The sequence below is a fragment of the Anolis sagrei genome, chromosome 9 (genome assembly GCF_037176765.1).
Source record: "Anolis sagrei isolate rAnoSag1 chromosome 9, rAnoSag1.mat, whole genome shotgun sequence".
Lineage (NCBI taxonomy): Eukaryota > Metazoa > Chordata > Lepidosauria > Squamata > Dactyloidae > Anolis > Anolis sagrei.
This window is the reverse complement of record NC_090029.1, coordinates 26,719,678-26,969,311: the sequence shown is the minus strand read 5'-3', so window position 1 is coordinate 26,969,311 and position 249,634 is coordinate 26,719,678. Positions and strand designations below refer to the sequence as shown.

The following is a 249,634-nucleotide window of genomic DNA, read 5'->3' as shown; positions in this document are numbered from 1 at the left end:
TCACATTTGCATGTTTTCAAACTGCTAGGTTGGCAGAAGCTGGGGCTAACAACGGGAGCTCACCCCATCTCGTGGATTTGAACCACCGACCTTCCGGTCAGCAAGTTCTGCAGTTTAATCAAAGGGGTAGGGAACTGAGACTTATATGTGAGTATATTAAAATAGCTCACTTTTTCCCAAAGTGGTTTACAGGCAATATACCTCTTTTACAGGCTTGTTCTGCCTCGACGATTCCTTTTATAATCCTGCTTTTATCTCTTGTTTGTTGTCATGGTGGCTCCTAGTAATGGGTTCGGATATTTGGAAACTATTCTGAGGAACCTGGTGCCATTGCTTAATTTCAGGTCTTGTTTTATTCTAAGTGCTTGAATGTGTGTCTGTGATTCATTCTCTCCAAACAAATAAAGCATCTCTTGCAGTGAAGCTACTCCTCTGAGGTTTGCAGATGTGACACAGCTGATTCTTGTGGTGTGCACAGCAGCTGCTCTGTTTGTGGAAGAGTGATCTCTCGATCGGATTCTGCCGATCTGTGTCCTCCAGATGTTATCTGCAGTCATGCTGCCTCAAACACAGAGTGTCTTCCGCTTGTCGTTCTCGTGTGTTTCAGCACCAGGCATTTTCTTTCTCCCCTTAGCAGAAAACATCTGCTAAAGAGGAGAAGTTGGAACACGTGCATGATGTTTTCTGATTGCTCATGTTTTGAGTCCTGCTGGGTCCAAGTTTGGTTCAGATCCATCGTGGGTGGGATCTGTCATTCCCCTCAACAGCATTTTAAATTGGATCATGATGGGTCTGCGTATCAGGTTTGGTCAAAATCCATCAAGATCTGTGCTGGTACGGCTGTACCAGGAGCTCCAACTTTTTCCCCTTTCTATTGAGTGTTTGCATGTATTCCATAGTTCCATGCATTTTGCAATAAGGTGGCTTCCCTTGGTTTGCAAGCATAGGGCCAATGACCCATCAATTATCATTATGTTCTTTAGTTCTGCCCCTTTTTCTGGGTTAATGAGGGAAAAAGGGGGAACTCTAGTTCAGTTCACACAGAGAAGCCTTTCGTACAGGACGTGAATCAGTTCCACCTGTAGAAAGCTTCGTCTTTTACAGCTTTGCTGAGGGATCCAGTCCCACAGCTCTACAGAGAACTACAGCATAGCCTTTGTTGGAGAAATACAGCTCCATGGTTTTACAGCCAGCCTTCGCTAGGAATGGAAAGCCTTCTTTCCTCTTGGAAATCTACTACTCTGTTTGGTAAGGACCACTCGCGGCAGCCATAACGCAATTTGGACTAGGTGTAGGGGCCCAAGCCAGCAGAACTTAAGTTAGATTGCCCAAGGAGAGGTGAAGGATTTCCCTTGTAGAAAGAAGAAACAGTTTATGAAGAAAGTTGCCTGTCCCTTGTGGACAAGATTTAAGCAAGCCACCAGTTGATTCAAAGCCTTGAAGTATTTGTTTGATTTATTGAAGATTTAAGCAACAATAAAAACTTTGCTGAACTTTCTAAGTCTTCAAAAAAACTTTGTGTGGGGAAATCCGAAAGGCCTCTCAGCCGAGGCACCCCCGGCGTCCCGTTGGGCATTCAGAAAACACATCCTGTCTACAGACTCTTTCACAGGCCCAGCGCATGACAGAACAAGATTCATAAGAGCAATCCCGGATCATACATACAAACGTACATATTTTAATCTGTTGTCATAGCCGGAACCACTGGATTGCTGTGAGTTTTCCGGGCTGTATGGCTATGTTCCACAAGCATTCTCTCCTGATGTTTCTCCCACATCTATGCCAGGCATCCTTAGAGATTGTGAGAAACTAAGCAAGGAAAGTTTATATATCTGTGGAAGGTCCAGTGCGGAAGAAAGAACTCTTGTCTGTTGGAGGCAAGTGTGAATGTTGCAATTGCCCATCCTGATTAGCATTTAATGTCCTTGCAGCTTCAAGGCCTGGCTGATTTCTGCTTGGGGAAATCCTTGGTTGGATAAATAAGTATTAGAGCAAGGGTCCTCAAACTTTTTAAACAGAGGGCCAGATCACAGTCCTTGAAACTGTTAGCGAGCCGGATTATAATTTGAAAAAAAATATGAATGAATTCCCTATGCACACTGCACTTATCTTATTTTCAGTGCAAAAAAACACTTAAAAATAATACAATAATTAAAATGAAGAACAATTTTAACAAATATAAACTTATTAGTATTTCAATGGGAAGTGTGGGTCTGCTTTTGGCTGATGAGATAGGGTTGTTGTTGTTGTTGTTGTTGTGTGCTGTCAAGTCATTTCAGACTTAGGTTGACCCTGAGCGAGGGCCGGGAAAATGACCTTGGAGGGCCATATCCGACCTTTGGGCCTTAGTTTGAGGACCCTTGTATTAGAGTATAAGTCTTAGTGTATTAATAAACTCTAAAATTAGGGCAGTAAATAAAAAACAACACTCTGAAAATAGGGGAATTCCAGACATGAAATAATCAGGACCAGGTAACACATCCCAACAAAGGATTCCCCTAGGCAGGAAGCAACCAGGCACTGAAGCTGCAGGGCTTTGCAATGCTAATCAAGGTGATTAATTGCAACATTCACACTTGCTTTGAACAGACAAGAGCGAGTTCTTGCTCCCACCCTGGACCTTCCACAGATATATAAACCCCCTTATTTAGTTTCCAATATATCACACAAGCTCTGAGGATGCCTGCCATAGATGTGGGTGAAATGTCAGGAGAGGATGCTTTTGGAACATTGCCGGAAAACTCACAACAACCCATATATATTTTAAGATATATAGATCGATTTCTGACATCTCTAAGCATTCCCTATGACTGAAGAGATATATTGAAGATATTTAGACATTTTATATATTTGTAGGAACAGTGCCTTCAAAATGCATTGTTTGCTGTTGGGAGGCAGAGCTGCGTTTCTGGTCCAAAATTCTGACCTTAAAAGTATTTTTTCCTAGAATCACAGAGTTGGAAGAGACCTCGTGGGCAGGAAAGAAGCAGGAAAATCACATTCGAAGCCTCCCCGACAGATGGACATACTGCCTCTGTTTCAAAGCTTCCAAAGAAGGAGCCTCTACCACACTCCGGGGCAGAGAGTTCCACTGCTGAACAGCTCTCACAGTCAGGAAGTTCTTCCTAATGTTCAGGTGGGATCTCCTCTCTTGTAGTTTGAAGCCATTGCTCCATTGCGTCCTAGTCTCCAGGGAAGCAGAAAACAAGCTTCCTTCCTTCTCCCTATGACTTCCTCTCACATAATTATACATGGCACTCATCATGTCTCCTCTCAGCCTTCTCTACTGCAGGTTAAACATGCCCAGCTCTTTAAGCCACTCCTCATAGGGCTTGTTCTCCTGTCCTGCTTCAGTTGGATAGTAAAAGCTAATTTTATATTGTTTTTGCTTTGACTGTGGATTGTGTTTCTGTAAACGAGAGAGAAAAAGAACCCGGAGAACATTCCGCAGTCAAACGCTCTGGTTCTGTTTTCTTTGAAAGGCAACAACATGCTTTTGTTTGTTACAAGTAAATTGAGAACACAGTTTATGCTTTCGCTGATATAATGTGTTTAGAAGTCTGTAATGCAGCCTTGTCTCCATTTGCCCAGAATAATTTTCTAAAGGCCAACACACATGCAGAGGGCTTGAGAGAAAACATGGGAGGCGGTCCAACCAGATGTGCAGAACTAACCACTTGCAGCGTGAAGACATTATCCAGCTAGTGTAACATAGTGGTTCGGGGAATAAGCTATGAGTTGGAAAGTTCAACGATCACATAGGTGTGAACTCATGGGGTGGCCATAGGAAATGCAGCAGGTCCATTTGGTCATAATACTGGAATATGGTTTAGAGCAGCATTTCTCAACCTAGGGGTCGGGACCCCTTGGGGGTGGCAAAGGGGGTGTCAGAGGAGTCACCAAAGACCATTAGAAAACACAGTATTTTCTGTCGGTTATGGGGGTTCTGTGTGGGAAGTTTGGCCCCATTCTATCATTGGTGGGGTTCAGAATTCTCTTTGATGCTAGGTGAACTATAAATCCCAGCAATTACAACTCCCAAATGTCATGGTCTATTTCCCCCAAACTCGACCGGTGTTCACATTTCACCATGTTGAGTATTCGTGCCAAGTTTGGTCCATATCCATCTTTGTTTGAGTCCACAGTGTTCTCTGGATGTAGGTGAACTACAATTCCCAAACTCAAGATCAATGCCCACCAAACCCTTCTAGTGTTGTCTAGTGTTGTCTGTTGGTCAGGGGTGTCCTGTGTGCCAAGTTTGGTTCAATTCCATCGTTGATGGAGTTCAGAATGCTCTTTGATTGTAGGTGAACCATAAATCCCAGCAACTACAACTCCCAAATGTCAAAGTCATAATTTTTTGAGTGATGGTCACTCCTTGTGTTGTGTTGTCAATGCCCACCAGACCCTTCCAGTATTTTCTGTTGGTCATGGGAGTTCTGTGTGCCAAGTTTGGTTCAATTCCATAGTTGGTGGAGTTTGGAATGCTCTTAAATTGAAGGTTAACTATAAATCCCAGCAACTGCAACTCCCAAATGACAATGCTACAATCATCAGCATAAGAACTGCTTCATTTCTCAGCCCACTAAGATTTTTTTCTAGTTTGGTCCTAGGAGAAAAAGAGGCATGAAGCAAGTGTATCTATTTTGGGGAACCGTTATTGCACTTGTTCTGCATAGGTAGTGTCGCTTTGCCAGGTTGTCTTTTGATCTGCCCACTCCACTTCTGAGTCTGTTCAGGGACTTCCAAGTTGCCCATTCTTGGTTTGCCCCTGGAGGAAGACCCTCCCTCTGGGGGGGGGGGGGCATCCAATTGGGATTTCCTGGTTTAGGTGCCCAGAAGCTGAGAGAAAGAAGATAGATGCTTTTGAACTGTGGTGCTGGAGGAAAGTTCTGAGAGTGCCTTGGACTGCGAGAAGACCCAACCAGTCCTTACGCCAGGAAATAAAGCCCGACTGCTCATTGGAGGGAAGGATAGTAGAGGCCAAGATGAAGTACTTTGGCCACATCATGAGAAGAAAGGAAAGCTTAGAGAAGACAATGATGCTGGGGAAAATGGAAGGAAAAAGGAAGAGGGTCAACCAAGGGCAAGATGGATGGATGGTATCCTCGAAGTGACTGGATTGACCTTGAAGGAGCTGGGGGTGGTGACGGCCGATAGGGAGCTCTGGCATGGGCTGGTCCATGAGGTCACGAAGTGTCGGAAATGACTGAATGAATGAACAACAACAACATGGGATACCCTTGCTGTTGATGAGGGGACATTAAAGGGAGTGGTGGTTCTTTTGCTGGTACGGCTGTACCAGGAGCTCCAACTTCATTTTTTTTCTATTGAGTGTTTGCATGTATTCCAAGGTTCCATGCATTTTGCAATAAGGTGGCTTCCCTTGGTTTGCAATTATAGGGTCAATTACCCACCAATCATCATTATGTTTTTTTTTGGTTCCGCCCCTTTCCCCAGGGCTCTGGGAGGGAAAAGAAAGACTTCAGGCAGTCTTTTAGTTTGGAAGCCCAGTTACAGGACGTGAGCTTTCCCCACCTGTAGGGAAGCTTCGTTTCTCACAACATCTGGGGAAACAGCCCTAAAGCTTCTAAGGAACACGGTTTTACAGCACAACTCTTGTTGGGGTTAAAGATACAGATCCACACCATTCGTGGAGAAAATCCAAAAGGACTCCATCTGGAGAATCTACAAAGCCTTGGCTGGTAGGTCTACTCGGGACCCAAGAAGCAGTTTGGAGCCGGGAGTAGGGCCCACACCAGCAAAGTTTAGAAAACAGATTTGACGAATCTAAAGATTCGTCAAAAAGGGTTTTCCTCTTAAACCCTTCTCCAAGCAAGGTGCTTGTCCTTTGTAGACAAGTTAAGAAGCATTTGTTTAATTTGTTGAAGATCTAAGAAGTATTTGATTGTTTGTTGAAGACTTAAGCAATAATAAAGGACTTTGTTAAACCTTTCAAGCTTTTAAAGACTCGGTATAGGAAAATCCTTAGGGCCTTGAAGACAGTTTGGAAGCTTCAACTAGTCCAACGAATGGCAGCAAGGTTGTTAACAGGCGCTGCGCTCAGGGAGCATACAACCCCCTTGTTGCGCCAGCTCCACTGGCTGCCAGTTTGCTACCGGGCCCAATTCAAAGTGCTGGCTTTGGCCTATAAAGCCCTAAGCGGTTCTGGCCCAACTTACCTGTCTGAACGTATCTCCCCTTATGAACCACTGAGGACTTTAAGATCATCTGGGGAGGCCCTGCTCTCGGTCCCGCCTTCGTCACAAGCATGTTTGGCAGGGATGAGAGACAGGGCCTTCTCCGTGGTGGCCCCTCAGCTATGGAACGCCCTCCCTAGGGAAATCAGATCTGCTCCCCCCCTCTTGACGTTTCAGAGGCAAGTTAAAACATGGCTATTCGAGCATGCGTTTACAAACACAGAGTAGCTAATATAGGAAATCGAATGACCTGACAATGGAACTGGACAATGCTTGAGAATAATGAGACACTGATGATGTTGTTTTTACTGCTTTTGTGATGTCTTATACTGTTTAATGTTTTTTATCTATATTATGTTTTATGTGTACTGATTTGTTGGAAACCGCCTTGAGTCACCAATTTGCTGAGAAAGGCGGTATACAAAGACAGTATATATATATATATATATATATATATATATATATATATATATATATACACCACCGAAAAAACATTTCCTAATTTCCAATTTTCCTACTTTCCAACAGACCTCAAAACGTCTGAGGATGCCTGCCATAGATGCAGGCGAAACGTCAGGAGAGAATACTTCTGGAGCATGGCCATACAGCCTGGAAAACTCACCACAACCCACTGGTTTAACATGTTTTTTTTCACTGATACTTTGTTCCCAGATGATTTTCCATCCAGGCAGTTGCAGAGTCCGCTCCTGCAGCCTACGCCATATGTCATGCACCTTCAGACAAATATCTGGATAACTGGGGAAGCAGTCTTTAATTAGAACAAAGTGGATGCCTCGAAATACATGCTTAATGAAAGAAGCCAAGTGGTTGGACATAATGGCCAAGCTTGTGTCTATGGAGAGGCCAGTCTATTCTGAGAAGTTAAAAGCAAGCTGCGCAAGGGGCGCTTGTGACATTTCTGTTTGTATAATAAAAGAAAAATGAGTTTGTTGTTTACACTCATCTCCAAGGCAGTTAATCTTTTAGAGAACATCTGCCGAGAGCCCTGAAGTAGCTAACAGACAAGGTTGAGATGTCGAGAAGCATCCAGGGTGGTGGAAGAACCGCCTTCAAGGAGACTGTTTGTGACTCGAGAACTCAGCAACAAGGAAGAAATGCAAGTCACCAATACATGAGGGCCTGGTAACGTTACTTTAAATGTCACCCCATCTATTATATGCCAGATCAGCAGTAGACGGGTTTGTGGCTGAGTGACGCAACACATTCTTAGTTGACAGTGTAGATCCTGCCCAAGAGACACAAAGCTTCTAGTTATATAAATTCCCACATAAACAATAAAGTAAGAGGACGGAAATGGCAAAAATGGCTTAACAAACATGAAAGTAGGCACAGGGTGTAATGTAAATAAACCTTACAGGGGAGCTTCGAGTGGAACAACAGGGATGCTTTTGGTGGTCTAGATAGAGCAGATGTTTTAAATACAAAGGCAAATGGTGAGTATTCATCCTTGAATACTTAGATGTTCTTACTGCCTGTTACAGGGAAAACCTGCTGATTCTTAATCCATCTAAAATGTAGACATGTGCTTTTCACCTTAAGAACAGACAAGCATCTCGAGCTCTGAGGATTACTCGGGAAGGAATCTCACTGGAGCAGTGGTTCTCAACCTGAGCATGCCCAGATGTTTTGGCCTTCAACTCCCAGAAATCCTAAAAGCTGGTAAACTGGCTGGGATTTCTGGGAGTTATCGGCCAAAACACCTGTGAACCCACAGGTTGAGGACGACTGCACTGGAACATGCCAGCACACCAAAATACCTGGGAGTTACCCTGGACCGTGCTCTGACTTACAAGAAGCACTGCTTGACTATCAAGCACAAAGTGGGTGCTAGAAACAATATCATACAAAAGCTAACTGGCACAACCTGGGGATCCCAACCAGACACAGTGAAGACATCTGCCCTTGCGCTTTGCTACTCTGCTGCTGAATACACATGCCCAGTGTGGAACACATCTCACCATGTTAAAACAGTGGATGTAGCTCTTAATGGTATTCCCTGTAGTAACCTACGGATGTGAGAGCTGGACCTTAGGGAAGGCTGAGCGAAGGAAGATAGATGCTTTTGACTGTGGTGTTGGAGGAAAGTTCTGAGAGTGCCTTGGACCGCAAGAAGATCCAACCAGTTCATCCTCCAGGAAATAAAGCCCGATTGCTCATTGGAGGGAAGGATACTAGAGACAAAGTTGAAGTCCTTTGGCCACATCATGAGGAGACAGCAAAGCCTGGAGAAGACAATTATGCTGGGGAAAGTGGAAGGTAAAAGGAAGAGGGGCCGACCAAGGGTAAGATGGATGGATGGCATCCTTGTAGTGACTGGACTGACCTTGAAGGAGCTGGGGGTGGTGACGGCCGACAGGGAGCTCTGGCGTGGGCTGGTCCATGAGGTCACGAAGAGTCGGAGACGACTGAACGAATGAACACCATCAAGCTCTTAATGAGACACATCACCTTATCACAGGATATTTTGTTTTGTTTCAAAAACATACGAGTTTGGAGTTAAAGCTTTGCTGAAACATGGTGAATTGCTTTGTTTATGTGGCCTAGAGACTGATTCTGATCATTTCTATGTTATTTCTGCCTCTTGTACCAAAGCAATACTACTCAGGAACACATCTATCTTGTTAACTGATCTATACCTATGTATACATTGACAGCCTCAGCCTTTCATCAAGTGAAGCTAAAAAGGAGGGAGGTGGACTTTTCCATGTAGGTGTTGGAGTTCAGCCTGTGATTGTGTTTCAGGATCAGGGTGCTTTGGATGTGGGGAATGATGTAAATGAGGTTCAAGATGGCAATGGTTTGGTCAATGATATTGATGCAGAGAATGACAGAGAGACACCTATTCAAAATGTAGTTTCTCATGAGAATGTTCCTAGAGGGTATAGGGATGATGGTTTACTCCCTGCATAGCTCCCAGAGAGTTCCCAGGATTTGGGGCTTGAAAACAACTTGGCACCTGCTGAAACTAATGAGCATATAGATAGGCAGGTGGAAATTAGTCAAAACAGACAGGCTGAGCAATGCCTTCAGTGTTCTGCCAGGCTTCAACAGAAAAAGATAAGGGCTGCTCAAAGAAAGCGAAACCAGTTTCTGAGTGCTTGGAAAGACTGAAAAGTTCCAAGCATGGAAAATACAGTCAGATGAAGCATTGTTTAGAATCATGCTAAGTTCTTGTCGTTGTCTTGCTTCGAAGATTCATGCTTAAAGATTCGTGCTTGTTTCCTGGTTTGGGTTTTGTCTCTTGTGATTACCTGCTCATGCCTTGGATCAGTGTATCCTGGTTCTTTGGATTTTGTTAGAGAGTTGTGGACTTTGTTTTTGGACATTGCTGAACTCTACCTTGGACTAATTTGTTTCTGCTTATCTTTTTACCTAATTGGATTTACCTATTCCTTTAAAGTGTCTTTTTCACTTTGCTGTTTTTACTTATCTTCAATAAAAGGATTGTTTTCCCTTCTCAACGTGTGATGTTTTAAAGTCAGGGGTTATTCTTGTTCTGGAGTGCAACAGTAGGACTTCTCCAAAAATCTTTCAATCTTTGCAAGCATGCTTCAGGCGAAGAAACCCTGGCATATATCAGAAAACAAAGAGAGAGAGAGGTCCAAGTACTGGCTGACCAGCACCAGTTTAGAGATGGAACAGTATGATATTAAACCTTAGTTAACTGGTATGGAATGTGTGGGGATGTATAATGAACTCTGAGGCATGTCAAAACCCAATATCGTTAGTTCAGTTGTAAAGAATATCTGCAGGAAAGTCCTCCTGTCTTATTTTGTGTGCTGAATTTTGTGTTTCTTTAAGCGGAATTTCCTGAACTTTGTAACAAGAACGAACGCTATATTGGCACACAAGGAGAAGGCATGGACCAATCCATCTGCTCTCTTGCGGAGAAAGGAACTGTACGTACCATCTAAGTGTGAGCTGAGATTTGGCTGATAAAAGGTTTTACAGCATAGAGGGCAATGTGGGCCTTTCAGATGCTTTTAGCCTGTCATTCCCGTCATCTTAAGCGGACTTAGTTAATGGCGAGAGATTGTGGGCATAATGTTGAAAGGTTGATATGAGAGGAGGAGGCTACAACCAGGAAATACATGCAGAAAGAGCACTTGACTCGGAGTAAATAAGGCTACAATTTTGTTGTTATGGTTGTGGCATCGGTTTGTTATGATGCACAGACTAAATGACCTGATGCCGTCTGCTCAGCCAAGCCCCTGACTGCCAAGAGGCAACTATGGAGTAACATCTTAAGAAATCTATATTAGCATACAGCTATTGGGTTTCCAGTTTCCCGAGAGTAAGGCATGTCCCTCTGCCCCTGAGTCGGATCTGAACTTCTATGCCTGCTAAAGTCCCAGGAGGAAAATACAAAATGTCCACATGTAAATAGTGTTTGATTGATTGATCTTAAATATGGAGCTGGTTACCAGTTGCAATTACTCTTGACCGTATGTTTTTCTTTCTCTGCAAATAGTTCTGAACCTTCCTAATGCCGCGACCCCTTTAATACAGTTCCTCATGTTGTGGTGACCCCCAACCATATTTTTCTTCTTCGTTGCTACTTCCAAATTGCAATTTTGCTACTGTTACGAAGTGTAATCTAAATACTTCATATGCAGGATGTATTTTTTCATTCACCGGACCAAATTTGGCACAAATACCCGATACGCCCAATTTGAATACTGGTGAAGTTGGGGGAGAATGATGTTGTCATTTGGCAGTTGTAGTTGCTTGGATTTATGGTTCACCTACAAGAGCCCCTTGAACCACACCAACAATAGAATTGGGCCAAACTTCCCACACAGAACCCCCATGACCAACACAAAATACTGGAAGAGTTTAGTTCACCTACATCCGGAGAGTGCTGTGAACTCAAACAGTCCCATGTTGCACAGATGCTTTTCTCTTGCCTTGAAGGGACTCACTGGCACAAGCCTCCCTCCAGCCTTGCATGCTCTCCTATGCATGCGCACCAGGCTGCCATCCGGAGAGCGCAGTGAACCCAAACAACGATGGATGCTGCTGTGCCACTCTCAGTCCCATGTCGCACAGATGCTTTTCTCCTGCCTTGAAGGGACTTGCTGGCACAAGCCTCCCTCCAGCCTTGCAAGCTCTTCTGCGCATGTGCCCCAGGCTGCCATCCAGTGAGCTCTGTGAACCCAAACAACAATGGATGCTGCTGGGCCATTCTCAGTCCCATGTCGCATGGACGCTTTTTCCTCTGCCTTGAAGGGACTCGCTGACGCAAGCCTTGATCCAGTCTTGCATGCTCTCCTGCACATGCGCACCAGACTGCCATCCGGAGAGCACTGTGAACCCAAACAACGATGGATGCTGCTGGGCCACTCTCAGTCCCATATTGCACTGACACTTTTCCCCCTGCATTGAAGGGACACACTGGCATAAGCCTTGCATGCTCTCCTGCGCATGTGCACCAGGCTGCCATCCAGAGAGTACTGTGAACCCAAACAATGATGGGTGCTGCTGGGCCACTCTCAGTCCCATATTGCATGGACGCTTTTTCCCCTGCCTTGAAGGGACTCGCTGGCACAAGCCTCGCATGCTCTCCTGCGCATGTGCACCAGGCTGCCATCCAGAGAACGCTGTGAACCCAAACAACAACGGATGCTGCTGGGCCACTCTCAGTCCCATATTGCAGGGACGCTTTTTCCCCTGCCTTGAAGGGACTCACTGCGCAAGCCTCCCTCCAGCCTTGCATGGTCTCCTGATTATGTGCACCATGCTGCCATGCTCCGAGCATGCCTGCTTTCCCCTCCTTACTTAGAGTCTCAGAAACAGTCCTCCCTTGGCTGAGAGGCCATCCAATCACAGTAGTAGGAGGGTTTTTGGTGGGAGGATTTGCCATTGGTATCCAAAAAGGAAGAGAAGGACAGGCGGAGAGAAGGACAGGTGTAGAGCCTTCTGCCAAAGGGGTTCCTAAGGCCATCAGAAATATGTGTTTTCTGATGGTCTTTCAAGACCCTTCCGAAACCCCCTTATGACTCCTAGGTTGAGAAACACTGTTCTAAGCCAAGCCAATAGAGTTCAATTCTCTGAGGGCAACTGAAGTGAAGCTTCCAGAGGGAGTTGCTTTTGTTATTGCAAACAGTTGCATGGAAATGAACAAGGCAGCAACTTCTCATTTCAATATTAGGGTGATGGAGTGTCGTCTGGCCACAAAGGTACTGTATGGCTTTCATCAACGTCTAATGAAACCATCACCCAAATATGTGCTGGCTTGTAACCCTTTCCACTCTACCAGTTGTTGCCTTATTTTAACACCAGGTCAGGTGCTGCCTCAAAGGGCATGTTTCTCTCATCAGGGTCTGGACTCCGGCCATTTGCCCATGATGGATGGAGTCTGTGGCTTCATGTGTGTATATTTCCATTTGAGGAGGACAGCAGTCAAAAGAGAACTACACACGCAGAACAAAATGAATTGTATCTTTCCCAAGACCATTCTCTCTTAATGAGAATAGAGGTGAATCCCAGCAATATAAAAAGAAACAAACAGAAAACTTAATAGCACCAGAATCTGTATAAAAAGAGATAGAAGGAAATCCATATATTCTATTTTTTTATTTATCGTGTCAGGGGCAGCCAGACAATTGTATTACATTTCTTTTTTTTTTCAAATAATTTTTATTAAACATTTTATAAATCAACACAGGGAAAGAGGGAGAACAATAACAAGAGGATAGGAAAGAAGGAAGGGTAGCACAAAAACACAACAAAAAAAAAAAACACCTAAGCTAATCTAAAATGACTTCCACTCCAACCTCAGGATCTTCTCACTCTACTTCTCCAACCTACTTATCTATTCTTATCCTCTAATAATTTTATTTTTGAGTTTCTTTTCGTAGTCATAGAAAAGGGTCCAGTCTGTTCTCTTTAGCGATTTTCCAGTATTTCTTCTCATCAAAAAAGTTAATTCATCCATGTCTCTTATTTCTTTAACTTTCTCCAACCATTCTTCGATGGTCGGTATTTGATCGTTCTTCCAGTATTTGGCAAAAACAATCCTTGCCGCTGTAGTGTAATATGTAAATAATTTGTCTTCATTCTCATCCAATTTAAAATCCGAATCTGTAAATCCCAATAAGTAATATTCAGGTTTCTTTTTGAACCTCTTCTTCAACATCTTTTGTGTTTCCTCATGAATAGAAGCCCAGAACTTAGTTGTATCCTTACAGGTCCACCACATATGGTAGAATGTACCTGTTTGTTCTCCACATTTCCAACATTTATCTGAGACATTTTGATACATATGGCTGAGTTTGTTCGGTGTCAAATACCATCTATAAAACATTTTGTACCAGTTTTCTTTCAGGTCCATGGCATACGTATATTTCAACTTTTTGTTCCATATTTGCTCCCATTCTCTAAACTGAATGGGTCGTCTTAAGTTTTCGGCCCACTTAATCATACATATTTTCACCTGTTCAGTTTCCGTTTGCCATTGGACCAATTTATTATAGAGTATTGTCACTGTTTTCTTTTGTATTTTTAGTACTTTATCCCATGTGTTTTCTTCCCAGTCAACACCAATTTTTTGATCTTGTTTGAAATATTCTTTAATTTGTAAGTAATGTAACCAAGTTATATTGGCATAAGAGTTCTTGAGTTGTTCAAAGGATTTAATCTCCATTTTCCCTTTTACCAGGATGTCCTTATATCTTGGCCAAACCCTCCATCCTAACAATCTTCTTTGATGTGCCTCCATTGCTGAGACCCATAATGGTGTGTTTTTATAAAAGAGGGCTTTGTACCTCAGCCATGTCCTCAGTAGGGAGGCTCGCACAAAATGATTACCGAAGTTTTTTTCTTTTAGTTCTCTGTTGTACCAAACATATGCGTGCCATCCTACTCTCAGGTCATGACCTTCTAAATTTAAACACTTTTCTTTGTCTAACGTCATCCAATCTCTTATCCATGACAGAGCGCATGCCTCATGATAAGTCTTCAAATCAGGAAATCCCAGCCCTCCTCTAGATTTTTTATCTATCAGGTTTATATAATTTATTCTTGGTCTTTTTCCTTTCCAGACAAATTTCAATAAGTCCTTCTTCCATTTTTTGAATATGGTTTGATTTCTTATTATTTTGAAATAGAAATATAAGTTTTGGTAGAACATTCATCTTTATCAAAGATATCCGGCCAAGAAGTGATAGGTTTAAAGAATTCAATTTTTGTACATCTTTTTGAATTTTCTTCCAAACTATTTCATAATTATTCTTCAGAAGTTGACCATTTCTCGCTGTAATCCAGACTCCGAGGTATCTAATTTTCTTAACACTCTCTATCCCCACTTGTTGTTGTATCTTTACTTGTTTCTCCTTTTCCACATTCTTAAATAAAAGTTTTGTTTTCTTCATATTCATTTTAAAACCTGCCACTTTTCCAAATTGTTCTATTTTGGTTATCCAATTTTGTAAATTTTTCTCCGGATCCTCAATTGTTCCTAATAAATCGTCCGCAAACGCTCGTATCTTATATTCAAATTTTCCAATTTTCGCTCCTTTTATCTTTTCATCTTCTCTGATTTTCTTCATTAGGATCTCCACTGCCATTATAAAGATCAATGGGGATAATGGGCACCCTTGCCTGGTACCCTTTGCTATTTCAAATTCTTGTGTCATTTGACCATTTATTTTCACATTGGCTTTTTGAAATTCGTAGATCGCGTTAATTGCATTATTAAATTTTTCCCCCATGTCCAATTCTTGTATTAGTATCTTAAAGAAATCCCAATTCAAATTATCAAAAGCTTTCTCTGCGTCTATTGAAAGAATAGCGAATTCTTTTTGATGGTTCATCTCATAATATTCCAAAAGATCTAGGACGTTGCGTATGTTTTCTTTCATGTGTCTATTTGGCAGAAAACCTGTTTGCTCTTCTCCAATCCATTTGTTTAAGAATAATTTTAATCTTGTGGCCATAATATTTGCAAATATTTTATAATCCATGTTTAAGAGAGAAATTGGTCTATAATTTTCAATATCCGTTTCCGGGGAGCCTTCTTTGTGTATCACTGTGATCTCCGCTTCCTTCCAAGAATCTGGTACCTTCTGATATTTCATCGCTTCATTTGCAATAACTTTAAGTGTTGGTAATAGCTGTTGTTTAAAGGATTTATAGAATCCCGCCGTAAACCCATCAGGTCTGGGGGCCTTATCTACATCCATTTTATTGATTGCTTTTTCAATTTCTTCTTCAGATATCTCTTTATTCAGTGCTTCTCTATCTTCATCCGTTATTTTATCTAGCTTCATTTGGCCTATGTACTCCATAATGTCTTCTTTCATTATGTTGTCCTTTGTATATAATTGAGTATAAAATCTCCTGAACTCCTCTATGATTTCTTTATCCGTCCTCAAGTCCTTATCTGCAGTTGTTATTTTAGATATATAATTTATTTGTCTTTTTTTCCGGATTTGATTTGCTAACCATTTACCGGGTTTATTCGCATTTTCAAAAGTCTGTTGTTTTAAAATTTTCATTTGTCTTGACTGAAATTCTAACTCCATACGGTTTTTCTCTTGTTTTAGTGCCAACAGTTGTCTCTCTATTTTTTTCGATGGTTTTCGTTTTAATTCCATTTCCTTGGCTGCTATTTCTGCTGCCAGTTCATTTATTCTTTTATTCCTTTCTCTATTCTTCCTTGATCCTTGTTGTATAAAATGTCCTCTCAGAACCACTTTAAATGCATCCCACACCACTCGTGGCTCCATTTCATCCAATTTGTTTATTTGCAAAAAGTCTTGGATTATTTTATTATAGTATTCTTTATCTTCTTCCGTTTTTATCAGGTTCTCATTTAATCTCCATTTTCTGAAACAGTTTTTGTGGTTAATAACAATTTCTAGCGGGCAGTGGTCTGACAGATCTCATGGTAATATATTAATCTCCTTGACTTTTGCGGAGAGATTCCTAGTTATCCAAGCCATGTCTATCCTCGACCAGGATTTATGTCTATTCGAGAAGAAGGTATAGTCTTTTTTTCTTTATTTCTTATTTCTCCATATATCTTCTAAATCAAATTCTTTCTGAAGGTCTGTAAATTTTTGTGGAAGTTCGCCTTCCTTAGACTTTCTAGTCTTCAAACTTTTGTCCATTTGGGAATCCATTACCCCATTAAAATCTCCTACCAGAATCAATTCATCAAATTCCACTTCTTTCAGTTTAACATTTAAAAATTCAACAAATTTTATCTTTGGACCGTTAGGCGCGTAGATATTACAAATCAAAATTTTAGAATCTCCAATTATCATCTTTACTGCAACACACCTTCCTTCTAGATCTCTAAAAGCCAATTCCGATTCTATTGTTTCCTTTACATATGTAACTACTCCTCTCTTCTTTTTCTCGTATGACGAATGATATTCTTTTCCTAATTTTTTGTTCGGGAGGTGTGCTGTATGTTTATCACAGATGCTGTGTCTCCTGGAGGGCTATTACGTCATAACTAGATTTCTTCAAACTATTCCAGACTTTCTTACGTTTTTGGGGGGAGTTCAATCCATTAATATTGTTAGAAAAACATTTTATTTGTCGCTCCATCTTATTATTCGTTCTGATCTAATCCCATTCCTATGTCGCCTAAAGCCGTTTCCGCTGTTCCAGTTGTTGGTTGTTCCGTACTCTGTCCTTCTTTTCCTTCTTTTTTTCGTGGTGTCATTCTCTGTGGTTTTGGATCTTTCGAGAAGTAACTATAATCCTTTGGTGATTTATATCTTGCTTTTTTAGCTTTAATTCCTTTTCTGGGGGTAGATAATCTTCTTTCTTCAGCTCCTTCTATTTCTTCTTCTTCTTCTTCTTCTTCTTCTTCTTCTTCTTCTTCTTCTTCTTCCCCCCCTTCTCCCATCTCTTCTTCTCCCTCCTTTTGACTCATAAGTTTATCATAAAATACCTTTGCCTTATGTTCAGATGTCAACCAGAGTCTTTCTTCATTGTAAGTCACCATTATTCCTTCTCTTCTTTCCCACCTGAATCTTATCTCCCTCTTTTTCAACTCCTCTGTTAGGAAAAAATATTTTCTTCTTCTTGCTAAAGTCATCTGCGGAAATTCCTTCAAGACCACAACTTTCTTTCCTTTATAAAGGATTGGGTTTCTATTACTATTATACAAAATGTCATCCCGTACCTTCTTTCTTGTAAACTTCACAATCACATCCCTATCCGTCTTATTTCTCCTGGAATAGAATGAAGAAATCCTGTAAATTTGATCCACCTCTTGTTCCAATTCATCTTCCTCACACTCCAAACAACTTGCCAGCATTTTAATTACCATTTGTCTTATATCTTCTTTCTCCTCCTCCGCTATATTTCTGAATCTTAATTGGAAGTCCATTTGCATTTGCAGCAGTCTCTCTTGTTCTAGTTCCATTTTCTCTCTTTGTTTATCCAGTCCTTTTATCTTCTGCGCCATTTCTGATTGAGTTCCCTCAATTTTCTCTTTAGAAACTTTTAATTCATTCACTTCCCCCTGTAATTGTGATATATCTTTTTTGATCTGGCCAAATTCTTCTTTTATTTCGGTTTTCATTGCCTTAAATTCCTCTGTCATCTTCGTAATAATTCCCTCTTGTTTCTTATAGTATTCCTCATGCTTAGTCTTAACCTCCTCCTTCAATTCCACCTTCAATGCATCTTGTTTTTCTGATATCTTTTTTATTTCTTTTAGAAGATTGTCCATTTTCGGGTTTATGTCCAAAGATCCCCTCCGGGACTCTGGTTTTCCTTGGGTTGTCATCACGGATCCCTTCTCCCTAAAAAAAGGAGAGAATCTACTTTCTTCTTCTGCTTCTCCCCTCTACTTTATCCTTTGTACTCGTCTACTTCTCGTCCTCGATTGATCAGAATTCGTCTGCTTCTCGTCCTCGTCTTTAGCGCCCTTCGCCCTTCATCTACTTCTCTTCCTCGTCACCGCCGTCGTCGTCTACTTCTCGTCCTCGTATCGTCTGCTTCTCGTCCTTGTTCTGTCTCCTCCTGTCCTCTACTCCTCTTCTCTTCCAAATTTATCAAAATTTTGTTTCAGAATAATCCTTTTATTACAGATTTATTCTCAATTTTATTTCTGGCCGCTCTATATCAGACTTTCTCTATGGTTTCCAAAATGGCGTCTTCCCTCCTTCCGCCCCGTCACTTCCTTCCTTTCTTTATTTCTTCCGGTTTCTCGTTCGTCCCTGCAATCAACCTTCCGTTTCGTCACTTCCTTCTCCACCAGTCAGCCTGCTTGTTTATGAAGAAGGTTGGAGCTAGACACAACAATTATGGCGTCAAGGTCGGGCACACTATCGCTTTTTCCCTTTGCTTCCCGGCAGGGGGGGGTGGAGGGGGGGGAAATATCCTGTCTTCTTATACTTTGGATTTAATTTAGATTTAGATTTAATTTAGGTTAAATAGAGCGGCTCCGCTCACTATTTGCTAATTTAAAAAATCATTCAAATTGTCCCAATTGCCAAGATAACGTGTTTAATCTTAAATAGTTCTTAATTCAGTCACTCTGCTCCTTTAATTCCTTAATTTGTCTATCGGAAAGCCAATTAATGCAATCCCTTCTTTATTAATTTCTACGACTTCTTCTTTGATTCTTTATCTTTCCATATTCCCTCCAGCTATTTCTAGCTTCTTTTCTTCTTTAAAATTTGGGAACAAGTTCCCGTTACCTGAAGATGGTGTCTTTCTTGTGTCTCTCCCCAAACTGGGGCTTCTTAATTCCTCTTTCTTCTTCAATTTGTGAATGGATTGGCGGCGGTTAAACAAGCCTTGCGGCTCGATCCTTGTGGGGTGGCTCGCTTTCCCCTGTGCTGCTCGAACCCTCCCGACCTCTCCTCCTTGAGGGGGGAGAGATCTCTGGGGTCTCAAGCCCACTCTGGGATTCGCGACACCTTTGCAAACTCAATCCGGCAAAGGGGGGAGCTTTCAGCTCAACCCAGCCACCACAACACAGGTCCTCGTCGGGAGCTCCCTCTCGACGAGGCTATCCCGTCGCCATGTCCACCGGAAGTCCCCAATTGTATTACATTTCTAACAGAACAAAACAAACCAACAGACAAAACACAAAATTTGCAAGCTAGGTAGTTGATTAAATGTCCTTTGACCAGTATTTGGCCACTTGGAGTGCCTCTGGTGTTGTCGCAAGAAGGTCCTCCCTTGTGCATGTGGCAGGGCTCAGGTTGCATTGCAGCAGGTGCTCAGTGGTTTGCTCTTCTCCACACTCGCATGTCGTGGATTCCACTTTGTAGCCCCATTTCTTGAGGTTGGCTCTGCCTCTCGTGATGCCAGAGCGCAGTCTGTTCAGCGCCTTCCAAGTCACCCAGTCTTCTGTGTGCCCATGGGGGAGTCTCTCCTCTGGTATCACCCACGGATTGAGGTGCCGGGTTTGAGCCTGCCACTTTTGGACTCTCGTTTGCTGAGGGGTTCCAGCGAGTGTCTCTGTAGATCTTAGAAAACTATGTCTTGATTTAAGTCGTTGATGTGCTGGCTGATACCCAAATAAGGGATGAGCTGTAGATATCTCTGCCTTGGTCCTTTCACTATTGGCTGCTACTTCCCGGCGGATGTCAGGTGGCGCAATACCGGCTAGACAGTGTAATTTCTCCAGTGGTGTAGGGCGCAGACACCCCGTGATCATTAAGAGCCACATCTACTGTTTTAGCGTGGTGAGATGTGTTCCACACTGGGCATGCATACTTCACTGTGTCTGGTTGGGAAATCCATATAAAATAATATTAAATTCATTGGATTGGAATTTATCTCACTGTAAGTTAGTGCAGTGTGGGTTTCGCATCAGCCTGGTGCATGCAGGTTGATGCAATTTAACCCCTGGTAAAATGCTTCACACTGGGGAATGACCGGTGAGTGTGTGTCAAACTGCATTAATTCTTCACTGTTGATGCACTGCAGGGTGTTTTCCAAGGCATCCATAAGGTTCCTAGTGGGTACTAATGGGGCCCTTTCAGACTCACTGCATAAACCAAAAAGCTTGCTTGGAACACACCCAACCAGGGCTGGCAGCAAAATGGTACAATGATCCTTTGGGAAGCCTGTCCACCATTTCTGCTAGTTGAGGGACCCTTGGTGAGCTTCTACAGAACACCACAATGGAACAGAGTTGGAGAAATGATCCCTTTTGGATTTTTATCTATCGTATTAGAATCAAATTGACGGGAACAGTTGTAATGTTTTTAAAACACAACGTTTAAAATGTGGCATTATATTAAATGTCCTTTGACCAGTATCTGGCCACTTGTAGTGCCTCTGGTGTTGTTGAAAGAAGGTCCTCCATTGTGCATGTGGCAGGGCTCAAGTTGCATTGCAGCAGGTGGTCAGTGGTTTGTTCTTCTCCGCACTCGCATGTCGTGGATTCCACTTTGTAGCCCCATTTCTGAAGGTTGGCTCTGCATCGTGTGGTGCCAGAGCGCAGTCTGTTCAGCGCCTTCCAAATTGCCCAGTCTTCTGTGTACCCATGGGGGAGTCTCTCATTTGGTATCAGCCATGGATTGAGGTTCTGGGTTTGGGCCTGCCACTTTTGGACTCTCGCTTGCTGAGGTGTTCCAGCGAGTATCTCTGTAGATCTTAGAAAACTATATCTTGATTTCAGGCATTGGCATGCTGGCTGATATTTGAACAGGGGATGGGCCGGAGATGTCAATTCCTTGGTCCTTTCATTATAGGCTGCTACTTCATGGTGGATGTCAGGTGGTGCAATAACGACTAAACGGTATAATGTCTCCAAAGGTATGGGGCGTAGACATCCTGTGATAATGCAGCATGTCTCATTAGGGCCACATCCAGTGTTTAACGTGGTGAGATGTGTTCCACACTGAGCATACGTATTCAATAGCAGAGTGTCAAAGTGCAAGGGCAGATGTCTTCACTGTGTCTGGTTGTGATGCTCAGGTTGTGCCAGCCAGTTTTTGTATGATATTGTTTCTAGCACTCACTTTGTGCTTGATATTCAAGCAGTACTTCTTGTTGTATGTTTGTTTGTTTGGTTGCATGTTGCAAGTCGCTACTGGTGTGAGAGAATCAACCAAGGGATGTGCCCGGATGTGTTGCAATCCTGCGGGGAGGCTTCTCGCATGTTCCCTATCCCTTTTGGATGAGAGGCACAACTTTTGATGGCTTCTCTTTCTAGTGCTCATCTCTAAAGTTCTCTGTCTACAGCTTTTCTGCATTTCTTCCATTGTCTCCCTCTTGTTTTAAATGGGCTGCACTGCGAGCTTACATAGCCTCGTAAGACTGGGCATATGAAGTGTGACAACCCGGTTGGGCTGCTTTAGAGGAGAGCAGAACCCACTTTTATCATTGTAATCTAGGACAGGGAGCTGACTGCATTCCGCCCTTGCAAAAGACTCGAAGCGCCTGTTAAAATCCACCCTGACAAAACGGCTCCTCCATTTAGATGCCGTTGTGGTTAGGAATATGTTTCTCCTTAAGAAGCAGCCATAATTAAAAAACCCGAAACAAACAAACACACACAGAGGCCCCTCAGGGCATTTGCAGTGAAAGTTTTCGTCACTGACAATGTTTTTGCACCCTTGTCTTTAGGGAAAGTAACCGCAACCACCACTTTGGCCTCGCAGCAGGCACTGGACCCCAGCCAGGCTTTAATCTGACCCAGGGCTCACCGAGACCTAGCGCCGTGTCTTTGTTCCCAGTGCCACTATATGCCTTTGACTATGACCGGTTTTTCATTGCTGCTGAACAACCACAACTAACTCCTGTAATCCAGGCTAGTTCGATAGAAAAGCTGGCTTCTATTGTATTGTCGAAGGTTTTCATGGCCGGAATCACTAAGTTTTTTGGGCTGTATGGCCATGTTCCAGAAGCATTCTCTCCTGACATTTCGCCTGCATCTATGACAGGTATCCTCAGAGGTTGTGATGTCTTTTGGAAACTAGGAAAACGGAGTATATACACACACACACACACTTTGACGCTTTGGTGGGTTATATTGAGAGATTTGAAAATGGCTCCATGGAACTTTTTTTGGGAGTTACAGACATTTGGATAAGAATGGGCACAGACGTCCAACTGTTAATTGGCTGCTCTTGCTGATGGGTTGTGGTCAGTGGTTGGAAATGGGTTGTGGTCAGTCTGAATGCATGTCTTCACACATGAATCTGGGCTATATAGGACTGTATTGGAAATAATTCACATATTTTGCCCCTCCCCTGCCCCCATCACAAAGACCGTATCCTTAAAGCCAAAGGAAATGTTAGCCCATCGAGTGTTTGCAGATGTTTAGCAAAGCAAAATCTCCCTAAAATGTAGCGTGACTGTGATTTTGTGTGATAAAGCCAGCAAAAAAGAAGGTCATGGAGTAATCCTGTTGTTTTCATTGGTACAAGACAAAACTAAGTTACAGAGTCTTGTTCGTTTCACAGAAGAAAGAAGAAAATAAAAGTCAAAATCTTTTGTTTGGACAATCCTCTCCTTGGTTTGGGAATGCTAAACAATTCTGAACAAAGAGTTTTCGGCTTCTCTCTGATATATTTATCCAGTACTTTGCAATTATACTTTATGGCATATTCCTACGAGCATAAGATGTAACTGGTCAAAAAGCGGGAAGATTTTGCTTTTCAGTTTTGTCAGTTCGGTGTGGATTTTTCTAACACACGAAATAATGTTTCTCATGAAAAACAAAATTATGTTTTTGATCAAGTTCTCCATAATAGAGCAATATTATTGCAATATTATTCTCTCCAGAAGAAGGTGACTAAAATGGTCAAGGGTCTGGAGAACAAGCAAGACGAGGAGTGGCTTAAAGAGCTGGGCATGTTTAGCCTGCAAAAGAGAAGGCTGAGAGGAGACAGGATGAGGGCCATGGATAAAGATGTGAGAGGAAGTCACAGGGAGGAGGGAGCAAGCTTGTTTTCTGCTGCCCTGGAGACTAGGATGCAGAACAATTGAAATTGAGGAGGAATTTAAAAAGGGTCTTGCCCTGAAGGAGAGACCATGCGGACCCACCAAAGAGGGCTTGCTACAATGGTGAGCAAAGAGAAGCCACAATTTAAAAGATTTCTCTAAGTTGCCAAAAAGAATCTCACCAAAGTTGAAGGAAGCGCCACCAAGTTGATTTTATTGCAATCCAGCTGGAAAGGATGCAAAGCAGAAATATTTCGCCAAGCTGAGCATAACATGTACACAAATAAAAGCCTTTTTTATACAGAAACAGAGCTGTCAGATTTGAATATCTCGCTCCCCACCCCTCTGCTGGCTCGATGATGATTGGCTGGCGTGCTATAGCTGGAAAGAGGCTTGGCCGCCTCCCGAGCACCTGGGCCAATGGCTGAGCTTCTGCCGCCTCGGCTCCCTGGCGAATCAGGAGAGAGGGAGGCGGACGAGAGGGAAACAATGGATTCTTGAGAGGATTATGGAGATAGGAAATGTCCAAGCGGCCAGCGAGTCCCGGGGGCCTGCGAGCCAGCCATTTCTATTGTCTTTGATTGGCTGTAATAAACATTGATGTCTGGCAAGCCTGCCAGATCCGGATTTTCTTGGGGCTGAGATATAAGAACAATGAGGGAATTTTGGCGGAGGGAGATTTAAATGAGTAACAGATCAGGACAAAGTGTGGCTTTCCGAAGGCTCCCTTTGTCCTATTGAGATATGATCATCAATGCCAAGCGACGGCCTCCCCTGGGGGGACTAACTCCGAGCCCCAAAGGCAATAACAATCCATTGTTATTGTCCATGCAAAAAGTGTCCTTTGATAAGGGTCTTTTCAACTGAGGATTTCCTTCTTTCCAGGGTCACGGAGGGTGGCTCCTTATATTTTTTATACATTTTTCAATAAAAGGGAATTGGGCAAAAGGGTCAGGAAAAGGTCAGATACACAGGGAGAATTATAGAAATCATGGTGCAGAAAACATACCCACTTATCCCTCCCACCAGAGTCCCATAGATGTTCAAGAGAGTACATAAGCGTAAAGGGAGGTGGTTTCTCAGTAATAAATGTGTTACCTTCTGCTATATATGAAACGTAGGGCATAAAACCTTGATTAAATGTATACACTATCTAACATGGGAAGGGTACTTGTTGTTGTTAGTGTCTTGGCAAATTGACCAAGGTTTAACCCTTATTATCCAGTCTGGTGTCCTTGGCCTTAGCAAAACTATAAGTTACTATCTTTTATTTGGGGGGGGGGGATCGTGTTAGACTTCACAATGGCTTCAAACTACAAGAAAGGAGATTCCATCTGAACATTAGGAAGAACTTCCTGACTGTAAGAGCTCTTTACCAGTGGAACTTTCTGTCCTGGAGTGTGATGGAGACTCATCCTTTGGAGGCTTTGAAACAGAAGCCGGATGGCTATCTATCAGGGGTGCTTTGAATGTGATTTTCCAGCTTCTTGGCAGAATGGGGTTGGACTGGATGGCCCATGAGGTCTCTTCCAGCTCTATGAATCCTTGTAATAAAAAGCTATTGTCAGGACCTTGCGAGATAGAAGAGGTCAAAGGATTGTGATATCCTCAAGATCATTAAGTGACTGAATGGGGATTTAAATTCAGTTCTCACCATGCCACTATGTTAATAGCTCTGTACACTTGCATACAGTACTAAGAGCCAGAGATAGGCAGTATACTGTTTTCTTTCCTAGAGTGAGCCAAAACAACTCTAGATATCATAGCTGCATTGACTGTAACCTGGAAGACGTGACATTATTTCATACTATACGAACAAATTTACCTGGGTGTATCATCATCATCATCATCATCATCATCATCATGATTTGAATGAACCAAAGGTTGAACTGGTGGTCGTAGAATTTCTTCCACACCAGTTTCCACACAGAATGGATCTAAACCAGCTGCAGTGTGGCTACTCTACAAACCAGCTGGTCCTTGGGTTGTTGTAGGTTTTTCGGGCTATATGGCCATTTTCTAGAACAGTGTTTCTCAACCTGGGGGTCGGGACCCCTGGGGGGAGGGTCGCGAGGGGGTGTTGGAGGGGTCACCAAAGACCATCAGGATATGCAGTATTTTCTGCTGGTCATGGGAGTTCTGTGTGGGAAATCTGGCCCAATTCTATTGTTGGTGGGGTTCAGAATGCTCTCTGATTGTAGGTGAACTATAAATCCCAGCACCCACAACTTCCAAATGTCAAGATCTATTTTCCCCAAACTCCACCAGTGTTCACATTTGGGCATATTGAGTATTCGTGCCAAGTTTAGTCTAGATCTATCATTGTTTGAGTCCACAGTGCTTTCTGGAGATAGGTGAACTACAACCCACAAGCTCAAGGCCAATGCTCACCTACCCCTTTCATTATTTTTTGCATTCTGTGTGCCAAGTTTGGGTCAATTCCATCTCTAGTGGAGTTCAGAATGCTCTTTGATTGTAGGTGAACTATAAATCCCAGCAACTACAACTCCCAAGGTCCAGAGAATGAAAATACATCCTGCCTATCAGATATTTACATGTTGATTCATAACAGCAGCAAAATTCCAGTTATGAAGTAGCAACGAAAATAATTTTAGGGTTGAGGGTCACCACAACATGAGGAACTGTATTAAGGCGTCGCAGCGTTAGGAAGGTTGAGAACCACTGTTCTAGAAGCATTCTTTCCTGACGTTTCACCTGCATCTATGGCAAGCATCCTCAGAGGTTTATTTATTCACGACATTTATATGCCGCCCTTCTCACCCCGAAGGGCGTGTTTGCCTCACAGACCTCACAACCTCTGAGGATGCTTACCGTAGATGTAGGCGAAACATCAGGAGAGAATGCTTCTAGAACATGGCCATATAGCCCGAAAAACCTACAACAACCCAGTGATTCCAGCCATGAAAGCCTTCGACAATACAGCTGGCCCTTGTTTGCAGAGTAGCCACACTGGACCCGACAATACCCAAAAGGCTCCTACTCAACAGTCATATTTGAATTAGACTTGGCCCTTTCCAAAGAAATAGGCTCTGGACTGTGTTGTTGATTGGCCTGCCCGGATATGAATGTTCCCATAAAAATATGCAAACCAATACGTGGTTCCAACAACTGGACTCATAAATGGTTTGAAATGGCAACAAGGCTGGATATGAGAATAGTTGCACAATTTTAGCACTAAACTAGAAGAATAAGAACCAAATAAAAGATGCAATATTGTACATGTTGGCTTCTTTCACAGCATTATGGGACAATCCCTTTGTGGCAGATAAGGCTTTTAATGGGTGTATGCTGGATGAGACCTGACAGTTAAATGAGTTGTGTTGTCGTAGACTTTCATGGCCAGAATCACTGGGTTGCTGTGAGTTTTCCTGGCCCTATGGCCATGTTCCCGAAGCATTCTCTCCTGACGTTGTGCCCACATCTATAGCAGGCATCCTCAGAGGTTGTGAGGTCTGTTGGAAACTAGGCAAGTGAGATTTCTATATCTGTGGAATGTCCTGGGTGGGAGAAAGAACTCTTGTCTCTTTGAGGCAAATGTGAATGTTGCAATTGGCTACCCTGATTGGCATTTAATGGCCTTGCAGCTTCAAAGCTTGGATGGTTGCTATCTGTAGGGATCTTTTGTTGGGAGGTTTTTGCTGCCCAAAAGTAAATGAGTTGTCCCAATTTATATTTTTGTCTTTGTTTATCTGTGTAATTTATTGACTATATTTTAGGTTCATAAGTTTTTGAGTTCAGACCTCACAACTCTGAGGATGCTTGCCATAGATGCAGATGAAACGTCAGGAGAGAATGCTTCTACAACATGGCCATATAGCCCAAAAAACTGACAATCCACTGTTGTTGAGTTTATTGTACCCCGCCTCGAGCCATCAGGAGAGGCAGATAATAAATTATTCTTCTGATTTGCAGTGTTTTTATTTTATTACATTTTAAGCATCTTATAAAGCCGCTTTAACTTGTTTTGTAGCTTTTTTTCTATTGTGATTAAATTTTTACATTAAGAGTTCTAAAATTTGCATTGTGTTTTTACAACGTCATATGCCTCCTTGGATCCTATGCTGGAAGAAAGATGGGATACAGATTCAATAGTAAAGGTAAAGGTTTTCCGCCAACATTAAGTTGTGCCCAACTCTGGGGGTTGGTGCTCATCTCCATTTCTAAGCCGAAGAGCCGGCATTGTCCGTAGACACCTCTAAGGTCATGTGGCCGGCATGACTGCATGGAGCGCCCTTACCTTCCTGCCAGAGTGGTACCTATTGATCTACTCACATTTGCATGTTTTCAAACTTCTAGAATCTGGGGCTGACAGCGGAAGCTCACGCTGTTTCCCGGATTCGAACCTGCACCTGTGGTGTCACACGCTGGGCCTGTAGCAAATGTCTATTAACAGGGGTGCCTCCGCTGAGAGGCCCTATGAATTTCCCTATACAAAGCCTTTAGAAGCTTGGAAAGTTTAACAAAGTTCTTTATTGGTGCAACAAATCAGTCAAATACTTCTTAGATCTTCAACAAATCAACCAAATATTTCTTAACTTGTCCACAATGGACAGGCACCTAGCTTCATGAACTGTTTCTTTCTTCTATGAGGGAAATCCTTTTGACCCCTCCCTGGGCAATCTGTCTTTTAGGCTTAGCTGGCGTGGGGTCCTACTCCCGGTTCCAATTTGCTTTATGGGTACCCGAGTAGACCTTACCGGCTAAAAGTGAAGATTTTCCAGCTGGAGTCCTTTGGATTTTTTCCACGAATGCTGTGGATCTGTTTCTTTAACCCCAACAAGGGCTGTGCTGTATTTCTTAGTAAAGCTATGAGAATTGTCTTCCCCAGCCAAGCTTGTAAGAAACAAAGCTTTTCTACAGGAGGGAAAAACTCACACGTCCTGTAGTTGGGCTTCAAACTGTAAGACTGAACAAACTGTCCCCTCCCCTCCCCCTGAACCTGGGGAAAAGGGCGGTTCCAAAAGCCCCAACAATGATAGGCAGGCTGCTAGCCTATGACTGCAGCATGGGGGAAGCTGCTTAACTGCAAAATGCCTGGCTAACAGAAACACATGCAAACTAACCATGCATAGAAAAAGAAAATTTAGCTTCTGGCAAAGCTGTGCCAGCACAGCACCCTTAATAATAATAATAATAATAATAATAATAATAATAATCCTTTATTTGTACCCCGCTACCATCTCCCGGAGGACTTGGTGCGGCTTACAAGAGGCCGAGCCCAAATACATCAGTAAAAACAACAACAACAACAATACAGCAAAATAAACTCAAAAACAAAGCAATAAACATTAACAACACGCCATGACACGATTAAAATCTATGGCAGGGCCAAATGTAATAATTACAATTAAAATGTGCTGGGCATGACCGGGTGAAAAGGGTAGGTGTTTGGAGGGGGATGGGCATGCAGATATCCTGGATCTCTGATAAAGTGCATTTGGGGACATAATGCTTGGAGTTTCCTTATTCTGGGAAGGCACACTGGAACAACCATGTTTTCAAGCTCCTCCTAAAAATTGCCAGCGTTGGGGCTTGCCTGATGTCCTTAGGGAGATAGTTCCAGAGTCGAGGGGCCACCACCGAGAAGGCCCTGTCCCTCGTCCCCACCAATCGCGCTTGCAATGCAGGTGGGATTGCGAGCAGGGCCTCTCCAGATGATCGAAGAGATCATGTGGGTTCATAAACAGAGATGCAGTCAACAAGCTCAATAGTTCAGCGGTTTAACCCACTGCGCCAATGGGATTCAATCCAGATTCAATACAGATACATATTTTGTCACTTACCTGCTAATTTCTGTTTGCCAGCCACTTGTGTCTGCTTTGACAGGTCACATGTGATGTTTTGGTCCTTTGCTGCTCTCAGGTACCCCTTTGGCTGGCCAATCAGTGACCGGAAGTTGGATTGGGAGAGCCATTCGTCTAAGACATCTTCCTTCCTCATCGGTTCTTTTCAACGGCGGTCTCAGAGGGAGGCTTGCATGGGATCGTGCCCAACATTCCTTCTAGCCATAACCCTGTATTTTCAGTAAATTGAGACAATGTTTTTAAAGGGCAGTTTTATTTTGTATAGAATACCATTGAGGTTAGTGTTCTATTTTAGGAACAAAGCCGTAAAAGTGCTGACATTACAGTAAAAATAAACATTCTAATATTAGAGGAGAAGGCATTGTTCTCAACAGACGTGTCTCAAAGGATGCCATATGTGTCTCAACTCTATTTCCAAAAGGTCAGACTGTACTGTCTATGTGGTGGTCAGCCCCTACGAAGAATCTTACTCGGAATGTGTGGAATACTTTGAGTGAAAGATTACACATCCAGTGGCACAGAGCAACACAAAGATATTGATAAAGCTATTGGATGGACAGTTTTTACTAGATCGGTGGTTGGACTCATGTGGACGATAATGACTAGGGCAACGAGACAGCAAGGAAGTGGTGTCTTCTCCCCATATTTCAGCCCTATGACAGCTTAGAAATGTCAACAAGAAATGTTTTCCAAAACCCACTGCTCTTTTTGCACATTCACACTGAATAGCAACTGTGAGAATTGTCAATTAAGAGACCTTGGACTGGAACTTTAGACTATGATTTGGATTTGCAGACCCAGACTTGGTTGTATCAATATTTAAGGGCCAATATTTTAAATGTATTTTTATTGCTTTTTAATGTATTTTTTATTGCTGTTGACCTGTTTATGTTCATTGTTATGCTCTGTTTCTTTGCTGGTATCTAATGACTACCAATCGTAAGCCTTCCTGAGCCCCACTTCATGGGTTGAGAAGGACAGGATATAAATGCTCTAAAATAAAATAAAATAAATAAATATCCTCACCAAAAAGCCTCTCGGCCCTGTTTCTTCCTTTTGCCAAGTGACATCTAGAATAAGATCTTTTAAATTTCATTCCACTGAAACTCTAGATCAGCGGTTCCCAACCTGGGGTTTGTAGACCACCAGTGGTCTGCAAGAACTAAAATATGGTCCACGTCCTCACTGTTATGACACTGTTGCAACAAGAGCAACTAGTCCCATGAAATCCTCTAATAATCCTCACAAGTGTGATTGGCAGAGACTGAAAGGGTCTTTGAGTGAAATTTGCAATTCTACTCAAGGGGCTTTGAATGAAATTAACAGCAAAAGAGAAATATACCCTTTCTCTGTAGAAAAAGAGCAACACGGAAGAAAATGTCTTTAAGAAACAAGATGTGACATGTAGAGGTCATACAAAGTTCAAGCTTACATAGGAAGTTGTGTTGTAGTTAAGCCAAAGGTTGTGGTTAAGCGCAGAGTCTGCAGGTACAAGAAGGTACTTTCCATCAAAAGTTCAAGGGAGGGAGGCTGGAAAGAGAGTACTTTCCATGATCTATTACTTTAGTATAAAGGTCAGCAGAAACAGAGGAGGGGGCGGCAGTCTTTCAAAGCTCATACAGAAGTGATGACTGTCCATCTCATGCTGATCAGCTTGAATGGTGTCTTACATGAACCAATTGGACTTTGTGGATTTCTTTGAAAAGGGACCCCACACCCTAAACCCATGATCCTTTACAAGACAAAGGACAGGGCCTTCTCAGTGGTGGCCCCTGGCTATGGAACTCCCTCCCCAGGGATATTAGATTGGGGGCCTCCTTCTGACTTTCCGGAAAAAGTAAAGGCCTGGCTCTTTGAGCAAGCTTTTGAAAATGCAGCAGAATAGATAACACGGAACTATGAATGATGAACATGGGATGGCCAGACAATGTTACTGGACAACGTTTTTAACAGGATGACACCGATGATTATATGCGTTAATTGTTTTTATTTATGTTTTATATTGTAATGTTGATTGTTTTTAATGGCACTTTTATGAATGCCTGACACCGAACTGTGCCCATCTGTAACCCACCTTGAGTCGTCGTATGGCTGAGAAAGGTTGGCTAGAAATATCGTAAATAAATAAGTAAAAAAATAATAGTGCCGAGCTTTTAAAATATGGTTTTCTGTGGGTGAGAAGATGGTGACTACTGGATGGCATATATTCTATATCAGAAACTAGAGCTGATGTGGTCAATCCAATGCAGTTTTCTGGATCAGTACCCCAAATAACCAAACCGAATCTAAAGTTGACCAAAAACAGTTTCGTAACCCTTTTGGCATTAATGTTGGAAAGTGGTCCCTGGTCAAAGTGGTCCCTGGTCGAAAAAAGGTTGGGAACCCATGCTCTAGATTAAAATATATTGCATCCACTGCTAAGAAACTCATTTCAGAACAAATCTACGGTTTGCCATTTGTTGCCTGTTCCTGTTGCCACAAGTGTTAGTAGCTTCCAACAACTGAAATTCAGCATCTCCACCATTTTGTAGAATCATAGAGTTGGAAGAGACCTTGTTCCGTCTTCCAGGAACTTGGTTTGCATTGCCCTTTAGTTGCTTGAGATAGCACCCCTTTGCTTTTTCCCCAGGGTTGCTGCAGTCTTAGCAGCACCCTGAAAGTTAATTAACAGAGGCTGGAAGCCAGCCTGCCAGCCTTTTCCAGCTATTAGTTTAAAAAGTGTCCTTTTGGTCTAGAGACCACCCTTTCCCCTGGGGATGAGATCTCCATTTTGGAAAAGCCCTCCTGCTTTCTTTAGTATAGAAAAAGCCTCAGATGTGCTGGTGGCCAGCTAGGCAGCTCGGACAAGCCATTGTGAGTACGATTGAGATTGAGGGTTGAGGTCAAGGTTAAAGTCACCCTCTCGCCTTAGAAACTGGCGCTGAGCTCAGATAGAGAAAGACCTGCTCTTTCTAAAAGACAGTAGCTCAGTGCTGGGGTAGGAAATGTCTTTGGATTTCTCTGCCATTGAGAAAGGCTCCATTACTTCATCTCCAAAACTAATCTTGAGCTTAGATAGGGGAAGACCTGCTCTTTCTGAAAGACAACAGCTCAGGGTTAGGGTAAAAGATCCCAGGATTTTTCTACCATTGGGGGAAAGTTAACTCGGTAACTGAAGGAAAAAGGAAAGAAAGAACATCTATATGTTTTTCCAAATTGACTGTTTGTGTTTGTAACTTCATCAAGCTGTGCCAAGTCTGTCAAGGACTTTGAAAAATAAATGTTCTGTTGATGTTCAAATCTGAACTGGCCTCAGTTGCCGAGAATCGTGAGCTTCTAAGAAAGACACCCGCGGTTCGCCCAGATAAAGAGAGAAGCACATCTTAGTTTTAACTTTACAGTGCCTGGGTGTGACGGCACACACCTCATGGGCCATCCAGCCCAACCCAATGTCAAGAAGCAGGAAAATCACATTCAAAACACCTTCAGAAGTCTGTACAGTTGTGATGAGGATAATATTTGACTTAAATGTATAAGTGGAAGTCAGAGATTAATTTCATCATATTTTAGAGGTGCTGCATGTTACTTTTCAAACGATTCACCATTTTCAGAATTTACTAATGTTATGATTTGCAGTCTTCTCCCAAAACGGGCCATTTTGAGCAAACTGTCATAAGGCCAGACCCCTTTAATTAAATTATATCATTTCCCAACTCACATTTGCTTGGCAAACAGTCACTCTAAAAGGAGACTGAGAAGACAACAATGCAACTTCGTTTTCTGTCATTTTGGATGCAATAATTGCTTTGAAAGGATTACACTAGATTAGAAGCAAATCCAAATGCGGAGTTTGTAGGACATTCTGCAACATGACAGTGTTGTTCAGCACATGGTTGGATCATGAAAAGGATGGCCCTCGGAGCCAATGTGTAACATGATGAGCTTGAGAGAACTATGAAGTGCTTTAAGGTAATTTGGCCAGTGAAGCGTTGCTTTACCGAAGGGTGGTCTCTGAATCAATCTCAGCCCTTGGCAAGATGTTTACCTCCAAATTGAATCCAGACATGTTTTTAGTTCATTCTCTGGGTTACTACTGTTCAGTGGTGATTTACAAGAAGTGTGAGCAATGGCAAACTCTCACGCAAGTGTAGATACATCCTAAACAAATGCACATTTTAAAACTGCCTTACTTCTGCTTTCTGAGATTGTCTCCACCAATGGATGAGTTTTTCACTCTTCCAGGTTGAAAGAAGCATCCCTGGTTTTGCTGTGTACGTTCATTTTACTTTCACTTCTGATGGGCAGTTGAAGCAAGGGTGGGGGATTTTGTTGTTTATTCGTTCAGTGGCTTCCGACTCTTCGTGACCTCATGAACCAGCCCACGCCAGAGCTCCCTGTCGGCTGTCACCACCCCCAGCTCCTTCAAGGTCAAGCCAGTCACTTCAAGGATATCATCCATCCTGCCCTTGGTCGGTCCCACTTCCTTTTCCCTTCCATTTTCCCAAGCATCATTGTCTTCTCTAGGTGGTCAACACCAGAGCTCCCTATCAAGCGTCACCACCCCCAGCTCCTTCAGAGTCAAGACAGTCACTTCAAGGATACCATCCATCTTGCCCTTGGTTGGCCCCACTTCCTTTTCCCTTCTATTTTCCCCAGCATCATTTTCTTCTCTAGGTGACCTCATGTACCAGCCAACGCCAGAGTTCCTTGTCGGCCATCACTACCCCCAGCTCCTTCAGAGTCAAGCCAGTCACTTCAAGGACACCATCCATCTTGCCCTTGGTTGGTCCCACTTCCTTTTTCCCAAGCATCATTGTCCTCTCTAGGTGACCTCATTGACTGGCCAACGCCAGAGCTCCCTGTCAGCCGTCACCACCCCCAGCTCCTTCAGAGTCAAGCCAGTCACTTCAAGGACACCATCCATCTTGCCCTTGGTTGGTCCCACTTCCTTTCCCCTTCCATTTTCCCAAGCATCATTGTCCTCTTTAGGTGACCTCATTGACTGGCCAATGCCAGAGCTCCCTGTCAGCCGTCACCACCCCCAGCTCCTTCAGAGTCAAGCCAATCACTTTAAGGATACCATCCATCTTGCCCTTGGCCGGCCCCTCTTCCTTTTTCCTTCCATTTTCCCCAGCATCATGGTCTTCTCTAATTTCACACAGCTTTACATTTCTGTGTTTTGACTAGTGGGGGAACATAAAGATTCAAAGGTGAAGCCCTTTGGAGATAGGGAATCAACCATATGCTATGGTCCTTTCCTGAATACGAGAAAAGAACTGACATATTTATTTATTTATTTATTTGCTTTATTTCTATACCGCATTTTTCAGCCCAGTCAGGCAACTCAATATTTACCACAGTTGCTTTCTCCAAACCAGTTTATATAAATCTCTTTTTTTCTTTATCAAGTTAGATCACTTCATTACTGTACTCTCTAAGATACTGTACTAATAAAAAAGTAGATAAGTAGATAAGTCCACTATTCTGTCCAATATTAACCTGATAGAGCAGTGTTTCTCAACCTTCTTAATGCCTTGACCCCTTTACACAGTTCCTCATGTTGTGGTGACCCCCAACTATAAAATTATTTTCATTGCTACTTCATAACTGTAATTTTGCTCCTGTTATGAATCATCTTGTAAATATTTGATATGCAGGATGTATTTTCATTCACTGGACCAAATTTGGCACAAATACCCAATACGCCCAAATGTCAATACTGGTGGGGTTGGGGATGGGATTGATTTTGCCATTTGGGGGTTGTAGTTGCTGGGATTTATAGTTCACCTACAACCAAAGAGCATTCTGAACTCCACCAACAATTGAATTGAACCAAACTTGGCACACAGAACTCCCATGATCAACAGAAAATACTGGAAAGGTTTGGTGGGCATTGACCTTGAGTTTGGGAGTTGTAGATCACCTACATCCAGAGAGCACTGTGGACTCAAACAATAATGGATTTGGACCAAACTTGGCACAAATTCTCAATATGCCCAAATGTGAACACTGGCGGAGTTTGGGGAAAATAGATCTTGACATTTGGGAGTTGTAGTTACTGGGATTTATAGTTCACTTACAATCAAAGAGCATTCTAAACCTCACCAACAATAGAATTGAGCCAAACTTCCCACACAGAATACCCATGACCAACATGTTTTCTGATGGTCTTTGGCAACCCCTCTGACACCACTTTGCGACCCTCCCAGGGGCTCTCACTCCCAGGTTGAGAAACACTGTACTAGAGAGAGATTTTCAAATACAATTTTCTGAAATCAGACTGGCTCTCGTAAGCAATTAGCTCCTCTCTTAAGGATAAACTGGTTGCTACAGTTCATTCATGCAAAAATAACAGGACCCTATGACATCTGCGTCCTTGCTTGGCATATTCTTTCGCATGTAACTGTGCAGAGAGAGTTGATAATTGTGTGCACAGTATTCCGATGCTGACTTTGGCTGGTTTGAAACTCAGCACTCTAGGAAGAATCTAAATTATTTCCGTATGGCCATATAGTACGGTTGTCATGCCACAAGGGCTTGGCAGGAAGCGCTGGTGGTTTGGTGTGCTAAGTAGCTAAGTGAGGGTTATTACCCCTTCTTAGGCTATCTTGTAAGAGGATGAGGCCCTGGGGGTTCCAGACATGAAGCCCTGGCAAAGCTGGTGGAAGAGATCATTATTTCAGTACCTCTCCGTAAAGGCAAGGATACTTGATACAGCAGTATAGAGTTTAGACATCTCCATTTCAGACATAGTTATGGCCTTGAACCAACTGTTGTACCGAGCAAATGTGGAATTCTGTAGCGGTGATGCCCAGGAATGCTGAAAGGATTGCAATTTCAGTATGAAAACCATAATTCAGAGCATAGTTTATAGCTACATTTATAGTACCATATGGTTAGCAGTGGGATTATAATATACATAATTTTGATATAGTTGCTGCATCCCAGAATTTGGTGGAGGGTTCAATGTTAGCAGGTAGGTTATTAATTTGGATTGCTTGCAGGTATGCTTTTTCAAACAATGGAAGAATGGTGTTTCATTAAAACATCATTATCATTTGACTCAAAGGAACAGCAATGTGACTGCCATTAAAACAACAACAACAACAACATAATCATTTAGTACACTTCTAACTGAGGTAGCTCAACTACGAGGGTTATCTGGAAAGTAAGGTTACAAGATTTTTTAAAATACAATGAATAAATATATTTTAACAAAACTTACATGGATTGTAGCCTAGGTATTACTTTATTTTTCCACATAATCACCATTCAGTTCAATACATTTTGTCATCTGTAGGACGGATTTTTGGTGCCTGTGTCATTGAAGTTTCCCTCCGCCTTTTTCAGGCAGTTTGTCACTTCAATTTTCACCTCGCTGTCATTGGAAAAGTGTTTTCCACCCAGGTGTTCCTTCAATTTAGTTACCAGATGATAGTCACTGGGTGCGAGATTGGGGCTGTGAGAGGGGTGGCTTGAAACATGCCAACAAATGAAGTCAACAACTCTTGTGTTGCATGAGTAGTGTGAGGGCACGCATTTTCATGAAGGAGACAGACTCTTGCCGTCACCATCCCACAACGTTTGTTGTGGATAACTCTGCGAAGTTTCTTCAGGTTCTCACAATATATTCCATACTCATTTTGTCACATGCTGTCTTGACATTACGTCTTCATAAACTGAAATGCTTTTACGATGAATTGCAGCGGTGTTCATGCCCTTGGCATTTAGGTAGGGTATTACAGCATGAACTTCGCACTTGGTGGGAAACGGAATGAGGACACTCATCTCTAACCTACTGAGCTACTGATGACTGGCACTGCTCATTCGCTTCTGCTGGCTTCCCGCTACACGGCAGTGATACCAACTTCCCTCGAGAAAATTCCCCACAAGAGCTACGTGCCTTGTAACCTTACTTTCCGGATATCTCTCATACAGCGCGAACATCACACTTGGCAGGAAACAAAATGAGGATGCACATCTCTAACCTTCACCACAATGCCAGTCGATGAGCTACTGACGACTGGCACTGCTCGTTCGCTTCCCCTGGCTTCCCTCTACATGGCCATGATACCAACTTCCCCTGAGAAAATTCCCCACGAGAGCCACATGCCTTATAACCTTACTTTCTGGATATCTCTCGCACAGCGCGAACATCACACTTGACAGGAAACAAAATGAGGATGCACATCTCTAACCTTCACCACAATGCCAGTTGATGAGCTACTGACGACTGGCACTGCTTGTTTGCTTCCCCCTACGTGGCCGCGATACCAACTTTCCCGGAGAAAACTCCGCACGAGAGCCACATTCCTTGTAACTTTACTTTCTGGATAACCCTCATACATAGGAGTCTTGGTGATGCAATTTTGTCATTTAAGGGGAGGATTAGAGCTTCTAGTCTGGTCTTAGGGGCCTTGAAAATGCAACCCCTTCCCTCCTTGTTCTCAGATCCATGTATCTTTATTTTTAAAATTTAGGCAGTTTCTAACAGTGGCTTTTATTGAAACCTTAAAGTTGGCAAGCAATTCCTTATTTGCCTGAGTTGTCTCATATTTGTTTCCCCTTTAAGTTTCCCATTAAACTCTGGCCTGAGTAATGTATGTCAGGAAGAATGTTGCATGCAACCAACTACTTGTTCATTCCACTCACCCTTATCTCATCCAGGAGATATTTTATTTAAGCAATAATTATGTTCTAGTTTGATGACTGAAAGTTGTTTATTTTTTTTACCTCTAGCCATTTACTGCCTGTCACTGATTAAGAAGTCTGATTGACAAAAAAATTTACTTGATAAGGTTATGGTAATGGGCAGAAACTGAATACATTAAATGGCTTTCATAGACAATCATAGCCAGCTGTAATGGACAGGTCTGAAACAGCATCCCACACCATTGCTTAAGAGTGTTGTAGTTTTGGCTCTAACACAAGTTTCAACCATGAAGCAAAATCTGCATGCCCCAACATTTTGGGGTTTTCCATGGATATTTTGGTTTTGTTAAAGAGTCTTTGCCAAAATATTTTAAAAAGATCCAGAAGGGCTGAAGGATTGCAATGCCAAAATGTTCAGCCACAAATCAGTCAGCACTTATTTAAAGATTTTTTTTAAAGTGCGTAGACAACCATTGTTGTGTAGGTTATTTGTTAAAAGCTGCAGAATAAGGAATATTCTTTTCAAAAACCATCACGGCATCTTAACATGATCTTTGTTTCTGATCTGAGCTGCATTGTTCCAAGTAAATGAGTTTGGATTTACACAGAGGCGGCCCTAGGTAATTTTCAACGGTAAGCAAACAGTATTTTGCCCCCCCCCCCAACCAATCACTGATATATATTTTCTGTTCGTCGTGGGAGTTTTGTGTGCCATATTTGGTTCAATTCCATCATTGGTGGAGTTCAGAATGCTTTTTGATTGTAGGTGAACTATACATCCCAGTAACTACAACTCGCACATGTCAAGGTCTATTTTCCCTCCAAGAGTGCTTCAAGAGCGCCCCTGGGCAAAATCAACTATACTGCAAATGCTTACATTGCGTAATGGGTTGAACCGCCCCTGGATTTACATTGGAATTGGACTCTGACTCACTGGATGCCTGCCGCTCTAATCCTGGAATTGGAAGAGGGAATCCTCTTCGTGATCTGATCAATCTCTGTGATCAGGTCCAATTGTAAGAAAGGCTCAAACAAAAAAAATGTTACACTGTCTCATTTTTATTGACTCGAAAGAAAGAGGTACATATAATAACAAACATGTCACTGAGTCAAATTCAGCGGTCGCCATGCACCTCTTAATGTCTTTAAACACTTGCTCCAATGAATCCATAATGCCGTGGCTTTGCACTTTCCTGTTCAAATAAAACAGGAAATGGATGTTCAAATGCATAAATTAAGCATAACTATGCACTGTATATACTCAAGTATAAGTCGACCCGAATATAAGCCCAGCCACCTAATTTAACCACCAAAAAAACTGGGAAAATGTACTGACTCGAGTATAAGCCAAGGGTGGGAAATGCAACAGCTACAGATACATTTCAAAGCAAAAATAGATACCAATAAAATTACATTAATTGAGGCATCTGTAGGTTAAATGTTTTTGAATATTTACATAAAACTGTAATTTAAGATAAGACTGTCCCACTCTGATTAAACCATTATTCTCATTTTCTTCAGTGTAAATGTGCTTACATATCCTTCCAATAATAGGAGTAAAATAATAAATGTAATAAAAACAATAATAGAATGAAATAATGGAAAATAAATAATAAAAGTAATAATAGAGTAAATTAATAAATGTAATAAAAATAATAATAGAGTAAAATAATGGAAATGTAATAATAGCAATAATAATATAGTAAAATACGAAATGTAATAATAACAATAATAAAAAGAGAAAAATAATAAATGAAATAATAATAATAGAGTAAAACAATAACTTTGGCTCGAATATAAGTCGAGGGGGGCTTGTTCAGCCTTAAAAAAGAGCTGAAAAACTCGGCTTATACTAGACTACATACGGTATGTTAAGCTTCTATGTCTGCTTCTGATGGAGTTTCTTTCTGTGCCTTAAGAGTCCATCCCTGCTCTTGAAAAGGATTCTCTCATGCACCAACTGTTCGTTGATAATACCTATACTACTACTACTACTACTACTACTACTACTACTACTACTACATGCAGTTGGTTAATTCAGAATTAAATCAAACTTCCACGATTGTCTATATCTGCTAGGTTTAGACTCCATACACAGACTGATGGGCAAAGAAGCAAAAACCACCAGCATTGAAGCAATGGTCCTCCGCCATCAACTCCGCTGGACCGGCCACGTTGTCCAGATGCCTGACCACCATCTCCAAAAGCAGTTGCTCTACTCTGAACTCAAGAACAGAAAACGGAATGTTGGTGGGCAGGAAAAGAAATGTAAAGATGGGCTTAAAGCCAACCTTAAAAACTCTGGCATAGACACTGAGAACTGGGAAGCCCTGGCCCTTGAGCACTCCAGCTGGAGGTCAGGTGTGACCAGCAGTGCTGTAGAATTTGAAGAGGCACGAATGGAGGGCGAAAGAGAGAAACGTGCCAAGAGGAAGGTGCATCAAGCCAACCCCGACCAGTACCGCCTTCCACTGGAAACCAAAGCCCTCACTGAGGGAGAAGATGCAGATTTATTTTATTTATTTATTTGCAGCATTTATATTCCGCCCTTCTCACCCCACAGGGGACTCAGGGCGGATTACAGTGCACACATATATGGCAAACAATCAATGCCAATTTTGACATACAACATATACAGACATACACAGAGGCTATTTAACTTTTTTCTGGCCGCCAGGGGAGCTGTCGCTTTCATCGTCCATCTGCGACACTGATGAAGTACTTCCGCATTCCCCGCATGCTTTTTTGCTGGAGTGCTTTGCTGGAGTCTTTTTTATGGCCTCATATATTTGATAATTTAGCCTCCCCACACTTTAAGGTGGTACCTAATTTTCCTACTTGACAGATGCAACTGTCTTTCAGGTTGCAAAGGTCGACAACAGGCTACACGATTCGTGGGAAACCCACTCCAACCCGGGCTGGCTTCAAACCCATGGCCTTTTGGTCAGAGTGATCTTAATGCAGCTGACACTCAGCCAGCTGTGCCACAATCCCGGTGCAGATCAAGAATAGGGCTCCACAGTCACCTATGGACCCACCACCAGTACACTGATCTTGGAAGACTATCCTACTTGGACAACGAGATCGCCTAAGTAAGTGAGTAAGTAAGTAGGGCAAAGCCACCCATAGACTGTGTTTGCAGTCCTGACCTTCTAGACTCTCTGGATTCCAATTTTTCTGGCAAAAGAAAAGAAGGCAAATCACCTTCCACAGAAGCCTCCAGGAATGGCAGTTCCCTTTCCAAATATGTTGCAGAGGCTTCCCTCACTTAGAACTAAAGCACAGGTCTTACTTCAAGTCTATGAAGACTGACATAAGTAGTGAAATACCATTTCGGCGAGAAACCTCTCGGTCCTTAACCTCGCTTCAGTCGGCTTCTTGGTGATGGTTTTCAACATCCTAGATAAGAAAACAAATTAGGGCATCATCTTCCAAGAGCATTTTTAAGCCATGCTCTATGGCCTCATTTCCTCACTGCTGCACCTCTGTAGATCACTAAGCCCTGCGCCCAATCTAGCCCGGTCAACGTGACATTTCAACGGGTCAATCTGGATTTTTTTTATTTTAGCAGAAAGGGCAAACAAGCACAGATGTATTACAGTCTTTCACTGCCTATTGTATTGTGAACTGTGTCCCAGATATTAGCTGACCTTAGTGGCTGGAATATTATCTTTTTTGCCTGACCATAAGACAAAATATAATCCAACACTCCTGTTGTTGCCAAATGCCAACAGAAATGCATCCAGCATGAGCTGGAATTTCAAATTCAAGCCAGCCATTTCAAATAGATTGGAGTCCATTTCTTTCATGCTGGACTGCCAGTCCACACCATTCTTTTCATAAGCATTTTGTTAAATCAATTAATGGGGGTCTGATATAGTGTTGGAAATAGCAACCTTCCAAGCCTATTTGTTTGTTGATGTATATAATTGTTAACCTGTATTGTATATATATATTGATTTGCCAGTTTGACTGACCTCTTTGGTGTGGGAGGGGCTACAGACATGTGACTGTACAGAGCATGTTCAGACTCAAGACTCCATTTTGTTATAGTATGCTTTTTGGACTTCAGTGGAAACAGTTTGCATTTGGACTTGTTCCATCTTCCAGGAGCATGGTTTATGTTGCCTTTTAGCTGCATGGGATAGCATTCCTTTGCATTTCCCCAGAGTTGCTATAGACCCAGCAGCACTCTGGAAGTTAAACATTATCAGAGTCTGGAAAGCGAGGCTGCAGGCCTCCTGCAGTTATTGGTTTAGAAAGTATCTCCTTGGGTTAGGAATCCGCCCTTTTTTCCTGGGATTGAGATCTCCATTTTGGAATCTCCCCTGCCTCCTTCAGTAGAGAAAAAAGCCTCAGGTGTGCTGTTGGTCAGACAGGCAAAACTCTGAAAAGCCATTGTGAGTACAATTGAGAAATTGAAATAGATAGATATTATAGCAATTGAGTAATTGAGTAATTGGGTTATTTAGTCAGATAAGCTGATTGAGTTATAGGTAGATACAGAGATAAAGAGAAGCTTATTCAGAAATAGAGAGAAACAGTTATTGAGTACTATTGAGCATTACTTCATCTCCAAAGCTAACCTTGTGCTTAGATAGGGGAAGACCTGTTCTTTCTAACCATAGCAGCTCAAGGTTAGGGTGAAAGATCCCAGGATTTTTTCTACCATTTGGAGAAAAGTTACCTCAGTAATTGAAGGAAAAGGAAAGAACATCTTTATGGTTTTCCAAATTGACTGTTTGTGTTGTAACTTTATCAAGCTGTGCCAAGTCTGCCAAGGACTTTGGAAATAAATATTTTGTTGATGTTCATATCTTGACTGGCATCAGTTGCTGAAAGTATTGAGTTATTGCTTCAAAGAAAGACCCCCAGCAGTTCGTCCAGATAAAGAGAGAAGCACATCTTAGTTTTAACGTTATAGCATCTGGGAGTGATGGCACAGGACTTATGCACAAACAGTTTACTATATGTTTACTTTGAGAAGCAGTGAGTACAGTTATACAGTTTGGACTTTCATAAGATGTATACTTAAAAGACCTTGGACTATGGACTATTGATTAAGAATAGTCCCTGTATTCTCAACACAAAGAAACTACATCCTATCTATAAATGTGCATGTATGCTGAATTAATACAATATGTTTGTGAGTAAACAAGATATGTTACTTTTAAAGAAGAGTGGGGTTTTTTTTGTCTCTGAGTGCATATTTTATACTAAGAGGTTTCAAGGGAGAATATATGTTTTGGGCAACTGCAATTTCAGCTTCAAAGAAACTTTTCAAAACTTGGCTAGCTAAGTATATGCTCTTTGTGCAATGGCATGTCTTTGTCCCTGGCAGTTCAAAGACATGGTTTATGAATTTAACAGCTGAGTTACCTGTGTGTTATTACAGGAATGCTTGTGAACATCACTTTTTCAAAGGATTGACTTCTAACAAGGTCATGCTTTTCCTTGAGTAGTGGTTTTCAAAAGGTGGTTTCCAGATGTTCATGGAGATCCACATTTGCCAAAAGGATAGGACATATTTTTTTCTTTTCAAAAAGATTATGAATGCTGTTATCCAAAATATATTATATCTTCCTTACTAAATATTTGTAACACTTCTGCCATGCCATCAGATGCAGCTGAAGGAAATTTCTACCCTTGTCTCAGCTAGGAAATGGGGTATCCTGGTGAATGGGGAGCAGGGATGGCTGTGTCGCTTTCCCCAATGGCCATCCCACAGAACTTCTCCATGGGTGAACATGAGCTCAAACAGTAGGCACTCAAATTGGTTTAGTTTCATTTCCACTTTGGCTGGAACAGTCCCTGTTAATTCACTGCAACACCCTTTTTATCAAACGTTTTTAAAATGTCTCTGATTCTGTCCTCCACTTTCTCATTTACCCCAACTGGTGCAAACTGGGTTCAAAGGGGAAAAAATAGTTAGCACTCAGTTATCTTCCCAGTTGTGCTGGCACGGCTGTGCCAGGAGATTTGATTCTTTTTCTTGCACTGTTAGTTTGTTTGAATTTATTTGGGCCTTGCATTTTGCAATTGGGTAGCTTTCCCCAGGTTGTAATCATAGGGCCAACAACCTATCAGTCATCATTAGAGCCTTTAGATCCGCCCCTTTCCCCAGGTTTGGAGGGAAAAGGGGACTTTTAGTTCAGTCTCACAGTTTGGAGCCTTGCAGCCAGATGTGTGGGCTTTCTCTGTCCCACCTGCAAAAAGCTTCAATTCTTACAGCTTTGCTGGGGTTAAACATATAGATCTACAGCCAGCTTTGCTGGGGTGAAAGAAATAGATCTACAGCCAGCTTTGCTGGGGAGTGAAGTTACAGTTCCACAGCTTTTGCTGGGGGAATACAGCCAGCTTTGCTGGAAAATAAAGGAATGGTTCCACGGCCTTTGTGGGGCAAATCTACAGGACACCAGTTTGGCAGATCTACAGAGACCTTGTCTGGTAAGGGTCACTCGGGCTATCTATAAAGCAGTTTGGAGCTGGGAGTTGGGGCCTCATGCCAGCAGGGTAAAGAAAGATTGCCCAAGGAGAGGTCAGAAGGTTTCCCTAAAGAAGAAAGGCACAGTTTATCAAGCATTTGCCTGTCCCTTGTTGACAGATGGAGAAAGCTACCAGCTTTTTAAGATTATAAAGCATTTAATTCACTTGTTTGAAGATTTAAGCTTTAATAAAGAACTTTGTTGGGCTTATTTTGAGCCTCTACAGAACTTTGTGTTGGGAAACCTATGGGAACCTTTAGCTGAGGCACCCTCAGCGTCCCGTTGGGCATACAGAAAGCACGTCCTGTAAACAGACATTGTCATAGGCCCAGCGTGCGACAGCACACCAGTAGTCTCAGACCAAATTAAGCTGCTGCAGCCTCTCCTCGCTTGTCTGTTCTTTTTCATGAGTAACTTTTGCCATCTTGACCACACTTGGATATTGCTTGACAACATATGATCCTGTTTTATCTGTAAAATTTGGGAGAGTTTATAACAACAGCAGCAGCAGCAGCTTTATTTTTGTACTCCACTTACATTTTCCCAACAGGACTTGGGGCAAATCTACAGCCAGCTGTATATTGATAGGGACGGGCCCAATCAATATAGTTAAAATATAATATAGTTAAAATATAACACATTAAAATGTATAAACAACACCATGAAACAGAATAAAACAACAACATTATAACAAAATATAAGATCAACCATCAAACCAACAACCAGTGAACCTGCAATAATGATCAATTTCTGGGCATGGGTGGGCGGACTGGTGCAAAAACAATTGTGAAGATAGGGCTGATGGATAAAGTGCGTAGGTAATTTGGCAACAGTAGAGATAGAGGGCAATGTAAGATTAGAGCATTATAACTCTGGGTACAGAACAATAGTAAAGTGAGAGGGGAAGATTTTGGGTCCTTGCTGGGACTAAGCTATTCAGAGAATTGTCTAGTCAAAAGCATAGTGGAATATCCATGTCTTTGGATCTTTGTGGAAGTTGGGTGCTAGCCTAATCTTGTGGGGTCACAACCTCTGAGGATGCTTGTCATAGATGCCATAGATGCAGGCAAAACTTCACGAGAGAATGCTTCCAGAACATGGCCACATAGCCCGAAAAACCTACAACAACCCATGGATTAAGTAGCTGTTTTTTTTTAAGTAATCAGAATGCAAACCTTTTGTATTTCTTGCTCATTTTTTCTCTCTCTTCTACTATCTGTGCGATTTCCTCATTGCACTTATGTTCGAAACTAAAATGCAGAGGGATATGCAAAATACGCTTGAAATATTATCCATGAAAATGAAATGTTTTTCTTTTAAAATGTAACAACATTATTCCCCCCTCCCCCAAGCTGTACAGGAAATGCTACATTTCGTTTATCGCTTTCCCTTTTCCCGTAACTTTGCTTGGAAGCTCGGCATTCCTCAAATTAATTCTGCCAGAACAGAACAGAAAGAAGAGTCACTGAAGAACTCTTTCTGGAAGGATCATCAGCTCTGAAGGCATCTGTTGTAGATGATTTGAAAACGAACAGCTTAAGCTGCCAACGCATTGTTAGTCCTGAACCTTTAGGTCATGGACCTCTGATTTTTTTTTGTTTTTAAGTGAACTGAACATAGAAAAGTTTTTTGGGTCTGATCTGCATGGTTTTGAACTGGCTTATTCAAAGCACCAAGGAAGCTCTGCATGCTTTCAATATCTATCATCAACCCCAAATACCGCTATGGTGAGTGGCTTGCAAAAGTTAAAGCAGATATATTTAATATTATTATTTTGTGCCAGCAGGACTGCAGACCGACATGTCAGAGGTTCGAATCCAGGGGGAGCACAGATGAGCTCCCTCTGTCAGCTGTAGCTCCCTATGCAGGGACATGAGAGAAGCCTCCAAAAAGGATGGTAAAACATTCAAACATCCGGGCATCCCCTGGGCAACATCCTTGCAGATGGCCAATTCTCTCACACCAGAAGCTACTTGCAGTTTCTCAAGTCGCTTCTGACATAATTTTTTTTAAAAAACCTAAACATTTACAGCATTTCTATTCCACCCTTCTCACCCCCAAAGAGGACTCAGGACGGATCACAGAACACATTCACGGCAATATGCAATGCTATTAAACAAGCAGGACAGATAACAGATTGAGGTATTATGTTGGCATTTTCCCCAACTTCGGCATCCTGTGCTCGATTCTGGCTGTAAAATACCTCCCCGCTTAAGCGGTGCCTAATTTCTCTACTCACCGCTGTTTTTAAGCTACTTAGGTGGACAGTAAGCTGGACTGAAGGGCGGGTGCTCACCCCGACCCAGGCTTCCAACTGCCAACATTTTGATTGGTAAGATGTATTTATGCTGGTGATTCACTAGCTTTGCTAAAGCCCGGTCCAATATAGATAGTTGCTGACTAGGCCTGTTTGATCAAGAAAAAATTTGTTTCTAAATTCGATTCTTAATTGGGGTGTTTTTTTGTTTCGATATTAAAAATATTTACAAAACTTTCCAAAAAAATGTTTTGTTATTTACGAATTTTCGTTATTATTTACAAAACATTTTAGAAAAAAAATTTTCTTGATCAAACAGGCTAAGTAGTGTGAATGTTGCAGTAATGGTCACCTTGATTAGCATTGAATGGCTTTCTCCCACCCTGGACATTCGATAATATTAGATGATATATAACTCACCATTTGCCTAGTTTCCAACAGACCTCTGAGGATGCCTGCCATAGATGTGGGCAAAATGTCAGGAGAGAATGCTTCTGGAACATGGTCATATACAGCCCTGAAAAGTCACACAAGCGGCCTCCGCGCGCGCGCCATGCAATGGGCTCCGGCTTCTGCGCCCCCCTCCTCCTCCTCCTCTCCCTCCTCCTCCCAGCTGGGGGGAGGAGGAGGAGGAGGAGGAGGAGGGGGGCGCAGAAGCCGGAGCCCGATGGCGCGCGGAGGCCGCTTGTGAGCGCGCGCGCGCCATGCAATGGGCTCCGGCTTCTGCGCCCCCCTCCTCCTCCTCCTCTCCCTCCTCCTCCCAGCTGGGGGGAGGAGGAGGAGGAGGAGGAGGAGGGGGGCGCAGAAGCCGGAGCCCGATGGCGCGCGGAGGCCGCTTGTGTGCGCGCGCGCGCCATGCAATGGGCTCCGGCTTCTGCGCCCCCCTCCTCCTCCTCCCCCTCCTCCTCCCAGCTGGGGGGAGGAGGAGGAGGAGGAGGAGGGGGGGGGCGCAGGAGCCGAGCCGATCGGATGGCGCGCGCGCTCCTGCGCCCTCCTCCTCCTCGCGCCGCCCCTTCGCCCCGCCCGCCCCATTTACAGCAGCCTCCATCCCATTAACGAGCGGAGCTTCCGCTCGTAAAAAAAATGGGGCTGCTGCTTCGATATTTTCAAACCCTTCCGGGTTTGAAAATATGTTTTGATATCGCTTCGGATATGCAAAAAATAACGATTTTAATACGAAATAACGAATCAACGAAACGAAACCGACAGGCCTATTGCTGACCTGTTATCAGTTCTGCTTTTTAAAAATTCCCTACCTGTTGCTGTTCATTTGACCTTTTCCTTTTCTGACACAATTTTTGTAGGGCTAGGAGTCACATGTTTGCCTCTATCATATACCAAAGAACCAAAAGTGACCCCAAAAAAACCCCATCCCAACGGAAGAAACCAAAAGCGGAAGGAGACATTATGTCTGCTTCCAGTTTTAATTTTTGGCAGCCCAAGAGGGTGCTTTGTATGCTCCTCTCCCTGGGGTACATAAACTTCCATTCCTAGCAAAGCAAACCCCATTCCTTGTTAATTCATCCTTTTTCATGCTGGAGAAAGCATTGAGTTGAGATCACACACAAAAAGGCCCATGGGGCATATATATGGCCTACTGCCCGTACTTGCTTTACAACTGTGAATTTCTAACATCCAAAAATGGGATGTGAATCACAGCTGCTATCTCACTTGCTGGCCAAAGGCGCTGAAAGTTATTATCAGTTTTTTCCCTGTTGAATAACTGGACAGAGCAGCGACTGCAATTTGGCTTCTACAATCACCAGTTAACCTAATGAGTATTTGAATGCACCATCATTAGTTTGATACCATTTGTGTGGGTTCATAGATGACCACTCGGAGACCTATAGTTACTGGTAACAACTTGTCTTGCTGATTTTCACTCTTAACATCAGCCGTCCTATCTCCTGCCCTAGCTATGAGTCACACATTCCCATTTTCTCTTTCACAATGCCACCAATGAGTTTATATACATACATACTTTCATCAAGGAACAGGAGATAGGATGGCTGATGTTAAGAGTGAAAATCATACTTTCATCAGGAATTAGGTAAATTAGTTTTTTTAAAAGGCCAAGAGTGTTGCACTCCAGGACACGAATAACCCCCTGACTTTAAAGGTTGAATAGGAAAAGCAATCCTTTTATTGAAGATAAGTAAAAACAGGAAAGTAGAAAAACACTTTAAAGGAATAGGTAAATCCAATTAGGTAAAAAGATAAGCAGGAACACATTAGTCCAAAGTAGAGTTCAGCCATGTCCAAAAGCAAAGTCCACAAGTCTCTAACAAAATCCAAAGAATCAAGAAACATTGATCCAAGGCATGAGCAAATAATCACAAGAGACAAAAACCAAACCATGAAATAAGAAATCTTTAAGCATGAATCTTCCAAGCAAGGCTTCTATGAGACGAGGACAAGAACTTAGCAGGTTTCTCAACAATGCTTCATCTGACTATTTTTTCCATGCTTGGAACATAAAAGCCTTTCCAAGCACTCAGAAATTGGTTTCACTTTCCCTGAGCAGCCCTTATCTTTTTCTGTTGAAGCCTGACAGAATGCTGAAGGCCTTGCTTGGCCTGTCTGTTTTGATTAATTTCCGCTTGCCTATCTATATTAGTTTCTGCAGGTGCCAAGTTGTTTTCAAGCCCCAAATCCTGGGAACTCTCTGAGAGCAATTCAGGGAGTAAATAACTATCCCTATACCCTGTAGGAACATTCCCATGGGAAACTGCACGTTGAACAGGTGTCTCTATGTCATTCTCTGCATCAATATCACTGACCAAACCATTGCCATCTTGAACCTCATTTACATCATTCCCACATCCAAAGCACCCCGATCCTGGAACATAATCAAAGGCAGAACTCCAACAAAGAGTTTGAATCACTTGGTTCTCCCAAGGACCTTGAAGACCAAAAGACACTTCAAAAATTATAGGTAAGAGCAGATAATTCATACCTAGCGGGTTGACTTGAGATCTCCAAATAACTCCCCATTTGAACACTGTTTTAAAGAAAATAGTTTACATTCGGCATATACTCACTCAATTAAATCACTGCGCAGATTTTCTGTAAACTCTTGACTCTTCTCAATAACATCTAGGTAAGTTGGAGAAATGGGTGTGCTGTCGTTTCGGTCAAGGGAAAGGATAGTTTGCTTTCTGATCCTTTCAGAAGTTTGTTGTGTCAAATATTTATATTGTTCAAAAGAAGGTGTGTTGAATTTGGCCTACAAACTATCTACAGACCCACTAAGAAAATCTAACAAATGCTACGTTCAGTAAAGGAAAAGAGGGATCCTCTCACCTCTGGAGGAGTCTATCATATACAATGCAGCTGTGGACAAGTCTACATAGGGACCACCAAATGCAGCATTGCCCAAAGACGCTCCAGACTAACTTAACCAGAGAAGTCAGCCACAGCAGAGCACCTGATGAACCTACCTGGACAGAGAATATTATTTGAGTTCATAGAAATGCTGGACCATTCTGACAACCACTATGTCAGGCTATACAGAGAAGCCATTGAAATCCACAAGTATGTGAACAACGACAACAGAAAGGAGGAAACCATGAAAATGAACAAAATTTGGGTATTGGTGTTAAAAAAACCCTCTAAAATCAAGACAGTAAATAAATAGCAACACTGAAAAAACAGAGGAATTCCAGACAAGAATCAATCAGGGCAAGCTAACACCTCCCAACATAGGATTCCCCCAGGCAGCAATCAGCAGCAAGACCAATAAATGCTAATCAAGGTGGCAACATTCACACTGGCCTCAAGCAAACAAATGTTCTTTCTCCCACCCTGGACAATCCACAGATATATAAACTCACTTGCCTAGTTTTCCAACAGACCTCTCAACCTCTGAGGATGCCTGCCATAGATATGGGCGAAACATTAGGAGAGAATGCTTCTGGAACATTTATTTATTTATTTATTGTATTTGTATACCGCCCTTCTCAGCCCTCAGGCGATTTAGGGAGGTTTACAACGGCAACGATTCGATGCCCAAAACCACCATAAAACATTTAAAAACATTAACACATAATATAAAACCATAACAAGAATATTAAAACATATCATTTGCATCTCTTAATTAAAAACATTGTCCCATCTCGTCATCCAGTCATTCAAATTCCTATATCTTTTATCTTGCATTTTCAAATGGTTGCTCAAACAACCAAGTCTTGAGTCTTTTTCAAAATGTTCAGAGGGAGGGGGCCAATCTAATGTCCCTAGGAAGGGCATTTCATAGCCAAGGGGCCACCACTGAGAAGGCCCTGTCTCTCATCCTCACCAAACGTGTTTGTGACGCAGGCGAAATCTAGAGCAGGGCCTCCCTGGACAATCTTAAAGTCCTAGCAGGTTTATAAGGGAAGATGCATTCAGACAGGTTCAGAACATGGCTATACAGCCCAGAAAATTCACAGCAACCCACTAAAAAGTTGTGTTGGAAACGGCCCCCAAAACTCATCCAGACAACATGGCCAAGTGGGATTGTAGCCTACTGAGACCTGAGCTTCAGCAGTGCTAATACCTGACACCAATCTCTCTCTTTTCTATTGTTTACCTGCACCTCATTGCTGTGGGAAGTATACAGATATCCCAGTTACCATCCTTACATCCTATAACACAAGTGTGTTCACGAATTTCCACAAAAGATGAACAATGCTATCAACAACTCTCTAGTACAGATTTTTCTCCTCTACCATTTGGAAACATTTGGGTATATATAGGCGAGCAGAGTGCTAAGGATGCTGCAGGGAGCCTCAGAAATTAGTCTTTATTGGGAATGGCTAACTCTGCCAAAATCCAGACTACCTGGAAATGATTATATTTGCAAGACAGAACAAAATTAATTAAAATGACCTGCACTTCCTAAGCCCCTTGCAATTTAACAGAGGGAAGCCAACATCATGGCTAGGCACGATAATTTGAAATCATTTGAATGATGCTAGGGGTGCGATGTTAGAGCCAAGACACAATGCATAAACTCTCTGAAAAGTTGGCTGGTGCACAGCAAGGAGGCTCCAAGTGCTACAAATTATGTCCAAGTTTAGATCCCAAAGTTGCACGTTCTTAAGACCCAGGTGACCAATCCAAACGTAGTACAGAAATGCATCTTGTTGGACAACTGGAATACATTAATCCAACAAAATCATGAGCTGTCTGCTCACTTGATAACTCACAACTCATTCTTGCTGAGGGATTACAGCACTCTTTGTCAAATGTTCTGCCTTTGTGAAACACATTCCACTTCATTCTTCCTCCCGAGGAACCTATGGAGACCTGAGTGTGAGCAATTCCCTGCACACAAATATGCACCGCAAATAGTTTATTTTGGACATTACGCCTTTCAAATCACTTTGCCTGAGGGACCTCAGAAAAATTATAATAACTGACCTATAGCGAACCTCCTTCCCAATCCAAAGCACATACTTAATTTGTTCTCTTCCCAACTCCACAATCATCTATCCTCCTTTTTAAACAAATTGAACTGTATCATTTTAGTACAAGTTTCAGAGGTTTTTTTCAACACAATATCTTCTATTTTTTTTAAAAAAGGATATGGTATCTTGCAGATTTCACTGTGATTGATCCTGTAAGCCCGACTGTTCGCTAAAGTACTGGCTATACCATGCATCTGTAAATAATATAGGACGAGTGGACTTTGGCCACCAAGGTTGAATAGCGAACGCTGGAAGTTTGGCCCATCTCCAATATAATGCGACTACAAAGAAGGTAGAAAGAGGCATTATTATAGGTGACACATTATTGTAAGTCAGTGTTTCTCAGCCTTCCTAATTCCGCAACCCCTTATTACAGTTCCTCATGTTGCGGTGACCACAAACCATAAAATTATTTTTGTTGCTACTTCATAACTGTCATTTTGCTACTGTTATGAATTGTAATGGAAATATTTTATATGCAGGATGTACATGGTTATATAGCCCGAAAAAACTACAACAACCCAGTGATTCCGGCCATGACTTACTTCTTACTTACTTAGGCGATCCCTCATAGTCTGAGGATGATGGTCCTCCAAGTGTAGTATCCTGGCTGTGGGTCCGTAGGTAACTGTGGAGCCCGATTCTTGATCTGCATCTTCTCCCTCAGTAAAGGCATTGGTTTCCAGGTGGAAGGCGGTACCAGTCGGGGTTGGCTTGCTGCGCCTTCCTCTTAGCACATTTCTCTCTTTCGCCCTCCATTCGTGCCTCTTCAAACTCTGCAGCACTGCTGGTCACAGCTGACCTCCAACTGGAGTGCTCAAGGGCCAGGGCTCCCAGTTCTCAATGCCAATGCCAGAGTTTGAGCCCATCTTAAAATCTCTTTTCCTGCTCACCAACATTCAATTTTCCGTTCTTGAGTTTGGAGTAGAGCAACTGCTTTGGGAGACGGTGGTCAGTCATCCAGACAACATGGCCAGTCCAGTGGAGTTGATGGTGGAGGACCATCACTTCAATGCTGGTGGTCTTTGCTTCTTCCAGCATGCTGACATTTGTCTGGTTGTCTTCCCAAGAGATTTGCACAATTTTTCAGAGGCAGCACTGATGGAATCGTTCCAGGAGTTGCATGTGACGTCTGTATACAGTCCACGTCTCGCAGGCGTATAGCAGGGTTGGGAGGACAATAGCTTTATAAACAAGCCCCTTGGTCTCCCTACGGATGTCCCGGTCCTCAAACAGTCCAGCCATGAAAGCCTTCAACAATACGCAACAGCAGTAAATGACTAGACCGAATGACTAGACGATGGAATTGGACAATGTTTTTCTTTAACAAGGAGATGCTAATGTTGTTGATTTTTTATTGCCTCTGTTGTGGTTTTATATTGTTTTAATGTTTTAATTTGTATCATGATATTATGTACACTGATTTGTTGTAACCCGCCTTGAGTCACCAACAGGCTGAGAAAGGCAGTATACAAAGGCAGTAAATAAATAAATTAAATAAATAAATGCCACTCAACCTTGAATCCTAATCATCCAACCCAGAACCTCCATTATGCATTTTTGTTATATTATTATGGCACTCCTGAAACAGAAAAATGTAAATCTCAGAAAAGAGGGCAAGGGAGGTTATATGGGAAGACTACAGTTGGACATGAAGTCCAAAAGATTATGATGATGACTATTATTATTATTATTTACTTTTATCCCGCTTTTCTCCCATGAATGGGACTCAAAGTGGTATAAAATGACATCCATAAGCTGCTTTAGGAAAATTGATTGGCTATGGTAGGAGATTTGGGGATTAAAAGAAACCATGGGGCAGGTTGAACATAAACCGATTCCTTTTGCACTGACTCCTTGACAACTTTGGACTAACAAAGCAATCTTAAGTCAAAATGAGTAAGGTAGGCAGAATAGAATAGAATAGCATCTTCTGATGTTAATGAGCACTGGTTCCAAACATACCTCTTTCTTTTCTTTCTTCAGCTTTTTCTTGGGTACCTCCTTTACCTCCTTTGCCAACTGAAACCGCACTACACAAAAAACAAACAGAAATTCAACCATTCATGCTGTTTTTGTGAATTTTCTTGAGGCATATGGATTTTCCATGGTTAGAAGCACAAAGTGGTTCCTGCGGTGCTCCTTAATGCATCCAACCATTTCAATCACCCAAGAATGAGTAGCTGGACCAAAAAATAATAATAAGCTGACACAATATGAGGATTTAAGGATCGAACTGCAAAGAATCTGGCACAAACCAGTCAAGGTGGTCCCAGTGGTGATTGGCACACTGGGTGCAGTGCCTAAAGACCTTGGCCTACACTTCAACACAATTGGCGCTGACAAAATTACCATCTGCCAGTTGCAAAAGGCCACCTTATTGGGATCTGCACGCATTATTCGCCAATACATGACGCAGCCCTAGACACTTGAGAAGTGTCCAACGTGTGATCCAATTCAATAGCCAGCAGAGTGTCTGCTGTGGACTCATCTTGTTGTGTTTCAAATAACAACAACAACAACAACAACACTTTATTTATAGTCCGCCCTACTCACCCTGAAGGGGACTCAGGGCAGATCACTGTACACATACACAGCAAACATTCAATGCCGTTTGTATAGACAGTACACAGACAGACAGAACAGAAGGAGGTGTGTTGTTTCGATGCCATGGACGGTTTGGCTCGAGTACACAGGGGGTACTGTTGCTCCATCCTCTATGACGAAGAGCCATCAGGACTTCCTCATTCCAGCATTTTCTGATTTTTTCTTTATGGGTTCCCCCACTTTAAGCAGTACCTAATTTCTCCAATTACAGCTAAAGCTGTTTTCAAACTGCTTAGGTAAACGGTAAGCAGGGCTGACAGTCGGCTGCTCACGCCGACCCGGGACTTTGGACTTGCAACCTTTAGCTTGATAGATCTTATAGTTGCCGATGACTTACCAGCTGTGCAAAACCTCCGGCCAAAGATGAAGCCCCATCTGCCTGAACTCTGGATCATTCTAAACATGGCCATTAAGTGGTTGGGTGGGTTCTCGGGCCATGGCAGATTAGGGGGTGCATTTGGCAAAATGACTGTGAGAGCAGTAACTGGTAGCAGGAGTGAGCTCCCGCTGTTAGCCCCAGCTTATGCCAACCTAGCAATTCAAAAACATGCAAATGTGGACAGATCAATAGGTACCACTCCGGTGGGAAGGTAACGGTGCTCCTTGCAGTCATGCTGGCCACAGGACCTTGGAGGTGTCTACGGACAACACTGGCTCTTTGGCTTAGAAATGGAGATGAGCACCATCTCCCAGAGTCGGACTCGACTAGACTTAATGTCAAGGGATGTTAATGTTTTAACAGCTCATGGGCAATACTCTTTAAAGGAGGAGAAAATCAGAGCAGACAACACTGAGCTAGGTGGGCAATAATCTGCAAATGTCCCTGAAGAAGAAAAATATCCAGAAAAAGATGCAGTAATAGAGCCCTTCAGATAATGGGGGAAACAAATGTTGTAGTCATTCCCAAGCCAAATGCACTTTAGTCAAAGGTCACCAAGAACATGCAAAAGAAAATGTTCTTGGTGAAGTTAGATATGGGGGCCCAAATAAGGGTGTTTTATTTTTGTGCATGACAGGAAGTTTATCAAAGAAACCAAACGGCAAAGACATACTAATTCAGGTATGTATACACACATACTAGCCGTCCCCTGCCATGCATTGTATATGTGTTTTGTGTGTGTATATATGTGTTTATGTTTGTGTATATATTTGTGTATATGTGTATATATGCGTGTTTATGTGTATATATGTGTGTGTGTGTATTTATGTGTGTATTTGTGTTTATATGTGTATATGTATATTTTGTAATTGTGTGTGCTTGGGTATATGCAAATATGCATGTATATGTGTGTGTATGTATGTGTATATGTATATGCGTGTAGGTGTATGCGTATGTGTGTGTATTTGTGTATATTTGTGTGCACTTGCATATATATGTGTGTGTGTATGTATATGTGCATGTGTATATGTATATGATTGTATGTGTATATATGGTTTATTTTAGGGGGGGTTAAAGTCCGTTCTGCTGGGGATTTTTTTGTGTGTTTTTAGGGCTGATGGACAGCCGTTGGCCTGATAGGTGTATTGTGTCCAAATTTGGTGTCAATTCGCCCAGTGGTTTTTGAGTTATGTTAATCCCACAAATGAACATTACATTTATTTATTTATTTATTTATTTCGCACATTTCTACCCCGCCCTTCTCAACCCCCGAGGGGGGGACTCAGGGCAGCTTACAAAAGGCACAATTCGATGCCAGCATAAACATAAACAATGGATAAAACATGTATACAGCAATTATAACAATTAAACAGTCACTTTATACAACAAAATCAATACAAATCGATCAATAAAACCAATCAATATTCAGGTACATCTATCTATTGATAGATAGATATACCTAAATAAACATGTATGTATTTCCCTCATGTCATTAAAAATAAACAGTTGCCTTCGTTCTGTAAGCTGGCATGACAGCAAAAGCAAGCCATTTGGCTAATATACATTACAAAGAGCTCGCAAATGCTGTGTCACAAGGTGCTTGGAGATACTATGTCTCCAAAACTACATTCACTGGGGATACAATCATTACAATGTTTCCACAGCATAGGAACCAAAACATGTAATAAATTCTAGTGTCTTCTCAACAAGTTTTGGGAGAGTGGATACCACTTACATCTCCCCACCCCCAGCTGTTCCTCAAGGCTATATTTACCTCTGCTGCACTTTCTACCTCATTAATAATGATCTTGGCAGATACATAATTTTGACTAGCACAAATTGCATTTATTTTATTTAAAGACATTGTTCAGTTGGGATGCATCCTCCTCATTTTGTCCATAAAAGGCTTGTCCATATTGAGCTCAGTAGATGGGAGCATTCTATGTTTAAAGAGCAGCAAACCAGCAGTGTGTGTATATGTGTCACGCTGGCCTTCATTCAACATTGTGCTTGCATTACAGCTGTGGTTGTACTCACGAAAATCTGGTACAGGAAATCTGGAACTGAATCCAGCCCCTTCTGCTCTTTGTCTTCAATTCAGTGGCACTATTTTCAGTATTCGCTGTCTCAGAAGCTGGATTGAGGGTGGGGGCCAGAGGGAAAACTCTGGGTCTACTACCCATTTTCGTGGGTAAACAGGGTAAGATGGGCAACTCTGGGATCACCTTTCACACATGTTGACTTCTCCATTGCAACAAATGGTACATTTAAGAATATTCAAGACTCAGAGAGGTTCTTGTAAAAGAGGACTGGGCTGGGGATAGGTAAAGGTATTCCCCTGACATGAAGTCCCGTTGTGTCCGACTCTGGGGTGTGGTGCTCATCTCCATTTCTAAGCCAAAAAGCCGGTGTTGTCCATAGACACCTCCAAGGTCATGTGGCCAGCATGACTGCATGGAGCGCCCTTACCTTCCCGCCGGAGCAGTATCTATTAATCTACTCACATTTGCATGTTTCGAACTGCTAGGTTGGCAGAAGCTGGGGCTGACAGTGGAAGCTCACACTGCTCCCCAGATTTGAATCTGCGACATTTCGGCTGAAGGTAGAAACACTTATAGACTTTTCAATCGACAAGAACAATTGGAGCAGACTATAAAAACAGCTGTGTGTATCTTTAGGTTGAAGCATAGGAAAATATAATTTGACCATTCCCTTATCAGGGACATTCCAGTTCACATGAAGGCCCTTTCACTTTGACACAATAATCCTAACACAGGTATTATTGATACAATAACCCGAACACAACTCTATCACTCCTTTCCACCTGTTGCTAAGGAGGGTGATGAGATCCTGAACCGGTGGCTTGGAGGCTGTGATGGTCTGTGTCGCACCTCAGAGTAGAATCACCTTGCTTTCAGACACCAAACAGCACACAAGCAATAATCTTTATGGTTTATTAAAGTAAAAGATAAAAAGTTCAAAAAGGCAAAAGTATAGTTGCAAAGATCAATATAAGGAAAACAGGAACCACGAAGATATAAGCAAGGCAAAGTCCTATAAGAACATGACAAATTCCTGAAACCATGAACATGAAAACTGCAAGATAAATCCTCGGTTTCTTGGCTGAAGCAAGAAGTTGCTCTGACACTGGGGTATTTTCAAACAGCCTGTTTAATACTCTTTGGAAAACATGAAGGCGTCCCTCTGGCCCTTGGCCTCCCTCTCTCTCGCTTGCTAATGATTCTCACACTTCTTTTAACCTTAAATTCCAAGCGATCAGCTCGATCTAAAGCTCCGGCCTCATCAAGGTCAATCTGTTTGTTAGTGCTTTCTTGCTCATTATCTGGCTGAGAGCAACTGTCCTCCTTTCCTGAATCAAAATGCACCTGGCTTTCAGTAGTTTCACTATCAACAGTGGCATCCCTTGCTGTGGGAAACAACTGAACTTCTGTACCCTGTTCTTCCTCATCTATCACATCGCTTTGCACCTGACTGTGAATCTGAATCCTATCATCCTCATCAGACTCATTGACACCATCACTCTGAGATTCCAGCTGAGTCACAACAGTCTGGATAAAGGCGAGCAAATTGAAATTGAATCTGTCAAGACAGAGATACTCCTGGTCAGCTGGAAGGCCGAACAGGGCATATGGTTACATCCTGTGCTGGACGGCATTACACTCCCCCTGAAGACAGGTTTCAGCAGTGGCCAGAGGAGCTTCTTCACAATTGTACGCCAGTTGTGCTCATACCTTGGGAAATCAGACTTGGCCACAGTGGTCCATGCTCTCATTACATCCCGAATAGATTACTGAAATGCACTCTACATAGGGTTGCCTTTGAAGACTGTTTGGAAGCTTCAAGTGGTCCAGTGGATAGCAGTGTACAGGGAGCATACAACCCCCCTGTTGCATCAGCTCCACTGGCTGCCAATTTGCTACCAAGCTCAATTCAAAGTGCTGGCTTTGGCCTTTAAAGCCCTAAACATTTCTTGTCCAACTTACCTGTCCAAATGCCTTACCTGTCCCTTTATAAGCCAAAAAGAGCTTTAAGATCATCAGGGGAGGCCCTACTCTTGGTCCCACCCTCTTCACAAGTGTGACTGGTGAGGATGATAGACAGGGCCTTCTCTGGTGGCCCCTCGGTTGTGGAACCCCCCCCCCCCAATGACATCAGTCAGGTCCCATCCCTCCTGATCTTTAGAAAAAAGCATGCAAGCATTTGATGAATAAGAGATTACGGAATTAGACTTCAGCAGCCTGAATAAGGACTTTGGATTTTGTAAATTCACTGTAGATGAGTATGAGATCAAGACTCAGCGCTTTATATGGTTTTAATCTGTTTTATTGTTATGTGTTTTAAGTGGTCTTATGTCTAACTTATAATTTGATGGGGTCAGCTCCAGCTTCTGCCAACCTAGCAGTTCAAAAACATACGAATATGAGTAGATCAATAGGTACCGCTCCGGCGGGAAGGTAAGGGCGCTCCATGGAGTCATGCTGGCCACATGACATTGGAGGTGTCTATGGAAACGCCGGCTCTTCAGCTTAGAAATGGAGATGAGCACCATACCCCAGAGTCGGACACAACTGGACTTCATGCCAGTGGAAAACCTTTACTTTTACCTATCCCCAGCAGCCCAGTCCTCTTTTACAAGAACCTCGATGAGTCTTGAATATTCTTAAATGTACCATTTGTTAGTTCACCCCTTTCGAAAGGTTTATACAGGTAGGCAAACAACTGTAATGCAAGAACCGTGACCCATCTCCCCACTAAAGGTTGATTTCTCATACAAAACACGGTTCTAGCAGTAGTTCCCCGACTCTCCCCCTGCAGTAATGGAAACAATCTGCTTCTTTAAAACCCTGCAAAGCCAAGAGAGTCATCTGGTATATTTCCCCCCTTCTTCGATATAATACGCTTTATGGCTCTCATGTCATGGCAGCAATCTGTGCCTTCCAGCAAGTATTTACTGGGTCGATGTTGCCCATTGTGTTGAACAAGCTTCTCAAACTGGTATGGTTTGAGGAAAGGAGGGTGTGGTTATATTTTTAAACAGCTGACATACGATGCCCTGAAAATCTGGGGCCAACATGCAAAACTACAGCTGCTAAGCATAAAGCAATTCTGTAAATGTGTAAGCATTTAGGGGTGTTTAGTGTGAGCTAAATATCTACCACATTCCTCATCGCTGTTTGGAGCATTATGAAAACTCTACAGTCATGGATCAGCCTTCTGGTGAATAATAGAAACTAGGAATCCAAAAAGGTAGGACTAACAGGACAAAACTCCATGAACCCTCCAGATCCCTAGACTGCCACATGGCTTCTGCTGATCCGTTGGCTTCCAGCAGTTTTAGACTCTAGTGCTGCACATTTTTTACCATTGTCCATGCTGGCTAGGGTTATATACAATGTATATACAATACAGGAACAGTACCTATTGATCTACTCACATTACTGTTTTCGAACTGCTAGGTAGGTAGAAGCTAGGGCTGGTGGTGGGAGCTCACCCCAATCTGCCGTTTTGAACTGCCAGCCTTCTGGTCAGCAATATTATCTGTAGCTGGTGATTTAACCCATTGTGCTACTATGGCCACAGATAAGTTGCAGACAAGACAAAAATATATTTTGCTTTCCATAACTTGCAGTGCAATGGTCCAGATCCATGTTACCTGTCTCCCATCATCTGTTACAACAGAACCAAGCCCCAAAGGAAGAAGGAGAGTAGTCACTACAGGGACAGAAATTGACAGTCCAAAATATCTCCGTGGATTTTGTTCTGACTTTAAATTCCCTCTCTGTTGCTTATTCTCTGCTAGAGTTTTGGTTTAAAAAGCAGCAGCGCACACATAGATTCAACTAATCTTTCCCTGCTTTATCTGTTTTCTGAGGCATCAACATTGCCTTATAAAGATATGTTTTCAAAACTGCCTCCTCTTTTGCATGAAATGTCTCTGAAAATGCATTGTTAGAATATCAATATTATTTCCATATGTTTCTTTCCATAACTGATCGTAAAGCCTTGCATGATAAAGCAAGGCCCCTTCCTTATCAGACTGAAAATAATGGGAACTGCAATTAATAATATTCAAGGTGCCGGTGAGATCGGGGGGGGGGGGGGGGGGAAGAGCCAGAGATTTGAACAAGCAGCAGATGTTGGAGGAGATTACTGTCCCAGTTATTACCTAACACTGAAAGTAGTACTGGGAAAATATGTTTGATGTCAGCAATGACAGGATGTCTGTCTGGGAGGCCTGCCTGTCATTTCTTACTGGCTGGATTTAGTTTCAGAGTTGTCATTCCAGGGTCGGAATGACATTGCAGGAGGGGGAAAGATCTCCAAAACATTCAGTAGAAATCTCAACTGGATGTTAGTCCTCCCAGGAGAGCTTAGATCTGGGATCAATCCACATCAGCTTCTTCTTATGGCTTGTGAGTGTCCCATCTAGTTTTCATAGGCATTGAGGACCACCTAATTCCAGGGAGTAAAAATCAAGTATTTTGGTTTGATGTTGTTGGTATTCTCCCCTGCCTTTTTTTAAAAAATTTTCTTCCTCAAAGCCAAGTGTTTCTTACAATCAAATTGAAAATTGAAATTGAATCCAGACAAGACAGAGGTCCTACTGGTCAGTCGAAAGGCCGAACAGGGCATAGGGTTACAGCCTGTGTTAGACGGGGTTACATTCCCCCTGAAGACGCAGGTTCGCAGCTTGGGAGTGATCCTGGACTCATCGCTGAGCCTGGAACCCCAGGTCTCGGCGGTGGCTGGGAGAGCTTTTGAACAATTAAGACTTGTGAGCCAGCTGTGCCCATACCTTGGGAAGTCTGATCTGGCTATAGTGGTCCACACTCTTGTTACATCCCGAATAGATTATTGCAACACGCTCTATGTGAGGTTGCCTTTGAAGACTGTTCGGAAACTCCAACTAGTCCAACGGGCAGCAGATAGACTACTCACTGGAGCGTCATACAGGGAGCACACCATCCCTCAGTTATGTCAGCTCCACTGGCTGCCGGTCCAGTTCCGAGCACAATTCAAAGTGCTGGTCTTAGCCTATAAAATCCTATACGGTTCTGGCCCAGCGTACCCTCTCCAAACATATCTCCTTCTATGTCCCACCTCAGAGTTTAAGATCTTCTGGGGAGGCCCTGCTCTCGGCCCTGCCTCTGTCACAAACATGCTTGGCAGGGACGAGGGACAGGCCTTCTTGGTGGTGGCCCCCGCCTGTGGAATTCAATCCCCGGGGAAATTAGATTCTCGACGTCCTTTCCTTTAGAAAGAAGTTAAAAACGTGGATGTGGGACCAGGCCTTTGGGTAATCTTGCTGACAATGACAGTGACAAAGATGACAATCACTATGGAAATGGACTATGGACATGCTTGATGGAGTCTCTAACTACAGAATTTGGCTCAGATAAGGCCACCAGGCTGTTATTGAAACAGAAACAGATTTTAATTAATTAATGTGATTTAACGTTTTAAATGTATATAATTATTGGATTTTATTATGTATTTTATTATGTGTACATTGAATTGTTGCTGGCCGCAAGCTGCCCTGAGAAGGGCAGGGTACAAATATCTGAAATAATAATAATAATAACCAGGCTAAGAAAAATCAGATGGTAGGCCAACACAACAGAGGAAAGCAGGTGAGAGAAGGTTAGTCTAATCCAGCTAGCAGTGGCTGCTTTGTGCGACAGGTAGAAGCCCCTCCCTGTCACCTGGAACATGATCCATTTAGCACAGTGGTTCCCACCCTTTTTTTGACCAGGGACCTCTCTCCAACATTAGTATCAAAGGGGCTACAAATCGGTTTTTGGTCAACTTTAGATTTGGTTTGGTTATTTGTGGTGCTGATTCAGAAAATTGAATTGGATAGACCACATCAGCTCTAGTTCCTGATACAGAACATATGCCACCCAGTAGTTGCAATCTGCTCGCACACAGAAACCCATATTTAATAATCTAGAGCTGATGTGGTCTACCCAAGGGGTTAGAGACAACAAAGGAGTGACAGGCAGTGTGAAAGAAGAAAAAATAAAATAAAATAAAATAAGTAAACAAATAAAAAGGAAGCAGGCTTGCGGACCAGATTTTAGTCCTCGTGGCCGACTGGTGGTCCGTGGCCCACAGATTAAGAACCACTGTTATAGCAGGAGAATCTATACAATCCAATCTACATATTCAAAGTCTATCTGACATTTTCCATTGCTGAACAGCTCCTAACATCAATACGTTTCCCCCGAATGTTTTGGTGGAATCTCTTTTCCTGTGATTTGAATCCGTTGCTCTGTGTCAGTCTTTGCGCAGCAGAAAACAAGTTTTGGTTTTGTGTTTTGTTGAAGGCTTTCATGGCTGGAATCTCTGGGTTGCTGTGAGGTCTTCTGGGCTGTATGGCCATATTCCAGAAGCATTCTCTCCTGACGTTTCACCTGCATCTACGGCAGGCATCCTCAGAGGCTGTGGTTTTGTGTATTGTTGAAGGCTTTCATAGCCGGAATCACTGGGTTGCTGTGAGTCTTCCGGGCTGCTTGGCCATATTCCAGAAGCATTCTCTACTGACGTTTCGCCTGCATCTACAGCAGGCATCCTCAGAGGTTGTGGTTTTGTGTATTGTTGAAGGCTTTCATGGCCGGAATCACTGGGTTGCTGTGAGTCTTCCGGGCTGTATGAGCATATTCCAGAAGCATTCTCTCCTGACGTTTTGCCTGCATCTATGACAGGCATCCTCAGAAGCTGTGAGATCTCACAACCTCTGAGGATGCCTGCTGTAGATGGAGGCGAAATGTCAGGAGAGAATGCTTCTGGAACATAGCTATACCACCCGAAAAACTTACAAAAACCTAAGTTTTGGTGGGTTTCCATGACAGAGTAGGGGCTTACTAAATGCTGTTTTCCTGGAGTCCTAGTTCAGTGCAATACCACATTGTCTCCTTTCAACTCCAACTTTATATTAATTGCTTGGTGGCTAGAAATGTCCATGCTTTCATTTCCCAAGTAGAGGTATAGAATCACAGAATCATAAGCTGAATCCACACCTTCAAAATATTTCTTAGCTCAATTGTGTTGTTCCTCCAGTTACAATGGGAAAGTGCTTCTTTTATGCTTTTTTTACACTGCAATTTCTAGGAAAAACTGGCTTTATAAAATGTGTGCCCTGTAAAGAATCATTCAGGAGGCCAAGGAAACTCTACTCATCTGCCATTTCTGTATGTTTTGTCAGCCAGCTTCAAGACACTTCCCTCCATGGACTCTGTGATTCTAATATCCAATTGGATTGCTTGCAATTACACAACCTCGTACAACCTTGGCAGACACTCAGAGGATTGTGGAACTGTTGCCAATGCACAAATAGCCCATTATTTGAAATTCTTCTATCCTCTTTCTAGGAGGAATACATCTTCTCAGGCAACTCCCTATGTATTTGGCTCTTAGGGTAAGTGCTAACTGAGGCTGCAACACACCCATGTTGCTTTGTCTTTGAGGGGAGGAAGCCTTGATAAAATACCCTTGTTTTTTGACTTCTAAAATATCTAAAATATGAGGTGAGAAATGTATGGTCCTTCTTAAATGGTAGGTAGATCTGATACGATCTGATCCCCAGTAATTTGTGGAGTGCCATATGTTCCCCGCCCTTGTCATAAACAGAGATGAAAATTGTTTTCAATTAAAAACAACAGTTGTTTTTAATTGAAAAACGATGCTTTCTATGAATACGCAGAATTTCATTCCTCCTTCTTTTCAGTGGGATAGCATTGAGGCATGAAGAAGCTATCCTTTGCTTACAACAAACATCTAGTTTTACGTATTGTTGAAGGCTTTCATGGCCAGAATCACTGGGTTGTTGTGAGTTTTTTTGAGCTGTATGGCTATGTTCCAGAAGCATTCTCTCCTGACGTTTCGCCTACATCTAGGGCAGGCATCCTCAGAGGTTGTGAGGTCTTTTGGAAACTAGGCAAGTGTGGTTTAGATATCTGTGGAATGTCCAGGGTGGGAGAAAGAACTCTTGTCTGCTCGAGGCAAGTATGCATTTGGCCAGCGTGATTAGCATTGAATAGCTTTGCAGCTTCAAAGCCTGGCTGCTTCCTATGTTCCACAGATATATAAACCTCACTTGCCTAGTTTCCAACAGACCTCACAACCTGTGAGGATGCTTGCCGTAGATGCAGGCGAAATGTCAGGAGAAAATGCTTCTGGAACATGGCCATACAGCCTGGAAAACTCATAACAAGCCATCTTTTTTTTACATCTGTTCAACTTCTTTCCTCTGTTCCATATATCTGAGGAACATAGGAAGCAGCCAGGCTTTGAAGCTGCAAGGCTATTCAATGCTAATCAAGCTGGCGAATTGCAACATGCACACTTGCCTCAAGCTGACAAGAGTTCTTTCTCCTACCCTGGACATCATTCCACAGATATATAAACCTCACTTGCCTAGTTTCCTCACAACCTCTCAACCTCTGCGGATGCCTGCCATAGAAGCAGGCGAAACGTCAGGAGAGAATGCTTCTGGAACATGGCCATACAGCTTGGAAAACTCACAACAACCCATCTATTTTTACATCTGTTCAACTCATTTCCTCTGTTTATTAGTTGTATTGCATAAACAATGTTGTCTTCCTTCAATGTCCATATGAAGAATACATACTACTATTTCTACAGAAGCAAATGCTTCATATGAAACAACAACCATAAGTACAGAGTTATGCTGTAAGATTTTGTAACCAACCAAGCATTTTATGAACACGTCTGCTCCAAGTAGATGTGTAGCAATATTATCTTAATGCAAACAAGGAAGCCATGCATTCTAAAGAAATCCAGATCCCAGTGGTATTGCTAAATGTTATTGCTAAATGTAAACATTAGTAAAACTTCAAATTATTTGATCAAAAATATAGACTGGTGGCTTATCTGTAATTCCAGCTCTTTTGGACATTTCTGGAAGGAGAAAGACTTTGGGGTGGAAGCCTTACCTGGCCCAGCTACTCCTTCCTTGAGGAGATTGCTGCATTCCTGCTGAATTCTGTCCAAGCTCTGGAACATTGCTGGAAAGACAAAAAGAAAACCATATCACATCTGTGGTGGGATGGTGCCTCTGGATCACAGGGCTTCCTCTTCCTGCTACTCCTTTCCCATTCTGTTTCTTCTCATTTTTTCGCTGTGCATCATGTTTGCCAGCTTCTGTCACAGCCAATGCCAGCTGTGGAGAAGCAATGCCAACAATGATGGTGGCAAGGAATTGCAAAGGGAGAGGGAAGCAATGTAACAAGGATAACATCTACCAGCCTGTATCATTCCTTGGACAATGCCATCAAATTTATACTACATCCTGAAGTCTTCATTCTGAAGCAGCCAGGCTTTGAAGCTACAAGGCTATTCAATTCTAATCAAGCTTGACAATTGCAATATTCACATTTACTTCCAAAAGACAAGAAAATATTTATTATTGTCTTTGCACATTTATTTTGAAAAATATAATAATAATAATAATAATAATAATAATAATAACTTTATTTGTATCCCGCTACCATCTCCCTAAGGGGCTCGGTGCGGCTTACATGAGAACGAGCCCACAATACAACAATAAAAACAATAGCAATAGTAATACAAACAATAAATAAAACTCATAAACAGAAAATAGCAATAAACATTAACAATAACACAACGACGTTTAAATGATAATCATCATTGCATCCAGTCTGATAACACAGAGATCGATATAATTTGGAAAGATTAACAAAATTCCCTGCTTTGGAATGAACGCTTGCTAATGAATTGACTTGGAAAAATCCCAGTGGAGTCCGAGGGATATTTTCATCAGCCAACAGCATTGCTCAACCATTTGGAAATCAAGTATATATCTTCTCCAAACACTACTGCTTGAATCAGACACTTTCTGACCCAAATATGTTGCAAAACCCTTTATCCCAATAGGAATCCCAGTTCTCATTATTTTGTGTGCCCCTTGAATCTGGAAGACTTTTGTTGGAAAAATTATTTTGCTTCTTTGAAACTATTTTCTGGTGAGGACAGCCAGTTTGGAGCTTTTCATCATTATTTTTAAAAGGCATCAATCCCATCCGTGGCTGATAGAAGACCGGGATCCTGGCAGTTAGCTTTGGCACCAGTTTGATCTCACTAAGCAGTTTTGTCATGGAAAAGCCTTTCCAATCAGTCGGAAAGGTCTGCCTGAGTTAGGCTGAAGATGGCTGGAAGATGCTGGTGCTAAACTTTTAATAAAGAGCTAAGTCGAGTCAAATAATCTGTATAAGGACCAAGTAGCAACAGTAAGAACTGACCATGGAACAACAGACTGGTTCAAGATTGGGAAAGGCATACGGCAGGATTGTATCCTCTCACCCAACCTATTCAACTTGTATGAAGAACACATCGTGCAATTTGCAGGGCTTGACGAATGCAAGGCTGGAGTTAAAATTGCTGGAAGAAACATTAACAACCTTAGATATGCAGATGATACCACTTTGATGGCCGAAAAGGTGAAAGAAGAAAGTGCAAAAGCTGGGTTGCAGCAAAACATTTTAAAAAAAACCCAAGATTATGGCAACAAGAAAGATTGACAACTGGGGAATAGAGGAAGAAAACATGGAGGCCGTGACAGACTTTGCATTTTTAGGTGCAAAGATTATTGCAGACGTGGCGTGCAGCCAGGAAATCAGGAGACAATTACTTCTTGGGAGGAGAGCAATGTCCAATCTTGATAAAACAGTGAAGAGTAGAGACATCACACTGGCAATGAAGATCCGGATAGTTAAAGCAATGGTATTCCCCATAGTCACCTACGGATATGGGAGCTGGACCATAAGGAAGGCTGAGAGAAGGAAGAGAGATGCTTTTGAACTGTGTGTTGGAGGAAAGTTCTGAGAGTGCCTTGGACCGCCAGAAGATCCATCCAGTCCATACTTCAAGAAATAAAACCTGACGGCTCATTGGAGGGAAGAATAGTAGAGGCCAAGATGAAGTACTTTGGCCACATCATGAGAAGAAAGGAAAGCTTAGGGGAGACAATTATGCTGGGGAAAATGGAAGGAAAAAGGAAGAGGGGCCGACTAAAGGCAAGATGGATGGATGGCATCCTTGAAGTGACTGGATTGATCTTTAAGGAGCTGGGGGTGGTGATGGCCGACAGGGAGCTCTGGCGTGGGATGGTCCATGAGGTCATGAAGAGTCGGAAACGACTGAACGAATGAACAACAACAATATATATTTGATTCCATGGCTGCAGAAATGTATGTAGTGGTTTGATTAGCATTCTAGACAAAAGTAAGAGATCAATTGTGATCTCCAAACTGAAGCCTTGCCAGGTTTGCATCAGGCAAACCAAATGGTGGAAGAGGACGCCCTGTGTTTGTCTGTGTCTTATAATTTAGTTGACCAGAGAAAACAGTTTTTGTAAAGCCTCCTGTGGCGCAATGCGTTAAATGTTAAACCCTTGGGTCAGCAGAATTGCTGACTGACAGGTCAGCGGTTCAGATCTGGGGAGAGCAGGTTGACTCCCTCTGTCAGCTCCATCTCCCCATGTAGGGACCTGAGAGAAGCCCAGAAAGTATACCTGAATACCTAATGTTTTATAGTCTGACATTTTTTCTTACCATTTGACCTCAGAATACAGGGTAACTTACCAACATCTGTAGAGATGGGTCACAGTACGTATTAATTGTGGGTCTATCACTTAAAAAAGATGATTTATTGTTTCAGTGATAGCTTTGCTAGTCAAAGAAAAAGCAGGCATCCTTTAAAGAGAAAGGTCTCAAGAGCCACAGAGATGAATCAAAGGCTTAAGTACAGTGCTCTGTAATCTGAGCTTTCTCAATAAATCTTTCCCAATAAACCCAGTTTAGTTCTCTAAACAGACTCTACAGAAACGCAGGGCTTTATGGGTCGGCTGGGAGGTTCTTGGAACTTAAGTGGAAGACAGTGTTCAACTATGTACATTTCAATGCAAAGACAGTGCAAAACTAACTTGGAAGATCTCTTCTTCTCTGGAGGTTTTAAAGCAGAGACTGAATTGCAGAATGGCCTTGGACCTTGTGGTCTCTTCCAGCTTTAAGTTTCTATGAATCTCCTTTAAATGCTTGAGTGTATTCATTATTGCTCTCTCACACTCCCACTGACTTTGGCAGGTTTTGGGGCCAAAGTTAAGAGATTTTGATGTGACCCACGGATAATTTGAAAGTCATTCTGTGGAGAGCGGAAAGGCCATTAGCCCCAATCTATAAAAATAAAAATGTAATGTTCTTTTGTGGGATTAACATAACTCAAAAACCACTGGACGAATTGTTGCCAAATTTGGCCACAAGACACTTACTAACTCAAGGAGTGACCATCACTAAAAAAAATTGATTTTGTCATTTGGGAGTTGTAGTTACTGGGATTTATAGTTCACCTACCATCATTCGGAACTCTACCAATGATGGAATTGAACCAAATGTGGCACACAGTTCTCCCATGACCAACAGAAAATACTAGAGGGGCTTGGTGGGCATTGACCTTGAGTTTGGGAGTTGTAGTTCACCTACATCCAGAGAGCACTGTGGACTCAAACAATGATGGATCTGGACCAAACTTGGCACGAATATTCCATATGCTCAAATATGAACACAGATGGAGTTTGGGGAAAATAGACCTTGACATTTGGGAGTTGTAGTTACTGGGATTTATAGTTCACCTACAATCAGAGAGGATTCTGAACCCCACCAAGGAAGGAATTGGGGCAAACTTCCCACACAGAACCCCCATGACCAACAGAAAATACTTAAGGCCATCCAGTGCAACTCCCTTCACCAGGGCAAGAAAATGTAATCAAAGCCCTCCTGGCAAAGAGCCATCCAGCCATAGATGTAGAATATGATTCATACACAGAGATACAATATCATAGATTTCAAAGGGATCCCTAAAGAAGGACAATGATATGTTGCATGTTCCAGAGTAGGCAAACCAGACAATCACCACATCAACACTGACAAAAAAACAGCAAGAAATACTGTTTACCCACAAGCATAAAGACATGACATATATTAGAAAGCAACACTTTCTCATTACTTTATTTTCCAGATCACCAGACTGGGCCACAGCAACGCGTGGCAGGTGATGGCTACTCTATATAAATAAAAATGTAATGTTTGTTTGTGGGATTAACATAACTCAAAAAACACAGGACAAAATGACACAAACTTTGGCCCAAAGACACCTAATGGACCAACGAGTGACCATCACTCATAAAAACACTGAAAAACACAGTGGAAGCAACTTAAACCTCCCCCCAAAACCTAAATGATGATACAATGCATGCGTGGAAACAACTCCCCTGACCCCGTCCTCTTCTGCGCAAGGGAAAGAGCTGGCCATACTAGTTTTGAGAGGAAAGAAAGAGGTAGAGAAGTAATAAATGAAAGATAAAGAGAAAGAAAAAGTGTGGAAGGAAAGGAAGGAAGGAAGGAAGGAAGGAGAAAAGGGAAGAAAAAAGAGGGAAGGAAAGAAAGAGAGAGAAGGAAGGAAGGAAGGAAGGAAGGAAGGAAGGAAGGAAGGAAGGAGACATAGGAAAGGATGGAGAGGACAGAGGGAAAGAGGGAGGGAGGGAGGGAGGGAAGGAAGGAAGGAAGGAGGTAGAGAAAGAAGGAAGGAGAGAAAGAAGAAGGGACAGAAAAAGGGGAGGATAAGTAAGGAAAGAGGTAGGGAAGGAAAAAACAGACTAAGGCCACAGCAAAGTGTGGCTGGGGACAGCTAGTTACTAATAAAAGTTAAGTAATTTTACTTAGATCGACCCATTGAGAAGTTGACAGTTTCTAGACTTATGCATGAAGTATACATAGTAAATACTACAATTAATAATACTTAACAACATCAAATTTATTTTTATGATATTTAGCCGCCTGCGCTCCTTCTATTTTTATCAGTTTTATACTAATTTATGCAATGCTTTTGATACGAAATAAATAAGCTTTATTTCCCATCATATGAAGACACAACATTTAAACTGGTTGTTCCTCAAACTGGCACAGTCCCATCAAACTCAGCAGATTTACACCAGAATAAATGATGTCCTAAAATTTGCCAAAAGAAACCCATAAAGTAAGAAACAGTGTAGATTGAAGGCAAACAACAACAACAACAACACCAATTCTTTAATATTCCCTGAATAGTTGACCACGCGTCACTAAAACTGGGTGGGACTACTATGGGAAAGTATAGACAAAGGGCTTGAGCATAGCTCACATCGCTCACATCTACAAGGAGCAAGACCCACTGATTGCCCTAATTATTCTCTTATGTCATGTATCCCCGTATCTGTTATTAAGGCTCTTTATGAGTCTTATCTACAAAGTCCATTGGCCTATACCACACTTCTAAATACAGCGGATAAAACAGTGTCAGATTACCAGAAGTTGCATCATTATGGATTATTGTTTTAACATTGCAAGCTTTCTCTAATACGATGTTGTTCCCAGAGGAATACTGATTAAAATAGAAACCAGATGTGCTTTCCATGGCCAAATTGGAAAAAAAGAAATGATAAACAACTATAGCAAATCAATGCAAATAAAAAGAAAGCCCTGAGGCTGTTTGTAGAGACTTGGGGTGGTTTGGGTGGCTGTGGAGGATATGTAAGTATTTCAGAAGGGTGTAGCAGGCATTGGAAATAGGTTGAAATAAAGCTTTCTCCTCCAGCACTTAAGAATAAAAGGGTTGCTGAGACCACCAACGTTTTCAAAAACATATTTTGATTGTACTGCAAGAGCCGTATCAGGTTAACTATAAATGCAAATGCTACTATAATGCATACTAAGAAAGATCTCTGGTAGAATATACATGATGGTAATGGTTCCCTTGCAATTGTAGGACATCAACAACAGCAATATTGCATCCCTTAACAGAAATCCAAAATATCCCAGAATCATCCATACAGTTGAGATAGTGATACCTTGACAGTACACAACCTTTTCTTCATTTACAGCGCAATTAAAAATATTGTGTCAAATTATCCTCAGGCAATGTGTATAAGGTGTATGTTGTTGTTTATTTGTTCAGTTGTTTCCGACTCTTCGTGACCTCATGGACCAGCCCACGCCAGAGCTCCCTGTCGGCCGTCACCACCCCCAGCTCCTTCAAGGTCAATCCAGTCACTTCAAGGATGCCATCCATCCATCTTGCCCTTGGTCGGCCCCTCTTCCTTTTTCCTTCCATTTTACCCAGCATCATTGTCTTCTCTAAGCCTTCCATTCTTCTCATGATGTGGTATGGTGTATATAAATAAATAAATGATAAGGTATATATATATATATAAATAAATAAATAAAAACTTTATTTATATACCTTTCTAACTCCCCAAGGAGGATTCTGGGCGGTTTCCATGCACCATCACCAAAACATACAGAGTAAACAGCATAACAAAATTAACAAAACAACATAAGCATAAAATTATCACAATTACACATATATATATAAAAATAATTCTGCCTATATGAAGCATAAATGAATTTCACTTTTAGCCTTGGGTCCCATTTCCCATATATCTCACTATGTATATATTCCTAAGTTAGGTTAGGTGTTATATACTATTATATAATAATATGTAACATACAACGGAGTACACCCACTACTTAACCAATTACTAGACGCACTAAAAGTGTTTAGGCAGTATTTTTCAACCTTCCTAATACTGCAACCCCTTAATACAGTTCCTCATGTTGTGGTGACTCCCAACCATAAAATTATTTTCGTTGCTACTTCATAACTGTCATGTTGCTACTGTTATTAATTGTAATATAAATATCTGATATGCAGGATCTATTTTGATTCACTGGACCAAATTTGGCACAAATACCCAATATGCCCAAATTTGAATACTGGTGGGGTTGTGGGGGTTGATTTTGTCATTTGGGAGTTGTAGTTGCTGGGATTTATAATTCACCTACAATCAAAGAGAATTCTGAACCGCACCATGATGGAATTAAACCAAACTTGGCACACAGAACTCCCATGGCCAACAGAAAACACTGGAAGGTTTTGGTAGGTATTTATTTTGAGTTTGGAAGTTGTAGTTCACCTACATCCAGAGATCACTGTGGACTCAAACAATGATTGATCGGGGCCAAACTTGCATAAATACTCAATATGCCCAAGTCCGAACACTGGTGGAGTTTGGGGAAAAAAGACCTTGACATTTGGGAGTTGTCGTTGCTGGGATTTATAATTCACCTACAATCAAAGAGCATTCTGAACCGCACCTTGATGGAATTAACCAAACTTGGCACACAGAACTCCCATGGCCAACAGAAAATACTGGAAGGTTTTGGTAGGTATTTACCTTGAATTTGGGAGTTGCAGTTCACCCACATCCAGAGAGCACTGTGGACTCAAACAATGATGGATCTGGGCCAAACTTGGCATAAATATTCAGTATGCCCAAATCTGAACACTGGTGGAGTTTGTGGAAAACAGACTTTACACTTGGGAGTTGTAGTTGTATAGTTCATCTACAATGAAAGAGCATTCTGAACCCCACCAATGATAGAATTGGGCCAAACTTCCCACACAACCCTCAGAACCATCAGAAAATACTATGTTTTCTGATGGTCTTTGGCGACCCCTTTGATACCCCCTCGAAATCCCCCAGGGGTCCTGACCCCCAGGTTGAGATACGCTGGTTTAAGAAGACGAATAATCAAGAGTGTACAAATTTTATTTTGTAGATTATTATTTAATATATGGAATAGATTATAGCAACATACTAATTAAAGACATCAAAACCATAACACTGAATCACACCAAGTCTCTATTTACAGATTCCAATTATGAATTTCAGGTTGCAGGGTATAAAATCCTCTCAAATAGAAGCCAAGTTGTACTCTAAATCATGCTGCAATTACCAGTATGAATGTTCACAGATTGGAATTGCAAGTACCAGCAGTAAGGCTGGCATTGCATACCACCATCAAGGCTGAAAAGCAGACAAGTTGCAACTTCAAGGCATGTTTATTATGAAACATGTCTTGAAAAAAAACATTTGCCATTTCGTCAAGCATTCTGTCAATCACTGAAATCCCAAGAATGTGCTGTTTCATTGACCTATATAAGACACATTCAACCAATAACTTTTTGAAACACCTGGGGCACATGTTTAGGAATATTTCACTCTCTGTTTGTACACAATGACTCATACAATCAGAGCACTGAAGGAATGATATGACGAAAAGCCAATTAATAAATTGGAAAGACAGTATGTAGGGGGAACTCTGCTGCCCATTTTACTGCAAGCAGAGAAGCACTTGCTGTGAACTGGTAATTGTGACTGTCTCTCACATCTCCATTAATCTACATGTGAGTCAACAGTATATTTATATATACTTATATTACCCTATTTAAAGCCCACCTTTCTCTACCCCCATGGGGGCCTCAATGAGGCAATTATTAAATGCCTAAAACACATATAAACATTAAGCTTAAAATCAATTGCAGCAAAAGTAATACATATTAACAGTTAAAATTACATTAAATATTAAAACACGGCATCCAAAAGTCCTAATCTAAGACCGTTCCATAAACATTGCACATATTCCAATTATAATTATATTATTATAATTATATTGGGTTATTATTATAACAACCTGGTGGCGCAGTGGGTTAAAGCGCTGAGCTGCTAAACTTGTTGACCAAAAGGTCGGCGGTTCAAATCCGGGGAGCGGCATGAGCTCCTGCTGTTAGCTCCAGCTTCTGCCATGCTAGCAGTTCGAAAACATGCAAATTTGAGTAGATGAATAGATACCGCTCCAACGGGAAGGTAATGGCGCTCCATGCAGTCATGCCGGCCACATGACCTTGGAGGTGGCTACGGACAACGCTGGCTCTTCAGCTTAGAAATTGAGATGAGCACCGACCCCCAGAGTCAGACACAACTGGACTTAATGTCAGGGGAAAACCTTTATTGCACTGTTTCACCGAAAGCCTGATCCCACAGCCAGGTTTTTACTCTCTTACTGAAGGCAAGGAAGGAGGGGGCTGACCTAATGTCGATAGGAAGGGAGTTCCACAGTCAAGGGGCCACCACTGAGAAGGCCCTGTCTCTCGGCTCCACCAGCTGCCTTTATGAAGAAGGTGGGAACGAGAGCAGGGTCTCCCCAGAAGATCTTAATCTCCAAGGTGGTTCATAGGGGGAGATACGTTCGGACAGGTAAACTGGGCCAGAAATGTTTAGGCCAGTGTTTCTCAACCTGGGGGTCGGGACACCTGGGGGGGGGGTCTTCAGGGGGTGTCACAGGGGTCACCAAAGACCATCAGAAAACACAGTACTTTTCGTTGGTCATGGAGGTTCTGTGTGGGAAGTTTAGCCCAATTCTATCAATGATGGTGTTCAGAATGTTCTTTGATTGTAGGCGAACTATAAATCTCAGATACAACTCCCAAATCTCAAGGTCTGTTTTCTCCAAGCTCCACCACTGTTCACATTTGGGCATATTGAATATCCATGCCAAGTTTGGTCCAGAACCACCATCGTTTGAGTCCACAGTGCTCTTTAGATGTAGATGAAGTACAACTCCAAAACTCAAGGTCAATGCCCACCAAACCTTTCCAGTATTTTCTGTTGGTCATGGGAGTTCTGTGTGCTAGGTTTGGTTCAATTCTATCATTGGTGGAGTTCAGAATGCTCTTTGATTGTAGGCGAACTATACATCCCAGCAACTACAACTCCCAAATGACAAAATCAATTCCCCACAACCCCTCTTAGTATTCAAATTTGGGTGTATCAGGTATTTGTGCCAAATTTGGTCCAGTGAATGAAAATACATCTTGCATATCAGATATTTACATTATGATTCATAACAGTAGCAAAAATGCAGTTATGAAGTAGTAACAAAAATAATGTTATGGTTGGAAGTCACCACAACATGAGGAACTGTATTAAGGGGTCGCGTCATTAGGAAGGTTGAGAACCACTGGTTTAGGCCTTTGTAGACTAAAGCCAGCACTTTGAATTGTGCTTGGTAGCACGCCATCAGTCAGTGGAGCTGATGTAATTGGGGGTTTGTATGCTCCCTGTATGCCACTCTGGTGAACAACCTGGCTACCATCCATTGGACCATGTGAAGCTTCCGAACAGTCTTCAAAGGCAACCCCGCATGGAGTGCATTGCAGTAATCTATACGGGATGTGAGTTACACTAACACTCCTCAAGCAACAGAGCAGTACCAGTGTAGCACAACTTCCAGACTTTGCCCTGGCAGTATTTGAAGCAACACCCCCCAATAAAGGATATATACAACTTATCGTCCCCTTAGTTTTTCAATTTTATGGCTTGGAATCTGTGTTTCAAAGACTCCAGTGAGGGTTGGAGTGGGAGGGTAAAGGTATGTTCCAAGGAGGAAAAGGAAATTGGTAATCTCCTGGTGTTTTGAAAGTTTTAACAGATAATCTTTAGGATGTTTGCTGCTTTATTCTCTGTGTTTCTCGCATGTCAGAGATGCGCGTAACAGGCACAACTTAATTCAGTTGGGATGAATGGGATTCCTCCATCTTGGTATGGCATGTGGGTGTTTCTGTTGTCAATGTGATCTCTAACTGATGGGGACGTGTTTGTTTTCAGGGATGCTGTTGGCGTGCCTGACATTTTAATGAAGTTTTTAATATTTTCCTTTCTAAAAAAAACATTGCCCCTCTTTTGATCTGAACATACGTTGCATAAGACGGCCATTCTGTTTTTGAATTGATGGCATGCTGTAACGTTGCTCTGCTGAAGTCTTTAAAAGATCAGAGCTGAAGAAGCACGAAGAATATACTGCTGTGCAGTTTTCCAAAATGATTTATTTTCCAGAGCTGCAAGACAACATATGTGAAGCATTTGCAGTGAGAGCATGAGTATCTCCAGGTTTCTGGAACTGAAACAAAACATCAGGTAAAAGTGTAGCAATTCATTTTGATGGTGGAGAAAATAAACAGGCCAGCCATATAGTTTTGCAAATAGCACTTTGTTTCCAAACCCAAGGTCAAGCTGAAGCAACGTTTCTCAACTTTCCTAATGCCGCGACCCCTTAATACAGTTTCTCATGTTATGGTGAACCCCAACCATAAAATTATTTTCATTGCTATTTCACAACTGTAATTTTGCTAGTGTTATGAATCGTAATGTAAATATCTGATATCCAGGATGTATTTCCAATCACTGGACCAAATTTGGCACAAATACACCCAAATTTGAATACTGGTGGGGTTGGGGGGATTGATTTTATCATTTGGGAGTTGTAGTTCCCCAACAGAAAATACTGGAAGGGTTTGGTGTGCATTAATCTTGAGTATTGGAGTTGTAGCTCACCTAGCACTGTGGACTCAAACAATGATGGATCTGGACCAAACTTGGCACAGATACTTAATATGCCCAAATGTGAACACTAATAAAGTTTCGGGAAAATAGACCTTGACATTTGGGAGTCATAGTTGCTGGGATTTGTAGTTCACCTATAATCAATGAGCATTCTGTCCCCCCCCCACCCCCATGATAGAATTGGGCCAAATTTCCCATACAGAAACTACATGACCAAGAGAAAATACTGTGTTTTCTGATGGTCTTTGTTGACCCTTCTGACACCCCCTCACGACCCCCCACCCAGGGGTCCCGACCCTCAGGTTGAGAAACGCCAATCTAAAGAGTGCTACAGATACACTGAATCCAGACCTTGAATTAGAAGCCCACTCTTAAATATACCACTTGTATGCAAAATGTTTATAGGATAAACTTGTTGACCGAAACGTCGCAGGTTCGCATCCGGGGAGTGGGATGAGCTCCTGCTGTTAACCCCAGCTTCTGCCAACCTAGCAGTTCATAACATGCAAATGTGAGTAGCTCAATAGATTCCGCTCTGGCCTGAAGGTAACGGCGCTCCATGCAGTCATGCTGGCCACATGACCTTGGAGGTGTCTATGGACAACGCCGACTCTTCAGCTTAGAAATGGACATGAGCACCACCCCCCAGTCATACACGACTGGATTTAATGTCAGGGGAAAACCATTACCTTTTTTTACTTTTATGTCCTAATTGCCTGAAATCAACATAATGACTTAAATCCATAAAGTGACAGGAAAAGCGCTTTCTCACCAACTGCAGAGCAGAAAAACCCACCAACTGTGGATAGGCGTCTTCCATATTATTATTATTTTAAAAAAAAAGACTAGTTCAATAATATTAAACTTAAAACATTAAACCCGTTTTCCTATGCTCTTGAGCTTGTCTAGTCTATATAAAACCCAAAGGAATCTAGAACACATCAATCCATCTCTTTAGGATGAAAGGAGCAGAGGCAGAAGACTGCCAACACACGATGCTTTCTGACCCGTGAAACACAACACGGACTCAAAGTTTGAGAATGACAGGTCCTGATACAAATCCACTTTATTTTATATGAAAAACAGACTGCACTGTACTAACTGACAAGACATTTAGCTCAGATCCTCCATGTGCCAAGTCACCCAAAACACTGTATTCTTGACAGGGAAGATTCCTTGTAATTCAAGGGAAGGGCCTGTTAATGGGGCAGAACAACAGGATATCCAGCTACTATAATGGGAAATAAAGAAGAGGGAATCATATCTGAAAAATGTAATACAAAATCATTTAGAGGTATTTCTTGTTGTGGTTCAAAATTATTATTTTAATAATTATCTCCACAAGACATGAATGCTGCGATTTTCTGCAGTTGTCCTTGTAAGAATGCAATACTGTGCGAATCTTCACTTTCATGGTTCTGATGGAGCAGGGGATCGTACATATATGCCTTACAATGATTATATGACTCTCCATGTGTAGCAACCTTGTACTGACTTTGCTTATTGCTTCACCCAGGTCAGGATGATATAGGGTTCTTCCACACAATTGAGTAAAATCCCACATTATCTGCTTTGAACTGCGATACATGGCAGTGTGGACTCAGATATTCCATTTCAAAGCAGATAGTATGGGTTATGCTGCCTTAATATTCTGGGTCATATGGCTGTGCGGAAGGGCCCATACTCTATTCTGCTACAACGGCTCTCCAAGACCTTAGGACAAGACTCTTTCAATCTGGCTATATGAGATTAAATTGGGATCAAACCTGGGGTCTCCTTGCATGCAAAAGAAGTCTTATTTGGGTTGTTGTAGGTTTTTTCAGGCTATATGGCCATGTTCTAGAGGCATTATCTCCTGACATTTCTCCTGCATCTATGGCAAGCATCCTCAGAGGTAGTGAGGTCTGTTGGAACTAGGAAAATGGGTTTATATATCTGTGGAATGACCAGGGTGGGGCAAAGAACTCTTGTCTGTTGGAGGTAGGTGTGAATGTTTCAATTGACCACCTTGATTAGCATTTGATGGCCTAGCAGTTGTTTGGTGTGGCTTGTTGGTGCCTGGGGCAATCTTTTGTTGAGAGTCTTATCTGCTACCGCTGAAACATGGCCTCTTCTAACCTTGAAATGATTGCATTAGTCCAGTGTCCTTATAGCTGCTCTGTAGATTTCAAGTTTCCCACCATAATATTTCTTGCTGAGGATGAGGCTCTCAAAGCTGTATTAGAATTGGTGCTTCTGATTAGATAGGCACAGAGGGACATTTGCACAACTCAAGAATGGAAAACAGAATGTGTTGTCAAAGGTTTTCATGGCCGGAATCACTGGGTTGCTGTGAGTTTTTTGGGCTGTCCAGAAGCATTCTCTCCTGATGGTTCACCCACATCTGTGGCAGGCATCCTCAGAGGTTAAGAGGTATGTTGGAAAGTAAGTGAGGTTTATATATCTGTGGAATGCCCAGGGTGGGATTAGCATTTAATAGCAGTTTCAAGGTCAGGCTGGTTGCTGCTTGGGGGAATTCTTTGTTGGGAGGTGTTAGCTGGCCGTGATTGATTCTTATCTGGAATTCCCCTTCTTTTTGAGTGTTGTTCTTTCTTTACTTTACTGGACTGTTTTTAAATACTGGTAGCCAGATTTCATTCCTTTTCATCGTTTCCTCCTTTCTGTTGAAATTCTCCACATGCTTGTAGATTTCAAGGGTTTCTCTGTGTAGTCTGACATGGTAATTGTTAGAGTGGTCCTACATTTCTGTGTTCTCAAAAATAGAATGTTGGTGGACAGGAAAAGTGATTTAAAAATGGGCTTGAAGCTAACCTTAAAAACTGTGGCATAAACTGGGAAGCCCTGACCCTTGAGCGCTCTAACTGGAGTCAGCTGTGACCAGCAGTGTTGTGGAATTTGAAGAGGCACGAACCGAGGGTAAAAGGGAGAAAAGTGCCAAGAGGGAGGTGCATCAAGCTAACCCTGACTGGGACCACTTTCCACCTGGAAACTGATGTCCTCACTGTGGAAGAACATGCGGATCAAGAATAGGGCTCCACAGTCACCTATGGACCCACTGCCAGGACACTACACTTGGAAAACAATCATACTTGGACAAAAAGGGATCGCCTAACTACAAATATACTTTTTTGTTATTTCAAGGTGCTCCCTAGGAAATATTGGGAATGGGAGGAGGTTCGCTGAAAGAAATTTCTAGCAAATGTCTTATTCTTATTCTTGTAAGGCCATCAATGTGCCGTGAACAAGAGGTTGATAATTCCAGAGATAATGCTGAAGATGAATGCAACACCTGCACTACACTTGAACGAGTAACGATTCAGCTTTAGAAAGATCGGCAAGAGCTTTTTTCTGTTTTTATTTAAACCCCAGTTGGAGTGGGCTTAATTCTTGTAATGCTAAGATGCTGAGCCAAGCCAGAACAAGTGCTAATTTTAGTGTGTTGCTCTACACGCGTTGCTTCTCTAGTAGGCTGTTGATAGAGTTGACACTGGCAGAAGGCAGAAACCGCAGATTAATTTAACTCCTGACAGTGATATGATTGATTAGACCTAGAAAAATCTTTGAAAAATAACACTTAACAGCCACAACAGTAAATAGCTCATCAAATGTAATTCTTGTGTAAGTAAAGGTAGGGTCGTGTCCGACTCTGGGGGGTGGTGCTCATCTCCATTTCTAAGCTGAAGAGTTGGTGTTGACAATAGACATTTCCAAGGTCATGTGGCTGGCATGACTGCATGGAGCGCTGTTACCTCCCGCTGGAACAGTACCTATTGATCTACTCACATTTGCATGTTTTCCAACTGCTAGGTTGGCATAAGTTGGGGCTAACAGCGGGAGCTCACCCCACTCCCCAGATTCAAATAATTGATTTTTCAGTCAGCAAGTTCAGCAGCTCAGTTGTGCCATCGGAGGCTTAATACATAATACTTTTTAATTGAACATGTTGGAACTGCCTTGTGCCCTGTATTTCATTTTTGCTCCTGCTATCAGTTACTGCCCTCACAGTCATTTTGCCAAATGCACCCCAAATCTGCACTGGCCCTGGAACCTACCCAACCACTTAATGGCCATTTGTAGAATGATCCAGAGTTCAGTCAGAGTTCAGTTCAGTTCATCTCTGGTCGTGGGTCCAGCTGCAGGAGGAGCTCACGCTGCTCCCCAGATTTGAACCTGCGACCTTTGGGTAACTTACTTAGGTGATCCCTCATTGTCCATGTAAGATTGTCTTCCAAGTTCGGTGTCCTGGCGGTGGGTCTGTAGGTGACTGTGGAGCCCTATTCTTGACCCGCATGTTCTCCTGCAGTGAGGACATCCGTTTCCAGGTGGAAGGTGGTCCCGGTCGGGGTTGGCTTGGCATGCCTTCCTCTTGGCACATTTCTCTCTTTCACCCTCCATTCGTGCCTCTTCAACTTCTGCAGTACTGCTGGTCACAACTGATCGCCAACTAGAGCCCTCAAGGGCCAGGGCTTCCCAGTTCTGTGTCTATGCCAGAGTTTTTAAGGTTGGCTTTGAGCCCATCTTTAAATCTCTTTTCCTGCCCTCAAACACTCCATTTTCCGTTCTTGAGTTTGGAATAGAGCAACTGCTTTGGGAGACGGTTACTGGGCATTTGGACAATGTGGCTGGTTCAGCGAAGTTGATGGTGGTTCAGCAGCTCAGTGGTTTAACCCACTGCGCCACCAGGAAGCTAATCTGAAGGTGCAATCACAAAGCTTTAAAAATTGGGTTTTAATATGCATTTGCTTTTTTTCAAAAAGGGACCAAGCTTTATTAAATAAGCACCCAGCAAGGACAGTATCCAAATCCAGAAATGAGAGGGCCCCATGTTTCTAGCGAAGCGTCCTTTTCGAGATTCAAGGCATCAACCATGTTTGTAGCTCCCTCTGATGACCACAGAACTTTGCACAGTTTTATTTTTGTTCGTGCATTCTACTGACAGCTGAACTGGTTACGTCCTAATCGTTTCCAAGAGAGGTCAGCAAAGGTTTCCTTTTTTTTTTAAGGGTCTGAAAAGTCTTAACACAACACATCCACTCGCATAGACACACACAAGTGTGGACGCACAGACGCTCGCACACACCCTCTTGCGCACATGTTGATTTATGGAAACAATTATGATTCTGTCGCAGTCTTTCTGAGTTAGGAAAGTTTGTAGCTACAGTAGAGCGTCTCATGTTGCAAAAGGCAGACAACAGAAATGAAATACTTGTGTGTCCAGCTGTTATCAACAAGAGCAAGTAAGTCATTTGTCTTCTTTTAACTCCTTTAAAATACTTTTTAGCTGTTAACCGCCTTTTCAGACCTCATGGCTCTATGGTATCTGAAGCAGCGCTCTTGACAGTCTCTTATGAGGCAGTGGCAATGGAACTGCAAAAATAGAGCTAAGGGTAGTTCAATTAACCTGGCAAAACTAAGATGCCGGAGCCAACATTGAGGGGAATTACTCCTAAAAGAGATCATGAAGCAACCAAGCGAAAGAGGGTGCAATATGGTTTTCTACAGAAGAGTTTGGCAATGCAGTTGAATCGTCAGGCGCACTAGTGCAAAAGAGGAAAAAGCAGGGTTGTAGATCAACCTTTAAAAGGCTGTGCCGATGCCAAAAGAGCCTCGCTAAGATAGAATGAGTTAAACTTTTGTTGTTGTTGCTGCTTTCCTACTGCTTTACTCCCACAGCATAAATGATAGTTTCTTTGCTTATGTAATGACCATAAAATTTTATGCATACCACTTTCCTCATAGATCTTTTGCTTTCAGCACGAGCAGTGAATACAAGTAGCAAAGGAGGTCACAGCAGCCGAGCTTATTACTACCTGTTCCCTTAAAGGATATTTCAGCTGGATATAGATATATATATTTGGAAGGCCGATTGTCTTTGGTACCTATGCTTTCGAAAGAAGTCGGGAGGACTGGAATTCTGTGAGCGGTTGCTGGTTAAATCTCTTTACAACGTAACAGAAAGGCAGAAGACAAGTCAACGGAACCACCGGAGACGGATTCTTTTTTCATTATGTTGTTCATGAGCACCCCGATCACTGCACTATAATGCACAAATGGATATTGACATGGATCCTGCCAACTTTGCTCTACAAATCATACTTTTACGCTATCTTCCTCATGGGCGCTATATCATTAGCTTGCAATGACATGAACCCAGAGCAAATGGCTACAAATGTGAACTGTTCCTCCCCTGAGCGACATACCAGAAGCTACGATTATATGGAAGGGGGGAACGTACGCGTGAGAAGACTGTTCTCTGGAACTCAGTGGTACATCAAGATCGATAAGAGGGGCAAAATCAAAGGAATACACGAGCAGAACAGCAACTACAGTAAGTAATCTCTCTTTTGCAAGTAGGAACAAAAGTTTGATAACCTCATGTATCACCAGAAAGGTTTTTTAAAGTGCGGTAACTGATTGAGTCCTAGTTATTTTAGAACCTACTGACCATGCCATCAACCGAATGAGTGCCTATTCATCATACTTATAGATATTTGGTACTGATTTTGAAATGTGCCGTTTTAAATTATACGTTTCCAGTACATTGTAGATCTGCTAACCATAGCAGACTTGCAGTGGTAACCATTAGCAAAAGAAAGCCAATTATAACAAGTGAATTGAGATTATTAAGTACTAGCTGTGCCCGCCACGCGTTGCTGTGGCCAATCTTCCCTCCCCCTTTCTCTCCTTCTTTCTTTCACTCCTTTCTTCACTCCCTGCCTTTCCTTCCTTCCCTTTTTTTCTTTCCTTCTCTCCTTTCTTCTTTCCTTCTCTACCCTTTTTCCTTCCTCCCCTTTTTCTTTCTTTCCTTCTCTCCTTCCTTCTCTCCTTCTCTACCCTTTTTTCTTCCTCCCCCTTTTCTTTCTCTCCTTTCTTCCTTCTCTACGTATTATTGAACTGCAACTCCCAGCAGTCCTCCTGATTGATCTATCTACCTACTACCTATCTCTATCTAATCTATCTATCTGGAGGATTGTTGGGAATTGCAGTCTAGGAATAGGAAATGGGAAATATGTACGGATTAGGATGCTCTCAAAGAAATCAAAGGAGAAGCAAGCTTGCAGCTTGGAAGCAGTACATTTGGAACATCCTCCTCCCCTAAAGGGCCTGGTCTAGGGGATGCTGGGAGCTGTCTGTTTGGCATATGCGCTGTATCCTCATGTAGCTTTTGGGGTTTTTAAGTCCTTTCTGTTATTTTTTGAGAGGGATTTATGAGTGATAGTCACTTGTTGGTCTGTTAGGAATGTAGTGTCCAAATTTGGTGTCAATTTGTCCAGTGGTTTTTGAGCTATGTTAATCCCACAAATGAACATTACATTTTTATTTATATAGATTAACATCTCAGAATACAAAGCTCTGTACTCATACGATACTCAGTCTTGTAGTGCTTGTAAGCATGCTTTAATGTGTTATAGCAAGAGTTTGCATGTCACAAAGAAGATAATGGAGAGAAATATCTTGCAAAAACCATCCCATGATTGTACCAAGCCTGGAATTAAGAGTTTTAATGATTTCACAGCATTTTACTTTGTGTGTGTGTGTGTGAGAGAGAGAGAGGAGTGACTTGAGATACTGCAAGTTGCTTCTGGCATGAGAGAATTGGCCATCTGCAAAGACATTGCCTAGGGGACGCCCAGATGTTTTACCATCCTGTGGGTGGCTTCTCTCATGTCCCCGCATGAGAAGCTGGAGCTGATAGATGGAGCTCACTTCGCTCTCTGGATTCAAACTGCCAACCTTTCGGTCAGCAGTCCTGCTGGCACAAGAGTTTAACCCACTGCACCACCAGCGGCTTCTATTAGCACTTTACTAATATGGTAATAATAAAAACATTGTCCTTTTTCATCCTACCCATATTTTAAAAAGTCATAGAGAAAAAGAAATTTTATTTATGATACCAGAAGGAATTCTTTCCATGTTAAATGTAGATCCACTTTTCCCCTGTTCAAATTGTATTACGGCATATCGAGAAGATCTATCTTTATACATTTGATGGTGGCATGTCATTGCATCATGTATAGTTTCTAATACAACTGAAAATGGCAAGGGGAAAGTGCCAGAAACTGACAATTGGTGACTTGACAATTGAAGGATCTAGCTGGTCAACTAAATTCTTTATCTAAAGAGTTCTGTTGTCAGTGACCTGTATGCTGCCCGCTCTTTGAAAAAGATGCCTGTATTGACCCTTTATCATTGCATTAAGCTGTTGTTTAATGCCTTCGAGTTGTTTCTGACTTATGGTGAATCTCAGGTGGATCTATCACAGGATTTTCTTGGCAGGATTTGTTTGGAGGGGTTTGTCTTTGCTTTCCCTTGAGGGCGAGAGTGTGTGTTTTGCTCAAGGGATTCCAGAGTCATAGTCCATGCAAGAACCTAAAGCCATCTAGAAGTTTCAGCCCTTTCCTCACTTAAGTCTCCCACTTAGGTGCCAAAGAGGAGTAAGAAAAATGGAAATATTTGTATTGTACAGAACAACCTATCCCTAATTTTTGCAAGGGAAGAAAAATGATAGAGTTTAATGTATTGTCGAAGGCTTTCATGACCAGAATCACTGGGTTGTTGTAGGTTTTTTCGGGCTATATGGCCATGTTCTAGAGGCATTTTCTCCTGATGTTTCGTCTGCATCTATGGCAAGCATCCTCAGAGGTAGTGAGGTCTGTTGGAACTAGGAAAATGGGTTTATATATCTGTGGAATGACCAGGGTGTTTGATATCTTTCCTGTATCTTGTTTCTCTAGATTGGGATTCTAGTACCTTATATTGACCCGTAATTATAGAAAATAATTATAGAAATAGAAAACTAGTTATAGAAAACAAATTAAGTCCATGTATCCCTCTTGAAAAAGTTAGCTTGGAGTTTGGAATAGATAAAATAATCTGAGGATGCAACTACACTACAATTAATACAGTTTGCCACCACTTTCATTACTATGTCTTCTTTGGCAGAGAAAGCTACAGACCTTATAAAACTATAGCTCTTATGATTTCATAGCATTGAACCATGGCAGTTAAAGCGATATCAAACTACATTCACTCTAAAGTGTAGGTATGTCCTTAGTCTCTAAGGATCTCTTTTCATACCAAAATAATAATAGAATCACAGAGTTTGATTTTGTGTGTGTGTGTGTGTGTGTCAGAAACGACTTGAGAAACTGCAAATCGCTTCTGGTGTGAGAGAATTGGTCGTCTGCAAGGATGTTGCCCAAGGGATGCCCGGATGTGTTACCATCCTATGGGAGGCTTCTTGTCTGTCAGTTCCAGCATGAGAAGCTGGAGCTGACAGATGGGAGCTGGCTAACTTTTGGTCAGCAATCTGCCGGCACATAGGTTTAACCCACTGCACCACTGGGGGTTCCTAGAGTTGGAAATGACCACAAGGGCCAGCCAGTCCAACCTCCTGCTATGCATGAACATACAATCAGGTTGACGTTATGCTGAATTCTTCCCATCAAACATAAAAGAACAATTATACTGATTCCTGTAGGTTTCATTCAAAATTAACATTTGAAAGCCATCAATCCTACCTATGACAGGTGCTCTGAAATCTACAAGGAACATTTGCATCAGGGGTTCTGTGCAAGAAAGAAGGTGTGCCCTTCCATTCAGGATGGAAGTGAGCAAGGTGTTATTATCCCAGATGTTGTGAGAAAAACAGAAGCTATAGTCCAACAACAGGAAGAGTGCCACGTGTTCCCCACCCCTGTTTTAAGACATGTGGAAATCGGCGCAGGCGGAAGCTCTTATACATGCTGAAGTTTGCCCAGGTCTTGGGACTTCTGGAATGCTATTGAAGGAGGACTTAGAAAGGACTTTGGTATGGTTAATTTAGAAAACACTTTTGAGATTATGACTTCTCCATCTGCCAATATAGTCATTGCAGATTTATACCCCAATGCCCAGAAGAAGAACTTTATTTTTCTACCCCGCCTCCATCTCCCCAAAGTGACTCGTGGCGGCTTACATGGGGCCAAGCCCTGGCAAAGTACAATTAAAAGTACAAATTTGGGCATATTGGGATTTGAAAATACATCCTGCATATCAGATATTTATATTATGATTCATAACAGTAGCAAAATTACAGTTATGAAGTAGCAATGAAAATAATGTTATGGTTGGGGGTCACCACAACATGAGGAACTGTACTAAGGGGTCACGGCATTAGAAAGGTTGAGAAACACTGTGATATAGGAATTCCAAGGATGGGTTCAGATCATCACTCAATCAAATGCACTAAGAAACATCCACGTTTTTAATTCCTTGCGGAATGTGGATAGGGAGGGCGCCAGCCTAATCTCCCTGGGGAGGGAGTTCCAGAGACAAGGGGCCACCACCGAGAATGCCCTCTCTCTCGTCGCCACCAACCGCGCTTGAGACAGGGGCAGGAGCGAGAGAAGAGCATCCCTGGAAGATCTTAGGGACCATGTGGGCTCGTAGGGGAGGATGCGGTCACGCAGGTAAGCGGGTCCTGAACCATTTAGAGCTTTATAGGTAACTAGCAGTCCCCTGCCACGCGTTGCTGTGGCCCAGACTGGTAATCTGGAAAATAAAGGAATGAGAAAGTGTTGGTTTCTAATATATGTAATGTTTTTATGCTTGTAGGTAAATGGTATTTCTTGTTGTTTCTTTGCCAGTGTTGATGTGGAGATTGTCTGGTTTGCCTACTCTGGAACATGCAACATATCATTGCCCTTCTTTAGGGTCCCTTTCAAATCTTTGATACTACATCTGTCATATACATATGTGTGTGTGTGTGTGTGTGTGTGAATGGCTGGATGGTCCTTTGTCAGGAGGGCTTTGATTATGTTTTCTTGCCCTGGTGAAGGGAGTTGGACTGGATGGCCTTAAGGCAGGATTTCTCAACCTGGGAAGTCAAGACCCCGGGGGGGGGGTCACCAGGGGGGTGTCAGAAGGGTCACCAAAGACCATAAGAAAACAAAGTATTTTCTGTTGATCATGTGGGTTCTGTGTGGGAAGTTTGCCCCAATTCTATCGTTGGTGGGGTTCAGAATGATCCTTGATTGTAGGGGAACTATAAATCCCAGTATCTACAACTTCCAAATGTCAAGGTCTATTTCCCCCAAACTCCATCTGTGTTTATATTTGGGCATATTGAGTATTTGTGCCAATTTTGATCCAGATCTTTCATTGTTTGAGTCCACAGTGCTCTCTAAAAGTAAGTGAACTACAACTCCAAAACTCAAGGTCAATGCCCACCAAACCCTTCTAGTGTTTTCTGTTGGTCAAGGGAGTCCTGTGTGGCAAGTTTGGTTCAATGCCATAATTGGTGGAGTTCAGAATGCTATTTGATTATAGGTGAACTATAAATCCCAGCAACTACAACTCCCAAATGACAAAATCATAATTTTTGAGTGATGGTCACTCCTTGTGTTGTGAGATGTTTTGTTGCCAAATTTGGTGTGATTTCATTCATTGGTTCTTTTGTTTTTAAGGTATTCATTATACACAGAGCATTTTTATATATATAGATAACCCGCACCTTGAATTGGGACCGGAAACTTATTGGCAGCCAGTGGAGCTGTTTAAACAGGGGGGTTGATCGCTCTCATACTCTGCCTTCACTTTCTAAACCTAACTGAAAATAGAAACCAGAGGGCCGAAGTTTGACCATGCCTGCTATAGAGATACTAAAGCTTTACTAGTAGAAACATTTTGAGTTACTTCTTGTTTTGCCTTGAAAACAAATACATTGTATTTAGTGTAAGCTTTTCATCGAGTGCATCTGACGGAGAGCTTATAATGCATTAGTAATGGATTAATTGCCAGTAATTTGTTGCCATTTCTCACAATTAACATACTGTTTTGTTTTAAGATCAGCTGTGTTAGTGAACTGAGTAATGATCCCGTCTTCCCTGCATCTTCATTTCTCTGAAAAGAAAAACACCGGGGTGCCTTTGTACACATTTGAACTCAAAGGGTTAGCCCTTAAGTGCTATTGCTCAATGCCAAATTAGGTAGCAAGAAGACAGTTCGGGGAGTGAATTTGAGAGATGGAGCAAAAGGTTGATATGTCTGCCTCATTTGTGTTCCACAAGATGCCACTATAGCTGTAAAAGCGGAGATCCGTTCTTGTCAATAGAACAGGGTTTCTCAGCCTTCCTAATGCCGCGACACTTTAATTTTTTTTGTTGCTACTTCATAACTGTGATTTTGCTACTATTATGAATCGTAATGTAAATATCTGACATGCAAGATGCATTTTCATTCACTGGACCAAATTTGGCTCAAATATCCGATACGCCCAAATTTGAATACTGGTGGAATTTGGGAAAAATAGTCCTTGACATTTGGGAGTTGTAGTTGCTGGGATTTATAGTTAACCTACAATGAAAGAGGGAGCCCCCGGTGGCGTGGGTTAAACTGCTGAGCTTGTTGACTGAAAGGTCACAGGTTCGAATCCGGGGAGCAGCATGAGCTTCCGCTATCAGCCCCAGCTTCTGCCAACCTATCAGTTCAAAAACATGCAAATATGAGTAGATCAATAGGTACTGCTCTTGTGGAAAGGTAAGGTTGCTCCATGTAATCATGCCGGCCACATGCCCTTCGAGGTGTCTATGGACAATGCCGGCTCTTTGGCTTAGAAATGGAGATGAGCACAAACCCCCAGAGTCGGCACGACTGGACTTAATGTTAGGGGAAAACCTTTACCTATATATATTAGAGCTTTGGATGGTTGAATTAATGTATGCCCAAATGTGAACACTGGTGGAGTTTGGGGAAAGTAGACTTTGACATTTCGGAGTTGTAGTTGCTGTGATTTATAGTTCACCTACAATCAAAGAGCATTCTGAACCCCACCAACGATAGAATTGGGCCAAACGTCCTACACAGAACCCCCATGACCACCATAAAACAATATTGTGCTTTCTGATGGCATTTGGCAAGCCCTCTGACACCCCCTCGCGACCCCTCCCCCAGGGGTCCTGACCCCCAGGCTGAGAAACATTGCACTAGAACAACTGCAGCAAGGGAGTAGTTTCTCACTTATTCATAGGTGCTTTCTAGCTGTTTCATGGTTTACCTACACACACACTCTAATTTCGTCCTATATAAACATCTTACTTTATGTTTTTATAATATCTGGATAAGAAATAGAATATACATTACAAATTTCCGTTTGCAGTAGGATTTAAGGAATTTATTTATTTATTTATCTAAAACATTTATATTCCACCCTCCTCACCCTGAAGGGGCCTTATAATAGAATAAGGTAATAAATAGATTGTTGTCGTGATTTCCCCAAATGATTTGGACTTCAACTCCCACAATTCCTAACAGCCTATTCTGAACCCCACCAACAATAGAATTGGGCCAAACTTCCCACGCAGAACCCCCATGACCAACAGAAAATACTGTTTTCTCATTATCTTTGGTGACTCCTCTGACCCCCAGGTTAAGAAACACAAATCTAAGTAGTCTGATGCTTTCAGGTTCCTTGGATGGTTTTCTGTCACCGAGACTGAGGTTCACTGAACTCCTAATTCATTCCATTTTTATGCATGGAAGGGGAGCGGAGACTACCATCTCATCCTACAGGTCCCAAAATATCTTGGTTGTTCTTGGCTTGGAGGAGGCAGCAAAAACAAGGAAACTCTAGAGACCAACAGACCTCCTATATAGGTCTCATCAGATGCTTAATGGATGTTGACAGCTGTTCTGTTTTCCCCAATATGAAATATAAGAAGTACTTAATTTTTAGTGAGTAAAATGTTAAAGAAAAAGCCAATCTTCAACTGTTTATGGACCCCTTACATTTAAACATCTCTATCTAATGCAGTGCTATATTAGAAATAGGTAATATTCAAAATCTTTCTAACTGAAGTCATTCAACGCAAGTTACAGAAACCAATTTCCCTGTTCCAACCTCGTATTCTGAGTGAGCGAGGCCGAAACTGTGACATCATCACTACCTCCATGTCTGGATTTTCTCATGATTAATGCTACAGATTCCTAAAGCTGGAACATGTGTGGGATTTCTGGTTTCACTTAAATCTGTGTTGCACGAAGCAGGCTGTAAGAATTCAAAGTAGCGTAGAGTTTATACATGACTAAACTATGCACTTTGGATTTCACAGCAACTTAAAAAAGCCATGGTTAAACCCCTAACATATAAAATGAGCCCCATGAAAATATCTTTACTCTAATTTGATCTAAACATTGCACACACAGATAACAAGCAAATGTAGGCTTGACTCATATGAATACCTTGCTCAAAATAACTATCGGTACATGTTGCAAAATATTGGAGTAGGTGTCTTTTTAAATTAGCTGATATATTCATATAGTTGACATATTCATGTAATGTCGCTAACACATTTAAGTTCTTCACTATCATAGCTTTCTAATATCTATATAAGTAAACCACAATAAGAACGACATCCAACTCAATAGAAAAGCCATATTTTTGTGGGGTTCCTTTCAAATCTTTTACATCACAACTCCGTGCAAAGACAAATAGAAGAAAAGCAAACGATACTGTCATCAAACTTGGTGATGACAGGCCCTTTGTTCTATTAATCGTATGTAGGTCCAAATTTCCACATTCTTTTGGAACAAGGAAGCATTAATAAAATAGGTTAAGGTAACATCTAATGTTTTCCTTTTCTATGCTGTGTTGGTTTAAAACAGTGGTTCCCAACCCTTTTTTGACCAGGAACTACTTTGACCAGGGACCACTTTCCAACATTAGTACCAAAAGGGTTACGAATCAGTTTATGGTCAACTTTAGATTCAGTTTGGTTATTTAGGGTACCAGGGACCACTTTGACCATGGACCACTTTAAACAGTGACCACTTTGACCAGGGACAATTTTGACCAGGGACCACTTTAACCAGAGACTACTCTCCAACATTAGTACCAAAAGGGTTACGAATCAGTTTATAGTCAACTTTAGATTCAGCTAGGTTATTTGGGAAGCTGATTCAGAAAATTGCATTGGATAGACAACATCAGCTCTACTTTATTATACAGAACATATCCCATCCAGTAGTCACCATCTGCTCACCCATAGAAAAAACATATTTAATAAGCCTCGGCACTATAAAGGGTTTTGCAAGGCCAGTTGCTCATGTTGCAACTGTGTAGTAATGGTGAGGACACAATCATATTTTAGTTTTTGTGGAACACTGGTGGTCCACGGACTACAGGTTGGGTACCACTGGTTTAAAATTATGCTTTATGATTATATTGAGAAAATTACTAAGATTTGGAAAGTGGTGGTGGAAAGTTCTGTTAAAGTAAAAATTGTACTTTCCATATCTAAATATTTTATACCTGTCTAAATGGTTTTTTACCCTCTTTTGAAAGGAAAAGGTTATAAGTTGCATTGTCAGTTGAGCACAACCAACAGTTGAGCACAACCAATAACCTTTGTCATTGAGGTGTGCCTTCAAGTAGTTTCTGACTCATCATGACCCTACGGCAGGATTCATTCAGAGGGCATTTGTTTTTACCTTCCTCGGAGGCTGAGAAATTGTAAGTTGTTCAAGGACACCCAGTGGACATCCATCAGTATTTTATTGCTGGTCACTACAGCATGCTGTCTCGCACAGTGAACCTGACAATGTTATGTAACACAACAGTTTGGTTCTACAATGACACAGATGAGATCAAACAAAGCTCTCCAGTTAATTTCCCTTGATGCAGCCCTTGGTGGCCCAATAGGTTAAACCCTTGTGCCGGAAGGACTGCTGACCGAAAGATCGGTGGTTCGAATCTGGGGAGTGGGGTGAGCTCCCATATGTTAACTCCAGCTTCCCATGTGGGGAAGTCACTCCTGACACATCATTCTTTCCCTTAATGGCAGGTTGGAAAAAAGGAACATAGTCTTATTGGCCAGACCATCAATGCTCTTTTTCCTATCAAGCTGGACAGCATTCTTGCTCAGCTATGAATATGTTTATACCACTTTACAGATGACTTAACAAAAATAGATGTATCGTGTGCATAAACCAGACTCAAGATTCAGAATATTGTGGTGGTTTAAGAGTAGGGCAATGACTCAGGAGAGCAGAGTTTGAATCTCCATTTGGGAACCCCTAGGTGACTTTCTCTCAACCTCAGAAAGAGACAAAGATACACAAATAATGCCAAGAAAACCCCAAGCTTAGGTTAGCTTTAAGTTAGAAACCACTTGAAGGCACACAATCACAGGAAAATCAGACTCCTTCTGACTTAGTACTAGTACACAGCTTGTCTCATACTTGTCTCAAACATATTATCCATCAGGCTGAAATAGAACAACTTATTAAGCACACAAAAATAGTAAAATAAGTGAGCCATCAAACAACTAGACAGCCGCATAAATGGGCTGTAGGTTGGTTAATTTTGTTACAAGTATATGTTCTATTCCAAATTGCCAATATCCGCTGGATAATGGAAAAAGGCAGGGAGTTTCAAGAAAACATCTATTTCTGTTTTATTGACTATTCTAAAGCCTTTGACTGTGTGGATCATAATAAATTGTGGCAAGCTATTGGTAGTATGGGGATACCAAATCACCTTGTCTGTCTCCTGAGAAATCTGTATAATGACTAAGTAGCAACAGTAAGAACTGACTACGGAACAACAGACTGGTTCAAGATTGGGAAAGGTGTACAGCAGGGTGGTATACTCTCACCCAACCTATTCAACTTGTATGCAGAACACATCATGCGATGTGCAGGGCTTTATAAATGCAAGGCTGGGGTGAAAATTGCTGGAAGAAATATTAGCAACCTTAGATATGCAGATGATAGCACTTTGATGGCTGAAAGCGAGGAGGAGCCGAGGAGCCTTCTTATCAAGGTGAAAGATGAAAGTGCAAAACCTGGGTTGCAGTTAAACATCAAAAAACCCCAAATTATGGCAACAAGAATGACTGACAACTGGGAAATAGAGGGAGAAAACGTGGAGGCAGCGACAGACTTTGTATTTCTAGGTTCTAAGATGACTGTAAATGCAGACTACAGCCAGGAAATCAGAAGACATTTAATTCTTGGGAGGAGAGCAATGACCAATCTTGATAACATAGCTAAGGGTAGAGAAATCAGACTGGCAACAAAGTTCTGCATAGTTAAAGAAATGGTATTCCCCATAATCACCTATGGATGTGAGATCTGGACCATAAGGAAGGTTGAGCAAAGGAAGATAGATGCTTTTGAACTGTGGTGTTGGAGGAAAATTCTGAGAGTGCCTTGGACTGCAAGAAGATCCAACCAGTCCATACTTCAGGAAATGAAGCCCGGCTGCTCACTGGAAGGAAAAATAGTAGAGGCCAAGATGAAGTACTTTGACCACATCATGAGAAGACAGGAAAGCTTGGAGAAGACAATGATGCTGGAGACAATGGAAGAAAAAAGGAAGAGGGGCCGACCAAGGGCAAGATGGAGGGATGGTATCCTTAAAGTGACTGGATTGCCCTTGAAAGAGCTGGGGGTGGCCATGGCCAACATGGAGCTTTGGTGTGGGATGGTCCATGAGATCACGAAGTGTTGGAAGCGACTGAACGAATAAACAACAACAACATATGTTCTATTCACACAGACCCCAACCACACAACCTCTCAACTCATGAGAAAGAGGCTAGTGGGACCCAGGTTGCCTTTTGGTGATGTTTGATTATGTTTTCTGTACTGACTGGTATACCATGCAAGGGTTGTTGCATTGCTCTGATAGAAGCTGTTCTGATCCCAGCATTGCATTCGTTTTATTAAGACATAGAAGCCATGTAGATCGGCCAACTATTCTAGTCAAGGGATGGGTTGGTCTTTGTGTGTGTTTTTGGCAAATGACCACATCTGTAGTTGCCAGAAAGATGATGAATTGCACTGCTGCTGGTCCATAGGATAAGAACATGTAACTTGAAACAATAGTATTGGAGAGTAACAAAAAGTTCTCGGACTGAAATACAAGGGGTGGATGTATATAAATAAATGGCCTCAGGCATGTGGATCCATGGCAGCTCACATTTTGTACTGGACACTCAACATCTCTTGTGTTGCTAAAGTTAACATTTAGCACTGATGGTCTCATGTGAATATTTAAAGACCACACACACAGTTCTGCAGAAGATATAAATTAAGCTTTGAAATAATAACAGTCATGTCTTTAGTTCTTGGAGTGACACCAAGAAGAATGGTTGTTTTACTATCTGGGCTTCTTCTTGGACATCAGGTTGGTGACTAGAGAACGAATGTGATGAATTATGATACAGCAGGACACCAGGAGCCAAAAGGAACCCCATGGCGCTTGACAGAAGTAATTGTTCTTCAGCTTGGAAACTGAAGTATGGCACCAGAGCCAAAAACCACACCCTTGAAAGAAACACTGAGAGGAACAGATTAGGGACATGCTCATGCTTCATTCAGTTTTGCTTTTCTTCTTCCTGCAATGAGGAATGAAATCATCCCACTCTGCCAAATTTGGATGAGTCTTCTTCTTGTCACATAATTTGTCTTTTCCTCCTGTCCTTGGATGCCCATCTTCTGCATTTTTGTATGGCTTCTTAAACCATAGCTCTTTTCTTTACTGAAATTGGGATAATGGTGAAATCACAGTACTATAAACCAGGCTATTGAATTACAATAACAACCAGTAAGACCTAAATTGAAAGCTGGAGCTGACAGACAGGAGCTCACCCCATCTTGCAGATTCCCAAGTATGTATTTGTTCTAGTTAAGTGCACCCACTCCTTCCAATGTTCCTTTCAGCACCATACAAGCAAAGTAATGGTAAACATTTACTGTAAACATTTATTTATTTATTTACAATATTTATAGCCTGCCTTTCTCAGCCATACCGAAACTCAAGGCGGGTTATTTTGGCTTGGCCTCATGTTAGCTGCCCCGGGTCCCCTTTGGGGAGATGGTGGAGGGTTATAAATAATGTTTATTATTTATTATTATATTATTACAGATTGACACAATTTGATGTCAGGCATTCATAAAAGTGCAAATAAAAATAATCAACATTACAATATAAAACATAAATAAAAACCGTTAAAGCATTTACCAGTTACAGTAGGAGCTGCTGTGGCACAATGGGTTAAACCCTTGTGCCGGCTGAATAGTCAGGGACTGAAGACCAACCGAATATGGGGAGAGCGTGGATGAGCTCCCTCTGTCAGTTCCAGCTCCCCATGTGGGGACATGAGAGAAGCCTCCCACAAGGATGGTAAAACATCAAAAACATCCGGGCGTCCCCTGGGCAACGTCCTTGCAGACAGCCAATTCTCTCACACCAGAAACAACTTGCAGTTTCTCAAGTCCCTCCTGACACGACCAAAAAAAAAAGTTGATATAACAGAGAACAGAATCTGTAAGGTGTGTTTTGAAGAAGGTTAATTAGAATATGTATGTAAATGTCTAGAGGCAGCACGGTGCAGTGGTTTGAGCATCCAACTCTGAATCTTTTGGATAGTTGGAAAGGCATGATCTTGTTCAAAATCACAACTTTTTGGGGAAATGATGTCATAACCTTTCAGGAAATGGAAAACTCCATAACCTTTTTGAAAATGGCATTAATTACCATTTGGAAAATCAGAAATCTCTCTAAGAATTAAAAACTCACTCTCCCTAGTGGTAAATATCCACCAGCATTCATGCAAGGCAACTAGGTTTCTAAGCTGTTAAACTGATTTGCCTAGCTATCTCTTTGAACTGTTAAGGACAAAGATATGCTAATACACTATATATATAAACTAGCTGTCCCCTGCCACATGTTGCTGTGGCCCAGTCTGGTGACCTGGAAAATCAAGTAATGAGAAAGTGCTGGTTTCTAATATACGTAATGCCTTTATGCTTGTGGGTCAACAGTATTTCTTGCTGTTTCTCTGTCGGTGTTGATGTGGAGATTGTCTAGTTCGTCTACTCTGGAACATGCAACATGGAAATTGTACTTCTTTAGGGGTCCCTTTCAAATATATGATACTATATCTGTGTGTGTGTCTGAATCATTTCTATCTATCTAATCTATGGCTGGATGGCTCTTTGTCAGGAGGACTTTGATTACGTTTTCTTGCCCTGGTGGAGGGAGTTGGACTGGATGGCCTTCAGTATGGGGGTTCTGTGTGGGAAGTTTGCCCCAATTCTGTCGTTGGTGGGGTTCAGAATGATCTTTGATTGTAGGTGAACTATACATCCCAGTAACTACAACTCCCAAATGTCAATGTCCCCCAAACTCCATCTGTGTCCATATTTGGGCTTATGAAACATTCGTGCCAAGTTTGGTCCAGATCCATCATTTTTTGAGTCCACAGTGCTCTCTGGATGTAGGTGAACTACAACTCTCAAACTCAAGGTCAATGCCCACCAAACCCTTCTAGTGTTTTCTGTTTGTCATGGGAGTCCTGTGTGCCAAGATTGGTTCAATTCCATTGTTGGTGGAGTTCAGAATGCTCTTTGATTGTAGGTGAACTATAAATCCCAGGAACTACAACTCCCAAATAACAAACTCAATTTTTGAGTGATGGTCACTCCTTGGGTTAGTAGGTGCTGTGGCCAACCTTCCATCCCTCTTTCTCTCTCGCTTTCCTTCCTTCTCTCCCTCTTTTCTTCGTTACTTCCTTTTTCCTTTCCTTCTCTCTTTCCTCCCTCCTTCCCTCCCCCCTTTTATTTTCCTTCTTTCTCTCCTTTCTTCCTTCTCTCCCTTTCCTTCCTTTGCTCTTCGCTTGCATCCCTCCTTCTCTCTTTCCTGCTTTCTTTCCCTCCCTCTTTCTCTCTCTCCTTTCTTCTCTGCCACTTCCCTTCCTTCCCTTCTTTACCTCTTGCCTGGGCGCTCGAAGGAAGGATCCTCTGAGCCAGGCGCGGTGTTCTCTTTTAAAAACAGTGCTCTCTTTTAAAATTTAAGGTCTTACTGTTTTTTGGGAGGAATTTTTTTGAGTGCAGGACATAGATTGCTCTGAATGCTGTGTTCTGTCCAAATTTGGTGTCAATTCCCCCAGTGGTTTTTGAGTTCTGTTAATATCACAAACGAACATTACATTTTTATTTATATAGATAGGAGAGTTTCAGAAGTGTTATTTCAGTTTTCCCCAAAAATCTACTCTCCCTTAAAACATCATGGTTTAAATCAAGCTCTCAAGAAACCAAAAATAAGTAGACTTCTTTAAAGTAATATAGTTGGTTTACTCACAAACTTCATGTATTCAGCATACAGGTACATTGCATATCAATCCAGTTACAGCAGTGGTTCTCAACCTCTGTGTCCCCAGGTCTTTTAGCCTACAACTCCCAGAAATCCCAGCCAGTTTACCAGCTGTTAAGATTTCTGGAAGTTGAAGGCCAAAACATCTGGGAACACACAAGTTGAGAATCGCTGAGTTACAGATAGGATTTGAAGTAGTTTTTCTGTGTAGATAATACAGGGCATATTCCTTATAATCAACAGTCCAAACTCCAAAGCATCTCTCTAATCTAATGGAGTCTCTGTCCTTTAAAGCATTCAGTTTCCTACTTACTTATTTAGGTGATGCCTTGTTGTCCAAGTAAGATTGTCCTCCAAGTTTGGTGTCCTAGCAGTGGGTACATAAGTGACTGTGGAGCCCTATTCTTGATCTTCATGTTCTCCTGCAGTGAGGGCATTGGTTTCCAGGTGAAAGGCGGTCCCGGTCGGGGTTGGCTTGACGCACCTTCCTCTTGGCACATTTCTCTCTTTCGCCCTCCATTTGTGCCTCTTCAAATTCTACAGCACTGCTAGCCACAGCTGACCTCCAGTTAGAGCGCTCAAGGGCCAGGGCATCTCAGTTCTTGGTGTCTATGCCAGAGTTTTTAAGGTTGGCTTTGAGCCCATCTTTAAATCTCTTTCCCCATTCTCCAACATTCCATTTTCTGTTCTTGAGTTCGGAGTAGAGCAACTGCTTTGGGAGATGGTGGTTACTCTACTCCGAACTCAAGAACGGAAAACAGAATGCTGATGGACAGGGAAAAAGATTTAAAGGTAGGCTCAAAAGGAAAAGGACAGGAAAAGTTTCTACTGACTTCTAAAAGCATGCTGTCTCTGCTGACTTCTGAACTGTATGTACCAAATCTGAAAGCATACTGTTTTTAAAATGGAGTCTGAGTCCTGAGCAATCCCAGATCTGATCACATGCTCTGCAACCCCTCCCACAACATAGAGTTAAGGAAAACTGCATGCCAATATACACATATACAATACAGTAAGCAATTTCAATTATATACAAACAAACAACTAGTGGAGGCTTGAAGAAGGTTGCTATTTCCAACAGAATCCTCAGTCTGCCAACTCTCACACTCTCGTAACCTCAAACAAGGGCAAAGGCAAACCTCCTCTTATGAATCTTGCCATGAAAACCTTTCATAGGGCCACTATAGGTTGGAAGGCACACAACAACAAGTAAGTGTTTAAGAAAGACCTAAACTGAAACACTGTACTGTAACCACATATGTTTGAACAACAAATAATTATGAATAGTTTCATTATCTTCTTTTATTTATACACCTAGTTTTTGGAGAGTTGCTACACTGAGATGAAGAGAAGCATAGCGGGTTATCACAATAAGGGAGAGGGGTAACCAAGTACAGATCTTCATGCAGACTTCCAATTATAAGCAGGTGAACTGTGTGCACATGCCCTCATGCGTTTATTGCTGAGATCTGGCCCTCCTCACCTATATTGGCTTCCAGAAGGATAATGTAATCGAAAGCAAACTGAAACCACATGGCGATTTCAATAAGCTACGTGGAAGGTGTGCCCAATTTCACAGACGTTGTTATCACCAGCACATATGCTCATTCTTATTTTAAAACCTACATTGGTAGAAACCTAACATGTGGGATTGATTCTGCTTTTTGATGTCACAGAGGATCTATGAAACCAATCTTAAATGAACAAATATGAGTATCAATAAAACAAAGATTACAACCATTGACTGAGAATAAGCCAAATGACTTCAGTCTAGATTTTAAAGTACTGTATATACTTGAGTATAAGCCTAGTTTTTCAGCCATTTTTATAGGCTGAAAAAGTTCCTCTCGGCTTATACTCGGGTCGACGTTATTTAATATTTTACTCCATTATTATTTTTATTACATGTATTATTTTACTCTATTTATTATTATTGCATTTATTATTTTACTCTATTATAATTACATTATTATTTTACTTTATTATTGTTATAATTACATTATTATTTGGCTCTATTTATTATTGTTATTATTACATTTATTATTTTACTCTATTATTACTGTTATTATTACATTTCCATTATTTTACTCTATTATTATTATTATTATTATTATTATATTATGTTACTCTCTTTATTCTTATTGGAAGGATACATAAGCACATTTACATTGAAGAAGGTTAGAATCAGAGTTGGACAGTTTTATCTTAAATTACAGTGTTATGTAAATATTCAAAAACATTTAACCTTCTGATGCCTCAATTAATATAATTTTATTGGTATCTGTTTTTATTTTGAAACTGAACAGTAGCTGCTGTATTTCCCACCCTAGGCTTATACTCGAGTCGATACATTTTAACAGGTTTTGTGGTAAAATTAGGTACCTTGGTTTATATTCAGGTCAGCTTATACTCGAGTATATACGGTAAATACAATTCCACAATCTCCCCTTTATCTTTAATTCTCTCCACTATCTTTATTTGCCTGTATCACCACAAAAAGACTACTGAGTGACAAAATAAAAGGTTAGATAAGTACAATTCACAGATACAAGTGGAGATGGTTTGAGATACATGTCAAATATATCTAAAGATATACAAATGTTCTGTTCTGGGTTGTTGTAGGTTTTTTGGGCTATATGGCCATGTTCTAGAAGCATTCTCTCCTGACGTTTTGCCTACATCTGTTGGCAGGCATCCTCAGAGGTTGTGAGGTCTGTGACCTCACAACCTCTGAGGATGCCTGCCATAGATGCAGGTGAAATGTCAGGAGAGAATGCTTCTAGAACATGGCCATATAGCCCGAAAAACCTACAACAACCCAGTGATTCCAGCCATGGAAGCCTTCAACAATATAATATTCTGTTTGTTTTAATGTCATTTTTAAAAATGAAGTGAAATCCCCAAAGTTTGCAGTTTGGAAGTGGCAAATCTTAGATAGGAATCTTTAAGAAGCGCTTAATAACAAGTTTTTTTTAAAAGCTGAAATGTAGAAGTTTAATGTAGAAGATTATAGAGATGATTCAGTGAGCAGAAATTGCTGGCATCTTGGAATAAATCCACTCCTGTATCACCATAAACCATAATAATGGCTGCAAGAATTCTGTCAGAGAATGGCATTCAAACCACCCATCTTCTTTAGATTCACAAGCAGACAGTAGAATAAAATATGTGGGTGGTGCTGGCACAGAAGACATTGCGGACAGGGCAGCCAAAGGATTCAGTAATTCAATACATCCTTCTGCAGCTTCTGACTCAAGTCTTTAATGGAAACTTAAGCAGTGCTCCCTATAATAACTGAAGTCGGGTGCAAAGGAAAATAGTGAAACCGTTGGAGCGGTTGTGATGGTGACAGCCAGGTGTGTTCCACACTTGCCAAGCTGCTTTCTGCTTCTGAATGCATGCTTTGTCGAATCCTTTGCAGAACCAATGGGATTTTGGCCTTTATAAGTAGTATAGCATCTAGATCCAGAGAAGTCATGCTACCCCTCTGTTCTGCCTTGGTCAGACCACACCTGGAATCACACTGTGTCCAATTCTGGGCACCACAATTTAAGGGAGATGTTGAAAAGCTTGAATGTGTTCAGAGGACAGAGACTCAAATGATCAAGGGTTTGAAGAACAAGCCCTATGAAGAGCGGCTGAAAGAGTTGGGCATGTTTAGTTGCAGAAAAGAAGGCTGAGAGGAGACATGATGAAGACCATGTATAAAGATGAGAGGGGAAGTCATAGGGAGGAGGGAGCAAGCTTGTTTTCTGCTGCTCTGGAGACTAGGATATGGAGCAATGGCTTCAAACTACAGGAAAATAGATTTGACCTGAACGTTAGGAAGAACTTCCTCATGGTGAGAGCTGTTCAGCAGTGGAACTCGCTGCCCCACAATGTGGTGGAGGCTCCTTCTTTGGAGGCTTATAAAAAGAGGCTGGATGGCCATCTGTCGGGGGTGCTTTGAATGTGATTTTCCTGCTTCTTGGCAGGGGGTTGGACTGGATGGCCCACAAGGTTTCTTCTAACTCAATGATTTTATGATTCTATGAAATAGTAAGGAGATGGCTGCAATTGTCACTCATTTGCCAGTAGCCAAAGGGACTGTGGCACAGCTGGCTGGGAGTCAGTTGCATTAAGATTACTACTGACCAAAAGGTCATGAATTCGAAGGCAGCCTGGGTTGGAGTGAGCTTCTGACCAATTTGTGTAGCTTGCTGTTGACCTTTGCAGCCTGAAAGACAGTTGCATCTGTCAAGTAGGAAATTTAGGCACCGCCTATGTGTGGAAGGTAATTTACGACACCATAAAAATCTCCAGCAAGCATGCAAAGAACGAGGAAGTATTTCATCAGTGTCACAAATGGAGTGTGAAACAACAGCTACCCGGGTGGTCAGAATACCCTAATGAAAAAGCTGGAATGTTAAATAGCCTCAGAGTGTCTGTCTATATATGTTGTGTGTCTATGGCATTGAATGTTTACCATGTATATGTACATTGTAATCCATCCTGAGTCCCCTGCGGGGTGAGAAAGGCGGAAAATAAATACTGTAAATAAATAAATAATAAATTAGTATTTTTTAATTCCACAAACCTAAAATGAATATGTACCATCGAAGATCAGATCACCAAAGGGCTTTGTCCAATGTGCGAGTGGTTCAGCTATCTGAATGTACTCCTCCTTTTTAATTGAATTCAGGAACGTATATTTACTTGAATATGATCAAAAATATAAGTGATGTTTCATTGACCTCTTCCACTGTGTTTGATGTTCAATGCCACCTGACATTTCCTCATACTCATCTAGATTCCTGTTCCTACAATACCTGCAGAAGTTTGTCCATGCACCCTGTTCATCTTTAATTCATAAATATCCCAGATGTGTGCAATAAACAGTGGTGATAGCAGTGGACGCAGGGGTCCAAAGAGGCATGGTGCTAACCACACCAGAGGTCATATGTAATTGTAAATGAGAAGTGGTAACAATAGTGGTGAAGTGATGAAGGAAAGAAGCATATTATCCAAACCCCACTTCCAAATATTTGAACCTGGAAAGAGTCCTAGCTTTTCTTACAGTTCAGCAGTTTGTTTAAGCCAAGAGTATCCCTGGCCTTTGGGTCTACTATGTTGTATTAGCTGGATAGGGTGGTCATGGTTGGCTTGCAGCTTGCGTGCGTTTCAAATTTTTCCATGTTAATAGTCTGGCAAGAGTTTGCATCTCCCTTGCTATACTTCAGCCTCTCACATTTGCAAACTCCTTGCACCATATGGTATAGCAGTACAAAACATAGCATCCCAAAATATCACATGCATACAGAGTCACTTAATTTGAAATCTGACAAGTGGCTTGTTCAGTCAATTGTCCAATTGTTAGACTGGAAGCAACTGGGATCTTTCTCAATCCTACTAAGATGCCACATTAAACACAGAAAATAATGAGGAACACTTAGAAAAAATGAAATGACATGAAACAATCAGGGCCAGCTAACACCTCTCAACAAAGGACCAAGCCTTTGGGATAGTGCAATAAGGTAATAATAGGAAACCCCATGGCTGGTCTGAGATAGTTTTTAACAAGTGATTACAACTGATTTTAATATTTGTGTGTATTTAGTTTGTTTTTTATTCTGGCATTGAATGTTTGCCATATGTATGCTGTGCTCTGCCCTGAGTCCCCTTCGGGGTGAGAAGGTCGGAATATAAATGTTTAAATAAATAAATAATTCCCCCCAGCAGGAAGCAGCTAGGCTTTGAAGCTGCAAGGCCATTAAATGCTAATCAAGGTGGCCAATTGCAACATTCACACTTGCCTCAAACAGACAAGAGTTCTTTCTCCCACTCTGGTCATCATTCCACAGATATATAAACCTCACTTGCCTAGTTTCCAACAGACCTCACAACCTCTGAGGATGCCTGCCATAGATGTGGGTGAAATATCAGGAGAGAATGCTTCTGGAACATAGCCAAACAGCCCGGAAAACTCACAGCAACCCTAAGATGCCATAACTGGAGACTCCAGAGATGAATCCAAAACCTTCCACATACATAAATACATGTACATGAACACAATATATGCTTTACCTATGAAGTTTGTATCATCCCAGAGTTTCACTACTGCCTTGTGACATGGAGTTTGCGTGGATACTATGATCATTTGGTTGGCCAGCCTACCATGCTAATTTCTACCTGTCCAAATATATTTTCTTCTTTGCGTTATTTCTTACCTTGACTCACCATCAAATCCCACTCTTAACCCCTTACTCACCAGAATCTTTCTCTACAAATATTTATCCTCCTTTTTCAGACACTAACCCATTGCTTACTATTCACAATTCACCTTCTTACAACAAATCCCATATCTTGTATCCCACTTGTGTCCTCACTCCCTCTCCTCTCCACTCACTTTGCGATTCCCTTCCAACCCACAATGAAAAAATGGAATATAATACCTAATTCAGTTGTATTTGGCACTGCAAAAATCCTTAAAGAATATCATTTTCTTTCCTGCAAAACATCTCCAGCTGTTTTCCAATAATTTAGTTACAAAACTCCAACATTTTTTTGTTTTCTCGAGTTGCAAAGTAAGCATATTTTGTATTATAAACAACTTGCTAAAATTTATTTAACAACTTTTGATGTTTTTAAAAACTCACTTTTTGGAGAAATTCCAGGAAATATTGGCAACAATTTCTCCCTTTTTGTGAGGCAAGTACTGGTCATATGATCAGATTTGCCAAATAGTTTTAACTGTTGGTGGCAGGATTCCCGTTAACTGTCCTCTCCTCGAACATATTGGTTTCGTTTCTTAGTTTCACAATATTGCTTCACTTCTTAGTTCATTTACATAGCAATGAACTAAAACTAAAATACTATTGAAAATACACTGGGAAACTAAACTAGTTCAACCATTCAACGAACCAACTACAGACAATATTGTGAATGGAAATGGAAATGTAGAAAAAATGAAATGCAAAGATACAAAATGGGGGAAGTGTGGCTCGAGAGCGGTACGTGTGAAAAAGATCTTGGCGTCCTCGTGGAAAACAAGTTAAACATGAGCCAACAATGTGATGTGGCGGCAAAAAAGGCCAATGGGATTTTGGCTTGCATAAATAGGAGTATAGTGTCTAGATCCAGAGAAGATATGCTCCCCCTCTATTCTGCCTTGGTTAGACCACACCTGGAATATTGTGTCCAATTCTGGGCACCACAATTGAAGAGAGATGTTGACAAGCTGGAATGTGTCCAGAGGAGGGAGTCTTAAAGGATCACGGGTCTGGAGAACAAGCCCTATGAGGAGCAGCTCAAAGAGCTGCGCATGTTTAGCCTGAAGAAGAGAAGGCTGAGAGGAGACATGATAGCCATGTATAAATATGTGAGGGGAAGTCATAGGGAGGAGGGAGCAAGCTTGTTTTCTGCTGCCCTGGAGGCGAGAACGCAATGGAACAATGGCTTCAAACTATAAGAAAGGAGATTCCATCTGAACACGAGGAAGAACTTTCTGACTGTGAGAACTGTTCAGCAGGGGAACTCTTTGCCCAGAGTGTGGTAGAGGTTCCTTCTTTGGAAGCTGTTAAACAGAGGTTGGATGGCCATCTGTCGGGGGTGCTTTGAATGCAATTTTCCTGCTTCTTGGCAGGAGGTCTCTTCCAATGAGGTCTCTTCCAATGTTTTTACGTCACAGTTGTTAACTTCAGGTGGTTAAATGGAAGGAATATTAATAGATGTTAAACCCCACCTCTTTGTCATAAAGAAGCCAAATTGTGGCCTTGGGCACCCATTCCTCTGTGAACTGGAAAGAAAGAGGAAACTTGGAAAGTCTCCTTTAGGAAAATGTAATCGCTAAACTGTAACAATTAACATTGTTTACTTTCTTTCCTTCGTCTTTATTTTTCTAACCAATGTGATTTGATACCAAGCAAAAAGAAAAAGAGGAAGTATTAAAGATAGAGCCAAAGTAAATTGAAACCCTTTCCCTTAGTGCTTTAGACATGTAACCCCTACTTATGTAACATTAAACCTCTTATAAGAGATTTCTTCGGAAATGTTATAGTTCCATATAGTTACAAGGAACACATACTTCGTCAAAGAAAATGGACACATACCGGTACTTAGAGGATGTATTCTTTGTTTTGAAAGAATTGTTGTTCTTGTTGTGTGCATTCAAGACGTTTCCAATGTATAGTGGCCATAGCATGGGTCTTTCTTGGCAAGATTTGTTCAGAATGGCTTTGCTTTGCCTTCCTCTGAGGCCGAAAGAGTGTGACTTGCCCAAGGTAGTTTCCATGGCTGATTCAAACCCTGGCTTCCACAGTCATAATCCAACAACCAAATCACTATACTGTACCATGCTGGCTTAGTCGTTAGTTATAAATGTTTTGCTTTGAGTTTATGATAATTTAAATTTAAGATTGGCAAATTCAATCAGTCCAAAAAAAAAAACCCTTCAAATCATTAATATTGTAGAAACAAACTAAAAATATCTGAGCTATACTGCAAATCTATAGAGAAGAGGAGGGTTAGCTGTTCAGTTGAGTCACCTAATCCTGTAGTTCATCACTCAACAAGTGGGAGTTTCAAAGACTTTACTTCACCAGATTTTCTCCTCTCACATTTTAAGAAAACAGATGCTACAAAACGTTTAGGAAGTATGCATTTTTGTTTAAGTCAGTTCAATTTTGTTACTAAATATGGGTAAAAAAACATGCATATATGATCACAAGACATTAACATTAATCTTCTTAGGAATACCATATGTATTCTTCCACAATAAGACCACCGCATATATAATAGGTTTGTGCACAGATTTGGTCTGGTTGGTTCCCTTCAGCCAATCCGGCTTGTTCGGCTAGCCATAATGGTAAGGGCTCAGCCACCTTTTTCTTTTTTTGCCAGAAATAATCCATGTAGCTTCTTTCCTTCTATTCAGGAGCATGCGGTGCATGCTTCCTTAACCCCGTTCCTCAAACCCAGGTTCTCTTGAAAGGAAGAAAGGAAAGGGTCCCAGGAAGGATCCTTCCTTAACCCCGTTTTCCAAATCCAGGCTCTCTTGCAAGGAAGAAAGGAAAGTATTCCAGGAAGGATGTTTACTTAACTCCGTTCCTCAAACCCAGGCTCCCTTGAAAGGAAGAAAGGAAAGTAGCCCTAGAAGGATACTTCCTTAACCTCATTGCTTGAACCCAGGCTCCCTTGAAAGGAAGAAAGGAAATGGTCCCAGAAAGAATGCTTCCTTAACCCAATTCCTTAAACCCAGGCTCCCTTGAAAGGAAAAAGAAAAGGGCCCCAGAAGGGTATTTCCTTAACCCCATTTTTCAAATCTAGACTCTCTTAAAAGGAAGAAAGGAAGGGTTCCATGAAGGGTGCTTCCTTAACCCTGTTCCTCAAACCCAGGCTCCCTTGAAAGGAAGAAAGGAAAGGCGCCCTGGAAGGATGCTTCCTTAACCCCATCCCTCAAAATCAGGCTCCCTTGAAAGGAAGAAAGGAAAGGGTCCCAGGAATAAAAAAGGAGAGCCTTGTAAATTCCCCATTGCCACCTATGAGCTGAATCTTCCCAGATCGTTTGTCTGCCTAGCCCAGTGGTTCTCAACCTTCCTAATCCCGTGACCCCTTAATAGAGTCCCCCATGTTGTGGTGACCCCCAACCATAACATTGTTTTTGTTGCTACTTCATAACAGTCATTTTACTACTGTTATAAATCATAATGTAAATATCTGATATGCAGGATGTATTTTCATTCACTGGACCAAACTAGGCGCAAATACCCAATACACCCAAATGTGAATGCTAGTGGGGTTGGGGGAGGATTGATTTTGTAATTTGGGAGTTATAGTTGCTGGGATTTATAGTTCACCTACAATCAAAGAGCATTCTGAACTCCACTAACGATGGAATTGAATCAACTTTGGCATACAGAACTCCCATGTCCAATGGAAAACACTGGAAGGGTTTGGTGGGCATTGACCTTGAGTTTGGGAGTTGTAGTTCACCTACATCCAGAGAGCACTGTGGACTCAAACAATGGTGGATCTGGACCAAACTTGGCACGAATACTCAATATGCCCAAATGTGAACACTGGTGGAGTCTGGGGAAAATAGACCTTGACATTTGTGGGTTGTAGTTGCTGGGATTTATAGTTCACCTACAATCAAAGAACATTCTGAACTCCACCTACGATTGTTGTTCATTCGTTCAGTCGTCTCCGACTCTTCGTGACCTCATGGACCAGCCCACGCCAAAGCTCCCTGTTGGCCGTCACCACCCCCAGCTCCTTCAAGGTCAGTCCAGTCACTTCAAGGATGCCATCCATCCATCTTGCCCTTGGTCGGCCCCTCTTCCTTTTGCCTTCCACTTTCCCCAGCATAATTGTCTTCTCTAGGCTTTGCTGTCTCCTCATGATGTGGCCTTGGACTGCGAGAAGATCCAACCAGTCCGTCCTCCAGGAAATAAAGCCCGACTGCTCATTGGAGGGAAGGATACTAGAGACAAAGTTGAAGTACTTTGGCCACCTATGATAGAATTGGCTCAAACTTCCCACATGGAATCCCCATAACCATCAGAAAATACTGTGTCTTCTGATGGTCTTTGGCGACCCCTCTGACACCCCCTCACGACCCCCTCAGGGGTCCCGACCCCCAGGTTGAGAAACACTGGCCTAGCCGAAAAATGTTTTTTCCTCCAGTCAATTTTCGGGAGGCCCCCAAAAACGGATCTGAGTACCCAGTGAAATTCGGATACCAAAAACAGATTGCCCTACAGCTGAACTGCACAAGCCTAATATATAATGAAACACTATGCATTCTTCATTTAGGGCCACCTTTGCATCATCAAACATGGTCTGCTTGCGAATCTTTTGGTAGTTCAGTATACCTCTATTTATTATTATTATTATTATTATTATTATTATTATTCTGACACAAAAACATAATATGTCACAGCAAATGAGATATATATGGTGAATATTATTATTATTATTATTATTATTATTATACAAGCTAATAGAAGGCACAGCACTTCTAAACCAGCCGTTTGACTGATACATGCTGTAGGATAGCTGCAGCAATCTATTGCATTTATCCGCATTTTGAGAGGCATGTATAAAGGTCTTGGCACATGAAGAACAGCCACAAAAGATCTGCTAAAATCTCTTTAGTAGGGGGAAAAACTGACTAGGAGAACAAATAGCAAAATGACCCTTCCTGGTAATAAAAGTAAGAATAAAGGTGGAGCCTCTTTAGAAATATTTAACACTGGATGAACCATGAGAAGTAAATGCCTTCATCTCAATTCCAAAATGCCTTAACCAAGCCCTTACAATGCCTTGGCACAGTGACGGGTTGCAGCCTGAATCAATTAATGGGTTGATTAGTTAACACAGGGTAGTAATTAAACTTAACAACCACAGGGTAATTAAACACTGACATATAAAATGAAGTGAAATGTGACAGTTTAAACAGTTATTATTCTTAAAATGCAAGTCAGCACCAGGCCAAAAAACTCGAGTTGTATCTTTGGCCTATGATGAAAAAAACAACCCTTTTTCTAAATATTGTAGCTGTTTTAAATATATCTTTGGGTGCTGAATTTGAAAAACACAATAAAAATGCTGTACCACACACAGTTCTCCCACAAATGCCATTATTAATTTCAATACTGATTTTGTTCACCCGCATATTTCAATATAAAAACGTCAACGCGCGTTATGAGAAAACGGTACGTGATGGAACAAATCTGAGGTCATTTTTGGATTTGGAAATTCCTATAAACCAGCATACATTTTTTTAAAAGTTTTAATGAACTTTGGAGACCACTAAATATGATGGAAAAGCTGTGCATTGTGAGTTCTGTGGGTTCCCTGTTCCCACCCCATCCTTAGTTGAAAACCCTGAGATCACTCTCAAAGTCTGAACATTGAAGGGCAGGGACAAAGGACAGAGGAAAGTGCTTAATCGTTTTCTTGATGGCAGTTTTCCGCCCTAAAGCGTACCTCCCCAAATACCCTTTTTATTGCAAGTGGCACCAAAAAACTGGCGAAGGAGCCTCTGCAGGAAACAGCTTTGCTCCCTCCACCACCCACTGGTTCTCTGAGACTCCTTCAAGCAAGGCAATTTTGAATTATCGGGATGGTTTTATTTAGAAAGAGTTAAATAAACAAATATAACTGTGTATTGTGAAATGGGGATTTTGACCTTGGGAATCTGCTAGGGAATCTTGGACTTGGTGCCATGGAATGCTTCTCTGAGTGTGTGTGTTTTTGTCGGGGCGAAATACTCACTTATTTCTAATTGCAAATGAGGAGTGGCAGTTTTGCATGCTTGAAACTAAAATCCCTTAATTGCAAATGAGGAATTTGCAATCAAGGGATTTTAGTTTCAGACATATAAGACTGCCATCTCCCTACATGCAGGTTTAGCTTGTGAAGATCACTGTGTGGACTTGTCCCACTGAACCCATCTTTGAAATGGGCTTTGGTGCTACCATTAGTTTTAGCTGGGGAGAAAAAGATATGGGGCTGAATTCTCTTGGTCAGCGTTTCTCAACCTGGGGGTCGGGACCCCTGGGTGGTGTCGGAAGAGGGTGTCAGAAGGGTCACCAAACACAGTATTTTCTGTTGGTCATGAGGGTTCTGTGTGGGAAGTTTGGCCCCATTCTATCATTGGTGGGATTCAGCATGCTCTTTGATAAATCCCAGCAACTACAACTCCCAAATGTCAAGGTCTATTTTTCCCAAATATGTTCATATTTGAGAATATTGAGTATTCATGCCAAGTTTGATTCAGATCCATCATGGTTTGAGTCTACAGTACTCTCTGGATGTAGGAGAACTCAAGGCCAATGCCCACCAAGCTCTTCTAGTATTTTCTGTTGGTCATAGGGGTTGTGTGTGGCTAGTTTGGTTCAATTCCATTGTTGGTGGAGTTCCGAATGCTCTTTGATTGTAGGTGAACTATAAACCCCAGCAACTACAACTCCCAAATGGCAAAATCATATTAGATAATTACATTACGATTCATAACAATAGCAAAATTATAGTTGTGAAGTAGCAATGAAAATAATGTTTTGGTTGGGGGTCAACCACAACACGAGGAACTGTATTAAGGGGTTGCAGCATTAGGAAGGTTGAGAACCATTGCTCTTGGACATTCTGCAGGATCACTGAAACAATGCACTGTACCTAAGTGTTAATTTCCTATTTAATAATGAAATCAATGGGTGTACAAAGAGGATTAAAACCATGGAAATCCATCACATACATCAATTGACAAAGCTATCCCTTTTCACCCTGTTTTGCGGATTCGTACCGCCAACCTTCAGGTCAGCAGTTCAGCTGGCACAAAGATTTAACCCATTGTGCCACCACGACTCCTTGGTGCCATGGACATTTGACAGGGACAGTTCTGATTGACCCTTTGCTCCCCCACTTTTCTAGATATTTTAAAAATATCTTAGTTTCTCTCTCCTCTTCCCATTTACCCTCCTTTGTTCTCAGTTTCCTTCAACTGCTGCAAATGGGATTCAAAATGCAAAAATTGGCAATCAATTCACCAAGCAGAAGGGAGAGGAGAAGAGGAGACAGAAGTTTGCCACCTTCCCAAAAAGCTCAGGCAAAAGCAAACTGATGCAACCTCTCCTGGCTTGTTTATTTCTCTTCATTTATAACTTTTGGTGTTCCTGACCACACTCTGATCTAGTTTGGCTATACATCTCTCAGTTTCCATTTGTGAAATGTTGGAGGGTAAGTAAGGCATTTCTCCTTCGTTTAAGGAACTCAAGGTGACTGCTACCTGGAGTCCTTGCATTATTCTGTCTGAGGAAGGGTCGGCTTTGTCTGAAAGTGATCTGCCTTATAGACAGGAGTTCAAACTTCCTTGCTGGATCAAAGACTGTTATGTTTCAATCAGGGAGTGAAAAACAAAAATAGGTAGATCTTTTCAATTATAAAGTTGAAACAAACCTCCCATAATAAATTTTACTTGCTTCTTTTTACTGACATAGATATTTTCAATGCCTATCAGGTCTCAGTGGCTATAAGGGTCAGACAGACAGTTTATCTTCTTGTATTTCTTGTGGCCTGTTTTGCATCATCTACAAATTCTAAGGATTGTGCTCTTGCACTGAAGTGCACTGATACATTTCTTACACATATTTTCAATATAACCGATGGGAAATCTTTTTTGTGAATCTTTAAAGCCATAAACTTGACTGAGTTTGCTGAATGATTGTATTAATTTCCTAACATGTTACATAAATGCATTCGTTTTAGTCTTCATTATATAAACATGAATTAATTCCTGAATAATGCTTTTACTAAGTATTAGTGTAACATCTCTTCATGGATTTATTTAATATAATAGATATTAGTGTAGTTAGCCTAGATATTGGTGTAAATAATTAGTATAATTCAGGAAAAAAAATTCGGGGAGGGTTGAAATTTTCGGGGGGGGGAGGGGTTGAAAATTTATGGGGAGGTGTTCAAAATTTCAGTGTGGGGGTTAGGGTCACGCTGAAGCAAAGAGCACAGTAGGGGGCAGAGCAGCCTTCAATAGCCTGCAGCTCTGCCCCTGTCAACCACCTCCATCAAGTCTGGCCTCCTTAATGAGAGCATTCAACACTCCCCACTCCCCCCAACTTGGTTGCTTTGCTACATTGGCTATTGCTGCAAGTAATGACAGTGTGAATAAATTGTCAATATTTGCTTTAGATAGTGCTTTCAGTTCTGGAGGAATTCTTAATTTTTTGCATCTCATAGACTTTGCATGGGGATTTGGTTAACCAGTTAAAATTCATGAGTAAACCAGGTTTTCTTTTTAACCTGAAAAAATGGGGGGGGGGTTTGAACCCCTAACCCCCCCCCCCCCCCGGCTACAGGCTTGGTATAAATGATATACACATGGAGCACAATTCAAGAGAAGACTCTTCTGTATTAGTCATACTTTCATACTTTAAAGGAGTTTCCATAAAATAATTTCGTAGTAGGTTGTACATAGACTTTGCTTCTATTTATCCACATGGGATTCACTTTCAAACTCACAATGAAAATAAAGAAAAACTCTACAATTATAATAGAGATAAGTGGTTTTGGGAGAAGGACCAGGACCGACTAGCATTTTTCACTAATTGAGAACAAATTGAGAATCCACACTCAAAATCAGTGGTTCCCAAACTTTTTTTGACCAGGGACCACTTGACCAGGGACTACTTGACCAGGGACCACTCTCCAACATTAGTACCAAAAGTTACAAATCACTTTTTGGTCAACTTTAGATTCGATTTGGTTATTTGGGATGCTGATTCAGAAAATTGCATTGGATAGACCACATCAGCTCTAGTTTTTGACACAAAACATATGCCATCCAGTAGTCGCCATCTGCTCTCCCAACTATGGTTAGTTTCAACTATATTTAATAATCTAGAGCTGATGTGGTAGTAGTACTCTTTTGTGAATAGTCAGCCTCTCCCCTCATGAAATCGCTCGGCACTATAAGAGGGTTTTGTGGGACCAGTTGCTCTTGTTGCTGTGTGGTTTTGAGGCAATGGTGTAGTAATGGTGAGGCCGCGGACCATATTTTCATCTTCCGGACCTTTGGTGGTCTATGGACCACAGATTGGGAACCACTCCTCTAAATCCTTCATTCTTTCTTATGGAGTAAATTTGTAAATTAAGATTTAAACTTTAAAATAATTCCAAATGTGTGTATCATGCATAGTTCTATTTTTTTAAAAACCTGTTTACATTTTGTCTCATTTGAATAGACTGGATAATTAGTAGGAGAAATAGTCTTGTTATGCCATGTCAGAAAGAAATGCATGGATTACCATCCTCCTTGCTCTTCCCTACAGGTATTCTCGAAATAAGGACAGTAGCAGTTGGAATAGTGGCAATCAAAGGAGTGGCAAGTGAATTCTTTATAGCCATGAATAAGTCTGGGAAATTATATGGAAAGGTAATGGCATAATTATTCTTTGGATAAAAATATAACTTTTTTAACAATTGTATTATTGTTATTATTATTATTTATTATTAGAAACACAACAAGATGAGTCCACAGCAGACACTCTGCTGGCTGGTGAATTGGATCACACGTCAGACACTTCCCATGTGTCATGGACTGTGTGATGTATCGGCGAATAATGCATGCAGATCCCAGTAAGGTGGCCTTTTGCAGCTGGCCAATTGTGTTTAAGTGTAGGCCAAGGTCTTTAGACACTGCACCCAGTGTGCTGATCACCACTGGGACCACCTTGATTGGTTTGTGCCAGAGTCTTTGCAATTCAATTTTTAAATCCTCATATTGTGTCAGCTTTTCCAGTTGTTTCTCTGCAATCCTGCTGTCACCTAGGATTGCGATATTAACGATCCATACTTTGTTTTTTAACACTATTGTGAGGTCAGGAGTGTTATGCTCCAAAACTCTGTCTGTCTGAATCCGGAAGTCCCAGAGATATTATTATTATTATTATTATTATTATTATTACTGCCAGTCTGTAAAAGCAATTGTATGCAAGCATCTCTCATTTTTTCACACAGAGACAGTTAAATATAATAATAATGATAATAATGATAATAATGATAATAATAATATTAACTGTCTCTGTGTCAAAATAATGGGAGATGCTTGTATACCATTGCTTTTACAGACTGGCAGAAATGACTCGTCAGACCTTTGTCTTGCCTTTGAATATATTCACCTGAAATTAGCTGAACTTTGGGCCCAGCCTCCCTGAAGTCATGTAAGAGGAAACAGGAGGTTGCTAGTGGCTTTTTCACTGATCCAACCAATACAACTCATGGCCAGCCTTGATACATTTCACAATAGACAGGTTTAGGGTGCATGGTAATCTCGGCAAAGCAATGCCTGGACTGTCCTTCTGACTTGTCTTCTTCTCTTTCATCCTGACTGCACACAACCTGTAATACACCATGCAATGCAGAAAGCCATTTCTTTATGGATACTCATTACAATTTATGGGGCCCCCTGGTGACGCAGCGGATTAAACCGCTGAGCTGCTGAACTTGCTGACTGAAAAGTCGGTGGTTCAAATCCAGGGAGCGGGATGAGCTCCTGCTGTTATCCCCAGCTTCTGCCCACCTAGTAGTTTGAAAACATGCGAGTGTGAAAAGATAATAGGTAGCGTTTTGGTGGAAAAGGAATGGCACTCCATGCAGTCATGCCGGCCACATGACCTTGGAGGTGTCTATGGACAACACCGGCTCTTTGGCTTAGAAATGGAGATGAGCACCACAGTCCCAGAGTCAGACACAACTAGACTTAATATAAAGGGAGAACCTATTACAATTTATGCAAATCACTTCAACACAACACATTGAATGTTGCCATTTTCTTGTTATCGCTCAAGATTCCAACCAAATCATATCTAGCTATTTAAAAAAAAAACTGGAAAAAATCATTCATTCTTAAAAATATACAAGATATTTGCAAAGAGAATATCACATAGATACATTTTTTATATTTGCAGTGTATTTCAATATCAGAAGATTTTTTTTTTTACATGGCCCTCCCATGCCTTATTACCTGACATCGTTCTTTTTTTCTTCCAATAGAAAGTGTGCAATGAGGACTGCAACTTCATAGAACGGATTCAAGAAAACAATTATAATACCTATGCTTCAGCAAACTGGACCCACAAAGGGGAGGAGATGTATATAGCGTTGAGACCGAAAGGTGCCCCTAAGAAAGGCACAAAAACAAGCAAAGAAGACACGTCGTCCCATTTCCTTCCAATTCCGTTATCCTAATCACATATTATGTATGGAGAACCAGTTCCAGCAAAAGCATTTTCATTTCTAAAAAGGGGACTGTTTGAAAGGACACGGAAGAGAAGCTGGAATACTACTGAAAAACTGAACAAGCTGGACTTGCACGTTTATGTTTATTTTTAAGAGACTGACTTTAAAAGAAATGGAAGATATACACTACATCAGATTTAGTTACTAAGAGTTGTAAAAATTGTAAAGAGTTGTACAATCCTTACGTTAGTATAAGAGTAGCCTTTGCAGATTCTTAAATTAAATTCACCCTTCCACGTTAAGTCATGACTTGATTATCTGATATTATTTTATTTAAAATAAACCTATCTGCTTAATTAAAAATGGCTGCTATAATAATAATAAAGCAGATGAAAATATTATGTAAAATATGTTGGACTTGATGGCTGCTGGAATGAGTGTTCAGATGATCAAGTCAGAACTAACGCTGGAGGCTGAGCAGTATTAAATACTTCCCAGGTTAAAAAAATATATAAGTATTAAAACAATCTGAAATTGGAGTACTGTTGTATTCAGAAAACAAAGCTAGTATAGAAGAAGAAGGTTGCACCACTGCAATATATTCGTATGTATTAGTAAAAAAAATGACTAATGCTGCTCTGAGAGATGTTACAAAATAGTGTATATAAAATAATATTAATAAGGGAAATGTACTTCATCTCACTCTCCTCAAAATATCCTTTTATATAACGACGAAGTAAAAAATTCAGACATCATCATATGGGTTTTTATGTAACATAACCTATCTTTTTATATAACTCCTGTTAGGGTATATGGCTTCTGATATTTTTTCCCCACCATTACTCAAGCTTTTTCTGTTGTTACAGCATTAAACTTTATTTTAAGTTATAGTTGAACTTTATTGTTTTAAATTATTTAAACTGATGTTATTTATAAAAAGAAAAGTATCAAGATGCATCTGTTTCATATGATTTTGATTCTGAAAGGAATAACAAGCCAGTCTGGCTCAGAAGCAGCCTCTTCCCCACACATCAATGATCAGACATAAAGTTCTAGTACACAACTCTCGTGCCAATGTGCACTGGATGACCGACAAAAACGACAGCCTGCAGCAATTCCTACAATGCAAGTTTCAGAAGTAACAGCCCCAAAAATGCAAAAAAAAAAAAAAAAACCAAAACAAAACAAAAAACCCCAATGCCTTATTCTCCTTCCAGTTATCTGATAGCATTCCCAGAGTCACAGCAGACACTATTGGACCATATCCTTGTTGATTTGTATAAAAGCTGGTATTTGGTATTAGGCATCAGATACCATCTTAAACAGAGAGAAGTGTGTTTACAAGAAAAATTGCATTTTGGATAGTGAAAGATGAGGCTACAACAGATATGGGGAAACCCAGGCCTGGGGGTCGGATGTAGCCCCTTGGGCTCTTTTCTCAGGCCCTCCTCTCTCTCACTATCCCATCCTTCCTTCTCTTTCCTCCTTCCTTCCCTCCCTCTCAGTTCTTTCTTTATCCCCCCTTTCTCCCTCCCTCCCTCTTTCCTTCCCTTCCACCCTTTCATCCTTCCTTCCTTCCCTCTTTCCTCCCTCCTTCTCTCTCTTTCTCCTTCCTTCCTTTCCTTTTGCCTTCCCTTCCTTCTCTCTTTCCTCTCTCCCTCTTTCTCCTCCCTTCCTTCCTTTCCTTTTGCCTTCCTTTCCTTCTCTTTCCTCCCTCCCTCCCTTCCCTTCCACCCTTCTCTTTTTTCCTTCCTCCTTTCTTCCTGGAGAAGGGGTCCACAAACTTTTAAAACAGAGGGCCAGGTCACAGTCCCTCAAACTGTTGGAGGGCCAGATTATAATTTTAAAAAACATGAATGAATTCCAATGCGCACTGCACATATTTTATTTGTAGTGTAAAAAACAATTTAAAACAATACAATAATTAAAATGAAGAATAATGTTAACAAATATAAACGTATTAGTTTTCAATGGGAAGTGTGGGCTTGCTTTTGGCTGATGAGATAGAATTGTTGTTGTTGTTGAGTGCTTTCAAGTCGTTTCAGACTTAGGATGACCCTGAGCGAGGGCCGGGTAAATGACCTTGAAGGGCCGCATCTGGCCCCCAGGCCTTAGTTTGAGGACCCCTGTCCTGGAGGATGTTTAGCTGGGAGAAGGTAGTGAGGGAACGTGAGAACCATGTTTCAAGATGTCAAAGGGTGTCCCATTGAGGAGGAAGGAGAAAACTGACTTTCTGCAGCTCTAGAGACCAGGGCACAAGGGAGTAATGTTTTCAAATGGCAGGGAGAGAGATCTGACTGAAAAGATTACGAAGAACTTCCTGAGAGTAAGTGCTGTTGGAGAGTGGCAAAGGCTCCCTCGGAGAGTGGTGGAGTCTCCTTCTCTAGAGGATTTCCCATCAGGAGTGTTTTGGTTGTGCCTTCTTGTATGGCAGAGGGTTGGACTGAATGGCCCTTGGGGGGTCTCTTTCAGCTCTAGGATTCTAGGATTCTATATCAGGATTAGGCAATATGAGGTCTTGTGGATACACTTTTTCTCTCCCGTCCACTGTCTCATCCTGACCAAGACCAACCCCTTTGGGCTCCAAATATTTCCCATCTTTCCTTCACTTTCTGTCTCCAAAAAAAAAAAAAAAAAAAAAAGAGGAAGGGGAGGAAAGAGCAGGGAGGGGATTTGGGGACAAACCCCTTCCTCCTGGCCCACCCAGCCTGCTCCAGCCCGCAATCTGGCCACTAAGTTGGAAAGTTCACCCATGCCTGGGCTACACCTAAATTTCCAAGTAGTGAACACACAGGGTGTATCTACAATGGAGAATTAAGGTAGTTTGACACCACTTCGACAGCTATGACTCAATGCTATGGAAACATGGAAGTGGTTGTGTATACAAGGTCTTTAGTCTTCTCTTCCAGAGAGTACTGAGGCCTCAACAAACTACAAATCCATAGTATTGAGCCATGGCAGTTCACGTGGGCCCAAACTGCATAAATTCTATAGCAGTGGTTCTCAACCTTCCTAATGCCACGACCCCTTAATACGCTTCCTCATGTTATGGTGACCCCCAACCATAAAATTAGTTTCATTGCTACTTCATAACTGTCATTTTGCTGCTGTTACGAATAGTAATGTAAATATCTGATATGCAAGATGTATTTTCATACACTGGACCAAATTTGGCACAAAGACCCAATACACCCAAATTTAAATACTGATGGGATTGGGGAAGGGTATTGATTTTGTCCTGTGGGAGTTGGAGTTGCTGGGATTTATAGTTAACCTACAATCAAAGAGCATTCTGAACCCTACCAATGATGGAATTGAATCACACAGAACTCCCAAGACCAGGAGAAAATACTGGAAGGGTTTGGTGGGCATCGACCTTGAGTTTTGGGAGTTGTAGTTCACCTACATCCAGAGAGCACTGTGGACTCAAACAAGGATGGATCTGGACCAAACTTGGCATGAATTGTCTAGTGGGGTTTGGGGAAAATAGACCTTGGCATTTGGGAGTTGTACTTGCTGGGATTTATAGTTCACCTACAATCAAAGAACATTCTGAACCCGGTCAACGATTGAATTGGGCCAAACTTCCCACACAGAACCTCCATGACCAACAGAAAATACTGTGTTTTCTTGTGGTCTTTGGTGACCCCTCTGACAACCCCCTCGCAATCCCTCCAGGGGTCCTGACCCCCAGGTTGAGAAACACTGTTCTACAGTATAGGGGCACCCATTGTCAGGGGAAATGCAACTATTTACGTAAGTAATTCTTCCGAGACTCTACCTGAGGCCCAACACACCAGATCCCTGTGGCTGAACAACTGGTGTCCTGGGTTGGATACACTATTTTAGGGTTTAATATAACGCCAAAGGACACTGCACCACACAGGAATAGCGTGACCCATCTCCTATCATAACCTGGTTGTGAGACCCATATAAGACAAGTTATTCAACAATAAAACCGTCCACTGATCAATGAACTTGTCAATAATCTGATCACACACTAAGGATAACTAACTTGTAAAATGTGGTACAGTTTGCCTTCCAGATCTGCCGGCTCAGGATCCATGGATTCAAACCAATTCAAAAAAATATATAGTGGCCTCATGAGAAAAAATGTGGCAAAAGCTGTTCCGCAGCACTACTCCAATGAGTGAGAAGAAGCTGGTGCTCAACAATCTCTCTGCATCCCTTGTATTGGATGAAGTTTCTGTGTATTTTGACATCCTACAAGTATTCTGGGATAGTGTTTAGCACTTTCCCAACAGGCCAAATACAGCTTATGGTGGTATCTAAATAGGTTGCAAACTAGGAGGAGGCACATCCAGAGCACCAACTAAAGAGATCTATATGATGGTCTATTTCACAATACAATGGACCCTTCCTATCATTTGCGGGTCTGGGTCCGGGACACCCCATGGATACCAAAATTTTTGGACATTATTATATAAAGTGGCATACTAAAATAGTGTCCCTTGGATGACAAAATACAGGTTTGCTTTTTTGGGTCTAATAATAATAATAATAATAATAATAATATACTTTATTTACAGTATATTCTGCTCTATCTCAAGGGCACAGAGCGGATTACAGAACACATACATGCAAACATTCAGTATCATTATACAATTAAGAAAGACATACAGTACATAGACAGAGGCATATATATATATATTCCTCTATGTACTGTTTGGCTCTCTTAATTATATAATGATATTGACAGTACATAGATAGAGGCATATATATGTGTGTGTGTGTATTAGGGAGCCCCCAGTGGTGCAGTGGGTTAAGGTGCTGAGCTGCTGAACTTGTTGACCGAAAGGTAGCAAGTTCAAATCCAGGGAGCAGCGTGAGCTCCCGCTGTCAGCCCCAGCTTCTGCCAACCTAGCAGTTCAAAAACATGCAAATGTGAGTAGAGCAATAGGTACTGCTTCTGTGGGAAGGTAATGGCACTCTATGCAGTCATGCTGGCCACATGACCTTGGAGGTGACTACAAACAATGCCGGTTCTTTGGCTTAGAAATGGAGATGAGCACCAACACCCAGGGAAATGTCAGGGAAAAACCTTTACTTTTACCTATATATGCTAGAGCTTTGGATGGTTGAATTAATGTAGTTTAATTGCTGTTACTGTTGCTAGCAGAATAATTTACACATTTCAAAAAAACGTTCAATAATATCTTATGTCTGATGCCTCATACTTACAAGAGTGCGAGCTTGACGGTGCGTGAAGAAATTTCTCACACGACAATTGATGAAAGGAATCTTTTTGTAGGTTTCCCAACAGCCATATTTTCCATTCCTTCCAAGCAGATTTTCGCGGCTTAAAACCTGCACAGCATAAGTTGATAAATATAAAAAGTCGATCTCTTACTGACACACTGTATATTTATATTACCAGTCAGAAATGATCTTTAAAATAAAAGACACCACTGAAGAAACTCCACAGCAAGAATATCCCTGTGGGCAGCAAAATCAGGCAATTCCTACTGGATGACCCCTCACAAGGGTGTGTGTGTTTTTATATATATACAATACAACTGTTTGGTTCGCTCCTGACATGATAAATACATAAATTACTGGTTTGTCTACAAATATTTTTGTAATTTAATGTTTTGTATTAGGTAGCTGATTTGAGTCTCCTTGAGAGAGAGAAATAAAATTAGTTTAGTAAAATAGAAAGCGCTGACACAAACATATTATATGAAACTCTGTTTTTGAAAAGTTCTCAAGCAATAAATTTCAAAGATTTAATTTGTTCATTTTATTTTAAAAAATAACATTACTGTACCTCTTATCCACTGGAAAACCACATCCATCAATTCTTCTTTAAACTCATCATTAAAATGCCTATGGGATTCAGGAAAAGCTTCACAAAAGGTAACATATATGGTTTGTGACAAGCAGTCAGGATACATCTGGAAAATGAAAATTATGCTAAATTTAAAATATAAAAAGTTGGCAGTAGCTACATATTTTAAAAAGAGCAAGTGAAATATAATTTAAAAAGAAACCCATGCAATTCTTACATAACTAGGGTCATATCTCATAAGTCAGTGTGCTATAGTGGTTTCAGTGTTGGACTAGGACACAAATATAACTGTAGGAGAAGATATGGTTTTTTAAAATCCTTACTGTTTATATGTGAGTTATATTAATTGTATTGTTTTTTGCTTATTGTTTTCTGTTTAACTGATGTGTTGTTGGGCTTGGCCTCATGTAAGCCGCTCCAAGTCCCCTTGGGGAGATGTTTTTGTTGGTTTTTTTTGGTCGTGTCAGGAGTGACTTGAGAAACTGCAAGTCGCTTCTGGTGTGAGAGAATTGACTGTCTGCAAGGACGTTGCCCAGGGGACGTTGCTCATCCACCTCTCCCCGGATTCAAACCTGCGACCTGTCCTGCCGGCTCTGGGGTTTAACCCACTGCACACCAGGGAGATGGTGGTGGGGTATAAATAAAGTATTATTATTATTATTATTATTATTATAGTGTGATTTTTCATCATCCAAAGGACACACACACACACACACACACACACATTTGACTGGAGTTACACTTAAAAATAAAAATGTACCTGTTCTGGTTTACATACAAATTCAACTTAAGAATAAACCTGCAGAACCTATCTTGTTCATAACTTAGGATCTATCTGTAATGAGTTGCAGTCATTACCTCAAAGAAAGGATCTTTTACGTAATTGGGAGTAGTCAACAGAAGCGTCACAAAGCTGTCTGCTATTCTGTCAAAAAAGTGATCCTGTTCATCTTGATCAGGCTTGCGGGGAAAATCAGGAAACATATTATGAATATTTATCTTTAATTAATACCATTAATCATACTGCATTTAAGCATGAGTACAGTGCAAGTAAAAAACAAGCTGACTGAATCAAGAGAAGCTTTTGCATGGTCATCATCAGGCATTAGAGACCTTAGGGAAGTGAAACTGGAATGTTTCAAATAACTCTAGCAATTTTTCAGTTTTTATGCCATTTGGGATGCAGATCGGCTGGTGGTAGATATTTCTTTTAGCCTCACCTACATCATTTATATTAATATCTGGTCACAGTTAAATGAGACAGAAAGAAGGGAAGGATCTGTAATGTAAATGAATATTCTGGTCAACATGGATTTTTCCTTTGCAGCTCAAGAGTTCACTACAGCTGCAATCCTATGCACATTTATCTGGGAGCAAGGCCCGTTGAATAAGATGGGTCTTACTTTTGAATACACCCATACATAGCTAAAGGTAAAGATTTTCCCTTGACATTAAGTCCAGTCATGTCCGACTCTGAGGGCTGTTGCTCATCTCTATTCCAAGCTAAAGAGCCAGCCTTGTCCATGGACACCTCCAAGGTGCATGGAGCACCGTTACCTTCCTGCTGGAGCGGTACCAATTGATCTATTCACATTTGCATGTTTTCAAACTGTTAAGTTGGCAGAAGCTGAGTCTAACGCCGCTCTCCGATTTGAATTTGTGACCTTTCGGTCAGCAAGTTCAGCAGCTCAGCGGTTTAACCTACTGCGCCACCGCAGGCTGCAATACATAATTATGCTATAAATCAAAAAATGTTTCATTGTCCACATCAGAAATGCCAAGTATGACATAAGATTTATAGCTTCGGCCAGCTCCCCAATTAAGGTTAATTAACCAATTAATACAGTTCTGATTTCTGCACACAGTTCAAGTTGTTTTCTCTTATACTTTCTCAACTTTATTTTATGCTCTACCTCAGGCATGGGCAAACTTTCTAACTTGGGTGGCCGGAGCGGGATGGGTGGGTTAAGAGGGAGGGGGTTCTCCCCAAGCCCATTCCCTGCCCTCCCCCCGTCCTCTTCTCTTTTAGAGGCAGAAAGTGAAGGGAAGACAGGAAAACATTTGGATCCAAAAGAGTTGGCCTTGGTCAGGATGAGGTGGAGGGGAGAGAAAAAGTGTATCCATGAGACCCCCTATTGCCTACTCCTGATATAGAATCCTAGAATCCTATATCCACAAAGACCATCCAGTCCAACCCCCTGCCATGCAAGAAGGCACAATCAAAGCACTCCCAATAGACAGCCTCTGTGGAAAAACCTCCAGAGAAGGAGACTCCACCACTCTCTGAGGCAGGCTTTGCCACTCTCCAACAGCTCTTCCTCTCAGGAAGTTATTCCTAACCTTTTCAGTCGAATCTCTTTCCCTGTCATTTGAGACCATTGATCCCTTGTGCCTTGGTCTCTAGATCTGCAGTAAAACAGTTTCCCCCTCCTCCTCAATGTTTACATCTTGAAACATGGTTCTCATGTTCCCTCTCTACCTTCTCTTCTCCCAGCTAGAACATCTCTCAGGAGTAAAGGAAGAAGGAAAAAGAGAAAGAAGGAAGGAAGGAAGGAAGGAAGGAAGGAAGGAAGGAAGGAAGGAAGGAAGGGGGGGGAGGATGGATGGAAGGAAGGAAGGAAGGAAAGAGGGAGGAAAGGGGGAAGGAAGAATGAAAGGGTGGAAGGAAAGGAAGGAGGGAGGAAAGTGAGAAGGAAGGAAGGAGGGAGAAAGAGAGGGAAGGAGGGAGGAAAGGGGAAAGGAAGAATGAAAGGGTGGAAGGGCAGGAAGGAGGGAGGGAAGGAAGGAAGGAGGGAGGGAGGAAGAAAAGAGAGAAGGAAGGAAGGAAGGAAAAAGAGAGGGAAGGAGGGAGGGAAGGGGGAAGGAAGAATGAAAGGGTGGAAGGTAAGGAAGGAGGGAGGAAAGAGAGAAGGAAGGAAGGAGGGAGAAAGAGAGGGAAGGAGGGGGAAAGGGGAAAGGAAGAATGAAAGGGTGGAAGGGCAGGAAGGAGGGAGAAAGAGGGAGGGAAGGAAGGAAGGAGGGAGGGAGGAAGAAAAGAGAGAAGCAAAGAAGGATAGGATGGTGAGAGAGAGGAGGGCCTGAGAAAGGAGCCCAAGGGGCCACATCCAGCCCCTGGACCTGGGTTTGCCCATACCTGTTCTACATCTACAGCACAAAGTACTTGAAGTTGCCTTTAAAATCCCCCCAAATATTGATTTACATTTCTCCATATGCATTAATGTTCAATCAGAAATTTTATACATCCAAAACATGTCTCTCTTTAATTTAAGAAAAAACACGGCAGTGAAGGTACATCCCCTCATACCTTGAATTTATGAAGAAACAACCACCAAAAACAATCCTGTAAAATCGCAAGCGATGCTTCTGAGAAAAATAACTTCTTCAAAACCTTAACATATACAGTCTGTGCAAAAAATGGAAAGGAAAAATAACTTCAGTTAATTCATTAGGATACTTTTCTTGGGAGAAATTTCACTGCATCACACTTGGGAAATTGTTTGTATAGCAATGAAATCAAGAACTGAACTTGAAAGACAAATTATCCTTCATTAAATTCTGTACTGTAGGTCTATAAGACTAATAGTTGGTCCTCAACTGCAGCCTCATATAACCTTTTTAAAGCTGACCCCAGATAATTGTTTGGGTCAATACTTATTATCTTAAGAATACGCAATCAATCATTTTGTGTGCTGTGACTATAGCACTTACTCTATGGGATTAAACATTGGTCTTGGTTGTTAATGCTACGTTACCAGTCTTCGGGTGGATGTTTAGGACCTTAAGTCAGTTTTGGCTTCAAAAACACTATATGTGGGGCCATAAATCTGGCAGACATCTAGAAAGAGGCCTGCTATTTGGGGGGAAAGGGGAGCCAATAATGCTCGAATGCAATGGCCTCCAACTATTACATCCCTAAAAAGTCTGGTTCTCTTCATACTTGACACAACTTGGCCTTGAGCAAACGACAGGAAATTAATAATTACCAATATAAATAAATCTGACACTGTTAAAATTTGAAAGCCCCTAAAATGTCATAAAGCCTGTAAACATGCAGTTTTTAATCTTGGACAAAGACTTAAGTGCTGCTTCAAAAATATTATATATTAATAAATAAATAAAATTGGGAGGGAGGAAAATATCTAAACGTGAATAGGCTAAACTAATTTACAATGCAGTCTTAATGCTTGACTAAGGCATTTCCAATGAAGTTGCAGATTTCCAATGAAAGCACATTGTTCAGTCTCTACCTATGGGGCTGTGGCAATATTTCCAGAGATTATGGGGAAATATTGAGATTTCAATGCATTTTTAGGATTTTCTTGGGGTGTATTTTCCCAGTCCTTTTACAAAATGAAAATATATTTTATATAGCAACTGTGTCTAAGTGGGTTGTGTCGGAGCATGCAAGGAACCAGTGTGTGTGTGTGTGTGTCGACTGTAAAATAAGATGCATGAAGCTGATTGGCTGGGCAATGCCCAGGGAGATGGCTGAGCCTGGGACTTTTGGTTACTGTTACATTTTTGTTCAGGCTTGAGCTATACAGGTTCAGAGAAAGATGAAGAGAGAAGCGCAGAGAGAGAGGGTGTGTGTGTGCTCTTGCTTCATGAGCTTCTGAAGGAGTTTATCCACATGGACAAAGAAAGGCCATTTTAAATCTCTCATAAAAGGACATTATGTAAGTTGCTGCAACTAATCACATTATACATTGAACTACGAAGAGTAAATTACTTGTTCTTTACTGTTTGCCTGCATGGCATATTTTCTTTCCCTGGCAAGGCAGTGTGTGAGCTGATCAAACGTGAAATACACATGGTATATTTTACATTACGCCACAGGTCGATGTGAGTTTTCCAGGCTGTATGGCCATGTTCCATAAATGCACTGCAGACTAATTCAACCAGAGAGGTACAGCCATATCAGAGCACTTGATGAACCAACCTGAACACAACATATTATTTGAGAACATAGAAAGGCTGTGTTCTAACAACCAGCATATCAGATTACATATCAGAAAAGCCATTGAAATCCACAAGCATTTGGACAATTTCGACAGAAAGGAGGAAACCATGAAAATGAACAAAATCTGGGCCAGCTAACACCTCTCAACAAAGAATTCACTTGGACAGGAAGCAGCCAGGCTTTGAAGCTGCAAGGCTTATCAAGGTGGCCAGTTGCAATATTCTTGCCTTAAACAGACAAGAGTTCTTTCTCCCATCCTGGATATTCCACACATATATATACATTTCACTTGCCTCATTTCCAACAGACCTCACAACCTCTGAGGATGTCTGCCATACATGTGGGCCAAATAACAGGAGAGAATGCTTCTGGAACATGGCTATACAACCCAGAAAACTCACAGCAATCCAGTGATTTCGGCCATGAAAGCCTTCAAAAACACAACGGTGTTTTAGACATTATGTGAGGATTGCTTTATTATTCTTAGCGGTGGATGATAAGATTTATATGAAATAATAAATATTTTATAGTATTCTAAAGTGAATACTATAAAATGTATTTAAATGATATTATTTAACATTTATCAACTTTAAGAGACCATTTAGAAAAATTAAACAGGTTTAAATATAAATTGTGCACATTAAAGAAAATTTACGTGAAGCAGCTACTGAGTTTTATATCTATAGATTTTGTTACCTTGAAAGTCTGAACTTTTAGAACCAAATCCCAGAGTTGTGCAGCTTCTAGATTGTTTGGGAGCTTTGTGAGTTTCTGGACCTCAAAACCAGGGAACTTGAAATTCTATAATAATAATAAGTTTGCTGTAATATGAATCTTTCTTACTATTTTCAAAATATAAGTTCATTTGAAAAACTGATATACCCAGAAAAATTTAGAGTCAAATTATTAATTTATATTAAGTGCATGCATAGAAGTGGCAAAAAATACCCTTTCTGTCTCAAAATACTCTATCTGCAAAGCTGCTATTTGTAGTAAAGTAGTTATAGAGACAATAGCAACTAGGAATGAAATATGACCAGAAAACAGAGAAGGGCAAAATAAGAAATGGTTCAATAACAATGTAGCTGCCTTAGGTAGGATGTATCATCTCTAAATAAATAAATATGGTATTTCTTCCTTTCACTACAGTCAAGGCTATGCTATGCACCCTGCAGTATGGCCTCCCTGCATGCATACATTCCTCATTCCTTCCTAACTGGATAGCAATACTGACACTGGCTTGAATAAGGGTTTTCAGAATTGTCTTGCAAATGTTGCAGTGCAGTAACAACTGACTGAAAAATGGTTCTATCATTTAAATACACCACCAGGTTAGAATGTTATACACTTCTGAAATATCAACTGCTGTAAAAGTACCGGTACCTCAACTGTTTTACAATAGAAGTCTTGTTTGGCATCTGCAGCAACCTGAAACATATTTTAAACAAACATGTTTTAGAGTTATGACAAATGCAGATAAAATAAGTTATCCTCTTTATTAAGCAAAGCATATTTAGCATGACACACTATTTCTAGTAGTAAATTTATTGATTAGCCCTTAGGCCATATCACAATACTATGCCGAACAAAAAGGCTTGATAAAACTTCAAGGACGAATCCAGACAGCCTTTTATCCGAGAAGCATCCACATTAAAAAAAAACGCGGATGCTTGTGGGAGGCTGTCTACACAAGCTGGCCAAAGATGTACTGGAGGCTGGGTAAGTATTCATTACTTTTAGCGTGTCACTTCTACATGCCAGGAGAGCTGGCCGAAGCTGTAATGGAGGCTGGGTAAATATTCATTACTTTTGGCGTGTCACTTCTACATGCCTGGAGAACTGGCCAAAGCTGTAATGGAGGCCAGGTAAGTATTCATTACTGTTCTAAAGGGTCTGGGGGCTTGGGGGGGGGGGAGGGTGTGGTGGGTATTACCAGTTTACCTGGTTTATTTAGCCCGGTAAACTGTGGGGATACTGTCTGAACTTTCCAAGAAGGCATGGAATAAATCCACTATCAAATTAATTAGCTACAAACCAGGGTTTTCCTGGCTTGTAGCAAATTAATTCGAGTCTGTCCAGAACATGGTCTGGACAACCCCTCCTTTATTGAGGGAATTACTGCAATAAAACTACTATATGGATGGGTGCGAAGTTGCTGTCAATTGCGAAATGAATAAGGTTGGACACTGTGAAAGCTACCATATGGCTATTAGCCATACAGTGAACTTAAATCAAGGAAAAGTTTCATGAGAACCACCACCCCTTTTAATGTTCCTCCAGCAAATGCAAGAATATCCCTGTGGGCAGAAAAATCAGGAAATTCCAACTGGATGGTCCCCCACGAGGATATTCCTCCAGAAGCAAACCAAGAATAGGCAACCTAGAAGTTCCTGAACAGACTCAGACGTGGAGTAGGCAGAACAAAAGACAACCTGTCAAAATGGCATGACTTAGAAGAATCCTCCACCTTATCCGACTGTGGAGCAGAACAAACAACTTCACACCTGTATGCTTATCCATATTGCCCTGCTTTGTGCACAGAGGAAGAACTGTTTAAAGCTACAGACAATGCAGTTGCGGTTGCCCGTTTTTGGTCTAAAATTATTTAGCTGCTTGTGCTCCTTTTATTTTATCAGTTTAATACTTATTTATAAAACTGAAATAATAACATGAAATAAATAAAGTTAATAAATGTACTACCTTAACTTTTTTCTTCTTCTTCATGTCCTGTAATTCTGAAATTGAAGTGTGCAAAAGAACAAAGAGCACAGGAATTTGAAGTATTTCTGTAATTTGCAATCTCAGAAAACAAAATTAAGCTCTAATATGTTAATTTTAAAAATTACCAAAATGTTGTGACATATTTTACTGTAATTTGAACTGCTGAAGCGTGGTCATTGGCTAGCTGTGTGTTGGTAGCCACAATAATACTCAAATGATGGCTGGGCAAGATTAATAATAATAATAATAATAATAATAATAATAATAGTAATAGGTGCATTATTTGCCAATATATCACACACTCCTAGACACTTGGGAAGTGACTGATGTGTGATCAAATTCAGAAGCTAGTGTGTAATCAAATACAAAAGCCAGTATAGAAGATTAATGTATTAATCTTGTTATGTATCCAATAATAATTTTAATGAATTATTAATTACCTGAATCTCCCTTTGGGTAATAAATTGTGGGTAATAAATTAACTTAATATGAAGGGTCTTACATCTACCTAAATTAACTGAGGTTTTAAACAGAACCACCCGAATTATGATGTCAATGATTTCCATACCACAAATATTAATTATGCACATATTTACTTAGAAATTGCGATCCCCTGAATTCAATGAAACATGCTTCTTAGTAAATAAACCTATGATTTCAACCTAAAATCTTTAGAAAAAAAATTCAAGGCTATTTTAAGGAATTATGGTAATTTAAAAAACCTGCTCCTCGAATAAATAGCTTTAAAAATTTATCATATACAGTTACAGGCATTTCCATGGATATAATTTTTAGATGAGACAAAAACCTGCTTTTTCAATCTACCATGGCCATTAAAAATATTTGTCTCTCAATATGAGCCAGACCACATCTTTAAGCCTAATTTTCTGATCACCCTCAACTATATCAAGTAGGACACATCTGGTTTGTTCCTACAAAGCTGCCAAATACATTATAGGCTGCAAAAAACTGGGAAATGGCAGAAACTTTTCTTAGAATCTCAGACATATTAGCCAGTGTAACTAAGTGGATGCAGAACTGTTCATAGCTTATTACTGCCTGGGTATTAAATCTTGTCTAAATCTATCTCAGTTACAATGCTAAATGTAGAGACTAATCATATTTATAAACGTTTTATAACCTTTAAATATTAGCTTTGATTAGCTTAGAAGGCTTCCAACTTTTAAACAGACGATTTCGGGAATATCCAAACCTTTTGAATAATTAGATAGTAAATAGCCTCTTTGGAGTGTCACATGCAATAAATATACACAATGTATTACCAAGCAATATAAGCAAGGTTCGAAGAATGCACTAGAATCATTTCCATATTTCTTTCCCCAGCTTCTGCCAACCTAGCGGTTTGAAAACATGCAAATGTGAGTAGATCAATAGGTACGGCTCCAGAAGGAAGGTAACGACGCTGCACGAAGTCATGCCGACCACATGACCTTGGAGGTGTCTACGGACAACGCCGGCTCTTCGGCTTAGAAATAGAGATGAGCACCAACCCTCAGAGTTGGACACAACTGGACTTAATGTCAGGGGAAAACCTTTACCTTTTCCTTTACCTTCTAAACATTGTACCAGGCATGGGCAAACTTGGGCCTTCCAGGTGTTTTGGAGTCAGGCCTGAGGCTGTCAGGAATGGTGGGAGTTGAAGTCCAAAACACCTGGAAGGCCCAAGTTTGCCCATGCCTGCATTATATGCTACAATTTTGTTCCATCTAGCATGTAATAATTTAAAAATAAGGATGAGGACAACTAAAAGAATATATATATAGAGAGAGAGAGAGAGAGAGAGAGAGAGAGAATATATTCCTAACAATTGGCCTTACTACTAAGAAATAAAATTACCTGTGTCTGGCAGAGAAAGCTCTTGGCTATCTATTTCAGATTCCAGGGTAAATATATGTTTAGCATGTTCGTGTACTTTTATTTTGCATTCATGAACCCTTTTTTCTAAGTTGGAAATGGTATCAGTGACCAGTGGAACATGGTCACGAAGGTGTTTCGTGAAAGTGTTCAACGGATAGTCATTCTTTAATTGAGTAATTAAAGGGTAAGTGTCCAGTTCCTGTATGTAGGGGAATTTTGGCCAATCGTCCTACAATAAGAACAAATGCAGAAAAAGGAGTGTCATTGGTAAGGTTACATGTGCACAAATAGACAGACATGCAGACACAGGCACAATTTTATTCTATATCAGTTTATAGACACAGCATTGCCCAAGGTATATAATATTGTAATGGTATTTATAAGAAATAGTCATTGTTTACTGGGTTGTTTTAAGTTTTTTGGGCTGTATGGCCATGTTCCAGAAGCATTCTCTCCTGACGTTTCGCCTGCATCTATGGCAGGCATCCTCAAAGGTTGTGAGGTTTCATTGGACTGATTGTAATTGTAAATCCTAAAGGTCTAAGTCAAAGATCGTTTGTGTTTAAGTTCCAAAATAAAGAAAAAGGACACTGGGTTCTCAACTGCTTCCAAAACTTGCTTGTGAAAAATGTAGAATAACCATGAAATGCCTTTTTATAGAGTGTATTCCAAATCTGTGTTGTTCTTACATTCCAGTGGCCTGAGGATCTGAAATGCAATCCCCATTCAAGCATGTTTCTCTGGGCTTTTACACTCAAAAGGCCCTTGTTCAACACTTTGTCCTCTCCAGTTCCCCAGTGAAAACAAACATGGGCACACTCAGGCAGTCAGTCTAGATCTACGCTGCCATAAAATCCAGTATCGGATCCCAGATTATCTGTTTTAACTGGATTACATATGAATCTACACTGCCCTTTAATCCAATTGAAAGCTGATTATATGGATTCAGAAACTGGAACAACTTCTACACTGCAGAGCAGATAATCTGGGAAAATAAACTGAATTATACAGCAGTGTAGATGGGGCATCTGTCTCTCTCACACACACAAACATAAAAATAAAAATTGTACATACCAAGTTATTTGAGAGTAGAAATTCCTCATATGTATGAGCTGGCCGTGGCCCTTTCTATAAACACAGAAAGATATTTATGTTTTAGGAGAAAACAACTCTCTAAAAATTAAAAATAAAAGGCAATGGCATGCATTCGCTAAAGCAAACCTGTAGTTTCTATGCTAATTCATATACCCATATATACTCGAGTATAAACCGACCCGAATATAAGCCAAGGCACCTAATTTTACCACAAAAAAAAACCTGCAAAAACATATTGACTTGAGTATAAGCCGAAGGTGAGAAATTTAGCTTGTACTGGTAATCATCAGTAGGTTAAATGTTTTTGAGTATTTACATACAACTGTAATTTAAGATAAGACTGCCCAACTCTGATCAAACCATTATTCTAACCTCCTTCAATGTAAATGTGCTTACCGATTACCAATGATGATAGAGTAAAATAATAAATGCAATAACATGTAATAAAAATAATAATAGAGTAAATAATGGAAATTTAATAATATTGGTAATAATAAAGTAATAATAATAATAGAGTAAAATAATAAATGTAATAAAATAATAATAGAGTAAAATAATATAAATGTAATAATAATAATATAGTAATATAATAAATGTAAAAAAAATAATAACAGGGTAAAATAATAAATAATCTTGACTCGAGTATAAGCCAAGGGGAACTTTTTCAGCCTAAAAAGGGGGCTGAAAAACTAGGCTTATACTCGAGTATATACAGTATATAAAATAGAAGTATACTAAAATAAAAACTGGAAGGAAGGACATTCTCTTATCTTAAGAGTTACAGAGATAGGTTTTACTTTATTTATTTATTTATTTATTTATGACATTTCTACCCTGACTTTCTCACCCCGGAGGGGACTCAAAGTGGCTTTACATCCAGGCAACAATTTGATGCCCTAAAACACAATGTACACATAAATAAATATTAAATTGTAATTTAAAAGGACATTAAAACAATTAAAACATTTAAAAACAATACATTTAGAGTTAAACGCATAATACAGGAGCATAATCCAGGCCGTTCCAATGGTAACTGCACATTGTTGCATGAGTTCTCTAAAGGCTTGGTCACAAAGCCACATTTTCACTCTCTTGCAGAAGTTCAGGAGGGAGGGGGCTGATGTAACATCGCTGGGGAGGGAGTTCCACAGCTGAGGGGTCACCACTGAGAAGGCCTAGTCTCTCGTCCCTGCCAATCGCACCTGCGAGGGAGGTGGGACCAAGACTAGGGTCTCCCCAGATGATCTTAAACACTGTGGTGATTCATAGAGGGAGATATGTCCAGACAGATAAACTGAGCCAGAACTGTTTAGAGCTTTATAGGCTAAAGCCAGCACTTTGAATTGGGCTCAACAGCAGATTGGCAGCCAGTGGAGCTGACGTAACAGGGGGGTTGTATGCTCCCTGTATACTGCTCCAGTGAGTAATATGACTGCTGCCCATTGGACTACTTGAAGCTTCTGAACAGTCTTCAAAGGCAACCCCATGTAAAGTGCATTGCAGTAGTCTATTCGGGATGTAATAAGAGCAGGGACTACCATGACCAAGTCTGACTTCCAAAGATATGATGTGTTTTCTATTCAATTTGAATAGGAAATGAGAATTTTTGATCACAAAATAATAAAATACCTAAAACTTAGTGAAGTAACAGTAAATTTTAACAACCAAAAGGTTGGCGGTTCAAATCTAGGGAACGAGGTGAGCTCCCACTGTTAGGCCCAGTTCAAAAACATGCAAATGTGAGTAGATCAATAGGTATCGCTTCTGCGGGAAGATAACAACACACCATGCAGTCATGCTGACCACATAACCTTTGAAGTGTATATGGAGAACGCTGGCTCCATGGCTTAGAAATTAGATGAGCACCACACCCGAGTTGGACTCGACTAGCCTTTAAGTCAAGGGAAAACTTTACTTTATTTTACAATATATCCACCTTTTTTGTTGTTGAGAGTGTCCCACTCTGCCAACAATTGATAAAAAATAAAAGAGCAAAGCAAATAGTGAAATATTGTCTCTTAAATTCCATTCATGTCATACCATCAAAGCAGAATATAAACACATTTTGCCCAGACATTCTGAGCGTACCAATGCAATAACAACTATAAATATATATATATCAGAGACCTCTTCTATGTTGTTTCTCTCTGGGAAAGAAAAAAGAAAAACCTTGGCAATATTGTTTCCAAGTTTTGCAATGCAAATCTTTTGCTCACATATTTTGTGATTATTTCTTGGTCTGAGCACAATAATTCCACTGCATCTGAGGACTAAAGCTGACTACATTGTTTGGGGGGGGTGGGGTGTTATTTTAGTAGCTTGATATTATGTTTCTTGAGCTTAAAAACCAACAACTCTCTTTCATGCCAAAGAAGCGAACAACTTGTTTCCAAATAGAGAAATATTTTCTTTGCTTGAATATCAACATTTGGCAGAACTCACACAACTTTTAAAAAAATGTTTTTCATCCCTCTGCTTCTTCCACATCCGAACTAAAAATATATACATTCTAAAAGTGCAACATGAATAATAAAGCTTACCGTTGTTAGATTGGATTTAACAATATTGTTCAATAATTTGGGTTGGAAAATTGACAGTTTACAAGCCAACAAAATTACCAGTAACAATTTCCAAGATTTCCCTCTTTTATATTTTGGCCACGATGAAATGATATTTCAAAAGTTGTGTAACAAATAAGAGCAAAACCACTTTAGTAGCATAATAGTTTCAAAAGTTTAAGTTACTTTCCAAGGCCACTTTAAGTCATGTTGGAAGCACTGTTTTATGAAATTCATTAAAGATAACCCAAACGTCACATACAATGTAATAATTTTCATTTTAAAATATTAAAAAAAAATGTAAAAACAAGCTTTGTTCTTAAACACTACCGGAAAATTGTTTGAGGGATTATTTTAGCATCTTGATATTATGTTTCTTGAACAATGCCGATGTGACTTAGGCCACTTTTTCATACTTTCTCAGAAGTGAATCCCACCAAGTTCAATGAAACCTGATCTTAAGTAATTATACATATGTGTGTGTGTGTGTATCATAGTTTTAGTTTGGCTGTGGAATATTATAGTATTACAAATACTATATATATATATATATATATATATTATATAAGATTTAATATATAATATTCATCACAACGTTTTTGTTCTAATGTGCATTTAATTTTATTTTTTAATTTAAATGTATTTTGTTTGTTGGCCAAAGCCATTGAATAGTTGCCATATGTAAAGCTGCCTTGAGTTCCTTTCAGGGTAGAGAAAGGTGGGAAACAAATATTTAATATTACAGTATATATAATATTACATATATAAATATCTTCTTTCTAAACTATTTTCCCAATGGAGGGGTTAGCATTGTGACTGTTGTTTTCTCAGGTCTCAAGTTGGCAGCATGCATGTCTTTGTTGATGATGTCCATCCATCTTTTCTTTGGCTGTCCACATGGTCGTCGTCCTGCAATCTCCAAATGTAGTACTGCTTGTGCTACTGATGTTGGTTCCCTTCTCATGACACCGCTGTACCAATGTAATCCTTCTTCCTAGATTTTCTTGCTGATCACTTTTATTCCTAGCCCTTGATGGATGTCATCATTTGGCACATGGCGAAGAAGTGTCAAGCCAAGTGTCCATCTCAGCATTTCCATTTCCATTGTGTTAAGGACTTGTTCATGTTTCTTTGTTGATGGCCAGTGAGGTCTGAACTCACAACCTCTGAGGATGCCTGCCATAGATGCAGGTGAAACATTAGGAGAGAATGCTTCTAGATCATGGCCATACAGCCCGAAAAACCTACAACAACCCATTTATCCCTGCCTATTTGGAGGTGTGATTTTCTCCATGTTAAAAATGCCTGCTTCTTTTTCTTGTCTGCAATGTGTACACTTGCACTCCACCACCAGATTTGTTTGTGATTTTACTGACATCCTGTCTTTGTCATTCTCACAGTTGTTTCAGCAGCTAGGCAGATTTGGTTTACAGAATCCTTCCGCATTTTATCTGCTGACTGCTGACTCCACCAGTGTTCAGATTTGGTCCAGATCCATCATTGTTTGAGTCCAAGGTGCTCTCTGGATGTAGGTGAACTACAACACCCAAACTCAAGATCAGTGCCCAGCAAATTCTTCTACTGTTTTGTGTTGGTCTTGGAAGTCCTATGGTTCAATTCCATTGATAGTGACATTCAGAATGCTCTTTGATTCTGGGTGAACAATAAATCCCAGATGACACCACTCTGATGGCCGAAAGCGAGGAGGAGCTGAGGAGCCTTTTAATCAAGGTGAAAGAAGAAAGCGCAAAAGCTGGGTTGAGCTAAACGTCAAAAAAACCAAGATTATGGCAACAAGAATGATTGACAACTGGGAAATAGAGGGAGAAAACGTGGAGGCTGTGACAGACTTTGTATTTCTAGGCGCAAAGATTACTGCAGACGCAGACTGTGGCCAGGAAATCAGAAGACGCTTCCTTCTTGGGAGGAGAGCAATGTCCAGTCTCGATAAAATAGTAAAGAGTAGAGACATCAGACTGGCAACAAAGATCCACCTAGTCAAAGCCATGGTATTCCCTGTAGTAACCTACGGATGTGAGAGCTGGACCTTAGGGAAGGCTGAGCGAAGGAAGATCGATGCTTTTGAACTGTGGTGTTGGAGGAAAGTTCTGAGAGTGCCTTGGACTGCGAGAAGATCCAACCAGTCCATCCTCCAGGAAATAAAGCCCGGCTGCTCACTGGAGGGAAAGATACTAGAGACAAAGTTGAAGTCCTTTGGCCACATCATGAGGAGACAGGAAAGCCTAGAGAAGACAATGATGCTGGGGAAAGTGGAAGGTAAAAGGAAGAGGGGCCGACCAAGGACAAGATGGATGGATGGCATCCTTGAAGTGACTGGACTGACCTCGAAGGAGCTGGGGGTGGTGACGGCCGACAGGGAGCTCTGGCGTGGGCTGGTCCATGAGGTCACGAAGAGTCGGAGACGACTGAACGAATGAACAACAACAACATAATCAAAGAGCATTCTGAACTCCACCAGTGATGGATTTGAACCTAGTTTGCCACACAGAACTCCCATGACCAATGGAAAACACTAGAAAGGTTTGGTGGGCATTGAGTTTGGGAGTTGTAGTTCATCTATATCCAGAGAGCACTGTGGACTCACGCAATGGTGGATCTGGACCAAACTTAGCACAAATACTCAATATGCGCAAATGTGAACACTGGTGGTACCTGGGGGAAATAGACCTTGACTTTTGGGAGTTGTAGTTGCTGAGATTTATAGTTCACTCCAATCAAAGAAAATTCTGAACTCCACCAACGATAGAATTGGCTCAAACTTTCCACATGGATTCCCCATGACCATCAGAAAATACTGTGTTTTCTGATGGTCTTTGGCGACCCCTCTGACACCCCTTTGCGACCCCCTCAGGGGTCCCGACCCCCAGGTTGAGAAACACTGGTTTAGGGCTTTATAGGCTAAAGCCAGCACTTTGAATTGAGCCCGGTAGCAAATCGGCAGCCAGTGGAGCTGGTGCAGCAAAGGAATTGTATGCCCCCTGTGCTCCGCTCCTGTTAGTATCATGGCTGCCGCACGTTGGACTAGTTGGAACTTCCGGGCCGTCTTCAAAGGCAATCCCACGTAGAGCGCGTTGCAGTAATCTATGCGGGATGTAACCAGAGCGTGGACTACCGTGGCACGTCCTGTTCAAGAGACAAAGTGCACGTCCTGTTCAAAAGACAATTATTACAGGCCCAGCGCGTGGCACCACATTTTTGTTGTTCATTCGTTCAGTCGTCTCTGACTCTTCGTGACCTCATGGACCAGCCCACGCCAGAGCTCCCTGTCGACCGTTACCACCTCCAGCTCCCTCAAGGTCAGTCCAGTCACTTCAAGGATGCCATCCATCCATCTTGCCCTTGGTCGGCCCTTCTTCCTTTTGCCTTCCACTTTCCCCAGCATCATTGTCTTCTCTAGGCTTTGCTGTCTCCTCATGATGTGGCCAAAGGACTTCAACTTTGTCTCTAGTATCTTTCCCTCCAGTGAGCAGTCGGGCTTTATTTTCTGGAGGATGGACTGGTTGGATCTTCTCGCAGTCCAAGGCACTCTCAGAACTTTCCTCCAACACCACAGCTCAAAAGCATCGATCTTCCTTCGCTCAGCCTTCCCTAAGATCCAGCTCTCACATCCGTAGGTCACTACAGGGAATATCATGGCTTTGGCTAGGCGGATCTTTGTTGCCAGTGTGATGTCTCTACTCTTCACTATTTTATCGAGACTGGACATTCCTCTCCTCCCAAGAAGTAAGCGTCTTCTAATTTCCTGGCCACAGTCTGCATCTGCAGTAATCTTTGCACCTCGAAATACAAAGTCTGTCACGGCCTCCACATTTTTTCCCTCTATTTTCCAGTTGTCAATCATTCTTGTTGCCATAATCTTGGTTTTTTTGACGTTTAGCTGCAACCCAGCTTTTGCGCTTTCTTCTTTCACCTTGATTAGAAGGCTCCTCAGCTCCTCCTCGCTTTCGGCCATCATCTGCATATCTGAGGTTGTTAATATAGATTGTAATTATATTATATTTCATAGTATAATTGTATTATCAACATATTATATGATTCTATCATTTTGAAGTCCTCTTTCCACCTTGCTCAGGGTGGGAGGCCTAGCCTTCTCGGGCCCTTCTCCTCCCATTGGTCCTTCAGCTCCTCTTCCCTCTCCAGCCTCAGCTCAACTCAGCACAAGCTCCAAGGGGTTTCTCTTGGCGTTGCTAAGGAGCCTTAGCAACCGCGCCCCGCCCACTGAGTCCTTCGCTTTGAAACTTCCGGTCCGCCCCACGAGCCGCGGCACTTGCGTTCCGGCCTAGCACCAAACAGGAGGAGCATCGATTCCATATTGTGAAGAGAGACGCACGTTTCCTTTTGCTGGTGAAAACAAAGGAGGAGGATCCAAGTTGGGACATTTTCCACTTTCCAAGGAGAAGAAGCTGTGATTGACCCCAGACTGCGAGAATAGGTTGATGTTGTTTTCCCTGTGAGTATAAACACCTGTATTGCAAGCCTGGGCCAGCTTGGGCCCTCCAGGTGTTTTGGACTCCAACTCCCTCCATTCCTAACAGCCTCAGGCCCTTTCCTTAAGCGGCTGAGGAGGAAAAGGAAAGGGCCTGAGGCTGTTAGGAATGGTGGGAGTTGGAGTCCAAAACACCTGGAGGGCCCAAGCTGGCCCAGACCTGGTCTAGTTCCAATTTAATTGAATTGCCGAACAGGGCATAGGGTTACAGCCTGTGCTGGATGGGGTCGCACTCCCCCTGAAGACGCAGGTTTGCAGCTTGGGTGTGACCCTGAACTCATCGCTGAGCCTGGAACCCCAGGTTTTGGCGGTGACCAGGGGAGCATTCGCACAGTTAAAACTTGTGCGCCAACTGCGCCCGTACCTTGGGAAGTCTGACTTGGCCACGGTAGTCCACACTCTGGTTACATCCCGTTTAGACTACTGCAACGCTCTCTACGTGGGGTTGCCTTTGAAGACAGCTCGGAAGCTCCAACTTTTCCAACGCTCGGCAGCCATGATTTTAACAGGAGCGGAGCGCAGGGAGCATACAACCCCCCTGTTGCGCCAACTCCACTGGCTATCGATCTGCTACCGGGCTGAATTCAAAGTGCTGGCGTTGGCCTTTAAAGCCCTAAACGTTTCTGGCCCAAGCTACCTATCCGACCGCATCTCTGCCTATGAACCCACCAGGACTTTGAGATCTTCCAGGGAGACCTTGCTTTCGATCCCACCTGCTTCTCAAGCTCGGCTGGCGGGGACAAGAGATAGGGCCTTCTCGGTGGTGGCTCCTCGGCTGTGGAACGCCCTTCCTACGGACATTAGACTAGCACCATCTCTAATGGTATTCCGCAAAAAAGTGAAGACCTGGCTGTTTGAGCAGGCGTTCGAATAATTAGTGCAATGATTGGTTAATGAACACTGGAATGGAACAATGGATGACGAATCTGGAACATGTTTTTGATGACGAGACGACAGTGAATGGGTATTGTAGTAACTGTTTATTAATTGTGTAATGTGTTAGGTTGTTAACTGTTTCTATACTGTATCAGTGAATTTTTGCTGTTCGTATTTGTTGTGAACCGCTGTGGGTCGCCTTCGGGCTGAGAACAGCGGTATATAAGTAAGGTAAATAAATAAATAAATAAATATAAATAATTATTATTGTTTTTAATGCTGTTGTGCCCCCCCCCACCCCACTTTTGGACATTCAACAGATCAAGGTCTTATTATTGAAACCATAAAATGTCATTAATGCCACCTGTGACTTTGAAAGAAGACGATGAGAAGACTCAGGGAATCAAGAGACGTTCCGAATGCCTGACGACAAACCAAGAAGCCACAAAGGGAGAAACCCCAATGGATAACTTGTGCCTGGCGTCTCAAGCCGTCCTCGAAAGAGCCCAAAAGCAAGGAAGATCCAAATGCCCAAGATGCCATAGTTCGAGGATGTTCTATTGCTACACGTGCTACGTTCTTGTTGAAACAGTCCCAACCAGAGACATTCCTGTTGTGAAGGTTAGTGATCGATATATCTTGTTATTATTATTATTTTTCATTCAAAGCAAATCATAGAATCATAGAATCAAAGAGTTGGAAGAGACCTCATGGGCCATCCAGTCCAATCCCCCGCCAAGAAGCAGGAATGTTGCATTCAAATCACCCCTGACAGATGGCCATCCAACCTCTGTTTAAAAGCTTCCAAAGAAGGAGCCTACACCACACTCCGAGGCAGAGAGTTCCACTGCTGAACAGCTCTCACAGTCAGGAAGTTCTTCCTCGTGTTCAGATGGAATCTCCTCTCTTGTAGTTTGAAGCCATTGTTCCGCGTCCTAGTCTCCAGGGAAGCAGAAAACAAGCTTGCTCCCTCCTCCCTGTGGCTTCCTCTCACATATTGATATATGGCTATCATATCTCCTCTCAGCCTTCTCTTCTTCAAGCTAAACATGCCCAGCTCCTTAAGCCGCTCCTCATAGGGCTTGTTCTCCAGACCCTTGATCATTTCAGTCGCCCTCCTCTGGACACATTCCAGCTTGTCCATATTTCTCTTCAATTGTGGTGCCCAGAATTGGACACAACATTCCAGGTGTGGTCTAACCAAAGCGGAATAGAGGGGTAGCATTACTTCCCTAGATCTAGACACTATGCTCCTATTGATGCAGGCCAAAACCCCTTTGGCTTTTTTTGCCGCCACATCACATTGTTGGCTCATGTTTAACTTGTTGTCCACGAAGACTCCAAGATCTTTTTCACACGTACTGCTCTCGAGCCAGGCGTCTCCCATTTTGTATCTTTGCATTTCGTTTTTCCTGCCAAAGTGGAGTATAAATAAATCTAAGTGCCTTTTCACACAGCCATATAACCCAGGGCCATCCACACAGCCTTATATCCCGGAATATCAAGGCAGAAAATACCACAGTATCTGCGGTGAACTGGAATATATGGCAGTGTGGACTCAGATAACACAGGGCCCTTCCACACAACCCTTATCCCAGAAGATCAAGGCAGAAAATCCCACAATAATCTGCTTTGAACTGAGTTATCTGAGTCCACACTCAGATAATATGGGATTTCCTGCCTTAATATTCTGAAGGCCCTTCCACACAGCCCTATATCCCAGAATATCAAGGCAGAAAATCCTACAATATCTGTTTTGAACTGGGCTCTCTTGACACTGCCATATATTCCAGTTCAAAGCAGATATTGGTGGGATTTTATTCAGCTGTGTGGAAAGGGTCTCAGATAACCCAGTACAGAGCAGATACTGTGGAATTTTCTGCCTTGATATTCTGGGTTATATAGCTGTGTAGTAGGGCCATGGGTTATGAGTCCACACTGCCATATATTCCAGTTCAAGGCAGATAATGTGGGATTTTATTCAGCTGTGTGGAAGGGACCTAATACATTTACCTATGAAAAAGGAGCCAAGGTTTAATTCAAGACCCTTCCACACAGTGGAATAAAATCCCACAATGTCTGCTTTGAACTGGAATATATGACAGTCTGGACTCAGATAACACAGTTCAAAGCAGATATTGTGGGATTTTCTGCCTTGATATTCTGAGTTCTATGGCTGTGTGGAAGGACCCCAGTGCCAAAGATTTGCATTATTTATTTATTTCATGTAAAAAGCATTGCACAAATAAGTATAAAACTGATAAAAATAGAAGGAGCACAAGTGGCTAAATAATTTTTGACCAAAACCAGGCAATAGTGACTGCATTGTCTGTTGTTTTAAACAATTCTTCCTCTGTACACGAGGCAGGGCACAGTGGACAAGCATACAGGTGCAGAGTTGTTTGTTCTGCCCACTGCACTTCTGAGTCTGTTCAGGGACTTCCAAGTTGCCCATTCTTGGTTTGCCCTTAGAGGAAGATCCTCATGGGGGTGCATCCAATTGGGATTTCCTGGTTTAGCTTCCCAGATTTACTGAACAGAGGGAGTCATGTTTCATATTACACTATTGCCCCTTCTGTTGTGACACAACTGGAATCAGAGAGTGTTTCTGATGAGGATGATGGGACTCAGGTTCACAGTTTGATCCAAAATGTCCCTGCTATAGACTGTGAAGAAGAAGTGCAGTTTTCCACAGCAAGGCATGAGAGTCTTGATACTGAAAATAGCCAGGTGCAGATTGACCCTGAGAAGGAAGACATCTCTTTGTCTGGTTCTCAGCCTGATAATGAAAAACAGGCTGACGCTAACGAACAGATTGACCTTGACGATATGGGAACTTTCGATCGGGCTGATTGGTTGGAATTCCGTGTTCGAAGGAGTGAGAGGATAGCAAACAAGAGGGAGGCCAGAGGCCAGACAAACACCTTCATGTTTTGCAAAGGGTATTAAACAGCGTGTTTGAGATCAGATCTTTGTCAAAGCAACTTCGCATTTACCTAAGGAGCTTGCTTAGGCTAGGCTGGATTATCTTGCAGTCTTTGTGTTCATGGTTTGCAGGACTTTGTCATGTTCTCTTGGGTCTTGCTTTGCTGATGCCTATTGGATTACGCTTCAAGTGCTATGTTATCCTGATCTTTTGGAACATTAACCTTTGCTTTTACAAACTTTTTACGTTTTATTTTTAATAAACCATAAAGACTTCTGGCTGTGTGCAGTTCGGTGTTTTTCAGTAAGGTGAATCTACTCTGAGGTGCAACACCGTCCACACAGCTGTATAAAATCCATATTGCACTGGATTGTATGGTAGATAATCCAGTCCAAAGCATTTATTATGGATTATCTGCCTTGATATTCTGGATTGTATGTCTGTGTTGAGGAGACCTATGTAACATGGTTTTTGTTCCTGGATTATAAATGTTATTTCCTAATTGGTTCTACCATAAAACATGGGAAAAGTTGATTAAACTGCAGAAACATCCTTCTATAGCACACTTTGCTCTACTTTTTTCAATTACTATCTCATACTTGTTACTGAAGATAAATTGTCAAGGAAGCTATTCCTATGATTGGACTGAAGAGTGCTGTATTCTGTGTTCTTGGTTTCAGCTTCCTTTGAAAATTGACATCATTAAACATCCGAATGAAACAGATGGCAAAAGTACAGCGGTGCATGCCAAGCTCCTGGCACCTGAAGATGTTACCATTTACACATATCCTTGCATCCCAGACTATGAAGAAATGAGGCATGAAGTAAGAAGGATGGTCAAATGTTCAAACATTGCATATATATTTCTATGGCTTTATGAAAACAGAAATCAGTATTATTACTCTTATACAGAGGGGTTGAAGTGCAACAATTGAATTTGGACTCCTGCCTTAAAGCTCATATTCTTGCTGAAAGATGTCAAACATCCTGAACATCTCTTTTCAAGAGCATGTGGGGAATAATCACATTAATAATGAATAATGTTTGTAACTATTGTACTTCCAATTGTCTGGTGTAGCAGTGTACTTTAAAATGGTAACCCAGCTTAAGAAATTCTATTTTTGTTTCCTTTTAGATTGCTCTGATATTTCCTGGTCCTAATTCCATTTTAGTAAATGACATTCCTCTGTCTTTGCAAAGCAAATGTGAGAAGAATTTCAGTAGTGATAAAGATGGAGATTCAGCAATGGCACCAGCCCTCAAGAGTGCCAGATTAGAGTCAGGCAAGGACAGCAGTACGAGTGAACAACAGGTGCACAGCGGGAGTAAAAATACGACTTTGAAGAAAATTATATTTATTGACAGTACCTGGAATCAGACAAACAAAATTGTCACAGATGAGCGACTTCAAGGTATGTTAAAGTTTACACTATAACAGGTCTGTTAGGCAATATAAATCTGTATGTGTTGATCACATAGTCAGCAAATGGGGTATGTGTCACACTGGAGGCCCACAGGCCAAATTCAGCCCACCATGTCATTTTATGGGGCCCACTTAGCTAAATAATTTCACCTTTAATTTCATAGTGTATCTTAATAATATTGAATTTTCATAGTCAAGACCTGTATGGCAGTTGTTTTATGCAGTACGTTGTTTATATTGTTGTCATTGTATTTTGTTTGTCTGATGTTTATTTTTCTTTTATGTGGTTTTATATTGTTGCCTTTTCACATATTGTATTTATTTGTGTGAATGTGAATGACTAGACAGTAATAAACAAACCAATGTGGCCCTGCAGATGCTGGACTACAACTCCTGTATTCCTCATAATTAGACATCATAACAAAAGCCAATGGGAGTTGTGATGCAGCAAACATCTGGAAGACTGCAGTTTACTCTGCTTAGTCAGGAGGGTGAAGTTTGCATTTAGAGGTTAGACTTGTGGATAGGATGATGTCTGATTTTAAAATCTCATTTAACCTTTCCCCAACCTCAGTGGGTTTTCCCACACAGTCCTATATCCCAGAATATCAAGGCAGAAAATTCCACAATATATGCTTCGAGCTGGCTTATATGAATCCACACTGCCATATAAAAGTTAAATAGCCTCTGTATATGTTGTATGTTAAAAATTGGCATTGAATGTTTGCCATATATGTGTACACTGTAATCTGCCCTGAGTCCCCTTCGGGGTAAGAAGGGCGGAATATAAAAGCTGTAAATAAATAAATAATAAAATAAATAACCCAGTTTAAAGTACATAATTTGGGATTTTATTCAGCTGTATGGAAGGAGCCAGAGCCAAATGTGCTATTGGGCTGCAGTTCCCATTATTCCCAGTTGACATGTTGGATATTCAAAAGTGTGGGAGTTTTTTTTTTAATCGTGTCAGAAGCAAATTGAGAATATACTGCAAGTTGCTTCTGGTGTGAGAGAATCAGCCATCTACAGAGACGTTGCCCAGGGAACACCCAAATGTGTTACCATCCTGTGGGAGGCTTCTCTCATGTCCTCGCATGGGAAGCTGGGGCTGACAGGTGGGAGCTCACCCTGTCTCATGGATTCGAACTGCTGGGATTCAGCTCAGCAGTTCAGCCGGCACAAGGGTTTAACCTATTGCACCATCTCGGCTCCCTCTCAGCGTAGGGGTTATTCAATACTGAGTACGCAAATTGAGTAAAAACTAAAGGGCACCAACCACAATGTCATAGAGAGAGAGAGAGAGAGAGAGAGAGAGAGAGAAGGTTCTCTGTATATATTGTATATATAGATTCTCCATCCATGGTTTCAACCATGAAGGCTGATGTGACCCTAGATGAAAATGAGTTTGGCACTCTTGATCTAAGAGGATCAAAATCAAGACCATAATAAGATTTTGACCCCCATTCTAGATGCCAAGGGAACCTTGTTATGATTTGCACTAGGGCTGCCTTAAGTAATGACTTGAAGGCATGCAACAACAACAAATGACTATTGGTATAAAAAACCAGTTTTGGAGGAAATAGATAAATGAACTCACCTCAGAATTTTCCATTGGACACCTTCTGTGTGAGATGGTTGGAAGAAAGTTATGGTTTGCCTGTTATTTTTCACTGTCACCTGCTTCACATGTTGCCTTACGTTTCTCCTCTTTTTATAGGATTGCTACAGGTTGAACTAAAATCAAGGAAAACCTGCTTTTGGCGTCACCAAAAAGGAAAGCCTGATACCTGCTTGTCTACCATTGAAGCAATCTATTACTTTTTAGTAGACTATCACAAGGAGGTCTTAAAGGAAAAATACGAGGGACAATATGACAACTTGCTTTTTTTCTTCTCGTTTATGTACAAACTGATAAGAAATGCCAGGAGTTCTTCTGGAAAAGAATAAAACATTTCCTGTGTCAGTGGAATAAAATCAAAACTTCCATTATGACCCATTGCGCTTGGTTCTTCAAAACTCAGTTAAGGTTTGAATAACAGGATTTAAAAATATATGTAATTGGCTAGAAAACTCTTCAGAATGCTGAAGAATTTCTGCCCCTCAGATTTTGTACTTAATCCTAGCTGAAAGCATATAACATCAGGCAAGTTTCCAACTGACTGCTGTGGGAGTGTTGCCCGAAACAAAGCTAAGCCCGTTGCCTCTAAATAGAAATGTTTTCCTTTTTAATGAGCAGCAAAGATGCCAACATGGAGACTCTTTTCTTAAACATAGTGAAGCTCAGTTCGGCTGTTTCATTGTATAGGAATGTGTTCTTGACCATCCAGGATGACTTCATTCTGGTGATGTCGTTGCTTACAAAAAAAATATAAGATTAGAACAATATTTTGGTGTGTCTCTCTCATACAGAAACAAAAACCCAGAATGAGCTATTTAGTGTCAGTTAGGGTTTAAATTAAGCTCAAAAATTGATTCAGGCATTTTATAATGATGGTGTTGTTATTAGGCTTGTGCACAGATTTGATCTGGCTAGTTCCCTTTGGTTGGTCTGGCTCATTCGGATGGCCATAACAGCAAGGGCCCAGCCTCCATGTTTTCTTCAACTGCAACAGAACAGTGGCTGTCAAAAACTGGCTGCCTTCAGTTACAAGTGGAGTGCGGGAGGGAAAAGCACAAGGGGGGAAAGCTTTTAAAAGGAAGCCCAGGGTGGGATAGCTCCAGGTCCATCACTCTTCCTTCCCTGGGAAATGGGGGAGCCTCCTTAAAATGCCTTGGAAAATGTGCTGCAGGGAGAGAGCGCCGCATCAACCTGTAGCGCCTGTCTCCTCTAGATAGAGTAGCAACAGCTTTAACTACTATTCATTAAAACCAGAGCAGAAAGGAGACTGAAGCGTGGCGGGGGGGGGGGAGGCACTGCAAATCAAGAGAAAAGAGGGCTTTCTTAAGGAACCCCAGGGTACGATATCTCCAGATCAACTTCTCTTCCAAGGGAAATGGAGCCTCCTTGAAATGCCTTGGAAGCGTGCTGAGGGGGAGAGTGCCGCATCAACCTGTAGTGCCTGTCTCCTCTAGAGTAGAAACAACTTTAGCTATTTATTTATTTATTTACATTATTTCTATCCCGCCTATTTCAGCCCGAAGGCGACTCAGGGCGGTATACACAGTTGGCACAATTCGATGCCGAAACAAAATACATACATTAATAAAGCATTACTATGCAGTACTATTACTACTATGCATTAAAACGGGAGCAGAAAGGAGATTGAAGCATTATGGGAGGAAAGGCACCACTCCAGGGCTTCAAATCAAGAGAAAAGAGGGCTTTCTTAAGGAAGGTAGGATAGCTCCAGGTCATTCGTTCTTCCTTCCTTGGGAAGTGGGGAACCCTCCTTAAAATGCCTTGGAAAGCTGTGTGCTGCAGAAAGAGAGCACTACACCAGCCTGTAGTGCCTATCTCCTCGAGTAGAAACAGCTTTAATTACTATGCATTAAAACGGGAGCAGAAAGGAGACTAAAGCATGAAGGGGGGAAATGCACCACTCCAGGGCCTGCAAATCAAGAGAAAAGAGGGCTTTCTTAAGGAAGCCCGAGGTAGGATAGCTCCAGATCATTCACACTTCTTTCCCTGGGAGAGAGCGCCATGCGCCTGCAGCACCTGTCTCCTCTAGAGTAGAAACAGCTTTAACTAAGCATTAAACCTGGTCTCCTCTAGAGACAGAAGGGAAAGGATTGTGCCATAACAGAAGTTTGGACTGGATTGCCCATGTGCTTTCTCCTAACTCTGTTATTTTATTATAGGAATGGGCAGTCTCATGAAACATCCTTAAAATGAATGATATTCCTATATCAGTGTTTGGTTAACGACAGCCTATAATAGTGGTTCCCAACCTTTTTTTTTATTTTTTTTACCAGTGACCACTTTGAACAGGGACCATGCTCCAACATTAGTATCAAAAGGGTTACAAATCAGTTTTTGGTCATTGTTAGATTTGGTTCGGTTATTTGAGGTATTGATTCAGAAAATTGCATTGGATAGACCACATCAGCTTTAGTTTCTGATACAGAACATATGCCATTCAGGAGTTGCCATCTGCTTGCCCACAGAAAACCATATTTTACAATCTAGAGCTGATGTGGTAGTAGCAATGTTTTGCGGGTAGTCAGCCTCTCCCGTCTCAGCATCCCTGTTGCCTTGGCATTATAAGAGGGTTTCGCGAGATCAGTTGCTGTAATTGCAATATGGTTTCAAGGCAATGGTGTAGTAATGGTGAGGCCGTGGACCATATTTTCATTCTTGCGGACCGCAGGTGGTCCACGGACCACAGGTTGGTAACCACTGACCTATAGAAAGTCTTACCTTGTACCAGAGTCTCAAGTACCAAAAAGGAGAAAAGACAGTGATTGGGCCAGCAGCTTGTTTCCCATTTACATTTTGGAACTCACAGTGAGCAGGATGTATCCTTACATTAGATTACGTTTGATTCACTCAAAATGGATGTGGAGACAGACCGATCATCCAGGTCCTGTTGCATTCATTCGGTGACACAGCACAGCCAGGGTTCGGAAGTTCAGGGCAGAATAACCCCCATTCTGGCATATAAACCGTAGCTCCCATCCAGCCCGTAATGAAGTGCCCTTAAGGCGGATTGGACTGTGGCCCACCGCGCTTGAACTGCTAATGTTGCACAGAACGAAGCATGTGCTGTTTTTACAGCGAGAAATATCTTTAGCAGTCATCTCCCTAATAAAGTGCAAATGCTTTCACTGTCCATTGTTGTTTCTTATGACTGTCAGGAAAAGGGCACCTTGGCTTTGCACAGCGATTAATACGATTTCCCACGCATGGGTTTGGATCATGTTTTGGACCTTTTCGTTTCTTCTTAGACAAGGACTCCTTTGAACTTCCCCGGAAAGTCCAAAACAGCTTTTTAAAAGATCACTGGGCTAGAGTGATAAAGGGAAAGCATCCCACCCATTGGAAATACAACAGCAAACCCCTTGACCTATTGTTTTACAATAGTCAAATAGGGAAGAAAAACATACTCGTTTTCTTCCAAACTGCATTTCTATGAAACTTGTTTTTTCCTGTTTGAAATCAGAGACAGAGAAATAGTTATATAAACAGATTTTGTTCATTTATAGAGAACGTTTTTCATGCCCAAGACAACATGAAATCCAAGATTTGGTGAGGTTCTGGATGGCACTTTACTGCTTCCACACAAGTCGGGTGTTGTCCCAAAACTCTGTCCATATCCAGCACTCCATATCCAATCCTCTGTCCTGTCAACTATAGGCATTCCCACATTGCATATCCCCACCATTTGCCAAGTGGTCAGCTTCTGGTCAAAGGAAATCTAGTATAATGCCAAGTTTTTAACTTTGTTTATCTTCTCTTAAAGACATTATAACTGTACCCTCAATTTGCTTCTGACATGATAATTAAATAAACTATTTATTTATTTATAGATAAGTTTAGATTTATTATAGAGGGTAAATTTATATTTATATTTATAGAATTATAGGGGTAAATTTATATTTATAGATTTATAGGGGGTGAATTTATATTTATAGATTCACTTGCTGTTGCCTGCCACGCATTGCTGTGGCCCAGTCTGTTGATCTGGAAAATAAAGTAACGAGAAAGTGTTGGTTTCTAATATATGTAATTTCTTTATGCTTGTGGGTAAACAGTATTTCCTGCTGTTTCTTTGTCAGTGTGTGTGAATCATATCTATCTATATCTATCTATCTATCTATCTATCTATCTATCTCTATGGCTGGATGGCTCTTTGTCAGGAGGGCTTTGTTTACGTTTTCTTGCCCTGGTGAAGGGAACTGGACTGGATGGCCTTAAGTATTTTCTGGTGGTCATGGGGGTTCAGTGTGGGAAGTTTTCCCCGATTCTGTTGTTCAGAATGCTCTTTGATTGTAGGTGAATGATGAACCCCAGTAACTACAACTCCCAAATGTCAAGGTCTATTTCCTCCAAACTCCATCTGTGTTCATATTTGGGCGTATTGAGTATCTGTGCCAAGTTTGGTCCAGATCCATCATTGTTTGAGTCCACAGTGCTCTCTGGATGTAGGTGAACTACAACTCTCAAACTCAAGGCCAATGCCCACCAAACCCTTCCAATATTTTCTGTTGATCATGGGAGTTCTGTGTGCCAAGTTTGGTTCAATTCCATTGTTGATGGAGTTCAGAATGCTCTTTGATTGTAAGTGAACTATAAATCCCAGCAACTACAACTCCCAAATGACAAAGTCATAATTTTTTGAGTGATGGTCACTCCTAGTGTTGTGAGACGTTTTGTTGCCAAATTTGGTGTGATTTTGTTCATTGGTTCTTTTGTTTTTAAGGTACTCATTATGCACAGAGCATTTTTATATATATAGATGGGGGGGGGGGTAAATATTTATACATAAATAAATAGACTGATCACAACTAATCAACTTTCTGAAACAGGAGAAGATGAAGATTATGCTATGACTAGAAGAACAAAGAACAGCTCAACCACTTGGAGCAGTTAACCCATCTAGAAAAGAACCCCAACAATTCTGGCCTATGGTCAAGAGTAAGGAAGAATTGTAAATATCCCATTACCCCCACCTCTCTTCCTTCCTTCCTTCCTTCCTTCCTTCTTTCCTTCCTTCCTTCCTTCCTTCCTTCCTTCCTTCCTTCCTTTCTTTCTTTCTTTCTTTCTTTCTTTTCTCCCTCCCTTCTTTCCCCTTTTATTTATTATTTATTTATTTATTTGGTACACTTGTATACCGCTAATATCTCAGCCTGTACGGCGACTCATTGCGGTTTACAGCATATTTAAAAACTACAATATTCCAATTTAATATAAAATTTATCTCTCTCTTCTATTCACTTTCTATCTAATTTTAACCTGCAAAATAAAATCCATAAAGATAATATAAAATTGCCTTGGTGGTGTAGCATAAGAGAAATCAAATGATCTGCAAATTATGCAGAATTATTTTTTAATAAATACAGAGATTTACATTTTCACCCATAAAGGCATACAAGCCGCTACATTTTCAGATAATGTCATATGTTTCGCCTTTCTCACAATTGTATATAACCTAGAAACTGCATCCATTCTTAAACCTCTCCTTGAAACAATACACATTATGTACCCAACCCAATTAGAGTTACTGTTTCAGGTTGCATTGATTTCAAAGTGATGCAACTCTCCCAATGTAATTAAGAATATTCCATATTGCTTCTCACTGGTTTGCAGCTCTGACTGGAGACACTAATGGGCATAGTAAGACTCCCTGATTTTAGCTTGCAGCGCATCACAGGTTTTCTTTGCATCTCCAAGGAGCATCGAGGTATTGGGCTTATAAAAAATGGGGTTGTCAACTGCAGCATAGCCAACTCCCAAAGTGCGCTTCATGACAATGACCTGGCGGAGAAACAAAATGACAAATTACATTTAGGCAATTGGGCCGTACGTAATTCTTGGCATATACAAGAAAATATTCAACCCACCATAGATAATGCCACTTTTTCCCCAAACAGAGAGCATAATATCACAGAGTCTTGGAAGAATTTTGAGTACCAATGCAGATAAAATTGACATGGCACAGCTCTTGTTATTCCCACTTCCTCCCGATCTATCTATCTATCTATCTATCTATCTATCTATCTATCTATCTATCTATCCACATTTTTTTAAATTTTGTATTAAAAGTATTGCATAAATTAGTATAAAACTGATAAAAAATAGAAGGATCGCAGGTGGCTAAATATCCTTTCACCAAAAACGGGCAACAGCAATGGCATTGTCTGCAGCCTTCAACAACTCTTCTTCTGTACATGAGGCAGGGCATAGTGGACAAGCATACAGATGCGGAGTTGTTTGTTCTGCTCCACAGTCACACAAGGTGTGGGATTTCTTTTAGGTCATGCCATTTGGCCAGGTTGTCTTTTGATCTGCCCACTCCACTTCTGAGTCAGTTCAGGGACTTGCAAGATGACCATTCTTGGTTGGGGTTTCCTAGTTTAGCTGCCCAGAGGGATACCCTTGCTGTTGCTGGGGGGACGCAAAGAGGAGTGGTAGTTCTCATAAAGCTTTTCCTTGGAGTCTACTGGGAGGAGGCTGGTAGCCATGCAGTGAGTGGCTTTCACAGTGTTCAACCTTATTTCTCCACATTGAAAATGTGTATGTGGTGGAGGTGTCCACAGACAGCCTCCTACCTCCACAAGTGCTGAGAAGTCTCCAAAGGCACTCCCTCCACTGACATTACAGGTTAGTCAGTGGTTCTCAACCTGGTTCTCAACTCCCATAAATCCTAACAGCTGGTAAACTGGCTGGGATTTCTGGGAGTTGCAGGCCAAAAACATCTGGGGACCCCAGGCTGAGAACCACTGGGTTAAAGTGAGCACCATGTAAGATGCAGCCCAGTGTTTCTCAACCTGTGGATCAGGCTCTCTGGGGGGGATCGCAAGAGGGTGTCAGAGAGATTGCCAAAGACCATCAGAAAACAAAGTCTTTTCTGTTGGTCATGGGGGTTATGTGTGGGAAGTTTGGCTCAATTCTATCATTGGTGGAGTTCAGAATGCTCTTTGATTGTAGGTGAACTATAAATCCCAGCAACTACAACTCCCAAATGTCAAGGTCTATTTTCCCCAAACCCCACCAGTGTTCACATTTGGGCATATTGAGAATTCATGCCAAGTTTGCTCCAGGTTCATCATTGTTTGAGTCCATAGTACTCTCTGGATACAGGTGAACTACAACTCCCAAACTCAAGGTCAATGACCATGAAAGCCTTCCAGTATTCTCTGTTGATTATGGGAGTTCTGTGTGCCAAGTTTGGTTCAATTCCATCACTGGTGGAGTTCAGAATGAGTCTACTGAACAAGCCAGTACCTGCCACATACAGATTGTAGGTGAACTATAAATCCCAGCACCTACAACTCCCAAAATCAATCCCCGTCCAACCCCACCAGTATTCAAATTTGGGCATATTGGGTATTTGCACCAATTTTGGTCCAGTGAATGAAAATACATCCTGCATATCAGATAACAGTAGCAACATTACAGATGTGGAGTAGCAACAAAAATAATTTTAATGGTTGGGGGTCACCACCACAGGAGGAACTGTATTAAGGGGTCACGGCATTAGGAAGGTTTAGAACCACTGATGTAGCCCCAAACAATATGGCCCACCACCCATGGTATGCTTTCATTCCAGGGCAATCTCATCCTAGAACTGACGTGTTTCCTCCACCACAGGCAGCCATCCCAGGGTTCCTTGAGTGGAATTGCATGATCCTGCCCACCACCTCTCCCTTAATGCTTTCCTACCCTTTCCTATGGCACACAGCAAACAGAAAGGAATTGATCTGCAACTGAACAGACTGGAGGGGTTTAGGGGACTGACTCAACAGGATGGAAGTTGTAGTTCACCCTGTATCCAGAGAAACTGTGATCCCATCAACAATGGACCAGGACCACACTTGGCACAGAGAAGCCCCATGACCAACTGAACATACTGCAGGGGTTTGTGAGAATTCACCTTGATTTTGGGAGTTTTAGTTATAGAATGCTAGAGTTGGAAGAGACCTCATGGGCCATCCGGTCCAACCCCCTGCCAAGAAGTAGGAAAATTGCATTCAAAGCCATCAGATGGCCATCCAGCCTCTGTTTAAAAGCTTCCAAAGAAGGAGCCTCTACCACACTCCGGGGCAGAGAGTTCCACTGCTGAACAGTTCTCACAGTCAGGAAGTTCTTCCTAATGTTCAGATGGAACCCTTATCCAGAGAGCACTGACCCAGCCGATGTCGGATCTGGACCCCTCTTGGCACACAGACCCAACATGACCGGCTGTGCATACAGGTGTGGTTTGGGGAGGATGGACCCATGATTCTGGGAATTGTAGCTCACCTCCCATTTGCTAATGGGAGCATTCATAAACAACAAAATTAAATACTGGATTTTTTCCCCCAAATAAATAGTGTTACTAATTAACCAAATGATATTACCTAACACCACAAAACAAACAATGCCTTTTTCAAATATCCTGGGAACCGCAGGGATACCCAAGCTAGTGTGTGTATATACAAACACACACATATGCGCACACACACACACACAGAGAGATACATATATGCCGAATCCTGAAGTGATATCCTGGGGCTCTTCTCGTTGCCATCTCTTTTGTAGTGGAGAGAGAAGCCCTCTGCCTGTTTCTCTTTCGCACCGACTATTGTTTATCCTCATGTGGAGCGAAATTCCACAGCCACAGAACGAACAAATCACTACCAGCCTCTGGTTATTACTTACTTGCTTAGATTTCCAGACCTCCAAGACAGGCATACCAGCTATAATTGAATTTGGATCTTCCTGGGCTGCAGAGTTCACAGTGTCATTGGCACCAATTACCAGAGTCAGATCTGTGTCTGAGAGAGAGAAGCAAAGCAATGGCAAATATTATTTACATCCCTACGTTTTCCTCTTCTCTCAAACTGCCTTGGCTACCCTTTGATGGAAAAAGCGATCCTAAGTAGCATGAAATTAGGATCCAAATAGCAATCTAATCATGCCTCTGTATGTAGAATAGAGGGAATACAAGCATAGAGGGAAGCTGCACCCGTACTTTGAGAAGTCTGACTTGGCCACGGTGGTCCATGCTCTTGTTACATCCCAAATAGATTACTGACTGACTGACTGACTTATTTACTTAGGCGATCCCTCGTAGTCCGAGGATGATGGTCCTCCAAGAGTGGTAACCTGGTGGTGGATCCATTGGTGACTGTGGAGCCCTATTCTTGACCTGCATCTTCTCCCGCCGTGAGGGCATCGGTTTCCAGGTGGAAGGCGGTCTCGGTTGGCTTGACGCATCTTCCTCTTGGCACGTTTCTCTCTTTCACCCTCCATTCTGCAGCACTGCTGGTCACAACTGATCACCAACTAGAGCGCTCAAGGGCCAGGGCTTCCCAGTTCTCCGTGTCTATGCCAGAGTTTTTAAGGTTGGCTTTGAGCCCATCTTTAAATCTCTTTTCCTGTCCTCTAACATTCCGTTTTCCATTCTTGAGTTCAGAGTAGAGCAACTGCTTTGGGAGACGGTGGTCAGGCATCCAGACAACATGGCTGGTCCAGCGGAGTTGATGGCGGAGGACCATCGCTTCAATACTGGTGGTCTTTGCTTCTTCCAGCACGCTGACATTTGTCTGCTTGTCTTCCCAGGAGATTTGCAGGATTTTCCGGAGGCAACACTGATGGAATTGTTCCAGGAGCTGTATGCGACGCCTGTAGACTGTCCACATCTCGCAGGCATAGCCAGGTTACTAACAGGAGCGGGGCTCAGGGAACACACAACTCCTCTGTTGCGTCAGCTCCACTGGCTGCCAATTTGCTACCGAGCACAATTCAAAGTGCTGGCTTTAGCCTATAAAGCCCTAAACGATTCCGGCCCAGCTTACCTGTCTGAACGTATCTCCTCCTATGAACCATCTAGGAGCTTAAGATCGTAAGATGAGGCCCTATTCTCGATCCAGCCCGTCTCGCAAATGTGATTGGCAGAGATGAAGGACAGGGCCTTCTCAGTGGTGGCCCCCCGGCTATGGAACTCCCTCCCCAGGGATATTAGATCAGCCCCCTCCCTCCTGAAACAATCAGGGTCAGCTAACACCTCCCAACAAAGAACTTCCCCCAGGTAGGAAGCAGCCAGGCCTTTTAGATGTAAGGCCATTCACTGCTAATAAAGCTTGCTAACTGCAACATTCACACTTGCCTCAAACAGACAAGGCTTCTTTCTCCCACCCTGGACATCCCACAGATATATAAACCCCACTTGCATAGTTTCCAACAGATCTCACAAGCTTTGAGGATGCCTGCCATAGATGTGGGCAAAACATCGGGAGAGAATGCTTCTGGAACATGGCCATACAGCCCAGAAAACTCATAGCAACCCAGTGATTCCGGCCATCGAAAGCCTTCGACAACAAGTTCCTTTTATCCCTCCATTCTTTTTATTTACCTGGGAAATCTTCATTTATCTCGTCCATTTCCAGCACTACGTCATAAGGGACACCGGCTTCTGCCAACAGAACATTCAGCTGCCCTGGCATGCGGCCGGCCACCGGATGGATGCCAAACCTGGAAGACCAAGAGAGAAAAGAATGGCCCCTCTGCATCCAAGACATGCTGAACTAATAAAGAGGAACTGATAAATGTCAGCTATGCAACGCAGGTGGAGGCAAGCCAGTTCTAACGCTTGTCTACCTCCTGACTGGACCGGTTGCAACACCAGAATATGTGGAGCAGGGCGGCCAGCGTTCACAAAGGGCACTTTCGTGGGAGAACACTGCTCTTAAATGGGAACAGATGGCAGGTTTTGTTCTATTTCCAACCCTGTAGGATAGGTGCTCTTGTTGTGTAGCTTCAGTGTCAACCCTAAAAGGATTGTATCATGAGATATGCTTTGCTTCCTTGAGAAAGTATGGCCCTTTCTACACTGTCCTTATATGCCAGGATCTGATCCCAGGTTATCTGCTTATCCCATATTATACGAGGGTTGAATGAAAAGTAATGCCTCCACCTTCGTAACTCCTCAACAGATGGCAGTACTGGTATGCGGCAGGTACTGGCTTGTTCAGTAGACTCTCCTCTACAGTTCCATTTTGCCGGGAAGCCTTAGCAGAAAAAGTAATGCCTCCACCTTCGTAACTTCTCAACAGATGGCAGTACTGGTATGCGGCAGGTACTGGCTTGTTCAGTAGACTCTCCTCTACAGTTCCATTTTGGCGGGAAGCCTTAGCAGAAAAAGTAATGCCTCCACCTTCGTAACTCCTCAACAGATGGCAGTACATTGACCAACCGTCTGCACAGGGTTCCATACTTTGCACTTTAACAACACAACTGTTCAATGCTAAGGCTTCCCACCAAAATGGAATTGTAAAGGAGAGTCTACTGAACACACCAGTACCTCCTGTATACCAGTACTGCCATCTATTGAGGAGTTACGAAGGTGGAGGCATTACTTTTCATTCAACCCTCAAATGACATTGGAGACTCATAAAATCTAGTTCAAAGCAGATAACCTGGGATCAAATCCTGGGATATAAGGACAGTGTAGAAGGAGCCTCAGACTTGTCCAAAATCACCATTACATTTCTTTGGCTAAGCAGGGGTTTGAATTCTAATCTCCAGAGCTAGAGTTTCTGCACAGCAATGCCAGCAAATAAAACAATCCAGCAAAATAACTTTTGGGGCAGGAAGTGTGTTTGAGGGCGAAGAGTGCCCCAATGATAAAGAGCACAGTTTACGTGGCTAAGGATTAGAACCATAGTATCTTCCTTGCGTCTTATCGGGATTTTCTTCTTCACCAACATCAACAGATTGATTATACTTACCTGACTTTCTTTCCTTGCTCAGTGAGCATTTTCACCATGTCAGCAATGGGGTACTGAGCCTTGGCTGCGCAAAGGCCCCATCCTACAAGAGTGACAAAAACCAAACTGTAAAGTAAATGAGAAGGCAAGACTGGTACCAGGCAGACTTCCCTGGGAAAGGCATTCTATACTTTTGGTGCCATCACTGAAAAGGCCCTCTCATTTGAGTTTTAAATTGTATTATTTTATTTTATGTGTTGATAGTTGGCGCAGTGGGTTAAACCGCTGAGCTACTAAACTTGCTGACCAAAAGATCATAGGTTTGAATCCAGGGAGTGGTGTGAGCTCCTGCTGTTAGCCCCAGCTTCTGCCAACTTAATAATAATAATAATAATAATAATAATAATAATAACAACAACACTTTATTTGTACCCCGCTACCATCTCCCCAAGGGACTCGGTGCGGCTTACATTAGATCAAGCCCGAACACAACAATACAAGCAATAATCACAAAAATACAAGCAATTAAAATAAGAACATAGGCAATAAACATATAACCTAGCAGTTCAAAAACATGAAAATGTGAGTAGATCAATAGGTACCGTTCCGGCAGGAAGATAACGCTCCATGCAGTCATGCCAGCCATATGACCTTGGAGGTGTCTATGGACAATACCGGCTCTTCGGCTTAGAAATGGAGATGAACACCAGAGTCGGACACAACTGGACTTAATGTCAGGGGAAAACCTTTACCTTTACCTAATAGTTGTTTTACAATTTTTACGTGATATGTTTTATACTCATGTATCATTTATGTTATATACTGCACTGTAGTGTCTTGTAAGCTGCCTTTTTGTGAGATGGGTCTGCGGAGACCCTGCTTTTGATCCCGCAATTGGCAGGGACGAGGGAAAGGGCCTTCTCAGTGGTGGCCCCCCGGCTATGGAACTCTCTCCCCGGGGATATCAGATCGGCCCTCTCCCTCCTGACTTTCCAAAAAAAGTAAAAACCTGGTTCTTTGAGCAAGCTTTTGAGAATGCAGCAGAATAGATAACATGGAACTATGAATGATGAACATGGGATGGCCAGACGATGTTACTGGATAACATTTTTAACAGGATGACACCGATGATTACATGTTTTAACGGTTTTTATATATGTTTTATATTGTAATGTTGATTGTTTTGAATGGCACTTTTATGAATGCCTGACATCGAATTGTGCCAATCACTGTATGCCAATCACTGCCTTGAGTCACCGTATGGCTGAGAAAGGCGGGCTATAACCATCATAATAAAATTATTTATTTATTCATTTATTTATTGCATTGATAGTGGATGTTTTATAATTTTTATGTGATATGTTTGATACTCATGTATTGTATATGTTATATACTGCACTGCAGTGTTTTGTAAGCTGCTCCAAGTTCCTTTTAGGAGATAGTGGTGGGATATAAATAAATATTATTATTATTATTATCATCATCATCATCATTATACAGGCCGTGTAGTCAAAACTTTTATGTCAATTGAATAACATAATGAAAATGTTTGGAAAGGCGTTTGGAAAGGCATGACCTTTTAGAGATCATAACCTTTTGGAAAACCCGGAATCTCCATAGCCTTTTGGAAGCGTGACCCTGTTGGAGATTAATTGGCATTCATACTATTTGAAATAATCATCACCCTTTTGTAAAGTATGATCTTCCTGAGCAGAGTTAAATACTTGTTTGAGTGAATCTTCTCCTTAGTGGTAAATATCCACTGGTATTCATGCAAGGCAAATTAGGCTTCTCAGTTGTTAGACTGATATACCTGGTTATCTCTCTGAACTGTTAGGAACAAAGATATCCCAATGCACAAAATATATAGCAGATCTTCAAAAGTGTTATTTCAGTTGCCTAAAAGAGATGCTACTCTACCATAAAATATATTGGTTTTTATTAAATCATGCTCTCAAGAGACCAAAAATAGGTAGTCTTCTTTAAAAGTAACATAGTTGGTTTCCTTACAAACTTCATGTATTCAGCATACAGGTACATTTCTTATTGGTTAAAAGTTTAAACAATAAGTTCTCTAAAGCATTCTGTTTTAATCTCTTCTTTGTTGCATACAGACTAACACTCTCTTCAGTCTAACACATTACCGAACATTGTCTCAATACAGACTGACTGCTCACTGCACCATACTGACACTACCAACTGCATTTTAACACTTCTAACTTCATAAACTGTACTGATCGACTTCAAAACTGTACTGACTTCTAAAATGGAGTCTCAGTCTGAATAGTCCCAGATCTTAAAATAGTCTCAGTCTGAATAGTCCCAGATCTTAAAGTAGAGTCTCAGTCTGAATAGTCCCAGACCTTAAAAATAGAGTCTCGGTCTGAATAGTCCCAGATCTTAAAATAGAGTCTCAGTCTGAATAGTCCCAGATCTTAAAATAGTCTCAGTCTGAATAGTCCCAGATCTTAAAACAGAGTCTCAGTCTGAATAGTCCCAGATCTTAAAGTAGAGTCTCAGTCTGAATAGTCCCAGATCTTAAAATAGAGTCTGGGTCTGAATAGTCCCAGATCTTAAAATAGAGTCTGAGTCTGAATAGTCCCAGACCTTAAAAATAGAGTCTCAGTCTGAATAGTCCCAGATCTTAAAATAGAGTCTGGGTCTGAATAGTCCCAGATCTTAAAATAGAGTCTGAGTCTGAATAGTCCCAGACCTTAAAAATAGAGTCTCAGTCTGAATAGTCCCAGATCTTAAAATAGAGTCTCAGTCTGAATAGTCCCAGAATAGTCCCACATGGTCTGCAGTCCCTCCCACAACCTCAAACAACGTAGACTTAAGGGAAAGCTACATACTAAATCATATACATGCAACATAGTAAGCAATCGCAATTATATAAATAACAAATAACTAGCATAGGAGGCTTGTAGAAGGTTGCTATTTCCAACAAAAACAACAACATATACAACTATAGAAGGGATAGCATAATATAGTGAGAATTGATTGCCTTAGCCAGCCCTCCATTTAAAGCCCATTCAAATTACTACTGTGCAGCTCAATGAAGCTCCATGGAAACACTTACCAGGTGTAATGATGATTGAGTTAGCTTCTTTGATTAGGTCAACTGTTTGGTCAGCCCCAATTTCAGTATGCGTTCCAACGATTTCCATGGGTTTTCCTCCAGCTGTAGATGTCGTTCCGTATCCGCCCAAAATGACATTGGGCAAAGATCGATTCATGGCCTGGGGAATCACAACACTTAGGTTAAAAGAAAGTCAATTGCTTCAAAATCCAATGAAAGGCACTAAAGAAATTGACCTGGGCTTGGAGTCAATTGAGACACAAGGAAATGGCTTTAACCTCACTTTAAGTACAGGTAGAATCATAGAGTTGGAAGAGACCTCATGGGCCATCCAGTCCAACCCCATTCTGCCAAGAAGCAGGAAAATTGCATTCAAAGCACCACCATCCAGCCTTTGTTTAAAAGCCTCCAAAGAAGGAGCCTCCACCACACTCTGGGGCAGAGAGTTCCACTGCTGAACAGCTCTCACAGTCAGGAAGTTCTTCCTAATGTTCAGGTGGAATCTCCTTTCTTGTAGTCTGAAACCATTGTTCCATTGTGTCCTAGTCTCCTCCTCCCTCCACCACACTCCGGGACAGAGAGTTCCACTGCTGAACAGCTCTCACACTCAGGAAGTTCTTCCTAATGTTCAGATGGAATCTCCTTTCTTTGAAGCCATTGCTCCTCATCCTAGTCTCCAGGGCAGCAGAAAACAAGCTTGCTCCCTCCTCCCTATGACTTCCCCTCATATATACATGGCTATCATGTCTCCTCTCAGCCTTCTTTTCTTCAGGTTAAACATGCCCAGCTCTTTAAGCCGTTCCTCATAGGGCTCATAGGTGTGAACGTTGCAATTGGCCATTTAATGGGCATGTAGTTTCTGAAACTGCTAAGGTGGCCAATTGCAACATTCACACTTGCCTCAAACAGACAATAGTTCTTTCCCTCACCCTGGACATATCCCACAGATAAATAAACCCCACTTTCCTAGGTTCTAACAGATCTCACAACCTCTGAGGATGTCTGCCATAGATACAGGTGAAACGTCAGGAGAGAATACTACTGGAACATGGCCATCCAGCCCGGAAAACTTACAGCAACTCATAATTGCACTTTTGATAAAGTAATGTTCATATCTCTGCTTAAGATGGAATCTTCAGCATGTTTTCTGTTACCCTCCAGCACCAGAAATATTCTAGGAAATTCAGATTTATTTGAGAGACCTCAGAGGGACCCTTAGTTCAGTCTTCCAAGTGTAGTTTCTTAATCTTGCGGTGCGGCCTTAGCCCTCAATGCGCAAGAACGAATAAAAGCAATGGTTCTAGTAAGGCAAACTCAATTAGTTTTCGCAGCAGGGAGAGAGAGACAGTTAGAACACAATGAGTGAAGGTAATAAAAATGTAAGATTTTGCAGATGGCTGGGATAGAGTTCCAAGAGAACGTTGCTCGCTTTGGGAGAACTGAGACTGGCTGAAAGAGTCATCGCTCGCTCGCTCGCTCCCCTTACTCAGCTTGTCTATTTGTACCATGACCAGCATTTCCTAAATAGATAAATAAATAAACAACCTTTGTTCCAAACAACCCCCTAAAGTCTCATTATAAACCTCTTCACTGGCTTTATATCACAGTCTTTCCATGGCTGACCATTGACTATGCTGTCTGGGGCTGGGAGATGTCTAAAAACATCTGGATAATGGCTTTAGGGCTGTGTTGTTGAAGGCTTTTATGGGTTGCTGGGAGTTTTCCAGGCTGTACGGCCATGTCCCAAAATAATTCTCTCCTGACGTTTCACCCACATCTATGGCGGGCATCCTCAGAGGTTGTGAGGATGCCTGCCATAGATGAGGGTGAAACATCAGGAGAGAATGCTTCTGGAACATGGCCATACAGTCCCAAAAACTCACAGCAACCCAGCTTTAGAGCTATTGCAGCAGATCCCTCCCCATACCCCTATAAAACACCAAAATATTTCCTACCCCGAATTTAATTGTCATGGTTCTATCCTGAGATTTGTAGTTTGATGAGACAGAATACCCTGTAAGATAGCTGTACCATAAAGTATCTATAGCACCGAGACTGTGGCGCAGCTGGCTGGGAGTCACCTGCATTTATTATTTCCAATTTTAACTCTACATTTGGCCTTCCCACTTTTTAAATTATGTGTTTTATTGATAATGTTGTGTATTTTACTGTCTATGTTTTTTCTTTTTTAATTGTTTGTATTGTTGTTATTATTGCTTGTATTGTTGTGTTTGGGCTCAGCCTCATGTAAGCCGCACCGAGTCCCTTGGGGAGATGGTAGCGGGGTACAAATAAAGTATTTCCTCACTACCTCTGAGGATGTTTGCCATAGATGCAGGTGAAACGTCAGGAGAAATGCCTCTAGAACACGGCTCTATAGCCCGAAAAAACCCACAAGAACCTAAATAAAGTATTATTATTATTATTATTATTATTATCACTACTGATCAAAAGGTCATGAGTTCGAAGCCAGCCCGGGTTGGAGAGAGCTTCCAACCAATTTGTGTAGCTTGCTGTTGACCTTTGCAGCCCGAAAGACAGTTGCATCTGTGAAGTAGAAAATTTAGGTATCGTCATGCGGTGAGGCTAATTTACAAGGCCATAAAAATCTCCAGTAAGCATGCAAAGAATGAGGAAGTACTTAATCAGTGGCACAAATGGACGTTGAAGTGATAGCTCCCCTGGTAGTCAGAATACCCTCATGAAAAAGCTGGAATGTTAAATAGCCTCTGTGTCTGTCTATATATGTTGTGTGTCTATGGCACTGAATGTTTGCCATGTATATGTACATTGTAATCCACCCTGAGTCCCCTGCGGGGTGAGAAAGGCCAAATATAAATACTGTAAACAAACAAATAAATAAACAAATAGGAGGCTATAGTATGGAACCATGTTATTTAACATGGTATCAAACTGCTATGTAGTTTAGATCCTTTCCTACTGCATGATAAGCCATGAAATATACATTTTCATCACATTTTGATGCGATGAAAATGTAGCCTTGCTTATTTTTCTTGTGGAGGACCACAGCAGCCAGAGGACCTATATGCTGAACGTACCACACACATGATGTAAGACAGGATGGCCCCAGAAGAACCAATCAAGGCGCCAACAATAGTCATCAGGTTGTTGTCAAGAAGAAACCCTTCTGCACACAAGGCCCATCCGGAGTAGCTGTTGAGAACAGTAATCACGACCGGCATGTCTGCTCCGCCAATAGCGGCTGTCAATGTAACTCCCTGCCATTTTTAGACACAACCCAACAGAGAAGGAAAATGAGATCTGTGTTAGAAACATTGTGATTAAAACTTAACACAAAAACATTAAAGAGAAAACAAATGAGAACTCAGCTTTTGGACTAAACGAAGCACCCCACCTTCCTCTCAATATACGAGGGTTGAATGAAAAGTAATGCCTCCACCTTTGTTACTTGGGTTTGGATGGGAATAGTTTAATAAATCAAATGCAGAAATAATCCCTAGAACATGCTCTTTAACTACCACTATTCACTTTTCCACATAATCACCAGACAATTGGATACATTTCTGCCGACGATGAACTAGTTTTCTGAAGCCGTCACTGAAAACGTCGACACTCTGTTTCCGCAATCAGAGTACTCATCCTGGGTACTCATCGTGCACAGATCTTCCGATAGCCAAGCAAAGCAATAATGTGACCCACACTTTCTTGTGAAATGACAATTATGACTGAAATTTCTCTCCTGAGTGTTACAATGATCATCCTGAATCAATCTGTCAACCTTTTGCTTGTGAAACTCAGTGGTTGCTGTCACAGGACATCCAACTCTTTGTCATGCAAGTCAGATGTTCCCACCTCAACAAATTTAAACTTACTCACCCAACGACACATAGTACTCACATCAACACAATCACCATGAACAGCTTGCATTCTCTAATGAATCTCCTTTGGGATGACACCTTCTGCTGTCAATAATTCAATGACTGCACGTTGCTTAAGTTGCATTGACCGACCATCTGTACAGGGTCCCATAGTTTGCACTTTAACAATACAACCGTTAAATGCTAAGGCTTCCTGCCAAAATGGAACTGTAGAGGAGAGTCTACTGAACAAGCCAGTACCTGTCGTATACCGGTACTGCCATCTGTTGAGGAGTTACAAAGGTGGAGGCATTATCTTTCATTCAACCCTCATAACAGTGATTCCCAAACCTTTTTTGAACAGGGATCGCTTGACCAGGGGCCACTTTGACCAGGGACCACTCTCTAACATTAGTGTACAAAACAGTTTTTGGTCAACTTTAGATTCGGTTTGGTTATTTGGGGTGTTGATTCAGATAATTGCATTGGATAGACTACATCAGCTCTAGTTTCTGATAAAGAACATGTCTCATCCAGTAGTTGCCATGTGCTTGCCCACAGAAAACCATATTTAATAATCTAGAGCTGATGAGGTAGTGGTAATCTTTCGTGGGTAGTCAGCTTCTCCCCTACCAACATTCCTGTTGCCTAGGCACCATAAGAGGGTTTTGCAACCAATCTCTCTCGTTGCCATGTGGTTTCAAGATAATGGTGTAGTAACGGTGAGGCCGCAGACCATATTTTCGTTTTTGCGGACCACTGGTGGTCCATGGACACTTTCTTGTGAAATTGAGATTGGGAATCACTGCGATATAGGGACTCAAGGTGGCTAACTTTAAATATAAAACCGCCACGGACAAATTTCAGCCCTCCAGATGTTTTGGACTTCAACTCCCACAATTCCTAACAGCCGGTAGGCTGTTAGGAATTGTGGGAGTTGAAGTCCAAAGCATCTGGAGGGCTGAAATTTGCCCATATCTGACATAAAACAATACCAATACATAAAAATATAGATACAAGAATTAAAGAAAAAGCAGTTAAACAATTTATTACACTAAAGCCATCAAGATTAAATTATTAAAATATATTAAACACTTGTCTAGGTTTACTCATCCATAATTGTTCCATATTTATGATAACTACTTAGGCTGGATCTACACTCCCATATAATTCCATATCATTCGACCCCATATTATCTGCTTTGAGATGGACTCTACGGCAGTGTAGACTCATATAATCCAGTTCAAAGAAGGTAATCTGGGATCAGAAATTGGATTATATGGCAATGTAAATGGGTCCTTAGTCACAATTGTAACCCTATTGTTCTGATCTTAACTCTGAATAGTCCTAGATCTTCAAATAGTGTCTGAGTCTGAATAGTCCCAGATCTTAAAATAGAGTCTCAGTCTGAATAGTCCCAGATCTTCAAATAGTCTGAATCTAAATAGTCCCAGATTTTCAAATAGAGTCTCAGTCTGAACTTTACTGAACTTCAGCTGAATGGAAAGAAGGAGGTCCATGCTGCTCTAGATTAAATTGGCACAGAATATTATCTGTATTTTTTTTCAAAGTAATAATGATAAGGAAAATAAAATGTGAGTATTCTCTCCATGTTCCTGAGCATGCATGCACACACACACACACACACACACACACGTATTTATGTATATCAACAGGATGTCAAGGGACCATACGTTTCGGCAGGGAGGTCTCTTTCCCGGCACTACTTTATAGTCTGCTTTTTCTTTCTCTTTCTCTCGTCTCTCCCCCTCGAGTCTAGGATTACAAGGACATCTGACAACTTAAACCCCACGGCTTATTTGACTGTTCTACCCACAGCTCAAAGGTTTTTTGGAGCCCTGCACTTGTGGTTTGTGGGATCCTGCAGGGGTTCCACTGGATTTGTTACGGACTTTCTATAGAGCTGCACAAATATTTTGAAGAGAGCTTTGCGGAGTCCCAGGAACAGCGCCAATCCCACCCCTTCCACCCACAGCTGCCTCTTGCTGTTGTTTAGCAGATGATGGATATTAAATAGGAGATGTTTGCACTATTGCATTTGAAATTCAAAATAGGCGAGGCGGCATTTGGGTCCAGCAAAATAAAATTCAATTTCTTGCATTCCCAACAGGTGAAACAAAATGCTTTATTGGGTGTACTTGGACCAGCTTCCATCCATGAGGTTCGTTGTCCAAAACATATAATTACCACCTTCCACCTTTCCCATAATGAGCTCTACCAAGTTCCTTTCCATCTTCAAACTTTTCTCATAACATTATGAGTTCTATGAAGTTCTACAAAGTTCTGACTTGAGTAGGTTCTCTGCTTCATCTGTATAGGGGAGATGTTTGAGTGTGCCGTCGCACCTGGGGGCTATAACTCTTAGTGAAAGAGGCATGGATGTGACATCTCTCCCCAGGGGATTGCTTCTTGCCCTCCTTTAGGAAACTGGAACTCCCAAGGACCAAAACGCTGTAGATAACTCAAAATAGGTTTTTATTGTTCACAAAGAGTTATCCCTTTAAGGCAGTAAGCTGGAAGTTTCAAAGGTGTAAAGGAAAATATACATTACAGTCTCTGGTTGTCTTGGGTCCAAGGGGTTTACCAGGTCCCTCTTTCTCAATGGCTGTGAATATTGGAATAATCACAACCCCAATTCCAATGGCCTATATTTTGAAGGCACAAAGCCTTCCTCTGGTGCCAAAGAACTGGTTTGAAGGCGCTTGCGACTTCTCAGTGTCGTCCAGGTTGATCTGAACATGAAGCATAAGTCTTAAGGGTAAGAACCTCAGAATTGGTGCTGAGAGGTAACTTAATCAAGGGCTTCAGAGCCAAGTCTCTCTGCCACGTCCATCTGATAGAAAGTTTGATGGTGGAATGGAAAAGGAAACACTGCCCTGCTCTCTAGGAAGAGGTGGGGTCAAACAATTGAGCAGGAGGAGCAATTCAACTGGTGCAAACAACATTGATTGACAGCTATAAATAACCAATCAATCCAACTATACATTTACAGGGTAAAAAGGCAAAATCAGATATGATACAACAGTTCAAATGCTGCAACTTACAGTTCTACATATAGGTGGCGCCACTCACACCGTCACATTGGGGGGGGGGGACACTCAGCAGCACTTGCATTCCTACCATGATTGAAGAGAGTCCCGAAACGCCAAGAAGACAAGCCATGCCAGTGGTGTAACTGGGGTTCATCATAAAAGGAATCATTCCACCTGCTGAAGCTGCCAACAATCCAGCATTCAAATAATGGCGACCGGGTAGCAGAAGTGGGGCAGAGTTCAATATGCCTAGAACAACAATGTAGACATTTAACACGCTGCTAAATGGACATTTGATTTTCCCCTTTCTTGCTTGAATGTCAAGAAGGAAGGAAGGAAGGAAGGAAGGAAGGAAGGAAGGAAGGAAGGAGAAATGGCAAGGTCAACTCTATCCCAACTTTGTTTAACATTTTTACTAACAATCAGCCACAACCACAGCTCACAATGAGCTTTATTTGTGCTGATGACCTTGGCCTAACAACACAAGCAAAAGACTTTGAAACAATCGAAAACCAAATTACTGATGGCCTGAAAGATCTCTCCAGCTACTACAGAGATAACCATCTGAAACCTAACCCTGCCAAGACACATGTGTGTGCTTTCCACCTACATAACCGTGAAGCCATCAGGAAATTGAAACTTACCTGTCCAATCAAGCCAAGAGCTTGAGCACTATTCCCACTCTAAATATCTCGGTGTTAGTGTTTGACCTTAGATCAAACACTAACATTTAGGAAACGCTGTGCGAACAACAAGTACAAAGTAGTTCCATGCAATAACATCCGGCGGAAACTTACTAATAGTGCATAAATAAATAAATAAATAAATAAATAAATAAATAAATAATAGTGCATGGGGTGTAGACCCAAAATTAATAAGAACATCAGCCCTGGCCTTGTCTTATTTATTTATTTATTTACTTCATTTATATACCGCTTTTCTCAGCCCTTATGCCTAAGAAGGATAACTCATTGTGAACAATAAAGACCATTTCGAGTTATCTGTTGTGTCTTGGTCCTTGGGAGTTCCAGTTTCCTAAAGGAGGGCAAGAAGCAATCCCCTGGGGAGAGATAGCACATCCATGTATCCTTCACTACGACCTGTAGCCCCAGGCGCAATGGCACAATAAGGTTGAACACTATGAAAGCCACCCACTGTATGGCTATCAGCCTCCTCCCAGTAGGCTTAAATCAAGGAAAAGTTTCATGAGAACCACCACTCCTCTAAATGTTCCTCAAGCAACAGCATCCCTCTGGGCAGTTAAACCAGGACATCCCAAATGGATGTCCCCCATGAGGGTCTTCCTCCAGGAGCAAACCAAGAATGGGCAACTTGCAAGTCCCTGAACAGATTCAGAAGTGGAGTGGGCAGATCAAAAGACAACCTGGCCAAATGGCACAACCTAGAAGAATCCCACATCTTGTGTGACTGTGGAGCAGAACAAACAACTCTGCATCTGTATGCCTGTCCACAATTCCCTGCCTCATGCACAGAGGAAGAACTGTTTAAAGCTAAAGACAATGCAGTTGCTGTTGCCCATTTTTGGTCTAAAACTATTTAGCTGCTTGTGGCCCCTTTATTTTATCACTTTTCAACTTATTTATTTATGTAATGCTTTTGACACAAAATAAATAAACTCTACCCCCACCAATTTCAAAAAGATAGTAACTTAAGATAGTCTTTTGGGCACAGGACAGTGTACTCCATAGTCTGGGCTCCATAGCTGATCTGCTTGAAATTGAGGTGGAATTTAAAAGGGTCTGGCCCTGAAGGAGAGACCCTGCGGCCCCACCAAAGAGGGATTGCTACAATGGTGAGCAAAGAGAAGCCCAATTTAAAAGGTTTTTCCTAAATTCCCAAAAGAAATCTCACCAAAGTTGAAGGAAGTGCCACCGAGATGATTTTATTTCAAGCTATTACTAATGTACCAGTTTTAATAGCCTGGTCATGGCACCGAGACGGCTTTGGTCACCTTGATGGATGACCTTCACAGAGAGCTGGACAGGGGGAGTGGGACCCTGTTGGTTCTCTTGGATATCTCAGCGGCTTTTGATACCATCGATCATGGGATGACTCTCCGGGATGGGCCTTGGAGGCACGGCTTTGGCGTGGCTTTGGCCCTTCCTGGAGAGTCGTTTCCAGATTGTGAAGCTGGGAGACGCCTGCTCGGACCCCTGGCCTTTGACCTGTGGGGTCCCGCAAGGTTCCATTCTGTCTTCCGTGCTTTTTAACATCTACATGACACCGCTGGGAGAGGTCATCCGGAGTTTTGGAGTTGGGTGCCATCTCTATGCAGATGACACCAAAATCCAAGGAAGAGATTGAATGGTTGACAGATCAGGGTGAGGTACAGCTTTCTGAAGGCTCCCCTCTGTCCCATTGTAATATAATCAAAATTGCCAAGCGGCCGTTTCCTCTGGTGGCCAAAACCTCTGATGCCAGAGGTCACAAACCTTTGTTACAGTCCATGCAAAGAGTGTCTTTTGATAAGGGTTCTTTCAACTGTTAATTTCTTCCTTTCCAGGGTCAGGGTGGCTTCCTTATACTTTTTATACATTTTTTCCAAAAAGGGGAATGGGGCAAAAAGGGTCAGGAAAAGGTCAGATACACAGGGAGAAATACAGAAATATAGAAATCATGTTATAGAACTCATACCCACTTATCCCCCGCACCAGAGTCCCATAGAAGTTCAAGAGAGCACATAAGTGTAAAGGGAGGTGGTTCCTCAGTAATAAATGTGTTACCTTCTGCTATATATGAAACCTAGGGCATAAAACCTTGATTAAATGCACACACTAACATGGGAAAGGTCCTTGTTTTTGTTAATGTCTTGGCAAATTGACCAAGGCTTAACCCTTATTATCCAGTCTGGTGTCCTTGTCCTTAGCAAAACCATAAGTTACTATCTTTTATTGGGGGGGGGGGGTCATGTTTGACTTCATGCTGATCTGTCAAAAGCGCATGGACTCTAACCTTGGATTCATAAAAAGCACCAGGTTGTACTCCAGGACTCCACCACAACCAAAAACCCAGGCTATTACTAATGTACCAGTTTTAATAGCTAGCAATCCAAGCTATTATGCCTTGTGAGACTCCATGGTGAGGAGCTTCTCAAGCAGCTTAAGTTACAGAGAGACCAAGATGTTAATGGCAATGCTGCATTTTCTCTGTATTTAATTTGCTGTATTCCAAGCAGTTATTGGAACTAAGCCATATGATTTTCAACAAGGTTTTTGTTTGTTTGCTTGCTTGCTTCCCTGCAAGCTGGCACCAATTCCTATGATAATTCACTGTGAACATAGATCCTAGCTCTTGAAGACCCTTTGGCAATTATTTATGAAGTTTAGACAAGGCTGGTTTGTGTATGGGATGAATACCTTGCAGTTTTCCATATGCTACTAAAGAGCCACTGAACGTGACACCTCCAATGTAGGTGCCCAAGTAGGCGACGGTTTTAAGGACATTAGCAGATGGGTGGACATCAAGGTGTGGATATTCGATCATGTACTCGGCGACGCAGGTCAGGACCGCTGCCAAGCCAACCAGACTATGAAATGCCGCAACGAGCTGCGGAAGGTCAGAGATTTCAATCCGTTTCGCAATGGTGAGACCTGCAAAAAAAATGATGCAGTTGAGAGCCAAGATATATTTTTTTTGTTAAAAAATGTTCTATTGTATTTCATACCACTCTCCAAAAATATAAACAGCCAGTTAAGTAACAAAAGGCTGTTTACTTTCTGAAGATGTTTTCCCTTTTTGGTGCAAAGGGAAAGGAAAGATGACGGGGAAATTATAACCTCATTTCAAGCCTCCTGCTCAAAAAATCTTTTTAAAAACGAGTCTCAGGAAATTATGAGAGCAACGATATTTGGAGACTGCTGAGTAAAAACAGGGTGATTTGGGCTACGAATTCTTATGGTGTCGTGATCTTGACAGAAGAATCCTCTTATGAACATGAGTCTCCTGAGTCAATAGTAATACAATGTAAATACACAAACGTCCTGTTGCTATAAACTTCAGCAAAAGTATCAATTCAATTAATCATGGGAATAATCAATTAATTTGTATAGTACACAAGCGTGGGTGTGCTAGTACGGCTGTACCAGGAGCTCCAACTTCCTTTTCTTTCTTTGAGTATTTGCATGTATTCCAAAGTTCCATGCATTTTGCAATAAAGTAGCTTCCCTTGGTTTGCAGCCACCTGCCTATCATCGTTGAGTTTTTTAGTTCCGGCCCTTTCCCCAGGGTTCAGGAAGGAAAGGGAGCCATTTTAGTTCAGTCTTACAGTTGAAAGCTTAGCTACAGGACGTGAATCAGCTCTACCTGTAGAGAAGCTTCGTTTCTTACAAAATTCTGAGGGAAAACATTTCCAAAGGACTCCAGCTGGAGAATCTACAAAGCCTTGACTGGTAGGTCTACTCGGGACCCAAGAAGCAGTTTGGAGCCGGGAGTAGAGCCCACACCAGCAAAGTTTAGAAAGTAGATTGCTCAAGGAGGGGTTAAAAAGGGTTTTCCTCTTAAAGAAAAGAAACAGTTCACGAAGCCAGTTGCCTGTCCCTTGTGGACAAGATTAAGAAAGCCACCAGTTGATTCAAAGCCTTGAAGTATTTGTTTGACCTGTTGAAGATCTGAGAAGTACTTGATTGTTTTGTTGAAGACCTAAGTAATAATAAAGGACTTTGTTTATTATATAAAGGATTCCTGTTTCAGGAGGAGTATCCCTTCTTCGGGTTTCTTTCAAGGTTTCTTCAATCGTTTGAAATAATATCTTCTGAGGCTAAACTTGAAGGGGACAAAATAATTGATAATAGATAAACGATTGAAGAAACCTTGAAAGAAATCCAAAGAAGTAATACTTGTGTACTATATGAATTAATTGAGTTGATATTTTTGCTGAAGTTTATAGCAACATGACATTTGTGTATTTACATTGTACTTATAGATATCTGTGTAGTTAGAGTCAATAGTAATACAGTCAGCCTTCCATGTTTATTTTATCTTATAGAAGCCCCCGGTGGTATAATGTTAAACCCTTGTGCCAGCAGGACTGCTGACTGATAGGTCAGCAGTTCGAATCCAGGGAGAGCGGGTTGAGCTCCCTCTGTCAGCTCCAGTTCCTGTGGGGACATGAGAGAAGCCTCCCACAAGCATGGTAAAACATCAAACATCTGGGTGTCCCCTGGGCAACGTCCTTGCAGACAACCAATTCTCTCACATCAAAAGCGACTTGCAGTTTCTCAAGTCACTCCTGACACAAAAAAATCTGAGAGAACACCTCTCTGGGAATTTCTAGGTCTTCCAGCATACTTCTATCATTGACTTTGGCTGGAGGTTGGCCTAGCATTGTGCTGGAGGATCTAGAGATTCCTAGAGAGAAGATTTTAATCAAATCTGTGAATGATCAAATAATAAAAAAAGCCAAAACTGCAAATGTGAAGGGACGACTGTATAATATTCACCTAAGCTCTGATATGACATATCCCCCATTGTGCTTGAACTTGGATTCAGATGATCCTAACATGGTATATTTCGAACTCCATGATTCTATGCAATTTCTTTCACATTATGTCTATACTTCCAACCAGTTCAGTTTGAGAACTGCCATCTACTCCTGCTCCCCTTCCCCTCTTTGCAGAGAAGAGAACTAATAAATAGGATTTTGTCAGGTTTTACTATGTATTGTAATGTAATGTAGCTGAGTCATGCACTGCTAATAGGCTTCTATTGGAAATGCTGAGTCATGCATTAAATTTGGGGAATGTGTTCTGGCCTAGTCCAGGTGATTGTGACTGATGTAATCCTGGGAACCAATCAGAGATTGCTATGTGTAATTGTATAGAATTGTATATAAGGAAGTCATGTAGAGTGTATACTCTCTCCTTGTGCTGTGATGCTGTCCGTCGAAGGCTCTATGTAATTGATTAAAAGAACCTATCTGCTAAGACAAGATATAACCGTGTGCTGTGGTAAGTTTGTAGTGTCATCTAGATTGGAGGGGAAAACAATAGTAAAACTGACAATGGCCGGGCATGTGCTCAAGTGTCTGTAAAAGGTTCCAGCATGGCTGCAGGCTGTGGGAGCAGTTGAAAATACTGTGCAGGAAGAAGCTACTGGAAAGCGCTGAAGTTGTGCAACTGATCTGCTGCTGAATTCTGAAATTAATCTCAATATCATCCAGGTTCAGTTTGTTCTCCATACTCTGCACTCATAAGATTTTATACCCCAACATGTTCTTTTAAAGGAACACATTCCCACAATGCATTTATTTCTGCAGACATGCATTTGTGTAGTAGTTACATACACGCACTTTTGTCGTGTCACCTCTTTCAGATGCAATGAATGCATGTAGGAACTCAGAAAACAAAACACTAAACTTAGACTAAGTGGATACATTTTGATGTTTTATATTGGATTCCTTAATTTTCACCCAAACTTTTGAAAGTTGTCCAGGATATATATTTGATTTCAAAATGAACCTCGTGACTGTGGGGTAACAATATGAGGCTAAACACACACCAGAATTGAATTTCATACAAAATGTTTCAAAAAGAGATTTGCAAGTTTTAGTTTTATGGGAAAGCTTTTCTTCCATGTCTATTGAATAAGGAGGGAGCGGGATCCATCTTTTTTTCCCAAGTTACCAATTATGTAAATTGATTTTTCAAGTCAACTCAGTATGAATATGATTGCTGGCATTGCGAAGGTCCAAAAGGACGTTGGGGAAGTAACATAACATATGTAAATAAACAGTACTGACATGGCGAACTACTTTTTCCTTAGTTTGGTTTGGTTCCAGATGAAATGTTTCCTGTGTTTAAATATACATACCTAACTTCATTATCTTCTGCTTTCTGAGTCTAGAGTGCCACCTTTTGGAGTAGAATATACCTTAATTCCCAAGTGATACTTGGACTGGAGGCACTTTGGTACAGAGATTATCATATTGTTAGCAATAACCATAAAAATGCTATTTTCCCATTGGCAAGTTTGGAATGGATAAGAGTCTCATGCACCAATTGCACCAATCAGTTGATGGTGCCTCTTTTGGAAAGAAATACTTTTAGTGTGTGTTTCTCAATAAATTCAGAATATATATTAGCGCTTCATGCAATCATGCCAGCCACATGACTTTGGAGGTGTCTACGGACAATGTCAGCTCTTTGGCTTAGACATTGCGATAAGCACCACCCCGCAGAGTTGGACACCACTAGACTTAATATCAGGGCCAACCTTTACTTTTATATATTAGCAAATTAAGTTGGTATGCATGTATGTTTGCATGTTTGGACCACAAAGACTGTTGCTAGGTGAAGTGGCCCTCTATAATGTTGTTGGGAAAAGACGGTGACATGTATAAGAGTTGAAGGGAGGAAATGACCACAAAGAGAGTCATGTTGCCATTGTAATCTAGGCTCTTCCGAGCTGGAGAAAGGGGGAAGGAGAGAATGAAAGGAAGAAAGAGAAAAAGAAAGAAAAGCAGATGGAAGGGAGGAGGGAGGAAGAAGGTTTGAGGGGAGGGGAGGAAAGGGAAAGGAAGGAAGGAAAGGGGGCAGTGACCCCTCTAATACCCAGATGATGCCCCATATATATATATATATATATATATATATAGAGAGAGAGAGAGAGAGAGAGAGAGAGAGAGAGAGAGAGAGAGGTAGAGAGGTAGAGAGAGAGAGGTAGAGATTGAGGTACAGGTAGAGATAGAGGTAGATATAGAGGTAGAGGTAGTGCTAGAGAGGTAGAGGTAGAAGTAGAAGTAGAGGTAGAAGTAGAGGTAGAGAGATAAAGGTAGAGGTAGAGGTAGAGAGACAGAGATAGATAGAGGTAGAGGTAGAGATAGAGAGAGGTAGAGGTAGAAGTAGAGGTAGAGAGATAAAGGTAGAGGTAGAGGTAGAGAAATAGAGATAGATAGAGATAGAGATAGAGATAGAGATAGAGATAGAGATAGAGATAGAGATAGAGATAGAGGTAGAAGTAGAAGTAGAGAGATAGAGGTAGAGGTAGAGGTAGAGAGATAGAGGTAGAGAGATAGAGGTAGAGAGAGAGAGAGAGAGGTAGAGGTAGAGATAGAGGTCAAGGTCGAGGTAGAGGTAGAGGTAGAAGTAGAAGTAGAGGTAGAAGTAGAGGTAGAGAGAGAGGTAGAGGTAGAGGTAGAAGTAAAGGTAGAAGTAAAGGTAGAGGTAGAGAGATAGAGATAGAGAGAGGTAGAGATAGAGGTAGTGGTATAGAAATGGAGATGGAGATAGAGACAGAGATAGAGACATATATGTTTATTTTTTAACATGGAGCAAAACTGACATTAAGATGAAAAATAGTGTTTGTTTTTGCATACTTCCAGTTTATTTATATTTGCAAAGTTTTCTCCTACTTTTTCTATTTTCTTTTATTCTGGATGCCCCTTTTGGGTTCATATGGTCTATGAGCCATTGTTGCCCACCCTATTGTAGAAGATCACCTCCCTTTAGTGCACAGAGCCCAACACTGATTTTTCTCAAGTTGTGAGAGGTTTCCAAGGAGTACTGGATTTTCCAAGGACAGAGTGTGAAAGTCACTGGTTTAGTGCGAACTCACCCATGGTGCCGCCCATGGCCATGGCTGTAGACATCTGGCCCAACAGTTCTGGTGACGGTTTCAGGGCGCCCAGGGTCGCTGCGATGCCACCGGCAACCCCAATCATCCCCAGAGCGTTGCCAAGTCTAGACGTACTCTGACTGGACAACCCTGCCAATGCGCCAACGCAGCAGAGGCCTGAGCCCAGATACATCATCTAAAAGTTTTTTTAAAAGGCAAAGTGTTTAAATGGTTAAGGCAATAAGCAACACTACAAAGTCTATAGTTGGTTTTCTGGGTAAACAAGGCACAAAATAAATAAATATTTGAACAGGGAAAGTCAAAAGGTGCTTAGAATACTGAGCTACTTCTTAACTAAGATTTTCTGCTTTGAACTATATATATATATATATATATATATATATATATATATATATCTTCAGCTTCTTTTATTTAATAATATTTTTTTTTTCATATTATATACAATCTATGAACTATATTATATAAATCTACACTGGTATATAATCCAGTTCAAAGTAGATAAACTAGGATCAGATACTGAATTGGATAGCAGTGTTGATGGGCCTTTGTTGTCTTTTCAGGCTGGATCCACATTGTTCTACATCCCAGGACCTGATCCCAGAACTGAATTATATGAGTCTAAACTGCCAGATAATCTGGAATAGAGGGCAGGGTAGATCCAGCCTCAACATCAAGTGAATACTTTTCTTTTTCCAGCAAGCCTTTAGAACAGCGATTCTCAACCTTGGTCCAGACACTTGGGAGGGTCCAGAGAACATGTCACAGGGGTGGCCAAAGACCATCAGAAAACACAGTATTTTCTGTTGGTCATGCGGGTTCTGTGTGGGAAGTTTGGCCCAATTCTGTCGTTGGTGGGGTTCAGAATGCTCTTTGATTGTAGGTGAACTATAAATCCCAGCAACTACAACTCCCAAATGCCAAGGTCTATTTTCCCCAAACTTCACCAGTGTTCACATTTATTTATTTGGAGCTTTTATAACCCAGTCTTCTCGACCTCCGAAGAGGGACACAGGCCGGCTAACAGCAGGAAATTCATACACAAGTAGAATAAACATAATAGCATCGTAATACATTAATACATTAAAATACAGATCATACAATTACAAAAAGGCAGGTCATCAAAGTAAAATCACAAATTCATCACCATCTGCCGGTGCGGTCTGCAGTTATTGACTTGATCATCATTCTGAAAATGCTATATTCGAAAGCCAAGATTTTACCAGCTTTCTGAAAGTCAGGAGGGAAGGGGCAGATCTAATCTCCAGCGGGAGAGAGTTCCAGAGCCGAGGGGCCACCACCGAGAAGGCTCTGTCCCTCGTCCCCACCAAACACGATTGCGAGGGTGGTGTGACTGAGAGCAGGGCCACTCCAGAAGAGGCATATTGAGTATTCATGCCAAGTTTGGTCCAGATCCATCATTATTTGGGTCCACAGTGCTCTCTGGATGTAGGTGAACCACAGCTCCAAAAATTCAAGATCAATGTCCACCAGATCCTCCCAGTATTTTCTGTTGGTCATGGGAGTTCTGTGTGTCAAGTTTGGTTCAATTCCATCGATGGTGGGGTTTGGAGTGCTCTTTGATTGTAGGTGAACTATAAATCCTAACAACTACAACTCCCAAATCACAAAATCACCCCCCCCCCACCCCACTAGTATTCAAATTTGGGCGCGTCGGGTATTTGTGCTAAATTTGGTCCAGTGGATAAAAATGCATCATGCATATCAGATATTTACATTACTATTCCTAACAGTAGCAAAATTACAGTTATGAAGTAGCATCGAAAATAATTTTATGGTTGGGAGTCAGCACAACATGAGGAATAGTAGTAAGGGGTCACGGCATTTGGGAAGGTTGAGAAACTCTGCTTTAGAAACTTTTTTAAAACAAGAAATGTTTTTTAAAGTGCTGTAATGTTTTCAATTTTTGCTTTAAAGCGAGATTATAAATTATTCTCCTCCTGATATCATTTAATACCATTTGTAAGCTTGAACTGTATGTGTAAAAAATTTTTTGCCCCTTTTTAAAAGCCACCTTGAATCCCAGTCTGGGTGTGCTGGTACTGCTGTACCAGGAGCTCCAACTTTATTTTCTTTCTGTTATCTGTTTTGCAGTCATAGGACAGGCCTCCTGTTCATCATAATTAAGCTTTGGTTCCGCCCCTTGTTCTGGGCTCTGGGAGGGAAAGGAGCCATTTTTTGGTCAGTCTCACACAAGGAAGCTATACTATAGGACGTAGACCAGCTCGTCCCATAGAAAAGCTTCTTTTCTCGAGAACATCCGGGGAAACAGAAACAGAAATTCCAGGGGAAAGGTCCCAAGGCTCTGGCTGAGAGCTCACAGCCCCTCAGTCTCACACTAAACAGAGGGGAAACAGCCCTGAAGTTCTCAAAGAATTCTCGGAGGGAGGACAGCACTACAGATCCACGGAACTCCAGCTGAAATATCTTCAAGCCTTGGCTGGTAGGTCTACTCAATACCCAGATGCATTTGGAATCGGTAGTAGCACCCACACCGATGAGGCATAGATAGTAAACATCCTGGAAGAGGTTAAAAAGAGTTTTTTTCCTACAGAGAAAGTACAGTTAATTAAAGTCAGGTACCAGTCCATTGAGGACTAGACTAAGAAAGCCTTGAAGTGTTATTTGAACCATTGAAGATTTGTTGTTTGTTCCATAATAAAGACTTTGATGTATCATTAAAGACACTAAAGACCATCACTTCAGAAAAATCCCTGAGAACCTCTCTTTGAGGCCCCCTGGCTTCCCGCTGGGCTTAAAGTATACGTCCTACAGAAAAGACAGCTATTACAGGCCCAGTGCATGACAGAACACTGGGATATAAATAAAGCAATAGACCAATTCATGGATGGATCCCTATTGTGTTGCTGTAGGTTTTTCGGGCTATATGGCCATGTTCTAGAAGCATTCTCTCCTGACGTTTCACCTGCATCTATGGCAAGCATCCTCAGAGGTTGTGAAGTCCTCACAACCTCTGAGGATGCTTGCCATAGATGCAGGCAAAACTTCAGGTGAGAATGCTTCTAGAACATGGCCATATAGCCCGAAAAACCTACAACGACCCAGTGATTCCAGCCATGAAAGCCTTCGACGACCTCTATTGTGTTTGCACTTGAAGAAGGCAATAAAAGAAAGGACTGATCAGCTCAAGATTAAAACGACTAAACTAGAGCATCCTCGCCGGAGCTATTTCTTTCAGGCTGAGTCTTATTTTAAAAGGTTTCAGCCTTGATGGGTGGAAGAACTGCAGACCACCAGTTCAAACACATTCTGAAGATACCAAGTTGGTGAGATCATTTGGTCAGGTTGCGCTCCGACTTGAGTTCATTGGTGCACTTTCGATACACCAAGATGCTTTGAAATCCCTGAAAGGGTGGGCATTTATATAGAACAGGTGGGGCTTTCCCTATGCTTGGAAAATATCTTTTACATCTAAATGCAAATGCACAATATACTTTCAAGAGGGAAGGAGATGGCATTACCCAATTTGTTTTCATTGACCACATCCCACCCAGAAGATATTAATAAAAGTCAGAATGTTAATAATCTAAATTGGGGGGGCTGTCTGGATTTTGGAATTTATTTTATTTTAATGTATTGTCGAAGGCTTTCATGGCCAGAATCACTGGGTTGTTGTAGGTTTTTCGGGCTGTATGGCCATGTTCTAGAACAGCGTTTCTCAACATGGGGGTCGGGACCCCTGGGGGGGTCACGAGGGGGGCGTCAGAGGGGTCACCAAAGAACATCAGAAAGCACATTATTTTCTTATGGTCATGGGGGTTCGGTGTGGGAAGTTTGGCCCAATTCTATCATTGTTGGTGTTCAGAATGCTCTTTGATTGTAGGTGAACTATAAATCCCAGCAATACAAATCCCCAGGTTGTGATTTTATTACTAAAAGCCCTGGGGTCCACTAATCAAAATGGAGAGCAGGATGAACCATCTTACCTAACATACTCCCATGACTCATACCTTGTATGTATAAATGAAAATCTGCATATGAAGTACTTGAACACCTCAGCAAGCGAGAGTCCAAAAGTGGCAGGCTCAAACCCAGAACCTCAATCAATGGCTGATACCAGATGAGAGACTCCCCTCTGGGCACACAGAAAACTGGGCGACTTGGAAGGCGCTGAACAGACTGCACTCTGGCACCATGAGATGAATGGCCAATCTTAAAAAATGGGGCTACAAAGTGGAATCGACAACATGCGAGTGTGGAGAAGAGCAAATGACAGACCACCTGCTGCAATGCAACCTGAGCCCTGCTACATGCATAATGGAGGACCTCCTTGCAGCAACACCAGAGGCACTCCAAGTGGTCAGCTATTGGTCAAAGAACATTTAATCAACTACCAAGCTTGCAAACTGTTTGGTTTGCTCCTGACACAATAAATAAATAAAATCAACCCAAAATCCATTCACACTACAGAATTATAGTGCTATGATTCCACAGTAATTGCTATGATTACATCGCTATGCAATTGCCTCTACATATTCGCTGAGGTTGGAGCCCTGTGAATGGAGAGAGGTGGCTGTATAATCATGTGAATAGAGAAAAACCAGAAATTATGTCTCGCCTGCTCAATGTTGTATCCGCTGAGAAGAGATGCGCCATACCCTCCAACAAAGACGGAGCCGGGGAGGAGGTATAGGTAGTTAAATTCCGGTGGATCTGTTGGGCGCTTAAACATATCCAACATTCGCTGTGTAATTAAGAAACCACCTATTAGAATTAAAAAGAAACACTAACTGTTACAATGAAAATGAAGATGTAATTGCAACAAAAATGTGAGCCTGGCAACAATGACTCTCCAGGGTAGTTTGCATGCCATTCTCTACAACAGTGGTTTTCAACATGTGGGTCCCCAGATGTTTTGGCCTACAACTCCCAGAAATCCCAGCTAGTTTACCAGCTGTTAGGATTTCTGGGAGTTGAAGGCCAAAACATCTGGGCACCCTCAGGTTGAGAACCACTGCTCTACAAGATATCATTTATGCTGTTTCTTTTCTGTTTCTTTCTGTTTTCGCACTGCGCTGGCACGGCTATGCCAGGAGATTTGAATTACTTTTTCTTGCACTGTTAGTTTGCATGAATCTATTCAAGCTATGTTTTTTTGCAATCAGGTGGCTTCCCCAGGTTGCAATCATCGGGCCAACAACCTATCAATCATCGTTAGAGCCTTTACACCCGCCCCTTTTCCCAGGTTTGGAGGGAAAGGGGGACTTTTAGTTCAGTCTTACAGTTTGAAGCCTTACAGTAAAACTTGTGGGCTTCAGTCTGGAATTACAGTATGGAGGAAATGATGCTGTTTTGCCTTGCTGTTTGTGGAGTGTAACATTGCCACACCACATATGTCGTTTTCTGTCACCACTTTAATACCTGGGACGTACTCTGTTTCTGTCCTTTTACAGGTGCCTTTCCTTTTGACTCAGTGAGGGGAAAAAGAATTTCCTTTCTAAATCCCTTTACCGCCTTGTACTGCTGCAGTTTCCCTTTTAGATTGGCTGGGGCTTTCTTGTGAGGTGTTAAACCTTTGTGCTTTATATCATAGGCTTGAGACACTCTGGTAAGCAACCAAGTAACAAAGTTTATTTATAGTTTCTGGTTCCAATGCTTTATGGTTACATTTGTGTTTTGTTACAGTCTCAAGTGGTTTTCAGGGGCCCAGAATTGATTAATTGCATTTCAATGGGAAAATTCACTTTGAGATAAGAAAGTTTTGACTTAAGAACACAGTCATGAAACAAATTAAATTCTTAAGTCAAGATATCACTGGATATAGATATAGATATCCAAAGAAGAATATTATTAATTCTTTAAAAATTTGGGATGGTTTTCAGGGGCCCAGAATTGATTAATTGCATTTTAATGGGAAAATTCACTTTGAGATAAGAAAGTTCTGACTTAAGAACACAGTCACAAAACAAAATAAATTCTTAAGTCAAGATATCACTCGATATAGATATAGATATCCAAAGAAGAATAGTATTAATTCTTTAAAAATTTGAGTTTGTTTTCACGGGCCCAGAATTGATTAATTGCATTTTAATGAGAAAATTTGCTTTGAGATAAGAATGTTTTGATTAAGAACACAGTCACGAAACAAATTAAATTCTTAAGTCAAGATATCACTGGATATAGATATAGATATCCAAAGAAGAATATTATTAATTCTTTAAAAAATTGGGGTGGTTTTCAGGGGCCCAGAATTGATTAATTGCATTTTAATGGGAAAATTAACTGAGATAAGAATGTTCTGAGTTAAGAACACAGTCACAAAACAAATTAAATTCTTAAGTCAAGATATCATTGGATATAGATATAAATATCCAAAGAATAATAGTATTAATTCTTTAAACATTTGAGTCTGTTTTCACGGGTCCAGAATTGATTAATTGCATTTTAATGGGAAAATTCACTTTGAGATAAGAATGTTCTGACTTAAGAACACAGTCACGAAACAAATTAAATTCTTAAGTCAAGCTGTCACTGGATATAGATATAGATATCCAAAGAAGAATATTATTAATTCTTTTATCTGATAAAATCTATGGTGCAGGGTCCGAACTGGCTGTTGCTCAGCTTCTGCCTTGTCAATTTCATTACTTTGCTTGAAAGATGACGTCTCACATTGTTGAATATTTTGCACGAGGAAGAGATCTGACAATGTACAAACAAATGATGAAAGTAAACACAGAGCAAGGTGCATGGATGAATGAGGTTGTACCTGCAATATTGACAGATGAAACAAATGCCGCCAGCAAAGCCAATGTCTGCGGTACGCTGGAAGGAAGGTATGTTCCTCCCATCAGCACCAAACCGCCCACAGCAGTGAGTCCTGGAGGGAAAACCAAAGAGACTTTATTACATAACTAAAAAATGCACCATCAACAATCTTGTCTCAAAAATTCTTGTTTTATGTAGCAGATGTTTCCTGTTGCAGTTGAACACAGTCAATTAGTCCAATTGCCAACATATCACTGCTCATCTTCTGAGAAAGTGGGCTAGGAAAGTACTTTAGGGACAGAAGCTTTTCCTCATTGCGAAAGGATATATTGCTGTTATAAACTGCTTAACTAGTACTGTCTTTTCAGAGAGAGATATAAATGGTGGCATATTCTCGGTTTCAACGCCTTTCATAGCACCTGTGCTGGCTACTCATTCGTTTTCCAAGACTGATTAAAACTGTAGCCTCAAAGGAGATAGCCACTCCTTCATCAAACTGAAAAGACACGTCCTGTTTATGACAAGTGGTGGAAATGTTCTTGGACCGCGGACCACAGAAGTGATGAGCCATTATCCTCCGGATGCTGGATACATCTCCCATCAGCCCTGACAGTTAGTCATGATTTGATGGGAAATGGAGTCCAACCAAAGTTTTTTGCTTGAGTATAGTTGTTTTTAAGCCCTTCCTTCTGAAGCTTGGAATCACGTTGTCAAGGAAAAGTTTAACGGTATTTATAAACTACCTCTCTATTTACAATGGTCATTTCTGCATATACCCACACCCCAACTTCTGTGCAGAATATATACTCCGCTCCATTCGGGATAGGCAGCAGTTGGGACACTGCTGCCTATCCCGATAGGCACTAATGCAGTGTTTCTCAATCTGGGGGTCGGGACCCCTAGAAGGGTCACAAGGGGGTGTCAGAGGGGTCACCAAAGACCATCAGAAAACACAGTATTTTCTGTTAGTCATGGAAGTTCTGTGTGGGAAGTTTGGCCATTCTATCGTTGTTGGGGTTCAGAATGCTCTTTGATTGTAGGTGAACTATAAATCTCAGCAACTACAACTCCCAAACATCAAGGTCTATTTTCCCCAAACTTGATCAGTATTCACATTTGGGCATATTGAATATTCGTGTCAAGATTGGTCAAGATCCATCATTGTTTGAGTCCACAGTGCTCTCTGGATGTAAGTGAACTACAACTTCAAAACTCAAGGTCAATGCCCACCAAACACTTCCAGTATTTTCTGTTGGTCATGGGAGTTCTGCATGCCAAGTTTGGTTCAATTCCACCGCTGGTGGAGTTCAGGATACTCTTTGATTGTAGGTGAACTACGACTCCCAAATGACAAAATCAACCCCTCCCCCCCATCCCATCAGCATTCAAATTTGGGTGTTTTGGGTATTTGTTGGTCCAGTGAATGAAAATACATCCTGCATATAATATATTTACATTATAATTCATAATAGTAGCAAAATGACAGTTATGAAGTGGCAACGAAAATAATTTTATGGTTGGGGGTCACTACAACATGAGGAACTGTATTAAGGGGTCGTGGCATTAAGAAGGTTGAGAAACACTGCACTAATGGTTTGCCACAGAAAACAATTAACAACAACTTTATTTGTAGTGACATACAGAGGAAAATCTCCTTCTAACCACCCCAGATGAATTATACATTAGGTGACTCTCACAGGATGGTTGAACTTGATAACTCAAGCATCACGTGGTCTTTAGCAACTTTGGTATCACTTCATAATAGGGAGATGCAAACTACTGTTGTGATTCAAATAGATGTACGTTCCCTAATTTATGGGCTACAAAACATGAAGGCATTTCTTTGACCTTGACTATCTTACTTGTGAGATTCTCTCTGCGCTTCCTTCTCACAGAGCCTTTTGGATTTCCTGAGCTGGATGTTTTTCTCCCTATGATCAAATCAGATACCCCTGTCGAACACACCTGAGTCTTGATCTAAAATCAGAGGCGGCCCTAGGTAATTTTCAACGGTAAGCAAACAGTATTTTGGCGTCCTCCCCCCCCCCCCCCCCAACGAATCACTGATATATATTTTCTGTTCGTCGTGGGAGTTCTGTGTGCCATATTTGGTGGAGTTCACTGGAGTTCAGAATGCTCTTTGATTGTAGGTGAACTATATATCCCAGTAACTACAACTCGCATATGTCAAGGTCTATTTTCCCCCAAGAGCACCCCTGGGCAAAATCAACTATACTGCAACTGCTTACTTTGCGTAATGGGTTGAGCTGCCCCTGTCTAAAATCCCCTCATTTTCCTCAGTGAAAGAACCATCCACCACTCTCCCAGGCACTCCAGGTTCTGGAATCCCAATCCTCTCATTTTCATCTATTTGAATCACAACAGTAACACCGAGTTGTTGTAGGTTTTTTGGGCTATATGGCTATGTTCTAGAGCAGGGGTCCTTAAACTAAGGCCGCAGGGCTGAATGCGGCCCTCCAAGGTCATTTACTTGGCCCTTGCTCAGGGTTAACTTAAGTCTGAAACAACTTGAAAACACAACAACAACAACAACAACAACAACAACCTTATCTCATCAGCCAAAAGCAGGCCCACACTTCCCACTGAATTACTAATAAGTTTATATTTGTTAAAATTGTTCTTCATTTTAGTTATTGTATTGGTTTTAAGTGTTTTTGCACTACAAATAAGATATGTGTAGTGTGCATAGGAATTCATTCATGCTTTTTTCAAATTACAATCCAGCCCTCCAACAGTTTGAGGGACTGTGACCTGGCCCTCTGTTTAAAAAGTTCAAGGACCCCTGTTCTAGAGGCATTCTCTCCTGACATTTCACCTGCATCTATGGCAAGCATCCTCAGAGGTAGCGAGGTCTGTTGGAACTAGGAAAATTGGGTTTATATGTCTGTGGAATGACCAGGATGGGACAAAGAACTCTTGTCTGTTGGAGCTAGGTATGAAAGTTTCAACTGACCACATTGATTAGCATTTGATGGCCTGGCAGGTTTTTTTGGTGTGGCTTGTTAGTGCCTGGGGGAATCTTTTGTTGCGAGGTGATTAGCTATCCCTGATTGTTTCCTCTCTGTTGCTTTGCTGTTGTAATTTTAGAGTTTTTTAATACCGGTAGCCAGATTTTGTTCATTTTCATGGTTTCCTCCTTTCTGTTGAAATTGTCCACATGCTTATGGATTTTAATGGCTTCTCTGTGTAACACAGTAACACAGCTTGGAAATGTTACATGGTTATATATACCTCATCTATAAGTCCTCATGTATACATCTAGGACAGGTTTTGGGAACAAAATTTCCGTAGTCAGGCATTCAGAAAATCTAAAAGAGTGTGGAGGGCTTAGTGTTTATTTTAGGTTTTCAGGGGATGAACTAAGCTCCTGCCACTTGCCACTCTGTTTAAAGAAGGGGATGATTCCTTTTGAACCTTCAGATCAGGCAACGCTGCTAGATAGTGAGGATATCAAGTCCTGTTTTCAGTTCATGTTTTAGCCTATGTTCTTGGTATTTCTGGATTCATGTTCATGTTTTCATTCTTGTTTCCCATGTTATGAGCATGAATGGAATATTTTCCTGTACCTTTTGGGATATTTGGCTATTGCTTTTGAAGTGTTTTACTCCTCCCCAACTTTGTTGTGCCTTTTACTTATTGACTACCTTTTCTGATCACCTGTTGGATTTTGCCTTTCTTATCCCTTTTTGGTGATTTTCCCTACTTTCTTCAGTAAACTGTTTTACTACTGTTTTTGGAGTCCTGTTTGGTGCTAAGGGCAAGGTGAACAAGTACCAACTGTGGGTTAGCTCCGATGATGTAAAACTGGATGAATTAATTCATCCCTACACATAACTGTGCATGTCCCATAGTAACACTAATTTTTATTGACAGATACAAGAGTGCAAGAATAAAACCTTACCGGAAATAGCGTTTGTTACAGACATTAAAGGAGAGTGAAGAGCAGGTGTGACTCCCCAAACTGTATGGTAGCCAACTATTCCAGCAAGTCCAAAGGTAGTCACCATTTGGGTAAAAGCTGCATTAGGAGACACGAGACCCAACCCTAAAATTGTGGTGAGGCCTAAAAGGAAAGAAAAGCAGAACTCTCAGGAGAATCATAAGACATTTTCATCTCAAATAAGCCAACAATGTGGCTTGGAACATTACGTTTGTGGACTACATCTCCCAGAATCCACCTGTTTGGAGGATTTCTGCCATGTCAGTTGAAGGATTATTGGAGCAGTCAAAAAAGAAGTTTTCAAAACTCTTGAATAGGCCAGATCCACACCCTTAGTCCCACTAGTATTTTGGTTCAGAAAACAATGGGAAAGGGAGCAGGAACGGTCTTTTGATATAGAGTTTTATAGACATAATACGAATTCCACTTTCCTCCCAGAATGGAGACTCGCCTGGGAGAGAATTCATTGAGCCAAATTGTCTGTTCAGTCCTACTTTTTGGGATCCAGATCCGGAAATGCCAACAAATAAAATCTCTGAGATTTTAAGTATTTCATTTTCAGCATCTCATCAAAGGCCAGAGCAACAAAATGAAAAATGGCAATAATTCCCAATTGACTTCTCTACTTGCTTGGTAGGAAAAGCTTCTATTGCAGCATCTGAAAATTGTTAAGTCAGACCACACACACACACAGGCGTAATAGCAATGCTTTATGAAAAGAACCTGCAATGACCTTGCTCTTCTGTAGCATATTACTATGTGAAAATGCCCCTGAAAAGTTAGTTTTTTGGACTGTAACTCCCCAAACCCTTCAGCAAGCCAAGCCACACAGGTTGGGAATTCTTGGAGTCGTATCCAAAAGCTCTGTCCTATAGCAGAATCCGATCTGTCTGACCAGCTATTTCCATTGGCTTTCAGATTTTAAGTGTGCAGCTTATGCCCCTTCTATACTACCATATATAATCCAGATCATCTGCTTTGAACTGGAGTATATGTCAGTGTAGACTCATATAATCCAGTTCAAAGCAGATAATGTGGATTATCTGCTTTGATAATCTGGATTATATGGCACTGTAGAAGGGACCCTAGTTAGCTTGAAGCAGTATGTTTGGGTTCACCATGGAAAAGAAAATGAAGGAAGACTGCCTTTTCTAGATGTCCTAGTCATCTGCAAACCAGATCAACAATTGGGTCACACCGTCTACAGAAAACCCACACACACAGATAGATATCTACATAAAAACTCCAACCATAACCCAAGTCAAAAAAGAAGCACCATTAAAGCCTTGGCAGACCGTGCAAAAAGAATCTGCGAACCCCACCTCCTCCAAGATGAACTGAACCACCTCAACTGGGCTCTCCAGGCCAATGGAGACTCCACCTCAGACATCAGAAGAGCTGCAAGACCGAGAACAAGCCACGAGAGTAAAGATGAAGATCCTCCCAGAGGAAAAGTGTTCCTGCCATACATCAAGGGAGCCACTGACCGCATTGGGAAGCTGATGAGGAAACACAACATACAAACAATCTACAAACCCACCAAGAAAATCCAACAAATGCTACATTCAGCAAAGGACAAGAGGGATCCTCTCACCTCTGCAAGAGTCTACCGTATACCATGCAGCTGTGGACAAGTCTACATAGGGACCACCAAACGCAGCATTGCCCAGACACGAATCAAGGAACATGAAAGGCACTGCAGACTACTTCAACCAGAGAAGTCAGCCATAGCAGAGCACCTGATGAACCAGCCTGGACACAGCATATTATTTGAGAACACAGAAGTGCTGGACCACACCAACAACCACCATGTCAGACTACACAGAGAAGCCATTGAAATCCACAAGCATGTGGACAATTTCAACAGAAAGGAAGAGACCATGAAAATGAACAAAATCTGGCTACCAGTATTAAAAAACTCTAAAAGTACAACAGCTAAACAACAGAGAGGAAACAACTGGCACAGATTAACACCTCCCAGCAAGAGATTTTCCCAGGCTCAGGCAGGCCTTCAAATGCTAATGAAGGTGATCAGTTGAAACATTCACACCTAACTGCAGCAGGGAAGAGCTCCTTGCCCCACCCCAGCCATTCTACAGATATATAAACCCATTGTCCTAATTCCAACAGACCTCACTACCTCTGAGGATGCTTGCCATAGATGCAGGCGAAACGTCAGGAGAAATGCCTCTAGAACATGGCTCTATAGCCTGAAAAAACCCACAAGAACCTAGTGATTCCAGCCATGAAAGCCTTCGACAATACACTCAGAAATTGGTTTTGCTTTAATTCAGATTCCCTTATTTTTTTCTGTTGGATTCTGGCAGACCGCCGAAGGCACTGTTCGTCTTGTCTGTTTTGACTACTCTCCTGCCGTCTATGTATTTGCTCATTAACTTCTGCAGGTGCAAAGTTGTTTTCAAGCCCCAAATCCTGGGAACCCTCTGGTAACAATTCAGGGAGTACACCGTCACCCCCCACACCCTTCAGGGACATTCTCATGGGAAACTACACTTGGAACAGGGATCTCCTGGTCATTCTCTCCATTAATATCATTGACCAAACCATTGCCATCTTGAAACTCATTGACATCACTCCCCACATCCAAAGCACCCTGACCCTGAAACACAATCACAGGCTGAGATCCAACACCTGCAGTTTTGAGTGAAACCAATGTTTAAGCTCAGCCAAGCCACATAAAGATGCTTTGGTGGTATCATTAACCTTTTGCCAATATCAATAAAGTAGCGGGCGCTTTTCCTGCGTGGGTTCTGGAGCCATCTCACATTCCAAGGCCATGAACGTGAACATCCTTTGAAGCCCAGGTTTCCCCCACTATCCCCGGGAAAGAATGTACCAAAGCTGTGGTCAAACATATGGTAGGAATAATGTCTTTCATCACTCGCACTAAACGATTTTGTGCTCCACTCCCTTGTTACTCAAGACTGAAATCAAGCTTGCTTTAAGAAAAAGAGGATTGCTTGAAGGTAGGCATATCAGAAACCGATCTATACTGTGGCTTCTTTGTTTTCCAAACAAGAATAGGAAGGGCAACATAACTTAATACATGTTGTATCGTAAATATATTTAAGGTAAGGATGTGCAGGTAGGGCAGGCATAGGGGCCATTTGCACAACTCGGGGTGCTTTCAGAGCCACATGGGCTACTAGAAAATATCCCCAAACCCTGGAGATTCTGACAAATGGATGGAAGGGGTTCAATACTACCATTATATATTTGTAACCTAGTGATGCAGAGCCATAACTCTGCACCAGGCTTTAGCACAGCTGGTTAATTACCAGGAACAATAGATCACAGCAATCAAAAGCTTGGCAGTTCAAAGCCCAGGTTGGGTGAGCACCCGACTTTCAGCCCAGCTCACTGTCCACCTAAGCAGTTCAAAAACAGCTGTGCTGTGAGTAGAGAAATTAAGCACCGCTTAAGCAGGAAGGTATTTTACAACACCATAAAAAGGAAGTACCACAAAATGCTGGTGATCAAAGAAAGGAGGAAGTCTGTAATCAAGGATTCTTCGTCAAAGAGGATGGAGTGACAGCATCCACCTGTGGCCAGAATCGAGCACAACCTCCAGGATGCCGAAGTTGGGAAAAATGCCAACATATACCTCTATCTGTTGTCTATACTGTCTGTTTAACAGTATTGAATATTTGCCGTGTATATGTTCTGTGATCTGCTCTGAGTACCCTTCTCAGGATGAGAAGAGCGGAATATAAATTTAGTAAATAAATAAATATATAACGGTACCATATAAAACTGGAAAGTCGAAGTTGGCCTATGGCTGGTGTAAAGGCATCTTTATAAACAAATGGCTGTGGTTAGTAGGGAACCAGAGTTTTGATGTTGCTGCTTAAATGCTAAATCCATGTTGTGCAATACAGGTTTCGAGCTATATGTTTTCCTCCTGCTATTATTTCCTCGCTGATCCTCTTGAACAAAGGAGTTCCCCTTCTGAAATACCTGTTGTATACACTCCGGCAGAGGTCATTGTCTTCCTAAATGGGGATAGCGAAGCTTGTTTCTCAGCTTCTAGTTCCTGGACAGTTTTTGGTTTCGCTGGAGCGGTCGGGGGCAACGTTTTAGGCAAAGGAGCTGGAAATATTGTTTTCCCTTCCTGTTTCAGAAGAAGATACAACATAAGATATAGGAACCAAGCCACATTGTTGCAAAGCAAATTTTTCTGCATCAGGGTAGACAAAATACTTATTGCCAGCTGCAAATACGTCACACAAATATTCTCCATAGAGATGCAAAATTCTAGGAAGTTTTAAAACCAAGAGGAAAAAATAGATTTTATTCAGGGTTTTTTTTTTTTTTTGCAGGTCATGGGGGCTCTGTGTGCCAAGTTTAGTCCAATTCCATCTTTGCAGAGTGCTCATTGATTGCAGGTGAACTAGTGATAGTTCACCTACATCCAGAATAATAATAAATAATAATAACAATACCACTTTATTTGTACCCCGCTACCATCTCCGCAAGGGACTCGGTGCGGCTTACATGAGGCCGAGCCCAAACACACAATACAAGCAATAATAACAACAATACAAGCAATTAAAAAACATAGACATTAAGATATACAACATGATCAGTAAGACAACACACAATTAAAAACAATGGGAAGGCCAAATGTAGAGTTAATATTGGAAATAATGCAGGGACATGGACGAAAAGGTGATACTGGTGTTTGTGGAAGGGCATACGAGCAGACCTAAAGAAATGTAAAGTGCTTTGGAGGACAAAATGCTATGGGAACATTATTCCGGGAAGGCACACTGGAATAGCCATGTCTTCAAGCTCCTCCTGAAGACTGCCAGAGTTGGGGCCTGTCTGATGTCTTTAGGGAGTGAGTTCCAGAGTTGAGGGGCCACCACTGAAAAGGCCCTCTCTCTCGTCCCCACCAATCGCGCCTGCGATGCTGGTGGGATCGAGAGCAGGGCCCCTCCAGATGATCGAAGGGATCGCGTGGGTTTGTATACAGAGATGCGGTCACATATATGAACCCGAACAATGATGGATCTGGACCAAACTTGGCACGCATACCTGTTCCGTCTTCCAGGAGCTTGGTTTGCATTGCCCCTTAGTTGCTTAAAATAGCATCCCTTTTCATTTCCCCCAGGATTGCTACAGCCTTAGCAGGACCCTAATAGTCAAACAGTAACAGAGGCTGGAAGCCAGCCTGCAAGCCTTTTGTAGCTATTGGCTTAAAAATGTATCTCTTTGGTCCAGAGACCGCCCTTTTTCCTGGGGATGAGATCTCCATTTTGGAGAAGCTCTCCTGCCTTCTTCAGTATAGAAAGAGCCGCTGCAAACTAGGCTCCTGCGGGAGCAAACCTTGCCAGCACGTCCCTGACGTCATGAGACTCCGCCTCTTGCCCCGCCCCTTTCTCAGCCTCTTTCTCTGTGCCAGAGTGGTTTTTCCTTTGCTAGGGCAGCATTGCCAGCATACTCTCTCAGTTGAATTCTGCCAACTGAGAGAGTATGCTGGCAATGCTATCCTAGCAAAGGAAAAACCACTCTGGCACAGAGAAAGAGGCTGAGAAAGGGGCGGGGCGAGAGGCGGAGTCTCATGACGTCAGGGACGTGCTGGCAAGGTTTGCTCCCGCAGGAGCCTAGTTTGCGACGGGTCAAAAAGCCTCAGATGTGCTGGTGGCCAAGCTAGGCAGCTTGGACTGGTCATCGTGAGTACGGCTACCCTCTTGCCTTTGAAACTGGTGCTGAGCTCAGATAGGGGAAGACCTGCTCTTTCTAAAAGATAGCAGTTCTTTCTAAAAGATAGCAGCTCAGGGTTAGGATAAAAGATCGCAGGATTTTTCTACCGTTGGGGAAAGTTAACTCAGCAGCTGAAGGAAAAGGGAAGGAAAGAACATCTATATGGTTTCACAAGTTGACTGTGTTTGTAATTTCGTCAAGCTGTGCCAAGTCTGTCAAGCACTTTGAGAAATAAATATTATGTTTGATGTTCAAATCTGGAGTGGCCTCAGATGCTGAGAATCCTGAGGTAAGGTACTCGCAGTTCACCTGGATAAAGAGAGAAGCACATCTTAGTTTTAACTTTATAGTGTCTGGGTGTGACGGCACAGTACCCAATATGCCCAAATTTGAATAACAACAACTCTAAAATGTCCAGACCAATTCCTCTCAAAACCCAGGTATGCATGCCAAATTTGGTCCAGATCCATCATTGTTTGGATTCATAGTGTGTTCTGGATGTAGGTGAACTACAACTCCCATAAATCCCTCCAAAGACCTCCAGTATCATTACAGATTTGATCAATGTGAATTTAAAATTATGTGTGAGAATGAATGGAAGAATGGAAGGATGTATGGATGGAGTTAATAATTTTGGAAGCACCAGTAAAATATCAAGGCCTGTAATGACTAACTACCTGTTTGCTGGACTGTAATTAAAAGTTGCTAATAAGAACTGAAAAGTTAACTCTGATAAGAACTGTGACAATGGTTCTTTCAAGTTAAGGAAATATTTGCAACATTCTTTATGTTAAGAAGGAAGTCAACACAAGCCTTGTGTTTGTCAACACCAATCAAGAAGAATCAACATCTGGCCAGGAAACTGCATGGAGTCAGGTTCTGCTATAGGGAAAGCAGAGATCTGGTCCTTGGCATTGTTCTTAGGGGAAAAGTTTTGGCATTTTGAAGTTATGGAAATTTTGGAACTATGCGTTGGCAAGCTGCAGGAAAGCATGATCTTGCCTAACAGGTGCTTCTCCAAGGAGGGAGAAAAAGATATAATAATATTTGGGTGCACGAGGATGAATGCATGTACATGTGAATGTTGAGTGAAAATGTATTTCTCCTTTGTTTGTTAGCCAATGTAATTGTGAATCCAATATAGTAGCATAGAATCTGTATGTCTAGATGTCTAGATGTTTTTCTGTAATCTGATGCACCCTCTCACACTGGAAATTGCAATAAAAAGATTCTATTCTTTAAAGTTATTGAAAAGTTATTCATGACACTTGTTCTCCACGATGACTCCAAGATCTTTTTCACACATACTGCTGTCAAGTGAGGCATCGTCCCCATTCTGTATCTTTGCATTTCATTGTTTTCTGCCTAAGTTAAGTATCTTGCATTTGTCCCTTGTTAAGAATCTCTCTAATCTCTTTTAAGATCGTTTTGAATTCTGCTCCTGTCTTCTGGAGTATTGGCTCTCCCTTCCAATTCAGTGTCATTTGCAAACTTGACGACCATGCCTTCTAACCTTTCATTGAAGTCGTTAATCAAGTTCCTGAACAGGACTGGGCCCAGGATGGAACCCTGTTGATGGCACTTCACCCGTCATTCCTTTCCAGGATGAAGAGGAAGCATTGATGAGAATCGCCCCTTGGGTTCGTTCACTTAACCAATTGGGTTCGATCCACCTAACTGTAGCTTTGCCTACCCCACATTTAACATGATATGTGGTTTGAATGAAAAATAATGCCTCCACCTTCGTAACTCCTCAATAGATGGCAGTACTGGTATGCAGTAGGTACTGGCTTGTTCAGTAGACTCTCCTCTACAGTTCCATTTGGTGGGAAGCCTTCACATTGAATGGTTGTGTTGTTAAAGTGCGAAGTATGGAACCCTGCGCAAATGGTCAGTCAATGCGACTTAAGCAATGTTCAGTCATTGAATTCTTGATAGCAGAAGGTGTCACCCTAAAGGAGATTCATCAGAGAATGCAAGCTGTTTATGGTGATTGTGTTGATGTGAGTACTGTGCGTCATTGGGCGAGAAAGTTTAAAGATATTGAGGTGGGAACATATAACTTGCGCAACAAACAAAGAGTTGGATGTCCAAGTTTCACAAGCAAAAGGTTGACAGATTGATTCAGGATGATCATCGTATCACTCAGAGAGAAATTTCAAGCATATTTATTTAATTATTTCTCGCATTTCTATCCCGTCCTTCTCAACCCCCGAAGGGGGACTCAGGACGGCTTGTGAAAAACATAATCAGCATTTCAGAAGAATGTGTGGGTCACATTATTGCTTTGCTTGACTATTGGAAGATCTGTGCACATTGGGTCCCCAGGATGCTGATGCCTGAAATGAAAGCGCACAGACTTGAAACTTCAGAGACTGGATCTCACCACTGTACGACATCCTCCATACAGTCCAGATTTAGCAGCATCTGACTTCCATCTGTTCCTGATAATGAAAGAAGATATGCGGGGACATCATTATTATGCTTCTGATGAAGATGTTGAGAGAACTGTGAGACGCGGGTTGTGGAAACAGTGTCAACTTCTTCTGTGACGGCTTCGGAAAACTTGTTCGTTGTTGGCAGAAATTTATCCAAATGTCTGGTGATTGTGCAGAAAAGTGAATAGTGGTAGTTAAAGATCACATTCGAAGGATTATTTCTGCATTTGATTCATTAAAATATTCCCATCCAAACCCAAGTAACGAAGGTGGAGGCATTATTTTTCATTCAATCATAGCACTTATCATGGTATCATGTGAATGAGCCCTTGGGAGCCCTAAAGTGAAGTGAAGGATAGGCATACAAATAATAGCATGTGTACAGCCCACCAAGACAGACAGGCTGTCCGATCCATTGTTCAAATGGATAAAAATGGAATGCATGTAGCAAATCTGGATTGTGCCAACTGGAATCATGCCTCAAGTGAAGAAGCATCTGGGAATGCTCTTAAAAGGTCTTGCATTCTATCACATTATTCTGCATACTTTTACTAAACAATTTCTCGAAGCCCCTTCAGATGGGTGGGATGACTTACCTTCATGACCACCGTTCCCCTGATTACGTGATCGAGAGTCCCGTAATCAAAATCATCCTTTGGCTCAAAGGAAAAGTATTCCTTGTCGGGAGAAATGGCTTTTAATAACTTCAAGATGTTGTTTGAGTAAAGGCTACTGGCCTGGGTAGCCATTCGGCTTGGCAAGTCTGTGTAACCAATGTGCACCACGCCCTGAGGATGGAAATGAAATAAACAGGCATTTAAAGGCTCTTTGCTTTCTCTCTCGTGGAGCCTGTCGAAGCTTTGCACCATGTTTTTGTGTGCCGAACTGGTGTGAGTTTTATAGGTACCAGTAAATCAGGCCTAGAACATCACTGCGGACGTGCCTTATGGGTCCATTTTACAAATGGAAAGGTTACCTTTGACAAGAAACAGCTTGCTCTCATTCCTGGGGCAGAGTGCATGGAGGCTTCGTTTTTTGACAGAACGCCAATTAGAAAGAAGAAGAGGAACAAGCCATAATGGCCATGTGGTGCTGATTTCATGAGTTACCAACTAAAGTATATTTTCAAAAGTCTGAAAACACCTCTTGGTCATTTGATGCTATCAGCGTTACATGGTGTGCTTCTCAAACTAATTGCTTTTGGATTGGATCCAGAGAAACAACGAGCAGTTTTGGATCATCTTGTCTTGCAACGTTTTTACGAGCAAGGCCAACAAAAGGGGAAAATAATTTTTCCTGCCCTAATAACCTCTGGATGTGTTAATTCCATCACCCTTGACTATTGGCCAAATTGAAAAAACTGCAAGTCACGTCTGGTGTGAGAGAATTGGCCATCTGCAAGGACGTTGCCCAGGGGACGCCCAGATGTTTGATGTTTTACTATCCTTGTGGGAGGCTTCTCTCATGTCCCCGCATGGGGAGCTGGAGCTGACAGAGGGAGCTCATCCATGCTCTTCCTGGATTCAAACCTCTGACCTGTTGATCATAGAATCATAGAATTATAGAATCATAGAGTTGCAAGAGACCTCATGGGCCATCCAGTCCAATTCACTGCCAAGAAGCAGGAAAATTGCATTCAAAGCACCCCCGAAAGATGGCCATCCAGCCTCTGAGCATGCTTGCCATACATGCAGGCGAAACGTCAGGAGAGAATGCCTCTTGAACATGGCTGTATAGCCCGAAAAAACCTACAACAACCCATCCAGCCTCTGTTTAAAAGCTTCCAAAGAAGGAGCCTCCACCACACTCTGGGGCAGAGAGTTCCACTGCTGAACGGCTCTCACAGTCAGGAAGTTCTTCCTCATGTTCAGGTGGAATCTCCTTTCTTGTAGTTTGAAGCCATTGTTCCATTGCGTCCTAGTTTCCAGGGCAGCGGAAAACAAGCTTGCTTCCTCCTCTTTATGACTTCCTCTCTCATATTTATACATGGCCTTCATCATGTCTCCTCTCAGCCTTCTCTTCTTCAGGCTAAATATGCCCAGCTCTTTAAGCCGTTCCTCATAGGGCTTGTTCTCCAGACACTTGATCATGTGAGTCGCTCTCCTATGGACACATTCCAATTCTTCAATTGTGGTACCCAGGATTGGACACAATATTCCAGGTGTGGTCTAACCAAGGCAGGTCTTCGTGCCTGATGTAGATGCTTCTCTCTTGCGTAATCCTTCTTTGGCCATCTCTTCTTCCTTTACCCCTTGCTGCTTCTTGACGTGAAGACTCTCCCCAATGTTACATAGTGAAAGGAATTGTCTACTCATCTTATTGCCCTGGTTAGTTTCTTATTCCAAAGGTTACTTCCTCCCATCACTTTGTGGGCCAAAAATGCCTGGTGCTTTACAAATATGCAAGTAAACAAGTAGAGAAATTTCAAACAAAGGGTGCCAGCGCTTGAACAGAAAGAAAGAATGATAAGCAGAGCCAAACCATAGACTCGGCTGCATTCCTTTCAGGCCTGGGTGTGCCCATTCTGTCTTGCTCACTAAAGTGTGGCAGAGCCTCTTTTAGGCTGCTCATAAGTGATGGGACCACCGACGGAAACATTACCCAAATACAGCTCCCGTTTCAAAAGTGATGGTTCTAAATTTTTGCAAGTGTGGCTGTAAACATTATAATTTCTGGATACATAACAGCCCTTGAAAATCACTCTCTGCCCCAGAGTGTGGTGGAGGCTCTTTCTTTGGAAGCTCTTAAACAGAGGGTGGATGGCCATCTGTCGGGGTGCTTTGAATGCGATTTTCCTGCTTCTTGGCAGAATGGGGTGGGACTGGATGGCCCATGAGGTCTCTTCCAACTCTAGGATTCTAGACTGTTCAGATGTCTAACATAAATATGGAAAATGGGAATTTCAGTTTATTTCCACAGCATCCCTGTTTGAAGTGACTGCGCCAGATTACATTGACCAACACTCATTTAGAGGTCTCAAATGTTAGCTCTATTTCTGGATATATTTGACCTGCTGATTCCAAAAATGGCACTAGTTTCCCCCTACCAGCTGGACAAATAAACAACAACATATTGTATTATGCCACTATAGGGTAAAGGTAAAGGTTTCCTCCTGACATTAAGTCCAGTTGCGTCTGACTCTGGGGTGTGGTGCTCATCTCCATTTCTAAGCCGAAGAGCCAGCGTTGTCTGCAGACACCTCCTAGGTCATGTGGCCGGCATGACTGCATGGAGCATCCTTACCTTCCCATCGGAGTGGTACCTATTGATCTACTCACATTTGAATGTTTTTGAACTGCCAGGATGGCAGAAGCTGGGGCTAGCAGTGGGAGCTCACGTCACTCCCCGGATTCGAACCTGCAACCTTTTGGTCAGCAAGTTCAGTAGCTCAGCGGTTTAACCCACTGCACCACCGGAGACTCCATATATATATATATATATATATATATATATTGTTGTTTATTCGTTCAGTTGTCTCCGACTCTTCGTGACCTCATGGACCAGCCCACGCCAGAGCTCCCTGTCGACCATCACCACCCCCAGCTCCTTCAAGGTCAGTCCAGTCACTTCAAGGATGCCATCCATCCATCTTGCCCTTGGTCGGCCCCTCTTCCTTTTACCTTCTACTTTCCCCAGCATATATATATATATATATATGTATGTGTGTGTGTGTGTGTGTGTGTGTGTATATATGGGGTAAAGGTTTTTCCCTGACATTAAGTCCAGTTGTGTCCGACTCTGGGGGTTGGTGCTCATCTCCATTTCTAAACCGAAGAGACGGCATTGTCCATAGACACCTCCTAGGTCATGTGGCTGGCATGACTGCATGGAGTGCCGTTACCTTCCCGCTGGAGCTGTACCTATTAATCTACTCACATTTGCACGTTTTTGAACTGCTAGGTTGGCTGAAGCTGGGGCTAACAGTGGGAACTCACCCTGCTCCCCGGATTTGAACCCGTGACCTTTCAGTCAACACGTTCAGCAGCTCAGCAGTTTAACCTACTGCGCCACAGGGGGCTACCTACTATACCACTGTACTACAATATCATTAGTAATATTACATGCAATATACAATTATTATATTGTATTATTATTATATTGTATTACACCTATATAAATGGAGCCCCCGGTGGCGCAGTGGGTTAAACCCCTGTGCCGGCAGGACTGAAGACCAACAGGTTGCAGTTTCGAATCCGGGGAGAGACGGATGAGCTCCCTCTATCAGCTCCAGCTCCTTATGCGGGGATATGAGAGAAGCCTCCCACAAGGATGATAAAAACATCAATTCATCCAGGTGTCCCCTGGGCAACGTCCTTGCAGACGGCCAATTCTCTCACAACAGAAGTGACTTGCAGTTTCTCAAGTTGCTCCTGACATGCCAAAAAACGACAAAAAATGTATATAAATAAAAATGTAATGTTCGTTTGTGGGATTAACATAACTCAAAAACCACTGGATGAATTGACACCAAATTTGGACACAATGCACCTATCAGGCCAATGAGTGACCATCACTCATAAAAACTCTGAAAAACACAGTGGAAGGGACTTTAAAAGCAAAAAATGAAAAAAAAACACATTATAACGTGTGTGCATAACCACATATATACAGATATACACATATATACACAGAGAAAACCCATATACACAGACTGGGCCACAGCAACGCATGGCAGGGGATGGCTAGTTATAATATAATTATCAATATTAAATGTATATACAATATATTATATTACTAGCATAGCACAATATTAGTATTATATGTTATTATATTGTTGCTGGGGGAGGGCTCCCAACTGATGACCCATTACAGTGCTAGTAACTGATGACCTAGTATACTGCTAGTGACCGCCAAAGTGGAGAAAGGCCAAATGGGATACAAGACAAACCACTTAATGTAGCAGATTTAAAAAGCCAAATCAAATCCATTAACTAATGTGAATTTGTTCTGAGTGAAGGTACAAAAGGCTGTATTTTAAGGAAGTATGGTTAGAATATGCAGGCATAAGTGCCGCCTTATGCCTGGCTATGTGTTTTCTAGATTGTTGCACAGAGCATTGTCAATGTTGGTATTTTCTGCATATCATTCTCACCCCATATCCATTCTATTTAAGCGAGGAAATGGCTATAGCCCCCAAAATTTATTCCTACAGCCATAGGATGTGAATAAAGACAGACAACAGTCCGGGCTTTAGCACTGCAGGTTAACCACCAGCTGCAGTAAATCTTGTCAATTGAAAGGTTGACAGTTCAAAGCCCGGGTCGGGGTGAGATCCTGGCCTTTAGCCCAGCTTCTTCCTACCTAGAAGTTCGAAAGCAAAATGCGAGTAGATACATAGATACCACTTAAAAGCAGGGAGGTATTTACGGCACCCATCAGGAAATGCCAGGAAAAAAATGCCGGCAATTAGATCTAGGAGGAAATTTGGCAGGGAGATTGAGTGACAACATCCCCTGTGGCCAGAACTGAGCACAAGCCTCCAAAATGCCGAATATGGGAAATGCCTATATATCTCTATAGGGAGCCCTTGGTGGTGCAGTGGGTTAAACTGCTGAGCTGCTGAGTTTGTTCACCGAAAGGTCGCAGGTTCGAATCTGGGGAGCGGCATGAGCTTCAGCTGTCAGCCCCAGCTTCTGCCAACCTAGCAGTTTGAAAACATGCAAATGTGAGTAGATCAATAGGTATCGCTTCGACGGAAAAGTAACAGCACTCCATGCAGTCATGCCGGCCACATGACCTAGGAGGTGTCTACGGACAACACCGGTTCTTCGGAGATGAGCACCAACCCCCAGAGTCAGACATGACTGGACTTAATGTCAGGGGACAACCTTTACCTTTATATACAGTTGTCTGTCTTGTCAGTGTGTAAATGGCATTGAATGTTTGACATAAATATGTGTTCTGAAATCTGTCTTGAGTCCCTTTCGGGGTGAGAAGGGTGGAATATAAAAACGATAAGTAAATAAATAAATGGTTTAAAAGGCTAAAACAGGCTCTGTACAAACCTTATGGATGTGCAACTCTCCTGGATGGGTGGTTTCCACATTGCCACCAGCTTCAGCTGCAAGGTCAACAACCACAGACCCATCTTTCATGGATTCCACCATATTCTTGGTGATAAGGATGGGAGCCTTTTTCCCTGTTGGAAATGGAAAGAGAAGAAACTAAACCTGGGAAATTCTCCTCTGTAAATTGCAACTTCTTTTTAAAAGGCTGAGAATGAGGCCAGTCTGAGTCAGGGGTAAAATATCAATTGGTCCCATGCGCCAATTCAGAAAGAACAATATCCAAACCCAGGCAGGTTGTTATGGCGCATGAAGTGAAAGATTCCACAAGCACCTCTCCACATTCTTCACAATGAAAATATGATGGTGATAGCTATGACGTTAACTAACAATGTTCAATCAGAAGTTACCACCTCTGTTCTGGTACAGCTGTACCAGGAGCTCCAACTTCCTTTTCTTTCTTTGAGTGTTTGCATGTATTCCAAAGTTCCATGCATTTTGCAATAAGGTGGCTTCCTTTGGTTTGCAATTATAGGGCCAATGACCCATCAATCATCATTAAATTTTTGGTTCCACCCCTTTCCCCAGGGCTCTGGGAGAGAAAAGAAAGACTACAGGCAGTGTATTGTCGAAGGCTTTCATGGCTGGAATCACTAGGTTCTTGTAGGTTTTTTCGGGCTATAGGGCCATGTTCTAGAGGCATTTCTCCTGACGTTTCGCCTGTATCTATGGCAAGCATCTTCAGAGGTAGTGAGGTGAGGTGACTACAGGCAGACTACAGGCAGTCTTACAGTTTTGGAAGCCCAGGTACAGGACTTGAGCCTGTAGAGAAGCTTCGTTTCCCACAACATCCGGGGGAAACAGCCCTAAAGCTTCTAAGGAAAACAGTTTGACAGCACAACCCTCGTTGGGGTTAAAGAAACAGCTCCACATCATTCGTGGAAAAAAATCCAAAGGACTCCAGCTGGAGAATCTAGAAAGCATTGGCTGGTAGGTCTACTCGGGACCCAAGAAGCAGTTTGGAGCCAGGAGTAGGGCCCACACCAGCAAAGTTTAGAAAGTAGATTGCCCAAGGAGGGGTTGTTGTGTTTCAAATAATAATAATAATAGTAATAATAATAATAATAATAATTGTTATTATTATCCCATTCAGAGCTTCCTTTATCTCTTATGCTGACTGCTTTCATTCTCCAAGATATAAATCCTGGAATGAAAACAGAAATAGGACTCGCATCTTCTTTATATATTCCAAAGAGCATACGGAAGGGGGAATATTCAAGCCAAGGAAGTAACTTTTGAAAAAGCAACTATTACAGTTCTAGTTCCAAGCTCCCCACAATAGTTAGTTGCCACTAAAGCTGAAGTTTCAAAATCCAGTTTCTCACTATAACTAAAACAATTATGTGTTCCAGTATTAAAAACAATCTGAATGAATGTTAAGTTAAGAGACAAAGTTATGCCCCAGTTATGGCAAAACTCTGGGTTAATTTCAAGTTATGAGATTTTTTTGTGCTTTTCTTGTTCTGGGACTTATCTTGTGTCTTATGTCCAGCAAAGTGAAAACCAGCTCCACCCTCCAAAATTCTGCATTTTGTAAAGAACCAAGAGGAGGAATTTGGAATGGAATTTGCTTGGCATCCATGGCACAGCCAAATACCATCCCAGACCAGATTTCCAAACTCATTAGCAGCACCCTCTGTGAAAGTCATCTGCAATTGCTACAAACCAATACAGTACCTGGAATAAGAGCAGTGCTAATAATGATATCCACCTCTTTACACTGTTTGGCAAATAATGCCATTTCGGCCTCAATGAAATCCTTGGACATCTCTTTGGCATAACCTCCAACACCTTCTCCGGCTTCAGCAACACTGACTTCTAAAGGTTCTGCGCCGAGGGATTTGAACTGCTCCAAAGCTGCTGGTCTGCAAAGCAAAATTGAGAGGATTTCATAGTGTGCTAGTACGGCTGTACCAAAAGCTCCAACTTCCTTTTCTTTCTTTGAGTGTTTGCATGTATTCCAAAGTTCCATGCATTTTGCAATAAGGTGGCTTCCCTTGGTTTGCAATTATAGGGCCAATGTCCCATCAATCATTGTTAAGTTTTGGTTCCGCCCCTTTCCCCAGGGCTCTGGGAGGAGTGGGAGCCATTTTAGGTCAGTCTTGCATTGGAAAGCTTAGCTACAGGATGTGGATTAGGTCCACCTGTAGAGAAGCTTCGTTTCTCACAGCTTCCGGGGGAAATTCCGGGGGGAAACAGTTCCAAAGGACTCCAGCTGGAGAATCTACAAAGCCTTGACTGGTAGGTCTGCTTGGGACCCAAAAAGCAGTTTGGAGCCGGGAGTAGAGCCCACACCAGCAAAGTTTAGAAAGTAGATTGCCCAAGGAGGGGTTAAAAGGGGTTTTCCTCTTAAAGAAAAGAAACAGTTCACGAAGCCAGTTGCCTGTCCCTTGTGGACAAGATTAAGAAAGCCACCAGTTGATTCAAAGCTTCGAAGCATTTGTTTAATTTGTTGAAGACTTAAGCAATAATAAAGGATTTTGTTAAACCTTTCAAGCCTCTAAAAACTCAGTATAGGAAAATCCTTAGGGCCTCTCACTTGAGGCACCCCGGCTTCCCGCTGGGCACAAAGAGCACATCCTGTTCAAAAGCCAACTGCTATAGGCCCAGCGCATGACAGCACACATAGACTTTGATTACATGGGGTTTTCTGTCCAGTTAATGACCAGAAGTAGTTTAGTAAATGTCAATACTATGTGTGTTGATCAAAGACGGTCTGCGATTGTTTGATTTAGACCAGGGGTCCTCAAACTAAAGCCTGGGGGCCCTCCAAGGGTCAACCTAAGTCTGAAAGGACTTCAAAACACACAACAACAACAACAACAATCCTATCTCATCAGCCAAAAGCAGGCCCACACTTCCCATTGAAATACTAATAAGTATATATTTGTTAAAATTGTTCTTCATTTTAATTATTTTATTGTATTGTTTTAAGTGGTTTTCCACTACAAATAAGATATGTGCAGTGTGCATAGGAATTCATTCATATATTTTTTTCAAATTATAAATTATAATCCAGCCCCTCAACAGTTTCAGGGACTGTGACCTGGCGTTTAGAGTGCTGTGATGCTCCTTTTTTGGAGGCTTTTAAACAGAGGCTGGATGGCCATCTGTCGGGGGTGCTTCTAATGTGATTTTCCTGCTTTTTGGCAGAAGGTTGGACTGGATGGCCCATGAGGTCACTTCCAATTCTATGATTCTATGAGTATTTCACATTTCTACGGCGACAACAACAATAAGAAGAAAACATCATTTCTGGATCTATGTTCCTATGAGGACAGGGCCTTCTTGGTGGTGACCCCCCCTGCTTGTGGAATTTGCTCCCTAGCGAGATTAGATCGGTGTCCTCCCTCCATTCCTGAAATTGTGGTTTTCAAACCAGGCTTTTGGCTAATAGGCACAATTACACTTTGGACATTGAATTGGATCATATGATGATTGTTTTGATAATGGAAACGGCTACTATGACTGTTTAATTAATGTTATTGTTTTAATATATTGTGTATTTATGGTTTTTATATTATTGTATATTGTGAAATTATGGCATCGAATTGTTACCGGTGTTAGTTGCTCTGAGTCCCTCCTCGGGGGTTGAGAAGGGCGGGGTAGAAATGTTGTAAATAAATAAATAAAATACTGTACCTGGTATCAAATCCCCTGACAATAGCTCCCATTGATTTAGCTGCTCCGGCTGCAGCTAAGCCAGCTACTCCTCCGCCGATGATGAGCATCTAGAATGGGAAACAACAAAATGGAATACAACAGGGATCCACTTTGGTAGCAATGGGTACCTCCTTTTAAGAGTTCACATTCAACCTCGCTTATTAGCCCAACATCTCTCACATGGTTAAGAACCAGAGTTTGGGAAACTCACTTCTTTACTTTTTTTTTTCCTTGTTGAGTAACTTGCGAAACTTCAAGTCACTTCTGGTGTGAGAGAATTGGCCGTCAGCAAGGACGTTGCCCAGGGGACACCCAGATGTTTGATATTTTACCATCCTGTGGGAGGCTCTCTCATGACACTGTATGGGGAGCTGGAGCTGACAGAGGGAGCTCAGCATGCTTTCCCCATATTCTGTGTTGAAAAACTGCAAGTCGCTTCTGGAGAGAATTGGAGAATTGGCCGTCTGCAAGGACATTGCCAGGGGACACCCAGATGTTTGATGTTTTACTATCCTGTTGGAGGCTTCTTTCATGCCCCTACATGAGGAGATGGAGCTGACAGAGGGAGCTCAACCCACTCTCCCCGGATTCTGACCTGACGGTCAGCTGTCCTGCCGGCACAAGGGTTTAACCCATTGCACCACTGGGGGCTCCTTACAGCATGCTGAGTAACCCTTACCAAAAATGCTTGAGGACAGAAAGTTTGCAGAATTGATGATTCACAATTGCCATGGTTGGACCCACAATTTCACTGCAAGCTCTTAGTACACAAAAGCTGGGACAATATATACCTTGGCCGGAGGAACTTTTCCTGCTGCAGTAATCTGCCCAGTAAAAAACCTTCCAAAGTGGTTGGCTGCCAGGACTACAGCCTTGTACCTGTGGGATGGAGGGGAGAGGGAATGATAAAGGGACCGAAGGGCACGCAAGGAGAAGGAAGTTAGAACAGATTGGTTCATCAATAGGCATTTTGAGTTAATTGCAACAGGCAACAAAAATACAAAAAGCAACCAAAGATTTATTAAGCATCCAAAGACAACAAACAACTGCTATAGAGCATCTCCAGGTATTAAATTGTCTAAGTGAAGAAATGCACACAATAGTCACAACTGGGTTTTTTTTATCAGTGCTTGATATACTTTTTCAAGTGCCTAGTAGAAGAATAATTTGGGATGTGAGTATCCCGGAGTATTTGGGATGTGACACAAGCGTCTTCTACGCTGCCCTATATCCCAGGATTTGGTCCCAGGTTATCCCAGATTACCTGGCAGTGTGGATTTATATAATCCAGTTCAAAGCAAATAATAAGAATAATAAAAAATTGTCGTGTCAGGAGTGACTTGAGAAACTGCAAGTCGCTTCTGGTGTGAGAGAACAACAACAACAACAACAACAATATGGCTGTGGCTCACAAATGGGACTTTGAAACAAGAGATGGAGGACCTGATTCTGGCAGCCCAAGATCAAGCCATTAGAACCAATGCCATCAGAACCAGAATTGAAAAGTCGACGACAGATCCCAAATGTAGGCTCTGCAAGGAAGCAGATGAAACAATAGATCCCATCCTCAGCTGCTGCAAGAAGATCGCGCGGACAGACTCCAAGCAGAGGCACAACACCGTTGCTCAGATGGTTCATTGGAACTTGTGCCACAAAGACCATCTGCCTGCGACAAAGAACTGGTGGGATCACAAGCCGGAAAAAGTTACAGAGAATGAACATGTCAAGCTACTCTGGGACTTCTGAATTCAGACAGACAGAGTTCTGGAGCACAATACTCCTGACCTCACGATAAAAAAAAAGAAGTATGGATTGTCAATGTTGCAATCCCAGGTGACAGCAGGATTGAAGAGAAACAACTGGAAAAGCTGACACGATATGATGATTTAAAGATCGAACTGCAAAGACTCTGGCACAAGCCAGTCAAGGTGGTCCCAGTGGTGATCGGCATACTGGGTGCAGTGCCTAAAGACCTTGGCCTGCACTTAAACACAATCGGCACTGACAAAATTACCCATCTGCCAGCTGCAAATGGCCACCTTACTGGGATCTGCACGCATTATTCGCTGATACTTCACACAGTCCTAGAGACTTGGGAAGTGTCCGACATGTGATCCAATACAACAGCCAGCAGAGTGATCTTGTCTGCTTTTTTATCATGTCAGAAGCAAATTGAGTCTATATTCCAAGTCACTTGGAATATAGTGAGAGAATCGGCCGTCTACAAAGATGTGTCCCAGATGTGCTACCATCCCTTGGGAGGCTTCTCTCATGCCCTTGCATGGGAAGCTGGAGCTGACAGATGGGAGCTCACCCCATCTCGCGGATTCAAACCATTGATCTTCAGGTCAGCTGTCCAGCCGACACAAGGATTTAACCCATTCTGCCACTGCAGCTCCTCAGAGATTCCATGAAAGTTTCTCAAAGCAGATAATCCAGATTATCTGATTTGAACTGGATTATATGAGTCTACACTGCCATATAATCCAGTTCAAAGCGGATAATCTGGATTTTATATGGTAGTGTAGAAGGGGCCTAAATTTTCCAATCCCTTTACATCCATTGTGGGTTTTTTTTTAACAACTCACAAGTTGTCCGCACCTAATCCTATATGCGCAGAAGTAAATCTCATTGATTCAAATGGGAGAAATATGTTGACAATTGAAGTCTTTGTGTCATGCTCCCTGCGCCATGAGCCAAAATCCTTGGGGTCAATCACTTTATTCAGGAATAAACACATTCTGAACCAATTCTCATTTGGACCTCATTTCAAAGTAGTTGAGATTTTTTTTGTCCTAAAACTTAACAAACTAATTTAAATGCTATACCAATTATGTACACAGGCTGCATCTTGAAACGCTTTGGAATTCGAGCCCATTTCATCACAATCGGAATCAATTTCAATGAAAACACCAAAGCAGGCTGGCCATCTCTGCATTCAAAGACAGCAGCTGAATCTTTCAAGAAATGCATGCTTGGGAGATGCTAAATCAGGTGTAATCTCTTCAGCCTTTGTACACCTTTTATGGCAAGGTTTAAATCTGATTTTTTTTCAGATTTGTTTTATTATTTCTTTAGAAGACTCATTATTTTCCTGATTGGGTTGCTGTGGCTTTTCCGGGCTGTACGGCCGTGTGCCAGAAGCATTCTCTCCTGACGTTTCGCCCACATCTATGGCAGGCATCCTCAGAGGTTGTGAAGTCTGTTGGAAACTAGGCAAGTGAGGTTTATATATCTGTGGATTCTCCAGGGTGGGAGAAAAGAACTCTTCTCTGCTTGAGACAGGTGTGAATGTTGCAACTGGCCACTTTGATGAGCATTGAATGGCCTTGCAGCTTCAAGACCTGGCTGCTTCCTGCCCGGGGAAAATCTTTGTTGGGAGGTGTTAACTGACCCTGATTGTTTCTTGTCTAAAATCAGGACAGCAAATAAAGAATAACTCTCAGAAAACAGGGGAATTCCAGAGAAGAAACAATCAGGGTCAGCTAATACTTCCCAACAAAGGACTCCCCAGGCAGGAAGCAAGGCAGCAAGACCATTTGTTCTGGTACGGCTTTACCAAAAGCTCCAACTTCCTTTTCTTTCTTTGAGTGTTTGCATGTATTCCAAAGTTCCATGCATTTTGCACTAAGGTGGCTTCCCTTGGTTTGCAATTATAGTGCCTATGACCCATCAATCATTGTTAGGTTTTGGTTCCGTCCCTTTCCCCAGGGCTCTGGGAGGAGAAGGAGCCATTTTAGGTCTGTCTTGCATTGGAAAGCTTAGCTACAGGACGTGGATTAGGTCCACCTGTAGCGAAGCTTCGTTTCTCACAGCATCCGGGGGAAATTCTGGGCGAAAACAGTTCCAAAGGACTCCAGCTGGAGAATCTACAAAACCTTGACTGGTAGGTCTACTTGGGACCCAAGAAGCAGTTTGGAGCCGGGAGTAGAGCCCACACCAGCAAAGTTTAGAAAGTAGATTGCCCAAGGAGGGGTTAAAAAGGGTTTTCCTCTTAAAGAAAAGAAACAGTTCACTTGTGGACAAAGATTAAGAAAGCCATCAGTTGATTCAAAGCCTTGAAGCATTTGTTTAATTTGTTGAAGTAGATCTAGAAGTATTTGATTGTTTGTAGAAGACCTAAGCAATAATAAAGGACTTTGTTAAATCTTTCAAGCTTCTAAAGACTCTGTGTAGGAAAATCCTTAGGGCCGCTCACTCGAGGCACCCCAGCTTCCCGCTGGGCACAAAGAGCACGTCCTGTTCAAAAGCCAACTGCTATAGGCCCAGAGCGTGACAGCACACCATTCACTGCTAATCAAGCTTGCTAATTGCAACATTGAATAGCCTTGCAGCTTCACAGACAAGAGTTCTTTCTCCCACCCTGGACATTCCACAGATATATAAACCTCACTTGCCTAGTTTCCAACAGACCTCACAACCTCGGTCAGGTAGGAGCCAGCCAAGCTTTGAAGCTGCAAGGCTATTCAATGCTAATCAAGTTGATCAATTGCAACATCCACACTTACCTCAAACAGACGAGCGTTCTTTCTCCTACCCTGGACATTCCACAGATATACAAACCCTACATGCCTAATCACCAACAAACCTCACAATGTTGGAGAATGCCTGTCACTAAACAGTGTGTAAATAATAAGGTGAGATGCTGGCAGTTGGATGGGTAGAAGCCTATTTTTGCTGTTAAACGATGGTGCTGTATTTTACTTGCTTCTGGGACATCTGCTATCCAGCTTGCAGCGGTTCAGGGAGGTTGTGATTTGGAAACTATAAATCACTTCACATACCAGCACATCCTGCAACAGGTATGGTATGATCTCTGGTGCTGCCGCCAGTCAATCATGCAAACAAAACCCCTCTAGAATAAGGTCCCACAAAAAGATATCCCCATCGCCTTTTTATGCCTTCCATTTCCAATGCAGCAGAATCCAATTAGCACAAAGAAAATCAATTCATGCCTAGTCTTTTTGCAAAGTGTTTACATTTATCTTACAGTTTAGCTTCATCTGCATGAGAAAGCCATGTGGAAAAATAATAAAGATTGGTATGTGGACTTCATGCCAGACCTAAGAACCCATCCATTGTGAAAACCATTTCCAGGGGATCGCTGGGCTTGTCAAGTGCAGCAGAAACAATGTGTGTTAAGAAGTGTCTTGTGGCACCCCAAGGATGATATCTTTTGGAAGGCAGACTGCGGTCCGGGCATAATAAACACAGCCACAGTCTATTTGTTGTGTTGTCATTGTTCACTGAAGAAGGTAAATCTGGTATGTTTTGATTCACCTATGGTTTTGCAAGCTGAGAGGTTAACTTTACTCTTAGAGCCCTTCCATGCAGCCATATTCAAAGTGCTGGCTTTGGCCTATAAAGCCCTAAACACAGGCACAACTTACCTGTCCGAACGTATCTCCCCTTACGAACCACTGAGGACTTTAAGATCATCTGGAGAGGCCCTGCTCTCGGTCCCACCTTCGTCACAAGCACGTTTGGTGGGGACGAGAGACAGGGCCTTCTCAGTGGTGGCCCCTCGGCTGTGGAATGCCCTCCCTAGGGAAATCAGATCTGCTCCCTCCCTCTTCACGAGGCAAGTTAAAACGTGGCTATTCGAGCCAGCGTTTACAAATACAGAGTAGCTAATATAGGAGACCAAATGACCTGACAATGGAATTGGACAATGCTTGAGAATAATGAGACGCTGATGATGTTGCTTTTATTGTTTTTATGATGTTCTTATACTATTTAATGTTTTTTTAAATCTATTATGTTTTATGTATACTGATTTGTTGGAAACCGCTTTGAGTCGCCAATTGGCTGAGAAAGGCGGTATACAAATACAGTAAATAAATAAATAAATAAATAAAAGCCAGAATATCAAGGCAAGTAATTCACAATATCTGTTTTTGTAAGGGACTCCGAATCTGGGCCTCTATCGAAGGTCGCAGGAGGCAAACAGGCAAAATGTCCAGTGTCAGGAGTAGATCAAAAGCAAGGTTTATTCCATTATGGCCATAAGGAGATGGATCAGCCATAGTGCACACGCAGGTCACAGTACTTGAAAAGGTTGCCATCCCCACACACCTCTTAACCACAGATCGATCTATCTATCTATCTATCTATCTATCTATCTATCTATCTATCTAAATGCTCTGTGCATAATGAGTACCTTAAAAACAAAAGAACCAATGAGCGAAATTACACCAAATTTGGCAACAAAATGTCTCACTACACAAGGAGTGACCATCACTCAAACATTATGATTTTGTCATTTGGGAGTTGTAGTTGCTGGGATTTATAGCTCACCTACAATCAAAGAGCATTCTGGAAGACAATCATCCTCGGAAACTCAAAGAGCATTCTGAACTCCACCAATGATGGAATTGAACCAAACTTGGCACACAGAACTCCCATGACCAACAGAAAATACTGGAAAGGTTTGGAGGGCATTGACCTTGAGTTTGGGAGTTGTAGTTCACCTATATCCAGAGAGCACTGTGGACTCAAACAATGATGGATCTGGACCAAATTTGGCATGAATATTCAATATGCCCAAATATAAACACAGGTGGAGTTTGGGGGAAATAGACCTTGAGATTTGGGAGTTGTAGTTACTGGGATTTATAGTTCACCTACAATCAAGGAGCATTCCAAACCTCACCAACGATGGAATTGGGCCAAACATCCCATACAAAACCCCCATGACCAACAGGAAATACTGTGTTTCCTGGTGGTCTTTAGTGACCCTTCTGATGGTGGTCTTTAGTGACCTCCTGGTTTCCTGGTGGTCTTTAGTGACCCCCTGGTGACCCCCCCCTCCCCTTGGTGTATTGACTTCCCAGGTTGAGAAATGCTGCCTTAAGGCCATCCAGTCCAGCTCCCTTCACCAGGGCAACAAAACAAAGCCCTCCTGACAAAGGGCCATCCAGCCATTCACACACACACATATATGTATATGTGAGATGCAGTATCAAAGATTTCAAAGAGACCCCTAAAGAAGGACAATGATATGTTACATGTTCCAGAGTAGGCAAACCAGACAATCTCCACATCAACACTGGCAAAGAAACAAAAATAAATACTGTTTACCCTCCAGCATAAAGACATCACATATATTAGAAACCAACACATTCTCATTACTTCATTTCCAGATCACCAGACTGGGCCACAGCAATGCGTGGCAGGGGACAGCTAGTTATATAGGTTTTTCTTTTCTATCAAGATTCTACTGCACATGTTTTCTGGGGCAAATTTCAGCCAAATATCTGTTGCCACTCAAGTCCCAGCCCATGTTCAGCAAGCCCTATTTTCACGACTAGCTTATCTATTACAGAACACACAATTTCTTGGAGCATTTCCACCCTGATGTTGACATGCTGCTCCTTTTCTGCAGGGAGGGGTACCAAAGCAAATCTACTACAGGCTTGAGCCTCCTTCATTTTGAACTGGATTATCTGAGTCCACACTGCCATATAATCCAATTCAATGTGGATCTTATACAGCTGTGGGGAAGGAGCCTTTACAGTGCCATTCCCAGAACAGATGTGAAAAAGTTAAGCTGAAAGTCAATCCTGACATTACCTTTTGAATCCTCTCTTTTCTACCTCTTGCCCAGCCTTGAGATAAATAAAGTTGAACCATATGATGTTTGTTTTAATAAAGGAGACGTTTAAAATTTGTAAGGTTGCTTATAAACCACTTGTTCACTGAATCATAGAAGGCTGACTGCCATATCCAGCACACCCAAGGAGGTTCTGTCTGGCTCTTCGGAGCCTGGAATTCAACGCAAAAAGCATGCTGGTCCCATATTGCGGGAGGTGCTTGGGACATACTAAAAGGAAAAACAGATTCCCCAACAGGCATTTGGACAGAACCAATGAAATCTGATAGTCATTAAGTACTATTTGCGTTAAGTATATCCCAAGCTACTCCTTCTTGCAAGGTTCTTTTGAGAAATACGCGCCGTGAAGGGAGATTGTTGACACTTAACCTCTCTTCAGCAGAATACTTGATTCCAGTAAGCACATTGCTACACAAGGCTCTAAAATGGCTCCAGCCATTGCAAAACCATCCTGCTTTGAGCTGAAACATGTCAGGAAGGCCTTCTTCTTATAGCACCAAACCATTTCTCAAGCAAATTATGGAACCTGCAAGCTCTTTAAGATTATCATGGTGGCAGGGATTTGGGTGCTGTCGCACGCTGGGCCTGTACATAAGACTGTAGACAGGACATAAATTCTGTGTGCCCAACGGGACGCCGGGGCTGCCTCAGGTTAAAGGCCTTTGGATTTCCTTAAACAGAGTCTTTAGATTGCTTAAAGGTTCAACAAAGTTCTTTATTATTGAAATCAAACAGGTACTTCAAGGCTTTCTTAATAGTCTATTGGCTCTCTCAATCTTGTCTACAGGGAACAGGCACTATCTTCATAACTGTATTTTAACTAATGGGAAAATCCTTAACCTCTTATCTGGGCAGTCTGTCTTTGCCTCTGTTGGTGTGGAGCCCCTACACCCGGTACCAACTGCTTCTGGCTTCCGCGAGTGACCCTTACCAAGCAGAGCTTTGTAGACTTCCAGGGGAAAAGAAGGAGTTCAGGTTTCAATGATGGCTGGCTGAGGTGCTGTGGGACCAGATTCCCTCAGCAAAGGAACTGTAAGGCTGTAAAATCCTCAGCAAAAGAGCTGTGCTGAGACTGCATCTCTCTGGCCAAGCTGTGGGGCCTTTTCTTCCCGGCCAAGCTTTAAGGCTGTATATCTCCCGGCCAAGCCGTAGAAGACGAAGCTTTCTACAGGAGCTCTTGGTTTTATGTCCTGTATGGAAGGCTTCTCTGTGTGGACTGGCCCAAAATGGCTCCTATTCTCTCCAAAACCCCAAAAGGGGGCAGGACCAGGGAACCTAACGATAATTGACAGATGGCTTGCTCTATGATTGCAGCCAAAAGAAGCCACCTATCTGCAGAGTCCCTGAAACTTAGGACTACAACAAACATTCAATGCAAAACAAACAAAATTGGAGCTCCTGGTACAGCTGTACCTGCACAACTTGCCTCCTTGAAATCTGTGCATTGCCCCTCTTCATCCATGCCATCCATGTCCAGCCATGACACATTTTCCCCTCAAATATTCAGAGAATTACTGAATTGGAAGAGACCCCCAGGGCCATCCAGCCCTCTTCTGCTATGCAGGAACCCAGAATTAAACCACTCCAACAGTTTGCCATCCAGCTTCTATTTAAATGCCCCCATAAAAGGAAACCCCACCATGCTCCAAGGCAGCATCTTCCACTGCTATGGAAAACATCCTCACAACCTCTGAGGATGCTTGCCATAATGCAGGCAAAATCTAGAACAACCCAGTTCTTCCTAATGTTTAGGTGGAATCTCTCTGAGGCTTTAAGTGGTCTTACTGCCTATTACAGGGAAAACCAGCTGATTCCTAATCCAGCTAAAATGCAGACGTGTGCTTTTCATCATAAGAACAGACAAGCATCTTAAGCTCTGAGCATTACCTGGGAAAGAATCCCACTGGAGCATTGCAACACACAAAAATACCAGGGAATCTCCCTGGACTTACAAGAAACACTGCTTGAATGTCAAACAAAAAGTGAGTGCTAGAAATAAAATCATACAAAAGCTGACTGGCACAACCTGGGGATCACAACCAGACACAATGAAGACACCTGCCCTTGCGCTTTGCTACTTTGCTGCTGAATATGCATGCCCAGTGTGGAATACATCTCACCACGTTAAAACAGCTACCTTCCAAACTGCTGGAATATTGGCAAAAGAAGCAAAATGCCTATCAGTGTCTGGAATTAGAAGCAAAACTGCACAATTTCATGTATTATATTTTTACAGAAGTGAACAGGGTGAAAAAGGAAAGGTTTGGCTTTACAAGCAGAGGCCCTCTTGGACTACTTAGAAGTTATGTGACAGCGCAAGTGGCACCACCTATGTGTAGTACTGTTAGTTGCAAGATTTAAACTGTTGTATCATGCTTAATCCTGCCCTTTTACCCTGCTTATGTATAGTTGTATGGATTGGTTACTTATAGCTGTCAATCAGTACTGTTTGGCTCCACCTCTTCCTGCAGGAAGGGAGTGCTTCCTTTCTTTTCATTCTGCCATCAGCGTTTCTACCTGATGGACGTGAGTAAGAGACTTGACTCTAAAAGACCCTGATTTAAATAATCTCTCAGCACCAGTTCTGAGGTTTTTTACCCTTGAGACTTGTGCTTCATGTTCAGACCAACCTGAACGACGTTGGAAGTCTCAAGCGCCTTCAAACCAGTTCTTTTGGCACCAGAGGAAGATCCTGAGTCTTCAAACAAAGGCCATCTGAACTGGGGTTGTGGTTTGCTCTGGCATTCACAGCCATTGAGGAAAGAGGAAACTTGGAAAGGCTTCTCAGCTTTAAACACCTTGGACCCAGGACTAACTGAGACTGTAACGTATATTTTCCTTCACCCCTCTGAAGTTTCCAGCTCATTGCTTTAAAGAAATAACTCTTTGTGATCAATAAAACTTAAAGGTAAAGGTTGTCCCCTGACATTAAGTCCAGTCATGCCTGACTCTAGGGTGTGGTGCCCATCTCCATTTCTATGCTGAAGAGCCAGCGTTGTCCATAGACACCTCCAAGGTCATGTGGCCAGCATGACTGCACGGAGCGCCGTTACCTTCCCACCGGAGTGGTACCTATTGATCTACTCACATTTGCATGTTTTCGAACTGCTAGGTTGGCAGAAGCTAGGGCTGACAGTGGAAGCTCACGCCACTCCCCGGAATCGAACCTGCGACCTTTCGGTCAACAAGCTCAGCAGCTCAGCGCTTTAATCCATTGCGCCACCGGGAGAGTTATTTACAGCGTTTTGGGTTTTTGAGAGTTCTAGTTTCCTATAGGAGGGCAAGAAGCAATCCCCTGGGGAAAGATGCCATGTCCATGCCTCCTTCATTAAGAATAATAGTCCCCAGGTGCGACGGCACAAGTTAAATGACTAACAGTTTGTCCATAGAAAAGTGAAACAATTTGACATTATCCCCCACAACACACCCACAAATACATGCAATTATCCCCAAATTCACTGCAGAAGCGCTTTTAGATTACTGCACCACCTGAAAGCACTTGGAATAACGATTCAAAGCACTTTCAGATGCCTAAAACCAGGGGTTGCTTGTTTGTTTTTTTGAAAAGTACTTTTTTGAGATCAGCTGAAGATAGCTTAGAGTGACTCCAAAATGATGCCATTTGACAGTAAGCCCTTCCACTCATGGCTAAGGAGCTTCAAACCCATGCTGCAAGCCACATGCAATAATGTCATCCCCTCCAATATTTCCGGAAAAAGAGACTGGTCATCCCAGCTCTAAAGGGAGAATTTGAAGGAGAGTATATGCACATACACAAAACAGTAAACACTATCCAAATTCAATGTATTGTCGAAGGCTTTCATGGCTGGAATAACTAGGTTCTTGTAGGTTTTTTCGGGCTATAGGGCCATGTTCTAGAGGCATTTCTCCTGACGTTTCGCCTGCATCTATGGCAAGCATCCTCAACCCAGAGAGCAGAGTTCTGTCATATTAACAATGTGTAATCCCTTTTTGCCTGAATGGCAGAGTATGCAAGCTCTAAACAAGCAAGCAGGCAGGCAAGCAGACCACACAGGAGAGACACTGTGAATTCTAACCCTGCAATGTTGGCCATGGAACTTAAAGCATCGTATCCTTGAGCAATCGTGACTCGAGGAACTTGGTCCATTGCCAAGACTGTGGCCTGGCGTTGCGTCAGCTTGTCAAGAAGGTCTGGGTTCTGCGCAGGATAGATGAAGCTCACGAGCGTGGCTTTCTCCTTGAGGAGGGATGCTTCATGAACGCCCAGCACCTCATTGAAGGAGGGAGCTCTGACCTTCGGGAAAACAAATGCCGTATTTTAACATTTGTTCATACTAAGGGTATATAAAAGCAATTTTCTTCCTACTTGAAAAGAAAAAAAAGTCTTTGAAAACTTTCCCCAACAAGGGTACCTTTGGCTCCTCCCACAATTTCACCTCCCACAAATTGGGGAAATGTTTCATTTTAAACCTGAGAGCAACAAAGGCCATCACATTACAGAATTAACCATTTTGCCCATCTACATCTGGATCATTAACAAAAATCTGTCATGAATGACTTTTCAATGACTTTGAAGCATAGGTTCTTTTTATTGCAATTTCCAGTGTGAGAAGGTATATCAGATTACAGAAAACATTTAGACAAAAAATGACATTGGACATACAGCAACTACATTGGATTTGCAATTACATTGGTTAACAAACGAAGGGGAATTACATTTTCACTCAACATTCACACACATGTACACTCATTCATCCACATGCATCCAAATATTATCATAGAAGCACCTGTTAGGCCAGACCCTGCTTTCCTGCAACCTGCCAATGCATTGTTCCAAAACTTCCATAACGCCTGTGCTGGTACGGCTGTATCAGGAGCTCCAACTTTATTTTCTTTCTGTTATCTGTTTGCAGTCATAGGGCAGGCCTCCTGTCCATCATAATTAAGCTTTGGTTCCACCCCTTGTTCAGGGCTCTGGAAGGGAAAGGAGCCATTTTTTTGGGCAGTCTCACACAAGGAAGCTAGACTATAGGACGTAGACCAGCTCATCCCGTAGAAAAGCTTCTTTTCTCAATAGCATCCAGGGAAAGAGAGCATCCGGGGAAAGGAACATCTGGGGAAACAGAAATTCCAGGGGAAAGGTCCCAAGGCTCTGGCTGAGAGCTCACAGCCTCTCAGCCTTACAGCAAACAGAGGGAAAACAGCCCTGAAGTTCTCAAAGAATTCAACAAGTCAAACAAATACTTCAAGGCTTTGAATCAACTGGTGGCTTTCTTAATTTTGTCCACAAGGGACAGGCAACTGGCTTCGTGAACTGTTTCTTTTCTTTAAGAGGAATACCCTTTTTAACCCCTCCTTGGGCAATCTACTTTCTAAATTTGCTGGTGTGGGTTCTACTCCTGGCTCCAAACTGCTTCTTGGGTCCCGAGTAGACCTACCAGTTAAGACTTTGTAGATTCTCCAGCTGGAGTCCTTTGGAACTGTTTCTCCCCGGAATTTTATACGAAACGAAGCTTCTCTACAGGTGGAACTGATTCACATCCTGTAGCTAAGCTTTCAACTGTAAGACAGAGCTAAAATGGCTCCCTTTCCTTCCTGAATCCTGGGGAAAGGGGCAGAACTAAAAAACCCAATGATGATAGGCAGGTGGCTGCAAACCAAGGGAAGCCACCTTATTGCAAAATGCATGGAACTTTGGAATACATGCAAATACTCAAAGAAAGAAAAGGAAGTTGGAGCTCCTGGTATAGCCGTACCAGCACAGACAGAGAGAGAAAGGGAGAGAATGCTCTATCCTACACTTGAACCCAACCGAATGTGATGAACACAGTGGCTTACTACATTTTAAGTGTAGGACTCAGTGGAATTTAGTAAGTGTGATGAAGTGGATGATTCTCATCACCAGAATCTGATTTGTCAATCTAGCATGGTCAGTTGGCTGAACCCTTTTGGAGATTATATTCCAAGAAAGCAATTCTCCAAGATCCCATAACAGCTCAGATTTGTTCTATTCTAAGGCTGTCTTTGCATTTCATAAGTTTGAACAAGGGATCTGAGGTCAAAGAGGGATCGAGGAAGCTGTCAAGACATATTCTCACTCTCACAGGATGAATGTATACACATTTCCTTTGGACACTTGCCTTCAAAACAATATCAGATCCAAACACCATTTTCAAGTCCCCCATCTTGGCTCCAGCCTCTTTGTACTGATCATCGGAGAACTTTGCTTCTTCTCCGGCTCCACGTTCCACTTGGACATTGAAACCTTGCTTCACTAAAGCTTGGACGCCGGCGGGGGAAAGAGCAACCCTCTTTTCGTTCCTGTATATTTCCTTAGGAACACCAACCACAAGGTCTTTGTAGCGAGTCCCTACAGAAAATAAACACAAAGAAGTGTAATGTCTAAGTAAGAACAATCGCAAAGCATTTTGAACAAAAGCACTTCAGTTCATTACAATAACTTTCCAAGTCAGGGGTAGCAGTTGGTATTAAAAGCTACTGGCATGATTTAGACTAGTCATGATTCAATATAGCAATCTATATCACATGACTTTACAAACTGGGCGAAAAATGGGATGCAACTGAAAGAAGAAATTATTTTAATGTTATTGTCCAAGGCTTTCTTTGTTCTATCAAGTGACCTGGGAAAGGTTTGTTGCAGCATGCAAGGAATCAGTGAATGTGTGTGTGTCAACTGTAAAATGAGATGCATGACTGGTAAGGCTATGCCGGGGAGATGGCTGAGCCTGGGACTTTTGGATAGTGTTACATTTTTTTTTAGGCTTGAGCTATGCACGTGCAGAGAGAGACAGTTTGAAGAGTGAAGCAGAGGGGGAGTGTGGAGTGTACTCTTGCTTCACGAGCTGCTGAAGGAGTTTATCTACATGGACAAAGAAATACTATTTTAAATCTTTCATAAAAGGACATTATGTGAGTTGAGGCAACTGATCACAATTTACATATGCTGTTCTGAATGAAGAAGAGTAAACATTGTTGTTGTTTATTTGTTCAGTTGCTTCTGACTCTTCATGACCTCATGGACCAGACACGCCAGAGCTCCCTGTCGGCCGTCACCATCCCCAGCTCTTTTAAGGTCAAGCCAGTCACCTCAAGGATGCCATCCATCCATCTTGCCCTTGGTCGGCCCCTCTTCCTTTTTCCTTCCTTTTCCCCCAGCATAATTGTCTTCTCTAAGCTTTCCTGTCTTCTCATGATGTGTCCAAAGTATTTCATCTTTGCCTCTAATATCCTTCCCTCCAATGAGCAGTTGTGCTTTATTTCCTGAAGTATGGACTGGTTGGATCTTCTGGTGGTCCAAGGCACTCTCAGAACTTTCCTTCAACATCACAGTTCAAAAGCATCTACCTTCCTTCGCTCCGCCTTCCCTATGGTCCAGCTCTCACATCCGTAGGTGACTATGGGGAATACCATTGCTTTAACTATGCGGATCTTCGTTGCCAGCGTGATGTCTCTTCTCTTCACTATTTTATCAAGATTGGTCATTGCTCTCCTCCCAAGAAGTAAGTGTCTTCGGATTTCCTGGCTGCAGTCTGCATCTGCAATAATCTTTGTACCTAGAAATACCAAGTCTGTCACTGCCTCCACATTTTCTCCCTCTATTTGCCAGTTATCAATCAATCTGTTTGCCATAATCTTGTTTTTTTTAAAAAAAAAAATGTTTAACTGCAACCCAGCTTTGGCACTTTCTCCTTTCACTTTGGTTAGAAGGCTCCTCAGCTCCCCCTTGCTTTCAGCCATCAAAGTGGTATCATCTGCATATCTAAGGTTGTTAATGTCTCTTCCAGCCATTTTAACCCCGGCCTTGCATTCATCAAGCCCCTCACTTATGGCATCATTGAGGCGTTCAAGTTCCAGCGCCACGACAAGGCAGCGATCCTTTGCTGGAGGAAGAGTAAACTACTTGTTCTTTATTGTTCACCTGCGTGGCATATTTTCTTTCTCTGGCAAGGCAGTGTGTGGGCTGATCAAATGTGAACTACATATGGTTTATTTTACAACACACCACAAAGTTGTTTATCCCTTTTGTTCCTATTGTTTCAAAGAGCTGTGTATCATCCTAGTTATATAGTGAAAACCAAGTATTTCAGCCAAACTTCATTCTCATTGTGTGGTTGCTTTTGCCAGCTTTATTCACACCAAGCCATTCTCCTGATTGCCCTCTGCAAGGCAATGCACATGCGTGTGGGACAGTAGGGCTGCGTGTTTGGTTAGCAAGACTGAGCCCCACCAGATGAAACATGCTGCCGTCAAAAAGGTTTTATCATGCTCAGTTCCACTGCCAACCCACGCGGTCACACGGACACGCTGGCGGATGCCAAAAGAATAACAAATTAAAGTTTGGTTTATAAAAGGCTTTTGGCTGGGATGTGGCTTACACAAGTTTTTCATGCTGTTTATGCTGAAAAAAGGTGTGGGACAAGCCACAAACCATGACGTGGCAACCTCAACCCCACAGACTTCCTTTGGTGGAAGAAACCAAATCAGGACAGCAATGTCGAGAGGAATTTCCTCTCCCTGCCCACTCCTTTGGAGTCAAGTAACTGTTGAAATTATCCACATGCTTGTGGATTTCAATGGCTTCTCTGTGTAGTCTGACATGGTGATTGTTGGAGTGGTCCAGCATTTCTGTGTTCTCAAATAATATGCTCTGTCCAGGTTGGTTCATCAGGCTTCTCTGATTGAATTTCAACAGAAAGGATGAAACCATGAAAATAAACAAAATCTGGCTACCAGTATTAAAAAAACCCTATAAAATCATAACAGTAAATAAAGAAAACACTCAAAAACATAGGATTTTGAGACAAGAAACAATTAGGGCCAGCTAATCACCTCCCAACAAAGGATTCCCCCAGGCAATAAGAAGCCAGACTGTGCCGTCGCGCCTGGGGCTGTAGCTCTTAGTGAAAGAGACTTGGACGTGACATCTTTCCCCCAGAGGATTGCTTCTTGCCCTCCTTTAGGGAACTGGAACTCCCAAGGACCAGGACACAACAGATAACTCAAAATGGTAATTATTGTTGACAAAGAGTTATCTTTCTGAGGGATTAAACTTGATATTTCAAAAGGGACAAGGAAAATATACGTTACAGTCTCTGAAGCCCTGGGTCCAAGGAGTTTTGCAGCTGAGAAGCTTTCCCTGTTCCCTTTCCTCAATGGCTGTGAAAGTCAGAACAAACACAACCCCCAGTCCAATGGCCTATGTTGAAGGCACAGAATCTTCCTCTTGATGCCAAAGGACCAGTTTGAGTGTGCTTGGGTCTCCTCAACATCGTCCAGGGTGAATTGGGCATGAAGTATGAGTCCCAAGGGTAAAACCTGAGAATTGGTAATGAGATATAACTTATCCAAGGGCTTTTAGAGCCAAGTCCTTTTTCATGTCCATCTGCTGAGATGTTTGATGGTGGAATCAGAAGAAACCCCTGCCCTCTTCCCCAGGAAGGGGAGGCGCCAAACAATTAAGCAGGGGAGGCAATTTAACAGATGCAAACAACATTGATAGAAAGTAATAGATAGCCAAACAATTCAACTGTACATTCACATACAAATGGGGCCTGATGTGCCGTCATAGAGACTGTGAAACTGCTAGGCCATTAAACACTAATAAAGGTGGCCAATTTAAGCATTCACACCTACCTCAAACGGACAAGAGTTCTTTCTCCCACCCTGGAGATTCCATTGATATATAAATCCCACTTGCCTAGTTTCCAACAGACCTCACAACCTCTAAGGATGCCTGCCATAGATGCAGGCGAAACGTCAGGAGAGAATGCTTCTAGAACATGGCCATACAGCCCGGAAAACTCACACCAACATATGTACTGCACTGTTATGCCTCTCATTATTGTACCCTTGCATGACTTCCAATCAGAAGCAGCCAAAATGGAAGTGGTCTACAAAGGGGTTCAGTTTTACATTTCTCCTCTATTTTATATCATAGGAATTGCCTTCGTCCCATTTGTCGTCTCTGTTATTCTTCTCTCAAGCTCTTCTAGATGCAGAGTATCTTTGTGATCTTTGTAGTCCATTTTGCTAAGTAACTCCTTGCAATTTACTTAAGACTTTGAGTCCTACATACACAAGAACTTTCCAAGTTATAACTTTCTCTCCCCCGTTTTTGGTCCAATTAGGATGTCAGTGTGACATTTGCGGTAATCTTCCCAGCTTGTCTAAAAATTATTTCGTTTATACACAGCGCTTTCCAGTATTTCTCAACTGCAAATCCAGCCGTGCATATTTCCATACTCTGCTTTTCAGTAATTAAACTCTATTTCAAGTTGACTTTTGCTTTGCTTACTTTATCTCATTGGGCAATCATTTTTTCTGGAACATGGTAAAATAAATCTAAACTACTGTTCTTGTAAGAGTAAACTAAACAATATTTAATAGCCCACTGTTTCCTTAAGTTACTCTTACACAACAGAGAGGAGTAAATTGAGAAAGAAGAACATGTCTAAAATCCAAAGAATGGGTTAAGGGTGAAAGTCATGACTAGGTTCTTGTGGGTTTTTTCGGGCTATAGGGCCATGTTCTAGAGGCATTTCTCCTGACGTTTCGCCTGCATCTATGGCAAGCATCCTCAGAGGTAGTGAGGTCTGTTGGAATTAGGACAATGGGTTTATATATCTGTGGAATGGCTGGGGTGGGGCAAGGAGCTCTTCCCTGCTGCAGTTAGGTGTGAATGTTTCAGCTGATCACCTTCATTAGCATTTGAAGGCCTGCCTGAGCCTGGGAAAATCTCTTGCTGGGAGGTGTTAATCTGTGCCTGGTTGTTTCCTCTCTGCTGTTTTGCTGTTGTAATTTTTGAGTTTTTTAATACTGGTAGCCAGATTTTGTTCATTTTCATGGTCTCTTCCTTTCTGTTGAAATTGTCCACATGCTTGTGGATTTCAATGGCTTCTCTGTGTAGTCTGACATGGTGGTTGTTGGTGTGGTCCAGCATTTCTGTGTTCTCAAATAAGATGCTGTGTCCAGGTTGGTTCATCAGGTGCTCTGCTATGGCTGACTGCTCTGGTTGAAGTCGTCTGCAGTGCCTTTCATGTTCCTTAATTCGTGTTTGGGCAATGCTGCGTTTGGTGGTCCCTATGTAGACTTGTCCACAGCTGCATGGTATATGGTAGACTCCTGCAGAGGTGAGAGGATCCCTCTTGTCCTTTGCTGAACGTAGCATTTGTTGGATTTTCTTGGTGGGTCTGTAGATTGTTTGTATGTTGTGTTTCCTCATCAGCTTCCCTCTGCGGTCAGTGGTTCCCTTGATGTCTGGCAAGAACATTTTTCCTCTGGGTGGATCTTCATCTTTACTCTCGTGGCTTGTTCTCGGTCTTGCAGCTCTTCTGATGTCTGAGGTGGAGTCTCCATTGGCCTGGAGAGCCCAGTTGAGGTGGTTCAGTTCATCTTGGAGGAAGTGGGGTTCGCAGATTCTTTTTGCACGGTCTGCCAAGGCTTTAATGGTGCTTCTTTTTTGACTTGGGTGATGGTTGGAGTTTTTATGTAGATATCTGTGTGTGTGGGTTTTCTGTAGACGGTGTGACCCAATTGTTGATCTGGTTTGCGGATAACTAGGACATCTAGAAAAGGCAATCTTCCTTCATTTTCTTTTTCCATAGTGAACTGGATGTTTGGGTGGATGCTGTTAAGATGGTCCAGGAACCTGTTGAGTTCTTCTTCTCCATGGCTCCAAATGGTGAAGGTGTCATCCACATATCTGAACCATATCGTGGGCTTTTTTGTTGCTGGGGCTTGTTTTTCAAAGTGTTCCACGTAGAAGTTAGTTATGACCGGGCTGAGAGGGCTCCCCATAGCTACTCCATCTTTCTGTTCGTAGAATTCATTGTCCCACTGAAAGTAACTGGAGTCATGACCCCTTTCATCCATCCAATGTTTCAAGGTTTGACTAGACTTTTAATGCAAAGCAATCCTGAGGTCCCATCTACATTGCCATACAATCCCAAATTATATCTGCTTTGAGCTGGATTATATGGCAATGTAGACTGATATAATCCTACTTGCCTAGTTTCCAATAGACCTCACAACCTCTGAAGATGCCTGCTGTGCTGTCACACGCTGGGCCTATAGCAATAACAGCCAGCAGAGTGAATCTCCTGTGGACCCATCTTGTTGTGTTTCAAATAATAATAATAATAATAATAAAATTAATAATAATAATAATAACGACAACAAGGGTGTAGTAGCCGTGAAACATAAGTCTGAGCTGTATCTGCTGGCCAAAAGCTTGAACCTCCCAGTATATTCTAAGTCAGGCATCCTCAAACTGTGGCCTTCCAGCTGTTTGGGCCTCCAGCTCCCAGAAGCCCTAACAAGCTTGTTCAATTGTCAGGAATTCTGGGAGTTGAAGGCCCAAACAGCTGGAAGGCCACAGTTTGAAGATGCCTGTAATGTGTTGTTAACTAAAGGGAATCTAAGAAAAAGGAAAATACATTATTAAAGGCATTTGGTGGGAAGCGTACCAGGTTTCATCTATGAAATGTTGGGGTGCATGAATTAGGTCTGTAATGACTTTTTCTATATGGCTCTTGTGATGTGTCTGCTTTCAGGATTTCATCCAACCTTCCTTCCCTTTCCCTCCCTCCCTCCCTCCTTCCTTCCTTCCTTCCTTCCTTCCATATAATATGTGGAATACATCTGTGAGGAGAAATTATACTGTTTAGCCAGTATCGCACCACTTGACATCCATCAGGACGTAGTAGCCTGTAATGAAAGGACCAAGGCAATGACACCTCTGGCCCATCCTCTGTTTGGATATCAGCCAGCATGCCAATGACTAAAATCAAGAAATAGCTTCCTAAGATCTACCCAGATACTTGCAGGAACACCTCAGCAAGCAAGAGTCCAAAAGTGGCAGGCTAAAACCCAGAACCTCAATCAGGGGTTGAAACTAGATGAGAGACTCCTTCCTGGCACACAGAAGACTGGCCGACTTGGAAGGCATTGAACAGGCTGCACTCTGGTGCCACGAGATGCAGACACAACTTTAAGAAATGGGGCTACAAAGTGGAGTCCACGACATGCGAGTGTGGAGATGAGCAAACCATAGACCACTTTCTACAATGCGGTCTAAGCCCTGCCACATACACAATGGAGGATCTTCTCACAGTGACACCAGAGTCAAAGGACATTGAGTATCTTGCCAAGTTTTTAACTTTGTTTGTGGTTTCAAATACATTATAACTGTACCTTCAACTCGCTTCTGACACAATAAATAAATAAATCTGAGAGGCCCCTTAGGTTTGCCTTCCTTCTGCAGGGAGAAGTGCAGAAGAACACCTTTCCCGTCAGGTCAGCTGGCAACAGAACACTCAGAAAACAGCCTCCTGGTAAACTTTATGGATTCTTTCTTTGATGTCGACTTTGGCAAGATCTCTCACAAATGTTTCATTGTGTGCCATACCATCAGAATGCGATCCAGGGCTGATCATGTCCAGCAGAGGCGGATGGAGGCACAGTCGGTCATAGAATCATAGAATCAAAGAGTTGGAAGAGACCTCGTGGGCCATCCAGTCCAACCCCATTCTGCCAAGAAGCAGGAATATTGCATTCAAATCACCCCTGACAGATGGCCATCCAGCCCCTGTTTGAAAGCTTCCAAAGAAGGAGCCTCCACCACACTCCGGGGCAGAGAGTTCCACTGCTGAACGGCTCTCACAGTCAGGAAGTTCTTGCTCATGTTCAGATGGAATCTCCTTTCTTGTAGTTTGAAGCCATTGTTCCGCGTCCTAGTCTCTAGGGAAGCAGAAAACAAGCTTGCTCCCTCCTCCCTGTGGCTTCCTCTCACATATTTATACATGGCTATCATGTCTCCTCTCAGCCTTCTCTTCTTTAGGCTAAACATGCCCAGCTCCTTAAGCCGCTCCTCATGGGGCTTGTTCTCCAGACCCTTGATCATTTTAGTCGCCCTCCTCTGGACACATTCCAGCTTGTCAATATCTCTCTTCAATTGTGGTGCCCAGAATTGGACACAATATTCCAGGTGTGGTCTAACCAAGGCGGAATAGAGCATGGGGAGCATGACTTCCCTAGATCTAGACACTATGCTCCTATTGATGCAGGCCAAAATCCCATTGGCTTTTTTTGCCGCCACATCACATTATTGGCTCATGTTTAACTTGTTCCCTGCGAGGACTCCAAGGTCTTTTTTACACGTACTGCTCTCGAGCCAGGCCTCATTGTCCCCCATTCTGTATCTCTGCAAATCGTTTGTTCTGCCTAAGTGGAGTATCTTGCATTTGTCCCTGTTGAACTTCATTTTGTTAGTTTTGGCCAATCATCTCTCTAATCTGTCAAGATCGTTTTGAATCCTGCTCCTGTCCTCTGGAGTATTGGCTATCCCTCCCAATTTGGTGTTGTCTGCAAACTTGATGATCGTGCCTTCTAACCCTTCATCTAAGTCATTAATAAAGATGTTGAACAGGACCAGGCCCAGGACGCAACCCTGCGGCTTCTTTCTTGCTGACTCAGTTTTTACGATGACAAATGTGATTCTGCTTTTGACCCATTTGTAGCCTATTTCTCCAACATAAAATATTTTATAATAGAACTATTCCTGGTTGCAGATTTTGCTGCATGAATATGAATATTCAGCTTGTCCTCCTGCGTTTTAATTTCCTAGCATGCCGTCTTGCAATCACTACCTGGGAAATTAGTGTTGTGCCATTGCATGTTGACTGTTACACTAAAGATATGATGTGTGGGGAGAGATATTTCAAATATTTTCAAATTCCTCAGGGTGTGTGACTTGCCCAAAGGTCATCCAGTGGCTTTCCAAGATTGGAGCTTGAAACCTCTGAAACATTTTCCAGCAAAAATTTATTTGTATTGTTGAAGACTTTCATGGCTGGAATCACTGGATTGCTGTAGATTTTTCGGGCTATATGCTCATGCTCTAGAAGCATTCTCTCCTGACATTTCACCTGTATCTATGGCAGGCATCCTCAGAGGTTGTGAGGTCATAGAACGCATTGCAGTAATCTAACCGGGATGTAACCAGAGCATGGACCACCATGGTTGAGTCTGACTTCCCAAGGTACGGGCACAGCTGTCACACAAGTTTTAATGGTGCAAAAGCTCCCTGACCACTGCCGAATCCTGGGTCTCCAGACTCAGCGATGAGTCCAGGAGAATGCCCCTAGTGACAATGCGGAGAAACTATACCGTTGCTGTATTGTCGAAGGCTTTCATGGCCGGAATCCATGGGTTGTTGTAGGTTTTTCCGGGCTATATATCCTCAGAGGTAATGAGGTCTGTTGGGAATCTGGTCATTCCACAGATATATAAACCCATTTTTCCTAGTCCCAACAGACCTCATTACCTCTGAGGATGCTTGCCATAGATGCAGGCGAAACGTCAGGAGAAAAATTGCCTCCAGAACATGGCCATATAGCCCGGAAAAACCTACAACAACCTATATCGTTGCTTTTTTGCACTATTCGTATGAGGTAACTTGTTTTCACAACATGAGGTGCACACCGTACCTTTTACTTTCTGTTCACTCCATAAAGTGGGGAAAGTTTTAAAGGAGCGTTGTCCAGTTGTCAGCTGCAACGTTCTAGCATTCAGAGTAAGAAGGAATGGCAATGAATAGTTGCTACCGCATCGCACCAAGCCGGCCATCTCCACTGTTGCCGAAACAAAGCACTCAACTCTTGATGTTGGCTCAATCGCCCTGTAGGATGAAAAGTTTCAATAGAATACATCAGTATATTCAATGCTTATTACAGTGAAAACAAAAGTAGAGACCCACTGGGCCTTTTTGTAAAGGGAAGGGGAAAGGCGTCAGCATTGGCAGAGATTGTTTCTATTTTGGCTGGTTTAAAGTTGATTGCAAGGAAAGGCAAATTAGACTGGATCTATACTACCATATAATCCATTATCTGATCCCAGATTACCTGGTCTGAACTGGATTATATGCAGAGGCGGCCCTGGGTAGTTTTCAACGGTAAGCAAACAGTATTTTGCCCCCCCCCCCCCAACCAATCACTGATATATATTTTCTGTTCGTCGTGGGCGTTCTGTGTGCCATATTTGGTTCAATTCCATCATTGGTGGAGTTCAGAATGCTCTTTGATTGTAGGTGAACTATACATCCCAGTAACTACAACTCACCTATGTCAAGGTCTATTTTCCCCCAAGTCGCCTCAAGAGCGCCCCTGGGCAAAAGCAACTATACCGCGAATGCTTACTTTGCGTAATGGGTTGAGCCGCCCCTGATTATATGAGTCTACACTGCCATATAATTCATTCCAAGGCAAATAATTTGAAATCAGAAACTGAATAAAATAATAATAATAATAATAATAATAATAATGCAGAGAAACAACTGGAAAAGCTGACACAATATGAGGATTTAAAGATCGAACTGCAAAGACGCTGGCACAAACCAGTAAAGGTGGTCCCAGTGGTGATCGGCACACATATATTCAAATGGTCCATCAACTGGCTAGAAGTAATTGGACTAGAGCAGCGGTTCTCAACGTTCTTAATGTCACGACCCCTTAATACAGTTCCTCATGTTGTGGTGACCCTCAAGCAAAAAAATATTGTTATTGCTACTTCATATCTGCAACTTTGCTACTGTTATTATGTAAATATCTGATATGCAGGATGTATTTTCATCACTGGACCAAATTTGAATACTGGTGGGGTTGGGGGGATTAATTTTGTCATTAGGGAGTTGTAGTTGCTGGGATTTATAGTTCACCTATAATCAAAGAGCATGCTTTACTTCACCAACGATGGAATTGAAGCAAACTTGGCACACAGAACTCCCATGGCGAACAGAAAATACTGGAAGGGCTTGGTGGACATTGACCTTGAGCTTTGGAGTTGTAGTTCACCTACATCCAGAGTGCACTGTGGACTCAAACAATGATAGATCTGGACCAAACTTGGCATGAATACTCAGTATGCCCAAATATGAACACTGGTGGAATTTGGTGAAAATAGACTTTGCCATTTGGGAGTTGTAGTTGCTGGGATTTATAGTTCATCTACAATCAGAGAATTATGATAGAATTGGGTGAAACTTCCTACACAGAATCCTCATGACTAACAGAAAATGTTTTGTTTTCTGATGGTCTTTGGCGACCCCTCCAGGGGTCCCGACCCCCAGGTTGAGAACCACTGGACTAGAGCATATATGGGGAGGGAAGATTTCCAGGAATTCCCAGTACGAATTTGCTTGATTAACGTGAAACCAGAAGCAGTCCAGTTGAATGGATTTGCCAATTCAGAAATGCAGATACATTTCTGAATTAAGATACATTTCTAATTGCAAACAAATTGGACGCATGGCTTGCAGCAAAATGGGACTGGGTTTTAATTTTAAAGGTCAGCCTCGTTATTTACTTTTCTTCAGACTATCAAAAAATGTGGAAACTCTTACAACACAAAGCCATAGTATGAATAAGGAATTATTTATTCATACCAGACAAGAGTGTTGCGGTTCCCCACACCCACCTCCTCTTTGGACACATGTCTCAATTTTAAGAGTGAAAGGAGGGAGAGTGAGAAGGAAGAAGAGGGAGAAAGAAAGAGTGAGCAAGAAAGAGAGAGGGAGGGAGTGATGAAGTAAGATCCAACTGCACTCATTCCACAGTGTAGATGCACCCAGAGAAGGGTATGGACCTTAGAAAACTATAATTTATTTATTTATTTATTTCAAAGTTTTCTATACCAACCTTCTCACCTCTTTGAGGGACTCAGCCCGGTTTCCAACCATAAAAACACATACAATCAGTAAAAATATCCTAGTTCACAATTACAGTAACACATTAACACTCCAAAGAACAGGAGCAGGATTCAAAACGATCTTGACAGATTAGAGAGATGGGCCAAAACTAACAAAATGAAGTTCAACACTGACAAATGCAAGATACTCCACTTTGGCAGGAAAAACGAAATGCAAAGATACAGAATGGGGGACGAGCCTGGCTCGAGAGCAGTACGTGTGAAAAAGATCTTGGAGACCTCGTGGACAACAAGTTAAACATGAGCCAACAATGTGATGTGGCGGCAAAAAAAGCCAATGGGATTTTGGCCTGCATCAAGAGGAGCATAGATCTAGGGAAGTCATGCTACCCATGCTCTATTCCGCTTTGGTTAGACCACACCTGGAATATTGTGTCCAATTCTGGGCACCACAATTCAAGAGAGATATTGACAAGCTGGAATGTGTCCAGAGGAGAGCGACTAAAATGATAAAAGGACTGGAGAACAAGCCCTATGAGGAGCGGCTTAAGGAGCTGGGCATGTTTAGCCTGAAGAAGAGAAGGCTGAGAGGGGATATGATAGCCATGTATAAATATGTGAGAGAAAGCCACAGGGAGCAGGGAGCAAGCTTGTTTTCTGCTTCCCTGGAGACTAGGACGTGGAACAATGGCTTCAAACTACAAGAGAGAAGATTCCATCTGAACATGAGCAAGAACTTCCTGACTGTGAGAGCCGTTCAGCAGTGGAACTCTCTGCCCCGGAGTGTGGTGGAGGCTCCTTCTTTGGAAGCTTTTAAGCAGAGGCTGGATGGCCATCTGTCAGGGGTGATTTGAATGCAATATTCCTGCTTCTTGGCAGGGGGTTGGACTGGATGGCCCATGAGGTCTCTTCCAACTCTTTGATTCTATGATTCTATGATTTTATGATTAAAATAACAAATATATTTAAAACTACGGTGGTCGGTCGTCATACTAAAATCGAATATACATCATCTTCCATCCAAATCTTAGGGTGTTATCTCATTCATCGAAAGCCTGTCTCCATAACCACGTCTTCACCAGTTTCCTGAATGTCAGGATAGACAGGACGGTTCTGACCTCTGGTGGGAGACAGTTCCAGAGTCGCGGGGCCACCACCGAGAAGGCCCTGTCCCTCGTCCCCACCAGACGCGCTTGTGAAGCCGGTGGGACCGAGAGCAGGGTATAACTCCAGGAGGACTCCATCGCGTGTAGCCATGGCATTTAAAATAGGGTGCAAGGGCATTAATTCATTTGTAAATGCACCAAGAAAAGGGTATGGACCTTGGAAAACTATGAATCACAGGACTGCACAGTATGGAGACATGGCATAATAATAATAATAATAATAATAATAATAATAATAATAATAATAATAATAATAATAATAATGGAATTTAATGAACCACTGGAATGCCTTGAAGAGAATATTATCCCAAGGAGAAGCCTATACATTAAGCATAGGTAAACTTTGGTGGCTGAGGAGGAATAGGAAAGAGCCTGAGGCTGTTAGGAATTGTGGGAGTTGAAGTCCAAAACACCTGGAGGGCACAAGTTAGCCCATGCCTGACCTACTGGATCCTACTGTTCCCTCCTCCAGACTGCTAGGGTTTGTGCATCCAGACAACTACTTAAAGCTTTGTTTATTTCATAATTCAATGGGTCAGGAAATGCTCTTGGGCAGGTTTTTGTCCCCATGGAGGCCTGAAGCAGAAGCAGAAATTGAAATACATCTTGATTTTACAAATTTTCTCTTCCTCTTTCCCACGAAGTCCCTCGAACTTATGGAGCCGATTTTCTTCTCTAATCTGTAAACAAAGATTTATTTGCTTATCTCTGTAACACCAGTTGCTTTCCCTTGGGAGTATTCCATTTTACTTAATTCTTCTTTACTCGCCTCCTTATCTAATTATGTTGTTTCTGGCTCCACAGTATTTTCTGTTGGTTATGAGGGTTCTGTGTGGGAATTTTGGCCCAATTCTATCATTAGTGGGGTTCAGAATATTCTTTGATTATAGGTGAACTATAAATCCCAACAACTATTATTTATTTATTTATTTACTTTATTTGTATACCGCACTCTCTCAGCCCGTAGGCGACTCAGTGCGGTTTACAACCATGTCAATACAAAGTGCACAACACTAGCATTTAAAAACAGTAACTAAGGCAACTACATCAATATAACAGCACATCAATACATCAATATAACGTCAATACATCCATATAACTAACCCATCACATCTTATCAGTAAAGTCATAATCTGATTTCCTCGTCCATTATTCCAAGTTCCAAGATCAATCAGTTAATTGCACTGCTTAATTAAACACCTGTTCAAAGAGCCAGGTCTTCACTCTTCTTCTGAACGTCAGCAGAGAGGGGGCCGACCTAATGTCTGCGGGAAGGGCGTTCCACAGCCGAGGGGCCACCACTGAGAAGGCCTGTGAGGCTGGCGGGATCGAGAGCAGGGCCTCCCCGGACGATCTTAATGTCCTAACTGGTTCATAGGGGGTGATGCGTTCGGACAGATAGGTCGGGCCAGAACCGTTTAGGGCTTTAAAGGCTAAAGCCAGCACTTTGAATTACAACTCCCAAATGTCAAGGTCTGTTTTCCCCAAACTCCATCAGTGTTCACATTTGGGCATATTGGGTATTCGTGCCAAGTTCGGTCTGGATCCATCCTTGTTTGAGTCCACAGTGCTCTCTGGATGTAGGTGAACTACAACTCCCAAACTCAAGGTCAAACACGAAAGCCTTCCAGTATTTTCTGTTGTCATGGGAATTCTGTGTGCCAAGTTTATGATCTTAAATCTAGAATGAGAGCAGCCACATCTCTCTGTAAAGCAGTGGTTCTCAACCTTCCTAATGCCACGACCCCTTAATACACTTCCTCGTGTTATGGTGACCCCCAACCATAAAATTAGTTCCGTTGCTACTTCATAACTGTCATTTTGCTGATGTTATGAATAGTAATGTAAATATCTGATATGCACGATGTGTTTTCATACAGTGGACCAAATTTGGCACAAATACCCAATACACCCAAATTTGAATACTGGTGGGATTGGGGGAGGGTATTGATTTTGCCCTGTGGGAGTTGTAATTGCTGAGATTTATAGTTCACCTACAATCAAAGAGCATTCTGAACTCCACCAATGATGGAATTGAATCAAACTTGGCACACAAAACTCTCAGACTAACAGAAAATACTATAAGGGTTTGGTGGGCATTGACCTTGAGTTTGGGAGTTGTAGTTCACATACATCTAGAGGGCACTGTGGACTCAAACAATGATGGATCTGGACCAAACTTGGCACGAATTCTCAATATGCCCAAATGTGAACACTGATGGAGTTTGGGGAAAATAGACCTTGACATTTGGGAGTTATCATTGCTGGGAGTTATAGTTCACCTACAATCAAAGAGCATTCTGAATCCTACCAACGATTGAATTGGGTCAAACATCCCACACACACCCTCCATGACCAACAGAAAATACTGTGTTTTCTGGTGGTCTTTGGTGACCCCTCTGACACCCCCTCGTGACCCCTGCTGTAAAGAGTTAGGGTTAATGTTATGTTTGAAATAACAGACCCTAAAGCCTGACTGCTCATTGGAGCGAAGGAGACTAGAGACAAAGTTGAAGTACTTTGGCCACATCATGAGGAGACAGCAAAGCCTGGAGAAGACAATTATGCTGGGGAAGGTGGAAGGTAAAAGGAAGAGGGGCCGACCAAGGGCAAGATGGATGGACGGCATCCTTGAAGTGACTGGACTGACCTTGAAGGAGCTGGGGGTGGTGACGGCCGACAGGGAGCTCTGACGTGGGCTGGTCCATGAGGTCACGAAGAGTCGGAGACGACTGAACGAATGAACAACAAAAAATACATCTAAGATGAAGGATATGTCGCTATCCATAGGTTGTCAGGTGGCATCCATCAAAACCCTGGACACATTGGCAAGAGCCCATGGAGTCATGGTCCAACAACATCTGGAAGGCCAAAGTTTGTCCATTCCTGCTCTACATAGCTGGCAAAAGTTCCAATTTTAAAAAATTATTCCATCTATACTACAACATCACTCCCTCCCGGGAGCCCATTAGGGTCACCGATGTCATAAAGGGCATATTCAGCCCGCGAAGACGTCAGTTTTGTCTCCACACCAATTAAAAGATCTGACAGGTAGGAAGACAAAGGCCAGGTGTGCTATTGCAACAAACAAGATGATTTGTAGCTGTCATCAAACGTTTTATGCAAAAAACATCTGAGCCGGGCACGAAGCCACATCTGACAAAGCGGAGATTGCTCGCCTACGTCAACTTTGAGAGGAATTTGCTTTACATCAGGTCAAAAGGGAAATAAATTGTTACCAGGGCCCAATCCACCTGAAGCTGCCATCGACTTGTCCCTCATCATAGAACCAAATGAAATGAGATATGATGAGCCTTACAGATATATGGGTTTAATAAGCCGTAGAGTACGGTGCGGTGGCCAAATGCATGTCTTTCTCCAATGGCTCAAATACCTGGGAACGGGACTGATTAAAATTAGATGTCTTATGTATATTAAAAGTCCCCCGGTGGTGCAGCAAGTTAATCCGCTGATCTGCTGAACTTGCTGATCAAAAAGTCGGTGGTTCAAATCCTGTGAGTGGGGTGAGCTCCCACTTTTAGCTCCAGCTCCTGGCAACCTAGCAGGTTTTTTTATAATCTTTATTAGGAGGGGTTGTGCAAGCGGGGGGTACATTGTTTGTGAAAATTGAATTTATATAAAATCAGGTATACCGCAACACACACAAACAGGGAAAGAAAAGGAAAAGAGAAGAAAAAAAAGGAAGAAAAAAGACCCAAAAAAGCGGGCGAGATAATAACAAAAATAAAGAAACACACACGTTGAGATGTAGGTTGGTATTATATAGTCTTCCCTGTAGCCCCTATTTATTTACTCGTCTTCCTCCTTCTGTGACGAAGCTTCCTTCTCTTGGCTTTGTAGTTGATAGGCATTAAGGAATCTTCTAATTGAGGACCAGTCTGTTCTTACTCTCTGTTGGGTTCTAAGGCGTTATGATAAAGTATCTATGTTTATGATGTCAGATATTTTAAGTGTCCATTCCTCCACTGTTGGGGTGTCTTTGGACTTCCATTTCTTCGCGTAAACTATTCTCGCCGCAGTAGCCATATGGAAAAAGAGTATGTCCTTATTTTTGTCAATTTCAAAGTCTATTGCCCCCAGATTGTAGAACTCTGGTTTCAGTTCCATCTTTACATCTAAAATTGACTGAATTGTGATACTGAAGTCGAGGAGGAATTTGGAAGGGTTTCGCCCTGAAGGAGAGACCCTGCGGACCTACCAAAGAGGTTTCGCTACTTTGGTGAGCAAAAGAAAAAGAAGCAGCAGTTTAAAAGATTTTCCCCAAGTTCCCAAAAGAATCTCACCAAAGCTGAAAGAAGCGCCACCAAGTTGATTTTATTGAGATCCAGCTGGAAAGGATGCAAAGCCGCAATAATTCGTCAAGCAAAGCATACATTGAATACAAAATAAAGCCTTTTTATTCATATACAGAGCTGTCTGATTGGTTGGTGCTCTACAGCTGGGAGGAGGCTTAGCCGCCTCCTGAGCGCCTTAACTACAACTCCAAAAATCAAGATCATTGCCCACCAAACCCTTCTAGTATTTTCGGTTGGTGGTGGGAGTTGTGCCACATGGGAGTGTGCCAAGACCGGTTCAGTTCCATTGTTGGTGGAATTCAGAATGTTCTTTGATTGTAAGTGAACTATAAATCCCAGCAACTACAACTCCCAAATGACAAAATCAATCCCCCCTCAACCCCACCAGTATTCACATTTGGGAGTATAGGGTATTTGTGCCAAGGGAATGAAAATGCATCCCGCATATCAGATATTTACATTACGATTCGTAACAATAGAAAAATTATGAAGGAGCAACAAAAATAATTTTATGGTTGGGGGTCACCCCAACATGAGGAACTGCATTAAAGGGTCGCAGCATGAAGAAGGTTGAGAAACACTGATCTAAAGTAAGGAGAAACTGTTATTCTGGACACTTCCAAGGAGATGTTATTTGGGCCTCCATCTCCATTAACCTGAGACAAGGGCAGAGACTTGGAAGGGAAAATAGCCCAATTCATCTGAACTCTTAAAGCATGTCAGGCTCAGGGGACTAACTCGGGTCCTTGACACACACATTGAAGAAAAACCCATGAAAAACTAACCTGAGTTTGGTGTCCTTAGGAGTTTGCTCTGTCCCCCATGAAGTGCAACACGGCAGCCCCAAGGGACCGCCTGCTTAGTGACCTTCACATTTGCAGCTTGCTGGCGAAGGGGAGGAGGGCAGGTTTCGGTGGTCTATAAATAAGCTCCATGTGATCCCAAAGGCACATTCCGTTTGGCACTGACAGCATGGAGACTGTAGCAGCAACACACTCCAGGACCTACTGGAAGGCTTCCAAGTCTCCTTGCCATGAATGACAGGGCAACCTGGGCCATGGTGCATTAAGGATTGGTCTGGGCAGAGGTCAGAAAAATGCATTTCAAAAACAATATGTTGTGTAGCTAGGAAGGAAAATCCTACAATGTGACATGTCTTTCACGTTCTCTCTTTTTCCAGCTTGGGCTTTTACTCAATCTGTTATGCATTCTATTGGTTACAATTCTCAAAGTGTTGTGGAAGCTCCTTCCTTGGAGACTTTTAAACCAGTGGTTTCCAACCTTTTTTCTTTTTCTTTACCAGGGACCACTTTGACCAGGGACCATTCTCCAACATTAGTACCAAAAGGGTTACGATTCAATTTTTGGTCAACTTTAGAATCGTTTTGGTTATTTGGGGTGCTGATCCATAAAATTGCATTTGATAGACCACATCAGCTCAAGTTTCTGATACAGAACTTATGCCATCCAGTTGTGGCCATCTGCTCATTCACAGAAAACCATATTTACGAATCTAGAGCTGATGTGGTCTATCCAATGCTATGCCGTCGCGCCTGGGGGCTATAACTCTTAGTGAAAGAGACATAGATGTGACATCTTTCCCCCAGGGGATTGCTTCTTGCCTTCCTTTAGAGAACTGGAATTCCCAAGGACCAAGTAGATTCTTTTGCATTTCCCCAGGGTTCCTACAATTTCAGCTGCACCCTGAAAGTTAACAGCATCAGAGGCTGGAAAGCCAGCCTGCAGGCCTTTTTGCAGCTATTGGTTTAGAAAGTATCTCTTTGGGTTAGGAGTCCGCCTTTTTTCCTGGGCTTGAGATCTCCATTTTGGAATCTTTCCTGCCTCCTTCAGTTTTAGAGAAAAGCCTCAGATGTGCTGTAAGGCCAGTCAGAGAGCTCTGAAAAAAATCATTGTAAGTACAATTGAGTAAAGGAAAGAATTGAGTCTTAATTGAGTTATTAAGAAAGGCAGTAGAGTCTTAATTGAGTCTTAATTGAGAGATGGATGGATGGATGGATGGATGGATGGATGGATGGATAGATAGATAGATAGATAGATAGATAGATAGATATTGACACTGTTTGCTTGATCTCCAAAATTAACCTTGGGCTGGAATAGGGAAGGCCAAGCTTTCTAAAAGATAGTAGCACAGGGTTGGGGTAAAAAGATCTCAAGTTTTTTTCTACCATTTGGAGGAAGGCAACTCAGTGACTAGAGGAAAAAAGAAAGAAAGATAATCTCTATGGTTTCACCAATTGACTGTTTTGTTTGTAACTTTGACAAGCTGTGCCAAATCTGCAAGGACTTTGAGAAATAAATATTCTGTTTTGGTGTTCAAACCCTGTAGTAGCCTCAGTTGCTGGGAATCTCAAGTTCTTAAGAAAGACATCCGCAGTTCACCCAGATATAGAGAGAAACACATCTTAGTTTTATTTTTATAGGATCTGGGTGTGACAGCACATTCCCTCTTTTTCCAGCTTGGACTTTTACTCAATCTGTTATGCATTCTATTGGTTACAATTCTCAAAGTGTTGTGGAAGCTCCTTCCTTGGAGGCCTTTTTTTTTTCTTTACCAGGGACCACTTTGACCAGGGATCACTCTCCAACATTAGTACCAAAAGGGTTACCATTCAGTTTTTGGTCAACTTTAGAATCGGTTTGGTTATTTGGGGTGCTGATCCATAAAATTGCATTGGATAGACCACATCAGCTCTAGTTTCTGATACAGAACTTATGCCGTCCAGTTGTGGCCATCTGCTCATCCACAGAAAACCATATTTACGAGTCTAGAGCTGATGTGGTCTATCCAGCGCTATGCCGTCGCGCCTGGGGGTTATAACTCTTAGTGAAAGAGACATAGACGTGACATCTTTCCCCCAGGGGATTGCTTCTTGCCTTCCTTTAGAGAACTGGAACTCCCAAGGACCAAGTAGATAACTCAAAATAGGTCTTATTGTTCACAAAGAGTTATCCCTTTAAGGCAATAAGCTGGAAGTTTCAAAGGGGGTAAAGGAAATATACATTACAGTCTCTGGTTGTTTTGGGTCCAAGGAGATTTCGCAGCTGAGAAGCTTTTCCTGTTCCTTCTTTTCTCAATGGCTGTGAAGTTCAGAAGAAACACAACCCCCAGTCCAATGGCCTATGTTGAAAGCACAGAGCCTTCCTTTTGATGCCAAAGGACTGGTTTGAAGGCGCTTGGGTCTCCTCAACGCTTGGGTCTTTGGTCTCCAGTGCGATCCAGATATGAAGCATGAGTCCCAAGGGTAAAAACCTTTGAATTGCTGAAGAGAGGTAACTTAATTAAGGGCTTTAGAGCCAAGTCTCTTTCTTACATCTATCTGATAGAAAGTTTGATGGTAGAATGGAAAAGGAAAAGCTCTGCCCTCCTCCATGAAGAGGTGGAGCCAAGCAATTGCGCTGAGGAAGCAATATAACTGGTGCAAACAACATTGATTGACAGCTATAAATAACCAATCAACCCAACTATACATTTACAAACTAGGCAAGTTTGGGCATGTTATACAGTTTAAACCTTTGCACTTTAAAGTTCTACATACACAGGTGGCGCAAGTACAAGCTATTGTACTGCTATATACCTGCGAAACATGGACTGTCTACATATGTCAAATGCAATTCCTGGAACGATTCCATCGGCGCTGCCTCTAGAAAATCCTGCAAATCTCTTGGGTAGACAAGCAGACAAATGTCAGCAAAGACCACCAGCATCGAAGCGATGGTCGTCCACCATCAACTCTGCTGGACCAGCCACATTGTCCACATGCCCGACCACCATCTCCCAAAGCAGTTGCTCTACTCCAAACTCAAGAATGGAAAATGGAATGTTGGTGGGCAGGAAAAGAGATTTAAAGGTGGTCTTAAAGCCAACCTTAAAAACTCTGGCCTAGGCACTGAGAACTGGGAAGCCCTGTCCCTTGAGTACACCAGCTGGAGGTCAGCTGTGACCAGCAGTGCTGTAGAATTTGAAGAAGCACGAATTGAGGGCTAAAGAGAGAAACATGCCAAGAGGAAGGCGCATCAAGCCAACCTGACCGGGACCGCCTTCCACCTGGAAACTGATGCCCTCGCTGCAGGAGATGATGCAGGTCAAGAATAAGGCTCCACAATCACCTATGGACCCATCGCCAGTACACTGATCCTGGAAGACTATCCTATTCGGACAATGAAGGATCGCCTAAGTAAGTAAAGTAAGTATGTTTCTAGGGCAAGAGATTGTCTCTAGGGCAAGAAACACCCCTTCGGTAAAATGTTCTTTTAGGTTTACTGGGGTGAAGAAGCAGGAAAACTGCTGGTATTGCTCCGTATGACGGAAAGAAGATAAACTCAATACTGGGATATAGTCAAGTTCTGCAAGAAGTGCATTTTGTGCATTACTCAGCAACAAAATCCTTCAAGAGGAATTAGACTGATTCAGAGTCAGGCAGTAGTTGCAAGCCAAGATCGTGGCCAGATGAAGACATAGCAAGAATCTCAACTATTTACAGGTCCCCATAGCTTTACCAAAAGTATGTGCAATGCTATAAAAATCAAAATGTAATGAGTATATTATTACAGTATATAAAGAAGAGCTAAGGAACTGCTCGAAGTAATGTTATATGGGAATTTTGACTTATCCTCGCCTGCGGTTTGATGGAGCGAGAGGCTGGATGTCTATACTCCCCTATAATCCAGATCAAGGCAGTTAATCTACATTCTGAAACTGGATTATAGAGCAATGCAGATCCAGTCAGAGAAAGAGAGAATGTGTACACTGTCCTATAATCCAATTTCTGAATCCAGATTGTTTGCTTTGAACTGGATTATATGAGTCTACACTGCCATATAGGAGCCCCGGTGGCGCAGTGGGTTGAACCACTGAGCTGTTGAACTTGCTGACCAAAAGGTCAGCGGTTCAAATCCAGGGAGCAAAGTGAGCTCCCACTGTTAGTCCCAGTTTCTGCTAGCCTAGCTGTTCTGGAACAGCTGTTCCAGGAGCTCCAATTTTGTTTGCTTTGCATTTAATGTTTGTTATAGTCCCAAGTTTCAGGGACTCTGCAGATAGGTGGCTTCTTTTGGCTGCAATTATAGGGCAAGCCACCTGTCAATTATAGTTAGGTTCCCTGGTCCCACCCCTTTTTCTGGGTTTTTGGGAAGAGAGAGGAACCATTTTAGTCAGTTCTCACAGAGCAGCTTTCCATGCAGGACATAATACCAAGAGCTCCTGTAGAAAGCTTTGTCGGGGTTATACAGCCCACAGCTTGGCTGGGGAGAAAAGGCCCCACAGCTTGGCTGAGGATTTTACAGCCTTACAGCTCCTTTACTGAAGGACTTCAGCCAGCCATCACAGCAACCTGAATTCCTTCTTTTCCCTTGGAAGTCTACAAAGCTCTGCTTGGTAAGGGTCGCTCGCGGAAGCCAGAAGCAGTTGGTGCCGGGTGCAGGGGCTCCATGCTAACAGAGGCAAGTACAGACTGCCCAGATTAGAAGTTAAGGATTTCCCCATTAGTTAGTATACAGTTATGAAGATAGTGCCTGTTCCCAGTGAACAAGATTGCAAGAGCCAATAGACTGTTAAGAAAGCTTTAAAGTACCGGTTTGTTTTTATCAATAAAGAACCTTTAAGCATTCTAGAGACTGTGTTTTTAGGAAATCCAAAGGTCTTTAATCTGAGGCAGCCCTGACGTCCTGTTGGGCACACAGAATTTATGTCCTGTCTACAGTCTCATGCACAGGCCCAGCGTGCGACAGCACACTAGCATTTCGGAAACATGCAAATGTCAGTATGATGCTGAACACCAATTTGGGAGGCCCTGCCTAGGCAGAGACCAGCCAGACCCATAAAGAGGATCCGGGACACCTGGCGAGACAGCAAGCACCAAGAAAGATTTTCCCTAAATTTCCCAATAAAGTCTCACCAAGTTGAAGGAAAGCCACCGAGGTTTTATTTCATTCCAGCTGGAATAGATGACAACCACAGTTTTCTGCCAAACAAGCTGTCACGTTTGCTAGGCAGGTAAATACAGAATATATAGGTTTCCATTCAAATTTCCCTGCGCCCAACCCCTGAGCCAGCTTTGTTGTGATTGGCTGTAACATCAGCGAGCTGGGAGGAGATCCAATGAGGGCCCGGGCCCTGCTTTGGCTGCTCAGCCAATGAGATGGGAGGGAAGCAGGCAACAGGGAAACAATGAAGAAATGTCTAGGTGACTAGATTACGAATGACTGGTGTCTGCCAAGTGACCAAGCGATAGCTTTAGGCTCTCAAGCCTGGTCAAGGTTATTGTCCTGATCTTTGAATTAACATCTTTGTCTAGCCCTGAAAGGCCAAGTCCTTTGTTTTTACTGTCCTGCGATATTGATTTCATTTAATGAAATTGAAATCAGTTTCAGAGATTGCGACATGAAACAGTAGGGGAGGCGGCAACAACTCCCCGTTCCTTGCAGATGGGGATATGTCCTTTGTGTTGAGTAATTTAGTATGTCCAGAGACTCCATTGTTCTGGATGGCCTGGCTATCAGCCCTCCGAGGTCCAGAAAAAAAAGAGCCATTTACTTATTGTCCATGCAAATGGGTTTTGGTCAATTCTTTTCTTAGGGGATTGTTGGCTCAGGATGTTTAGAGATTCCTAGAGCCGTGAGATGCTGGCATAGTTCATGAAAAGGTTTGCTTCATATTCTATATAAATAAAAATGTAATGTTTTTTGTGGGATTAACATAACTCAAAAACCACTGGACGAATTGACACCAAATTTGGCCACAAGACACCTAATAACGCAAGGAGTGACTATCACTCAAAATTTTAGATTTTTTCATTTGGGAGTTTTAGTTGCTGGGATTTATAGTTCGCATACAGTCAAAGAGCATTCTGAACTCCACCAACGATGGAATTGAACCAAACTTGGCATACAGGACTCCCATGACCAACAGAAAATACTGAAAGGGTTTGGTGGGCATTGGCCTTGAATTTTGGAGTTGCAGTTCACCTACATCCAGAGAGCACTGTGGACTCAAACAATGATGGATCTGGACCAAACTTGGCACGAATACTCCATCACCAGGTCAGGAAAACATAATCAAAGTCCTCCTGACAGAGCGTTCCAGCCAAAGATATGGATAGATATATGTGATACACACACATATGTATATGACAGATATAGTATCATAGATTTAAAAGGGACCCCTAAAGAGGGACAATTATATGTTGCATGTTCCAGAGTAGGCATACCAGACAATCTCTACATCAACACTGACAAAGAAACAACAAGAAATCTTGTTTACCCACAAACATAAAGAAATTACATATATTAGAAACCAACACTTTGTCATAACTTCATTTTCCAGATCACCAGACTGGGCCACAGCAAAGCGTGGAAGGGGACAGCTAGTTTCTTATATAGACATACACACATATAAGGAATGTGGCATGGAGGCATACACAGAGTTCATAGGGAAAGGGGGAGGCATGCAGGGTCAAAGGGGAATTCATTTCAGCATCCCAAATTCCATTAAAATTCATAAAAGTTCATAAAAGTTCCAAAAACGTTCATGAGTGTTCATAAAAGTTATAGGGGATTATGGGATCATTCCATCCTGGTGTCCTTGGCAATACTATGAATTCTCTGATTCTGAACTGTCTTTTACAGAGCCCGGGGGGGGGGGGGGCTCCAATTACAAGTAGATGAATAGGTACCACTCCAGCGGGGAGGTAATGGTGCTCCATGCAGTCATGCCGGCCACATGACCTTGGAGGTGTCTATGGACAATGCCAGCTCTTTGGCTTAGAAATTGAGATGAGCACCAATCCCCAGAGTTGGATCCAACTAGACTTAATGTCAAGGGGAAACCTTTATCTTTACTTTTACCTACACTTCCATATAATCCAGTTCAAAGAAGATAAACTGGATTCAGAACTGGGTTATCTGACAGTGTAGATGGGGCCTGAGTAACTTCTTATATGTGTCACTTCTTTAAACATAAATATAATAGGATATTGTCAATGCAATGGACTGTTTCACCTCAATCTCTACATTTTATTTTGTGTTTACAAAATGCAAAGACATGCATCATTTGGTTCATAAAACAAAGCATTAGAAATAAACTTTCCAAGCACATATCTAACAAATGATATTTTAGCTTCCTGAAACATTCTTCTCTTTATATTCCCTGAGTATCACACATATTAAAGCCATGTTCAGAATCGGTTCACACCTGGACAGCAGGCAGAAGAAGAAAGCCACAGATCACCTGGTCGCTGTTTTCTATTTCTGGTGAGATTTACTGTATTTCTATTAAAACGCTAGTGATTATTTCCAAATTTGCAACAGGAGCACATTCTTTTCTTCTACATACTCATTCGTTTAACGTCTCACAGTCCTCTCACAGCCAAGGCATTTCAGAGTCCCTGAAGTCTTCTTACACACATTCTCAACCCAGCTACTCTGCATCGCTTTCCCAGCAACAAAACTGAATGTAAATTATCGACGCACTTATTATTTCCAGATGCTCCAAGTCCTTGCTAGACATCTCCATGAGCAAAGGCACCCAGAGATCTCCATGAGCTGCGTGTGCACGAATATGGCACACAGGGCAAAGTAGCAGATTCTGCATTATTTTATTCCACTGCTATATAAAATCCAGATTATCTGCTTTGAACTGGATTATATGGCAGTATAGACTCAGGCTTCTTCCACACTGTCCTATATTCCAGGATCCGAGCCCAGATTACCTGCTTTAAACTGGGAGTATATGGTTCATGTAATGTTTAGCCCATAGGTTTTTCACATATAAGGTAAAGGTTTCCCCATGATTTTAAGTCCAGTCCTGTCCGACTCTGGTGGTTGGTGCTCATCTCCATTTCTAAACTGAAGAGCCAGCGTTGTCTGTAGACACCTCCAAGGTCATATGGCCAGCATGACTGCCTGGAGCGCCATTACCTTCCTGCCGGAGCGCTACCTATTGATCTATTTTCAAACTGCTAGGTTAGCAGAAGCTGGATCTAACAGCAGGAGCTCACCCCGTTTCCCGGATTCAAACCGCCAACCTTTTGGTCAGCAATTTCAGCAGCTCAGTGTTTTAACCTCCTGCATATAGAATAGACAAATAAATACATAAAAAACAGATTATAAAAAACAATACAAAATTGGATTATATAAATCGCCACTGCCAGATAATCTGGGATAAGTAGATAATCTGGGATCGGACCCTGGGATTATAGGGATTATAGGGATAATCCTGATTATCTACTTTGAACTGGATTATTTGGCAGTGTAGACTCATATAATCCAGTTCAAAACAGACAATGTGGATTATCTCCTTTGATAATCTGGATTATATAGCAGTGTAAGGAAAGGCCCAGGTCTACAGTGCCATACAATCCAGTTCAAATCAGATAATTTGGATTTTAATAGCAGTGTAGATCCAGGACCCTTCGACACTGCTAAATAATAAAAATGATCAAAGATGATAATCCACATTGTCTGCTTTGAACTGGATTATATGAGTCTGCACTGCCATACAATCCAATTCAAGCATATAATCTGGATTTTATATGGCAGTGAAGAAAGGGCCCAAGCCTAAGGTGCACATGGAAAAGAAAAAAGGGGATCCTATGCCCCTTCTACACAGCTGTATATAATCCTGATTATCTATTTTGAACTGGATTATTTGGCAGTGTAAACTCAGATAATCCAGTTCAAAGCAGATAATGTGAATTATCTACCTTGATAGTAGTCCCTGGGCTTAAACCTTGTGCCAGCAGGACTGAAGACCAACAGGTGGGAGGTTCGAATCCAGGAATAGCGCGGATGAGCACCCTCTGTCAGCTCCAGATCCCCATGCAGGGACATGAGAGAAGCCTCCCACAAGGATGGTAAAAATCAAAACATCCCCTGTGTAATGTCCTTGCAGACGGCCATTTCTCGTGATATCGAGCTGCTTTTAGCAGAGTCTCCTCGAGAGAGAGGGACCCGAGGACCATTTTCTTGGATACCTTGGTGAGGCCAAGAAAATTGCCAATTTAAAATAAAAATAGTAATAATAATACCTCACCAGGTGGAAGAAATCAGCGACCGAAGTTTATTGTGACACAGCTGTAGTCGGATGCAATGCAGGAATAATTCCACCGCAAGCATAACGCTAGGATGGCTACAGACATTTTTATAGAGGAAAACACAAAGGAAGCAATTCAAAACTCCCGCCCGCCCTCTGCCGGCTGGCTTCGCGCTGATTGGCTGGCTGCGGAACAGCTGGGACGAGGCTTGGCGACCCGCCCTGCCTCCGGGCCAATCAGCGTGCTTCTCCGCCTCCGAGGGGCCAATTGGAACGTTTCTCTCGCTCCCGAGGATGGACCAATTGGGGCGAGGGGGCGGGATGAGCTTTCACAATGGAGAAGTGATGGGATTATGGCCGGCCAGCTGTGATGGAATGAGAGTCTTTTGTTTCTGGCCGGCCAGGTGTGATTGTAAACAAAGGTTTTCCTGTTTGGAATGGCTTTGGGGAAAAGAATATTTGACGGCGGACCTCAAAAGGGGGGATCAACGCTGCCTTTGTATGATTTAATCAATCTTTTTTCCAGGTTTCTGTGGACTTCCTCTCCTCGCTAGACATGCTCAGAGGGCGAGGAGTGGGAATCAACAGATATTGTTTCATGCTGATGAGTCAATCAGGAAGGGTTCTGTGGGAAACAGAGGACCTTCCCCCCAGGGCATCACAGTAATCTTCAGGTCACACTTTTGTGGGGCAAGGGTCAACAGGAAAGGCGGGAAAGGGGACACAGTACATTCCATACACATTTCATTACATACATTCCATAAAGCAAAACCCCATCCCCATCCCAGGAAAAATTATTATAATATTGATCTTTATTATGAAGCAAACGGGAGATTTCATGGTCCCTCGGTGAAAGCGCGCGGAAATGGAGGCTGCTTGCATTTTAGGGCAAGCATCGCCAGAAGGTTCGTGTCCAGGGATATGGCAAAACAGTCCAGTGTATGAGGCAGAGAGTCAATAAGAGAAGGCAAAAAGTCCAATGATGAGCGCTGGGTCGAATAGCCACAGAGTCCATTGTCCGTCCTTCAGGGAACTGTGTCTCTCTCTGGGGACCGGGATTCTCGCCTGGCCACCCTCCCAGGGTCTCCCATGGGTGACCATAGTGAGTCCCTGGTTGCTGGGGCCAGGCAGGAGTGAGCGGTGTTGAAGAGAAACAGGCTGCCTTTGAAGAAGCCGGCAAAATCGGACAAACAGCTGATTTCTGTCAAATATAATACTTTAAACAAATCAATTATTCCCCGGGCATAGGAGTCCAAAATGAGGAAAGGGAGATAGCAGTTAGTCTTAGAATTAGTAGTATAAAAATACAAAATTTGAACGGCGTCAATCCGCCATTTTATGATTTTTAGCGGATGCGGGGGTCCAAAATGGCAGTTTCGGTATCCGCGGTTTGGGCAAACGCAGATCCGGGGTCCGGGGGGTGCCCGTAGGCGTCACCCAGCAGGCTCACAGCTCTCCAGAGCCTGGACAAAGGTTTATTTTAAGGTTGAATTAGTCTGAGGCATGGAAGGATACAAAAGTATCAAGCAGAGAGATTAAATGTTGCAAGTTTCAAGTACTTTTATTAAGGGATTGTTACAGAGTATGGAGAAGGGGAAAGTAAAGAAAGGCTGATGGTATTCCTGGTCTTGAGCTGGCTGCTGGGGCACATTTCATCCGTTGGTCCCAAACTTGGCTCCCAGGAACTGCGGAACTCTCCGCCGCGATTCACACCAATTTGAAGGCGGGGGTCTTGGCCGCGCTCGAGCTCACTCACACACCAGAAGCGACTTGCAGTTTTTCAACATGAAAAACATATATACTTTGACATTCTGGATTATATGGCAGTTTAGAATGGCACACTGATTTGTTTTTAGTTTAGCATATTGGAAAGGAACAAACAAGAGAAGCAAAGCATCCCACTGTCAGATGATTTCATAAGCTAGCCATGGCGCAAATTCTGTGGTTTCTGCTATTTCCAATGAAAGCAGGTTTCTGGCTGTTGTTGTCGTGCAAACTCACTATTTCCAGCTGCTTCCTTATAGTCAAGTTTGGGGTGTGGTGACCGTAATGTCTCACGTCTCCTCTTTGGCCTTGTCTTCACCTTGGTGGTTTTACAGAAATGGGCCTGACACAGTCTTCAGCAATGCTCTGGTGCCATCCCAGTTTCTGCACAACAGAAACAGAGCTGTGAATCTCTCGGATTGTTTATATTTGACTTGAGATGTGGTGGATGCGTACTTTCCAGCACTCCAGGGATCTCAGCGGGATGCAGAACACATAAGCAGAGCATGATTGGGAAGTGTCGTCCAAGGTTTAGATAATGACAGGTATCTTCGCTCTGGAAAGTTTGCAGCAAACATCCCTTCCTCAGCTGTTTGTAGTGACATAACCTTGTTTATATGGAGGCTTCAGCTGGGATGCTCCTCGCCCTCCGGGCATCTTCTCCTTTGTAATTAAAACAGCTTTGCTTCCTGCTGCTCACACTTGGCTACCCAAAATTGACTCTTTGGAATGACAAGTTATCTTCTAACATGAGCGGAGTCCATCTGGGACTTAGCGATTCCTGGCAGCGCCTTGCGCAACATGCCTTCCTCATGAATGTCCTCCAACAATTATGTGTCCTGGACATACTATGCGCAATGCTGCAGGGAAAGGGTTCAGCGACCCTTAAGAGAAGTCTTCTCACTTCAGCCAACAACCTTCCAAAAAGTGGTTTCATGGCCAGAACCACTGGGTTGCGATGAGTTTTTCAGGCTGTATGGCCGGGCTTTAGCACAGCAGGTTAAACCGCCAGCTGAAGAAAATCTTGCTAATTGAAAGGCTGACAGACAGTTCAAGCCTGGGTTGGGGTGAGCTCTCAACCGCCAGCCCAGCTTCTGCTCACCTAGCAGTTCGAAAACAGTGTTTTTTTTTGGTCATGTCAGGAGTGACTCCTGGTGTGAGAGAACTGGCCATCTGCAAGGACGTTGCCCAGGGGACGCCTGGATGATTTGATGTTTTATCATCCTTGTGGGAGGCTTCTCTCATGTCCCCGCATGAGGAGTTGGAGCTGATAGAGGGACCTCATCCGCCTCTCCCCAGCTTCGAACCTGCAACCTGTCGGTCTTCAGTCCTGCTGACACAGGGGTTTAACCCACTGCGCCACCGGGGGTTCCTTTCGAAAACAGTAATGTGAGTAGATAAATAGGTACAGCTTTGATGGGGAGGTAATAAAAGGCGCCCATGTGGACATGCCGGTGGTTCGATCAGGAGACCGCCTAAAGACAACAAAACTCCTTGGCATGGAAAATGGAGCAACAGCACCCCTGCTGTGGCAGAGCAAAGATTCCAGATGCCAGAGATGGAAAAAGATGGGAAGCCTTTACCTCTGTTTATGTATTGTCTGTCTTTGTTCATTGTATAACGGCATTATATCTTTACTGTATCTGTGTACTGTAATCCGCCCTGAGTCCCTTCGGGGAGATCGAATGGAATACAAATAAAGTATATTATATTACTATTATTTTACTGACACAAAAACACAGTATGTTACAGCAAACGAGATATATATGCTGAATTTCGTATCACAAAATCACACGTCGAACACGTCCTAAGCGCCTAGGACTGTGTGTT

General features: G+C 42.1%; 4 protein-coding genes across 5 annotated transcripts; 2 read left to right on the top strand and 2 right to left on the bottom strand.

Annotated features, from left to right (window-relative positions):
- Positions 1-38,587: 38,587 nt before the first annotated feature.
- On the bottom strand, positions 38,588-139,119 carry FAM227B (family with sequence similarity 227 member B). Its single transcript, XM_067471397.1, has 17 exons — positions 139,037-139,119; positions 132,374-132,427; positions 131,279-131,528; positions 129,401-129,435; positions 128,084-128,128; positions 127,397-127,501; positions 125,045-125,143; positions 122,599-122,700; positions 121,720-121,846; positions 121,134-121,259; positions 65,704-65,775; positions 53,707-53,774; positions 51,862-52,022; positions 49,333-49,410; positions 45,210-45,284; positions 40,879-40,948; positions 38,588-38,742 (listed from the first exon to the last, which is right to left on the bottom strand). Exons 1-17 carry the CDS (start codon positions 139,082-139,084, stop codon positions 38,695-38,697), a joined length of 1,563 nt encoding a protein of 520 aa, XP_067327498.1. The 5' UTR covers positions 139,085-139,119; the 3' UTR covers positions 38,588-38,694.
- Positions 82,069-116,827, top strand: FGF7 (fibroblast growth factor 7). 2 transcript variants are annotated; one of them, XM_060755312.2, is made up of 4 exons: positions 82,069-82,300; positions 82,818-83,391; positions 114,023-114,126; positions 115,746-116,827. In XM_060755312.2, the coding sequence occupies exons 2-4, from the start codon at positions 83,106-83,108 to the stop codon at positions 115,938-115,940; spliced, it is 585 nt and encodes a 194-aa protein (XP_060611295.1). In that variant the 5' UTR covers positions 82,069-82,300; positions 82,818-83,105; the 3' UTR covers positions 115,941-116,827. The 2 variants fall into 2 exon arrangements, with proteins under 2 accessions (XP_060611295.1, XP_060611296.1); XM_060755313.2 differs by having other exon boundaries at positions 82,803-83,391.
- A 103-nt stretch (positions 139,120-139,222) lies between the features above and the next one.
- DTWD1 (DTW domain containing 1) lies at positions 139,223-146,676 on the top strand. Its single transcript, XM_060755314.2, has 5 exons — positions 139,223-139,423; positions 140,656-140,956; positions 143,942-144,085; positions 144,397-144,673; positions 146,402-146,676. The coding sequence occupies exons 2-5, from the start codon at positions 140,684-140,686 to the stop codon at positions 146,629-146,631; spliced, it is 924 nt and encodes a 307-aa protein (XP_060611297.2). The 5' UTR covers positions 139,223-139,423; positions 140,656-140,683; the 3' UTR covers positions 146,632-146,676.
- A 4,977-nt stretch (positions 146,677-151,653) lies between these two features.
- Positions 151,654-236,970, bottom strand: LOC132762386 (NAD(P) transhydrogenase, mitochondrial-like). Its single transcript, XM_060755316.2, has 22 exons — positions 236,781-236,970; positions 228,299-228,489; positions 218,933-219,162; positions 216,869-217,086; positions 205,990-206,077; positions 205,178-205,266; positions 203,213-203,400; positions 201,476-201,609; positions 196,067-196,258; positions 191,284-191,437; positions 187,267-187,428; positions 183,346-183,456; positions 181,195-181,340; positions 176,577-176,772; positions 171,383-171,616; positions 168,094-168,254; positions 164,173-164,352; positions 161,114-161,273; positions 158,056-158,137; positions 156,681-156,799; positions 154,985-155,100; positions 151,654-152,098 (listed from the first exon to the last, which is right to left on the bottom strand). Exons 2-22 carry the CDS (start codon positions 228,435-228,437, stop codon positions 151,946-151,948), a joined length of 3,252 nt encoding a protein of 1,083 aa, XP_060611299.2. The 5' UTR covers positions 228,438-228,489; positions 236,781-236,970; the 3' UTR covers positions 151,654-151,945.
- Between the last annotated feature and the right edge of the window lie 12,664 nt (positions 236,971-249,634).

Excerpts from the sequence above, each read along its gene's own strand:
- FGF7 (XM_060755312.2), top strand. The coding sequence starts at position 83,106 with ATGCACAAATGGATATTGACATGGATCCTGCCAACTTTGCTCTACAAA. Across the intron at positions 83,392-114,022 it reads CGAGCAGAACAGCAACTACA|GTATTCTCGAAATAAGGACA; the intron begins GTAAGTAATCTC and ends TCTTCCCTACAG. Across the intron at positions 114,127-115,745 it reads CTGGGAAATTATATGGAAAG|AAAGTGTGCAATGAGGACTG; the intron begins GTAATGGCATAA and ends TTCTTCCAATAG.
- FAM227B (XM_067471397.1), bottom strand. The coding sequence starts at position 139,084 with ATGGGAGGAGAAGGGCCCGAGAAGGCTAGGCCTCCCACCCTGAGCAAG. Across the intron at positions 131,529-132,373 it reads TTCTACTCTCAAATAACTTG|GACGATTGGCCAAAATTCCC; the intron begins GTATGTACAATT and ends TTCTTATTGTAG. Across the intron at positions 125,144-127,396 it reads TAAAAGTTCAGACTTTCAAG|ACTGTATATGTTAAGGTTTT; the intron begins GTAACAAAATCT and ends TTTTTTGCACAG.
- DTWD1 (XM_060755314.2), top strand. The coding sequence starts at position 140,684 with ATGTCATTAATGCCACCTGTGACTTTGAAAGAAGACGATGAGAAGACT. Across the intron at positions 140,957-143,941 it reads GAGACATTCCTGTTGTGAAG|CTTCCTTTGAAAATTGACAT; the intron begins GTTAGTGATCGA and ends TCTTGGTTTCAG. Across the intron at positions 144,674-146,401 it reads CACAGATGAGCGACTTCAAG|GATTGCTACAGGTTGAACTA; the intron begins GTATGTTAAAGT and ends CTCTTTTTATAG.
- LOC132762386 (XM_060755316.2), bottom strand. The coding sequence starts at position 228,437 with ATGGCCGGCTTGGTGCGATGCGGTAGCAACTATTCATTGCCATTCCTT. Across the intron at positions 168,255-171,382 it reads AGCATATGGAAAACTGCAAG|GCATATTGAACTCTGCCCCA; the intron begins GTATTCATCCCA and ends TTGTTGTTCTAG. Across the intron at positions 156,800-158,055 it reads GAGCAAGGAAAGAAAGTCAG|GTTTGGCATCCATCCGGTGG; the intron begins GTAAGTATAATC and ends TTGGTCTTCCAG.